A 288,358-nucleotide genomic window follows, 5' to 3' on the forward strand; every position below is an offset into this window, starting at 1 on the left:
TAAAATGACGCCTGGGGAATAGCCGACGGGAGCTGGGCAGTATCCGGTTCGGCAAATGCCATCCTTCAAAGTGCAAGGGTGCAAAGGATTCAGATAAAACAGAAGGAGACAGAGCAGAACCACATAAAGAGCAGACAGAAGGCTGTGCCAACTGGTCAAAGAGTCAAAAGAAAGATAGCATACACCAGGTAAGAGATTCAGTATACAGGTGCTTATATGCCCATGCCAGAAGTCTCCATGCCAAGATGAGTGAGCTGGAGTGCTTGGTTGCTAACACAGAAATAGATACAGTGGGCATAACAGAAACATGGTGGAACAGTGAGAACCAGTGGGACACTGTTATCCCTGGATATAAACACTATAGGAAGGACAGGGAGGAGTGCCTTGGAGATGGACTAGCACTGTATGTTAAAGAAGGGATAGAATCTAACAAGCTAGAAAACCTGGGTGGACTGGAGTCCTCCATAGAAACCCTGTGGGTGACAATACAAGGCCTGAAAGGAAATGTGCTACTGGGGACGTGCTATCGCCCTCCTGTTCAAAACATTTGACATTGACTGGGAGATGCAGCAGGAAATCAGGGAGGTGTCATGGAGAAGCAGGGCTGTAATAATGGGTGAATTCAATTACCCACACATAGGTTGGGTAAATTCAGTCAGGTAATGACAGCTAGGTCAAATTTCTAGATACACTGAATGACTGTGCCCTAGAACAGTTGGTCTTGGAACTAACCAGAGAAGGCGACCTTGATCCTGAGTGGCACCCAAGACTTGGTATGTGATGTCAGTGTCATCGACCCTTTAGGAAACAGTGACCATAGTGCAATCAAATTCAGCATACATGTGGGGAGAGAATCACCAAGGAAGTCTAGCACAGACATTTTGAATTTCAGAAGAGGAAATTTCTCCAAAATGAGAAGTATGGTGAAAAGAAAGCTGAAAGGGAAAATCAGGAGAGTCACTTCGCTCCAGAATGCATAGAGTTTACACAAAACCACAATACTAGAAGCCCAGTTAGATTGTATACCCAAAAGGATGAAAGGTACAACTAAGTCCAGGAAGATGCCAGCATGGCTAACAAGTAATGTCAAGGAAATAATAAAAGGCAAGAAGACTTCCTATCGAAATTGGAAAGCCTGTCCAAATGAGAACAGAAAGGAACACAAACTCTGGCAAAAGAAATGCAAGGTGACAATAAGGGAGGCAAAAAGTGTTGGAGGAACATTTAGCAAAAAGAATCAAGGGGAATAACAAAAACTTCTTTAACTACATCAGAAGCAGGAAACCTGCCAGGGAGGCAGTTGGACCATTAGACAATGAGGGAGTGAAAGGGATTATTAAGGATATGGAGGTTGCAGAGAAGCTAAATGAGCTCTTTACATCTGTCTTCACGGCAGAGGATACTGAGCATATACCCGTTCCTTTTCGGGGATGGAGGCTAAAGAACTGAGTCAGATAGAAGTGACAAGATATGATGTTCTAAACTGTCTAGAAAAACTGAAAGTTAGCAGATCACCAGGGCCAGATGGTATCCATCCAACAGTCCTCAAAGAACTCAAATGTGAAATTGCCAACCACCTTGCCAAAATATATAACTTATCCCTGCAATCAGGGATAGGAAAGGACTGGAAAGTAGCCAATGTAACACCGATTTTCAAAAAGGGATCCAGGGGCGATCCGAGAAATTACAGGCCGGTTAGCTTAACATACATTCTAGGCAAATTGATGGAAAGTATCCTCAAGGATAAAATGGTAAAGCACATAGAAGAACAGGCCCTGCTCGGGGAGGGCCAGCATGGCTTCTGCAAAGGTAAATCTTGTCTCACAAAACTTTTGGAGTTCTTTGAGAGTGTCAACAAGTGTGTGGATATAGGTCATCTAGTTGACATCGTATACCTGGAATTCCAAAAAGCTTTTGACAAAGTTCCTCATCAAAAACTCTTGAGGAAACTTAGCAGTCATGGGATGAGGGGACAAGTACATATGTGGATTGCTAACTGGAAACAGAGGGTAGGAATAAATTGAGAGTTTTCACAATGGAGGGAATTAAGAAGTGGGATCCCCCAGGGATCTGTACTGGGACCGGTGCCTTTTCATTTATTCATAAATGATCTAGAAGTAGGAGTAAGCAGTGAGGTGGCCAAATTTGCAGAGGATACCAAACTTTCAGGTAGTGAAATCCAAAATGGATTGTGAGGAGCTCCAAAAAGGATTCTCCAAACTGGGTGAGTGAGCGACAAAATGGCAAATGTGGTTCAATGCTGGAAAGTGTAAAGTTATGCACATTGGGATGAAAAATGCCAACTTCAAGTATACGCTGATGGGATCTGAGCTGTCGGTGACTGACCCGGAGAGGGATCTTGGGGTTGTGGTAGACAACTTGTTGAAAGTGTCGACTCAATGTGTGGTAGCTGTGAAAAAGGCAAATTCCATGCTAGGGATCATTAGAAAGGGATTGAAAATAAAACTGCTAATATTATTGTGCCCTTATATAAAACTATGGTGCAGCCACATCTGGAGTACTGTGTACAATTCTGGGCACCACATCTAAAAAAGGACATTGTAGAACTGGAAAAGGTGCAGAAGAGGGCAACCGAGATGATCAGGGGCCTAGAGCACCTTCCTTATGAGGCAAGGCTACAACACCTGGGGCTATTTAGTTTAGAAAAAAGACGACTGCAGAGAGACATGACAGAGGTCTATAAAGTCATGCATGGTGTGGAGAAAGTAGACAGGGAGAAATTCTTCTCCCTCTCCTATAACACTAGAACCAGGGGTCATCCCATGAAATTGATTGCCAGGAAATTTAGGACCAGCCAACGCAAGTACTGTTTCACACAACACATAATCAACTTGTGGAATTCTCTGCCACAAAATGTAGCGACAGCCAGAACCTGGATAGCTTTAAAAGGGGTTTGGATAACATCTTGGAGAAGAGGTCTATCATCGATTACTAGTCAGAGGGCTATAGGCCACCTGCAGCCTCAAAGGCAGAATGCCTCTGAGTACCAGTTGCAGGGGAGGACAGCAGAAGGGAGGGCATGCCCTCAACTCCTGCCTGTAGGCTTCCAGTGGCATCTGGTTGGCCACTGTGTGAAACAGGATGCTGGACTAGATCGGCCTTGGGTCTGATCCAGTAGTGCTGTTCTTATGTAGGGGAGGAACACCAGGAAAGAAAACATACCCTCACCTCTTGTTCCTTCAAAAAGGTGCCAGGGAATAATACACAGTTGAAAGTCTCTGTAAGCATCCTTGTAGAGTTTTCCTGTCCTATACATTTAATACAGGAGTCTGGAAAAAAATGCCAGAGACAGTATAAAATGTCTTTTATTTTGATAATACAAAAAGACTCTTGTATACGTGGACTCCAAAACATTACAATTTTCCATATGAAAAGCTGTTTTACATTAGTTTGCAACCTCGCTAACTAGACTCCGCACTGTCCAGGAACAACAAAAGCTTCAGTAGGGGATGCTGCCACTCGGCTAATCAGAAACTTCTACGGTTCAAATGAAAGCATATTAAGCAGGTTGTTTTTGTATATATCTTATTTCTATAGAAAATGTGTTCCTTTCTCTTTCAAAGCCAGTGGCTTCAGCAAGAGGAACAAATTACAGATCTTTGTGTCTAAAAATATGGTCATGTTATGGTTTGTCAAATAAAGCTTGCTCTTCAAAATAATGCCCAAAATACATTTACTTCATTACAAAAAACAGTTACTAAATCTTTGGATTTCAACCGCTAAAAATAAATTCTACAAGTTACTGCTCCAGCACAGCAGCTCATAGGCTCAGGATTAAGGTTTCTGCCAGCATGCATGCACAGCATCATCTCTGCCTGTCATTCACTAGGTGGCTTCACATGTAATGGTGGCAAATGGGGGTTCTTGGTGAGTGAGTGCTCCTGGTATCTTGTAACCAACTTAAAGTGTTGGTTACAAATGTTAGGTGGAGGAGGGAACCTGACATTGTCAACCATACATTGGTGGGTTTGTATGACATGAGAGGCAGAACCACCAGGACCAGGTGTTTGCAAGGAATCGATGGTTCTCTCCCACTTAGTTGCTGCCATTACATGTGAAGCCACCCATATTCCAGCATGAATTACAGCAGTACAAGCTGCTGTTTGCACTGCAGCAGTTATTTACAATTAGATACTGAGGCATTAGTTTGAATTTCATCAATGTGGATAAATCGTCTTGTTCTTGAAATATCCCAAGGCAGAATCTTTCAGTTCTTCCATTATGCTTAATCTCTACACATTTGATGCTATTTTATACAGTTTATAACATGTAACATGTTTTGCCACTTGACAGTTATCACCTGACAATATAAGAGGCCCTAACATACTTTTAAATTTTAAAAAAGATAAAACATTTGGAATAAGGTGTGAGACAAAGCTTTTTCTTCTTGTCAAGTCAAGCAAAAAAGTATTAACTTTGGCCCCATTAATAATGTATGGATGGGCTTCAAAGTTTTAAGAGGACGTAGAAGTCGGCCTTATGTTGGCAAGGAATATAAAAGCTAAAATAGATACACTATCCTCTCATGAGAAAAAGGCAGTTCCAAGTTATTTTCTTAATTCCCTTTTAGTCTGATCCATATTTTCATTTTAATGGCTTCCCAGGCCCCTTTAATACTAAAGACTTAGCTACTTTTTAGATTCCACATGACACACAGAGCGCTAGGACCCAAAAATTTGCTTTGGATCACACAAAGAGCAGCATTTGCGTAGTGGAATGTTTGATATTTTCCCCCCATGGAACTGACACTTGTGACATACCTTTGACAAAGACGAACTGCTGTTAAAAGTCTCAGTTACAAAGGGTGCTTGCTTTGAGGTACATGGCAGCAAAGCTGCTTTCAACCCTTTCTTTAAAGTCTACAGCTTCTTGGACTGATGGAACGGATCTCAAGAGCTGAGTATTTGCTGTTCCTCCAAATATCAATATGATCTTCAGTACCTACATTATCGGACAGTTCACACAAGACATCCTGCTCTCCACCCAGTGTCCTGGACACCCTAAAAATGCCCTATATCATCTTTCCACTAATTAAAGAGCACCTTTATTAACCTTTCTTTTTATTCACTGTCTAAATATCCCTGCATTAGTATCAGGGTGCCTAAGTTTCAGTAATGTTATTTTGGTTCCAATGTGTGTTCCTCTACATACAAGTGGACATCTTTGAATCAGCTTTCATATGGACAAACAAAATGTGTAAACTGGACAATCATATGTGTTTGCAGCTTCTCCAATTATGGTTGTACTTTACAGTTACTATGATCAGGGAAATTGTGACAGCAGTATCAGATTGTCCAGTTCACACTTCACACTTATCCATGTGAATGAGTATCTAGAAACACTCTTTTCTGCTGCATTTACAGGGCAACACTTTGCTATAATTTTGACCTGTTGGGATCAGAGGTTAATGTGCCATTAAGTGCAAACTTGAAAGTGAATCTAAAGTGAAAATTAAACAATGGAATGCTTACTCAATATTCCTGACTAACAGCAGCAGCCTCAAAATACAAGTATGGTTATTAGCAAAAATGGAGTGTTTACTTTTTTCAAGAGTTCTGGAATATTTTTTAATCAATACTTTCTAAAAAAGCATGGACTGTACTTGCTGCTTCAAAGTATTTTTTGTTCTGTATGTACTGTAATGACTAAGATGTTCTTGAATTGTAGCTTCCCAAAAACAGTAACAAGACATGCGTAGGGTTGTAAGTATTACAGAATAACCAGTAATATTAACCCATCAAAACAAAACCAACCATTAGGAGAAGTTCATACATTGAGTCACACAATCACTTAAGTTCAATTGATAAGGTGAATGTATACAGCTGTTAGCATCAATCACTGCATGGGGAGTTGTCAGAGAATACTGCTTCTTACCACCTCAGACTAGGAAGTGCTAAGCAGTGTATAGTAATGATGAGTCCCCCCACCAAAAGCAACTGCTGTTAATGAACACGTCAGATGGGAAACACTGATAGCAGTATTCCACCAGACTAAACATTTTTCGGTAGTATCCACAGAACAGTTCTCAGTAAAGTGCTACTATCTAGAGCATATTCAAGCTTGAATGCAACATTAAGAAAAGTGCTTTTAAATGCCACTTTAGATCAACTTCAGCTGAGCTATCTGCATTAATACTGCTACACACCAGGCCAGCTCACAGTCAATACAAACTCCTGAGAAACACCAGGATACTATGTCAACACTATCTCCATCATTACTCCAGAATTATTCCATTCAATTTTCAAGTAATGAAGTGTCTTGAGGTTCTGTTGAGAATTATATTAGAAAAACAAAAACATGCTCCAGAAACAATGCTTCTGATTATTGGCTTTCTTTAACCATGAGCTCATGTTTTCTTGAAGCTCAAGCAGAAACAGAAAATGTCCTGTTTAACTGTAGATTTCTAATTCTTTCAGTAAAAAAAAGGAGATGAGGGCAGAACTAGTATACACTGAATGGTCCAGCAACACACAAATGGAATTAAATTAGGACAAAAAGAACTTTTTAATGTGGAGCTAAAAATTAGGATGTGATAAGAACACTGAAGCTCAGTTGAAGTTTGTCTTTCGTAAATGCCTGTTTGGAATTTCTACAGCACTGACTTGAAGCGGCCAAGATCCCCCCACAATTCCTGCTTGAATAGCCACTCCTATTACCACTGCTAGGTCTGGGTCAACAGAGGTGTTGGGTTTCTTCCCAAAGAATTCTGTAATAACTTTGCGTATTCTTGGAATTCGGGTAGAGCCTCCAACTAATACAATCTCATCCACTTCTGCCTTGTGTAGATGTCCTTCTTTCAATACCTGCTTAATGGGCACAAGGATCTTCTCAAAAAGGTCCTCATTTAATGTCTCAAAGAGTTTCTGGGAAATTTCCATTTCAAAGAGAACCTTTTTCCAAGTGCTGCTCTGTGTTTCTGAATGGCTGTCCCCCATATTATTTTTCATCCCAGTTTCGGCAGGGACATTTTCGTATTTGTTGTACAACTTGTCATCTTTCTGCAAGTGTTCATGTTTGTCCTTCCTCTCTGGCATGGAAAGGGACACTCTGATTGTAGAAGAGCTGTGAATTGTTAAATTCAGTTTGACAGCTTCTACGGCTTGTCTGAGTCTATGTATTTCTTCCTTCCTGGAGGGTAGAGACCCATGTGTCTGATGGATCTCATTATACAGGTATTGGAGTAACCGCTGATTGAAGTCCTGCCCTCCAAGTTTGTTATTACCTAAAACATAAAGCTCATGCACTTTAGACAACTTACAGTATGAGACATCAGCAATAGAGAGAAAGAAGGATGCATAGCTTAAGCAACACATAACACTTAGGGAAAGGGGTTTCAGTGAAATATACATTGACAGTGTTTAACAGTTTATGACAGCTCTGCACATCACATTGCATCGTGCCCGCAATGTAGGGATGTGCATGAAATGCGATTCGGAAACTGAATCACGACACATCCCTTTAAAACGGAGGAATTACACATCCCCTTTAAACTGAAGAGCAAGTCCATACCTGCTGCTTCTATGCTTGAAGCCGCTTCCATAATCACTGCGCTCACCCCAACTACGCTTGCAGACTGGCGGGAGTGTCTCCCCCAGCCCCACACAGTGCTGGCACACACATGTCCAAATCACGTTTTGTGCACATTCCTACTACAATGTGCTCAACATTCTCTCTATAGTGGGCCATAAGTAGTTTAAGCTTGCTCTATACAAGTTACACATGGCTTAGGCTATGATAAAAAAAATTATTTATTAGAAGTGCAGTCCCTGAAATCAATGGAGCTGACTTTATATTTAAGGTAAATATATTTAGGATCAGGATGTAAGTGGGATACCAAACAAAAGAAGAGGCCATTATATATTTAAGCAGCTTTGTAGGCATCTGTCTGCTAACCACAAGTACATGTTTATCACTTGATAACTGCAACAGCAAATGATGGCTTGTATGTGTGAGTCACATCACAAGTGTAGCACCAGAGATATTCTCATATCTCAAATGCCACGCTTTTCAGTGGAATCAGTTCACACATTGAGCTGCAAGTCATTAAGTGTACACTAATTAGGCATAGGTAAAACTAGTGATGGCCATGCTTGTAGGAAGTTGACCCACAAGAACCAACTTCCAACTAATCATACTGGGATTGCAGTCAACAGCTTTTAGCAAGTGTTCTATATTATACTGTCCAAGAATACTCTAACAGCACTGCAGTAAAAGTTCATAGCTATTATACCTGTTTTATAAGTATGAGATTTTAATGTTTCCTATATAATTAATTAATGATGTAAATATAGCTACCACTGATTCACAATGTAGAAGCAGTGCCCAGTCTAGGTGCCCAATCTAGCTTTCTATATTAATAGCTCTGATTCAAAGAAAAGCTCTTCAGCACTTTGTTTTATGTCTCATAAGTACCTAGAAATACATTAAAAAGTGTAATTGTAAATTCAGAGAATGCTTTGAACACTGTAAAAAGCCAAATAGCTCCTACAAGCAATGGAAATTTTTCAGTAGTCTTAAGTTTCTACTGCACACAATTTAAAAGTAAAGGTTTTTCTTTACCTGCCATGGCTCTTGTCAGAAACATCCCTCCTTGTTTGTTCAACAGAGAAACATCCAATGTTCCTCCACCCAAATCCACTACCAAAACATTAGAGACATCAGCTTTATGGAGACCATATGCCATTGCTGCAGCAGTGGGTTCATTAATTACCCGCAAAATTTCCAGTCCTTCAAAGGAAGAAGAAGTTGTCAGTATTCTCATGTTTATTCAGTAGTTTACCAGAAAATATATTAAAATTAAATCCATTATTGATTCTTCTAGTTCAAATACAATGAATGAATATGCACGCAAGTAAGAAATGCTTGAATAGCATATTCACCGTTTTAATGTCTATTTTTGCAGCTATTTCTTTGGGAAAGCTGTATTTTATTTCAACAAAGAACAGTCTTGTTATATGAATAAGTATTTTTCCTCTGATCTTCAACTGGTTTTATTTCAAGCTGCCTGCTTTTTTCAAACTTCTCCCTCAACTCCTGGGCATAGTCATTTTCATTAGTGAACGTCATGTCATCCTAGAGCTCTTTTGTCCATGGTTTCTAATGTGTAAGCAAAAGGTTACTGGCTGAAACCCCGATTAACTAAATGAACATGTAAATAGAGTGTGCAGGCACACCCCTCATACAACTATGTCTTCCTCTCTTGAGCTGTTGCACAAGAGTGGGCTAAGAGTCTGAAGCATGGGGGGAATGCTTTGGACTCCTAGATCATTCTTGCCCAATGGTAAGAAAAAGACAGGGAGAGATGCACAAGGGGTGCTGTTGTGTGCTTGCACACCTCACTCACATCTGCTCTTTGTCAGTAAGGATGTCAGACACCTATTGTCAGACATCAGAATGTTGAAGTTGTTACATACTCCATTTAGTGAGAATATAAAGAAAAAGCTATATCACCTGCAAGGCTAGCTGCCTTAATTGTGAAGATTCTTTGTCTTTCATCAAACTCTGCTGGCACTGAAATAACTGCCTTAGAAACTGGCATTCCAAGATAGTCCTCTGACATCCTCTTCAACTTCAGAAGAAGCTGAGAACCAATATATTCTGGGGTTAGGCTATTGGTCTCATTAGTTGTAACGAAAAATTCAGCAGCTCCCTTCCTGTTAACAATCTGAAAAACAAAAAAAGCATCATATCCAGACTGAAGATTGAAGCACATAATAAGCAAAATACCTTGCATGTAGGAACTGCACAGTCATATCAGAATTTATCATGATCTATCAATGCTGAGTATTTCTTGCAACAAGGCATTTGACTTCTTGTACTCTGAGATCAATCAATGTCAGGTGTTCTTATGTTGTTCTCTAGCAGAGGAAATTTAAGTTCCTCCAATACATGCTTAGGCAGCTAGCTGGTAAACAAAAGCTTTCAGCTCACCTTAAATGGGTATCTGCTACTTTCACTTATCAGTTCTTCTGGAGTGAAGATCTTCCCTATAAATCGTTTGGCATCATAGATAGTGTTCTGTGGATTCGAATCTGCCAGCTCTAGCCCATCATATCCCACATATACATCCGTCTCAGTGAATGACACTATGCTTGGGATGCTGTTGTGCCCATTTTCATCAGGAATAACTTTCACTTGTCCTGTGCCAGGTAGGAACACGCCAACAGAACAGTATGTGGTACCAAGGTCAACCCCTATTACTTTTGGTGTGGGCATTGGCAAATACTGTTGGGCTAGGTAGCCAGCTAACAAAAGAGTCAAAATAGCAGAACCTAAAAACAAGATTGAAAGAAGAAGAAAGGCAGAGACTCAATCTCAGCAAAAATTATTACACCAACAGAATAACTATTAAACCTTCAAAACAGTTTTGTTTCTTTGAATCAGCAATCCGTTTTTCTACTTTTTTTAAACAGCAAAATGCAGAAGGTAGATAAAACTTTGTTGTAAAATTTTAAGAAAAACTATAAATGATTAAAATTGGTTGTAAAATGGTATATTTTAATATATAAAACTGTATATTACTATACTTACTTAAAATATAGTAAGCAATAACAATAGAATAAATAAATAAATCCTGCAAAAGAAATAAGAATTTTTAACTCTGTCAAAAATGGCAAATACCATATTTTTCGGACCATAAGACGCACCTGACCATAGGACTCACCCAGTATTAGGGGCCGAATCGGCCCAAGCTACTGCCGCCGCGGCCACCTGCCCAGCCGCCTCCCCACCTGATTAGGAGCCGAATCGGCCCAAACTATTGCTGCCAACCGACCGCCCTCCCAGCCACCCCCCCACCTGATTAGGGGCCAAATCGGCCCAAACTATTGCCGCTGCGGCCGCTGCCCGCCCGCCCTCCCAGCTGCCCGAGTCCTAACCTTGTAGGCCGATCAGGGACCCATAAATGGAGAAGGAGAGAGGAGCACGCAAACAGAGCTCCTCTCTCTGCAAAGCGTCGGCCCGAACTGGCGCTTTGGGCGCAAAGGACGCGCCAGTTCGGGCCGAGGCTTTGCAGAGAGAGGAGCTCTGTTTGCGAGCTCCTCTCTCCTTCTCCATTTATGGGTCCCTGATCGGCCTACAAGGTTAGGACTCGGGCAGCTGGGAGGGCAGGCGGGCGGTCGTCGTCAATAGTTTGGGCCGATTTGGCCCCTAATCAGGTGGGGGGGCGGCAAGGGCGGCTGGGAGGGCGGGCGGGCGGCGGCGGCAATAGTTTGGGCCGATTCGGCCCCTAATCAGGTGGGGGGGCGGCGGGGGCAGCTGGTGCATACCCCCACTGGACAGCATTCAGACCATAAGACGCACCCTCATTTCCCCCCACTTTTTTTGGGGGGGGGGAAGTGCGTCTTATGGTCCGAAAAATACGGTAATAAAAATGAACAGTATGGTTCCTTAAAAGAGCCAAAAGTAATAAAATAGTACTTTATTAATAAAATAATAAAGACCAGAGGAGAGCTGATCTTGTGGTAGCAACCATGACTTGTCCCTTTAGCTAAGCAGGGTCTGCCTCGGTTGCATATGAATGGGAGACTTGATATGTGAGCACTGCAAGATATTCCCCTTAGGGGATGGAGCCATTCTGGGAAGAGCAGAAGGTTCCAAGTTCCCTCCCTGGCATCTCCAAGACAGGGCTGAGAGAGATTCCTGCCTGCAACCTTGGAGAAACCACTGCCAGTCTGTGTAGACAGTACTGAGCTGGATTGACCTACTGTCTGACTCAGTATATGACAGCTTCAAGAAATACTAGATTTATTCCCTTTTTTTCTTTTGACTTATCTCACAAGGAAACTATCCAGTTAGCGTATAATATAACGGTAAACATAGTGGCTGACATTTGGACTAATAAATAAATAAATTTGGACTAATAAAGTAATAAAGCAATGGGAGAAGCACTAGAGTAGTACCATTGCTTCTGAATGTTCCGAACTAATGCAGCACAAGTACAGGAGCATGAACATTTCAACCAACTCCCATTCCCTTAGAAGCCCTCTGTGTCACCTGAAAATATATTCTTGGAGGCTACATGACCCTCAGAGACATATTTTGGGGTGACACAGAGCACTTCCTGGAAAGAGGAGGTCTTTGAATTTTGCCCCCACTGCTGAGCCAGCAGTGGACCTGAGCTAGCAAAGCTTTTCGAAAGCACAGTGCTTTTCCCATTGCATTGGTGCTACGTTAGTAAGGATGTCAGACAGTAAGTATTAATATAGGTATCTATCATGAGTATTTACTGATCCAATACTTATATTAGCATATGTCATTCTAATACGGAAGATTTTACAGTAATCTTTAAAGAGCTTTACAAATATATACATGAAAATATACACCTTTTTTTTTTTTTTTAAGAGCAGGCCTCTAATAGTCAGTTGTCTGCAGCAAAGACTAATTACTTCTAAATGACCAGGCAAAGGAACCATTACAAATTTCTATAGTCATTTAGATAAATATAGGCTACTATAGAAACATTTAAGCGGACAGACTGGATTTAAAAAGTAGGCTAATTACATTTGCAAGGCTGCTTTATTCATAGTATTACTGAAAAACACAAATGTAAAGCTCATCACATCTCATCAACATATAAACAAAAAGCAATTTGCAAGTCCCACAAATGGAGAACTCAGAAAGTACTTAGCAGACATAAATGAAAGTTGTGTCTACAGAATCAGCATTTAGTACTACAGCGTAGGGATGTGCATGGAACTGGTTCAGCACTCCCTTCCTGAAGCACCAAACCAGTTCTGTCCACTGGCATTCGAACCAGTTCAGAGGACGGGTGGAGAGAGGATTTTGTTTTAAATGACAGGGAAGGCGCTGCCCGCCCCCTCCCCCCCCGCTGGCGCTCTCCCAAAAAGCGGGTGAGCTGGGCTTCAGCGTTCCTTCTTGCAGCCCCAGCAGCATCGCCATGCTCATGGCTGGCCCTGCACGCATGCGTCAAAGGGGGGCGGGGAAGCGGTGAGATGGGGACTAACAGGTAGGCAGCACCTTCCCTGTCATTTAAAGCAACTCCCCCGCCCGCCCAGTTCCGTGCACATCCCTATTACAGTAATACATCAGAAAGCATTCTCTTTATTCTAAAGCTGAAAGTGGTTTAAGTTGGCTATCAGAAGGTCATGATAGAAAGGTGCCTTTTCCCCCCTTCCCTTGATATTTAAAATTATGGGGCAAGATAGTTGCCAGAACCTAAGGGGTATACTCGTGGGTCAAATGGGCCGTAAGCCAGAATTTGGCTTTTTAAAAGCCAAATCTGGCCACCTACTGCAGCCAACAACCTGACGAGATGGATAGGAGGAAAAGCACAGGGACAAGTAGATATATATTTGCATGTTGGGATATAAAAATCAAATGATAGGGACAAACATTTAGCCTTGGCAATGGGCGTCTTACGATTCTAGTCAACAGTCAAGAGACAATTGTCAGGGTGATCTACAGTCTTTGAGAATATACTAGGCAACATGGTCAAACTGCATATGCATGGCTGACTATACCTTTAAGAGACAGAGTAATATCACAAGCTAGTGGCAACAGCCATTCTCAACACGAGTTAATCAAACCAAAAAGTCTTAGGAACAGAAATAAAGGCTAGTAGGTCAAGAAAATGTTTGAGCATCAAGACCTAAGGAGCCTCCACTGCCTGAAAATTAAGGATTTCAGCTCCCCTCCTTTTCAGAAATTCTGGTAAACACCTACACAAGATTATGCTCAGCTATCGTACTCTGTGGCATTTACCTCACATACACATTGTTGTGAAGCAACATAGCTACATCTTTCTCCCATAGCTACATAATTAATTTTGCAAAGTCATAATACAATCAGTGGCGATAACAATACGATACACGTGATGCTATGCAAGTTATGAAATGTGATAGCAAGTTGCATACACTCAGGGGCCACAAAAAGAAATTAACTAAAGACTGACATGTCACCCAGAAAGCTTGAATAATCTGAGACATTATGTGTGAACACGATCCTGCTGGAATGAAAAACAAGATAAAGCAGCATTTTCCAGCAACTGAACTCTGCGCCCCTCCGCTTGGAAACTTTCCTGTTTGCTCACCACTCAGCCATAGGTTCTGCACACGACCATGCAGAGAGGCTTAAGCACAGTCCCATGTGTAGCCTGCTAAGGCACCCAAAGACAATAGTTCTTCCCCCTAGAGCAGGACTGCACAACTCTGGCCCTCTAGCTGTTGTTGGACTACAACTTTCATCATTCTCGCCCACAATGGCCAACAGCCATGGATGATGGTTGTTGTATCCCACCATCTCCAGGAGGGCCAAAGCTGTGCAGTCTTACCCTAGAGCAAGAGGCCTACTGCACAGCAGATGGTGGCTACAATGGCACTGGGGAACTCTGTCGGGATCTACCTGCTGCCCCCAATATCAGGTGTCTGTTTTGTCCTCTTTTCCTTGGAGGAAACAGTGGCAGCGATGACAAACGTTGGGCAGTGGAGAATGAAAGGCTTCCCTTAGATTATGATTACTTCTCTACAAGACCATACTACCACTCAGAAAAGCTCATTTGGTGTGGAAACATAAGGATAACTAGGGGCACTCACTGCGTCTGAGCTGCAAACATGTTTTCAACAAAAAGTTAGCCTCAGGAACAACAGAGCAAAACTACCCTACACTGGCCAACCCCGAGACCACAACCTAGAAAAAGGTACTGAAAGAGCAACTGCCAAATCAATGTACTCAACAGGAATGAAACTGCAAAGTTCTAAAACAAGGGGACTCTGTCTTTTACAGTTAAGAGTTTCTTAGGGCAAGGAAGGAGGAGTGTGATTAAGCCTGATGAAAAGTACATCAAACAAGTGGAGTTGATCCTATCTATCCCACACTTGCCCCAGCCCTATCTTTTACTCGTGTGAAACTGATTTCATTCATATTAAAAAATTGATTAGAATTTCATGATTTTCTGCTAGGAACTGCATTTCATGGTTAGCTGAAAAATAGTTTACCTAGTAACTGCATTTTGACACCACAATATGATCCCTCCACAAAAGTATGCCAAAAGTAACCTGACAACATACCTTGCTAAAGGAAAAAACAAAACAAGGTTTCCCCTTCTCTCCTCTTTATCAGGCATCCTTTCCCTGTAGCCCTGACTACCACTAGTAAATTGCCAACAAAAGAGAAGCACCTAGGAAGACAGGCCATCTAGCAATACCACCCCAATATCAATATTAAGGTTAAGAACAGCCCTGCTGGATCAGGCCCAAGGCCCATCTAGTCCAGCATCCTGTTTCGCACAGCGGCCCACCAGACGCCGCTGGAAGCCACAGACAGGAGTTGAGGCCGTGCCCTCTCTCCCGCCATTACTCCCTTCAAATGGCACTCAGAGGCACCCCGCCCTTGGTTGCTTATGCCGACTGTAAAATGGACTGTACATTCAAGGAATGTAAAACTAAAGCGTCGGACGGGTGCTGTTATTGCAAACCAGAGGCCTATCTAGTGGCTCAACATCCTGTTTACAACAGTGGCCAGCCCGATTCTCCCTGGAAGCCCTCAAAGCGGGCATGAAGGGAACAACCCTTCTCAGCAACCGATATTCAACGACAGACTGCCTCTGGCCATGGAGGCTTTACTTAAGTATCACGACTATTCTGCATCTGCTCAAATACATCGTCATCGTTTATTTTCGTTTCACATATTGTGACACTGAGCCCTGGATTTTTAACACAGGTTTCGGGGGCCGAATCCTTCCTAACCGCGCTCCCGGAGGAACAGAAAGAAGGAACGAGGCGCCGGTTAACGGCGGCCACGACAAACACCCTCCATCTGATTCCGGCCCCAACGCCACTCAGTCACTCACCCAGCACTGTCATTTCCCCGGCCATATCTGCAAGTTCCGAGCTGTCCGGGTTGTCCCTTCCAAGGCACTTGCTTCTGCCCGACAGGCACGGACCGGCTTCCTGGGTCGTTTACCGGTTTGCTGACTGTACCTTGGTTTTTCATGAGCAACTTGGAAAACCCCCGCTCTGCGGGAGACCTGCTGGGAAATGTAGTCTCGCTCGACGCGGACTCCAATCGGCACTGCAGGTCAAAGAACTACACTACCCATCAGGTAACGCAGATTACGAAAGCACGTTCTTGCGTACAAGGTTACTCCGAGACACGTCAGGCAATCGGTGCGAAAGGGCTGATGGGAGGAGGAAAGACTTCTCAGTGAGGTCGCCTTAAGGCGGAGCGGAGGAAGATGCTTCTATGACGTTATTGCTGCGCGTTGGCTGCTGGGAGGTTTGTGAGGTTGTCGGGCAAGGCTAGCGAAGATACAGTGGCATTCCTGGTTCTAAGTATTCGTTCTTATGATAGTTTTGTTCAGTAAATAAATAAGTTATAGTTCCTCCTTGTTTATTTATTCATTTATTTGGGCTTGCAGTCTGCACATATCCGGAATTTGGAGCGTTATTGGTTTTGTTTTCATTTCCTATCCTCTCCTAACTACCAAAGACAGTTTAAATAAAAAAATTCTTGCTTTGCTTCCAGAAGCTGTGCAGCTGCAGACTTTGGTGAGTCTCCAAGGGAATAGAAATTAAGAGGCACCCACCTGGATGGAACTCTTCCCTCTTGATTCCTTGTAGTCCAGACTAGGTGCACACAGGTTTTAAAGGAGCGTTTCTAGTTGATATTAGAGGCTGTGCTCAAATGTGGAGCGAGGCTGTTTCAGGCTTCCCAGGTAATTAACAACACCTTGAATTGTTTACTTAGATTCATAGCCTTGCTTTGAAACAATTTGGTCTTGATGTCAAAATGTTTAAAGGTAAAGTGTAGCTCTGTGTTGATTCCTGGTGACCACAGGGTGGCAGCAGTGGTGATATAAAATCATTTAATTCGAACCAGCAACCTCTGGCTTGCTAATTGCTGTGTAAACCACCGTGAACCATTTTTGGAAGGGCGGTATAGAAATTGAATAATAATAATAATAATAATAATGGCAACTTGAAGAAAGAAACAGAGGGTTTAATACTGGCTGCACAAGAACAGGCACTAAGAACAAATGCAATAAGAGCAAAAGTAGAAAAGTCAACAACAAACAGCAAGTGTCGCCTTTGTAAAGAAGCAGATGAAACAGTGGACCACCTAATCAGCTGTTGTAAAAAGATCGCATAGACTGACTACAAACAAAGGCATTACAAGGTAGCAGGGATGATACACTGGAACATCTGCAAAAAATACAAGCTACCTGTAGCCAAACATTGGTGGGGCCATAAAATTGAAAAAGTTGAAGAAAATGAAGATGTAAAAATATTATGGGACTTCCAACTACAAACAGACAAACATCTGCCACACAATACACCAGATATAACTGTAGTCAAGAAGAAAGAAAAACAAGTCAAAATAATTGACATAGCAATACCAGGGGATAGCAGAATAGAAGAAAAAGAAATAGGAAAAAATCACCAAATACAGAGATCTACAAACTGAAATTGAAAGGCTGTGGCAGAAAAAGCCCAAAATAATCCCAGTGGTAATTGGTGCCCTGGGTGCAGTTCCAAAAGACCTTGAAGAGCACCTCAACACCATAGGGGCCACAGAAATCACCACCAGCCAATTACAAAAAGCATCTTTACTGGGAACAGCCTATATTCTGAGACGATATCTATAATAACTGACAATAAAATTCAGCCATCCCAGGTCCTTGGGAAGGACTCAATGTCTGGATAAAACAAACCAGTCAATAACACCTGTCTGACTGTGTAAATAAATAAATAATATAATATAATATAATATATTATTATTATATCAACTCATTTCCCTGCTGCACCATTAGGTTTACTACACTGTTAATTTCTAGGAGCCAGAATGAATCCTGGAAGGAATCACGGAGCCAGTACATACTTGTTATAATCTGTTCCTGCCACCCATCCCTACCGGAAAGCAGGCTACTGTGTTCTTATTAAAATAAGCTTGCATAACTTATTTTTTATTTGTTTAAAATGTTTTATGCATGTTAATAAAGTTAAGCAATTCTGTTCAAAGTATGGTTCCAAAGTTGCTGATACACAGATTGCTTTTATAAGAACAGCCTTGCTGGATCAGACCTAATCTGATATCTAGTCTAGCCAGCACCCTGTTTCACACAGTGGCCCACCAGATGCCTTAGGAAGCCACACAACCAAGAGATGAAGGCGTGCTTTCTCCTGTTGCATAACTCAGTCCTAACCATATTTAGTCTGAATTAAATCTCACTTTGATCAATAGACCATTCTCCCTCTAAGGATCCATAGAATTAAGCCACCTAATGTTGCAGCGGGGAAGTAACTTGCCTAGGGAGCAAGAGGTTGCTGGTTCAAATTCCCACGCGTATGTTTCCCAGACTATGGGAAACACCTATATTGGGCAGCAGCAGTATAGGAAGATATTGAAAGGCATAATCTCATACTGCGTGGGAGATGGCAATGGTAAACCCCTCTTGTATTCTACCAAAGGAAACCACATGGCTCTGTGGTCACCAGGAGCCGACACTGATTTGATGGCACAACTTTACTTCATGCATAGAATTGCAGCCTTCATTAAAAGATTTTATATCACCACTACTGCCACCCTGCCAAACACATGTATTTCATAATGCAAATTAAAAGCAACATGTTTTCGTAGAACTTGTTCATTTGATAGTAAAATAACTCTTATTCTCTAATGGTAGCTTTGTTCTTGGAAAGGCCGTGAGAAAAGTCTCAAAATAGAACTGTTTCTTCTAGTACTCATGCGGTCATTCTTAATCATGTTTACTTGGAAATAAATCCCACTTCCCACCAAATTTCCATCTAGCTTTGTGAGGCTTACTTTCAAGTAACTGCTTTATAAGACTTAACTTTCAAGTAAATATGCCTAGGATTGCACTGTAATATGCAAAGCAGTGTGCACTTCTTATTCTATTCGCTTTCAATCCTAGGAAATATGCCAGTAGAATTGTGATGTTAAGGTGTGTTTCTGAAACTGCTTTCCTAAACGAAGGAAACCTTTGTGTCCCCTCAGATGTTACAGAGAAAAGACTATGTTAAAGGAGTGTTGCGCTTGTTTTCTCTGCACGGAATTCTACACCCCCAACATCCATGTCATGTGTAGAGTGGGATACTATTTCTATCTTTAGTAACATACTTCTAGTAAGAACTAATACTTTCTTACTAGCAGGTTGGTAGAAATAGATGTGGTATCTTGCTTTTACTGTTTTGCTTGGTGAGATAGAACATATAAAGAACGAAAATTAAAAATGTATATGTGCAACCCACTCTTAAGATAAAATAAAGACAGACATGTCATCTGATATTGCTTATTGTTTACAGGAGCAGATAGACCAGTTTAAAAGGCATGGGGATAGTTGATGGCAGAGCAACAGCTATGTGAAGTAAAATGCATGCAACAACTAAAAGAAGTGTTAATTGGAGAAGGCAGGAAAGAGAATTAGTGTTCTGCTTCCTGGTCCAATTATGGAATATGTTCCTTGCAGTGATTCTCAGAAGAAAATAGCTACACTTGTTTTTGAATAAGTGGAAATGGATGTATGCGATCCATAACATGGGTGAGACAGATTGCCTTGCCAATGTCAGTCAGACAGTTTATTTGTGTCGCCCATGGCCATTACAACATAAGCAAGGAGAAATTTAACAGCTTAAAACTATAAAATACCTGTTGGTAAAAGAAAATCATTTTTTAGAAATCTCCACAATTAAGAATTCCCTTGATGGTCAACATAGTTTGGGAATACAAAAAGAGGTTTTCTTGCTGCGAATGCAAACGGCGCAACCTTGGAGGTGACAAACATGCCTGTAAGATGATATAGTGGCAATGATATATGCATTCTACCTTATTCCAAATGAAATTTAAGACCTCTTTAATGCGTAGGTAAAACAAAGATCTTACAAACTGAGCAAACGCATTCCAATGTTAAAACATTCTCAATGCTCTATCTACATTGATAATGATGTTTTAACATTGGAACGTGTTTGCTCAGTTTGTAAGATCTTTGTTTTATTTTACCTGTGCGTTAAAGCGATCTTAAATTCTTGTTTGAACTTGTCTGTATATGCCAGCAGCCACCCAATCTTATAGTCATCTGACTGTCCATATAGAAGTGTTTGAAAAGAAAGAAGGAACCGTACTTAGGCAAATTATACTGAGGGCAGTATAAGATATAATGTATTATGTTCTCAGTTTGGTTAGCTTTCACAAACACAAAGGAGTGCATTAACTGGCCCTTGAATAATTCTTCCCACAAGAAATTTGGTAGACATAGTTGGAAGCGGAGCTGGGTAAAGGCATGTGTAGCAGAAAAAATATTTAGTTCTTGTAAGTATATAGTTCTTTTATGATCTGTTTATCTAGTCAATATGGAGTTCCAGTTGGCAAGTACTTCCAAGCAATATACAGTGGATGACAGTGATCCAAAATCATGTGCATAATTGGTTCCAGCGAAGGGTCTTTTTAGTTACCTTTTTGTGGAAGGGATGGATATCAGCAGCAGCAGCAGCAAAAAGCATTCCAAAAGGATGGTGATTTTGAGGTTTTATTTGATGTCATCCAACATTAAATCTGCTATATGTATTTTATATGTTTACATGTAATATTTCCTTATAATATGCTATTTTAGCTTGTTGTCCTTGGTCTTCTCAGTTGTGTTAAATGCAAAGAGTTACAGTGTACCATAGATACTCTATGAAGATACTACAAAACTGAGCTTGATAAGTTGCTCTGATAGGTAACTTTTTTAATTAACTGGAAATATATTTACAAGTATCAGCTGTGGTGGTGCAGCAGAGAAGCAGCTTGCCTAGAGTACAAGAGGCTGTAAGTTCAAATGCCCGCCGGTGTGCCTAGTAAATACATTTGTAGTCACCTATATTGGGTAGCAGCGATACAAGAAGGTGCTGAAGGGATCGTCTCATACTGCACGGGTGGAGGTACTGGCAAACCACTCCTGTATTCTACCAAGAAAATTACATAGAATGTGATCACTTTGAGTTGACACCAACTCGACAGCACAATATCTACAAGTAATCACTTCTCATAGGGTACACTGGATAAAAATTATCAGGATTCAATTACCATATGACTGTTGTAAATGCTAAAAGATTTCTTATTGATCCCTCTTCCAGTTTCCCTCCCACCAGACCAATCTGGTATATTACCAAATAGACATGCCATGAATGTTTAGTTTGTCACTAGAGCATTAATCAATCTGTTGAACTAGGTAGTCAATTAAAGACTTTTTAAATAATTTAAAAAATTCCCCTGATTAATCAAATGTCGTGCTAGAAGACATATTTCCTTTCTCTTTCCCTCCTTCCTTTTGCCTCACTTAGACAACAGTATGGGTAGAAACAGTTAGATGGAAGCACAGAGTTCTCTCACCTGCCAGCATCGATGGTTTGTTTTGCATCTTAGAAGTCTCGGTTCAGCTAGTAGGATGGACAATTCAACTTTGTCCAGCAAAGCATGAGACATTTCAACCAGACATTTCCAAGCTGACTGTAAAGCTGTAATTTTGCAGATTTCCTTGGAAGTTAATTCTGTTGATATGTATGGGGCTTGCTTCCAATTAGGAAGCATATTTTTCTTCAAAATAATTGTTTTTATCTCTACCAGCAGAGACAGTTTTACTGAGATTACTTTATGCAGTTGATAGTCCTGTTTGTTATAAAACAATTCACACAACATACATATGCTAGATATGTGTTTTTAAATAAGTTCTCCATTATAACAGTTTAGCTATCTCAGTTCCTGTTTTGTGTTCACAAAAATTGATTGATACCAAAATACAATTTTTTAGACACCAAAAACACTTGGACTTCAGTAAGGAAAACTTATTGTAAAGATTATAGTGATTTTAGCATGGTTACAGTAATTAGAAAACAACTGCAAGGAAAACAGAAAGCAAGCTGTTTGGAGATGGCCATTCTTGCAATGTTTCACCTAGCAACATTACTTCAAATCTGAAGGATGGTCACCCTGGACCAATCAATGTCTTCAAACAACTGTAATATCTTTTGACTTGTGTGAATTCTGCTGCTGATTAGGGAGGATAGAATTCTTTTATTATGTATTTAACTGTTCATACACTTATGTTCCACTAGGTGTCAGAATATTGCTACACATTATGGTATAGTTTTGAAAGTGTCAGTTACATAGAGAGCATATTAACCTTTCGTAATCTTTATCCAAATTTTTGCAAATGCATAAATCATAAAGAGGTCTCATCATTTTCTGCCTATTATGTTTAATTCTCCAGGTCTAACAAATTGACTGAACCTTCCTATGAAATAGTTCTGGAGGTTCACAGTGAAATATGTTCCTGCCCATCTTCAAATGCAATCATGATGTTAATGTCATGTTATCTACTTGATACATGCAGGGTGAATAGTCCATCAAGGGAGTAGGCCTTTTACATGATCATTTGAAATGATATTTTATGAACCATGTTCCTGAGTAGTGCATTTACACAATTTATGCAAGCACACTTTTGTGGGAGTTTTTGTGTGTGATGCATTTAGCAATTCTCATTAAGCCCTATCGACCACCAGGTTACGTTAAGTCCTGCTGTAGTGATAGAACTGACCATAGTCACCTGTCAGTTAACCTGCCTCATCAAAAAGCTATGATCCTTTTCTTCCATCCCCATCTTTAAAAAAAAAATAATAATAAAGCTATTCTAAGGAAAGGAGGTGGTATAATAGCAAAGAGACAATTGGTCAGTGAGTTCTTAGAAATGCAAAGGGGAGGGGAACACACCCTCTAACTTACAAGTTTTTCTCTATATTTAAGCTTGTACTTCTCAAGGAACTATTCTCTCCCACGTTCTCCCCCCCCTCCCAGCCCCTTGAGAAGGACATAAGAACAGCACTGCTGGATCAGGCCCAAGGCCCATTTGGTCCAGCATCCTGTTTCACACAGTAGCCCAAAAGATGCCTCTGGGAAGACCACAGGCAAGAGGTGAGGCTTTCCCTTTTCCCCTGCTGTTACTCTTTTGCAACTAGTATTTAGAGGCATCTTGCTTCTGAGGCTGTAGGTAGCCTATAGCCCTCAAACTAGTAGCCATTGATAGACATCTCCTCCATGAATTTATCCAAATCCCACTAAAGGCCATCCAGGCTGTTGACTGTCACCACATCTTGTGGCAGAGAATTCCATAGACTGATTATGTATTGTGTTTAAAAAAAAATTCCCTTTGTTGGTCTTAAATTTCTTGACAGTTTCATGGGATGATTCCTGGTTCTAGTGTTATATGAGAAAAATGTCTTTATATCAACTTTCTCCACACCATGCATGATTTTATAGAACTCTATCATGTCTCCCCTCAGTCGTCTTTTTTTCGAAACTAAAAAACCCCAGGTGTTGTAGCCTTACCACGTAAGGAAGGTGTTCTAGATCCCTGATAATCTTAGTTGCCCTCATCTGCACCTTTTAAAGTTCTACAATTTCCTCCTTAAAAGATATAGTGACCAGAACTGTATGCAGTATAAGAGGGCCTTGATATCTGTTGATTCATTATCGGGTAAAAGATACCCAAACTCGACATACGTGGGGCGGGGGGACACATCGAACTTGCATATCCGTTGATTGGGGTGGCTGGAAATGACTGCGGTGGTCATGTCTGGCTGCCATTTTGTGTTTTTAGTGTCAAAATGGCTTCCTGGAACAAGTTGTTCTAGTAAAAACTAATCAGCCTACTTTCCTTTCACAGTCTCCACATCTGGACTAAATTTGGTGCAAATTGAGATCCACAAGTTAGATCTCTTGTGCCTCAAATGTTCATGTGTCTGCCATCTTGGATCGGAGTGGATGTCATCATTACAAACTGCACCTTTGAGGAGTCTCTGTGTGTCATTCACTACAGCTGTTCCAAATTTGGTTCAAATCGGTTAGACAGTCCTCAAGTTATGCACTTGCGCCTCAAAGTTTATGCACCCGCCATCTTGGATTGGGGGAGTGACAGAATAACAAACTGCACCATTGGGGCATCCCTATGCGTCTCTACAGTTGTAGCAAATTTGGTTCAAATAGGTTAGACTGTCCACAAGTTCGTGTACTTGCACCTCAAATGTTTTTGTGTCGGCCATTTTGAATGGGGGTGGATAACATCATCACAATCTTCATGGGTGATGTGTCCTTATGTGTCCCTACAGCTGTAGCAAGTTTAGTTCAAATCAGTTAAGTGATCCACAAGTTAGCTCACTTGTGCCTCGAATGTTCATATGTTTGCCATTTTGGATTGGGGTAGATGACATTATCACCGTGTCCCTCTGTGTCACTCACTGCAACTGTACCCAGTTTGGTTCAAATGGGTTAGACAGTTAGACAGTTCACAAATTAACCTGCTTGCGCCTCAGATGTTCACATGGTCACGATCTTGAATTGGAGTGGTTGACATCATCACACACCATGCCATTAGGGCACCCCTATATGTCCCTACAGCTGTAGCAAATTTTGTTCAAATTGGTTAAGCAGTTCACAGGTTAGCCTACTAGTGCCTCAAAAGTTTACGTGTCTGCAATCTTGGATCAGGGTGGATGACATCATCGCAAACTATGCTGTAGAGGTGTCCCTACAACTGTACCTGATTTGTTTCATATTGGTCCAGGTGTTGCAAAGTTGATGGGGTTGGGCAGGATGACACACAGACACACAAACAGAATGCTAGGTGATCACATAAGCCTATTGGAATATAGGCTAAAAACGGGTGATTTTTGGCTGATTCCAACTTGTAGATCGCTTATGAATAAATTAAAAAGCACTGGTCCCAGTACAGATCCCTGGGGCACCCCACTACATCCCTCATTTAGAGAACTATCCATTTATACAGGACCAGGGCACTTTCCAGCTTACCCGCTCAACAGTGGCAAAATGCTTCGGTTTGGGCAAATCACATTCAAAATAGGGATGTGCATGGTCCGGAGCAGTCCGGACCGGAACCGAAGGGGGGCCTTTCTTTAAGGGCGGGGAGGGCTTGCTTACCCCTCCCGCCTCTTTGCCCCCGCCAGAGGCCGTATTTCACAGAGTAATGGGGGCGCTGGAAACCAGCCGCCCCCACCGCGGCGAGCAGATTAAGGCAAAAGCTTCCGCTACCACTGCCACCGGTAGACCGGGCCTCCGGCGATCGGAGGCCCGGTCTACCCGGCCTTTTCCTGGCGGGTAGACCGGGCCTCCGGCAATCGACGTCCTTTGCGGCGCGCGCATGCGCACACGCAAAGCCTCAGTAGCGTCCAGGACTTTGAAACGAGAGGAGCTCTATTCGCTAGCTCCTCTCTTTGTTTAAAACAGCATCGGGTGAGGACTCGGGCGGGTGGGCGGGCGGCTGGGAGGGAGGGAGGGCTGGCGGGCGATGGTGGCAGTGGTAGCGGTAGCTTTTGCCTTAATCTGCTTGCGGCGGGGGCGGCTGGTTTCCAGCGCCCCCATTACTCTGTGAAATATAGGCGCTGGAGGGAGCAAAGAGGCGGGAGGGGTAAGTAAGCCCTCCCCACCCTTAAAGAAAGACCCCCCACCCGGACCCGGACCAGCCAGGTCCGAACCGGTCCGGCAGTTCGGAGGCCTTTAGAATGGCCTCCGGACCGGTTCAGACACACCCCTAATTCAAAACATAAATAGCAAAGTGCCCAGCAGGGGGAGCAGTCTCGTAAAAACGAACAACTGGGAAATACAGCCAGCTTTTTATGCTGGATATACAATGTTTTAGCAATAAATTACACCGATTAAATCTGAAACAAGACATTGGAAATGTGAACGGCACCCTGCTGTCAGTGTAGGGACTGCAGTGTCACAACACAGGAAGTGCAGAATCATACTTCAGAGATACATCATAACCCCATTGCAGAGTCTAATCTGAAAAGCACCCTGGTACAAGTCGTCAGTGTGGTCAGGGGTGGAGCCACCATTGGGCCAATGGGTTCAAAGAACCCGGGCCGTCAATGGAAAAGGCCGCTGAAGCCCCATGGCTCGGGAGCCCAGAGCGAACTCCCCCCACCCATGCCCGGGCTGCAATGATGTCACTTGCAAAGGGAGCGTGGCCTGGGCTGCCGAGAGCCCGAACGAGCTCTCAGCTCATCATTTCAGGCAGTGTCAGTTGCCTGATAAGACGTTTTCCCCATTCTCTTCCTCCAGAGAGGGAGAGGAAGGGGAAAATGTTCTATCAGGCAGTGGCACTGCCTGCAATAACTGGCAGCAGGGTTCGCCCGGGCTCTCGGCCACCTGGGCATGGGAGGGGGGAGTTTGCTCTGGGCTCCTCCAGAGCCTGAGCCATGCCCCCATGCACGTGACATCATGCACACTGGCATTTTTGGAGGGGGCTGCTGAGCGGGACTGGACCAAGGCCACTGCTTGGCTGGCTACGCCTGAGTATGGTGGAATCTTTAGGGAACAGTGACCCTAAATTCAGCACACATGTGAAGAGAGAATTGCCAAGGAAGTCTAACATAGACACTGAATTTCAGAACAGGAAATTTCTCTAAAATGAGGAGTTTGGTGAAAAGAAAACTGAAAGGGAAAATCAGGAGAGTCACTTTGCTCCAGAATGCATGGAATGTATTTAAAACCGCAATACTAGAAGCCCAGTTAGAAGAATATATATCAAAAATGAGGAAAAGTACCAGCAAGTCTGGGAGGATGCCAGCATGGCTAACAAGTAAAGTCAGAGAAGTTATAAAGGGGAAGAAGATTTCCTTCAGAAATTCAAAGGCTTACCCAAATGAAAAGAACAGAAAGGAATAAGGAGACAATAAAGAAGATGAAAAGAGAGTTTAAGGAACATTTAGCTAAAAGCATCAAGGGGAATAACAAAAACTTATTTAAATATATCAGAAGCAGGAAACCTGCCAGGTAGGCAGTTGGACCGTTAGATGATGAGAGAGTAAAAGGGATTATTAAGAAGGATATGGAGATTGCAGAGAAACTAAACAAGTTATTTGCATCTGTCTTCATGTCAGAGGACACTTAGTGTATACCTGTACCTGAACTGAGCTTCTCAGGGACAGAGGCTAAAGAACTGAGTCAGATACAGGGGGCGAGAGATGATGTTCTAAACTGTCTGGAAAAATCAACAAATCACCAGTGCCAGATGGCATCCATCCAAGAGTCCTTAAAGAACTCAAATGTGAGGTTGCTGACCTCTTTGCAAAAATATGTAACTTAGTTCTGCAGTCAGGCTCTGGAATGTTCTGCAGTCAGGCTCTGGAGCACTGGAAAGTAGCCAATGTAACCCTGATTTTCAAAAAGGGATCTCGGAAATTACATGCCTGTTAGCTTAGCTTCTGTTGCAGGCAAATTGATGGAAAGCACGCTCAAGGATAAAATGGTTACGCATATAGAAGAACAGGACCTGCTGAAGGAGAACCAGCATGGCTTCGGCAAAGGGAAATCTTGCTTCACTAACCATTTGTACTTCTTTGAGAGTGTCAACAGGTGTGTGGAAAAGGTGATTGTATACCTGGAGGTAAAATGTTTAAGCATATAGTCTTTATTAGTACAGCCAATGGCCAGAATTACAAGAATAACATCATTTAGAATTAACAACTTCATTCTGAATAACACCACAAATATAACAAAATTTAGCAACATTGAATAAATTCTCCTCTTTACAATCCTTTAAAATTAAATTTAAATAGTCCATTTCAGTTAATCCTGGAAACAGGATAAATTGAGGAGAAATATATTTCTTCCTAATGTCACTATAAAATTGGCAGTACTAAAGGACATGAGCCATCTTCTCAACTTCTCCCAATCCACACGGACAAACACGACAATGATAAGAAATATTTTGCAATCTCCACTGCAGCACAGCTGTATTCATGGTGTTACAATGGGCCAAAGTTAAAGCCCTATGAAATTTAGGTACAGTAAGAAGAGATAAATATCTAGCTGGAGAATACCATGTGATCCTGTCCCTTTATCCCATAACTTCTAATTTTTTCTCGAGTCTCTGATGAGGAACTTTGTCAAAAGCTTTTTGAAAGTCCAGATATATCAACTGGATTACCTTTATCTCCACACCTGCTGACACTCTCAGAGAACTCCAAAAGTTTGGTGAGGCAAGATTTACCTCTACATAAGCCATGCTCGTTCTCCTTCAAAAGGGCCTGTTCTGCTATATGCTTAACCATGTTATCCTTGAGAATGCTTTCCATCAATTTGTCTGGAACAGATGTTAAGCTAAGTAGCCTGTAGTTTCCCACTTTGCCCCTCGATCCTTTTTTGAAAATCAGAGTTACATTGATTTCTTTCCATTACTATGGTACAGCACCCGATTGTAGGAATAAGTTATATAATTTTGCAAGGAGGTCAGCGATTTCACATTTCTTTAAGAACAGGCCAATGCCATCTGGTCCTTGTGGTTTGTTGATGTTTAATTTTTTCAGGCAGTTTAGAATGTCACCTCTATCTGATTATTCAGTTCTTTAGCCTCTGGTCCTGAGAAGCTCGGTTCAGGTACAGGTATACACTAAGTGTCCTCTGCCATGAAGACAGGTGCAAATACCATTTTTAGCTTCTCTGCAATCTCCATATCCTCCTTAATAATCCCTCATCTTCTAACAGATCAACCACCTCCCTGCCAGGTTTCCTGTTTCTGATGTATTTAAAGAAGGTTTTGTTATTCCCATTGATGCTAATCGCTAAATATTCCTCAGCATCTTTTTTTTGCCTCTCTTATTGTCACCTTGCATTTATTTTGCCAGAGTTTGTGTTCTTTTTTGTTCTCTTGTCTAGCCATAATGTCTGGTAGCCACCAGTTCCCTCTGTCCCCCACCCCCCATCTCTGTGCAGAATGAGTTTTGTTCTGGGCAGCAGTATCAAGGCACCGTGTGCACACATGCATTCAGAGTAGGCCCTTCCTAATTCAAAGTGAGCAGGGTCTAAAATTAACTGAGCAGACATCAGAAAACTTGTGAGCACGCACATGTGCGCACGCCTTAGAGGGAACAGTAGCCCCGAGACATTATCTTTTTGTGAAGCTGAGGATATTAGCTGAGAAGATCTGCTTTAGCTCTGTGCATAGGGAATCTAGGGAATGTAGGTTATTGAAGAACAAGTGGACTGTTTAGAAATGAATGACGTCCTGTGCTGAAATCTAGCATGCACTGGAGAACAGAGCTCTATATGAGCTGAGTAGGTCCACTTGAGTGATGGAAGCACTCACTCATGAAAAATGTGGTGTAACTAATGTTTTCTGTGCTGGGCATTAAAAATAATAAGACAGTTCTGTAGGATAAGAGTGTTCCAACTTGTTAAGAGTATTGTATTGTGAGTGATGAGGATGGGTGGATCCCTATTTCCCCAAGACATTTCCTGTGAGGAAAAGACAGTGGGCAACATCCGGACCAGTTGGCTGTGACTAAGCACTATTGAAATAAGTTAGACAAATAGTCATGATTTCATACAAGGAAGAGTTGACTTTTGGACATGCAGGACAGGTGTTTTCCTTTCCCAACTTCTTTAAAGAGTCCTTGACTTTGCTTCCCATCCTACTGTTCAGGAACAGCTGGCAGAATAAAAGCTAGTTTGTAAGGCTGCCACGATGGCTGACTTGAAAGGCAGTCCCGGCTATCTTTTTCAAGCAGAACCCACTTCCCCCAGCAGAGGACAGTCAGGGTTGCCTGATGGGAAAGACCAGCCACTCTGGAAAGCAGGTCAGCAGGTGCACGCTTTGACAACCAGATCTTGATGCCTGTTTAGAACCTCCCAGGTTCAGATACACTAAATCAGGGTTTCTCAACGTGTGGGTCCCCAGATGTAATTGGACTTCAACTCCCATAATTCCCAACCAAAGGCCACTGGGGCTGGGGATTATGGGAGTTGAAGTCCAATAACATCTGGGGACCCACACGTTGAGAAACCCTGCACTAAATGATACCAGTTGCTAGGGAGCAATAGCAGAACTATTACCTTCAAGGTTGGTAAACATCCTGGAAGCATTAGGTTGGACCCAAGATCTTGGACTAAATGGACTTTTGGACTGATCTATCTGGTCTCTTCGGATGGACCTAAAGAAATGAAAGAGCAGTGGTGGGCAATTTGTTTTCTGGCAGACATAGCTACTTCCGTTTTCTTTCCCAGCAACATTTCAAAGCCCAGTCTCCACATCATTCCACAGTTGACATTGGGGTGGATATGGACTTCCTGAAGCCCCACGGTGCATTTACCTGGGCATGGTTTCCACCCTGGATCCCAGGGAGAGGAATCTGCATTCGAGACTCTTAGGGTCCTGTTGAGCCTCGGTTCTTATAACTGAGAACTCAAAAAGTGAGCTAGGCAGTCTCAAGGCTTTCTAGTATTGATCAAATTATTATTCATATAATGCCTTAAAATAAACCTCTGAATTGCATGGGTAGGCACAGTGTAAACCTAAGGGCATACAAAGTTTGTTGGTGTTTTTGTGGAGTGCTTTGTGTAATAGATGCTGGGAGTCTACTTAATAGATGCAGAATGAGAAAGCTGTATGGAGCCAGCTATGTCTGCAAACTTGTATTAATTACACTTGATCTGTTGTAATTTCTAATGTGATTGAACTTGACAACCACATCGCAGGAGGGACCTGCCCCACTTGCTTAATATACCTGAAGTAGTGTCTTCCCTCACATGAATTTGCTTGGCCCATAAGAGCTTCTAGAGAGCTTGTGTCAACCACTGCCGCTGGAAGTCCAGACACAATGGTCATATGAAATGAAACTCCCTGCCATTGGAGAGCTGACTGGCCTCATCTCTCCTTATTTTGCCTCCTTTCTGAAATCTGGCATTTTAGGCAGTATGATCACTATGTGTTTGTTTTCTGCTCAGTGATCGTAATGAAGATGATGATGAGGCAGACCTTTCTTATGTGCTATCATATCTCCTGCTTAGTTATTTTACTGTGGTTTTATGTTCCCTTGCACTGACTGCTGGGTTTTTAAAAATGTTGTTTTATTACTGATATTGTGTCTTATTGTCTTAAATTATATTGTAAGCTGCCATTCTTAAAAATGGCAAGATACTTTTTAAAAATTACATTTATGATGCAACCAAAGTCATATCAATACAAACCTACGTCGGTGTTGTCATAGCTGCACACACCTGTAGGATTAGTGTGCCCAAACACGATGGATAGGTTTGTCCATTATCGATACATGCTGAACCTTATTGTTAGATCCCTCAACTGAGCCTATTGGTTCCAGACACAGAAAGTTTTGAAGTCATTGGTTTAAATAAACCAGAACAGTAGTAGTAATTTCTCTGCTTAATACAAAAAGCAGACTAAAAAGCACAAATGCAGAAGGGCCACAGTCCGAAACACATCTATCCATGAGCAAGATTGTTGGTTTCAGTGGAGTGATTTACAAGTAAGCGCATGTAAGGTCAAATCCTATATAATACAGAGTTGGTGTAGTCTAAAGCAGCTCTTACGGGATGCAAGAGTGAAAATAGGCATTTCTAGCCTTTTGGGGATTATGCTCATAAGGAAGTTGAGATTCTCCCTAAGATCAGTTGACGTAGCATTAGCTATCGTTGATACTGGGACAGAGCTATTGTTGGACAGCAAGTTTCATTTAGTCTCTTAAAAATCATAGCTGTTACAGATACTTTCTTATCATAATAGAAAAGCATAGGGATTCTTTCATAGGTGACTTGGCATGGTTTAGGTAGCAAATGTAGTATTGTTTAAGTTCCATATTATTTATTTCTGAGTGTCTAACAGCTGTTCTAGCTGCTGTATAGAGTTGGAGCATTAGGACATTACTTGCTTATAGATCACAATCACAACTTTCGTGACTTTCAGGCAGAGGTGAGAGGTGTCATTAGTATGTGAACATCCATCATTATTTTACAGTAGGATATAGTTAATCAATGCATAGTGAAATAATGATTAATAAGGGATAATGTCCTGTTGGAATTGTTAAAAAACCAATCAATTTTTATCATTCTCTAGGTATTATCACATACAAACTAGCAATTAGATGCCATACAAGACAATTTGTAAAGGTGCAGAAAGCCCAGCTTTAGTGAACCTTATTTTAATTAGTAAAGTGAAAACTTCTAACTCATCAACATAAGTCAAGGTCCTTAGTGTTATTGCTTCATAACTTTCCAGAAATCTCTAGTCATTTGGCATCCAGTTTGCATTAGCTGTAGCCTCCGCTAAGGTTTTCAACATACCTGGAGGGTTCTTAGAGCTATTTCTGACAATACTGATGGAATCATTCCGACATTAGTCAGATTATTCTTACAAGACAAGCAAAAATGTTAGCCACGACTTGTCTCCTTTTCTCAACATCACTCCCCTGTATGCTGTCATGTGAGTAGCAAGTGTCTGTTTAGCCTGGAGAAAAAGTTTGTTGAAAGCAGATACTGTAAACCTACAGCCCTTGCAGAGAAGCTGTACACCTCCCTTGAAAATGATCTAGCTGCAAAAATAGAAACAACTCTTTACTGCACAAACCACACAACAATAAAAACACACATCTCAGCTCTCTGCCTTTCTTCTGCCAGACTGATGTTTATAGGTCCATTGGGTTGCATCTTACCTCTTTATGTAACCCACATAAAGGTTACTATCACTTTGTGCTCTGTAGCAATTCTTGATTCAGGGTATATGCCATTTATCTTTGGAGGGGTGTGTGTAGTGAGAGAGAGAGACATTTGCTGCATAACTCTTGAAGCAGAGAGGTTTGCTCTTACTGCAATTTTAAAAATATCAGCTGCTGTTTCCAGCTTTCTCATTTTAAGTATAAATAGTTCCAAACTAGATTGTCAACTTTGGACAGTAACAAAGCTGGCATGCAGGGTAGGCTCAGAGGCTGGGTAGGCTTGTGGGAGGTGCTTGCTCAGCAGGCAGCCTAAGTCCCGAAGGCACCTGAGTGTTCAGCTACTATTTATTTATGGGATGTATACCTCTCCTGTACCAAGTGGTCCCCAAGGCAGCTTCAGATGGAGAACCCATTATACATAGATACATGTGCAGCTTAGCAACCTTCTTCTTCTGGCTGGTGGTGAAGGCTAGCTTACCTTTGCTTCTGTGATCTCCAGACATCTGGCAGTTGGAGGACAGAGTTCTTTTATGGCTTCAGCTGTTCTTTCTCTGTCCAGTGGATGGGGCTAGGGGTCGTCCCCTAGCCTTGGTGTTCTTCCTGAGAGCAGAGCATGCAACCTCCCAGTGGCCCTTAGTCTTGCTGATGACAAAGGCCAGAGGCTGCTTCCTTTTGCTTCTGCCATCCTCAGGCAACTAGCTATTGGAGCAGAGAGTTCTAGGGGGCAAAGCAGGCTCCCTGCAGCTGCTCTTTCCCTGACTGATGGATAGACCCAGACTGGTTGTCCCCTAGCCATGATGTTCTTCCTGTGAGGCAGGAGCACAACCTACCAGTGGCCCTTAGCTCTCTGACCAATGGTAGATTAGTGTTGGGGGCTGGCTGGAGGCTTAAAGTGTTACACATTCGTGTCAATTGCAATAAAGACACACTGTGGTTCAGGCGCTCGGGAATGGTGCCAGCAACCTCAGCATATCCTTTAGTTATACATTTTAATTGCTACATTTTAATTTATTGGGAGAGGGCATTTCTGCCTTTCAAACATAGATCAATATGATAAAATAGTGAGATGAAAAGTAAAATTCAATATTATAAAACTAAAAACAATAAAAATAATAATTAGACCATGCATTACATGTTAGCACATAACTTAAGACCCTGTAAAATAGATCACTTTTCAGAGAGATTAAGCATTTTAAAATTCATTCATAGCCCGGACCCTTAGGTTTGCTAAAATAAACAGAGAGGCTGTTCACATGTGCAGCCTAGCCCAATCTTGCTCAGTCTTGTCTCAACTAGGCTGTGCGTGTGAAGCCCCAGGATCTATCCCAATTGTGGCACTACCCCCACGCCTAGCCCTGTTCTTAACTGGTAATTAACTGAGGTTGAGCTTAACCTCGGCAGACAATCATCTGGGTGATCATCACCGGGTTTAGAGGCTTCCCCCAGGCCTGCCGGCATTTCCGGCAGTGAGCCAAAAGGGAGGATCGGCCGCACTCATAGTGCAGGGTACCCTAGGATGCAGGGAGGGGGATTCCTCCTACGCTCAGCTCCTGCCATCGTCATGCCGCTGCTCATGTGGGCGCACGGCATGGCAGAGTGGAAGGCAGCTGCTGTTTATTTGCTGGAAAAGGCAGGCAAGCTCCTGCCTTCCCTGCGGCATGCCGAGTAGCAGCCATGAGGTCGTGTGAAAGACCTCATACTTTCATCATTTTTATGTTGATGATAAAAGTGGTCAAGCAGCCATGCCTTGACCTGGGACCAATACCATTTGCAATAAGAAGATCCAGTTCAGGCATCGGAGGATGAGAGGCAGAAGGAGCAATCAAGGACAGACCAGGGGTAAGCTGCTGGGCTACAGAGAAGGGAGTTGTCATAACAAGGTTCCTTGCTTCCACAGAAAAGGCCTGGCCTGCCCTAGTTGTCTCACTATACATTTCTAATTCTCAGTCCTTTTCCACAGTCCAGTCCCATCACCTCACTCAATTCCATCATATTACTTCCAGAATTGCAGAAGTCAACTTTCATATTGCTCAAGTCCAGCTTATCTAGCCATCTGCCTGCTTGAGTCAGTTGATCCAGAGAACATTCCCACCCATTTAGTATGCTTGGCAGCCCAACTCCCTATAGCCACTATAGAATTATGCTTTCATACCATCCATCACTTAGGGCCAAACTAGGTAGGATGGCAGAAGTTTCTTTATTGGATTTACACACACACACACACACACACACACACACACACACACACACACACACGCAATTGCTGGGGGGAGTGTCTGAATTGGTCTGGAGCTACATGACTGAAGGAGAAGATTAACTCTTTCTCCCTTGGTATCTATACAAGTTCCTCGCTTGAAATTGTCCATTCCCCCTAAAGCTGTTGCTATTAGCTGTGCACAATGAAGGCACGGGGTGTGGGGAGGACACAACATGAGTATCTGTCTCCCCTCACCTTCCCACAGTTAACAGCAGTGTAAAGGGCACCAATTCAGATCAAGAAAATAGCACAGATGGAAACGGTTAAAGCTGCCTCCCTGAGTGCAAGTGACACTGATACCCATTAGTTTTCAAATCACAAGAAGTGACAGTCTCACTTTAATCTGCATTAATTATAAGACATTGTCCGGAGTAATGTGTCCAGTTCTCTGGGTACCACATTTTTAAAAGGATGTGGACAAATTGGAATGGGTTCAGAGGAAGGTCACAAAGATGTTCAGGGGTCTGAAGAAAAAAAACTCTTATGAAGAAAGGTTGAAGGAACTGGGAGTGTTTCATCTGTAAAAGAGAAGATTGAAAAGAGGACTTGGTATTACTCTTCAATACCTGGAGGGATGTCACATAGAAGAGGGCAAAGACTTGCTTTCTGCTGCCTCAGAGGGCAGAACCTGATCTAGTGGGCTTATGGGACAGTAGATTTCAGATGAACATTAGGAGAAAATTCTTAAGAGTAAGAGCAGTAAAACAATGGAATCAATTACTCAGGGATGCTGAGTCTCCTTCACTGGATGTCTTCAAGCAGGATAGTCATTTTCTGGGGATACTCATTTTCTGCCTTTCCTGTATCAAACAGGGGATTAACTTCAAGCGCCCTTCCAACTCTGATTATGTGACTAAATCTGAGTCTTAAAAATAGAAGTCAGGAGAGCTAATTATGGATCTCCCATGTAATGTGTAGCTCAGTCCTCAAAAAATACTCTGGCTAAAATGCACAACTTGTAGCTTCCTACACTATCTTTCAACCTTATGTATGCCTAAATGAATCACTGCACCATCTTTTCCCATGCTGTGGCTGATAACAAAGGTTATCAATGAAATAGAAAGATGCCAGGTTGCTAAGCAAAGATTTTGGATCACTGAGGGGGCAGGTAAGCAGTAACTGATTTGGGACAAAGAAACTGCAAGTGAGGGAAATATTAAACACCTTTCCCTCCTCTGCTATTTCTTCATTGTAAATTCCACGATGTGGCTTTTCTTTTTTAAAAATGGCATTGGGGTTTAGTTACATATATATGCATGTTGTGTGTCTTTAATACATTTCCATATTGCTTTCTGAGGCTAATCCCCTTTGGATTTCGCTGGTTCTTACAATTCATTGACCCCCACAAAGTCTTTTTTCAGCGTGGCCTGAGTCTCAACCTTTTGGTACCTATCTAAACAAATACACTGGTACAACTCAAGCACAGTCATATATAGCGCCCTAGTTTGTTTCTTTCTCTGTGAGCAGGCAAAAGACTAGGTTTTCCTGGTGATCTATTCACGACAAATGAATCAACTTTTCCATATGTGTCCTCCCTCTGTTATTATTGCAATTTACAACAAATGCTTTCAAACTGCTGTTAAATTTAAATTATTCCATCTAAGTACTGCTTTCTAGTTTTCCATCTCAGCAGACACTGTTCCATCTGAATAGCAAAATGGACACTGGATCAGGGTAGTTAGAGACAGAAAAGCCCTATTAGGCTAGAGTCCATCACCCAGTAAGTGCAGGATGTAATACCTTGACAGAAGCCATATCAGATATTAAATTGATATAGTACATAGCACTTCACATTAACTGCAATTATAAAGAAAGGGGACAGTCAGGGAGTGAATTTTTCATTGGAATAATAGCTTTGTAATCCTGAGAGCAAGAGGCAATATCTAACAGATTAGTACAAGAAAGAGTCTATACAATAGATTGGAGATGGGCAACTTTTTAATTTTTTTAAGCACCGAGGCTCACACTGGAAATGCATTCTAAGAGGATGATGCTTATTTGTGGATTTTATTTGTGCATAATTTGTTTAAACTTGGTAGATGGCATTCTCACTACATTACAATATTCTTATGAAGTAGAAGTCTAGAAAGAGCAATTCTTTAGATGCTAAAGGAATTATTGATTGATAGCTCAACTCATACCTGCAACCTGCTACTCATGCAGCTGTGATCATTCACCAAGTGGAACACACTTACTGCAGATACAGTGGCATCTTATCCAAGGCAGTGTGTCCAGTAATACCATCATGCTTTCAATATGTGTAATGTGGCTTGTCTTTTGTTCTGAATCTTCACAGGGATAATCTCAGAGGAGAAACTTAGCTCTTCCAGGAGAGAGAGGCAGTTACTCCTGGTCTCACCCTTACTTTCTGGTCCCCAGAGTGGCTTTAATCTATTCCAGGGTAGCATTAAGTGTTTGAACTTTGCTTCCATATTGTATATGAAATGAATATTCACAATAAGTAGGTCTTCCTGAGCGGGAATAAAACCAAAGTATTCGGATCCAAAGATAGGGCTAAAATCAATTCACTCTGTCTATTCATTCCCCTTGTTTTCCCTCCTTCTGTAGTTGCTCATTTTTGTGCTATCTGTGGACATTACAAGAAGGAGTTGTATACAAGTGCACATATTCAGAGAAGGAGCATAACAGTCATGGTATGGGCAGAGGTTACCTCTTTCTAAGTGGTGATTCTCTTATATTTAGCACTAGGAGAGCAACTGGGCCTATTCAATCCAGCACAGCATCCCTCTAATTGCTGGAATCTACCTTATGTTTGTTTTAGATTATGAGCCTTCTGGGGACAGGGTATCATATTATTATTCTATTTCTATGTAAACTGTTTTGAGAAGATTTTAGTTGTTGTTGAAAAGTGAGATATTAATAATTAATTAATTAACATATTTCTATACCTGCGTCTCTGGGCGGTTTACAATAACCTGGATCACAAAAATACTGTAGCCCGGAGAACAAAACAACTTGGTTTTGTTCTCTTATTAGCTCTCTTTAGTGATTATAATGAAAGCACATGAAGGGGACGGGGATCATGTCAGCACTCTCACTCCTCACACTCTGATGTGCGTTCAGCATAACTAGTGAAGGAACCAATGTGTATAGAAATGGCATTGTTATCAAATTCTAGAATCCAGAATAAATTCACTGAAGAAAGCATGGTGATTTTCTTGCTGAAAGATTCTGTATTTCAAGATTCTGAATTTCAAGATTCTGTAGCTGCAGCAACTATCATAAATTTGGATATTGAACTCTGGTACTGCAGCTGCCTTGGAGATAATTGATTTCCTCCCTGAAGTAATTTAGTAGTCTTTACTTCAGAGAACATCTTTCTGATTATTGACTCTTTATTATTAGTCGTTTGCAAAATTATTGCTATGGCTACGAACGTCACACTTCTCTCAAACTTTGGCTCCTTTCCTTGGGGGTTGCTTTTCTGCCAAGCTGGCTTTAATAATCTTGTGCTTGCAAAGAAAATCATGTCTCTCCCCACTCTCACCCCTAGAGAACTAGAGCTGCTGGCAGCTTTCCCTACAAGGTTGACCTTTACAATCACTTCGTTTTTCAACCCATACCTCAGTCCTCACCTAACTATTGTCTAAAAATGATTTGAAGAGCTGGGTCATTGGCAATAATCTTTGCAGAACATCAGTCCTCCTGCAAGGAAAGGAGTATTTTGAAATGACTATATCATGCTAAATATATAGATTGCTTGTCCCCTTGACTACATTGACATTTGCTATATGGAGGGGTAAATGCATTTTATCTGTGTAAAATACTCTGCTCTCTCACACTGCTGTGAATTTCCAATGTGGGCAAAATCTAGTCCTGGGCGTGCCAAGTTGATGGCAGGGTGTGGAGGCACCAAGGGCATCAAGACATCAGGCCGGGCACACTGACACTGTGCTGCCAGCAACAATATTCAGCCCTCGAAAAGCATGCACGAGGAGCCATCTTGCCTGCACTACAGCCATTTAATGTATGTGCCTGTGTAATCGGGTCATAATATGGCAAAGGAAAATTCCCCTCTAGCTCCTACAAAGAACTATCCCCAGCTCCTACAAGGAGTGTTCTTCTGGTTCGGGACTTCAGCTTACGTATGGGTGGGGGTGGTGTGTGTGTGTGTGTGAAGAAAGTTGTGGGGCATGTTTGACTTTTTCTTTTCACATTCCTTGAGGCCTTCCTCTGCTGTTCTTCATAGCTGTACAGGATTAGGTTTCCTTCTCAGACTTGAGTATTTTCTGCTATATAGCTGAATGAGGTTCTGGAGGCAGGAGTCTAACAAACTGCTGGTGTAGTGGTGCTATACATGTGCTATAGGAAGGGGGCTTTTTATTAATCTCCCCAGCTCTCTGAAGCTGATTGTAACTCCTGAAAATATGTCCTTGAAGGTCACACAGGCCTCAGGACCATTTTAGGAGTCACAGTGGACTTCAGAAGGATGAAGAGATTTACAAAAATCACTCTTCCCCTGCAACACCAGCTCAGCATTAGCAGCATCAATGCTGCATTAGTCTGGATTGTTGGCCAGGGAAAGGGGAAAAGGTGTCTCTTTTCCATTCCTCCTCTTCCAAACTTTCCTGTATAATGCACAAAGGTGAACATTTTTAACGTCATGTTTTGCATCCCGTGAATCCTAACCCTCTTCCAGGATACTGAGGTAATGATGAAGGAAAACAGTATCAGAAGGCTGGTCATCGCTCTCTACAGTGAAGATTTCAGAGTATACGAGAAGTCAACATTGCTAATAGCAACTGAACTGTGCGGAATTGGTTTTTTAAAAACTTGGTTAGTTTGAGAAAGTGGCTTTGTGAAAAGGGTGGAGGGTAGGAGTGGAAATGGCAGACGAGAAATTTCAGTTTCTCCAAAAAGCCTTTGAAAAACCTATCCCTTTTCAAGATAACATAGTTAATTCCAAAATGACCTAGATTATAGGATTTGCCCATCACTTAATGTGCCAAGTTGTTTGAATTTAAGAGTGCTAACACTTTTATTAAACATCCATACTCTGTTTCCTATTATCCCTGAGGCACTGCCTATATAACTTCCATATTGCCTATGTGGCCTCCATTTCAGTATCCTCTGTTGAAGAACATAGTTTGCTGGAAGTTTGCTTCATCACTTGTCATTTCTGATAGATCTAACATTTTCCTCATAATAATGTTAAATTCCCCCCTTTGCATTTTAAGGTCATTAAAGCTCATTTTCTGCTTGTGTATTCATGAAAATAATTGGTCCATGTCTTTTGCATAACAACGTTTTAAATATTTTAAGGCTTCCCTTCAGTCTTCTTTCCCTTAGAATGTCGAGGCTCAGTTCTCGTAACCTTGCTTCTTCAGAGGATATTTACTATCCTAATTTCTGTTGCTCTTCTCTGAATTCTTCCCAATCTCCCCCCTCTCTCCCCACCAAAATAATGAGGCCTGCTGATGCCAAGTCAAATATAAAAGTCCAAGCTGTACAGGCTTTGTGCCAAATAGAGTAGAACAATTACTTTACCTGTTTTGTTTTGTTTTTTTTAAAAAACAAAAACAAAAACATGTGATTACTATTAAGGCCACCAATTGTGGCATTGTACTGTTGGCCTATATTCATCTTCTCACTTTTCCCATAAAAGAAATGTGGTTATGCGAAAGTAGTAAGGATTCAAGAATGAAAATAAAATATGTGATTTGTCATTGTAATTACGATCGCTATTCTGATGGGTTCACATCCAGTCTCAGTTACTCAAAATAGTCCCATTGAAATTAATGGGATAAGTTAGTCATGATCCCTGATCCTGATGACAGCCCTCCAGATTCTTCAGAGCTGGATCAGCCAAAGCAGGTCACTCACCTTGGAGGAGGTTGGAGCAGTGGGGATCTGATTTCCTGTTGCAAGGCTCCTGCCCCTTCCTTAGACGCCCCCTCGGTTGCCCCCAAGTCCTCAGGAGCAGAGGCAACACCACACCAGGGCCAAACTCTAGCTCCAAAGACTGAGTGAATGTTCAGGCAGTTCAGGGCCTCTCTCCCAGTGGGCCTGTTTGAGAAGAGGAGCTGGCTAACCTGGGTGCCTCCTGTACAGCAGGGCTGAGAATCCAAGGTTTTTGCTAGCTGTATTCAATTGGAAGCAACTTTTTGTTGGTTCAGCAGCTTATTTCAAGACCTTGTGCCTGCAGCTGCCTTGCTTGACTTGGGTTTGGACAGTCGCCATCATGGATGATTTACAACAGTAACTAAACAGTGATTGTTGGTTCAGCTGGACCTTCCAGTGGTTTTTGATACTATCAACTATGGCATCTTTTTTGACCACCTGGCTGGTGTGGGACTCTGAGGCATGGGGCCAGTGAAGAAGTTGTCTCTCCAGTAAAGGCCAGTTTACTGATCCTGATCCCAGTCCTCTGACAGGCTGATGCATCAAGACTCTATGTGATCTGGGCCATCAGATACTAATGTATAGGCTGTATGTGATCTGGGCCATCTTGGGGATTGAGTACACAGTGAGATCATTACTCATATCAGGTTGAATCTTAGTCCTGATAATGCCATACTGTTCAACATCTGAAACTACTGAGGAAGTCCATCCAGGGGCTTGAAGTTGTGTTATCAGTATGCAGATTATATGCATCTCTCTCTCTCTCTCGCTCTCCCCCCCCCCCCCCCGCCATGCTGTGGACATTCTGAATCAGTGTCAGTGAAGGGTTGGATGTTGTCATAAGAAGAAGGCCTTCCAAAACCTTCTCTGAAGTTTTTTTATTGAGCTTTGTTTCACTCTCTAAATGCTCTTCTCTCTCACATATAATATATATATATATTAAAAATTGTTTACACAGTCAGACAGGTGTTATTTATTGACTGGTTTGTTTTATCCAGACATCGAGTCCTTCCCAAGGACCTGGGATGGCTGCATTTTATTATCAATGTTGTTGCTGCTGTTATAGATATCGTCGCAGAATATAGGCTGTTCCCAGTAATGTTGCTTTTTGTAATTGGCTGGTGGTAATTTCTGTGGCCCCTATGGTGTTGAGGTGCTCTTCAAGTTGTTTTAGAATTGCACCTAGGCCGCCAATTACCACTGGGATTATTTGGGTCTTTTTCTGCCACAGCCTTTCCATTTCAATTTGTAGATCTTTGTATTTGGTCATTTTTTCTATTTCTTTTTCTTCTATTCTGCTATCCCCTGGTATTGCTATGTCGATTATTTTGACTTGTTTTTCTTTCTTCTCGACTACAGTGATATCTGGTGTATTGTGTGGCAGATGTTTGTCTGTTTGTAGTCGGAAGTCCCATAATATTTTTGCATCTTCATTTTCTTCAACTTTTTCAATTTTATGGTCCCACCAATTTTTGGCTACAGGTAGCTTGTATTTTTTGCAATTGTTCCAGTGTATCATCCCTGCTACCTTGTCATGCCTTTGTTTGTAGTCAGTCTGTGCGAGCTTTTTACAACAGCTGATTAAGTGGTCCACTGTTTCATCAGCTTCTTTACAAAGGCGGCACTTGCTGTTTGTTTGCAAAGCATTTTTGTGCACATCCCTAACAGAGGGTCAGAGGAATTGTGGCAACCAAAGAAGCTAGAAAATAGCAAGTATTCTTGCATAACCTAGAAACCTATAGCCAGCCTGCTACAGAAGTGCTGGTGATGAGGTGGAGAAAGAGACAAATTGGCAGGAAATGACTGTCAGTCACGTCCTTTGGCCCATCTCTGGCCCACCACCTCTGTCCCAGACCTTCCCTTTACCTGGCAACAGCACATCAGCTGGTGCCTCTACTGCTTCTGTTCCTCTTCCTATTCATGCATTTTCAAATGGCAGAGAGGAAGGGAATGAAGGCAAGTGTGGGGGAAAGTAGAGTAGTAGGCTAGAGTGGGAAGATGGAAATATGAGGTAGTGGTAGAGGAAAGGGCAGTAAGTGGGGGTGATGGGAAGAGATTGTGTGGTAGTAAGGGAGGAGTGGTGAGCATGCTGCCAGGGGAAGGATAGCAGTGTGTTCTGCATGCTGGAGAAGCAGCTCCTAGTCATGTCTCTTCAAACACCAAAGGAAGAGATGGCCTAGGATATCCTAGCTGGCCTAGAATATTTACTGTATATGTCAAGCTTTTTCTTCCTATATGTCGCTTCTACTGTAATGATCATGACCTATAGTCGTCATGATTTTTAAGGTTATTCAGGCGATAACAGCCTAACTTCCATTTTGCAAAGGGCAAAGCAGTTTTGGGGCAAGTCAGCAGTGCTAGTCTATTTTGTTTCTGATGTGGATTACTTGGCTTGCTGAGTAGAAACAAAAGTGACTCTTACCCCTCTCCCTTTCCATCCACTTTCTAATCCCTTTTGTCCTGAATTGCTCTTGGATTTTCTCAGGAGCCTATTCAGTTGCCCCATAAAGCTGAAAAGCAGAAAGTCTATTCTTGCTTAGTTTTCCATTGTTATTCAGCCTGTTACTAGGTAGAAGCTCTCCAGCCCTATCCCATGAGATAATTTCTGACCAGGCTGGCCTAGAGCTGATAGTTTGAACTTCCTCCTGCTATTTCTGTTAGAATGAAATATTTGAGATGTCTTGTCAGTGTGTAGGTTTCCCTGATCTTCTAGTGCCAATCTTCTAATGGCCGTTCTCTGACTAGCAAGTTAATGAGCCTCTTCTCATGATCCATGAGAAGATCTAGAGAGTGGTCTGTGGGGAAGGCGGGCCAAGCTTATCTTCCCTGCAGACAACATTGCTGGGCATGCTCCCCACACACCCAGACAATTACCCACACGCTGAGGCAACGGAGAGGGAGTACCCAGAAGTACTGTGATACACCGCATGAGTGTGCAGTGCATCATGAGGATCCCCCCACCCTGGGCTCCAAACAATGTGGTAACTGTGGCTGAAAGCAGCTGCAGCTGCCACACGATCCCAAAAACGAGATTACAGTACAGGGAGCGCTCACTCCCTTAACCTCCATTTATGGGGTAGCTGTGTTTACATGGATTTGCTGCTGTGGAGCTGCCAGCATCAGCCTGATCCTGTGAAGTTAACACGTGCGTGCTAAACCACCTTAGCCCGGTTTTGCTAACGCATGTGAATAGCCTCACAGATTGGTTTACATCATCTGTAGTGGGAAATAACACTTTGTCCAATCATGCTGGGTTTAAAAAAATTTTAAGGAGGTGGACTCATAACAGAGGGCTCTCCCTTTGTATGTTCTCCTGGTTCTTGCTTAGAAGACACATGCTGGGCTAGAGCTGCTGTAGAACAAATCGAAAGCAAGTAAAAGGAAACTAGTGGCTTGGGTGGGATGGGCAAAATATCCCTACCAAAGGCATTTTTGTGCATTCACGGACTCCCAAGAATCCTACTTTATGTTTATAATTCAGAATTAATAGATTGTTGCTGAGGTAAATTTGAAGGGGAAAGAAAAGACACTTCAAACTTGCAAACAGAAAGGCAAGATCCCAGATTCATTATTTGTATCTATCCAAACAATGGGATTGGATAGATGCAAAAATAAACAAGAGGAGAGCTGGTCTTGTGGTAGCAAGCATGACTTGTCCTCATAGCTAAGCAGGGTCTGCCCTGGTTGCATATGAATGGGAGACTTGATGTGTGAGCACTGCAAGATATTCCCCTCAGGGGTTGAAGCCTTAGAAGGTTTCAAGTTCCCTCCCTGGCTTCTCCGAGATAGGACAAGATTTTTTTATAGGACAAGATTTTTTAATTGAACCAACAAACTACCAAAGCATACAGTACATTGCCAAGATAGGGTCCAAGATAGGGCTGAGAGAGATTCCTGCCTGCAACCTTGGAGAAGCCGCTGCCAGTCTGTGAAGGCAATACTGAGCTAGATAGACCAATGGTCTGACTCAGTATATGGCAGCTTCCTATGTTCCTAATGAACATTTGCACTGAATCCTTTTTAAAAAGTTTTTTTTCTTTCTGATGTAAGTACAGACTCTGTAGGTAGAAGGTAAGGCCTGTTTAGGAATTAGAGCATTTTTGACCTCATAGACCTTATGACACTCAAATATTGCTTTTCACTATAGTCTTCTGGCTGTGTTTCCACATGCAGCAATGCACTGCTGCCTTGTTTGATTGCCATCATGCACTTCCAAGGATATAACTAGCAGTGCAAAAGATTTCTCTGAAGACTGATGCCTTCAATTAACTGAATTACTTTGACAGGGTGTATCTACAACAGATTGAAAGTGGAGTCTGCCACTGTGCCAGTAGCTGGTTGATGATCCTGCTGTGCCAGTGGAGAAAGAATAATTTCTTTGCCAACTCGTAGTGAAGGAGTTCCTGCTGTGACAGCAGATCTCGCTTGCGTGCTTGATTTAATGTCCCCAATTACCATATCTCTGTAATTATGATCCGTGTCTGATGAGGATGGTGGAACCTATAAGGCCTTGAGCAGAGGATCTCAGAGTCATATCAGGATATAATGTCTTCAATTGATCTTCCTGTTTTAATGTTTTATCAACTCTGCAACCAATTGATCATTCTTTGAATAAAAACTGTAGCCTAACTGTATGCCAACGCTGGTGATTCATTTTCACTTAGCTAATCAAAATGTTGTTCCACAAGACCCTGATGATGTTCAAGATGTTTTGTAGGAGGTATTGCCTTGATCCAAACTGGCTGCCTCAGATGGCATATTTCTTGCAGCCTTATCAAAATACAAGACATGAGTTATTAATCATGCTATCCTCTCTGTCTTAGAGGTGGTCTACAGGGCTTTCTCACTGCAGTGTGTGCCAGTTAATAAGTCCTATTTCATGCCTTTAAAAAACCATAAGGATATCCAACATCTACCTTTATGCTGGTTATATACTTACATTGTGTTAATAATCTTTATGAATTTAAAGAAAGGTTCTAAACTGATTTCATTTTAACTCTCATAGATGGTTGCCCTGATATAGCAAAGGACATTCCTATATTAAGCTGATAGATACACATTTGGACCTGTATTTGCATTAGTTTATTCACATTGGCTCAATGAGCTTTTGATACATAGCTTCTATATGCTGAGGCGTTTGTTAATGGAACTGCTCCGGGGTGACTGGCAAACACCCCTAACTGTGTTCGGACTTGTGTGGAGAAATTAGCAAACTAGAATGGAGCAGTCCCACATCAGAATAAATTTGTGCAAAGTTCTGTTCCTGGGGAAATGAACTGACAGAGAGAGGTTGAGATTCATGAATATAATCGATTTATTGAAGGGTTTAGGGGTAGCATGGGGAAAGAGTTGATTAAGGCAAAGGTATTAATACTTCACAGAGATTAACCAGGTAACTTGCAAAGAGGCAATTTAGCTTGGTGTCCAAATTAGATAACTCCAGGCTGTCTAGAGAAAGGAGGCTTTAGAGAAACAGATTTCTGGATTTAGGGAAGAACAGGGATAGGGAGAAGCCCAGAGCGGTTATTATACTATCTCGCTCCTTCCTTATGGCTCAGGTGCAGCAGAAGGACCTCTTTCTTCAGGAATGGACCAGGAGCCGGGAGGTGGCAGCTGAGATCCGAATGCTGTTTGGGGGTTAGGCAGCAGGAGTAAATCCAAAAGGGGTCTGGTCTCATGTAGCCAGCTTGTTGTAGCTACGAGGTGTGTTGCTCAGATTGGGCCAGCGAAGAAGGCTGATCTGGAGGCTGAGACCAGGAATGGCATGAAAAGCAAGACATGGCCTGATGTTATGGTGGGTATCAGGTCAATTGTCTAAACAGCAGGTGGCTCCAAGATCTAGAGACCAAGGGAAGCTCACTGGTCCATGAAACTAGGGCCAGTTATAGCCCCAAACATGCCCTAGGGCAACATGCTGACCTCTCCTCCTGCCTGAGGAGGGGAATTCCTGTAGATCTCAAAAGAATCCATTGTCTCTGTTGATTGTGTTAGAGTAAGCACAATGGCATGAAAAGGTCAAGAACAACCTGTATATAAACAGACTGAGTGGACATGCAAGGGCTTATCTGTCAGGTTGAAAAGACCGAGGAAACTGATCAGATTTTCTTAACGGGTGCATTTCCTGATTTTCTGTGGCCATCATCCTCCTTTGTTGGGGGAGGGGTGGCGGCATTCACAGTGCCTTATCTGTATCCCTGCAGCGATGCTAAATTTAGCTTGTTTGAAGCAACCAAGGTGGGGGAGTAGCGGTCAGACTGGGCAGAGAGACATTGAACTTAACTCGGAAGCCAACTCGGATTTGCTTAGATATTTCCAATATAGAGGGAAAGGCTAATCAATAGAGGGAAAGGCTAATCTCCTTTTGATTTGTGTGACAGCAGGCGAATCTGGGGGCATTGTCCCAATGCCTGTTCAGTGACCTGTCCTCATGTACCAACAAGCGGTCCACCCATGATCACGTGAGGCTTTCAGCATGTTAAGAGTAGGAACTACAAGCCTGTAGACCCAGACATAAGCAGAGAGGCTTCTGGGAGCCTGCAGAAAGGAAGTGCTGGCAACACGTTTTGATACATTGCTTCTTGTATAATTCTGAGGATTTTATACTACCAGCTTTCTTCATACTATCTGTCAAACAACTCAGTCATAGTTTATTTTAGATTACACACTAAAAAAAACTTGTTTCACTTCCTTAAAGGTCATTATAAATATCAAACTACCAGATTCACTTAAGCTGAATTTAGAAAACAGGTACGTGACAGCTATTTCAGACACAAGATTACTGTTCTGTGTGAAAAATTTCAGTTTTGTTTTTTTAAGGTACTTTGGTTAATACAATCAAATGGAAGATCTAGTGGTTTTTCCCATCTGCCATTTCAGTTCTATGAACCTTTGAATTTGGACATTTTAAATAAAATACCCATCATTGTGGATATGTATAACTGTGTGTTAGAACTTGAAAAAGTATGATACTTGTCATGGAAATATTCTGTGCCTAAAAGTCTCTTCTCTTTTATTGATAATAATGATTATGCAAAAAGCCTCAGAAGGGAAGCACTGATAGCCATACTGCCATCTTTCTCATATCTTTAAAACTCAAGCCAAGCAGCCAGCTGGAACACTTTCTTAAGAACATAAGAATAGCCCTGCTGGATCAGGCCAAAGGCCCATCTAATTCACAATCCTATTTCACACAGTAGCCCACCAGATGCTGCTGGAAGCAGGGCAAGAGGCCCACAGGCAAGAGCTGAGGGCATGCCCGCTCTCCTGCTGTTATTCCTCTGCAACTGGTATTTAGAGGCATCCTGCCTCTGAGTCTGAAGGTGGCCTTTAGCCTCAGACTAGTAGCTGTTGATAGACCTCTCCTCCATTAATTTATCTAAACTCCACATAAAGCCATCCAGACTGTTGGCTGCCACCACATCTTGTGGCAGATAATTCTATAGATTGATTATGAGTTTTGTGAAAAAGCTGTGTATCAGTCCTAAATTTCTTGGGAATCAGTTTCATTGCATGACCCCTGGTTCTAGTGTTATGTGAGACAGATACAATTTTATTTCCATTAACCTCCTCCACACCATGCATGATTTTATAGAGCTCTATCATGTCTCTCCCTTCAGTTGTCTTTTCTAAACTAAGAAGCCCCGGGTGTTTAGTCTTGTCTCGTGTGGAAGGTGCTCTAGGCCCTTGATCATCTTGGGTGCCCTCTTCTGTACCTTTTCCAGTTCTACAATGTCTTCCTTAAAAGATATAGTGACCAGAACTGTATGCAGTACTCCTAGAGTGGCCACACCATAGATTTGTATAAGGGCATAATAATCTCAGCAGTTTTATTTTCAACCCCTTTCCTAATGATCTGTAGCTTGGAATTGGCCTTTTTTACAGCTGCTGCACATTGAGTCGACACTTTCAATGAACTGTCCACCATGACCCCAAGATCCCTTTCCTGGTCAGTCACCCACAGCTCAGATCCCATCAGCATATACTTGGTTGGGGTTCTTCATCCCAATGTACATCACTTTACACTTGACAACATTGAAGCACATTTGCTATTTTATCACCTATTCCCCCAGTTTGGAGAGATCATTTTGGAGCTCCTCGCAATCTGTCTTGGATTTCACTACTCTAAAGAGTTTGGTGTCATCTGCAAATCTGGCCATCTCACTGCTTACCCCAACTTCTAGATCATTTAAGAATAAATTAAGAAGCACCGGTCCCAGTATAGATCCCTGGGGGACCCCACTTCCCTCCATTGTGAAAACTCTCCATTTATCCCTACCCTCTGTTTCCTGTCTTTCAACCAGTTACCAATCCACACATGAACTTGTTGCCTTATCCCATGACTGCTACATTTTCTCAGAGTCTTTGATAAGGAACTTTGTTAAAAGCTTTTTGGAAGTCCAAGTATACTCTGTCAACTGAATCACCTTTATCCACAAACCCATTGTGTATAAGAACTCCAGAAGATTGGTGAAGCAAGATTTACTTTTGCAGAAGCCATGCTGGTCTCCCTTAGCAGGCCACGTTGTTTGTTTATTTATTACATTTCTATATCACCCTATTTGTATTGTTCTTCTTAACAATTTTATCCTTGAAAATGTTTTCCACAAATTTGCCTGGAACAGAAGTTAAGCTAACCAGCCAGTAATTTCCCGATTCCCTCCGGGTCCCTTTTTGAAAATCGGTGTTATATTGGCTACTTTATAGTCCCCCAGAACAGAGTCTGATTGCAGGGATAAGTTATATATATTTATAAGGAGTTTGGCAATTTCACATTTGAATTCTTTAAGGACTCTTGGGTGGATGCTGTCTGGCCCTGGTGATTGGTTAATTATTAATTTTTACAGATAGTTTAGAACGACATCTCTCATCACTTCTATCTGACACTGTTAAGAACATAAGAACAGACCTGCTGGATCAGGCCCAAGGCCCATCTAGTCCAGCATTCTGTTTCACACATTGGCCCAACAGATGCCGCTGGAAGCCTACAGGCAGGAGTTGAGGGTATGGCCTCCCCTGCAACTGGTACTCAGAGACATCCTGCCTTTGATGCTGGAGGTGGCCTTTAGCCCTCCGACTAGTAGCCATTGATAGACCTCTCCTCCATGAAGTTATCCAAACCCCTCTTAAAGCCATCCAGGTTGTTGGCTGTCACCACATCTTGTGGCAGAGAATTTCACAAGTTGATTATGTGTTGTGTGAAAATGTATTTCCGTTTGCTGGTCCTAAATTTCCTGGTAATCAGTTTCATGGGATGACCCCTGGTTCTAGTGTTATGTGAGAGGGAGAAGAATTACTCTCTATCCTCTTTCTCTATACCATGCATGATTTTATAGACCTCTATCATGTCTCCCTGCAGTCGTTTTCCCCGTAAACTAAATAGCCCCAGGTGTTGTAGCCTTGCTTCATAAGAAAGGTACTCTAGACCACTGATCATCTTGGTTGCCCTCTTCTGCACCTTTTCCAGTTCTACTTATGTCCTTATTTAGATGTGATGATGAGAATTGTACTCAGTACTCCAGGTGTGGCTGCACCGTAGTTTTGTATAAGGGCATTATAATATTAGCAGTTTTATTTTCAAGACCCTTCCTAATGATCCCTAGCATGGGATTGGCCTTTTTCACAGCTGCGGCACATTGAGTCGACACTTTCAACAAGCTGTCCACCACAACCCCAATATCCCTCTCCTGGTCAGTCACCAGCAGCTCACATCCTATCAACATATACTTGAAGTTAGGGTTTTTTGTCCCAATGTGCATCAATTTACACTTGCCAACACTGAACTGCATTTGCCATTTTGTTGGCCACACACCCAGTTTGAAGAGATCCTTTTGGAGCTCCTCACAATCCATTTTGGATTTCACTACCTGAAAGAGTTTGGTATCATCTGCAAATTTGGCCACCTCGCTTCCCTCCCCCTACTTCTAGATCATTTATGAATAAATGAAAAAGCACCGGTCCCAGTACAGATCCGTGGGAGACCCCACTTCTTACTTCCCTCCATTGTGAAAACTCTCCATTTATACCTACCCTCAGTTTCCTGTCTTTCAACCAGTTAGCAATCCACACATGTACTTGTCCCCTCATCCCATGACTGCTAAGCTTTCTCTGGAGTCTTCGATGAGGAACTTTGTCGAAAGTATTTTGGAAGTCCATGTATACTATGTCCTATATTGGACCTACTATACTGGATCACCTGTAACAGCCTCACCCACACCCTTGTTGACACTCTCAAAGAACTCCAAAAGGTTTGTGAGGCAAGATTTACCTTTGCAGAAGCCATGCTTGTTTTCTCCCAGCACGGCCTGTTCTTCTATGTCCTTCACAATTTTATCCTTGAGGATGCTTTCCATCAATTTGCCTGCAACAGACATTAAGCTAACCACCTTGTAATTTCCTGGATTGCCCCTGGATCCCTTTTTGAGAATTGATGTTACATTTGCTACTTTCCAGTCCTCCGGTACAGAGCCTGATTGCAAGGATAAGTTACATATTTTAGCAAGGAGGTTCTTTTAGCCCCTGTCCCTGAGAAGCCCAGTTCAGGCACAGGTGTACGCTCAATATCTTCTTCTGTGAAGACAGATGCAAAGAACTCATTTAGCTTCTCTGCAATCTCCATATCCTCTTTAGTAATCCCTTTCTCTCCTTTGTCATCTAACAGTCCAACTGCCTCCCTGGCATGTTTCCTGCTTCTAATGTATGTAAAGAAGTTTTTGTTATTCTCCTTGATGGTTTAGCTAAATGTTCCTAAAACTCTATTTTCACTTCCCTTATTGTCTGCTTGCTCCCCCCTTCCCCGAGTTTGTTTTCCCTTCTGTTCTTCTCATTTGGGCAGGCCTTCCAATTTCTGAAGGAAGTCTTCTTCCCATTTATAGCTCCCTTGTTAATGATGCTGGAATCTTCCCAGACTTGGTAGTACATTTCTTCCTTTTTGGTATACATTCTATAACTGGGCTTCTAGTATTGTGGTTTTAAACAAACTCCATTCATTCTGGAGCAAAGAGACTCTCCTGATTTTCACTTTCAGGTTTCTTTTCACCAAACTCCTCATTTTGAAGAAGTTTCCTCTTCTGAAATTCAAAGTGTCTGTGTACCCTCTTGAACACCCTTCAAGAGGGTATTCTCCCTGGTTGGACATGGATCAGTAACATTTGCCAGAGTGAACACCATGCATGGGAATTGGTACGTGATGAGCAGCTTTATAATCACAATGTAGGGATTTAGCTTAATCAGCCTAATAAAGGCCTGACCAAGTACATAGTGACATGTTTAGGATCACTGGGCAAGGGTGCAAGTGGGCAACAAAATGGCAAATGCAGCTCAATGTTAGCAAGTGTAAAGTGATGCATATTGGGGCAAAAACACACCCCAACTTCACATACAAACTGATGTGGGCTGAGCTGTCAGTGACCAACCAGGAGAGAGATCTGGGGTCATGGTGGACAGCTCATTGAAAGTGTCGACTCAGTACACAGCATCTGTCAAAAAGGCTTATCCCATGCTAGGGATAATTAGGAAGGGGATTGAAAATAGAACAATATAATGCCCTTATACAAAGTACAGTTCTGATCACTATATCTTTTAAGGAGGTCTTTGTAGAACTGGAAAAGGTGCTGAAGAGGCCAACCAAGATGATCAGGGGCCTGGAGCACCCTCCTTATGAGGTACGACTGCAGCATCTAGGGCTTTTTAGTTTGGAAAAGAGGCGATAGAGAATGATAGAGATGTATAAAATTATGCATGGAGTAGAGAGAGTGCATAAACAGAAATATTCTTCCACTCTCACAAAACTAGAACCAGGGGTCATCCCATGAAACTGAAGGCCGGGAAATTTAGGACCAAGGAAAGGAAGTACTTTTCACACAGTGCAAAATTAATTATGGAATTCTCTGCCATGGAATGTGGTAATGGCCACTAGCTTGTGTGGCTTTAAAAGGGGCTTAGACAAATTCAAATTCATGGAGAACAGATCTATTAATGGCTACTAGTCTGGTCACCTCCAACTTTAGACATAAGATGCCTCTAAATACCAGTTGCAGAGGAGCAACAGCAGGAGAGAGAGCATGCCCTCACCTCTTACCTGTGGCCTTCTCAAAGGCATCTGGTGGGCCACTGTGTGAAACAGGATGCTGGACTAGATAGGCTTTGTGTGTGATCCAACAGGGCTGTTCTCATGTTATTAAGGGTTAGCAATAGCAATAGCACTTACATTTATATACCGCTCTATAGCCGGAGCTCTCTAAGCGGTTTACAATGATTTAGCATATTGCCCCCAACATTCTGGGTTATTTTTATGGTTATTTTTCTGCACAGAATGTCTGTCCAGGTTTTCTATGCCTAGTAAACTTAGATTGGGCGGAATATTAGCTCCATAATTGAAAGAATCACTTTCCAGAATAATGCTGACAACTAAGGTTGCCATCTCCTCTGGATTTTTACTGGATTTCAAGAATGTTCCCTGGTGCCTGGTTAGCCCATTCGCTTGCCCAGATTTCCAGCTTTCATTATATATTAAGAAACAAAACAAAACAAAAATTAAGCTCTAGCCCTTTAGAAGTGGACTTAAGGAGCAAAATGTGCAGTCACTATTCTGTTCAACTACTATGGGGGATAAAATTTAAATATTTGTTTAAAATCACCAGCTTGCTTGTTTCTTTTGTGTTTTGGATGGTAGGTAGCATCATCATGCCCTACCATACAACCCACTTTGGTGTCTCTGGAAGCTACCCATAGGGAACCATGAGGTGTTTTGAGTTTCCCCATTATCTGTATGTCCAAAACACTTAAAATGTTTCGAGTTTTGTTTTATTGAAACAGTTCGGTTGACCGCTGTTTTGACAAAACTTTTTTTGCCATTTCTGTTTCATTTCAAGTTTGAAACAAAATGCAAAATCTATTTCATGCACATCCCTAAGAGAAAGGCATGTGTAGCACAGGAGGCTGGCTGGGAGAGATTAACACATCTCTATAAGGCAGTTGAGAGGATACCTTGATTTTGATGTAAATAACTGCCTGTGTATTGTAATGTTTAAGGGTTTTGGCTTTGTAGTGCAATCCATTCGATGCATGCCTACTTAGAAGTAAGTAACATTGGTTTCAATCAGATTTTCTTCCAAGTAAGTCTGTATAGGATTTCAGCCTTAACTGAAAAACTCAGTGTATTTTTTGTTCTATTGCTGCTATTAATATCTCCAATTTAGTGTAGTCTTCATTTATTTTCTATAGATATTATTTTGTTTTTGTGTGTGTTTTTAATTTTTCTTTAAGCCACCGTTAATTCTTTCTGCCCACTGCTCTTTATCAGCCTATTTTAGTATCCTAAATCAAAATGAATCATTTTGAAGTTACGTTTTATGTTTTTATCTCAAGATGTAAATGGTGACTGTGAAAAGGCTCAAGCATGGGCCCAACTGAAGCCTTGTGCTGGGGGATGGGCTTTTTGTCCCACTCCCCAGCACAGTCCCTTGGAGAGCCCTGATCGGTTGGGGCTAGGCAGGGGGTGGGGATTGGGCACTTTTCGTGCAGCTCCCTCGCTGCCTCTGCCTCTTGCTGCCAGGCCGGCTTCCCTCCCTTCCTCCCTTGAGCACAGAACGGGCTTCAGTTGGTCGTCCTTTTGAGGACCGAGTAGGAGTTTTATGGTCCCTTGGCATATTGGCCAGGCTGGGGGGGGTGTCTTTTTTGCCTATTCCGTTCTGCGTCTCCTGGGCTTAGTTAGCTAGGTCAACTGGGCAGGTGCAGTGCAGGCTGGGTGGAGATGCACATGGGTTTGAGTACGGAGAGCACCCTTGGGCAGTTTGGAAAAAAGCAGATTGGATGATCGGTCCCTAGAGGCTTGGCGGCTCAGGGACTTAGATTCGCCAGGAATCCTACTTCAGAGCTTCATACCCCTCAAAGGCTGCATAGCTTGCAGGGGTTTGAAGCCTTAGGAATTGCCCTGACCCAGATGGGTTGACAATGAGGGGGGTGGCATGGGCTTAGCCTGCTTCTATCCTGAGTCAGGGTGTGTCACCCCTTTTGGGGCACGGGCGAAGGACAGCAATGTCCAAAGCCGGCCTGGTTAGGTCTGCACTGCAAGGGGGTGGAGTTTGCTCCACACAGTTCACGATTGTACCACAATAATAAATTTGGCCCCTTCTATCCAAGCTTATTGTGTCTGCATGCTCCTTGGGACTGGTGTGTGGAGACAATGAAAGCCTTAATCCCTGGTGCCAGTTTTGTAGGGTCAATTGTAGAATTCAGTGGTGATGAAAATGCACTCAGCACTGCTGTTTAGCATGAGCTTTAATTCAATATCTTCACCAATCTTATCTTGTATCTTCACCTTCACCAATAAATACCACATTTAAATTAGCATATTTAAACCAATAAATAGCATATTTATTCACCAATAAATAGCATATTCAGGTATTGGAAAATGAAGTGTTATGGTAGTCTGCTGTTGGTGAGGAATCCATGATAGCACTACATACAGATTATAGGACAAGACTGAAAACTGAACTTGTATATAAGAAAGTGTTGCAATATCAAATCAAGTATTTAATTATCAGGTAAATAACCAGGTAAAGAGATCCTCCCCAACTATTGTTGGTGGAGATTCAGAGCAAATACAAGTTGCCAGGACAGTGCACCAGCTAATCTGCATAAATTGAGTGATTTGCAAATTATTTAGAAGCTAATTTGCATAAAATAGACAAGATCTCCAAATCCAGGCACCCTGATTTGCATGGCATGCACATTTGCACAACATAACATGCAAATTAGGGTGCCTGGATTTGGAGAGCTTGACTATGTCAACCCTACTGACAACTGATCATGTTTCCTTTTGAAAAAGTCCTGCTTTGACTGTTTAAGAACAGGAAATGGTACTTTAAAAAACAACAACCGTGTGTTATTATATATATATATATATGAATGAAATGCTGTTTGCTGCCCTGCCAAGAAGACCTGAGAGCAATGTGGGCTGCAACATGCTGAACTCTGAAAAATTATCTTGCTCTGATCATCAAACTGGGTCACCATCACAAGTCCTATTTGCTGAATGGGGCTTAGATCAGCTGAGTGCATTGACTCAGCTGGACTTCTAATCAAGAGCAGAGATTCCAAACAGTGCACGCACAGCAAGATGTGCAGTTTGCTGACTGCCTTCGAATGTCTCCAAGACAATAGTTTAGACTTTAAATGCACATAGTCTCTCACATACTGTGCAGTGCAACATGGGTAGTAGGAACTCTGCCTGCACTGCTGTGTCAGTGTAAATACCAAGGATGGTGTTGTGCACCAGACCAGCCAGCTGGATAGAAATGTTGCACAAACACAGTTGTACATTGGGATTTTCATTGGAAAGAATGGGAGTGTCCCATTGTGCAACTGCGTTTGTGCAACATTACACTGGAGCAGAGCTAGCTTACAAATTAATCAGTGGTGTTTACACTGTTTCAGCTGTGTGGGCAGGGCTACTATCACCCGCATTGCAGAGCACAGTACGTGAGCAAGTCACTTCTATTCTAATTAGATATGTAAAGGAATCCATTGGGTCCAAGCGCCCTCACTTCTCCCTTCTCTTCTTCTTGGCAATTCTGTGAAATTGTTTTGGGGATAAGAATTTTATACAACTGTAGAAATAGATTAGTAAAAAGAAATAGAAACTCCCAGATTTAATGTTACTTGTTTCCAGAAATACCAGATCAGTTGCCAAGGTGTATGTTAGGGGGAAAAACACCACTGACTTGAATCAATTGCATCAGCTTCCATGATGACCATTCTTTATGTTGATTAGGGTCAATATAAAGCAAACCATTTTAGAACCATATTGATCTGAAGGATTTTTCTTATACAGTTTTTATAAAAATCTACTCAAGATAATTTTTTTAAAGTGGTTTTACTAGTTTTGTGACTCTTTTAGCATGTCAAAATTGTTATTTCCCTTGTAGGTTGAACACAACGGATTAGATATAGAGAAGCACAAGTGGAGTCCCACTGATATAACAAGGCTTCCCTGCCTGCTGCTCCACAACACAGCTCCTAACATTCCATTCTTGAGAGTTTGGGAGCCCTCTGGAATTATGTGGAATGAGACATAGGAGGGCTGCAGTGGGATAGAGAAATCAGCAGAAATTGGGGGAGGTGCTGATTTTGAAATCCACTACTGGATCCTCTTTGGAGGCCCTGATATGAGTGTCAAATGAGGTGAGGCAGGTGGCAGCTAGGGAGAGGGGCTTTTCAATGGTGGCACCCCATTTATGGTATAGCCTCCCCAGTGAGGCTTGCCTGGTACCATCATTATGCTCTTTCAGATGCCAGGTGAAGACCTTTTTGTTTACCCAGGTTTTTAAAATGCTTTAAAAATGCTTTTCAAAAGCAGTTTTTGAATGCTTTTGTCTTTTTAGGGGTGTGTGTGTGTGTGTGTGTGAGAGAGAGAGAGAGAGAGCGCATGTGTTTTTAATTGTGTAGTTTATTTTACTATTTTGTGAGCTGCCCAGAAAATAATTTGTTATGGGGCGGCCATATAAATAAAATTGTTATTACTGGAAGAATTATGAATTGCCAGTACTGATTTTGGGGAAGGCATATATGAAACTGAAAGAGGTCTAAGCAAAATAGTTCTATCATGTTCTACTGCAGGGGGGGGAAATCTAGGAACTGCAACCGATGTAATATGAAAGCAAAGATTCAGCACAAAGAATAATGATGACACAGCATTGAAACAAAATGCTCTTTTGAAATACCTGCTTGTGCTTTATTGGATTGGGAGAGGCCTGTACTTTCCCCAAACCAATATTCCTGATTTCAACCAATTGCTTTTGCTTCAATTATTTCTAAACCACTGATGGGCCTTTCAATTAGTGCTGCTTACATAATTCTGCACAAGGGCTTCCAAAGCTGCCCATTACATGGCAAACATTCTTCCTGATTAAGCAGAGGAAGTAAGCACTTGATTGACTTTTGCCATAAATGCTGACATTCTGAGGCCAAAGATAAAATCTCTTTGTAATATTTAAACTATCTAGGTTATCTTTAGCAAGGATTTTAACTTTAAGAAAGGTGTTAGTGTAGCCTTAGATGAATAATATATATGCTTTGAAGCCTTCATATAAGTAGTGTGGTTTTCATCCTTTCATGCCCACACTATAAAGCCCTCTATTTTCCACACCATGCTGTATATAATAAAATATTCTGTTATACCTACAGAAAAGTGTAGTTGCGTCACAGTTTTAAAAATACTCACTTGAATCAGTATCATAGCCTTTATGAAAAGGATTCATAGAATCATTTTAGTTATTATTGAGAAGGCAAATATGGGGTATTTGGGGAAGGGATCTCTCTCTCTCTCTCTCCCTCCCTCCCCCTCTCCCCCCTCTCTCATTATGTTTGCAATTATGTTTGTACCAAGTAGCAAAGAATGAAAGAATAGATTCTCTGCTGGGTTTATTTGAGCAAAAGCACAGTTAACTGGAATTGAGGTTAATTGACCTTTATATAATGGATACACAGGACAGTACTTACGCTATACACATAGAGAGCAAGTTTATTTGAAAAGCAAATTGCATTAATTGACATTCATTGTGTAACTTTCTGTTGTTTATTGCTAGCTGCTCATGTGAATAGTTTGTTGACGGTATAGATAGGACAAACATTTGTTTCTGATAAATAGGATTTTCAGTTGAGTAGGTTTTAATTACATGAGTACTACCTGGGCTTTCGTTAGATAGAAATTATAATGGTAGTATGAAAATATGGAGGTATTCCTTTCAGTTTTAAATGTTGGAATTGTAACTCTTTCTAACTACTTGATGCCCTTTGTGGGGGGCAATAATATCTAAACTCCTTACCACTTCCACAACAACAAAACACTTTTCTCCCCCCGCTAGTAGTCTTAAAACCTTGTTGCTGTGTCTATGTGGGGCCTAGCTTCTTGGCATGACCTGGGTAGGGATGTGCACAGAACCAGTTCAGAGGTCCATAAAGGGGTGTGTAATGTAATGGGTTCAAATGTAATGCGTTCGAAAAACTGCTGGTTCGGCCACTTCGAGGGGGGGGTGTCACTTTAAGGATGATCTTACCACTCCTGCCACATTTCCCCCACCAGTGCTGCCTTTTAAAATGGTCTGGTGGGAAGGCAGCATACCTCCTTGCCATCCTAGTGTCTCCTTGGACCGGAAGTGACCGGAAGTTGCCACTGCTTGTGTATGTGCACATGGGTGCTTATTTGGAGAGCTTCAACAGATGTGGTTGTTTAGTAATTACAGTAAGATACCACAAAAAGATGTTCTTGTGGGAACCTGGACAGCTTCTTTCCATGGAACTGTTAAACTGAAGTACTCTTCAAGCAAGGAAAACGCAACCTTAGTTTTGAATTAACTAGCTCACTAGTTTTTATTTGCTGTGCTATATTTCTGTTGTATCAGAGGACCTTCTCTTGACTTTTGCCTCAGATCTGCAGTGTCTGAATTCTTTTTATGACCTTTTTAGAAACAGTTTGAGAAGTTCTAAGCTAATTCACAAATAACCATGAAATGCGAACAGCGCTCGATGCATTTGAAAGAAGCGGCATTTAAAGCAGAGTCTCTCTTATGTTTAGCAGGGGGAGATCCAACTGGTCCTTGTCCAACTCCGGCACAGGTCCTCCAATGGTTGTTGCAAGTTTTTATCTTGGGGTTTGTGGTTTTGGTTTTTTTTTTTAGATTGTGAGTCCTTGGGGGACAAGAAATAACTTCCTTCATATTCTTCCCCCCCAGTGCCAGCTTGATATTGTTTGCCAACAGCAGCAAGCAGCACAAGCTGACTTGGGGCAGAGCCTGTCCCATCCTCACCTGCCAAACTCAGGTGCTAGCCCTCTTCTTTCTTTTTTGCAGATGTGCCCCATGACTGCCTGGGTTCTGTGTTTGTAGTTGCTGTATTAGTAGCTACAATCTTCCTCTAACCCACACACACTGAAATCCCTTCCTTCAGGTATAATACTGGTCCATGTCCTTGGACAACTATGATGCTTGGAAGGAAGAGGTTTCAGTAGGAGCAAGACAGGGAGAAAATGAGAGCTGCTACTGATGAAGTAGCCATAAACAGAGAAACCAGGGAGCTGCCTGCAGGCAGCATGCTGCCTGCCATAGGATGCACCAGCAAAAAAGGAAAAGGAAGTGGAGCACCTCATGGGAGGTAGCATGGAGATTGTGGGAAGCTGCCTGGGCTTTCTGTTGCTGGCTGCCACACCAGTGGCAGCAGCAACTCCTTTCCTCTTTCTGAAATCCCTTCCCTATAATCATTATACACATCCGGGGATGCGGACAAGTATGATGCTTGGAGTGGAGAGGATGACAGAGATCCCAAGAATGGAGTGTGCCATGCAAACAACCAGTGGTAGTGCAATGTACCCTTTACTTTGGGAAGTCACTTGAGTTTTAACATCCTCCATTAGAATAGCTTCTGCTGGATAGCCATACATGCCTATAATGTGGGGGAATCTATTTATGCCTGGCTTCCAGACAGTACCAAGAAGACAAGGATTGTAGAATAGAACAATATCGGACCTCTGAAAAGTATACAGTGTACTGTGCTTGATTGGCCAGCAAACTCGCCTGACCTGGCCCCATAGAGAATCTATGGGGCATTGCCAAGAGAAGGATGAGAGACATGAGACCAAACAATGCAGAAGAGCTGAAGGCTGCTAATGAAGCATCCTGGTCTTCCATAACACCTCATCAGTGCCACAGGCTGATAGCATCCATGCCACGCCGCATTGAGGCAGTAATTGCTGCAAAAGGGGCCCAAACCAAGTACTGAATACATATGCATGCTTATACTTTTCAGAGGTCCGATATTGTTCTATTCTACAATCCTTGTCTTCTTGGTTCCATGTAATATTCTAATTTTCTGGGATTGTGGATTTGGGGTTTTCATGAGCTGTATGCCATGATCATCACAATTATAACAAATTAAGGCTTGACTTATCTCGCTTTGCATGTAATGCGTCTGTCTCATATATCAGTTTCACCTTTTAATTTGCATTACTGAAATTAATGGACTTTTGCACGATATTCTAATTTTCCAAGTTTCACCTGTATACCTAACATCTTTTTAGAGAGAAGCTTTTTATGAGCAGTTGTTTTTTGACATTCTAAAGGAAGAAGTACTCTAGTGAATTAAAATGATTATGAGCTGGAACAAAAGCCATTAATTATCTGTTGATGATAAACTGAAGGTTTGCTTGTAGTGTTAATTTTCTTCATCTTTGTCAGAATTTTGTGCAAAATGAAGGTTCTCAATATCTGTATGGCCTTCCCCAAACACTGCAAATGACCTGACTAAATTCACTTCTCACTAAATTCTCAGTTTGCGAAAATAGAAGAATTTGAACAATAAATCATCACATTTTGCATAAAAACCTTTTGCACAATTATAATCTGTGAACCTTAATTTTTTTAGTGCCATACCTACCTTCATACTCAGAATCTTAGCTTGCTACCTTTAAGATGATAGTCATACACGTTTTCTCAATTTCCCATTGATTGTGAAGAATGGTTATTATGCAGAAAATACTAAACAGTGGCTCACATATCATTCTGAGAACCACAGATCCAACAGAAGAACACTGCCGCAAGACACTCCGAAGCATACCTGTGCTGCTGCAGGGGTGGGGCTGTTCCATGCCTCACATATCTGCAATAGAGTCTTAGGGACCCTGTTTCATTATCCATGGGTAGAAAAAAAGACTAAATTCACCTATCCACAGTTATGAGTGGCTGGAAATGGCCTGGAAATTACTTCTGATGTCATTTCCAGCTGCCATCTTCCGACAGAGAGACATGTTGTGTGTGTGTGTGGAGTCAGGGGGCAGAGAATATTTGGGGTGGCATTGCTGGAGACCTGGAGAATAAGATAATGTCCTTTTTCTTCTCTTATTTCTGCCCCCCTTACTTATTGGGCCTTCACTTTTATGTTAGGAACATAACCCCCCAAGGTTTCATTATTTGTGATATCTCTATTTGCACCTATAGGCAAAAACAGAACCCCCATGAATAATGAAGGGCCAACGGTGCTGCTCTAATGCCCATATTACTTCCATATTTCTCAGCCTGAAGTTCAGGATCTTATCAATGAGGGTGTCCTCTTTGTTTGTTTTTAATGAACGTTTTACAACCTTTCCAGGGTACCACAATATTGCAAGAGCTGTTTTGCTATGGTGCTTCAGTAATACCTAGAAACCTGGAACCATGTAAAGGAGTCAATTCACATGAATTCTTCTTACCCACTTGTCATCTGGCTGGGCAGCAGGGCAGTGATAGGATGGGATGAAGGTGCATACTTGACCAAACCAGTGTAGTTCCAGGCTATTCAATGTTACAGTGGCAGAATTGTTCCAGGAATGTCTTGGAAGCATCTAGAACTGTCAGAACCTACTGGTTTCTGGCACATTCACTTGTAGAACTGGAAGCTCTGGAATCCAGACAGGATGGGGGAATAGGTCTTTGATAGACTTCCAGATGAAGAATCTAGGCTAACTGAATGTTGGAGAGCAGGAATAATCACATAGTTTAATCCATCTTTGGTTGTTATTATTTTTGGCTTTCTGCTTTCCAATGTAAAATTTATTCAATATGAATTTAATGAGCCCCTGGAGGCGCAGTGGTAAAAACTGCCGCCCAGTAACCAGAAGGTTACAAGTTCGATCCTGACCAGGGGCTCAAGGTTGACTCAGCCTTCCATCCTTCCGAGGTCGGTAAAATGAGTACCCAGAATGTTGGGGGGCAATATGCTAAATCATTGTAAACCGCTTAGAGAGCTTCCAGCTATAGAGCGGTATATAAATGTAAGTGCTATTGCTATTGCTAATATTATTTGCTTTTTCAGTATTTGGTGTGTATTGTCAGAATGAATACCTGGACTGATAATGTAATGTAATGCCCACTACATAGTTGTTGCAAAATGTTTCATATAAATAAAAATATTAGAAACACCCACATTCCTTTCCTATTGGTTTATTTTTGAGTATTTTAAAAAGAAAATGGAAAAATCTCCTTTATAAAATACATGCATACATGACAGTTTACTGAGGAATGAACAACATTATGCACTGATGTTTAAACCTTGAATTGACCATTCACTACTAAATAGATATTTCTGAATCTCTATTTCCATATCAAGCACATTAAAGAGGGGTTTGTCAAAGATAATAATAAAAAACAAAAATTACTTTCTTCTATTATTTCACACTGATTACAAAGAAAACAATAAAAAATAAGGAAGAGTCCTTCCTAAAGTATTCAGGTTACACTACACAGTCTGATTAAACTGTCTAATTTCTATGTATGTCAATATTCCTTTATTTATGCAGTATAAATTTTTAAGTTTTGTTTGAATTTACTCTTTATCGCATTAATACAATTAGACCCAGAAATAGTAATATTAAAATATTTGGCTAATTACAAGGGCAATTTGGTGGGGGGAAAACCTTAGTAGAACTGATTATTAGATTAAAAAGGATGGGATAGGAAGTCTCTCTTGTAAAATAACAATTATGTACACTATTTACAATATTTAGATTTTTTAAAAATCAACAGTCTTAGAACTATAAACCATTAGCAGTCATAGAAAAGTCATTTGCTGTACAAATAATATATAAAATGCTATTTCTTTGTCTTCAGGAAAATTACAAATGAAAGCATAGGATATTCAAGAGACATGTTTGCTTCTGTTTTTTAAAAAAATAATATGGAAATCCAATGGCATATTCAGTCTAAGAATTGATTGATAATGTACATTACTGTCCATTATTGCAATCTCATGCTAAGTTCAGTATATCTGCTAGAGCTGCAAATTCAGTGCTAATCATTGTGCTGGAAATGTGAAGCGATTCAATTTGACTCCATGATGGTGACTGCCTGCACCATTTCAGACAGAGTCTCTGTATCTAGGTCTTCTTTACTGTTATCTGAATTTTCCGGTGAGATGTAACAGCCAGAGTCTCTTGGACAGTCATTTAACTGTGACTTGTTAAAGCTGAGGTCAGGCCTTAAGGTTTGCGGCACTTGCTCTGCTTCCTGGTCTTGTTCATCTGTAAAAATGAAACAATGTGCTATGAAATCTCTTTGAGTAAGAGACTGATGGTTATGTGGCTGCTTTGGAATGACCTGCAGAAACTAAATGGGGCATCTTGCAGATCTATTTCCATTTGTATCATTAACAGGGTCATAAGACATGGAGTTTCTGGTTACTCTCACACAAGAGTCAGACATCCTGATGCAGCAGGGAGAGTATGTGCAAAAACAGATTGAGTGTGTGTGTGCGTGTGTTGGTCAAGGATGAAATGCTTTCTCAAGAACCAGGACTGCTTTCACTGAACTCCAGAGTCTTTGAAATAACACCAGTCATCTCTTGTGGAGGGAGGAGGGATGAAGGGCTGGTTTCTTTAAGCAATGCCATTTGATTTAAATGTGCATCTTCTACCTTTGGCTTTTAAGCTGCGTTTGTATTAAGTAGTGGTGGTAAAGTAGTTTTACTATTAGGGGTTTTCCTTAGTTAGATTATGATAGGTTACAGCATCCATTTGTTGCTTTGTGTTCTGTATTTAAGAATAAAGCATTTAGAAAAGAAAGTGGCTGGCATCCTGACTTTGGAAGTGTTTGCACCTTCCAAAGGCAGGCACACAGTGAGAGCCCAAACACTGCATTCTTTATTTTGAGTGCAATTGTGCAAGAGTGCTAATAGTTCAGAGCATTATCTTGCATTCTGCAAACACTCCGTAGAAGCAGAAACATGTGCCGTTAGAAAAAGGATGTGTCTCCACTTCTACAGAGCACTTCAGGAATGTGGGAGAGCACTCTGAAATATTTGCACACTTTCACAATTGTGCTCATAATTCACAAGGCAATGGAGCAGTGAGCAGACTCCCACTCTGTTCCCCAGAGCTGCTTGTAGTGTGGACTCTTTGGTAGTCATGATGTCAGCCAATATATATGAAGAGGCCTTAGCTGAATATTGAGATGAGTAACATGCAAAGAACCCAATTTCCAAGGATCAACTTTGGCTGACATCTTGACTTAGGAAGCAGGGATACAGTGGGAAGCTATGTCCTCACAGCCAGAGGTTTCACCACTTCTGCAACATGTGGGTGTGGAGTGATATTCGCAGATCTTTCCTGGCCCTAGAAGTGCTCTGTGCCTTCCAAAAATATGCCCCTGGGGGGTGCAAAGATCACAAATATAAGCAAAAATATATGAACATAAGCAAAAATCCCAGCTCCCATGAATATATGCTGAGAAAGTGGGGAAGTCTTTTTGCATTAGAAGCTGCATCCTGCCGTCTCCTCACTCAGAATGGCAGCCGTGTGTGCAGGTAAATTCCAGTCCTTTGCTATATTTGCTAGGAATTGCTCACTCTGTGGCAATTACAGAAAATAGCAATGATACTACTCTATGGGCCAAAAAGCCCATTAATTAAATACAGTATAAAAGGGGAGAAAAAATGCTTCCTTATCCAAGCAAAGTGAAAAACTGTTCTTGCATGATAGATACAAGGGGGTTGTGGAAAGTGCTGAAGTGCTGTTGACCAACGGTGCTGGAGAGGGAAATTCCCACTGCCAGCAGGAATTCACAGTTGATCTTTCAGGTCAATGTATGGACCCTTATACCCGGTCCTAACTGGAGAATCTGTCTGAGAAAATTTCCTGATGTTGTCCTTTGAAGAAACTCTTGAAATTCCCTTCAAACTTCAGTTTCTCCTTGGGAAAGAACCCTGAAATTAAATTCCTTTTAACACTGTTTTCTCCTTGGAGAAACCTTTAAATTCTCCTTTGAATTTAACTTCGACAACATTTTGGTGGCACTCTAATTCTCTAATTTCACAAGCAGCAGCTGCATTTTCCTGACTAAATGCATTTGAATAATTTTACCAATAAAGGTGGATGTTAGTCTTAAATCTGTAAAATATTAAAGGCAAATAATACAAAAATTGGTTTTTAAGGCTCCTATAACATTTTGCAGAATCAGTGGAACACACTATCTTATCAACTACCAGAAGTCATGTAATTTTCCTAAAGCATAACAGTTTCATAAAAGATAAATGGCTTTCAGTCAGAGTTGTCTAAGATAAGGTTAGCAGAGTCTATGATATGCATCATTTTGACATGTATATTCTGATACTACTTTAGTCTGTAGGATTAGGCTATGGATACTGAAGAAATATAAGGCTGATGCATAGACTTTGACAAGAGTAAGGTTATAAATATTCATTATCTGCATTTTTGCCCTTGTTTTACCCTTGTAGCTTGTTTTTGAAAATGCACAGGTGTGTGGCGCACTGTTATAGAAGATGTGACAATGTGTCTTTCTTCACAAAGAAATTTGCAGTTCAAAAAGCCCAGGTTTTTGAGAGTAATCATTGTATACATGTGCTCAACTTCCCTTGACTTCAGTGAAGTTCTTCAAATGTTGACCATTTGGAGCTCAAGCCCATTTAGTCTACTTACACATTCAGAACAATCATATAATACAGCCCTGCTGGACTGTACCATTTCTGACCGCAGATGGAGATTGCAAGTTTAAGTGTTCTCCCATATTAAACGGCCCTAATACCTAACACATCAAGGTGAAAGGTTCTAGCAAAGTTGTCTCTGTAATGTGCTAGTTTTTCATGTGTGGGATGTTATTTTACATGGGGAACATTTAGAGATGCAATCTTCTACTGTAGTCTAAGGAAGTACAGTTTCCACAGGGCTTTGCGTTATGCATGGCCTACATGTTCATTCTCAAAAATATTTGAGAGGGTGTGGCGGAGTTGTGGGAGTAGGTGGGAGTGGGCATTGCAGGTTTGAATGATGTGGTGGGTTGCCAGGCAGAGTGCAGCTGAAGGCATTCTGACTTCATGGTCATGGAATGTGGATAGGAAGCTAGAGCACCAGCAGGCATGGTTTGCTCTGGGCACAGGCATCTACGGCTGGCATGCAGGTAAGGGAGTAGCATGTGCGGGTAGCCTATATCACTGCGAGGCACAGGTTCACTCTATCAAGGGATCTTGGGTGGTTAGCCTTCAGGGTTAATTACAACCTGGAAAAAAATTCTATTGAAATAGTGGCTGACTGGGTGGGGGCAAGATCTTATATACTTTATTCATCATAATTAACACAAGCTTTTCAGAATTTAGTAAAGCTAAGAGTGGAAGAACTCTGGATGGATTATGATTTGTGATTATGATTTTGCTTGCAAGATCAGAAAGTCTGACTTTCTGAAATTGCTTTCAGAATACAGAATTAAACTAAACACAGAAATTATTACCTATATATCTTATTACCTGTAAAACTAGGTTGACTTAAGACTGCAATCTTGTGCATCTTGGAGTAAGTCTCATTGAACTCAGCTAGACTTATTTCTGACTAAAACATTCATAGGATTCTGCAGTATGTTTCCAAATTTTTGGAGACTAAGAAAAAGTAAATTTCACTTGCCCATATGCAAGCTAGCCTCCATAAATTTTAGTAGAAAAGCTACAGTGGTTCAAATCTTTGTTTAAGGAAGACAAGTTTAAGTCCATTCTATCTAAGTCCAAAATAAACTACTGGAGCTTTTCAACATAGTTTAAACAAAAGAGCATTTTTACTTACTATCTAAGTGCTAGCTGAGGTTGTATTTGGGGTATTTCAGTTCAATTTCTGTAGCCAGTAACTAGATTTCTTTGTCGATTGGGTAATTATGCTTCTCACTTCTAAGCACTACAGATAATCAATTTTAATTAGGAAATCATTTATAGTAGACAGAGTCATGCCTATTTAAGAAAAAATTATTGACCTTGGAAAGTTGATTTCAGATGCAATATTTAGTTACAACAATGATTTCCAGCTTTTTCAACCCAATTTTCCACTTGGGTTGACTGAAGCATAGTAGTTTCGTCAAGGTCATGCAGAATTAGTTATTCTGCTAAGAGTTAACCCCAGGATCACATCGGCTCCCATTCTTTCATTATAATTACTGGACAGAATGACCTATTATTTCCCATTACATACTTGTACAGATTTTTCTTATCTTCTACACTAGTGATCCACAAAACACTACCGTTATGCAGAAAATAAGAATCAATTTTCCACTTAGACCTGCTTCACGTTGCCTTGTTTAAATGTACATGCAAAAATCTATGTGCACAATGTGTACTTCAAGAAACTTTTTCAAGATTATTGGACAGAGACAGAGGCAGGGGCGTAACAAGGTTGGAGGGGGCCCAGAGACAAGATTTTAAAATGGGCCCCCCCACCTGCCATCACCGCCTACCACAAAGCGGGGACTGGGCGGACAGGCGGCACAAAGCGGGGAGCGGGCGGGCAGCACAAAGCGGGGACTGGGCGGACAGGCGGCACAAAGCGGGGAGCGGGCGGGCGGCACAAAGCGGGGACTGGGCGGACAGGTGGCACAAAGCGGGGAGCAGGTGGGCGGCACAAAGCGGGGACTGGGCGGGCGGGTGGCACAAAGCGGGGACCAGGCGGACAGGCGGGCGGCACAAAGCGGGGACCAGGCGGGCGGGCAAAGCACGGGCCAGGAGGAGGAAAGCCGGCCCGGCCAGGAACCGCGGCCGTGGAGAGGCAGCCATGCGGACGTGCGGGCGGGGAGAAGCGAGGACTCGGGGACCATGCGGGCGGGGGAGGAAAGCAAGGACCATGTGGGTGGCCAGGGAGGAAAAAGGAGAACGGGGAACCATGCGGGCAGGGAGGGGGAAGGAGAGTGGGGTCCTCCACTTCCAGCGGCGACCTCCTCTTCCTTCCTCGGCAGCATGCGCTAGGCAGCAGCAGCTGAGCATGCGCGTTTCTCTGCACCAGCAGCAGCCAATGGGTGGGGAAAGAGGAGGAGCCCCGTCAGCCACAGAAGTAGGCAAAAGGGTGGAGGGTGGGCGGAGGCAGCAGCAGGCAGGAAATACGGCGCTCCGGAACAAAGGTGGAATTTTTAAAAAACATTTTTTTTAAATACACTTAATTGAGGAAGCTGGGGCCAGCGCTGGGTGGGGGAGGCACGTGACATGTCTCTCGGGTGTCCCCTAAGCTGTGGGGCCCCCAGACAACTGTCTCCCCTTGCCCGATCATCGTTACGCGCCTGGACAGAGGATGACCCATATTCCATACCTCTCCTCTGCTAGCATTCTCTTTTTAGAACAGAAAACATGACAATTCTTTAATTCAGTGGCAAGCAGCCTACTAGTATGTAAGGTTTTTCAGAGTTGGGAGCATAACCTGCAGCTCTTTGCATTTTCTTGTGATGATGAAACATGTTATCAGCTATAGGAAAATATAGAAACAGAGCACAGGTGCTAGGAAGATGGACACTCTTTTCAATCTAGGATCATTATACCACAATAATATCCAAATTTAGCTAACTACATTATGGCATATGTACCGTAATAAGAACATTCAGTCTTAGTCTTGGAACAACAAAAACTTCATGGCCAAATTCTAACTAATGCAGTGTGACTGTTCCAGGAAGAAATACAGGAACCAAGACTGCACGCAGTTCTGGTCACTGTATCTTGAAAAGGACATTGTAGAACTGGAAAAAGTGCTGAGGAGGGCAACCACGATGATCAGGGGCCTGGAACAACTTCCTTATGAAGCAAGCCTATAGCCTCTGGGTTTTTTTAGTTTGGAAAACAGGCAAATACAGGGAGAAATGATTGAGGTATATAAAATTATGCATGGAGTAGAGATAGTGGACTGAGAGAAATGTTTCTCCCTCTCTCACACAGCCCATAATTAATCTATGGAATACTCTGCCATGAGATGTAGTGATGGATACTAGCTTGTATGGCTTTAAAAGGGACTTTTTTTATAGGCCACCAGCCTCAGAGGCAAGATGCCTCTAAATACCAGTTGCAGGGGAGCGATAGCAAGAGAGAGCATGCCCTCATCTCTTGCCCATGCACTTCTCAGAGGCATCGGGTGGGCCATGGTGTGAAATAGGGTCCTGGAATGGGTGGACCGTAGGCCTGTTCCAGCAGTACTGTTCTTATGTACATGTTCATGTTGCTGATAGCTTTCCTAGCTGTATACCCATTGGGTGTCCAGCAGGGGGCATCAAATCTTAAATATCTGTTCCGCCTCCATTAGTCTCCTGCCCCATTCAAAAATATGTGACTAAGGGTCATGAAGCCTTCACAGACATGTTTTGGGGTAACAGGGCACTTCCAGAAACAATGCAGATATTCAAAATGTGCTTGTTGCTTGGCATGTGTTAGTGGCGAAGCTCTCCAAAGCACAGACAGATCTTCCTGGTATATCCATGTTGCATTAGTCAAGATGTCAGTTAGTCAGGGTTTCCCCCCACCCCACTTTTAACTGAATTGATTAGAACAAACATACATTGAAGGACTGATTAATATAAACATGTAGAGATGTGCAAAATGTTTCAACTCGAAATGAGCCATTTTGAGTGTCTCAAGCTCAAAACAAAACACCCTTTAAATAAAGGGCCAGTTTTCAGCTCAGACCAAAACAACCTGTTTTGACTCAAAACTTTTCATTTCAAGCACCATTATAGAGGCCTGTTTTTCCCTTTCTGATTTTTTTTTTTTGGCACTGGCATCAGATTGGTTTGTTATACAAATCAAGTGTTATCGTGGTCAATTAGCTGGGAGGTGGAGATGGGGGAGCCAAAAGGAGGGAGTTTCAAAATGTAGGATCCTATCCCATATAGGTTGTTTAAAATGTAGGATTCTATGGGGGTTTGAGGAAAAGGTTAAAAATGTGTTTAAAATTGCCTGCTTGCCCATTTATTTTGTGGGTTGGGTGGTAGGTAGCATCCATCATGTCCTACCCCCAATCCAATTTGGTGTCCCTAGGAACCAACCATGGGGAATAATGGAGCATTTCAAGTTTCCCTATTGTTCCCTATGGCTGAAACATTTGAAACATTTTGAGGTTTGTTCCATCGACACAACAATTGTTTTGACAAAATGTTTTGGCCATCTGCGTTTTGCTTTGAGCTTGAAACAAAATGCAAAATCCCTTCCATACACATCCCTATAAACATATGCTTGACTACTTAGTTAAACATCTTTTCTCACTCATCTAAATATAACCATCACATATTATGTATTAAACTGACAAAACCCAGTATTATAGTAAAGGTGGGATATTAATCCTTTCTGTAAGAATGTATTAAACCTGTGATGGCAGATGCATGTAAACTAGCCCCTGCAAAGAGGCACCTTGTAACGTGGTGATTCTCTTTATTTAGCAGGGGGAAAGTAACTGGCCCTATCCACCCCCAGTACAGTACCTCCAGTGATTGTTGCTGGTGTCTAACTTATGTTTCTTTTTAGATTGTGAGCCCTTTGGGGACAGGGATGCATTTTATTTATTTGTTAGTTCTCTGTGTAAACCACCCTGAGCTATTTTTGGAAGGGCAGTATAGAAATCAAATAAATAAATAAATAAATAAATAATGGTATAAATAGCTACATAAGAGTCTATATTGTTTCCAGTGCACATTTTAGCTGTAATCTACATACAAGCTAAGAATTGCACACAAGGAATACTTATGTATGTGCATGGAGAGGAGGGGTGATTTTGGCATCCCCTTTCCCTCTTCAGCCATCTGTATCTCCTGAAAATATGTCCCTGAGAGTTGTGGGAACCCAAATGAGTTATTTTGGGGTGGTACAGGCTGCTGCAGTGGGAATTGGAGGGCTTGCCAAAAACTGCCTCTCCCTGCATGAACTCTTCGTTTGAATTTAGGCACTATGTATACCACAGTTTCAGCTAACTAAAAGCCATTGGACTAAACCCACAGTTATATTTTCCTGAGTAGCCAACTAGGATACAGTGGTCCATGGGTGTCCAAGTACCAATGCCCCAAATAAGGTCTGCATCAAAACTTGGGGTGATACTACCTAGAGCCCTTTAAGGACAGGGAATCATCTTATTTATTTTCCTATGCAGACCACGTTTCAACAAAATGCTTTTGTTCAAAAGTGGATGTGGTATATAAATATTCATTATCATTATTATCATCATTATAGACTATAGGCACTATCAGCCAGAAAGTAGTTTTGCCTTGTGACTGCATTTATGCGCTTCCCAATGTGATCAGAGACAATGTGAATTGTTTCATCTGCTTCTTCAGTAAGTTGCTGCAGATCTTCTCTTTTCCAGAAGGCATCTAGCAAATCTGCCACTGGATACAGTTATAACAAATAAGATATTTGCTACTGATACCAGTGAGAGGTGAGTTCATCCACAATTCCTTCATGTTGGATTTGCTCGTTCTTAAAATCATAGTTAAATTTTTTTGTTCCTCACTATTAAAGAGGACTAAATCAGCTATGGCTCAGTTGAGATGTCATGCTAAAACATGATTAATCATGAACCTTGAGCTCACATTATCTCTTTCCCTTCATGAGAAAGGGAGAGCGAGGAAATTGCAGCTTCTGTTCCAGGTTTAAAACAAACTGGTATTTGCTGTTGTGTCCAAATCAATGAAATCCCAGCAGGGATTCAATCTCAGTTTGATATCTGGCTTGTTCACAAACTGGCTAGAAGAAGACGAGGTCTGCTAAGTTCAGATGCAATTTTGAAAACCCAGTTTGTTTTAACCAGGACTGGAAGTGGTGGATTTCCTCTCCTCACATGTAAAAGGAAAGGAGGAGCATGCAAGCTCAAGGCTCATAAAAATAATGCTAAACCATGAGTAAACCAGGATTAGTGCAAACCTAGGCTGTATGTCTGGAACATATGGAAGTTCAATCCTGAGGCACACCTACTGGTGTGAGATCTAGTTTACTAGATCTCTTCATTACCGTGTGTGTGTGTGTGTGTGTGTGTGTTGCATAGCATTATTCATTACTATGACAATAATAGACAGTGGAAACGTAATACTTACTTTCATAATCATTCAGACTCTCTATAGCAGATAGTAACCTTTTTCTGTCTTCTGGCTTTTCTATATTAAGTTCAATCAAATGGCTCTCTTTTAGATCCTTCAAGTCTTCTACTGTTTCATAACCATTTAGTAAAAGGGTTGATGTATAGTCCTGGAAAAACCACCACAGCACAAGTTCTTACCTTTAAAATGACCAGTATTATTACATTGATAGTTTCCTCCATTTTCATTACCTGACATATCGCACAGGTGTATAAGGGCAGAGTGAGAGCTCTATGCTCTCAAGCAGCCGGAAAACAAACTGTGTGTGAGAAGGAAGACAGGAAGCAATTTTTGTTTTTCTCCCCTCCCTAAAAAAGTCCATATTTGTATCCAAGAATATGTCCATGAAGGCAGTGCAGCCCTCCCAGACATAATCCTGGCTGGAAAAAATGGGATTTTGCAGGGTAGGGAGAGAAGCAAAAATAGCTTCCCCCCTCTTCCTTGGCCCACCCAGTGCTGCAAGGCAAGTCCCATGCACAGTTCATTTTGTGGATGCTTGCACGGATGGAGCTCTTGCTCTGCCCATGGAAGTCCACACAGCATGTCAGACATTGTTTTGTTGCAAAGTGAGAAAAGCCAATGAGATTCAAGGGATTTGATGTCAGACAGATCAGAAAGCTACTGTTCATTCTTGATAGATATATAGATACAGACATAATATATGGCATTTGGTTATATTTATAAATGTTTTACTATTTATTTATTCCACTTAGTATACCAACTTTCATCTGACAATCCCAAGGCAGATAACAAATATAGTAAAATATGAGGGAAATGATAAAAACAATCATATAGCAGAAATCATGACAGCAGAAAATCAATCCCATAATTAGGCACATCGCAGGAGTATAGCAAAAATCAACAAGTAATGAATAATCTTGCTAAATAAACCATGAAAGCTTGGGTTAATAATGGCACCTTAAACTGCTTCAGAAAGGCCACTATATAGATGGGGGGGATACATGCTATGGATCTCAAATGGGAGGGCATACAATAATCTGGGAGCTGCAACAGAGAAGATATCCCATGTATGTCTATCCCATGTGCTCAACAATTTTGCTCCTTGAACGGTCGAAACCACAGAGGAGGCCTCCAGATATTTAGGGCTTAAACTATTGATTGATAGATAGATTGATTAAGTGCCATCAAGTCAGTGTCAACTCTTAGCGACAACATAGATAGATTCTCTCCAGGACGATCTGTCCTCAAATTGGCCTTTTAGGTCTCTCAATGTGCATTCATTGCTGTCATAATTGAGTCCATCCACCTTGCTGCTGGTCGTCCTCTTCTTCTCTTTCCTTCAACTTTCCCCAGCATTATGGACTTCTCAGGGGAGCTGGGTCTTGCATAATGTGTCCGAAGTATGATAGTCTGAGCCTGGTCATTTGTGCCTCAAGTGAAAATTCTAGATTGATTTGTTCTACGATCCATTTGTTAGTTTTCCTGGCTGTCCATAGTATCCTCAGAAGTCTTCTCCAGCATCAAAGTTCAAAAATGTTAGTGCTTTTTCTGTCTTGCTTCTTCAAAGTCCAGCTTTTACATCCGTAGAGTGTCATGGGAAAAACCATTGTCTGAACAATTCTACTCTTTGTAGGTATAGACATGTGCCAACATCTAATATCCTTTCCAAGGCCTTCATTACAACCTTACCAAGTGCTAGCCTGTGACATTTTTCTTGACTTCTGGATCCTTTACTGTTGGTGGTTGATCCTAAAAGGCAGAAGCTATCCAACACTTCAATGTCTTCATTATCAGTACTTAGGCTGACCCATCGTCATTAGTTTAGTCTTCTTTACATTTAGTCGTAGTCCCATTTTTTCACTGTGCTCCTTGACTTTCATTATTAGGGCTTGCAGACCATCCACATTCTCAGCTATCAGAGTGGTGTCATCAGCGTAGCGCAGGTTATTGATGCTCATCTTCTTCCAATCCAGCTTCTCTCAGTATATGTTCAGCATATAAATTAAATAAATAAGGAGAAAGTATGCAGCCTTGTGTTACTCCTTTGCCAATCTGGAACAAGTCTGTTTCACCATGTTCCTTCTGTACTGTGGCTTCCTGTCCTGTGTATAGGTTTATCATGAGAAAAATGAGATGACGCCCATTTTCCTAAAGATATCCCACATCATGACATGGTTGATGCAATTGGAGGCTTTTCTGTAGTCAATAAAGCACATATTGCCTTCTTTTTCGTATTCTTTAACTTTCTCAATTCAACATGCATCAGCAATAACGTTTTTAGCTCCTCAGCCTTTTCTGAAACCAGCTTGAACATTCGGCATTTCCCTTTCCACATAGGTCTCTAATATGCATTGGATAATCCTGAGCATTATTTTGCTAGCATGTAGATTTAAGGATATTGTGCGATGGCTTACACGATCCATTGAGTCTCCTTTCTTTGGTATGGATATGTAGACTGACCTCTTCCAATCTGTTGGCCATTGTGTAATTCTCCAAATTTGCTGGCATAATTTGGTTAGAGTAGGCCTGCACAACATACGGCTTGACCTTTTTTCTTGGCCCACTGAGCCATTTCCACTTCCTCCCCTTGCTGCGAACCTTCTTTAAAAATATATATATCTCCCAATTCCTCACAGTTCTCGTGCAGCTGAGGAGAACTGTGAGGCGTGCCTGCACAGTTAAGTCTCTTAACTGTGCAGGCGCACCCAACAGTTGGGAAGAGACATCGGGCCAAACAGCAGGTCCCAGTGTCGCTCTGATATCTGCCACTGCTGGGTGGGGGGAATAAGGGGTAGAAGGACACCTCCGCACCCCCGCAAGCCATCTCCTTGGCTGCACAGCAGCTGGAATTTGAATTTAAAAAAACAAACACCAATAATGTAATCAATTTGATTTCTGTGTACTCCATGGTGATGTGCATGTGTATAGGCACCACTTTGGTTAAGAATGCGTTAGCAATGAAGAGATCATTGGCTTGGCAGAAACTAATAAGTTGTTCTCCTGTTTCATTTCTGTTTCCTAGGCCATACAGTCTGACCATGTTTTCCTCCTTACCATTTCCAACTTTGGGATTCCAGTCCCCAACCACTACCAGCATATCTTGCTTGCATGTTCTGTCAATTTCAGATTGAACTTAAGTATAAAACTCACCAACTTCCTCTTCTTCTGCATCAGTTGTTGGGGCATAGACTTGAAAAACTCATGTTAATGGGTTGTGCGCAAAATCTAGTTGATATTTGTCGGTCACTGACCACATTGTACCCAAGTACTGTCATTGTTATATCCTTCCTGACTATGAAAGCAACATCGTTCCGTCTTTGGTTTTTGTGTCCTGAGTAGTAAACAGTATGATTTTCTGACTGAAAGTGTCCCATTCCAGTCCATTTTAATTTGCTGGTGCCCAAGATGTCAATCTGTAGTCGATTCATTTCATCTTTCACTGTGTTGAGCTTTCCCATATTCATGCTTCTTACGTTCCATGCTCCCATTGTATTTCTGTCTTTGCAGCTTCGGATGTTCTTTTCCCGCATGGCAAAATCAGCCGCTAGATGTCCAAAAGACCCCTGCTAACTATGCAAAGAGGCACCTTTTACCATGGTGATTCTCTTTATTTAGCAGGGGGAGAGTAACTGGCCCTCCCCAGCACAGTACCTCCAGAGACTGTTGCTAGTGTCTGTCTTATGTTTCTTTTTAGAATGTGAGCCCTTTCTGAGGGACAGAGTTCCACGCACACACACACGCAGCATCCCATAATCCCCCGCCCCTGCCTTGCATGGACTTTAACATTGGTCCCCTCTAGGCTGTATTCCCATCCTTCAGCCCGGACGAGGGGCTGCCTGCCAGTGTACTGTATCATTCCAGCTGCAGAGTTAACTTTCAGCTACTGCCTTTCAAGATTACCTAATTTTTAACATCTTTTGCTAGCCCAGCAGTCTCTTGTGGGAGGAGGGGCTGCTGGAGGCTTATAATTCTCTGGAAGGCACACCTGAGGCATGGCCGGCAGCCTGCCTGTTGGCGGCCGTTGAAGCTGATTGCCAAAGGGGGAGGCAGCCTTTGGGAAAGTGGACGAGAATGGGTGGAGTGGCTATGGGCCATAAGAATACCACCCCCCCTTACCAGGACCCCGTGAGACAGTTGACATATATTGAGTGTGTATTTCTGAGGCTAGGAACTACGGATAGATTGGCGATTCTGTTGGTTTAAGGTTCACCTTGCTGCCCAACTGACTCCCTAACTGAGCTTACAGAACCAGTCGCGGAGTTAGTGTTGGAGTTTCCCAGGCTTTTGGTGCAGCGGGACTTCAATATCCACTTTGGGGCTGGCTTGTCTGGTGTGGCTCAGGAGTTCATAGCGACAATGACAACTTTCGGCTTATCCCAATTAGTTTTTGAACCAACTCATGTTGCCAGCCACACACTTGATCTGGTCTTCTGTTTGGATCAGGGGGGTGTTCTATAGGTGGGGGATCCGGTGGTTTCCCCATTGTCATGGATGGACCACTACCTGGTTAAGGTTGGTTTCATGGCCACAACACACCCCTGCAAAGGTGATGGACCTATTAGGATGGTCCACCCAAAAAGGCTGCTGGACCCAGTAGGTTTCCAAAAGGCCTTGGAGGGTTATGAAGTTGGTGTGGCCAGTAATTCTGTCAGTGCCCTGGTGGAAACCTAGAATAGGGAACTCACCAGGGCAGTAGACATGATTGCTTCTAAGTGTCCTCCCAAGCTGCTTCAGAAATGGCCCCCTGGTATAATGAGGAGCTAAGAGGGCTGAAGCGGCTGGAAAGGCGACTGGAATGCAAGTGGAGGAGCACTTGGCTCGAATTTGATAGGATGCCGCATAGGACCCATTTGAAGGCCTACACGATAGCGGTGTGTGTGGCAAAAAAGGATTTTTGGTCAGCATGCATTGCGTCTGCAGGTTTGTGTTCAGCAGAGTTATCCCAGGTTGTGAGGAATATAATTTCTGCTCCTTCAGCCACAAATCAGTTCCCGGAAGTGTTCTGCTGTGACGCTTTTAGTGGGTTCTTTTTGGATAAAATATCCTGTATTCAGGCCAACTTGGACTCCACTATTTCTGCAGGGTCTATGAAGGAGGTGTCCAGTGATCCCTCTTGCAGTGTTAGGTGGATCAGTTTCAATCTGTGACTCCTGAGGATGTGGACAAGCTGCTTGGGGCCTCCCACTTGTTCTCTGGATCCTTGCCCGACTTGGCTGCTTTGATCTAGATGGTTGGAGGTGGCCTGGTTAATATCATAAATGAATCGCTGAGGGAGGGTAGGTGCCTCCATGTTTGAAGGGGGCAATAGTTAGACCTTCTCTTCAGAAGCCTTCCCTGGATCCCTTAGTGATGGATAGTTATAGGACAATCTCCAGTCTCCCTTGGTTGGTCAAGGTGATCAAGAGGGTGGTGGCTGACAAGCTCCAGGCAGTTTCGGAGGAAACTGATTATCTAGACACATTTCAAACTGGCTTTAGAGCTGGCTATGGGGTTGAGACCGTCTTGGTCGGCCTGATGGATGACTTCTACCGGGAAATCAACAGAGGGAGTGTGACTCTGTTGGTTCTTTTGGATCTCTCAGAGGCATTCAATACCATCAACCATGGCATTCTTCTGTGTCACATGGGGGAGTTGGGGATAGGGGGCACTGCCTTGCAGTGATTCTGTTCCTATCTCCGTTCCTATTCCAGATGGTGGCGCTTGGTGAAAGTTGTTCCTCAACATGGGAACTGTTATATGGAGTCCCTCAGGGCTTCATTCTGTCACCAATGCTTTTTAAAATCTACATGAAATGGCTGGGTGAGGTCATCAGGAGATTTGGCACAGGGTGTTATCAGTATGCTGATGACACCCAAATCTACTTTTCCTTTTCATCTGTTTCATCAGGAAATAGTGTTCATCCCCTAAATGCCTGCCTACAGGCAGTAATGTGCTGGATGAGGGATAACAAGTTGTAACTGAATCCAAGAAAGACAGAGGTGCTCATTGTAGGGGCTCAGAATCTGAGGGATGAGTTAGATCTCCTTGTTCTGGATGGGTTACACTCCCCCAGAAGAAGCCGGTGTGCAGCTTGGGAGTACTCCTGGACCCAGGCCTCATCCTGGTATCTCAGGTGGCGGCCATGGCCAGGAGTGCTTTCTATCAGCTTTGGCTGATTCAACAGCTGCATCCATTCCTTGAAGAGGATGACCTCAAAACAGTGGTGCAGCAGCTGGTAACTTCCAGGCTTTACTACTGCAATGCGCTCTACATGGAGCTGCCTTTGTACGCAGTTTGGAAACCTTAGTTAGTTTAAAATGCGTCAGCCAGATTGGTCTCTGAGACAACTCGGAGAGACCATATAATGCCTGTTTTGAAACAGCTACACTGGCTGCCAATACGTTTCTGGGCAAAATACAAAGTGCTGGTTATTACCTTTAAAGCCCTGAATGGCTTAGGTCCAGATTATTTTAGAGAGCACCTTCTTCTGCATGATCCCCATCGCACGTTAAGGTCATCTGAGGAGGTCCGTCTCTAGTTACCACCGGTATGTCTGGTGGCAACTGAGAGGCGGGCCTTCTCTGTAGCCACTCCTGGACTGTGGAATGCGCTTCCTGCAGAAATCCATAATTTGAACTCTTTATTGGCTTTTGGGAGAACGCTTAAAACCTATCTGTTTGGCCTGGCCCTCCAAGCTTTTTAAACTGTTGTAAAGGGTTTTTAATGTTGTAACCTGGTTTTTCAGGATTTTTAAATTCTTTTCATTTCAATTGTTGTTTTATGGTGTTTTTATAATCTCTGTTTTAATTGTTGTTGTTATTATTAATAATAATTTGATTTCTATACTGCCCTTCCAAAAATGGCTCAGGGCGGTTTACACAGAGAGATAATAAATAAATAAACTGGATCCCTGTCCCCAAAGGGCTCACAATCTAAAAAGCAACATCAGATAGACCCCAGCAACCGTAATTGGAGGTACTGTGCTGGGGGTGGACAGGGCCAGTTACTCTTCCCCTGCTAAATAAAGAGAATCACCACGTTAAAAGGTGCCTCTTTGCCAAGTTAGCAGGGGAATTGTTAATTGATTTTAACTGTTTTGTTTTAATTGTAAACTTCCCTGAGCCATTTTGGAAGGGCAGTATAGAAACTGAATGAATGAATGAATGAATTTATGCAGCTATGGAGTTTCCTGGCAACAGGAACACCACGGCACCCCATCCTGAAGTTCTCAGCCTGTCAATCTGCACAGTCACTTGCGGGCATTCCTTCTTCCCACTTATTCCCATGTTCCCCCCCACCTGGCAAGCAGGAGGAAAAGGGGACTGGATGACAGGTTGGGCACCAAATGCTTTGCTCCCTTAGACAGTAATGTATGTGCACAAGCACAAACACTCCAGGGAAGATCTGGCATGGGCGGGTGCCTGTGATTGGGTTTAAAAGGCAGCCTCAAGCTTGGATTCTTGAGCAGCCAATTTTTTCCATGGAAATGTTGGGGAAGTGAGGGCCCAGTCCCTTCTTCTTGGGATTATCAATCCCTAGCCTTACTCATGGAAAGAACTGTCTATAGGAACTAATTTCAAATTTACCAGGTGGTACTCAAGTGCTTGCCACCCATTTCCCATGGACCACTTTTTCACAAGAGCACCAGACCATCAGGACTTGCAACTGAGCAAGGATGGTCTATGGAGGAAAGTCACGGGGAAGCATACTTTGGCTAGTGCTGTCTCAGTCTTGGCAACTGCAACCAAATAGCTATTAAACCATGTACCTTGTCAGCCTGTGGACATGTGCATCCTTGCCCCTGCCTTGAAATGGTGACTCCGTTGTCCTGGGGAGGCTGGAAACCAGGGCTACCCTCTTATGCTAAACCCTGCTCCAGGAGATCTGCATATGGTGCAATGCCAGACCAAGCCTGCTAATTTTAAATTGTTTTAAAGGTTCATCCCAGAATCTGGTGTCTCCTCTGTCCATGCACGCAGGCAGGCTCTGACACATGAGATGTCAAAATCCCCTATGGTTGTGCACAAGGCTTAATGGTGAATGGAGGGTTGCAGTGCTCAAGTTTAATCTTTGGCCTTTGAGAGTTGGGTGCCCCCTGCAAGCAGGGCCCACTATGGATGGATTAGCTCGACTCATCAGCATGCAGTCCTGAGGAAGACCTGGGGCAAACACCCCTTGCTTTTCCCCAGTAGACTGCCCCTCTGATGGGAGGGATAGCCAACATAAGCAGGACACCCCATCACCGGGAGGGAGCAAATGGGTTGTGGGGGGTGCTCCTGGTTAGGTTTAAAAAGCAGCCCCAAGTAGGGATTCTGGAGTAGCCAAGTTCTGCTTTTTTCACTGAAAAGTTGATGAGGGGGCCCAGCCCCTTCCCCTTTGGGGAGTTTGCACTACCTAGGCTTACTCATGAGCAAGGCCATTTGCCAGGGTCAGTTCTCCCAGTCTTAGGAGAGTGCACAACTGCTGTGAAGGGAAATTTGTCTTACCCGGGATGGACCACTTGCTCACAAGAGTGCCAGGCAGTGGGGACACCCCCTTACAACTCATGAAAAGGACCATTGGAGGGGAGGGGAGGGGAGGGGAGGGGAAAGAATTGCCAATCAAAAACCTGATGGCAAAAACATCCCTTTCTCCCATAGACAGCTCTCTCATGAGAGCAACAGGCCATTGGGGCTCTATATAGAATCAGATTGGAGTGTGGAGGAAAACCATGGGGAGGGCTACCTCAGAGACTTCTTTCCTCATCTTGGCAAATGCCGTCAAACTGTTGCCAACGCGTGACCCCCTGACAGCCCCTCTGCCCACGTGGACATGTGCACCTATGCCTGCACCCTGAAATGGCAACCCCTGCTGCCCCAAGATTGCTGAAAAATAGGGGCTGTCCCATGATTACCTGCACTGGCTCATCTGCATACAGAGTGGTGGTGGACCAGGCCCTGGAATTCTGAATGGGTTTAAAAGTCCATCCCAGTGTTTCCCCCCATACTCGCATATAGCTAGGCTATGGCACATGGAGTGTCTCAACTTGTGAGCTTGCAGGCTGTGGGCTGACTAGTGCCCTCACAGCTGCATTGGTCTCCCCAGAAGACTGGCCCTCTCATGAGAGGGCAAGCCTGCCACCAGAAAGCTGTTGGTTGAGTAGGATGTTAGTTCGGTCTGGATGGATTGCTGACCCCTCATATCATCCTAGGTTACAGTGGGATAGATCCTCCCAGGATCCTTTGCCCTCCCTCATCTGCATATGCTTTCCTAGGAAGTCTCCATGTGCCCCTCCCATAGTAACACGGAAATATCCACCCTGACTCCCGCCCTTCTCAAATTTGTACTTATGTGGGACTATCAGTGTACAAGGCTCTTTACGGGCCATTGCTGCCAGAAGAAGCGCTGCCATTGTATGGCACCACTCCTTTCATCCTTTCCCTGCCGAGTGTGGGTGGAGCACTCAAAAAATGCATGATTGTGCTTAGCACACCTCCTTCGATATTTTAGCCAGTTGCAGCTGCTCCACTGACATGCTGATGCTTTGCCCACAGTAGGGCTGTGGAGCTTGCTGGGATCAGCCTTGGCAACTGAACAGCAGAGAGGGGCTTCCCTCTCCTGGAACTGGATTTGGTTGGCATGTGCAGTACAATTTGGAATTTTAAATTGAATCCGCGGGTTCACCAATCTCAGGTTTCATGTTGTGTATGAACTGGGCCTATCTCGCTTGTAGGAAAATAACATCAACAACATACTTTATTAATATGCCATTTACAACAGTTTTGCATACTTGCACACAACATAACACTTATAGTTATTAGCACAGGATTTGACTTTATATGCACGCATTTCTGAAGCCTGACTATGCAAGAGATCTTCATTTATGTCACATGTGGTACAGGGTTAACAGAAGTAACTGACATTGGAAATGGCACTGCAATGGAGCAGCACCATATACGGTAAATGCTATTTATATTGTTTTACTTAAATGCCACAATTTCCCTCATAGTTTAAACAAAGCAATAGTAAGTCTTGAAGCTTTATATAACCCACATTTATACCAACTATAATACATTAAGGCTTTCGACACAAGCCGTGTGGACAGCCATAAGTGTTTTGGCGGGGAGAGCGGGCTTGACCCGCTTTCCCTGCATACAAGCACTCACCTTGCCCTAGGCAGCTGGATAGGGTGCCCACATGATCACCGGCTCTGTCATGGAGCTAGTAGGAGCGCTTGCTCCACTAATCTCGAGGGGAGGGGCAATTTTAGGAGCGGCATGGTTCCCGTTGCAGCACACAGACAGGAGAAGCTGTGTGCTTCAACTTCTTCCTTAGCCTGGTTTCTCCAGGTCATGAGAATAGCCTCATTTTCTAGTCATAAAGAAAATGGAGTGGGGAATTTTATTAACTAGTAAGTGCACAACTGGTAGGCTGTTTAATTGAATGCCCTGCTTTAAAAAGTGCATTTATTACATATTGGGAAAAGTTGAGAGCAGTCTGTTAGCAAGAGGGGAAAGCAACGTTTTAAGGTTATACTCACGACCAGGTAGTTGGCCGGGGGAAAGGCAGGGTTTTACCAAACTTCTCATCAGATGACCATTGACTTTCTCTTAGGCACATCACTGCACGCCCACATGATCTGCATTGCATGGAGCAGCATGGATCTCTGAAGACCTGGACTCATTGTCCCGGCCTCCAGGAATTCCCCATTGGGGAACTCCTCTGGTAATCAGGCAGTCTAGGTAGCTGACTCTGTATATACACAAGACCCTTTAACCCAGGTGAAAGCCCGGTTACAGATCCTGCATGCACAGAGGCCAGAACTGAGCCACTGTCAAGCAGGTGACTTGGTAAAGGAGAGAGGAGTGCACCCGCTTTAGCTATGGGCTGTACTAGGGGAAGCAAGTGGTGGTGTGGGCAGACCCTTTTACTACCTCCCTCACCACCATCCCCGGTTGCACATTTGATGCCAAATCAGTCTGCCCAAACCGGGCATGGTTTGATTCAATCACAGACTGAACCGCCCCCAGTTTGGTCCATGATCAGATCTCCGAACCGGCCCAGTTTGAGGCAAACCGGTTCGGCACAGAACCGTTCATGCATACGCCTAGTTGTCTATTATTTAGACAATTTTTTTAAAGAAGGTCTGGCTTTTCCCCACTTTCTCTCTTTACATTTAGGAGAATCACTAATGAAAATAATACAATGGTATTTAGAAGGTGCTATTGCAGTATAACAGTTAAAGGCATTAGTTTTGCCATAGTCTGAGTGCTCGCTACACATCTTATCTCATCTACATGGCCTTAGGTAAGCTCTTCTTTCTCAGTCTTAGCCAAGATTTTGGAGCAGATGTCAGCCTTGGCTCCTAGATCATGAGGCTATTCTCATGACTGCTACAAAGTGGACTAAGGGAGCCCAGCCCGCTTCCCAGAGGTTGTGAGAAATACCGGATGATCCCGGTGGTTCAGCGGCAGCTAGTATGCCTAAATACCCCTCACCTAACAAGGTTAGTAGAGCAAACACTCTAACCCCATTTTGGTGATCATGTGCTAATCTGGCTACATATATGCAATCTGGTTCCACGTCATTTTTGAACTTTCTGCTCAAATTTACCATAGAATGATTTGATTCCAAAAGACAATATGCTTCTTATGGATTCCACAAGGTAGGGCCTTGAACTGTAGTATGGACACCCAGAACAATAATGCAAAAGGAGCATACCACAAACATAAAGTTTTTGTTTTACTGACCTGAAGATGGATTCGTTCCAGCAGTTCCTGAAGAGAATTAGCCTTGGCCTTTTTACTTGTCTTGTTTGACTTTGACTTTCTGGGTGCAGATTCCTCTTCTGCAATAATATCCACATAAATGAATTTGAAGTTTCCCACCTTGTTGTTCAACAGTCCTGTCCACATGCCCATAGGGGTTTTGCAGATTATGTCAACAATGTCTCCTTTCTGGAAGAAAGACAAATTTACAAAACACTCTGATAATAATATCAATTATAGTCAAAGCAAGTTCAGTTTATTAGGGCTATTCACAGATGAAAATATTGGATCGGATCCAATGGAAGTAAGTATCAAATTGTACATCAGTTGATTGATTGATTGATTATTTACTTTCTATACCACTTTTCATTAAAATAATCCCAAAGCATTTTACAGTATAATTAAAACAATGCACAATTAAAATACAAATTAGAAGTACAAATATTAAATATAAATATTATATATAAATATTGGCCCAGATCAAATTGTTTGATGCACTGTTATCAGGTCAATCTGAAGGCTATAGTGGTCCATAGGAAATAATGGACAATCACTGAAATATATTATTGTAAGCAAGAACTAGGTAAACTCACAGAGTTTTTATGGTAGACCACCACCCAGCCACCCACACTTTTCCTGCAGAAGTGACAGAGTTTCAGAGAAGCAGCCAAACCTCCCTAACTTCTGCTTTGAATATATACGTTCAGATGGAGCCACCAATATTCAGTTGCAACCTCCGTGGGAAGCAGTACCTTGCCAATACTCCTCTACAGAGTCACTTGCAGAAGAGTGGAGTTTTGGCTCAGAGGCATTTTAATATTCAAATCTATGTCCCTCCCACTAAGCACTGTGATTGGAAGGGAGTAACCAAATGCAGTATGTTTGGAGCAGCTGCAAGCCTAAGACATTGAAGCAGGGATGTCAATCACATCACAGCGCTCTTCCCCTCCTTGCGTTTTCCAGATATGGCACATCACCAGATGCCATGACAAGCAAGTTTTGTGACATTATCAACAAGAGAGAAAAGCATGTAAATCCAATAATCCTATCCAGCCCAATACAGTATGAAAAACATATCAGATGTGGGGAGGAGCCATCTGTGAGCGAACGGTTCAAATAACCCAGCCATGAGCCACAGAAGGGCCGCCCGAGCCCTCCGGAGTTCATTCCCAGCCCGCATTTGTGTGTGTCTTTTCCTTTCTCTCTGTTGCTGGAGGGAGAGGAAGGGAAATAAATGCACCCAGCCAGCAATTGCTGGCTGGGATTGAGCTCTGGAGAGCTCGTGCAGGCCCTCTGGAGACTGGGCCATGCCCCTTTTGCACATTACGTCACATGCATGTAGACATGGCCTAGTCTCAGCAAGGGAGAGGAAAGGAAATAAATGCAGCTGGCCAGCAAGTGCTGGCTGGGAATGCACTCTGGAAGGACAGGGCAGTACCCAGGCCTCCATTCCCTGGCTCTGCCCCTGATCAGATGGTGCCAATATTTAAGAGAATGTCTTCTTTGTTATGAACCCCACCACCCATTGAGATAATCAGGAGAGGTCCATCTGCAGTTGCCACTGGCTCATTTGGTAGCTATTCAGGGATGGGCGTTCTCCACTGCTGCCCCAGAGCTTTGGAACACGCTCCCTGCTGAAAAAAGATCCTTTTCATCTCTGACAACTTTTAAAAAGTCTTTAAAGATGCACCTATTTACCCAGGCTTTTAATTAAATATTGTTTTAATGGTTTTATCATCATTTTAAAATGTTGTTTTAAAAATTTAAATTGTTGTAATGTTTTAACTTTTACTATGTCATTTATTTTGTTTTAACTACTGTTTTAAGGTGGGGTTTTTTTTGTCATTTATTTTAACTAATGTTTTAGCTTTTGTTTGTTGTAAACTGCCCAGAGACATGAGTTTGGGGTGGTACAGAAGTGTGTTAAATAAAATAAAATAAAATAAAATAAAATAAAATAAAATATTAGCAATTTTGCATTGAAAGGGATATGATGCAAAACACAGCCAATAGTGACTGTATCAAATCAGATCCAATTATTGCTCCAGTGCAATGCACAGACATAGAATTTAGGTAAACTTACTAAGATAGATTTTATAAACAAACAATCAAAGAGCTAAGACTGAGAAGAGTAGACAAAATTTGGCTATTCCATATGTTAACTGCATAGCACAGAAGCTACTGCCACATGAGCATTGCCGATATCACTTGAGTCAAGTCTCAAAGTGTGATTACAATTGCAAGTTACTGAAAAGAATTTTGTTCCATCTAAAGATACACTGATTAAAACTTTTCTAGTAGGTAAATAGCAAAATGTGACAAACCCTATGATGGTTTTCTCACCTTAATTTTGAGGGAGTCTGTGTCATAAGGGCTTGGTGTGAAGTCCGTGTGTACTTTGGCTCTACCACAGAATGGTCCGGTGTAAGGGACTTCATCATCAAGCCTCAAACTGTCCCTGTTGCTGGTCCCATCTGAGCAACTAGTTACCCCACCTGAAAGTAATAAGGTCAATCTCAGATAGCATCTAAGATGGATAGCATGTAGAGCCAAAGCACATTACATATTTGGAAAGATACAGTTAAATATAATCATTATTATGGCAAGCACATTAAGATTATAGATACAATAAAGTGAGTGCAATTCAACTGAAATTAAGCACTTTATAGTACCATTGAATCCAAATCAATGGGACTTAAAAGTGCTTAACTTTAGCTGGATCGTGCCCCATGTAATTAAAGGACATATGCTGCAGGATAATCCTTATTTGCTATGATGTACTAACAGATGGACAATTTGGTCCTCAAAGTCCTGAAACAGCACAGATGCAATTAAAATGATCAAAGCCTGCATCAGCAGAGTGCTGTGAAGATTGGAGCCTAGATTTTCTTAGGGCTCACTGCAGTAAGATAGCTGAAAAACCAATGATGTGTACTTTTAATGTACTATTTAAGTGATAATCTGTTAAATGTTTCATCTTTATTAAGACAAACAAGAACAAGATTTTACTGTAGATGTTCCAAAGTACACAAAGCACCAAGCTTCAAAAGAATCACATGCTGCAAAGGAACAAATTCATTCTTAGGATTTCTAGCTGTCATTTTGTCAGAACGAAGCCGTGTCAACACATTTTAGCAAGCACTGCTACACTCCATTCAAATGCACTTTAGAAAATAGAAGCAACACCCTGAAGTGTTCCCCCTCACAAAGCAGATAATGAAACATGAAAATAGTTTCATTTGGCATGGTTGCTTGGGAGAAAAATAAAGCGGGTTGCTAGGGCACAACAACTTGAACATCCTCCTGATTCTTTTAAATTATTGTACCCACAAAAGAAGATGTAGTTTTTCCAGTAAAATGACTCCTTTGCCCACCCTTTAGTCTCCTCCCTACTGCTGAAGCAAGCAGAAGGTTTGTTTTGTCTCACAATGGGGTGTGATCAATGGGAACTGAGGGAGAAACTTGGCAGGAGTGGCCATGTCTGTATCCTCTTTTATAGCAGCAGAGCTGTAAAAGAAACACACACACACCACACACACACACACGTTCTCTGGGGTGCAGCAACTTGGAAACCCTAGAGACAACTTATGTTCCTTCTTTGGTCACTCTCCCATTCTAAACTCCTTAGACAGTACTTGACTTAGATATCACATCATCTCCTGTTAGGTAACAAGGCATGCTGGGTTGAGGCCTAAACTCAGAAACCATATTTTAAAGTGACAGTGCTTCTATTTCTGTAAGAATTCCAAGGGGGAATAGGAAAGTGCAGGTTTCAAATTTACTATGCAGCTGATATGTAGGAAATTTTCCTTGGAAGGATTATATTGGCCCATGACTCCAGGCCTTTTCAGCAGGGTGGACTAATTAAGGTTAATGGATCTGGTGAGTTTCCAAGATTCCCTTAGAAGACTCACATCCAACTCCTCTGACTATCTTGTTGAAGCCTTAGATGATTTCTGGAATAGTTAGATGACTCAGATAGTAGACAGGATTGCTACATCACCCTGGTGCTAATGTCTATGCCTCTCTATAATTTCCCGGAAACTGACGACAACTAAGCAGTAGGGATGATGGCTTGAACAACAATGGCAGAAATCAAATTCCAAACACAGAAGGCTATGAATGAGGATGGGCAAAGAAATCTGGTTCTTGCCAGCTAGGAAGCACTGGCTGGGTTAGTGAAGACTATAGTAAATGCCTTTCCCCCCCCTCAGGAGAGGTCCCTGAAACAATGAAGGAAACAATGGTAAGAAAATGTTTAAAATATCACCGGACCTAAAAAACTTTTTTTCTGCCATTATTAGGATGATAAGGAAGTGGTGCTGGTCACATAGGTCCAATGATGTCTTAATGATTATGGGTTGGATCCTAACCTTTCATATTGTGGCAGTGTGTGGCTAGGAGAAGCTTTTATGAACAAATCTAGAGTTGTAGTTTTGGAAGAATACCTTCCATTCTTGAGCATCCGAGAGTGCAACCTTCATGGAAGAAGCTCCTGGTTATGGACTACCACAGGATGAGCCTATCCATGATTATCTTGATCCATATATGTCTAAGTTCAGACAAATTTTGGAGTTGAAACTGTCTTGGTGGCTCTGGAGCCTTGGTACCAATACCATGACTAGACAATGGGAGGAAGATCCTCTCCTCAATGTCACAGCTGCTTTCAGTGCTATGAAGTATGATTTTCTTCTAAGTTTTTCTTCTAGTTAGGGTTGGGAGTTGGTGGCACAACATTACAGCAATTGAATGAAAGGTAAGTCTCATCTGGGGTGCTGGGGAACTGCTGCTCTGCTCCATTTGGATATATCCTGTGGGGTTCCACAAAGTTTCTTTCTGTGTACTTTATTTTTTAACAAAAACATGAGATCACTGGGAGATGTCTGCAGATTTGGAATCATCCATATCATGACTCTCAAAACTATTTTTTCTTTTGAACACCAAAATTTGCAGAAGAATGAATTCTAAATCAGGGGTGGGCAAACTTGGCCCTCCAGCTGTTGTTGAACTACAACTACAACTCCTGTAATAAATTGTGGCTAAGAATGATGGGAATTGTAGTTCAACAACAGCAGGAGGGCCAGGTTTGCCTATCCTTGGGCTAGACTGATGACAAGAAAGAGCAGGGCCTTTTCTGTGGTGGCAAAATCATTGTAGATATCCCTCCCCACAAAAAGTTCATTTTTTACCATTAGACAATTAGTAAAAACTATTTTGTTCCAGTAGGCATTGTTGATTATAAGAGCTGGTGAAGATATTGCTGTGTTTCAATCTTCATGTTTTTGTCTTTTGCTCTGGCAATGCTGTTGTTTATATAATGAGTTGTTTATATATCTTATATCATTCATACGTTTAATAACTTAAACTCCTGCCATTTAAATTATACTCATTTTATACTGTTTTAATCATTTTAGATAAGGCTCATAGCTAACATGATTGCTCTGTGGAGTCATGTTTGCTTGGAACAGGGCCAGCTCCAGGTGTTAGGGGGCTGTTAGCAAATTGCTGTCCATGAATCCCCTCCTACTTTGCTGGGACCCAAGAAAGTAGCTCCACCACTTCCACTACCACATGAAGGCTGTGGGTACACAGGTGTTCTCAGGAATCAGCACTGGGTGTCTCTGAGGGCTCTGGGCAGCGGTCCAGCAATGCTGGACCAAGAACCAACCCTAGATTGGGGTACAAATGTTTAAATGAACAAAGATAGACAGACAGACAATAAACCAGTTCCAAGGAAAAGTGCTCATCTTGGGATAGTTAGATCACAGACTCCCGAGAAAACTTAGCAGTCATGGGATAAGGGGACAAGTACATATGTGGATTGCTAACTGGTTGAAGGACAGGAAACTGAGGGTAGGTATAGATGGAGAGTTTTCACAATGGAGGAAAGAAGTGGGGTCCCCCTTTACTGGGACCAGTGCTTTTTAATTTATTCATAAATGATCTAGACGTAGGGGGAGGGAAGCGAGGTGGCCAAATTTGCAGATGATACCAAACTCTTTCAGGCAGTGAAATCCAAAATTGATTGTGAGGAGCTCCAAAAGGATCTCTCCAAACTGGGTGTGTGGGCAACAAAATGGCAAATGCGGTTCAGTGTTGGCAAGTGTAAAGTGATGCATATTGAAATGAAAAACACCAACTTCAAGTATACTTAGATTGGATCTGAGCTGTCGGTGACCAACCAGGACAGAGATCTTGGGGTTGTGGTGGACAACTCATTGAAAGTGTTGACTCAAAGTGAGGCAGCTGTGAAAATGGAAAATTCCATGCTAGGGATCATTAGGAAGGGTCTTGAAAATAAAACTGCTAATATTATAATGCCCTTATACAAAACGATGGGGCAGCCACACCTGGAGTACTGTGTACAATTCTGGTCACCACATCTAAAAAAGGCCATTGTTGAACTGGAAAAGGTGCAGAAGAGGGCAACCAAGATGATCAGGGGCTTACAGCACCTTTCCTATAAGGCAAGGCTACAAAACCTGGGGCTATTTAGTTTAGAAAAAAGACAACTGTGGGAAGACATGATAGACTTCTATAAAATCATGCCCATGCATGATTTGTGTGGAGAAAGTGGCTAGAGAGAAATTCTTCTCTCTCACACATAACACTAGAACCAGGGGTCATCCCATGAAATTGATTGCTGGGAAATCTAGGACCAGCAAACCGAAGTATTTTTTCACACAATGCATAATCAGTTTGTGGAATTTTCTGCCACAAGATGTGGTGACAGCCAAAAACCTGGATGGCTTTAAGAGGGGTTTGGATAACTTCATGGAGGAGAGGTCTATCAATGGCTACTAGTCGGAGGGCTACAGGCTGCCCCCAGCCGCAAAGGCAGGATGCCTCTGAGTACCAGTTGCAAGGGAGTAACAGCAGGAGAGAGGGCATGCCCTCAACTCCTGCCTGTAGGCTTCCAGCAGCATCTGGTGGGCCACTGTGTGAAACAGGATGCTGGACTAGATGTGCCTTGGGCCTGATCCAGCAGGGCTGTTCTTATGTCTAGGGCTGTTGCAGGTCTATACAGGCAAAATCTATCTTTCTAGTAAAAGCTCTATGAGGAAAAACAGCACCTGCAAAATACTGCCTGATATTTGAGCGCTTAAAGGAATAGAACCCATGTTTTATTTGGAAATATGGTTAACCTAGACCTAGGACATGGAAATGGAAATGAAATGTCAGTGAACAATTCTGTTTTACAGTGGAGTTCAGCTTTAGCTCAAAATATTAAAATGGGATGCTTTAACATCATTAATCAATTATATTAGACAAAATGACAATATAAAAGCTTACATAAAAATTTATCAGTGAACGGTGTCTGATAGCAACATCCCTGTTAGTGCTTGCCATTTGAGCATTGTCCCTTGCCAAACACTAGATCATCCATTATTTTATGTATAATGACAATCAGGTTGAATGATCTAGCTAAGACCTCCTTTTGTTGTACAGTGAATAGAAGATTCAGTTTTTCTTGTGTGTTTTTTTTAAAATAAATTTGATGATTTCTCATTTTCAGAATTGTACTATTTTCATCATCCAGCACCGGTTGCTTGCACATTAGATTCCTATTTAAATGTTGAATAGCAAGACCAGGATCATTCTAAGCATGCACGTGTCTTAATCTTTTCTCTTCTTAGAAAAACATTTCTTCTGGAAAACGTCTGATCTCTACATTAAAGTTGACCAGAGCCAGTGCTGATGAATGATATACTGGCCCACGTGTTCCACAGCATAATGTGGGCAGTTCTGAGCTGCCTGTGTGCTGTGGGTACCTAAAGAACTGCTGACAGTCTTGCGTTTTTGTGCAAGAGTGCCAATACTTAAACCAGAAACAATCTATGGAGCACTCCTAGAATGCAGGCATGTTTCTTTAAGTGTTGGTGCTCTTTCATGAAAGTGCAAAACTCCTAGCAGTCTCTTAGGCTTCCATAGCAGCACAGGCTGCTCAGAATCACTCATGTTATGCTGTCAAGCATGTGGGAACTCTATTTTAAATATTTGGAATACATCTATCATTAAACCACAAGAGAGCTTGCATAGTGCAGTAGCAAAAAGTTTGAGTTGTGTGAGCCAGTAAATCCCTGCCAACCTAAATATCATGTCAGCCTTGATTTCATCTGCTACCCTTGGGCAAGCCAGATCTCTCAGCCTGAAAGTCATACCTGCAATATGGGGAGAATGACACAAACCTGCTTTGAAGGCCTGTTGTAAGGCTTATTGACATAAGTACACAAAGTTCTTTCAGCATTCTGCAGCACTCTGGCAAATATTATTTATAAATATTATTCTGCTCTAAATTATAAAATGTAGATTGTTCAGAAAAAGGCAGTCGTCACAATCCAACCCAGAGTTATGTATATTTAAGTTGATTGAAAGCAATGGTCTTAATCACTTAATTCTTTGTTGGATTTTGGTCATTAATTTCACATTTAATGTTATAATATTAGAAACCATTTCATTTTATATTGCAGACTTTCAGAATATTTTATCCTTGATATAGGACACAAGGAGGTCATACACACAACCTCTTTCCTTGGAGTCGGGGAAGGCTGGGGAGGAAGGCAGGATCACTCCTGCCTTCCTCCACACAAGTGCTGCTGCCACCCTGCTTGCTGCACTGCCGTCCCAGACAAGTACAGCTATGCTAGGCAGCGTCCTTCCCTCGGAGGCCAGGGGAAGGTTGTGTAGCCTACGGAAAGCCCACAATGCATCACACTGCTCACATGGTGCATTGAAGGCTTTCTAGAGGCTGAGGTGCTTCTACTCCCAGCCTCTATGGTAGCTCGGGCTGCCAGCAGCCTGAAGAGTGCTGCAGGCAGTCCGCGCAGCCACATGACCAGGAGCCCAAGTAGAAGGGTGCAATTGCACCCTTGTACTTGGATAAGAGTACGGGGGGAAACCTTGGGCTAATCAGCGGGGCAGCGCCAGGATTGGCCTTGCTTCACATGAGCTGCCCTCATAGAGTTGCGCAAGCCCAGGTAGGGCTGCTTATGTGAACAGCCTTAAGAAGTGTCAAACAACTGGAATTCAAATGCTCTTATGGCAAAGACATATTGTTTTATCTTCCAGCTAGCTCTGGGCAGGACTGGGCATTTGGACTGCTATATGGTGTTTGCTCCTCATGGCAGACTGTGATGTGGATTAAGGGCATTAATTTTTCAGAAAAGGGGTGTATGATGGGAAAAGCTTGACTAACAAGTAGAAGGTTGCCGGTTTGAATCCCCGCTGGTATGTTTCCCAGACTATGGGGAACACCTATCTCAGGCAGCAGCAATATAGGAAGATGCTGAAAGGCATCATCTCATCTTGCATGGGAGGAGGCAATAGTAAACCCCTCCTGTATTCTACCAAAAGAAAACTACAAGGCTCTGTGGACACCGACTCGCGACAGCAGACTTTACCTTTATGGTGGGAGAAGTGCTGTAGAAAGAAACCGGATTGAAGCAGTTCAAAGCTTTTCCCTCCTTTTCTGACCTATGATTCTACTATTGTTTCCAACTATTTCCAACATATTCTCCAGCAAAACAATTATTGTGTACTTACTTGATGAGCTCTGGCCACTATTAAGACTATACAGACTGTCCATGGAGTCACTAGCTTTTAGAGAGTTTCTCTCAGTGTTTGATCCTCCCCCTGGGTCACTGTCTCTATTAGAAGAGGCATCTTCTTTTCCTTCCTCATTCTTTGGAACAACAGCAAAAAAGAGAAAAGTTAATTAAAAATAAAAGTATTTCATGCATTCATTTGACACAGAATGTGTGTGTGCATTTATACAAGCTCATAGGCACAGCACAATGATAATCATCAACACCCTGTTGTTTTCTTGAAAATCCTAGCAATCAGAGATTTGCTATTTCTATCATGGAAGCTCCATAGCTAATAGCTATTGATAGGCCTGTCTTTTGCTTTACAAATTCAATGAATACAAATGCAGTGAATTTGTCTAATGCTTGTTTAAAGCATTCCAAAGACAGTGACTATTACCACATGTTGTGTTAGTGAGTTTCCAATATATTCATCAAAGCTTTGTGCCATGTGTAGGTGGTGTGTGTGTCTGTGTGTGCACACGTGTTTACAGAATAAAACTCGAACAGAAGGCTGCCTGAAATCAAAGCAATTTTGGAACAGTAGATAAAATTCCCATAACTTGGAACCAGTGTTTCCTCTTCTCTGCCAGCTGTCAGAAATCAAGGGAACAAACATGTGTATGCTAAAGCTATAATAACCAGAACAAGATATTTTAAATATCCCACCCCAACCCAATACCCCACCGCAACAGCCTAAACAAATCCTAGCAATTTTGAGTCCTGCAAGTACTTTATTGTAGGCTATCAGTCATGACTAAGTCCCATTGAACTCAATCAGACTGATTACCTGTGTCAAAACATTTATATATTTGGTCAATTGCAAATGTTAATTGATTTGAGAAGATTCACTGAATTGTAGTTTGGTTATAAACTTTGGCATAATGTTTTGATGAGAACTATTTCATATGACGTGTGTGAGAGTTTTGAAATAGTACTTTATTGTAGGCTATCAGTCATGACTAAGTCCTATTGAAGTCAATGAGACTTAAGTTACTCATGACTAAGTTGTCTCATTTATTTCAGTTGTGCTTGGTCTGACTTAGTTTGATTCCAGTTCAGTGGTAGGATATTAGCCAAAAGCAAATAACACTTTTAAAAAGAAAACCTGGACTCGGCTAAACTTTTCTATAGTTTGTGCCACAGGAAAGACATCCACTTAATGATATCCAGTGTTGTTACACTTGTCAATGGCTCTTCAACATAAGTAAATTAGTAACAGCTCAGCCACTCCCATAAGCTATTTATGCATCTTTGTTTTAAGCTAAAGCATCAAGTAATAGCTTCACAAGAAAAAGGGAACCAGGGAAAGAACGTCTTCACCATATTGCATCGCACAAGGTGGTGTGAGGAAATGAATGCTGATGAAGAGATTACGTGCACTTTGGAAAGTTACAAGAATACATTATTGGTCTTAGTGACTGGGACAAAGGTGATGACACTTTTGATCCAGGGTATGCGGAACTCTCACACAAGTTCAAGTTTGTGTGAGACATTATTGAATTAGAATAGGATGGATTAACTTGATAACAGAGAAAGTACAACTTCTTTTTTGCTTAGGAAGATTTTAAAGTGACAGATATTCCAAATAATGATTATTAGAGGTTTTTAAATGGTGTGATTTAAGCAGTTATTGTCAGAAAAAAATGTCAAGTAAATTTCCTTATGATACCTATAATGGGGAATTTTATGTTATGAAGCTTATTAGTAAGTATTCAGGTAACACATGCAGGTATATAAACAGTTACAGAATTAACATCACGGTGATGTACCTGTATCAAAAATTATTGTATGTCTCTGGTAGCAGTCATATTGTTTATTCCATATTGTTTATTACTCACCCACCCACCCCAAAAACCCACCTTTGGTTTACAGAATAGTTATGAGTGTGGCAGCTCCAGCTGAGCTCCCCAAACTGAGGAAATTCAATGGCCATGAGGGTATGAGATCTGATGTCCGGTCTGAGATATTGTACTGGCCTACAAAATCATAACCATGAAAACACAACTTGGCTAGTCCTCCATGTTCAAATGCATTACCTGGGCAGGCTGTTGGCAACAGCAAAAGCTGTTGTTACAGCAATTTTTAAGAAGAATTTGGGAACATTGGAACATAAGAAGCTTCCTTCTACCCAGACTATTGGTCCATCTAGCTCAGCATTGTCTACACTGGCAGCAGCTTCTCTGAGGTTGCAGGCAGGAATCTCTCTCAGCCCTATCTTATAGATCATGTGTGATCTTTGATTTGTGATCCGGGTGGGTTTGATAACAACAGGCATGGCTCCTTGTCCACATTCAAACTTCCAGGGCTGGGATCAGTGTTGTGGTGTATGTAGCAAGGACGTAGCAAGGTTGTAGTGGGCCAGAGACAAGATCTTAAGATGCCCCCCTCACTGAAGCTCAGCTCATGAAGTAAAGAAATCTTAAATGAGGCTGAATAGTGGTAACAAAAAGCATAGTAATATTTATTTCACACACACACACACACACACACACACACACACACGCCACAATAGAACATCATCCTAATTTCCTAATTTTTTAAAAAAGGTTTTGTACATTGTGGACGATGCAAGTTGTACTAGAGAAAGACATGCTGTTCTGATAGCTCCAAGTCTTAACACACACCAATTTCAGAGGATGTATACAACTGAAGGAAGCCCGGGCAGGTATGCGGCTGGGGGAGTCATTTGGCTTGCCTCCGGGGGGCCCCCCAAGGCAGTGGGCCCCCAGACAATTGTCTCCCCTTGCCCTATTATAGTTACGCCCCTGGTATGTAGATCAGTCTCCATGGGGCACCCAGGGGCAGGGCACATGCTGCTTTCAGCGATTCCTGCCAAAGCAGGTTGCCATGCTGGACAAAAGGAAAACATTGAGATGTGTTGGGAGGAGACCAGACTGCAAGAGGGATCGCCTGGACTGATTCTATGGACAGGGAAGGGTGTGGCTGGGGTACCCTTGCATGGATTCCATGTCTTGCATGGATCCAGCAGCTGGGCTGGGCGGCAAGTGCTCTTGTCCTTATGCAAGTGTCTATGGCCTGTCAGTCTCATGAGAGAGAACTCATGGGAGAAGGGACATACATCTATTGCACATGTTGTCGTCACACAGGGCTTTAGAGCCCGTCCCTGAAACCATCATCCACGTGTAAACCATGATGGCTCTACTCATGAATTATGGCCAAGACTGCATGCTTGCACCACAGGGAAAGGGACTGGGTCCCCCTTCCTCTACAAACTGGTACAAAAAATAGTACAGAACCACTTAAGAATTCTAGGGGCTATCTTTCACCCAAACTTCAGGTTCTCCTGTTGATGCTAGACTTTTCCTTGCTGGTGCACATGGTGCCTCACCAGTCCAGGGCACTTCCAATCCAGAGGCCAAGGCTGGACATTTGGATACACATACATATACATTCAGTGTTTAGGGGATCACTCCTACAGTTGGTGGGAGCAGCACCATCCATGGGAACCTTAGTAGTACAGGTACTGTCCAGGCATCCAGGGAAATCAATGCCCTGCTGACTGACCATACTGCACACACAGCACCTTAGAAAGGATGCCTTGCCTGGATGGAAACTGTCAAAACGTCTTGTCTGGAAACTGCAATTTTAAGGTCCTGCATGCCTAGCAATGTGCCAAGGTGTGCATTGCAGGCTGCTCCCATAACACAAGCTAACAGATAACAGACAGAAGATTTGTGGGGATAGGTGTTGTCTCTTTTTTAATACGACTATATATTCAAGGTTTCCATGGATGGGGTTTCCACAGGTTTTTGCATGGGGTTTGCACATTGGTATTTCTGCCAAGTGATGTGGTATCACTCCCCTGGTATGTATGATCTTTGCTGAGAAGCAACCAAGTAGCCCAGTTCCTGCACTCAGGAATCTCTCTTAGACCTATCTTGGAGAAGCCAGGGAGGGAACATGAAACCTTCTGCTCTTCCCAGAGTGGCTCCATCCCCTAAAGGGAATATCTTACAATGCTCATACATCAAGTCTCCCATTCATATGCAACCAGGCCAGACCCTGCTTAGCTAAGGGGACAAGTCATGCTTGCTACCACAAGCCCATGAGATGCAGTGGAAAGTGGAATTTCCCTAATATTGTTTTCTCTCTTTGCATGGCAGTATGGCATCCCTGTCAATGCTGGGCAACGTCAGGAGGAGTACAGAGACTGTGGAAGGCAGGGCAACTGATTGGAGAGACAGCCAGCGAAAAGCATGGCAGGCATAGAGCTGACATGTTTCTGGGCTGGTCTGAACCGCCTTCTCTATGGTTTCTGGAGCAGCCACAGCACACAATCCAGGTTAAAATGGTGGCAAAATTCCTATGGCATGATGCCATCTTCAAATCTGAAGTTTCGGCAGTGGAACTCACTACAAACTGAGGTTCAGATTACAGTTTGGGGTTGAAAGCCTCAGGTCATTTTTGTGACCACAGTTTCACACATTTGTATGACCACAAAACTGAACCTCTGGCACGGTTGCCTGTGGTTTGGTGTAATGTCTGAAGGTGGCTTTATACTTTCTTAGTATGAAAAACCTATCCAACCCCTGATCATTTCTGGGGATCTTCTTTCAACATTTTCAAATTCCATCACATATTTTCTGCAGCAGAGAGAAAAGGCTTCATATAGTATTTGAATGCACCATTTGCTTATTGTGGGGAATTAAGATACATTTCCCCCCCTTGTATAATCATCCCTAACATTGTTTGCTTTTTCACTACCTTGGTGCCCTGAGTTGACATTTCTGGGAGTTATGCACAGTGACTCCACAATCTCTTTCTTTGGCAGTAATAGCTTATTCAACACTAACAATGTATAAGTGGAATTGCCTTATTTTTCTAAGGTACATTTCTTTGCTTTAACGAACACTCAGCTGCTATTTTGTATCCTATTCTCCTTGGGTTCCAAGATAGAATTACAAATTAGCTTTTGTAATTCTTCACAGCTTCCTTCAGTAGTTTTATCAAATTCTGCAATTTCACTTTTCATAGTCTTTTCCATGTCATTAATGAATGTTTAGAAGTAACAATACAGATCATTGGGCCATCCCACTGAATACATTATCTAGCTGAAAGATACAATGATTATTCTGTACTTCTGTTCAATGCATAATTTGATGCTCAGCCTGTGCATCCATTTATAAGGGCAACCACTTCACATAATAAGTGAAATAGTACTCAAAAGAGTTTTTCTGAGCATGTGCCAATGCATTGGCCTCACATGCATTTATGTGTAACAAAAGCCTTCAGAAAAGTAGCTTTGGGAGGGGCAAAGACCTAGTGTATCCCACTAACATTACCCTGCCCAGTTCTTGTCTGAGTCACTGTAAGCCTTATTAGTTTCAAGTCACTCTGCCCATGACCCAGACAGTGCAAATGACTCCAGTTACTCAACAGAACTCACACAGAAGGAAGCCTTTCCTTCCTCATGTGTAATTACACAAGAGGAAGCTTTTGAACCCCAAACCTCAGATTTAAGGTGGATCTAGTGTTACAACTTGGAATTTACTAGGCTCTTGTATTGTAGTCCAGTAGTTTTGAAGGACCTTCTGCAGAAGGAACCTTTAGTCTGTTCCTTCACATCAAGATCCATGTGTGCAGTACTGTGATAGACCTTTGGCTATACTCAAGGATCTCTGCACACTCATACCATTACACCATTGATGGCTGGCACTGTGGGGCCACCCCCCTGTGGATAGCATAAGCTTAAATGGTGGGTCTGAGTTCAGGAAGTTTACTAAACCTTGATCTACCTACTTATTTGCACTACCACTGTAATGTTTGTGATGTTACCTTGAGGCAGTGCCTCACATCCTTTAGGTCTAAATATGAAGTTGCACATAGCTAAGTAGGAAGAATTTTAGACAGAAAAGTTATACAGAAAACCAGCAGTAAAAACAGAAACTATAGAAGATCAAAAGAGTCTAGTTATATATTTACCATATCCTCCGACAGTGCCTTGATATATTTTTTGCCCATCTTTTTCTTCATGGTCAAAGAAATGGCCCGCATTTTCTTTCCAAGGCTTCCTGCACTACTTGCTGTTTTGTGTTGTCCCAGTTCTCCACCATCACTTACAGTATCTACTTCACATACCTATTTTTTTTAAAGAAAAAAATCTTGCTAAAAGAAAATATAGATCCATTTGAGGGACAGTTTGCTCATAACTGCTATAGAAATTATTCACATGGCCAGTCATTGGCATTTTAGCCCAGTCTGCAGTTGGCTTATGATTCATAGATCAAATGAGACTTTCATTAAGGACGCTTTATGTTTGGGCATGGTACTGCAAGCTTCCAAAAGCACGGCAAGTGTGTTTGTGTGTGAGGTGCAGATCACTGATGATGGAACAGGCATTTTTCAACATGTGATCCTGGTAGACCTCAGTCTATATAGCACTCACAAACTGTAACATCAGGGCAGAGAGAGAGAAAATTATATTTACCCAGCAAGAGCTAACTTCAGTTTTTTGGAGACTCTCATTCCCCACCCCATAATCAAAACTTTAGCTAGAAGAAATATATTTGGGTCCGCCCCCCTGCTTTAAAAGTTTTTTAGTTTTTAAAAAACTATGAGTGTATATTGCACTATAAGGTTTGATAGTGAAAACCAAATGTGAAAATCATTAAGGTTTGAGTGTTAAAATTGTACTCAGATCAAAAAAGCCCTTGCTCACTCAACTGCAACAAGTTCCAATACGTTTTGCATAATGTGCTTCTGTTTAAGAAGTCATGAGACACAGTGTAAAAACTAGGTGGTGTAAAATACAAACCTCAGATGAATCATCTGCTTTTGATGCTGAGTGATGTCTGGCATGGTCAAAGTTCCCAAAGCTACTTGTCCGCTGTGAAAATAAAACAACATCACTGTTTCTAAGGCCACCGTAAGAATTACTTTTTAAAAGTTGACTCAGAGATGTGTATTTAGTATCAAGGTGATATAAACATTACTAGGAGAGAAGTTTGCAAGGACAGTTGTTGCATGAACTGCAGTCATAAATGAAGCTTGCATTGTTGGACGTGCTCAGCATCAGCTTGTCGAAAACCCAGTTCCAAAAGAGGATTCAATTCATAAATCCCTCACAGATCAAACAATTCAGTTGAAGCCATAGGGTACCACAGGCAGAGCAGATGTTTGCTGAAATTCCTTTAGTACAGGGGTCCCAAACTATGTTGCTGAACTACAACTTGCAGCAATAAATCATAGCTGGGGTTGATGGGAGTTGTAGTTAGCAACATCTGGAGTACAACAGATTGGTGACGCCTGCTTTAGTACATGAAGAGCCCTTTCTCACGAGCAGTGAGAAAAGACAAGAGGGCTAGCGGGGAGGAAGCCTTAAAAGGCCTACCTCCTCACAGACAACCGAGGGCTCCCTCTTTGGCAGGCAGATTGCCTGCCCAGATGGTTACCGGCTGCTGCCAGTAGCTCAGAGGGTAGGGGTGCATTCCTTGTGTGTCAGAGCACCCATAATACACCACACGAGTGCATGGTGCATTATGGGGATCCCCCCTCCCCACTCCAAAGGTGGCCAGGAACCCCAAAGCTGGCCAGGAGCTGGCTGGGAGCAAGCAGCCATGGCTGCCAGATGATCATAAAAATGGGTTAGGAGAGTGTTCGCTCTCCTAACGTCACTCTCCTAACCTTCTTCTAGAGCAGTGATTCTCAAACTTGGGTCCTCAGGTGTTATTGGACTTCAACTCCCATAATCCCCAACCAAAGGCCACTGAGGCTGGGGATTATGGGAGTTGAAGTCCAATAACACCTGAGGACCCAAGTTTGAGAATCACTGCTCTAGAGGGTGGCTATGGAGGTGGTTTTGCCACCAAGGTGCCACCAGGATGAGGCCCAATTCCGGTGGTACACATACACAGGCAAAACTGTGCTAGGCTTCCTTATCCTGGTTTTGCCTGCGCATGTGAATAGCTTCAAAGAGTTCTTATTTATTAAGAGCAACCAAAACAATAGTGAATCTAAGGTAGGAACCTGATCTCATTTGCCTCTATGACAACACAGCTTAGCACTTTTCTTACCAATTTTATCAAAGTTTCTTGGCTACATTTTAACTTACTAAACCTATTGATTCAGAAAGGGCCTTATTGTTAAAAGGCTGTTGTGCAAATGCAAGGTGTCAAGCTGCATTCAGTTTCAGCAGTGGTGATTCTAAGAATGATGTTCATGCAATTGACACTAACTGCATGCCTTACAAAATACCTTCCCTGAAGAATTGTCACTCTGGAAAATGTATCATCTTATTACAATCCTGCCAATAAATCATCTACAGCTTGTGTTAGATCCCATTTCTTTTACATTTGAAACGAAAATGGTTGTTGTAATGGTTTTTTACAAATGCCATAAAATTATCATCTAGAAAAGTGGTTCATAATCACATGCATATCAGTTCTGATCACTGTGGCCATATACTCAATGCTGATTTATTTTTAGATTAATCGCTAAGATTCAAAAAGGGTAAGAATTTCTCATTTGATGGCTTCAATTCTCATATATATATCTAGTTACTGAGGGTGCAATCCTAAATTCCAGTTTCTCCCCAAACCTGATCAGAGCAGGAGTTGGTGGAAGTCTCTTTCACTATTCATTCATACATTCATTCATTCGATTTCTATACCGCCCTTCCAAAAATGGCTCAGGGCGGTTTACATAGAGAAATAATAAATACACTAATATTTATACTAGTGTACCTATTTGGGGCAATATACCACCACTGTCACTTCTATGCCAGCAGAACATTGCTATGTCAGTGGAACATTCCACCAGTGTATCCTCTTCATTACTGCAACATTTGTTGGCATTATTATGGGAGCTGTATGTGCTCCCAATTTACGGTTGTGAGGGTGCAAACAACTAGGTAGGAGAAGATAGAAATGATTGTGTTTAATCATGGTAGGAGCAAAAGCTACCAAGCTTTCCCTCCTACATTTATTCCACACCATCACTTCTCCTTCTTCCTATTATTTGCTCCCACACAACCAAAAATTGGAAGCAGCCACAGCTTCTAAACCTGGGTAGGACACTTGTCCTACCCAGTTTTCAGTTGTGTGAATGACTTCAATGTGTTGCTACTGTGGACTGTTACTCCTCTGTGCCTCTCTTTGCTTTCCAAAGACATGTGGAAAGCAAAGGGCTTTACACACACTTCATGCAGTGCAGATCACAAGGGATGTCCACAGATGACCACTAGCAGATTATGACCACCACCAGTGGCCAGTGTCATTCCAGTTCTTTATTTGTGGAGTTGCCAACCAGTGTTCCCTCTACCAGGGAATCCCAGATATTTTTGGCTAGAACTCCCATAATTCCCAGCCAAAGGCCATCAAAGCAGGGGATGATGGAGTTGTAGTCAACAACATCTGAAATTCTCTGTTAGAGGGAATGCTGTTGCCAACCTACTTGTTCTAGAAAGACTCCTCTAGCACTTCTAAGTTTCTTGACAAGAGATTTACATAATAGGTGAAGAAATCTTAAACAACAACCAAAGTAAACATGCAGCCTAATGAGATGGAATGAATGTAGAATAGTCGGTACCATTTCAGACTGCAAGTAAGGGAAGACAAAAAATTCTTCAGAGTTGCACAACTCCCTGCAAGCAGAAAGACCCCTTGCAAGTACAACAGATTGGGCTGGGCTGGAATTTTTCTCCCTTCTAGCTTTCTTCTGGTAGCTGATTTTTTACATGAGAGATTATTTAAAAATCATAGCCTTGACCTGCCATTTGAAATGATACCATCCATTGTATTACCACAGGATTCTTCCACCTCATTATGCGGCATGGATAGTCCAGGCCTCTGATCATTCCTTAGACTGCAGCTGTAAGCACTTATGTGGAAGCTCCACTGAAAATCTGTGGATTTTCTTCAAAGCAAATATGCTTAGGATTAGGGTGTATGCTTTTGCAATTGTTACACAATTTCCTTTTTTTTGGTTTACTTAACTGAATGTATTCCAGCCGAGTATTTTTTATTGGCCAGCTGTTAACCTTTTTTCTTTATTTTTAAAAAACAAACAGTAATGAGAACTGATTAAAGTACCATTTAGCTTGCATGGTTAAAATTTTATTTAAAGATTTTCTATATTCACTCAATGAACAATAACCTGACAAGTGACAAGGAACAGCTCAATAGCATGATATAACACACATTCCTAAGGATTATGGGTATATCAGGCAGGATTAACACCTTCCGCTGATTTTTCATTCCTGCTGAATATGTCCCAAAGCATGTGGATAAGACAGAAGGAAAGGAAGGACTGAGGAAGGCTAGAATTCACAACAATACTGGCTGATTTGGAATAAGACTCATGCCACGATAGACACTTAACATCCAGCCTTTGTGTGGCATTCAGAATGTCTGCTATTAATCCCTGCATATTGAAAAGCCGCTGTGATAGTGAGACACTGAGCAGAGAGAAAATAATGCTTATCGTTACTGTTTTTCATAAACAGCTAGAGCTCAGGGAAATTAGTTATTTCTTCAGAACCTCCCCACAATCTTATATCTTATCTGAACAGAGGCCTTGGGCTGTTTTTCCATATACCTCAGTGTTGCTCCATACTTATTAAACATTAATAAGGGTTGCAGGATAGTTTCCACCATTCTGGATAATGGGCTTCTTGCACAGGAAAGCATTAAGCAGGCTACTTCAGCAATTCTCAGTCCTCACTTTTGCTTTTCCATTAAGTAATCAATACAGCTGCCACCTTTTAAAATGCATTCAACCCTACGACAACAGTATAGAAAAAAACACACAGAGGAGCCAAGGGGCTACTGGGGGAAACGTGACTCTTGCTCCTGCTCCTGGGTGTCAGGCTCCACATTAGCTTCAGCGACTATCTCCTTGGAGAAGCCATTGCTGAGATATGCAAGCCTTATTTCCAGCTTAACGAATGCTTTTAAAGCAAATGCAAGTCTCTTGGAAGAGAATGGGCCATTGATTTTGACACTGGCATTCAGAATCCCATAAAATTAAGTGATTCCTTTTGGCAGAATGGCTACATTAAGCAAATTAACCTCCCTGAACATAAAATGTGTTGCGGGAGGGAGGGGTTGCTTGCACCCATTAAGAAGGGAGAAGGAACAGGAACTCAGGGGCCAAATGTCCCTTTGAGTCCAGAAATCTTTCTGATTAGATGATTCAGTGGGGCAAGGAGAGAGGAGGAGTCCGAGTTGGGCTCACAAATTTGGTACCAGTTTCAAAGGTGCACCTAGGTAATTTTGGAGCCTGGACCAAAAGGTCTTTGGACCTTCCCGCCACCCCCACTGGAGCCCCCGCCCCCTGCAAGCTAAACATAATCCCCCCAATACACACACAGTGACACACCCATTTTTTAACACATAGGTTCTTGAAGGAACAAACAGCAACTGAACTATAACTGAATATAAGAATATAGAAAAGGTATATTTATGCAAATATGCATTAGCAGAAACATATCAACACACAACTTAACATATTCTCATTCCTCATATTTCTTTCTGCACTCCCCTGTCTGTCTGTAAAGCACCTGGCACAGGTCACAATCACATTCATTTGCCTGCCACAGTGGCGACCACATCACCCAGGGTGGAATTTGAGGGCCCCCAGGGGGTGTGGAGGCCCTGGACTTTAGCCCTGAAGTCCAAGAGTAAGAGCGCCACTGACCAGTCTATATAAGCAGCCATTTGATTACGAAGGTTCTTTGTGTTTTGCATTAATTCCTTTCTCCTCCATCCAAGACTCAGTTCATACATTCAGTCTCATTTGTGTGGGCCTATATAGTAATGTGTTACTGGTATGCCTTTGCTGTTGCTGGATTCCACACCACAGAGGTAGTTACTGAATAAATTCCATAACTGAGTTTGGGATTAGGGTTAGTCACTGGAGTTTTGACATATGTCACCGTTTTGGGACAGATGCTATACCTTCTGAAGTTTACCCCAAACTGAAATGAACCTAGTATTGTCTCACTCTCTTGCCCCACTCTTCCTCGCACTCCTCCCTACTTTGTCCTCCTTCACGTACACTTTGGATATCCCAGTCCTTGACAAGTCAGTCCTGGAGACCTGTCTACCAGTCCCCCGTTGCTCCAATAAGTGGCTTGAAACTGGGTGTGATGGAGAGAGCTTTGTGGCCATGCACATGGATATCTGCCACAGGACTGCAATATTCAAGCATTTCCAGTGTGAAGTGAGATACAACCACCACAGTGAAATAATAACACAGAAATTTACTTTTGTCTGGCAATACAGACCATCTTCAGTGCTGCCACTCAGTTATGATTCCTTTCTTAGAATCAATCGTTTTTCCTTTCATTAGTTGGCAGGCTCTATGTACACATGAACATTCTTGTCACTTATTTGTTTTATTTCATTCATTTTGACCAAATCTTTTTCAGCAAGCACTTACAGAATATAAAACACAGAACTGAAGCTAAATGATCTACCAGTTTAAAGACTGATACAATTATTATATTTATTGTTGTATTTTCAATTTCCATCTAAATAAAAACTAAATAAAAATAAATCTCAATTTTCTTTTGTGGGTGGACTGTAGTACACTGAGGTGATCCTTCCAGAGAGCTATCCTATATAATAAAAGGCTAAGTGAGTGGCCATGGCTTTGGAACGTTGGGGATCTGCGTCCCTGCCTCCCTTGGCTGTTCTGGGCCTGTGCGAAGCACAGGCCCAGAAGAGCCCAAGGGACACAGGACCTCAGACACCAGTGTCCCACAGCCACGGGCGGCCATTAGCCGGTGTGTGGCGGCGGGGGAAAGTGGCTGAGGTGGCGGCAGAGCCGCCGCCTCGGCCATGAGCTGCGGCACGGCGAGAGGAGGCCGAGGCAACCAGAAGCGGCCGCCCTGAAAAAGGCGAGGGCAATGGCGGCGGGGGAAGACCGAGACGGGGGACAGGGAAGCTGGGCGAGGTGGCGGCGAAGCCGCCAACGAGGCCCCCGCCCGCTCACAGCCGTCGCCGCCGCCTGCTCACCCGCCCTCCCAGCTGCCCAAAATGAAGCTGGGCGAGGTGGCGGCAAAGCCGCCAACGAGGCTCCCGCCCGCTCACAGCCGCAACCGCCGCCTGCTCACCTGCCCTCCCAGCTGCCCAAAATCACCTTCCCCGCTCCCCCCCCAAAAAGATTAAGGGCCAAAATGGCCCATGAGAAGGTTGCCGCCCCCGCCTATCGCCCTCCCAGCTGTTGAAGACCACCTTACCCGCTCCAGCCCGAGGGAAAAGAGAGGAGCTCACGAGCAGAGCTCCTCTCTGTGCTAAGTCACTGCTCAAACTGCCGCTATGGACGCAAAGGACGCCTATTGCGTCCATTGCGACAGTATAGGCAGCAGCTTAACACAGAGAATAGCTCTGTTTCCGAGTTCCTCTCTTCTCCTTCGGGCTGGAGCGGGTAAGGTGGGCTCCGGCAGCTGGGTGCGCGGGAGGGCGATAGGCGGGGGCGGCCACCTTCTCATGGGCCATTTTGGCCGTTATTCATCCACCCCCCCCCAAAAAAAAGTAAAAGCAAAATAAGGAAGAACAAAAACAGAGAACAACAACAAAACAAAAAACAAAAAGAGAGAGGGGACAAGGGTGGGGGGAAGAGACAGAAAGAGAGAGAGAGACAGAAAAGACGGGATAGAAAGCTAGCGCCCGTTATCATAACGGGCTTAAAAATACTAGTCCACAATAATTCCTGTATCATATTATGAGTGGTAATAATCAGTGGCTAATACTGGGGAAAATTAACAACAGTAATGCTTACAGTGAGACCCAAGGCAGCCATAAGCTATATCTTGTGCTTAGTTAGATTATGCTAACTAAAGAATTATCTGTCTAGCTCATTAACATTTGGTAAGGGAGATAGCCTTAATATGCCAAGTTCTGCTTCTCTATAAGTTCAATTGAAATTAATGGAGGCTGTGTGAGACCTGTGCTTATTAGATTGCACCTTTGGTAAATATTCATTGCTGGAAAGATTGGCTCTTTGCTGTGAGGAGGAGAAGCACAGGGTCTCTTGTACCTGGAACAAAGGATAAAGCAGCTAGGGGTCTTGTGCTGGCCTTCAGAGCAGAGGTGAGATTCACCCACCTGGTTTTATATCATTGGCTTTTATTTGTCTCCTGTGCAAAATCTTTTTTTAAATGTGGCAATAAACTGTTTCATCACCATAAGTGCTCCTTTGGAACTAAATTAGTGTCTTGGGATAGCAGTTAGAAGACTTTGAGCTGTTCACATTTCAAACCACCATCCAGACTCTGCACATTTTGCCTTCAAGATTTTCTCAGCTTATACCCTGCAAAACTATCTTCTGGCTGCAGCACCTGGACTTTCATTTCTTCTAACTGTATGTAAAAACATCCAATTGGGCAGAATGAATGGGGATGATGTAAGGAGTAGGCCAACAAGAGCTGGAGGGTTGCAGTTTGACAAATAAATCAAAATAAATTTTGATTTATGTAATATTTGAGACGTCAAAGATTCTGTACTAGTTTAGAAATATTATCTTCAAAAGGTTGGTATGTGCATGAAGAAAGCATATTTTACAACTACTTTTTCAAAGGGAGAAGGAACTTAGACATGAAGCTAGCACTTTTACTAGAAAAAACCCTAGAAACTAGGCTAGTTTTGAATGGGCACAGCAATTACTACATTAATGTAAGTTTATTCATTTAAAAAGAATCCCAGACACAAATAACCACCACTCACACAGCTTTTTTGATCCGAAAGTATCCCCTTCCCATCCAGTTAGTGAAATATGCCATACTAGGATATTCACACTTATGATAAATTTACATAGCAGCTTTCCCCCACCCCCTCATTACAGGACATTTTCTCCCCAATCCACGTAAACCTGTATCTTGTGCAGAAGTCCAACATAAGTTTAGGTGTCAAGTTTCCTGATCTGGAAAGTTTGAGGACTGAAAGGCATACTTGACACTTACATGTGATCATCACATTCTACATGGAGCTCATTATAAGGCTATAGCAAAAACATCTCTCACAGTACGAGTATATTTGTAGTGATCCCCATTAAAGGAATGAACAACTTCATTTTGGCTTCACGGAAAGTGTGATCAAACTTTTAAGATCCTTGTTATCAATGTCATGACCACATTGTTATGAATCATAAACATTTTTATGGTCATGGGAATTAGAGAAAATATGTACAGGGAGATAAGGTTTGTATTAAATAAAGGTCCTAACCTGTCCCTGTTACATCTAATATGCTTTTCAGGCTGCTTAGTTGCTGGAGATTAAACAAAGTTTCAGCTGCCTTTACTGTATCCATACAGCATTGTCCTTGACCATAGAGATGACCAACAATGTACTAATTCTTAGGAAGATTATTTTTTTTTAATTTGTGGAGGGGAGGGAGCGATTTTACTACTTTTAAATGAGTGTTTGATGCATCATTTTGGTTTACCTGATTAATGTGCACAGCAAACCCAGCCACGAGAGTTGTAATGTTTCTGCAAGCTTCCCTAAAGCAAAGCTCAGCCATTAATTCAATGGCACATGTCAGCTCAGCAGAGCAAGGTCACTCTTCTCCTTCAAGGGGAACCTTTTTAGAAATAATAAAACTGACAGAAAGTTCTTTTTTGCATGCTTTATATCACCTGAGGTTGAGTGCTGCAGTGAATATGGCAGAGCTTATAAACAATCCCGGGCCCAACATCCACCACCCTACCAGCTTTTTGGACCGTACACTTCCCCCCCCCCCGCAGACAGTGACAGTTTTATGTGGGGTAAACATGCGATATGTAATCCTAAATGAGTAAAGAATGAGGAAAAAAATGAGTAAATCTTTTCTTAGGATCTTTGGAGGAGAAAGTTGGTAAGCCTAGCAAGCACAAATGCTGATGTTGCAGCTCAGTTATAACAGGCTGGTACTTAGGAAGAAAAATGGAGAGTGAAGGACTTTGTGTAGCTGATTCCACAGATGCTTACCTTTTAGATACAAAGTGTGGAAAATTCATTTCATATATTACTGGATTATCCTGTCTCCATTGCAATTGTATAGCAAAACTGATAAATTTGGAAAGGGACTTTTTAATGTAAAATAAATGGAAGGTTGATTGAGTAACTGATAGATCTTTTGTGCTGAAGTTTACAAATCACTGGAGACAACTGAGTAGTTTTTCTCTCAGATTGTCAACCCTGGAATCTGCTTATTGATAGAGTTAGCACTTCCATGAGGCAAGATGAAATAGGCCACTTCTGGCAACTGACTTACATGTGTATGGAGGGAACCAGATGGAAATCCTTAATTTAATATTTTCTCCCTAAGCAGATATAAGAAAGGGGCATGATTTAATAGAAATGAAGGAAAGAGGAGAGTGAAGGAAGGAAGGAAGGAAGGATTTTAATAGGAAGGAAGGAAGGCTATTTTGTACTCTGCTTCAGGTAGCAAGAGATCTTGGCCCAACACCATTTATTACTGAAAAGTTATAGAAAACATAATCAAACACATGAGAACTTAAGAACAGCCCTGCTGGATCAGGCCCAAGGCTCATTGAGTCCAGCATCCTGTTTCACACAGTGGCCCACCTGATGCCTACAGGCAAGAGGTGAAGCCAGAGCTGCAGCTCCCCTGCAACTGGAATACAGTTTTTAATTTTTAATTTAAAAAATTAATGCTGTGGAGGGCAATGTTGGGAGGTGGATGGTGAGAGTTATTTAGGCAGCCTGCCTGCACCAGGGACTTCCGTCCATATCTGGCCACCAGGGGCAACCTGGCATCAGGGAGGTACGCTGATGCTGGCAGGTGGAAAGTGGTGGGAGGGGTAAGTGCACTCTTAAAGTGGCACCTCTGCTACCTTCAAACAGCCCTGCCACGGTTCCTGCCAGTCTGTGAAGACAATACTGAGCTAGACAGACCATGGGTTTGACTCAGTATGTGGCAGCTTCCTATGTTCATAAAATGTTGTGCAATGGGGTTTATTTACACACAAGCTAAGTACAATTGCTGACATCCCATTATGGTATGTATGTGCCAGTATCCTAGCTACACATCTGCTTCCATGCTCCAGTTTCCTCACAAGAAACATTCTATCATGCCTTGATTTTCTAATTCAAAAGTAGGCCCATTAAACTTATGTGGCAACAGGAATGTTCAATTGAACATTGCAGCTCAGTTTGTATATTTGATTACATACCTTGCATTTCAAACTATGGATTTATTGGGGATCAACAAGGACATGTATAAATCAACATTATAATAGTACTGAATTTCCTACTTAAATACATCACTTAATCAAATGATTAAATTATATATATATATATATAAAATTTTTAACTGATGGAGCAATTTGTAGCTTAAATGAAGGTCCTTCTTGATTCATTCCATTAGGTTTTTTTTACTACACTACCACACAGAAATTACTACACATAAAACAGCTACTTTTTAGTACATTACAACACAAAGGTTACTACACATAAAACAGCTACTTTTGTTTGCTGTGTGGTGTTTTAAGGTTGGATGTTAGATGTTTCATCTTTTGTGTATAAAATTCATGGAATGGTAGAACATCAAAGCATGGCCAAATTAAGTCCTACAGGAATCTGAAATGATGCAAAATAATTCAAATGTAAATGCTGTTGGATCCATGGAAGAAAGTACCCTGATAAATAGCCAAATGCCATGACACAACCATGGTGCAGTATTAATTCTGCAGACATTGCTCACTTTTTAAAGCTACATGTATAAATTAAAATTATACATTGTATATACAAAACAAATTAAGAGATTAGCTGCTTTTTCCTCCTGTCTCTCCAAATCTCCAGAGAAACATAAAATAAATGGGGCACTCAAATAAATGGGGCATTCAACTAGAGAGCCAGCATGGTGTAGTGGTTAGAGTTCAAATCCCCATTCAGCCATGATACTAGCTGGGTGACTCTGGGCCAGTCACTTCTCTCTCAGCCTAGCCTACTTCACAGGGTTGTTTTGAAAGAGAAACTCAAGTATGTAGTACACCGCTCTGGGCTCCTTGGAGGAAGAGCGGGATATGAATGTAAAATAATAATAATAATAATAATAATAATAATAATATGGTTGAATGGTAAATTCAATCATATTAGTATGCTGAAGTATCTATGATTATGGCATTACATAAACTTGTATAAAACAGGTCACAGTTAAAAGAAAGCATGAAAAGAAGCATGTGATGGACTAGGGAATATTAGCAAAGTCCATTCTGGTGCCCCTGATTACAGCTCAAGATGACTTCTGGTGGCTCAGGATGACTCCCATCAGTTTTACACAGGTTCAGGCTCCAATAGTAAGCAATTTGTTTTAATGGTCCTCTTAGGGGATGGCTTATATAATCTCTTGCAGAACAAATCTGCAGTTCCAATGAAGGTTATTCTGGGTTTCAGAGAAAGCAAACTTGTCAAACCTTTTCTGGTCTTTCCATTAACTATGATGAAACTTTAATGCTCACTTTTCATACAGAATAATGCCTACTGAAATCAAGCACACTTTAAATTCTCCATCTCCTTCAGACACTTTGTTGGTTTACTTCCTATAGTGTGTGTGTGGTTTTTTTTTGGGGGGGGGAGCACAAGTTACAGCCCTGGACTAACTGAAAACACCTCCTTTTGTATAAAGCATAATGCTAAGGAAAACCACAAACCAGAAATATTTCTTTTAAGAGCTGCTTCTCTGCTGAATGTGTAGGTTCAGCAAAACATAAAGAAAGCTTTCTATACATGCATGGCATGGCTACTGGATGTATGCATTGAATTAAGCCACAAGGCATTTTATGGACAACATTAGAATCCCTTTCAGATGTTATCTGAACTTGTGTGAGGGGGCAGTGTGATTGCACGAGCCTGAATTTCACATGTTCATAATAAAATCTGAAAAGACTGGCTTTGATTATAACTGTTTGTGCCTAGGGTATCTCCATAAAATACAGTCTTGATAGATCTGTGCGTGAGGAGGTTAATTTCAGATCTTATGTGTGGAGGCTGGGCATGCATTATTCCCTCCCCACATTCATAAAACGTCTGAAAGGAACTCTTGCATAGAATCTAAACGTTTTACTGTAGGCCAGAACAGCATATTATTCTGAATCTTACAACTGAACATTAGCGTCTTTATATTTATCTACAGCAGTAATGTCATATAATAGGTTCCTGTATATCTCCATGGGGCAAACTGCAGCATTGGCATGCAATTTCACTGGGAAATTGTGCTGGGGAGAAGGGTTAATTCCCTCTTCCTTCCTTAGAACCATGGTCTTAATCCAAGAACTCCTGTCCCCATAGCTATATTTTCAATGTTTTAAAACAGTAATAAATGTAGGCCTGCGTGAGCTGGTTTGCACTCAAGCTGGCTTGGCTTGAAGGCTCACCCTTGAACCAGACTGGGGCTGGGGAGCATGCGCAGAGGCAGGGGCGTAGCAAGGTTGGAGTAGGCCCAGAGACAAGATTTTAAAACGCGCCCCCCTCAGTGAAGCTCGGCTCATGAAGCAAAGAAATCTTAAATGAGGCTGAATAGTGGTAACAAAAAGCATAGTTATACACACACACACACACACACACACTCAAATACACCTACCTATGTGCCACAATAGAACATCATCCTAAATTATTTTGTTAAAGTTTTTGTAAATTGTGGATGATGCAAGTCATTTAATGGTACTAGAGAAAGACATGCTGTTCTGGTAACTCCAGGTCTTAACACTCACATCAATTTTGGAGGATGAATACAACTGAAGGAAGCCCAGGTGGGTGCGCGGCTGGGGGAGTCAGTCATGTGACTTGCCTCTGGGGGCCCCCCAAGGCAGTGGGCCCCCAGACAACTGTCTCCCCTTGCCCTATTATAGTTACGCCCCTGCGCAGAGGCCTGAAACAGGCTGTAGCATGGCTGGGCTGTCATTTAGGAGCCCCCACCGCTGCATCCATCATGCCCTCAGTCGAAGCTGTGGTGCTGCCATCCCAAGCCCCAAACGGGCTGCTGCATCACTTGGGAGGCTGGTGGGGGTGGGGTGGAAGGAGCTCCCACCGTCACCGTCCTCTGTCCCTGCCACTGCAGCTATGGCTTGGTTTTTTAAAGGTAAATGCAAGGCTACCCCCTCCCCTACATTTCACACTGTACTTGTAAAGGGGAATCCTCACTGGATTCCCCTTTACATAAGAACAGCCCTGCTGGATCAGGCCCAAGGCTCATCTAGTCCAGCATCCCGTTTTTCACAGTGGCCCACCAGATGCTACTGGAAGCCACAGGCAGGAGTTGAAGGCATGCCCTCCCTCCTGCTGTAACTCCCCTGCAACTGGTACCCAGAGGCATCCTGTCTTTGAGGCAGGAGGTGGCCCACAGCCCTCCGACTAGTAGCCGTTGATAGACCTCTCCTCCTTGAAGTTATCCAAACCCTTCTTAAAGCCATCCAGGTTGTTGGTTGTCACCACATCTTGTGGCAGAGAATTCCACAAGTGGATTATGCGTTGTGTGAAAAAGTACTTCCGTTTGTTGGTCCTAGATTTCCCGGCAATCAATTTCATCAATCAATTACAAGTATCCCCATCATTAAAATCAATCAATGTTTCAATTACAGTCAATCAATCAATTACAAGTATCCCCATCAAGCCCATTGAGTCGGCTTGATGGCCAGACCCAGGGTGGTTCAAATACGGTTCGGATTCAAACTGAACCATCAGCCGTCCAGCTTGCTCTTCCCTAGAGAAATCTAATCCTGCCTTTCCCACCATCTCATCTATTTGTGCCCTGGAATGGGCTGGAAATAGTGGAGAATGTATACATTTCAAACTGTATACTACTGTAAGTAGGATTAGAAGCAGTGGCAGGTAATGCCCATTGGGGATGATGGGGCAAAGGGCAGGGCAGTTAACAGTAGGCGGAGTCAGGGGTAGCCACAAGTGGATCCATGTGGAACTGTGGCTGAGAACTCAAAAGCAAATTCAAGCTTATCAACATTGCAGTGTAATCCTATGCATACTCATAATTAATTTCACTGAGTTCAATTACTCTTATTGGAAGGGCTGTATATAAATCGAATAAATAAAATTAATTAAATAAATAAATACATATTCTCAAGCAAGTGTGCATAGGATGCAGCCTTAGTTCTCTTTTACAGAAACAGCACACAAACACAGAGAACACAGAAATACATTTAGAGATCCTTTTTATTTAGACTCACAGACAGGGCATGGCCACCACCACCTCCCCAAGGGACTAAATAGGATTCATGAGAACAACACCAGCTTGAGTGCTTGTACTGCTTGAGGTGATGCCAATGTAACCCTCAGCATTTCTACCAGTATTATTGTTAGCTTATTGTGGATTAACAATGAAGGTTCCCTGAATTTGGCAATTAAAAGGAGTCGTGATCTCATCTCCCCTTTCTTAATTGGTACTGGTTGTGCTCAGAAGGTCCTTAATCTTCTGGAGGTTCCAGCCCAGGAAGAAGCAGAGAACTCCTGAACTGAGAGGGATAAAAGCAGAGCTGGAAACCCTCTGTTTTATGAACTTGCTCCTTTATTGAGGATAAAGGGAGAGGGTCCTTCCTTTCAGAGAGAAAAAGAAAAGATAAAAGGTTTATGTAGAATAGTATTATTCAGACTCTGAGAGTAAGAAGGTTTGGTTGGAAAGTTAATATTGATGTAGCACAATATTGCTAAAGGAAATTAATAATTGTGTTAAATGTATATTGTGATGGTTATATGCATTTGTGTAGCAATGTAAAAGTTCAATAAGAAGAACCTTAGAATTTTCTGGAGGTTCCAGCCGAGCAAGAGGCAAAGAGCTCTTGAGCTGAGAGAGATGATGGGCACAGGGTAGGCCAGAGGGGCCAGAGAAGGCCTCTGGAGCCCTTTCTCACAATCATGAGAAAGGGCTCCAAGAGGAGAGGAGAGGAAGCCTTTAAAGGCTTACCTCCTCTGTAGATGATCCATTCCACCTAGCTTGGCACACAGATTGTGCACCCAGACGATCCTCTGCTGTTGCTGGCAGCAGGGAGGTTTGGGGACTGGGAGGCCCTTGGAACTCCCATAATGCACCACACGAGTGCATAGTGCATTATGGAGATCCCCCGGTGCTGGCAGGGAAACCTGCAGTCTCTGCAAGCAGCTGGGACTGGCAGATGATTGAAAAAAAATGATGTTAAGGGAACGCTTGCTCCCTTTTAAGGGTCGGCTCCAGAGGCAGGTTTGCCGCTGGGAGCCATGGGGCTCCAGCGGTTCTCACGCACCAGCAAAACCAGGCTGGACTTCCTTCGCCCAGTTTTGCCTGCATGTGAGAATAGCCCCCATCTCTTGTAGTTTGGCAGAGAGCAATGCAAGTGTCCAGCACTTCAGCATAACAAGAGTAAGGGATGGGATAAAGTGGGAGACACCTCGCCTGCCTTTAATAAGGAGTCTCCTCGTACCATTTGACATGGATTGATTGACAAATTTTATCACAATGCAAAAATAACTTAAACTGTACCCCTTAAACTTTCACTTGGGGAAAAATTGTACTGTAATAGGAAAAACAGAAGATGTGGTTAAAGGGCACCTGCTGCAGATGCGATGCAACATTAAAACAGAAGAGAAGGAATTCTGAAAATACAACATGATAATCAAAAATATATTAACTAAATATATTAAATGATAGATATAGATATAGTATTTAAATATATTAAAATATATTAAAGGTTATCACCTTTTAGAAATAAAAACAGAATGTTTTACAAACTCATAATTAATCTCAATCTTCAAAAATAGAAACAATTTTAGGTTGTACTTTAAGTAGTAGCACAAAATATGAATTTTTTATCCATTATAACACAAGAGTATCTTTTTAAACGTAAAATAAAATAAAATAAACGTCCCACATTTTCTAAACTTCAACATAAGTTTCTCTTTATTTCTAAATAAATAATTTTACAACTTTCTAAATCTTTTAAAAAGATTTAAAAGATCTTTTTAAAAAGAAAAGTATTTAAAATCCTAACATTACAAGATATAAAAATCATTAAAGTAATATGAATTAAAGAGGGGAGGTAATATTTCAATAAAAAAGATAAACATTTTAAAATTTTAGCATGTTATTAACAATTTTTTAAAAGGGCATGTGCAGGCCTGACTATTTCATTCAAGCCTGCTCATGCCCCTTTTAAAGGATCTACCATACATACAACAGAAAACTTTCTAGGCCATTGTGCCTAAGTCACCTCCATAAGAGTAGTAGAAGAAGGAAAAAAATGGTCTTCTTGGCTGTGGAGACTGTGGTTAATAGACCACACATACACAAGTATGTGTGTCTGATGAAAGAAACAACCTTAGCTCTGACCCACTTTATTTACAAGACTTGGAAATAGAAAAGCTTTATCTGTAATGTCACCTGCAGTTCTTTTTATAACTATGTACATGCAGACTTGTCCCTACAGCGTTATACATGTGGTCTTCATCTGATAAGACTTACAGCTATTTCCAGCAGAAATCTCCATACCTGATCTTATCTGTTTAGGACTGTTTTTACAAAACTTCCAAACACCTCGACAGTCATGGAAGACTGTACTAAAGACCTTTGATGACAGACCTACGTGCCCTCTTTGCCTCTAAGCATAAATTTACACAGTAGGAAGCCGGGAGAAAATAGTTTAACATCAGCTCATCGCCTCTCATTATTGCTAGAACAAAATGCAAATGTGAGAGAATGCTACTGCCAAATAGATTGTAAAAACTAACTACTACTATATTAAGAGGAGCTGATTAATTATGGCCTCAATTTTTTAAAAAAAACCAAAACCCTAAAAATTTCTATTTTAGAGCTGAATCTCCGAAACGCCTTTGAAATAACATTAGAAAGCTCATATTTACAGCCCAAGTATATAAAACCTAGTTAATATTCATTAATACTATATAACCTCTACATTGTAGATCTTGGCCTTCAAAACCTACAATTATAATTTGAATAATTTTGGATGTTAAATATTACTGTACCTTTTTAATATTTATATGTTCTGTCTTAGAATCCATTTTAGCTACCAGAATAGAAGGGAAGAGCACTAGAAAAATTGAGAAGAATCTGGCCAGCCCACATGCATACAGTGCTTCCATTAAATGTATTTACAAATGATTTTTGTAAATTAAAAAAAAACACCCTCATTTGAATGCACTCCAGCCTTGTTGACATATACATGGTTGTAAAAAGGTCAAAAAAGTCAGGTGATTAGGTGAATCAGTTCACACATTAAAGTTAGCAGCCAACAGATGTACAGAAATCAAGTGATGTGAATACATGGGAATCAGTCTCTATTTTCAAACAATTTTGCCTGGTTATCCTCATCTGCTTCCTGAACATCGGTCGGTATGTCTCTGAAAACCAGTTGCAGGGGAGCAATGGTGGCAGTGGGAATATGTCTTCCTCTCTAAGAACACAAGAACAACCCTGCTGGAGAAGGCCCAAGGCCCATCTAGTCCAGCATCCTGTTTCACACAGTGGACCACCAGATGCCGCTGGAAGCCTACAGGCAGGAGTTGAGGGCATGCCCTCTCTCCTGCTGTTACTCGCCTGCAACTGGTATTCAGAGGCATCCTATTTCTGAGGCTGGAGGTGCCTATTGCCCTCAGACTAATAGACGTTGATAGACCTCTCTTCCATGAAGTTTTCCAAACCCCTCTTAAAGCCACCCAGCAAGGGTGTAACTACCATTAGGCAAGGGGAGACAGTCGTCTTGGGGCCCCACTGCTTCAAGGGCCCGCCCAGAGGCACGTCACATGACTCCTCACCCGCCCATGTTGCACCCCCTATGAATTATGTTGATTCTCTTGGAGATCGGCAGTAGCAGGAATAAAAAAACTAGATTCAATGTGAACAAGATATTCACCGTATTCATAATGGGGATGTGAGTGTGAGTGCACTATATACTGTGAAGTGTGTTTGTGTGTATATATCAGTGAGGGGCCCATTTTAAAATCTTGTCTCTGGGCCCACTCCAACCTTGCTACGCCCCTGCCATCCAGGTTGTTGTCTGTCGCCACATCTTGTAACCGAGAATTCCAGAAGTTGATTATGCACTGTGTGAAAAAGTACTTCAATTTGTTGGACCTAAAATTCTTCGAAAAATTTCATGGGATGACCCCTGGTTCTAGTGTTATGTGACAGGGAGAAGAATTTTTCTCTATCCACTTTCTCCACACCATGCATGATTTTATAGACCTCTATCATGTCTCCCCGCAGTCGTCTTTTTTCTAAACTAAATAGCCCCAGGTGTTTTAGCCTTACCTCATAAGGAAGGTGCTCTGGGCCCCTTTCTTTAAGGGCTCTTGGATGCCATCTGGCCCTGGCGATTTGCTAGTTTTTAATTTTTCCAGACAGTTTAGAATATCATCTTCTGTCACTTCTATCTGTCTTAGTTCTTTAGCCTCCATCCCTTAAAAGCCTGGTTCAGGAACAGGTATATGTTCAATATCCTCTGCCATGAAGACAGATGCAAAGAACTCATTTAGGTTATCTGTAACCTCCATATCCTCCTCAATAATCCCTTTCACTCCATTGTCTAATGGCCCAACTGCCTCCCTGGCAGGTTTCCTGTTTCTGATGTATTTAAATAATTATTTGTTATTCCCCTTGATGCTTTTAGCTAAATATTCCTCAAACTCTGTTTTCGCCTCCCTTATTGTCACCTTGTATTTCTTTTGCCAAAGTTTGTGTTCTTTTTGTTCTTTTCATTTGGGCAGACCTTCCAATTTTTGAAGGACGTCTTCTTCCTCATTTATAACTCTAAAGAGAATGCTACCTCAGGGGTTCAGGACTTCAATATCAGCCTAAATTTGGCTTCCAGGACCTCCCGAATTTCCCCACTTTGTTGGTGCCGATGTGCACCACAACAGCTGTCTCTTCCCCAGCACTGCCTAACAGCCTATGTAGAAGGCCACGTGATATCTGCTTGTAGGTTTCCCAGATGCTGGCCAGTTTGGGATATGGGATGCTAGTCTTATAGAGATGTGGCCTGATCCAGCAGGGCTCTTCTTATATAAGTTATATAGTGACCAGTCCCAGCATGTTCCTTTGAAAGTCCCTACAATGGACTTTCAGAGGAGGTGCAGGGTGATAAGAATAGGCTGCCAGCAAACAGCCTCTTCCCCCTCAACCCATGGTCCCTTTAAACCCTGTTGGGGTGGGTTTGGCACTGTGACGGAGTGGAATGACTGATGATGCCGCATTTGGTAGTTCCTCTCAGGTGTGGAGATTTTGACTGCCACTGACTATTTGCATTTTAAAATAAATTCATAAATCCAATTACATTCAATAGTAAAATGTGACAGACATTTTTACAGTTCTGTACACACACACATATCAAGGAAAGACTAGTGTAAGGTGGGGGGAGGGTGTTGAAACCCTCAATATCCAGCCAACTTGTAAAGAGAGAACGGGAGGAACAAAGAAATTACAGTAGTCAAAATAATAAAATTAATATTTAAAAATTAAAATTAGTGTGAATTGCCATTTGATCATTATGCTGGAACTGTTTCAAGTGTAGCTGGTCATAGCATTTGTAGACGCATGCAAACTTTGCTTCACAAAAGCCTTGCTAGCCACAAAGACACACAAGGAAGTCCATTGCGAAATTCTGCCACTGTCTTCGTGACTATGGACGTATGCTTTCTCAACCCTGTAGTAAGTTTGGAAACTATCTTGCACAGAGGAAACAAGTTGCAAAATTCAGCATGACAAATATAAGCTTAATTTAAGTTTAGTTTTTTTCCATCCTTCAAACCAAATATCTTTATTATCTTTTGATTGTTCCTTTTTTTAAAAAAAAAAAAGCATATTCAGAAGCATAAAATGGCCTGCAATCGTGAAAACATGCTGACTTGCCAGCAAAACACAATGTTTTGACAGAAAGCTCTCAAAATAATTATTACTGTAAAAGAAACAATAAACATTCTACAGGTTAATTCCCATCAAATCTCATTGAATTAGATACTAGATAAGTAGAGACCTCTTGTAGAAAACTATTGAAAATAAAAACACTTGATAGCCCCGTCCAGAAGGGGAAACTATTTAAATGAAGCCTCATTTAAAATTCCATATAGTAGAATGTTATGTTCACACAGGATAACTATGTGGAAAGCCAATAATCTAGAACAGGGCTGAGCAAACGTGACCCTCGTGCTGTTGTTTGACTACAACTCCCATCATTTCCAGTCTCAGTTAGCAAACATTTATATACGGCTACTCCTACTACCTGAGTAAAAAGGCACCTTTTAATTTGGTGAATCTCTTCTATATCATGGAGAGAGCAACTGGCCCTATTCAGCCCCAGCACAGCATTATAATGGCTGATGCTGGTGTTACCTTTCATTTCTTTTTAGATTGTGAGCCCTTTGGGGACAGGGGATCATCTTATTATTTATTTTTCTTTGAGAACACTGTAAAACCTTCTACTGAAAAGCCGTATATAAATGTTTGTAGTTGTAGAGAACAGCAAGTGAATGGGAGACCGTGCAAGTACCACTGCGCCAGCATGCAAAGAGGCTGGCTTGGCAGCTAACTGGCTGATCCTTTCTCAAACCAAGAGGTGAAGTTACAGGCCTGGCTGGAGAGAGCAGCTCACCCGGTCATCAGCCTCACAGGTGTATTTATTCTCAAATTATCCAATTTTTAATCAAAATATGCATATATAATACCAATCAACATATGCACATTTTATACGTGGAGATGTTTTGGAGACTTTTTCATGTGTGAAAAGCATCCTCTATTCCCTCTTTTTTGGTGAAAGATATCGACATTTTTCACCATCTGGTCCTGGCAACCCTACCTGGACAGAAATGAAAAATTGGCACCAACTGGAGCAGAATTTCCATGGGACCATGGTGTGAAGGAAAAGCCCTTCTCCATGTGCCATGTTCCAAACACTCCCCCAGTGCTGTTTTGATTTTGTTTTATTTATGTATTTATTTATTTATTTATTTTTACACTTATATTCCACTCTTCCTCTGAAAGCTGAGAGCGGTGAACATGGTTATTTTTATCCTAACAACAACCCTGTGAGGTAGATTCAGCCGAGAGATACATGACTGGCCCAGAGTCACCCAGTGAGTTTCATGGTTGAATGGCAATTCAAACCCGGTCGTAGACTAGCACTATGCTCTGCTTTAAAAGCAAAGATCAAAGCACAAATGACATGTTCAGTGTTATGTAAAATTTGACATTTATAGATACAAGATTAAAATGACTAGCAAAATAACCAAAAAGAACCACCAGGTTATTTCCCCAAATTAAAATTTGTTTATATGGTACTCTTTGTTTTAAGCTAACTAATCAGAAAAGAGCTGACATAGATGCTGTCAAGTACATTTGGTTATAAATGAAATATATATGATTCTATATAGCCTATGATTATCTATCAAGCTCACTTTATACATTATTCTTCAGCACCTCAGCCAAGTATCAATATTAATACCAGTTATCCACTAGTTCTCTCACTCTCCAAAGCTTTCTTTCTAAATCACTGAAAAGTGGATTAATTCATCCTTTTACTAGAAATGTTCACATATCTTCTGTCCCTCCTTCTAGCTGAATGCATGACAAAAAGTACAGCTTGGGAAAATCCACAGCAACCTTAACAACCTTAACTATCTACTATGCAGTGGTCTTCCCATCCAATTACTCCTTTTTCTTTTCAGAAGATCAGGAAGTCCATTGTGAATATCTGCATCACTTATATGCTGCATGGACTTACATTTTCCTACATGCAGAATTTTACTCATTCACATGAAATCAATGAAACTGTTTTCAAGCAATACAACAGATTACAGCAGTAATAGCAGCATCTTGGTTTACAGTGCTAATATCAGGCCATAGAAAATGTGCATTCTTCAATAACAAAGAGGATAGCCAGGAACAAAAAACTTTTTAAAACAGCCACTTTTTATTCTGTCCAGTTACCATAGAATGCACAATAATGTTTTAGTGCTAGAAAATGGTTACAATAAAAATAAAGATTTTTTTAAACAACAACAACAGGTTGTATAAATTCTTCTGAATTAAGGGTATTTTTCCTTTTACAAATCAGTTTTGCACTGGCTGCTACAGAAATTTATTCTGTGAGGAATAAAAGTTGAATAAAATAAAGAAAATGGCAAGGGGTCTAAAATAATGATTTTGTTACTATTCTGTCACATGCACTAGGCTTCTCTCCAATTTGGGAATAATGTCCCTTATTCCTTAAACTCCTTTGAGTCCTTTATTCTTTGCCTGGTAAACAACGTAACTAAAGTAAACTAAACTTTCACATCCCACAGAATTCAGTGGGATCAAATTCTGTCTTTGAAATAAATATTTAGAATTTTGCCTACAATCATGTCCCTTATTTGTTTTATTGATTTGTGTAAAAACCACATTTAAGAGGGATCATTGGCAGATTATACCAAAAGGCAGAAAAATATATTATCTATAGAGGCTTGGTACAAGGTAAACTATCTAGAGCTTCACTGAAGATATTCACAATGAGCATATTTTAAAAACTTTAAAGATTTACTAAAGTGAAACTGGTGATGGGGTGGGGATTAAACAAAAGAGTACTAACTCCACTGTTAAAACAAACAAACATTTCTGTACAAAGGGAAACACAAAAGGTGTCAGTTCACACAATGTGTCTGTTCACACAAACAATTCAGCCACCGAATTGTTGCACTGTTCATGTGTAAGCCAAGGCTTGTCCACATGTGTCCCTCCGCTGCATATACACAATTATGTAAAGGGAATAAACTAGACTTTTGTTAGAACTGACCACAAGGTATTGATTTCCTGACTGAGTTCTACTCCTTCCAGTAGTGTAATTTGGGAAGAGTTAACAAAAGGCATTTTTAAAAGAGCTACTTTCAGATTTTAATTTATAAATGCCCTGATCTCATCCCCTGATGGACTATCAATGCTGGCTTTATATGGTTCTCAGGACTGGACTAGAAATCACACAGATTTGCCCATCTGATTGCTAAGGAGGTACACACACATCTCCCTTAACTGGGGCCATGCTTGATTTTCTTAGTTTGAATTTGTTTAAAGAAAATCCTAGCACTGTCTAGAATGACACTGAAAAATGGTTAAGGATAGTTCCACGTACTTTGTATACTCGCAATTGAAAGTATGCTGTAAAGTCTGTACACAGTGACTTTGTCACCTCATTTTCATGTTAGGGGCTGTTTATGTGAAACTGCCCCCATAAAGAAGCTCAGTAATGAATTTCCAAAACAGACCTTGATCCCAGCAAGTCGAAAGAGGCTTGCAAGTCTATAATTTTGATACTGCACACACTTAAACTATTTTAAGCACCAGAGTACTGGCTTTTCAAATGAAAAGAAAATGCTTTTAAAATGTTAAATTCTCTTACCTTTGGTTTTTGGGGCTTCTCCTTATCTGAAGCATTGGAAGGTTTTCTTTTCAACATTTTAAAATGGCAGGTTTTATTCAAAATATATTTACAGGCAGTGTTGCTCTCAAACAAACTGTGGCAGTGAATGACACTCAGAGCTTGCATCAGCTAAATAAAACTTCCTTATAACTACAGAGGATATGACTCCACTCGGTTTTTAGATCTGGCTGAAACATTCAAGACAGAGGAAGAAGAAAAATACAGAAGAAAGAGGAAGAGAAAAAGAAAGGGGCTTTGGATGCAATCCATCAAGCACTGCCTCTTCATCTTCCACCCCGCTACACATACATTTGTTTAGGACAACTTGCACAGCAGTAATAGTTGTTAAATTATTCTCTTTTTAAAAATCCACAAAGATTTTATTGCAATGAGAAGCAATGAAAAAACATACTCATGAACTGGAAAATGTGAAAAATGCTATATATTTCAAAAACATGAGCGCAATTCCATTGAAATTAACATCAATAACCAACAATAAACTTAGCTTTGTATAGGCAGCAGGATGACATCTAGCACTAACAAACCCAATGGGGTACTGGCCAAAGGCCTGCTGCTGCAATTGTCCCTCATTTCCTAGCTAGGCCTCTTTCACAGAACAGCAAAGTGACAGGAATCCAAAGAAAGCCAGTCTTGCCAACTGTCAGCTCACCTAAATTTCCTCACTGGATAAGTGCATCCCTTGAAACTGATACAAATCCTAAGCAAGCACCACCTATTAAGTTGCTCCTCCATCCAAAGATCCCATTCCCAGCCTATTGGCCCAAATCTAGACATGTCACTCTACTACACCACCAAGCTGTGAAAGAGTAAAAGAAGAAAATCAACAAACCTAAAACTCTGATGATAGAGAAAATCCCTCCACTCAAAGCCAATCATATGGCCCCTATAAATAACAGGCAGGAAGCTCAGGGGGAGGAATAACATAAATAAAAAGGAGGGTGGGTGGTGATGTTTGCGGTCCTACCCTGCCTCCATGCTGAAGCAAGAAAAAAGCCACACCCTTAGATATCCCCAGTTCTCTCCCCTTCCTCCTTAAGCTATCAAGAGAAGAATATATTGTCCAATTTCAACAGTCTAAAATATGGGCTGACATCCTGTACAGTGGTAGACCTGCTTAACTGGAGATGCACTCATTGAAGTTGGAGCCCTATTCACACGTTATGTCAACATTCGTATAACTCACACTTACAGTGGGGCTTGTATAAAGAGCCCAAAGTGTGATGGTGGGCACTACAATGATTGTGAGAATGGATCTTTCCTCTTCAGACAAACCCTTCTGTAAGTGTGAGCAGCAAGGTGCACTGCTGATTGATGTGGTGGGGGAAGGAATTCCTCTTCATCCTTCCTCTCCACGGCTACAGTGGGGCAATTTTTAAATGTCTGAATGAGCATATAGTCATATTGAGACATCTGTACACTCATACATGTTGTGTAAATGACGATATCCTCATCTAGATTTTATAAAATTGCCCCACTGTACAACTGCACAGCGGGATGAAGGGAGAGGAAGTCCCACCCCTGCCACGTCAATCAGCAATGTGCCCTGCTGCTCATATTCATAATGTAAATAGAAATATTTGTAATGTCTGAATGGGGCTTCTGCATCGCAGCTCTGCGTAGCATGTTGGCAAGCAGGGAAATGTGGAGGAGAGTTGTTGCTATCCCCCCTCCCAAAGGACTTTTCGACTTCAAGAATATGTCTGTGTGGGCTGTAAGGACATTATGCTCAGTCTGTCCTGAGCAATGATATGCATAATTTTTATTTCAAGAATAACAATTTTAAGTTATTCTTTCAAGAATAACACCAGGTGAATCTCATAATGGGGGAATGAAGCTTTAACCCTTTGTTCCTCATGGTCTGGATCCAGATCAGCTTCTCTACAGCTGAACAAGGGCCTACGCCAACTTACGTATGATTATTGAAAGATAATAAGTTACTTTTGAAAAATATATTCTTGTGAATGTTTTTTTATTGCCAAGTTTATTTTAGATTTACTGCAATGTAAGACTTTCAATCAAAACTATTCATGTTTTTAATGCAAATGTTGCATCTTTCTCATTCCACCCCACTTTAACTGACCTAAAATGTAGTTGGTTTAACAAACTTTGGACATGCTCCATTTCCACTTCCACGCACTGTGATGACAGAATACCCTTTTAGCATTGCACTGTGTTCAACACTACCTGTGGCCATGCAAGGACCTATAAGGAAGAAGGAGATGAGGGGCTAAACCAAGGCTTTGAAACAACCTTCTTTTGTGTGCCTAGTTGTTCAACCAACCAACCAACCAACCAATCAATCAATCTTTATTAGTGTCACAGACCAGCATAAAGTACATTTTAAAGCCTAAGTAGCAATAGATTTTATACTCTAAGACTATCATAAGATGATTTAAAATACACAATGAAATATAAAAGATGCTAAAATACATTACTAACATAAAATGATTTAAAATATTTTAAAAATAGGCATGTGACTGCACTAAAAATATAGCTATGGCTCTAATAAGAGACTTGGTAGACTCTGAGCTACATTCTGATTTAACTAGGGCTGCAATAAGAAGCATAGGGATAAACCATGTAATAATACCCTAGATGGCGTTGCATGCTTATAAAGTAATAAAAGGTTTTAAAAGATATAAAACATATAAACATATAAATATTATAGGATATCCTATAATATACACAAAAATATAAACCAGTAAAATAGTAGCCAGGAAGTTGTGGGTCTATAGTTTGTTGGGTTGCCGCACCAAGGCAGTAGCCATGGCTGTCCTCTTGTTCATAGAGGTGGGCTCTGGACATGCGTGATCATCATCCACCGGATATTAATTGCTGCCGCACAGAACCTGACGACACTGCAGGTGGAAGCAGGATTGCTATCAGAGAGCAGCAAAGAGGTGTAAAACTGGTCCGTTTGCCCAGGATAGCCATGTAATAGTGGTAAGATGAGGGAGGCACAGATGTTCCAGTAGAACAGGCACTGCAGAAGAACGTGTCCTGCTGTTTCTACCTACCCTGTGCCACAGGGGCATTTGCGCTCTGAGATTGGGATCTTCCTATAGTGACCTTCAAGCACGGCTGAGGGAAGCACATGGCAGCGCACCAGTGTAATGGCCCTCCTATGATTTGGGACCTCCAATTGTGTTAGGTATGGCAAGGGGGTGCTGACATACCTGTCCTTCACTCACAGGGAAGTTAGGGGCCTTGCCTATTTCAGATTGGTGCTCTATATCCATAATACATTGTTTGGTGAGTGCCTTGGCTGGGTTGTACCCCAAGTTAACTAAGTGAAGTGGGGATAGGCCCAGGGACTTTATTTTATTCATAGCTCTCTGTTTCCAACTGGATTAGAAGTCATCACATAGTGTTAGGGGGGCTAGGACTGAGGGGGAAAGGGAAAGCTTTAGCCAGTAGTTCAGTATGGTAATCCATATCCTTGCCTCCACTTTCATTAGGCTTGTCTCTAGTTGCAGGACAGCGTTAGATACAAATCTTGGTACTTGAAGAACTGGTCTTAGGAACTTTGATAGCACGAGTTCCAGCATGGGAAAGTTGGGGAAGGGACTGAGCTGGGCACCGTAGAGTAACTGTGCTATCAGCTTAGCTTCATACAGTTTTAGCGCCGCAGGTATATAGTGGCCTCCTCCTGTTCGGAGGAATTTAAGATTAGCAGAAGATCTCCTCTGTGCTTTTAGTGCTGCATACTCCCCATATGTCTTCCTAGAGCTGGAGGAATTCAGGGCTATCCCCAGATATTTAAAGCAAGGGACTTGTTCTATCTTGTGCACATCTGTAAACCAGGAGCGGGTTCTGGGCCTTTTGGCAAAGGTCATGATTTTGATTTTGTGTAATTAAGCTCCAGCAGATCTTCCTTGCAACACTGGGCCAATGCCTTCAGTGCTCGTTTAAGGCCAATTGGGGTCCTTGAGAGTATTGCTGCATCATCCGCATATAATAGGGTAGAGATGTGGGCTCCTGTGAGTTTATGGGGATGGAAGTCTAAGTTGCTAATTTGCCCCACCATTATATTGATGTAGAAGTTGAATAGTAATGGTGCCCAAATGCAGCTTTGTTTTACATTCTTTCGTGTAACGATGGCACTAGTGAGATGTCCCTGCTGGTTGCACCTTACCTTGAGCGATGTGTCAGTATGTAGCATATGTATTAAGTATAACAATTGCTGGTCTATCGAGGAGGCCTCTAGCTTCTCCCACAATTTAACTCTTGAGATGGAGTTAAAAGCTGCTTTAAATTCAATGAAGGCTACATACAGGGAGGATGTGTTGGAGGAAGAGTAGTTTTCAGCAAGGTGCTAGAGTACTAGGCACTGGCCAACAGTAGATCGGCGCTCACAGAACCAAGCCTGCTCCTCTGGCAGCAGATTTTCTTGCTCCAACCAGTCCCATAATTTCCAGTGCAGGTGTCTCACATAACGCTTGCTGATTGTGTTGAGCAGCCTAATAGGCCTGTAGTTGGCTGAGTCGTTTTTGTTGTCCTTTTAAAAAAATGGGGACAATTATTGCAGTCCCCCCGTCCTTGGGGATGTGGCTATGTGGATCACGTAAGGTAAATAGTGAGGTCAGAATGGGGGCCCACCATTCCAGGTTGTTTTTAATGGCCTCAGGTGAAATCAGGTCCTCCCCAGGGGCCTTCCTGGCTTTCAGTTGGGCAACCAGGTTCTTGATCTCAGTTGTTGTCACTGGTGTCCACACCGCCATGTCCTTTATATATTGCCCAGGATGTCACTTAATGCAGAGAAGTCCTCACAGAGCTCCTATGTTTTCCCCAGTTCCCTGGGGAAATATGGCAATCTAGCAAATTTGTGCTGTTGCTATAGTTGCACGTGGTGATGCGCCAGAAGGCAAATGAGTCAGAATGGGCTGCCTGGATGAGTCATGACCAATTGTCTTTCATGGCTTCTTTTTTCTTATGTGCCACTATTCATTTGTAATGCCTCTTCTACAGCATGTCCATCACTGGCTTTGGCTCACTTCTGGCTTTGTATTCCTGATAGGAGGAAATGAGAGCTTTTTTGGCATTTATGTAGTCCTTGTCAAACCATGATTTGGAGTGATGATGTTGCTGCCGTACTATTAAACTACTTTCCCTTTTTAGGTGCAATTGTAGCTCCCTGACCAAAGGGTAGTAGGCCTCCGGGAGTGTGCCAGGGTGCTCGACTGTTACCAGGGCTCATTGGAAATGATGAAATGGCTCCAAGGCAATCAGCCCAGCTATAGCATAGACTAACTGGGAAGTCTATTTGGCACAGCAGTGGGTTCTCACTGTCATGGATATTAGGGCTTGGTAGCGATCCTCAATATGGGTTGGGTAGGGAAGAGACTTCAGAAGGAGGGAGATCAGTAGATGGTCACTATCAAATTTTGGGACAACCTCTAGGCTCTCTACAAGAGGAAGCAGATCCCTGGAAACCATAACATAATTGATAGTACTCATTATTGAGCCTGATAGATAAGTGTATTCTCCTGGTTGATCTCCCTTGACTGCACCATTTAGGATAAAAATTTAAGCTTAGTTGTTGTTTGTGCCAAGCAGAGTCCTGCAAAGTTTGATCTCTGGTCCTTTGCAATTTGGTATGTGCCTAGTTGTTAACAGAGAGAATAGTCAATGGCAAAGTTCCTTTAAAAAGGCTTACTAATTTGGTTCAGAGAGGAAGTGCAAACTCTTGATTGCTCAGTGGGATACATTTGCTTTGTAACAGAAACAACGTTTTTGATGGTAATTTAACAAGCTGACATTACCATGAAAGTTGTATTTGCTATATTTGGATTTTAAATCACTAAAATATTCTATTAAAAGGTATGAGTTATTACTTAACTGGGATTGTGTTTAATATATCAACAACTGATTAAAACTTTGGGAGAAAAATGGACACAGACCACCTGTTACAAGGATAATATTTTGCTTTTCCTTATTACACAATCCATTATATTTTATTTCCCCCCTGTGACTCATGAATGAGAAATCATGGTTACATAGATAGGTACTAGATCTTTTCTGGAGTTACCAATAAATTAAAAAAGAGGATGGAAGCTTGGAGCTTATATATTACTCTTCAGACGAGTTGCCACTTAATGTTGCTATGCTGATCACTCATATATTTATGCAAATCTGAGGAGCTAAGCAAACAGCAATAAACAAAGAAATATTATAATGACACTGAAAACGAATAAACTAGTCTTTTAACTAGTTTATTCCAGACCTTCTAACAGCTTGGATTTTTGTTAAAGCTGTTTATATCATCACATTTATTTTAGTACAATATGTGCAGAAGATGTTCCCTGTGTACTGGATTCTGTTAAAATCCCTTGTATCACATTTAGTTATTAGCCAGGCTTAATAAATGTTGATGCTTCACACTTTAACCAATTTTTCTTTTCTTGAGTTTGTGAGTAGTTTGACTTGTGCTTAACTCAGAGGTGATAATCCATGCTGTAGTCTTGAAATGAGGTCAAGAATGAAATATTCTGAAGGGTAAAAATATCTCATCCTTCTACATCTGATAATAGCAGCTGAAATGCCAGCATAGAGACCTGACCCAACTGACAATGAAGTGATTGGAGAATAAATACAATTCACCTAGTAATACATGGATAATATAATTTAGAAATACACACACTGCATTTTATAACCATTAAAACCATGTTGCACTCTTGCCCATTTTCCCTACTTTTAAAGCAGCATATAAAGCTTTAAAGGGAAATCAAACCACCTTGATAATCCAAACATTAATTTTTTTTCTGCCCACTGTTAAAATCTGCATGATTAATAAAAAGAGAATTCATATGTAGAGTAATATATGAGCTTCCTCTTGCTGGAATATTTATCGTTAAAAATGAAGAAAGAGACCATTTCAGGAGATATAGTACCCACCCATATCTATTGCCTCTCTTCATGCATCAGAAAAATTATAGCAGCTTGAAGGCTGACCTGATTATCTCTATGTCCTTGGAAGTTTGACCTCTGCACTAGTTGTAGAAAAAACCAAACAGAGCAAAAGACTGACACTGCTAACATTACAAGCACATAATTTAGTTAAGTAGATCTCTTGAGTGAATTTTAATGCCTGGAAAGCTAAAGTGGTCTGTGATTTTTATATTTTTAATTCTCAAATGGTCTTCAATATGAAGAATGGATTCTGTTAATGTTAATTACAAAGTGGAGCAGCAGAATATGGATCATGTGAAAGATTTTATTTAAAAAATAGATTTTAGGTATACATTGTAAAAGACACCAGCATACTTCAGATTACTCCTTTAATGCTCAAATGTTAAGACTGTTCACATCAGACTATTAAAGAATGTCACATCTGACAATCTTACATGGATTTTTAACTGCATACTGCTACCTGTACACAGACTCATGAAACTGCAATAAATAGCCGTGATAACCCCTTCTCTTTCACCCTGAATTTCACACAAACTTTCACAAGTTAGGCTGACAACTATGAGCAGGTGCCAGTGGAATCTTTTGGCTGTTTGCAGCTCTTTACTAAAACTAAGGACCAAACTGGGGGGAAATGTAAGCATATCAATGCCTCTAGAGTCGTCTCCCTTTTAAAACAAAGGAGGGACCTCTGATGAATGTTGGGGTTGCAGTACAAGTGGAGGGGTTTAATCCATTGTGTCCACAGTGAGCTTTTCCTTCCAAAGTCAATAGCTGTTCAGTGGCATTATTGAGACAGGCAAATAGTTCCATCCTTCCATTCATACTGTTTTCCTGATGAAGGTTGTGCCCCTGCACATATGCTATTTTAAAGTGGGGTGGGCAGATGTAATATGTCAAATTTATTAGATTCTCAGTGCATCGTTCGTTCTGTGTATGCTGTGGGCCCATCCACAGTGGTTTACAGGCAACATAAGCTGTGGCTACTATGCTGGAACAGCACCATCTAAAGTGCTCCCCAATATGAGGTTTTGAGGGTGAATGCTCCTTTGAAGCAGCTTAACAGCCACCTGCACAGATTCAACTTGCCAGTACCCATATTGATAACAAAGTTAGAGAGGACCCTGGGGCAAGTGCAAAGGAGGTCCCCATCTTCCTCCCATGTCTTGAATATGTAGCACCTAAGAATTGTGACGTCCCGCACCTCCAAGCAGTAAATCTTGGAGGTGGGGGGTCTTGTTGGTAGCAAGAAAATACAAGCCTTATAAATCTGACTTCATCCCAAGGATTCATCCTGTTCTTAAGCCTTGTGGCCAGGGCTCCTCAGCATATACATGGTTGGCCCCAGCTGTCCTACTTCTTGAGACTGGCTGGCTAGTGCTCAGCCCACTACTCCCTCAGTCTGACTTGAAAGGCTCATTTGCCAGAGAAATGCTAGCTAATAGGGTTAGGGTTATAGGATAGGGTTAGGGATAGCTCAGGAATAGGTTAGGGATAGCTCAGCAATAGCATTTCCCTAGCTGCTCAGTCTGTCATTTATGCAGTCGCACTGAGCATATAGCTATTTCTGAATTTGTAATTTATATGATGGTGATATGTAGGTGTAAAGAAGTAGGCAGGGGCTGAACGTTTTAGGATGCTCCAGATAAACCTTAAAGATAGAGCATCGGTTCATTATCCTGCTTTTCTCTTGGATAATATTTCCATCACAAATATTATACACTGTGGCTATAATCCAGCAGGATTATTCTTAACTAATAATCAAGAATATGCTGGTAAATAATCAGAAGACTTGTTTTTCTCACTTCATCCATTTTCTCCGTATGTTCTAGAAAGCACATTTGAATTCAAATTCAATGTGGAATTTGGTCCACATGGCAAATGAGTCAGGGGGAGAGGAAGGACACCTGACACTACACCCCTCCTGTACTGGACTCAGCCAGTCCTAGAATAGGGGGCAAGCAGCATGCTTGTGAATTGGGGAGGGGGGAGGAGGAGAGCAAAGAGCAAGTTCTTGCCCAGCTTACAGTCAACAGCGCCTTCTACAGACCACGGACATTTGTCCCTGTGTAACGATGCACCTGCTGATCACTGCATCAGTATCAGCATGGACAACACACAAGCAATAAAAAACTCTGAATAGTAGGAAGTGTCTCTTCTCTGGAGTGGTCCCTTTTGTGCTTTTTGTCCAAAACTACTTTTATCACTTGGATAGAAGTGTCATCCCAAAGAGTTACTTCGAACATAAGAACAGCCCTGCTGGATCAGGCCCAAGGCCCATCTAGCCAGGCATCCTGTTTCGCACAGTGGCCCACCAGATGCCACTAGAAGCCACAGACAGGAGTTGAGGGCGTGCCCTCTCTCCTGCCATTACTCCCATTACACATTACTTAGTGTTGTGAAAACAGTCCCAATACCATGCGTATGAGTCAAGTTTCCTCCCCCTCTATTTTAAGTTCATTTGCCTATTAAAACAATTGAAAACATTCACAGATTACTGGATGAAATCCTGCCTTAAAAATGTGTCTTAAGGGCTCTTTTTTCTTACAGAGAAGGCCTGCTCCCGAGTAACAGCCAGATGAGCTGGTAGCATCCCGAGACAGACCTCTCTTGATTACATTAATATGCAGTGGGGATCATACAGAAGAAGGCACTCTCCCAGATATCCTGGTCCTAAGCCATTTAGGGCTCTAAAGGTAATTACCAGCACTTTGCATTTTGCCCAGAAACCTATTGGCAGTCAAAGAAATTTTTTAAAGACAGGCATAATATTGTCTGTCCGAGAAATCCTGGAGACCAATCTGGCCATTGCATTTTGGACTAACTGAAGTTTCCAAACTACATACAAAGGCAGCCCACATAGAGCACATTGCTGTAGTCAAGTCTAGAGGTTACCAGAGAGTGCACCACAGCTCTGAGATCATTATCTTCAAGGAACAGATGCAGCTATAATATCAACCAGAGTTAATCGAAGGTTATCCATATGGTCTCCTGGCCATAGCCTCAACCTGAGAAACCAGAGGGAGGCCTGGGTCCAGAAACACTCCAAGCTATGCACCTGTTCCTTTAAGGGGAGTGGAACCCCATCCAGAACAGGAAGATCCATCATATCCCTCTTAAGTATGGTCCCTGGCCATGAGTACCTCTGTCTTGCTTGGATTCAGTTTCAATTTACTATCCCTCATCCAGTCCATTATGACCCGTAGGCAGGCATTTAGAGGGGTTATGCCATTTCCTGTTGATAATGTCATGGAGAAATAGATTTGGGTGTTGTCGGTGTATTAATAACACCCTACTCCAAACCTCCTGATGATTTCACTCAGCAGTTTCATATATAGATGTTAAAAAGCACAGAGATAGGATGGAGACCTGAGGGATACCATACAATAGCTCTCGTTTCAGGAAGCAGCCATCTCGATCTGGAATCTACCAAAGATATATGAATGGAACCACTGCAAAGCAGTACCACCTATTCCAAAATCCCCCAAATGATCCAGAAGGATACCATGGTTGATGGTATTAAAAGCCGCAGAGAGGTCCCAAAGAACCAACAGAGTCACACTTCCTCCGTCCATTCTTTAGCAAAGAATGGATGGAGGAAGTGTTACTCTGATCACCAATCAGGCTGACCAAGACTGTCTCCACCCCAAAGAGAGACATTATCAATCAGGTCGACCAGGGCTGTCTCCACCCCATAGCCATTCTAAAGCCAGTTTGAAATTGATCTAGATAATCAGTAATCAGAGCCAGCGTGGTGTAGTGGATAGAGTGCTGGACTAGGACCGGGGAGACCCGAGTTCAGATCCCCATTCAGCCATGATACTTGCTGGGTGACTCTGGGCCAGTCACTTCTCTCTCAGCCTAACCTACTTCACAGGGTTGTTGTGAGGAGAAACTTAAATATGTAGTACACCGCTCTGGGCTCCTTGAAGGAAGAGTGGCCCTGAGCCATTTTAGAAGGGCGGTATACTGTATAAATCAAACAAACAAACAAACAAACAAACAAACAAATAAATGTGAATTATAAAATAATTGAAAAGGGGTGTATATTGAGGTATTTGTCTAAGAAATTTTCCACCTGCAAACGGTTTGGAACTGATGAAGACAATGAAACATGAAACTTAGCGCTACACATTTTCTTCATTTGATTGCCCTTCATTTCATTATTTATATAGAGTAGTCTGTGTTTTCTGTACAGTGTTTTTGTTCAATTGTTTATATAGTCTGAGTTTTGTACACAGTGTTTTTGTTCAATTGTCTTTCCATACAGTTTTCACCATATGGTACATTCTTTATGATATATCACAAGATATTTTCATTACAATATATATTCTGTATATGTTTTATTAGTATCTTATTGCATATAGTACTCAACATACTTGTGTGTATATCATACCCACCCCAGTCTTTCCTGACACGTGTTCTTGAACAGCAAGTGGAAACTAACTTGGGAAGCAGACCAGAATGTTTGGCCAAATCCAAAAAGACAGTGGCTGGCATGAGGAAAATTACTCAACATAGTCTCATTGAAATTAAAAGGGCAAGGTAGGCAATGCCTAACTTGCCCTTTTAATTTCAATGGGATTATTTGAAGTAATTTATCTCATGCCAACCAGCATTTTCTAAGTGGAATCTGGCATTTTCTGAATAGGTTTCAAAATGTTAAGCAATGTTAAGCTTCATTAATAACATAAAAAATCGAACAGTAATTGTTTACCTGTATACATATATAATGTACAGGCAAACCCCGTGATCCATGGCTTCAGCACTGATGGTTTCGCATATCCGCGGTTGGGGAATAGGCACCCAACCTCGGCATATGCAAAGGGGGGGGAAGACAGATGTGCGCATATCTGTGGGTCAGTGGTCGGCCATGGCCATACTTGTGAAGGGGAATCCAGCAAGAATGCCGCTTCCTGCCTCTGCGCCCGAGCGGTGGGGCAGGGGCAGGGTTGTGCGCCCGGCCTGAAGAAGCAGGCATGGCAGCGCCATCTTGGCCAGATGGCATCTTATATGGCAGCGCCATCTTGGCCAGCGCCATCTTGGCCACGTGGCCAGGGCCTGGCCAATCAGGAGAGGGGGCCGGGGGAACATCTTAGCCTGGCAGCCATCTCATGAACTGTGGGCGTGACTCACCGGCTCAGAACTTTGACGGCTTGGGTTGGGGGTATGTCAGACCACCATACCCCTTGGTGGGATGGAGCCCTACAGTGAGAGGAGGCCAGGACTTGGAGCCTGACCAAATCAGGACCCGGCCCTTCGCCTTGGTGTGGGGTGCCCTTCACTAGGAAGGGCCACCATGCGAGAGGAGTACCCACACTCTAGTTAATTGGGACCCTGTTGCAAGTGTCGTTACCTCTGTACAATAATAAAAGTGGCCCTTATTTACTCCAACTAAGCATGTCCTGTCTTCATTGGGGGCCTGGGGGTGCAATTCCCCTTTACAAGTAAATGGCTTGGGTTGCAGAGGACCAAGGCGAAAGGAGACAGCATTTTACCCTCGAAAATCACCATGGATGGCAGCGGAGGTGGTGGGATAGCAGCAGAGGCAGCGCATTTTACCTGCTAAAATTGTCTCAAATGACAGCAGAGGCAGCAGCAGGAATTGCATAGAGGCAACAGTACATTTTGTCTTTTCAAATCACCACAGAGGTGCCCACAGCAGCAGGGATTGCAGAGGAGGCAGCAACAGGACTCCATCGCCCTCCAAGCCTCTCTTCCAACTGACCGCGGGAACCGATCTGCATCTCATTTCGGGCCTCTCTGAGCATGTGTGCATGCTCAGTGAGGCCCAAAATGAGCTCCAGACTGGCCCACATCAGGTGTAGCTCCATAAGCAACAATGAAGCAGCACCTGTTGAATTTTTGCTTTTCTGAAATTTTTTTTAATTTTTTTCTTTGCAGCCCAAGTTCAAGCTGCAAAGCCAAGCACAGAGGTGGGCGTGTGGGTGCATGGACCCTATTTTGTAAAGCAAATCAAATATGAAATTGTACAAAGGCTTTACTGTTTACATCATGACAACTTTAACTTTCAGTTCATATACTTTTGGAGAATGAGTGAGATTTTTATGCACCAACTCTCATCTTATACCATACTTTCTTTGTTAAGGTATGTTGCACTGAAGTTTCTGCATGCATTCTCTCTCTCTCTCTCTCTCTCACACACACACACACACACACACACACACGATGGTAGACTGCTTTGCTTTGAAAAACTGTTCCTTGCACAAGTGGTTTACGGTAGATTACTTTTCAAGCTGCAGATGTAGGGTTAGCTGTTTCCCTATCTCAATTAAAATCAAGATCAAACGACGTATATTCTGATTAATGCTAAAACATAGTGTGCTGTCAGGAAGTTCTTTTATGCCACAGCCATCTTCAACCCATAAACAGTTCAAACTAAATTTGTTTCTTCATGTCAAAGTGTCAAACTGCTGAACTGTCACAACATTAAAACTGCTGCTTAAAACGCCAGCAGTGAAAACTCAAGCTCAGTTTTAAAATTTAACATGTAAAAGGAAGTCTGCATCCTTTCCCTCAGACACAAATTTCCCAGTGTTGAGACAAAGGCTTTGGAGGAATATTTTTCATCATTCTTGCTAACTATTCTAATTACTCTGATTTAATTTATTTATTTCTAATGTACAAGTTACCTAGTTCAAGCAGTACTAACACAACAGGGCTGATCTGCAACTGCATTTGAGAAAAGTAAAAATTGCAAAGTGTAATGTTTCACTTATGCATCTGGTAGGAGGCTGTTTTATATACACAAATGCTTTATAAATATTTGAAAAACCAAAAGTATTTAAATAGCAGTTTTCACATATAGGCCTCACAGTTAGTTCACTGTTCAGCACTAGATAACCAAAGCCAGCTGCTTTGTAGGTACATATAGTTCTTTAATGAGCCCTTTGTTCTTGATTAAGAGCATAAGAACAGCCCTCCTGGATCAGGCCCATCTAGTCCAGCATCCTGTTTCACACAGTGGCCCACCAGTTGTTGGGCCCAAGAAGATTACTCTTGTCGATCGTTATATGTTATGCAAAAAGAACACCAACGAAGCTGCCTTTGTTTGACATCTTCTCTATTTGGGTCACTGAATTTTGATTGGTTTTTGCCAACATTATATATGGTGGCTATCCCCCATCCAAATCTAAAATATGCCTTTGTTCTCCAGGTGTCTGCTTGGAGATAGGGGACAGCCGAGTTTCCAGATGAATCTCTACCACAGATGGTGCTATGGGATGGTCAGAACTGATAAAACTAAAACTACAGTTTCCAAGAGGCAGATCAATAATGATCTATGTACGGCACCCTCAGTGCACAATAATGAGCTATGATAGAACTCTCCAAAACTGAAATAGTTTCCTGAATGTGCATTGAAAAAGTTTATAAATACAAGCTCAGTCAGAATCAGTGCCAAGGGAATCAGTAGCCTTCTTCCAGAACAAATATTGATAAATCAGAGTTGACCTTCTCTGATAAAATATTGGTCATAAACCTATAGCTACCACAGAACCATCAGCACTAGCTGTTTACTGAAAGTCTGTTTGATACATCTATAATGCAGCTTATATCATTTGCCCTGACAATCTATGGGAATCACTGAGACATTAAGCAGATTTTGAGACAGTGTTATGATCTTCCAGGATTTTTCTTCCACTCTTTGGATACTACAGCTATGTCATAAGTAAACTGGAATAGTTGCAAAGCATAGGCACAATCAATGTCTACTATTAAGTTATTAATTGGGAGTGGAAGTTACTTACCCATGAACATGGGAGATCCACATCTGTGAGAGAGCAGGTAAGGCGAGGCTGGTGAGAGCAACAATTACATTTTTCCCATTCCTCTATTCTTGTGATCAAGAAATTACAGGGGCATAGCTGGTTGTCAGGAAAGTGTTTCCAGTCACTCCAGAGCTGAAATTCAGTTTCTGAACGGATGGAAATATTTCCTAAGTTGCTCAGCCTGGAAGTATAAGATCTGCCCAAGGAAGCAGAGAGAGTTTCAGTTTCCTCCTTGCGTCTTGCATTCTCTCTCAATACTTTCTTCTCCTGGGATTTGGTTAGTTTCATACACGATGTTACAGCCTCATCTTCATCTTCAGAAAAATATGAATCTTGAGGTGGTGGATCTTTTAAAAGTTAAAAAATATTGGTGTTTATTTATTGCTAAATTTATATACTGCCTTACATAAAATTATTCCAAGGTGGTTTACAAAAGTTAATACAATAAAATTCTATGAAATCACAGTTTTTAAAAAGCAACCACAGATGCCAGAGAACAGACACCCACCTGGAGAGCATTCCAGAGCCTAGGGGCAACAACAGAGAAAGCCCTGTCTGGTGTGCATGATGAATGAGCCTCTCTCAGTGTTGGCACACAGAGCAGAGTCCCCTCTAATTTTGTTCAGACTACCTTGGGAGTAGGTAGTCCTTCAGAAATCCAGGGCACAAACTATTAAGGGGTTTAAAGCTAATAACCTTGAATTGGATTGGGAAACAAATTGGTAGTCAGTGCAGCTCTTTCAAAAGAAGTGTGATATGTTCCGAAAGAGGAGTTCCAGATAGAACCCTAGTCACTGCATTCTGAACCAACTGAAGTTTCTGAATATTCTTCAAGGGCAGCCCCATATAAAGTATTAATCAAGCTGTGACATAACTTAGAAAGGGGTAACCATGGCTGGATCAACCTTTTCAAGAAAGAAACGCAGCTGGTGCACTAGCTGAAACAGTACAAAGACACCCCTGGCCACAGTCTCCACCTGGTATCCAGAAGCAGAGACATTTAAAATAATGTGAGGCTGTTCTCACAATCTCCCAAGAGTGGGCTAAGTGAGCACTTCGCTAACCCCATTCTTCTGATCATGAGTCACCACAGTGTGGCTGACCTGCAAAGAGACACCTGACCGGGAGGCTGCAGCAAGCCTTCCGGCCTTGGTGGTCTCCCCAGAATGCCCCACACAGGATGAGTGGGGCATCCTGGGATTTCTGGGGGCCAGGCAGCCCCCGATCCCCACCACCCCTACAGGCTCCATGACGGAGCCGCTAACCATGTGGGCGACCGATCTGGCTGCCAAGGGCGAGCTCCCTGCTCATCTGCTGGGAGAGCCTGGTTAGGCTCTACACATGGATCATGTGTAGAGCCTCTGTGTGTATTTATCCCACAAAGAACCAACAGTCAGTAAAATATCAACAGAACCATAGCTAGCAAGTTCGTTATCAAGCAAAGAGATTATTAACATAGACATTGTAGAGTTCTTCAATGTAGGTTAGAAAACTAATGTATATTAGGGAATAATGCTGATCATGTATTATTTTAGCTTCTTGAACTTACTTTAGTTCTGTTACTACATTTTTGTATACATGTAGAATGTTAATTGAATTAATAAATACTAAATAAATGTCATAAATTACAACATAGTAGGCATAATATATTGGAATATTAAAGTTTTTGATTAACCATTCTGCTGTACAATTTGTTGTGTGAACTGCCTTGGGACATATGTTTTGGTGGTATATAAAAGTGCCAGCTAAATAAATAAATTCCCCGACATGTAGCACTGATTCTCTAAATTGTGTTTAAACTGATAGAGATTGCATCCATTCATAGATTCAAGCCGTGTTCCTTTACTTACCGAGAGGTATCAAAACATGCTTGATGTCATCCAAGCTGTGTATACTGGCTTTTTTGGTTCGGACTAATTTCTGCAACCGTTTTAAGGTTCCCATTGTTTCAGCTTTATCTTCATCAGATACAGCAACCTAAAGTAGCAAAGAAACATATCAACAACTTATTTGAAATACTATTTCATCAGTTTCCTCACTGATTCAACAGTAGTAGGATTGAAATATAGCAGTAGGAAGACAACCTGAAAAATAATCTTGTGAAAAAGGCTGGAATCCCATGTCTTTGTTCTATATGCCTACCTCTGGTTTTCCAAACTTCCGAATGATACACTACTGTGAAAACCCATACTAAAGGTGTTCATTAATGGACTACTTTTCAGGTTCCAAGTTGTGTGGCAGAATATTCTGCCCCTAGTGTACTCACAAATCTTGCTGAGAGGGCTAAAAAATAATAATACAAGAATAGACCTTTTAAAAACTTTTCCAAAAATCAATATGTGCATATAGAATGCTATACTGAGTGAGATTCATTAAAAATTGTTAGTTGACTGTGCCACATACATGTTATGATGTCTAAAAGCAATACCCATTCCCTGCTTTTAATCCTCAGTGTCCTGTTCAAGGGGGTAACTTAGTATTTATTTGTACCTATGCCTTATGACTACATGCAGTTCTATCCTATATAGAAGGTAACTTTTGAAAATTGCCTCCATGGGGCATGCATTAGGTTCAGGTTCAAAAATTTCTCTAAGTATTTAAAACTTTGGGTACCAAAGGCGGGTAGATCGCCCACCCAGATGAGCAGTGGCTTCTCTGCAGTGCCCCCACACCACACTCAGGCACTGTGGGTGTGTGTGTGTTGGGTGCAGGGAAGAGACACCATGCAGTGCCCTGCCCCCTGGAGCTCCAATAATGCATCACACGAGTGTGCAGTGCAATCCTCAAAGCCCCCCTCCTCTGAGTGTGTCCGCCGTGGCTGCAAGCACATAGCCCAGTATTTGGGCACACTCATGCCCAAAACCTGGGTTAAGCAGCGGGCTATTTTAGAGGATTCGTTGCTGCACTGCTTCTGGGAGTTACACGGCTCCTGGTGATTATCACTCACAGCAAAAAGAGGGTTGGGGTTCCCTAGCCCAGTTTTTGCTGCTCATGAGAATAGCGTAGTTGTTAGAGTGTGGACTTGAACTGGGAAGACCTGAGTTCAAATCCCCATTCAACCATGAAACTCACTGGGTGACTCTGGGCTCGTCATGTATCTCTCAGCCTAGCCTAACCTACCTCACAGGGTTGTTGCGAGGATAAAGATAACTACGTACACCACTCTGGGCTCCTAGGAGGAAGAGCAGGATATAAATGTAAAAATAAAATAAATCATTAATTTTGATTCTATTAATTTTTGTGTCATTTTAAATTAATTAGATAGTTCTTTAACTGCAATGGCAAAGAAAACTGGGGGAAGGGGGTAGCCCTGCTTCATGCCCCCCATGTAACAATTCATTTTGAATCTAGATCATTTGTATGTATAATTGCCCCTTATTTGGCATATTAATAAATAATAATAATAATAATAATAATAATAATAATATTTTGCGACGATATCTATAATAACCAACAGTATTGATGATAAAATTCTGGCATCCCAGGTCCTTGGGAAGGACTCGATGTCTGGATAAAACAAACCAGTCAATAACACCTGTCTGACTGTGTAAACAAGAAATAATAATAATTTAGTTTCAATGGGCTGGATCACAACAGCCCAAACTTTTGATAAATCATGTCTTAATTGCCTAATCAGTGTAGTTAGCTCACTCTCGGCATAACTGCTTTCAGCCATTCTGGTGCTTTGGGAGTTCTTTCCAGGGTCTGAAGAGCTAAGTGGATTTTGCAAAGAAAAATATGATGCAAGACTCCATTTCCATTTCAGTGAGTGACCAGAGCTCATTCCACATGTTTTGTATACTTTTGGGAGAATATTTTGTCATATTTACCACTAGTTTTTAGCAGATAGGCCTGATAATATCCAGCACTTTCAGCTTAGGCATCCATCTGGCTTGGCAGCAAACGCCCCCCCCCCCCCAAGTCTTTTTATTTAAAACATCAGAGTGACTCAGGTCTTTTAGGCATGGTACAACAAACACATGATGACTACATAAGAAACTGTGTGGAATTGCCACTTAATATAAATACGATGACAGATATTGTATACAAATGTCACTTATTACAATTATGACGCTGCCCAGAGATGTATTTTTATGTTTTGAGTCTGTTGATATGATATTGTTTGAGGTTTGCATTTATTATATATTATATCTTTTAGGGTAGTTTGTGGTCCTCGGTACAGCTAAATAATCTTTTGATTCATTATTGCTTGTGTTCAATACCCATGTTCAGCTTTCCATTAGTAAAGCATACCTTGAGTCTTTTTAACAAGCTTGGATAAGCTTAATTGCATTGTATCTTTACTTTACATTTAGTGAGTGTTTTGTGTTCAGTTTTTTTTCTCTTACTTTACAGTGTTATAGACATTGTTTTATGTTCTCATTTCACTATTCCAGCTTGTTCTAATGGGAACCAGTCCCTGATGAAGCTCCTGGTGAAACAGCTCCATATCTCGGGGTGGCTGTCGTGATTTCCCTGGTGTACCTTGTTTTTCACCACCAATTATTGTTAGCCATCGTTGCTTGCTTTCTTTGCATGAAGGAGTCATGATTTGATCTACATGCATTTTAACATCTCTCTGAGTACATTGCTTCCTCTCTTTGGATTTGAGGACTCCTTACTTGTACTGTGTGTACTCTTCAATTTCTCATTTTGAAGACATCTCAGACTGTGCGTGGACACCTGCATATACTGGTTTCTCATTTTCTCTTTGTATTCTGAAATTCTACTTGGTATTTTGTTGTTGTATTTTTATATGCATTTTTACATGTATTTTCATATGTGTCATACAGATGTGTTTGAATATCTTTACATGGGTTGAGAGCTGGTTATTCATTATTTTTCATTCATTTTTTACCCTTGTTTTTTTGTTCACAGGTCTTGCATTTTCTTCCCTCTCCTATTCTGTGGACCCCAGTTTTTTTTCCTTGGTTTTCTGTTTTGTTGGGGATAGATGGGGCCAGTTGCTCTGCCTCTGCTCAACAAAGAGAACCCCCACTTTAAAAAGTGGTTAGCAGGTGACGCTCACTTAGCAGGGCAAAACAAAAATAAGGATTAGGGATGTGCTCAATATGTGATTTGAGTTCAGAATCACAGCACACTTCCTGCAGCTTTAACAGGAAGGAGAGCAGATCCATACTTTTTCCTCCTCTGATTGCCACCACAGGAAATTGGTAGCACTCCACCCAGATAAGACCGCATGCTTGTGGGGTGTCTCCCAGCTGCCCTTGCGTGACAGCTGGGAGACACCCCACTGGCATGTGATCTTAGCTGGGGGAGCAGCACCAAACTTCCTGTGGTGGTGAGCAGAGGAGGAGCAGGTATGGACCTGCTCTCCTTCCTGTTAATGATGTGGAGAATGTGCCACAATTCAGTGCTCAAATTGCATTTCAAGCACATCCCTAATAAGGATTACTTTAGGAAGGGCCTGAGCTCAGTAGTAGAAAATATGCTTTGCATGAAGATAGTCCAATACTAAATCTCTGGCATGTCCAGTTAATGTGATCAGGCAGCAGGTGATGAGAAACATGCCTGCATGAGCTGCTGCCAGTCAGAGAAAATACTGTGCTGGATAGTCCTATTGTCTGACTCAATTCAAGTCAGCTTCATATATTCTGGGCGATCTTTATTTAAACAACATACTTAATACAGTGACACACACTGACATGAACCTCATGGTGTGTTTGCTATATTCACCCCTAAGAAAATCATTTTATTGAATGCATTTTCAAAGCCACCTTGAATTCACAATAGTATGTTAATGTAAAATTGTTTTACTCTTACACTTGCAAGGCTTTCAACCCAGATCCCAACTGCAGATCCAGGATTTTCAGTTATATGGCATAACACATATGGACACTGATTCTCCCCAAAAAATATGTATCAGGTGATTATAAAAAGGCTACCAGTCCAATCAGGTAATGCTTAACAGCCAAAGTGCACAGCTGTCACTATTAACTGAGAGTACAATGCCCATGAGTTCTTGATCTTGGATTTTAATTGGGAGGGGCATCTAAAAGCAAAACAGCATATAATCTACTCAAACAATTTTACTAATGGATAAAGTGTAATCCTCTTTTGTTTTAAAAGCAGTTAATGTGGAGATGAAAAGAATTTTATGTTAGCAAAAATAATGTGACCAAAATAACAAATAAAATGGTCTTCTTTTCTGGAAACAAATCAACATGCAAATTGGATTAATGAAAGGGATACTTTCAAAGTGCTTGAAGAGTCTTTCTCTCCCTTTGCGTAAGCATATTTTGAAGCACAGAAGACAGAGGGTACAAATAAATGGACAGTTTTCACAATGGAGGAAGAAAGAAGTGGGGTCCCCCAAGGACCTGTACTGGGACCAGTGCTCTTTCACTTTTTCATAAATTATCTAGTAGTTAGTAATTATCTCACCAAATTTGCAGATGACACTAAACTATTCAGGGTAGTGGAATCCAAAACAGAGTGTGAGGAGCTGCAAAGGTTCCCTCCAAACTGGGTGAGTGGATAACAAAATGGCAAATGCTGTTCAGTGTAAGCAAGAGTAAGGCGATACATATTGGGTTATATATATGATGGCGTCTGAGCTGACTGACCAGGAGAGAGATCTTAGGAACATAGAAAACTGCTGTATACTGAGTCAGACCATTGGTCTATCTAGCTCAGTACTGTCTTCACAGACTGGCAGCAGCTTCTCCAAGGTTGCAGGCAGGAATCTCTCTCAGCTGTATCTTGGAGAAGCCAGGGAGGAAACTTGAAACCTTCTGCTCTTCCCAGAGCGGCTTCATCCCCTGAGGGGAATATCTTGCAGTGCTCACTTGGGGTTGTGGTGGACAGCTTATAGAAAGTATAGAGAGAGTGTATGTATGGAAGCTATGAAAAAGGCAAAATCCATGCTAGGGATCATCAGAAAGGGGACTGAAAATAAAAATGCTAATATCATGCCCTTATACAAATCTATGGTGTGGCCACATTTGGAGTAATGTGTATAGTTCTGGTCACTGTGTCTTAAGAAGGGCATTGTGGAACTGGAAAAGGTTCAAAAGAAGGCAACCAATTTTGCTTCTTGAATTCCTAGTCTTAATAGTTCATGCTTTATTGACCTTCCTCTTTTTTGCTGCTCTTTTTCTAGAGTCATAGTCCTTTCTCTTTCTATTGTGGTGTAGTGGTTAGAGTGCTGGACTAGGACCGGGGAGACCTGAGTTCAAATCCCCATTCAGCCATGATACTAGCTGGGTGACTCTGGGCCAGTCACTTCGCTCTCAGCCTAACCTACTTCACTGGGTTGTTGGGAAAGAGAAACTTAAGTATGTAGTACATCGTTCTGGGCTCCGTGGAGGAAGAGCGGGATATAAATGTAAAATAATAATAATAATAAATTGAAAATATCCAAAATTTTGCACTCCACATTTTAAAGTATTTTAGGTTAATGTTTATTCCACATGTTTCACTGAAAACCCTTCCCATAAATGAATTTGACTTTTTATGGAAATAATAGGCACATCTATGAACAGAATGTGCATCTCAAGAGGGAGCAACATGAAGAAAAAGTACTGCAACTATTATGGGTTGTCTGACATATAGGAACTCATTGGCGAACAGTATGAAGTATTCATGGTCTACCATAGAAGTAGAACTGGATAGCTGGAATGAAGGGAATAGTGGCACTTCTGTAACTGTGTTATAAGAACTAAGGGAACACTTATCTCTCAGTCTAACCTACCTCACAGGGATATTGTGAGGATAAACATAACCATGTTTATCATGGTTATGTTTATCAACATAAAAATAACCCATACTCTGGCCGGTCTCTTTGAAAGGAACAGCAGAATATAAATGTGAAAATAAATAAATAGCAAGCAGAACATGACCAGTCCCTGAAAGAAAGATATTACTGCTGAACATCACTTTCCATCGCAACCTGAGATGGCAGCAAAGATACAGTCAGGGAAACTAGATGTTAGGAGGACTTTGCACATTATATTTTGCTCTTGGATCAATATTGGACCAGTACTGATTTATAAAAGCCTTCTCTTCCTCAGAGTGCACGATGGAAAATGAATATATTAGTTTCAGAAAAGGTAAAATGAGGATCAGCCTGATCGTGAAATAGCTTAGCAGGTACAAATCCTATTGAAGCAAACTGAACGATGACTATAAAAGCACTTTGAGGATTTGAATTCACAGATCTGTAAGACTTTTTATTCTAATGATCTTATAAAGCAAGCATAAGAAGGCATGGCAAAGTACACTTGCAGTTGATTCAGACTCAAGGAAAATGCTAAGTTGCAGTATCTCACCATATCACTGGAGACACTTGGAACATGATTCTGAGCTGGAATCCACTGTTCAAAAGTCATTACCTTGAACACAAAAGAGAAAGCAAAATGCAATAGATATGAGAATTAAAATTGTGAAGAAAAATAAACAAGATATATCTGTGTGTCATATAACATGAAATTTATCTAAAAGCAACACCATAACCACTCTCTGCTACCACATCCAGATAGAGTGTGTATGTGTGATGGGTGGGTGGGGAGTCATGTGCCCGGCCCTTGAGACAGGCACAGAGAATGCCATTTTGTCTCCCTCAGCATGTGACATGTGCCAGCCAATGGGAGCAGCTGCATAAGTGGCTGATTCCCTTCTGTTCACTCTGAGGGCATTCTATTCATTCTGTTGCTCTGGGGGCAAAGCACCCATCCATCCTACCCCAGTTCAGTGAGGGTTGTCTGGACATCTTGGGGGGGGGGCACGTAGGATTTTTTTGGGTCACACCTTTTTGGCTCTGGTATGGCCTCTTTTCTCCTACTTATTTATTCATTTTATTTATTTAGTGCATTTTTATACTGCCCTAACCCAAGGTCTCAGGGCGATTCACAACAAATAAAAACAAAACATTCAAATCAATTAAATATTAAAAACAGCTTAAAACAAATCAATAAATAATCCAAAATTTAAAAAGTTACAAAGTTAAAAAGCCTGGGTAAAAAGATAAGTCTTTAGACACTTTTTTAAAGCTGCTAGAAATGGGGAGACTCTTATTCCAACGGGAAGCACATTCCAAAGTCTCAGGGCGACAACAGAGAAGGCCTGTCCCTGGGTGGCCACCAGACGATATGAAGGTAGCAACAGACGAGCCTCCCCTGATGTACGCAGTGGACGATGGGGATCATGCAGAAGAAGATGCTCTTTTAAGTACTGTGGGCCTAAGCTTCTTTAGGGTTTTCTGGGTTATAATCAGCACTTTGTATTTTGCCCGGAAACTTATTGGCAGCCAGTGCAACTCCTGTAATACAGGAGTAATATGGTCTCTTCGAGATGACCCAGAGACCAACCTGGCTGCTGCATTTTGTACTAATTTCAGTTTCCAGACTACGTACAAAGGCAGCCCCACATAGAGCGCATTGCAGTAATCAGCTCTGGAGGTTACCAACAAGTGTACTACTGTTTTGAGATCACAAATCTCAAGAAACGGACACAGCTGGCATATCAACTGAAGCTGATAGAAAGCGCTTCTGGCCACTGCCTCAACCTAGGGAACCAGGGAAAGGTGTGTATCCAGAAGCACTCCCAAACTGCGTACCTGTTCCTTCTGAGGAAGTGTGACCCCATCTAGAACAGGTAGATCAGTATCGCTTCCCGAGTGACGACCCCACACAATAAGTACCTCCGTCTTATCTGGATTCAGTCTCAGTTTGTTATCCCTCATCCAGCCCATTACTGCTTCCAAGCAGGCATTCAGGGAGGATATGCTTCCTCCTGATGATGTTCACATGGAGAAATATATTTGGGTATCAGCATACTGATAACACCCAGAACCAAATCTCCAGATGATTTCTCCCAGCGATTTCATGTAGATATTAAAAAGCATTGGAGACAGTATGGAGCCCTGAGAGACCCCATATAAAAGCTCAGATTTTGAAGAGCAACAGTCTCCAAGTGACACCATCTGGGATCTGCCAGAAAGGTAGGAGCGGAACCACTGCAAAGCAGTGCTTCCCACCTCCAACTCCCTCAGACGTTCCAGAAAGATACTATGGTCGATAGTATCGAAAGCCGCCGAGAAATCTAAAAGGACCAACAGAGTCCAAAAACCAGTTTGAAATGGGTCAACTTCTCACTAACTCTAATTTTGGGGTTGTCATTGTTGCTTGTTTGGTCACTTTGTAGGTGTGTGCAGGTTGGGGTAGGCTGTCTACGTTTGGTGTCTGACTGGAGGACCATTTAAGGTGAATAGGCAAGCCGAGGAACAGCCCTTGCAGGTTTTGCTGCCCTTGGGCTAGGATCTGCCCCTACTCGGAGGCTGGCTGACACCCACCACTCAGTATTGGGCTGGTTCAATTGTGATGATGTCCAGACTTGGCACCAGGCTGAATCAACACCCAGTCCTTCTCCTGTGGTGGGTAGTCCTCATTATGAGGCTGACCTACAGTCTTGCACCTGCACTGTAATTGTAAATACATCAATGCAGGTTATTGTAATGTATCAATAAAAGTGGCCCTCACATATGTTTTGAGGCCCACTTTTTAAATATTGGGCCTGGGTGTGTAAGTGCCTAATACAAAATAGTAGTTTATTTTTATTGATTTCATTGATCAAAATAATGTATTTATTTATTTAGGGTACTTACCCCTTACTTAGTCCTGCATTATTTAAATGCTTACAGGTTTGATAAATATGTACAAGGGACTATCAAACTAAAATAAAATACAACCAACCACTTAGTATTTTTAATGTATGAAATCAGGGCAATGTAGATTATCTAGGCAGTGTACAAAATTTAAAATATTTAAAAGTCAACACAGATTAAAATACATGAGACAATAAAAACAATATTATAAAACAGTTATTAAAACAAATTATTAAAATTATTAAAATTATTATTAAAAACTGGTGAGAACAGGAGAGTCTTGAGGGTCTTCCGGAAACCAAACAGAAAAAGAGATCTTATCACAACAGGGAGCATATTACAAGCTGGAATTCCAAACGAACTGGTGGCAACTGTAACTGGACCTCTCCAGAATATTGTTAACAGGCAGCAGGGATCATGACAAAGGAAGTGCTCTCTTAAGTAGCCTGGACCCAAGCCATTAAGGGCTTTATAGGTAATAACCAGCACTTTGTATTTCACCTGGAAACATATTGGCAGCCAGTGCTGTACTTTCAAAACCTGTGTTATATGGTCTTGTCCCATATTCCTGTTGTCCCAGAGACCAACCTGGCTGCCTCATTCTGTACCAAATTTAGTTTCTGGACTATGTACAAAGGCAGCCCCATGTAGAGTGCATTGCAGTAGTCAAGCCTAGAGGTTACCTGCACATGTACCACTGTTTTAAGGTTATTTACCTCTAGAAATGGACGTAGCTGGTGAATCAGCCAAAACTGATAAAAAGTGCTCCTGGCCACTGCCTCAGCCTGAGAAACCAGGGAGAGCTTTGGGTCAAGAGCACTCTCAAGCTATGTACCTGATCTTTCAGGGGTAGCGTAACCCCATCCAGAACAGGCAGATCTAAACCATCTCTCAGGTTCCAACCTCCCACAGTCAGTACCTCCATCTTATTTGGATTCAACTTCAGTTTGTTATTGCTCATCCAGCCCATTACCGCCTCCAAACAGGCATTTAGAGAAGATGTGCCATTTCCTGATGAGGTTGACATGGAGAAGTAGATCTGGGTGTCATCAGAAACACCCTGAACCAAACCTCCTGATCATCTCTCCCAGCAGTTTCATGTAGATGTTAAAGAGCATTGGAGACACTATGGAACCTTGTGGAACTCCACACTTTAGTTTTCGCTTTGCCAAACAGTCTCCAAGTGGCACCATCTGGAATCTACCAGAGAGGTAGGAGCGAAACCACTGTAAAATGGTGCTGCCCAATCCCACCTCCCTCAGGCAGTCCAGAAGTATACCATGGTCGATGGTATCAAAAGCCACAGACAGATTCAAAAGGATCAGCAGAATCATACTCCCTCTGTCAATAGTCAGTTGGAGATCATCCATAAGACCAAGTCTCAACCCCATAGCCCACACAAAATCCAGTTTGAAATGGGTCTATGTAGTCTGCACCATCCAAAATTGCCTGGAGCTGAGAGTCCACCCGCTCAGTCACCTTGCCCAACCATGGAAGATTAGAAACAGGTCTGTAATGAGCTAACTCTGAGGGATCCAGAGCAGCTTTCTTCAAAAGTGGTCTTGTAATAGCTTTCTTAAGACAAGGAGGCATCCTGCCCTCTCTCAGAGAAATATTTATAGTATTTAACAGACCATCTCAGATAATATGATTATCAGAAGCCAAGTTGGGCAAGGGTCAAGAGAACAAGTTGTAGGGTGCACAGTCCTAAGCAGTTTCTCTACTTCCTCAGGAGTCACAAACTGAAAATGATCCAATCTAATCCCATTAGACGAGTTGCTGGACATTTCCACAGTAGACTCTGCAGTAACAGTGGAATCCAGCTCAGCCCAAATGTGAGAGACTTTATCCATAAAAAAGTTGTTAAAAGTGTCACATTGAGTGACTGATGGTTCCAAGTTTAAATTCAAGTACATACTAGCCCCCTCACAACCCTAGACAACTCAGCTGGATGTGAATTTGTGGAAGCAATGCAGACAGAAAAGAACCGCTTCTTTGCTGCCTGTACTGCCAGAGCATAGATCTTCAAATGTGCTCTGTGTTGTGACCAATTAGACTCGCATCGAGTCTTCCTCCACTTGCACTCTAGTCATCTTCCTCGCTGCTTCAGCTGCTATAGTTCATCTGAATACTACAGGGCTGTCTTTAAAGCAAGTCAGAGAGGATGCTTAGGAATGATTGTGTCTACCACAATGTTTGCACTAAACCATCAACAGAATCACTACCAGATCCAACCCTCAATCATTCCAAGGCTTCTTGGAATTCTATTGGATCCAATAACTTCCTTGGGCAGACCAATCTAATAGGTCCTTCAAGCACAGAATATGAGAATCACATAAATTAATAGCACACACAAAAAAGTTTTTATTTTTCAGGTTTGTTGTCCTTATAGCTGTGGATTAAAGCTTGAAAATATGTAAGTGAAGTCTCCAACGTAAGAGAAGGATGAAATTAGTAGGACTACCAGCTCATTAACCCTCTTCCATAGCTTCTCTTCTCTGACCCTTGCCCCCATAGCCCAACTATCCCCATTTTCTTAGCCTTCCCTATATTCATTCTTCAAGCCCTTGCATAAATTATTGATTGAAAATCTGGCTCATTTAGAGAGTTCACGCATTCTTAAAGTGAAAACTTGCATGTGTGAAACAGCCACCACAGAATGAACATGATAGAGATTTCATATCACTTGAAGGCCAAACAAGATGTGAAGCAGATCCATGTATATAACCTGGTTGTGTTCCAATCACATAGAGCACACTGCAGTAGTCAAGCCTAGAGGTTACCAGAGAGTGTACCACAGTTCTGAGATCACTATCTTCAAAGAATGGATGCATCTGTCCTATCTACCAAAATTGATAGAAAGCACTCCTGGCCATAGCCTCAACCTGAGAAACCAGACTGAGGCCTGGGTCCGGAAGCACTCCCAGACTGCATATCTGTTCCTTCGTTGGGAGTGCAACCCCATCCAAAACAGGAAGAACAATCATGTCCCTTGAAGTATGACCCCTTACCATGAGTACCTCCATATTGCTTGGATTAAGCTTCAATTTATTATTCCCCCATCCAATCACTGCCTGATTAAACACATGGTTCTGCCCAGGACTGACTCTAAGATAAATAGTGCCTGAATGAAAAGTGCCTTCAGTCTGCCCCCCTTCCCCACTTCCACCATCCTAGTTTATCAGTGTTGCCATTTTTTCTCCCTAGTATACTCAACAAACACAGAGCCACCAAGGTCATCTTGATGCTCCCTTCAAGCAGCACTCTGGGAGACCATCTGGCTCATCCATCCCTAAGTCTGGCCCTGATCCTGCCTACCACTGTCACACTTGGCTTTGCAAATATATTCAGCTAGCTGACCCTGCACAGAGTATGTCGTGCACTAAGCCTGTGGCATTCTCCCCTACAACTCTCTCGCTCGCTCTCCCCCCCAACTCTCTCACTCGCTCTCTTTTCCCCTACAACTCTCTTGCTTGCTCTTTCCCCTTACCTCTCCCCCCAAACTCTCTCGCTTGCTCTCCCCCCAAACTCTCTCGCTTGCTCTCCCCCCAAACTCTCTCGCTCACTCTCTTCCCCCACACAACTCTCTGGCTTGCACTCTCCCCCCACAACTCTCTGGCTTGCACTCTCCCCCCACCAATTCTCTGGCTCGCTCCCCCCCCCCAACTTTCTGGCTCACTCGCTCTCCCCCCACAACTTGCTGGCACGCTCTCTATCCCCCACAACTCTCTAGCTTGCTCTCTCCCCCAACAACTCTCTCATGCGCTCCCCCCCACAACTCTCTCAATCACTCCCCCTACAACGTTCTCACTCACTCCCCCTACAACTCTCTCGCTCGCTCCCTCCCCTTACAACTCGCTTGCTAGTTCTCCCCCCACAACTCTCTTGCTTGCTCTCCCTCCCAACTCTGTCTCTCTCCACTCATAACTCTCTCTCTCTCTCCCCCTTCATCTCCCCCACAACTCTCTCACTTGTTCTCTTCCCCCATGACTCTCTCACTCACTCTGTCCCGCCAACTCTCTTGCTCGCTTTCTCCCCCCACAACTCTCTCACTCGCTCTCTCCCCTACACCTCTCTTTCCCCCACAACTCTCACTCGCTCTCCCCCCACAACTCTCTCTCTCTCTCACCCCCCACATCTCTCTCGCTCACTCTCCCCACAGCCCTTTCTTTCTCTGTGTGTCCTCTGTCTTTCTCTCTCTCTTTCTCCTGCGATTCTCGCTTTCTTCTCAGTCTTTCTGTCTCACAGTCCTTGTCCCCCCACCCGCAATGATGCAGCCAACTGACAGCTACCCACAGCCACCAGAGCCAGCTGTCAAACTCCTTTTGGCTTTCCGGAGCTCCTGCCCGCCAGCTGTCTGCAGCCACCGAATTCCCTGCCGCTCCTGAAGCTGCCCCCAGGTTCCAGGTTCCCTGCTCCCTGCTGCTTCATGGCGCGGTGCAGGCAACCATCAGCTGCCCGCAGCCCCCAGAGCCAACTCTCCAGCTCCTGAAGTCGCCCCCCAGCCTCCGAGCTGCCTGCTGTTTCACGGCGATCCCGAGCCAACTGTCAAATTGCTTTCCAGCTGCCCGCCAAACTCCTTGCCACTCCAGAACTCTCTCCCCCTCTGTCAGCCAATCACCTCCTTTCTGCACATTCCCATGCATGGCCCATCTTGGAGAATTAATTATATAGATGGAAGCAGTTTTTTTGCTGATTTCAGACTGAATGTGTGATGAGATTGTATGATTCAATGCACATACAGTGATTAACATGTTAAGTTCAAAGCACTAAGACAGTCCATTTCCTGTCTGTACCTTGTATTTGCGGGAATCTGTATCCAGGTTCACCTTTAAAATTAACACATGCACTGTTCAGTAATCATTCACACAGGATTTGTACATGTGTGCATGTTGTATGTGTGTTTGGATAATGCCCGAATAGTGCATTCAAACAAAGTATCTGAATATACATGTCTGCATCTGAAGCGCATATATATATATATATATATATATATATATATATATATCCATATTTATTCTCTTTCTGAATATCTATGAGGCAGGGATGAGGAGAACAGCCTAAGAATTAATGTGAGAAATGAAGAATGAAACATGTTTGAAAATGCATTATATACATATAGTATTATTGTTTTTCTATGTTTTCTTACATAGTCTTCAAAAGACTCAAATAGTCAGATGAATAACATCAGAGAACAAGCAAGAACAAGGTAGCCAAGCTAAATGTTATAAACAAGACCAATGAGATTCCTGTAGTGAACTGCACCCAATGAAACACTCAATGCTTTCATCAAACCATCACTTGTTTAAAAGTTGCCATAAACACAAAACTGCCACAAGTCAAGTCAAAATATGAGACAGAGCCCTGCAGTAAATAGTATTTACATATGCAACTCTCAGCCCTCCTTAAAAATGTATTATCTTATTAGGCTTATTTGTTTGTTATATCTTTGTGTAAACCACCCTGAGCCATTTTTCGAAGGAAATAGAATGAATGAATGAATGAATGAATGAATTTGTTTGGGCTACGGCTCACTCCACTTCAGTAAAATGAACATTTGAAGCTCTTCCATAGTACCAAGGCTGTCTTGCTATCTGTCTTGCTATCTGTCTGTCTTGCTATCTCAAATGACCTGTGGTCATTGTTCCATGGGGAGGGAGTGTTTTTATTGAAAGATCGCTTGAATCCACAAATGGGTTGTGCTGCTGTGCTAGTGCCACAGGGACAGGCTCATACCTGCTGCAAAATTCTCAAATTATGGTGCCAAATAAGTAAGTGTTGTTGTTGTTAATTATTCTCTTCACTCTTTCAACTTGTTTATGTGGGGCTTAAGGGGCAAAACAGTGGGTTGGGTGGCAGTGTCCCAAGGGTGGTGCACCCAGATTCCAAATAGGGCAAAGGGCTGATTTCTTAGGAATTTTTGAGGTTTACGAGTCTTTAAGATTTCCCCCCATAGGGATAATGGAGGTTTCAGCAGCCCCATAACTCCACCTGGGGGCCACTGAGATGGCCCAAAGCGAGTGGTGGTGTAGTGCACAGAGGGTGCCAACCACCACCCTGGGTTGCTAACCCATTGCGGTACTGGGCTTTGTTGTTTCTGAGGTGTTGAGTTTGGATTCTCTGGTAGCAAATAAGATCTTTAATGAAAAACCATGAATCCACTCTCATATGCTGCTAGATAATCTACTCTCAGAACACCTCTAGAACAACAAAACCCTGTAATTCATGGGTTGGCAACCCATGTGGGTGGTTGGCACCCTATGTGCACTACACCGCCACTTGCTCTGGGCCACCCCAGTGCCCCTCAAGTGGAGTTATGGGACTGCAGAAACCTCCATTATACCCTACGAGGAAAATCTGAAAGACGCGTAACTTCATTAATTCTTCAAAAATCAGCCCTTTGCCAAATGCCTCTGAAAAAAATTGTGGTAGCTTCCTTGTACCAACTGGGCACTACCACCAATCACGTAACTTCATTAATTCTTCAAAAATCAGCCCTTTGCCAAATGCCTCTGAAAAAAATTGTGGTAGCTTCCTTGTACCAACTGGGCACTACCACCAATCACTCTGGGCCACCCCTCCCCCCCCCATGTGAAGCTATACTTTTCCTGAAACCTCCATCATACCCTATGGGGAAAATCTGAAAGACGCGCAAACTTCAAAAATTAACCAAAAATCAGCAATTTGCCCAATTCCTTTGAAATTTTTGTGGTAGCTTCCACTCATTGGGCACTATAACCCCCATCCACTCTTTTGACCATGTGACCTATTTTTAAAATCTGAATTAATTCGGATTCAGATTCGGATTAATTCAGATAAAAAACAAAACGGGGGTGATTCGGAAGGCTTAATTTCAGACAAAATACAAAATGGGGTTGATTCAGATTTGGTACAAATCAAAACAGAAAAAATACAAAACGTGCAACCCTACTTCACTGCATTTCCATAGTTGTGACTTCCATGGTTACCGCTTTGAGAAGGGTTGCCATGTTGCCAACAAAAATAATAAACCAACAAAAAGTCTAGTGGCACCTGAAAGACTAATGTATTTATTGCATCATTGATACGGAAATCTTTAATAGCTTCACATCTGGCTTCTAAAGAAAAGACACTGTGGAGGGAAAGAAAAAATCCTTTAAATTTCTAATCCAGCTACTGATTTCTCAGCATCATTAGCCACACCTATTTCTGCTGTGCCTCCTTGTTCAGCAACTGATGAATCATTAATTACTTTTATATTATTATGCAGAGGCCCAAGGGTCAGGCTTCCTTAATTGCTCATACTAGTAGGTTAATTAATGTAGTCTTCTGAAGAAGAGTGCCTGGAGACACAGTATATGTTTATAAAAATTGAGAAACATTCTGGACACATACACTAAATTGGAGCTTGCCAGATTGATCGAAGCACTTAGTATAAGTCTTTGTCAGATGAAATTCTAGCATGCTAATTTAAACTAGTTATATTTATATATTTTACTGTATAAGAACAAGTGAATTTAGTGAGATAATTATACTTTTATTTTTAGCTCACCCAGTCCAAAAACACATCTAATGTAATTGTGAAAAATTCATAGAACTTAGGTTCTTGGATAATTGCCTTGAATCAATTTTGGGAAAACACCCTACTTCTTACTTTGTTTTATATTACCAATTTATTTATTTTTATTTTTATTTATTTTTACATGTCTATACCGCCTTTCGTTAAAAGAAAACCACAAGGCGGTTTACAAAAATTAAAACATACAATAAAACCAATAAAAACACCAAGCAATAAACACACCAAGCTAAAAACATATCAAACAAGCATAAAAAACAAGGCAACAGATAAAAACACACAGAAGCAGCAGTAAAAACGATTATGTAAAAGCCTGGGTAAAAAGCCAAGTCTTTAAAAGCTTTCTAAAAGCCGTGATGGAGTCTGATGAATGAATGGCCACTGGGAGAGCATTCCAGAGTATAGGAGCAGCAACAGAGAAGGTCCTGTCCCGAGTGCACGACAGCCGGGCCTCCCTCATTGTCGGCACCTGGAGCAGGGCCCCCTCAGATGTCCTCGTCAAGCGGGCAGCAACCCTTGGGGGCAGGCGGTCCCTCAAATACCCCAGGCCCAAACCGTTTAGGGCTTTAAAGGTCAAAACCAGCACCTTGAATTGGACCCGGAAACGAACCGGCAGCCAGTGCAGCTCTTTCAAAATGGGGGTGATATGTTCCCAATGGGCAGCTCCGGATTAAACCCTCGCTGCCGCGTTTTGCACTAGCTGCAGTTTCTGGATATTTTTCAAGGGCAGCCCCACATAGAGCGCGTTACAGTAATCCAGCCGTGACGTGACTAAGGCGTGGGTAACCGTGGCCAGATCTGCTTTCTCGAGAAAGGGACGCAGCTGGCGCACCAGCCGAAGCCGTGCAAAGGCACCCCTGGCCACCGCCTCCACCTGAGCTTCCAAGAGCAGAGCCGGGTCCAGTAGTACCCCCAAGCTGCGTACTTACTGTGTAAGAATTTTTTTGAAAAATAACCTGACAGATTTGCTTTTTCTGTCAGATGTTTGTCTCCTTACATCAATAGTAAAATACAAGTAGGACCGGTGAGATAAACAGTTCTGGATATTTGTAACATAACCACAGGCAGATGTGCATTGGAGCATCAGGGTTCTCAAAATCTGGCCAAGATAACCTGTCCTGTGGATTTTATACACCAGCACCTCATGTCAGCTCTGCACACAGTCACCATGATGGATGTGGATCACTCACATTTATGGTTTTGTGGGGTTTCCCACAAAATATATAGTTATAATATATAGCTTAGGTATAAAAAAAAAATCTATAAAATTATAAAGAATTCCCAAAGCAGGATACCTTGCTTTCTCATAGGGGCATTCAGAAAACTAGCTGAGTCAGTGTAAGAGTAAGTGTAAGGATGTAGTCTGGATTTCCTGTCGTATTACAAGCGTGACTAAAAAAGAAGGATGAGTTACAGAATATGAGTAGAACAGGTTGCAGAGTGTGTGATAGGGATACTGTCTCCTTGTAGCAGATGTCTATAGAGTCTAACATATAAAAGCTCTGAAGTGGAGTACCAACAAAAAAGGTCAAAAATTTTAATGCAAGTTCTTGAAGTTAGGAAATCCAGGGTTTGTTTTGTTTTGGGTTGTTGGGTTTATTTTTATAATTTTTGACATTATGTATTTTACAAACATCTTTCCCAGTTTCCCCCCTCCCTGGAAATCCAGTTTTATAAACTCACATTGCATCATTATTTAAAATGTTCTACACAAAATGGCCTGTGTATTTATTTATTTATTTAACATATTTTTATATCGCCCAAAACCTATGTCTCTGGGTGGTTTACAACAAGATAAAAACATTAAAACATTAGTTAAAAACAAAAACAAGAAATTTAAAACACAACAATTTAATTTTTTTTAAAAAAATTCTAAAACAACATTAAAAACAATCAAAACATTATATTACTATGTAATGTTAACTTCTTTCATTTCTCTCTAAGAGTACTTATCCTTACCCACTTCCTTGCGACTATAATGCAACTCTGAATGAAAAGTGTACAAACACAAGAGTGATGCCTAAATACTTTGATTTGAGTCAACAGATCTTAAATTTTACTGATAGCCATTTCTAACAGGTAAACATTTTCCTAGAATGCTAACGCAGTACATAACTTCTTAGCTGCTTATATTCATGAGTGCAGAAGGTCATGCCAACATGATCAAAACTGCTGCCGAAATTCCAATATTTTGTTGCTTAGATAGCCTGCCCTTTCCACTTGATAATCTACTGCATTTCCCAACCCAAAGAAGACAAGACACTATTAAGTGGAGTAAACTAGGGCCACTGTATTGATGTACATATGGTTCAGTTGACTTGTAACGAGGTATTTAACTAACCAGAGTGCAGGTGCTCCTCTCCGTGTAATACAGCCTCCTAAAGAGGGCTGTCTGAATGTAGGGATGTGCAAAGGCTCAGCATTGGACCTAAGCTAAACCTCCCCCCCCCCCACACACACACAGCACCAGCACTCTCTCGAACCCTCCAGTTCATTTTGGTACGGGGGTTCACAAACTTTTTCTGTTAATTTTTATTTTATTTTTCTAATTAGCCCCTGCAGGGGGCTTCTCCAATGCTGCAGGGGGTCCTCCGGAGGTTCCCTCTTGCCCATAGGCTTCCATTATGCCTCAAATTGCCCTGTTCGGGTGAGCATGACCCGGCCATGCAGACGCCCATTGGGCACGCGCATGCTCAGCGGCCTCCAAAATGGCTACCATGACAGGAGTGATGCCCAGAATGGGCCACCTGAACAGGGTTATTTGAGGCAAAATGGAGGCATGTGGGGGGAGGGGGAATCTCCAGAGACACTCCCTGCAGCCTCGGAGAAGCTCCTCGGGGGGGGGAGTACAAAATTAAAACTATTTTTTAAAACAGAAAAATCTCATAAATCCCCCCCGTACCTAACCGAATCAGGGGGCTTGAGGGGGTGCCAGCTCGAACTGGCCTGGTCTGGTTCAGGTCCAATTCGGACTCGAACCAAACTGGGTCAGCTGGTTTCATGCACACCCCCAGGTGAATGGCTGGGTGTTGATTTTTTCAGGCACCAACTCCTAACATCCTCACACCACATGACTTTACCATGCTGAGGGGAGGGCTACCTGTCTACCAAGCTGTAAAACTCTGGATTGGTGAGCAAAGCAACCCCTGAGAGGAGCCACTCCCACACCCTCCAGGCCGTGAAACCCTGAAGGGGTGTTCTGTGGACACTGCCTCACCTCAAAGGCCTTCTGGCGAAATAGCACAAGGTAATCCTACCTATCCCAACCCATACTCTTCTGCCAAATGACCAACTACAGCCCTAACAGCAGTTGCCTTTGCCCAGGAGAACTCAGTGCGGTGAAAAAAGGCCACATTAAGTGCCAATCTGGTGCAGCCCCAAAAATTCCTATTTGGCCCCAATAGCAACTGGCTATCCCTCACTGAGTGTGGAGGCAGGCAGGTGGGTGCCACTGGGAAGCAGACTGGCCATTAATGGTCAGCCGGTCCAATCACCTCCCATGATTGGCCAAACACACCTCATGTGCTCGGCCAGGCAAGATGGCTGCGCTTGTGTCTGTCCCTTGTGCTGAGGGCACAACCCTGCCCCCCCCACCCCATAATGCATCGTGTGGTGGCTGGCATCAGCATTTCATCCCCAAACCCAAAGAAGACCACACACACTTAAGTGGAGTAAACAAGGGTCACTTTATTGATGTACGACATACGCTTCAATTGATTTGCAATGAGGTACTTAACTAAACAGTGTATGTGTGCTTCTCACTATGTGAAAAAGCCTCCTAAAGAGGGCTTGACCCTGGAGGGCTGTTCACCCTGGAGTATCACACCAGGGTGAACAGCCAGGTGTTGATTCTGTCAGGTACCAACTCCTGACATCCTCACACTTCGTGGCTTTACTATGCTGAGGGGAGAGCTACCCACCCACCATGTCCCAGGTGGAAAAACTCTGGGTTGGTGAGCAAAGCAACCCCCCATGTCTTCTGGGCCACGAAACTCTGAAGGAGTGTTCCATGGACACCCCCTCACTTCAAAGGCCTTCTGGCCGAACTCTGTAACTGCTTAGCTCCTTATATTTATCAGTGCACAAGGCCATACCAACATGATCAAAATTACTGCTGAAATTCCAGGTTTTTATTGCTCCAATAGCCAGACCCTTTCACTTGATAATCTATAATGAGTTGACTCAATAGACTTGGTATAAACACTCTGTTGGTTGCTGCTTTTCCATAACAGTCCATCAGTGTTGATGATACCATCTTCACCCTCACATTTAGGAAGGGATTGTGTTGAGAGCACACCTGTCAGGACATGCTCCACAGACATCCGAATTTCCTTCTCTACAACCTTATATCTCTTGAGGGGGATGCTCATATTGAAGCACGTATAGAAGGGCTAATCAGATAACCACCCCCCTACCCACAATAAAGGGATATGCTAGGAAGGTGCGTGGCTGTCAGTAATAGGAATGCTCTCAGTGTGCCCCTTTCTAATCACATGGGTAAAGATGGCATTGTCCGAACTGGCCCAGTAGATAGTCAGGATCTTAGGTCTCCAATTTTATGTTCCCTCACCTACAGCACAACAGAATATTCTCTACTGTATGAAGATATAGGCCAAAAGGAAGCTGCAAGGATGCCACCATGAATACTCGCCAAATATTTTCAATAAGCCTCCCAGCAGGCTGATAATAAACATTCCAGCCAGTTAACAGCCCACTTGAATCTTAGTCTAGGCTGAGTTTGGATCAGGTTTCCATATTGCTTTACCCTAGATACACTACTGTTTCCAAGTTACCTGACAAGTAGTTTCTTCTATCCTTGTTTCTTGTAGTAAATGAAATCTTTCACCAATAAAGAAATCTTCATTCAGCTCTGGGGAGAGAAAATAAGAAATTTATCAAGATGATACCATAAATTAGAATTTTATCAAGCTGCTAATCAGTGTTCCTTAAAAGCACAATGGTTTGAGCTGTACTATATGTATTCAACTATTTTTTTTCTCTTGGCTGTGAAATTAATTTTACCTAATTCTGTCTGTGAGAGATTATCTTCATTGGATGCAACATTTGATAAATGAAAATCAGCACTAGGAATATATTGAAAACATTCTTATATTGAATACATGAATACACAAATCTATACACTAATACATGAATCTTCAGAATGATGTATCTGTAATGAGGAAGAAATGCTAGATTGTTTTAGATGGTGTTGTGGGTTGTCTTATTTCCTGCTGCTTCTGGGACTCTTCCCCAACAATCCTACTCATTACCCAACAATGAGTAACATCTTTGACAAATTTAAAAATATGTACTGACTCTTTGTTGCCAACATTTAACACAGTTGTGGTAGGGGATTCTAGAGAATATCAGACACCAGTAGAGTCAGAACATACCTTGACTCTGACCACTCAAAAAACCCCAATGATCTTATGATATTTCTATAATAAATATTTCTAATAAGACCCACCAAAACCCCCTATGATCTTATTAGAAATATTTAAGAAGAAAAATTAAGTGTATACAAAGTATGCACTTAATTTTTTATCTTCTTAAATATTTCTAATTAGATCATAAGGGTTTTTTCAGTGCTTGAAATCAAGGTTTTCATAGGAACATAGAAAGCTGCTTTGTAACAAGTCAGGCCATTGGTCCATCTAGCTCAGTATTGTCTACATGGACTAGCGGCAGTTTCCCAAGGTTTCAGGCAGGAATTTCTCTCAGCCCTATCTGGAGATGCCATGGAGTCTGCATCTAGGAATTTCTGCATGCACAGCTCTGCCATTGAGCTATGGCCCCAAACATGTAGCAAAGTAACTTTTAAAATCTTATCTGCTGGATGGAAGATTAAGAAGATCCGCTGGTAGACTGATAATTTGCAGAATGCTGGGAAAGGTTTCAGACTCTTCATAGTTTATCAGTTAGACATAAAAAAAGATTCCCTGTCACGGCTGGCCTTGTGCTAATTATTCTCTCTGAACCCCAATGTTTTTCACTCGTAAAATAACTGTTTTTGACCAACTCTTTTTGCAGTTCTACTACTCAGTTTAAGAGTTTGCTGTTGGAACCCCTGATTGATTGATTGATTGATTGATTTAGATTTACATGTCGCCCTACTCCCATAGAACTCAGGGCAGCTTACAAACAATAACATATACAGCAACACAATTCTATAAAATACATCTTACATAATGTCTGTAATGATCTGTAAAAACTCAGCCCACTTCAGTTCAGACTTAAGCACTGTCTGATTGGGGCCAAAGCAAAGTAAACCAGATCAAATCATTCAACCTCCTGAAGTGTTGCTTTGAATGCTTGCACCCCCACATCTAAAAGTACTTACAGGACTGGCAGGGGGGAGAAGACGGGTTCTTCTTTCCCAGCGGGAAGGGAGCAGGCTGCATCTTCTGTGGCTTTCATTTTAAAATGACTTATTTTTCTTTAATTCCCCTGGAGTCCTGGGAATGGTGCTGGTGCTCCTGGGAATTGTAAACTTCTCTGAGGCTGACTCCAGGACAATTAAAAAAGAAGTAGAAGTAGAAGAAGAGTAATTTTAAAATGCAAGCTACAAAAGATGCTCTTGGCTCCCTTGTTGCTGAGACACAGGTAAGTGTCTCCTATCCTATGCCCTATACCCAAACAAGCCAAAGTGAAATGGGACCCCATCCCCAGTGGGTCCAGATTTGGGACCCCTTAGAAACACCAAGTTGACCTGAATCAAATAGAACACACTTCACAGAGCTCTAAGAAGTAGTCACTATTTTGCATCTGACTCTGCCGCTATTTTGCACTGGTTCCAGCTAGTGGACCTTGTAGATCCCATAAAAAACAAAGTAGATCCTGCAAGGGCCTGATATCTGTCCATTCCTATTTAACACTTTCCTTGATTGTGTCAGCTTTTCTCAGTCTTTCTAAAGGCCACCTAGCCTATGATTTAGAAGCCATTTAAGCCTGCCATATTTGAACTTGAGCTGGATTATATTTATTTTGTGCATCATATCTTGAGGCTGTAATTCCAAACATATTTACACCGCTCTGGGCTCCTTGGAGGAAGAGCGGGATATAAATGTAATACTACTACTACTACTACTACTACTACTAATAATAATAATAATAATAATAATAATAATAATAATAATAATAATAGTTTTCAGTGAGAATTCCTTCGGAGTCAACATAACTAGGATTTGATCTGGTAACCCAAGACAAATTCTGTTAAGTGTGTGACCCACCAAGCTGAATGCCATGTACCAACCATGTGTTATGGCTTACCAGATGCTTGACAATCCCTTTTTGCGGCCCCATGTTTGGTAGAAAAACCAGGATGATCATCAAGCCCGTGTGTAGTCTGGAAAACTAATGTTACTCTTTCTTAAAATGTTGTTATGAGCATCAGTTACTCTCCATAGATTCAGGGATATGCAAAACTTTTCTCAGCAACTTGTAAATAAATATCCATATGGTAATCCTGAAATCTAGGGTTACTTGTTATCTTTAAAATAAGATTTAGCCTTCCTCCTGGGCTCTGCAAAAATGGAATGGTAATTGCAACTATAACCAGTTCTTCCTATGGGCAAACTTGTTAAGGGAAGAAACTATGGGTTGAGTTTCAACAATCTTATTTCCAAAGGGGAATTGTAGAGAACCTTCTTCTATAACATTTTTTTTTAGGCTAGTCTCACGACCAGCCTAACCCTGACTGGAGCAGCCCAGCCAGAGTAAAGCTGGTCATGAAAAGCAGCGGGATCCTTGTGGATCCCTCCACTTCCCACCCACCTAACCATCTTAAGAAGCCCAGCTATTAGCCGAGGCAAAGGGTACACTTGCACCCTTACCCCAGCTACTGGATACTGTGTGTCTCCTCGGGATGAGTTCAGCCAAGGAGACACAGGCATGCTTGCATAGAGCGCCTGTCTGATGGGATAATACCCAATGCAATGTGTGTGTCATGTATTGCATTGTGATATATCTGGAGGCCAGAACAACAAGTTCTGGCCCCAAATCCCTCCACAATTCTCTGTGCCTCTTGAAGCTGAATAAAGCAGGGCTGCCTGTGTGGGCACATGGGAGGCATGCTGAAGATGGACCATTTGGTTGTCTGGTGGGGGAAGGTAGGTTAAGACCAGCCTTCCCACCGTGCCATCCCAGCCCATCCCTAGTGTTCATTAGAATTGCCTCTTTATCTAGAAGCATATCCATGAATACCGTGAGGCCATTCAAACAAGTGAAAACTGTGTTCTAACCAGGTTTGGGAACTGTGTGTGCTCCCAATTTTTGGTTGTGTGGAAGCAAGGTAGGAGGAAAATCTGAGTGGCTTTTCCTCCGACTTTCCTTCCACACAATCACTTCAACCCAGATTTTCCTCTACTTTCATACAACCAAAAATTGGGAGCACATAGAGTTCCCAAACCTGGGTAGAACACAGTTTTTGCTTCTGTGCATGACCTTCATATCGATTTTCAGCATATATTATTGTAGCATGGGATGTATGTGCTCTGAAATACCTGGCAGCACACTCCTGTGTACCAGCACAAGTAACTTATAGTCATTCCAGCTTGTCAGATATTAGTCAGAAGAGAGAATTGGCCTGACTGCAGCCTTGTACTAGGGGACGAACTTTTGTCCCACAGGGATGGGGAGGAAGGCCAAGCTAGGCTGAACTCCCTTTGTGGCAGGTGCAGTGCAGGCTGGGTGGAGATGTACATGGGTTTGAGAACGGTGAACACCCTTGGGCAATGTGGAAAAAGGTGGATTGGATAATTTGTCCCTAGAGGCTTGGTGGCTCAGGGACTTAGATTCACCAGAAAACCTACTTCAGGGCTTCATACACCTCAAAGGCTGCACAGCTTGGTGTGTGTGTGGGGGGGGGGGGTTTGAAGCCCTAGGAGTTGCCCTGACCCAGACGGGTTGACGATGAGCAAGATGAAGTGGGCTTAGTCTGCTTCTATCCTGAGTCAGGGTATGTCACCCATTTGGGGGCACAGGCGAGGACAACAATGTCCAAAGCTGGCCTGGTTAGGCCTGCACTGCAAGTGGTGGTGTTTGTTCCACACAGTTTGCTGATTGTACCACGATAATAAATTTGGGCCCTTCTATCCAAGCTTATTGTGTCTTTGCGTGCTCCTTGGGACTGGGGTGTGGGGACAAATGAATCAGAGAGCTGTTTCAATGCAAGATGATCTTTATTTTCCACCTAACACATTAAAAGAGCTGGTAAAGGGAGTATCAGTAGATGGGAAAAGCTATGTAGAAAATAATTTTCCTCTGCAGATGTGAGTGTCATATCACATTTCAGACTACTGGAGTAATAAGCTCACCAATTCTTTGTACATATGTTTATAAAGTCTGAAAATAATGGGTGGCATTCACACTGTCCCTAGTCTGGGACAAGACTCCTTGCTCTGAAGTAAGATCAACTGTGGATACTACTCTATGAGTATAGAAAGCTAAGTCTTGTGAGATTAGCATGGTACTAGAATTACAATTATTATAGCAATAGCAATAGCAATAGCACTTACATTTATATACCGCTCTATAGCTGGAAGCTCTCTAAGCAGTTTACAATGATTTAGCATATTGCCCCCCAACATTCTGGGTACTCATTTTACCGACCTCGGAAGGATGGAAGGCTGAGTCAACCTTGAGCCCTTGGTCAGGATCGAACTTGCAACCTTCTGGTTACAGGGCAGCAGTTTTACCACTGCACCACCAGGGGCTCTTTATAGTCTTGTTACTATTGTGATGGCCATCTCAACTATTTTTAGAAGCATGATTCAGCTAAAAATGAGAAGAAGCAAGTGTGGGGCTTGTGGATTTCATTATGGTCTCACTATCTAATTATCTTTTTTAATTTGACCATATCAGGAGCCAGAGTGGTGTAGTGGTTAGAGTGCTGGACTAGGACTGGGGAGACCCGAGTTCAAATCCCCATTCAGCCATGATTCTAGCTGGGTGACTCTGGGCCAGTCACTTCTCTCTCAGCCTAACCTACTTCACAGGGTTGTTGTGAAAGAGAAACTCAGGTATGTAGTACACCCCTCTGGGCTTCTTGGAGGAAGAGCAGGATATAAATGTAAATAATAAAAATAATAAAAATAAAATAAATATCAAGGTAGAGCTTGAAATCTTCATGTAGGAACGGTCAGATTCTGTTTAAGGAAGGCAGCATGGTGGCTTTCTCCATTTTGAAATCCAGTACCAAGCATTTATATTACTGCAAGGGCCTCTCTGTTTCTTATCTTGCTTTGTCTATGCATCTTGGGGTGGCTTTTTCTGTTATAAGTGAGCAGGGTCTATGGGAAGACAAAATCAAATACGACTTTGTGGATCCTTAAGTAGTCACAATGCTAATCCTCGGACACATCTGGCAACCTATGGAATGCCATGGAGTAACTTTAGAAATGGAGCCCAAAATGGGCAGTGAAATGGTTAAGAACATGCTAAAAGCTATATTAAGCTCATTAAATAGCCTGTTTGAGATCTATGGCTTTAAGGTGCTTAAAGTTAAGCCTCTGGTTTAGTGTTTTGATTCATCAGGTTCTAGTGTTCTGTGGGGTCAAGTACTTAATCCTCACACCAATTGTCTTTGGAAAGGAAGGGAAAGGAAGGAGAATTAAAAAGAAACTTCACAGAAAGCTAAAAGCAAATAAAAGTTTTTGCTAAGGCATTGGATGAGAATTGTCCTGAGTGGGCCAGAACTCTGAAAGGAGACTGTATAAGTAGCAGTTACTGCTGACGCTGCTCTATGCTGCCCCCGAGGCTTAAGTTTTGTATAAGCCACCTTACCTGAGCTGAAAAGAAAAGAGCCCTGAAAGACTAAGAGTTTTGTAAAAACAGAAGCTTCATCCAGCCTGTGGGCAAGGAAATACAGCTGCTCTAGTAAAACTAAACAGAGCGTACAGTCAATGCTAGAAATGGGCTGTATGAGTCATTTTACATTTGCCCATTCTTGCTTTTTGTCATCAACCAGTTCTGTTTCAAAACTGGCACTATGTCTTTTCAAACATATATACCTTTGTAAGATTTAAAAGGCAAATCACTATGGTTTTTTTCTTTAGCAGAAATAACAACCTCAAGCCAATTTGAGGTTGAACACTCTGCCTCCTGAGATTTGTAATGCCCCCTCCCTCCTGTCCTTTAGGAACCTACTAAGAGCCTCCTCTGTTTTACCAGGCTTTTAGTTTTAACCTGTGTGTATGTGTGTCTGTGTGTGGGGGGTGTTCTTTTTATTTTTTCCTTTATTTTCCTTTTTCTCCCCCCCACCCATTTTCTCTTGTCTTCGTTCTTGTTTTAATTTATGTAAACCGGCTCAAGTCTAAGGAAGTCAGGTGGTCAATAAGTTAGATAGATAGATAGATAGATTTACATTTGCAAGCCAACCTCAAGGCAATTTACACTTTCGATGGTGCTACAGCACACCAGTGTCTATTGCAGTAAAACTATAACATGCAATTCCAACTGACTGATTGCATTTCAGTGGCTTATTCATTGTATTTCTGAAAATGTGCATTTTATCTGTGCACATCATGTATTTACTAGGCCAGTGCAGCTGGATACATCCAATATGGATATCGGAACAATATCGGATATATCGGAAATAATACCAATCCAATATTAAGACGCCTACCTTGAATCGGAATTATTGGAATCACTATCCTATTTTTTAAAAAAATCAGGAAAAATATTGGAATGTTGGAAGAAAAAATGGTGTCAGAAATACAAAATGGCATTGGCATCTTTCAGCAGTAAGAACAATTTTTTTAAAATGACTTTTTGGAAAATGGCTGCATTCTGCCATCTGCCTACCCTTGCATTTACCCATGTTTCAGAGGACCAATATCGGATATATCGGAAATAATACCAATCCAATATTAAGAAGCCTACCTTGAATCGGAATTCCTGTCAAATAGCATCAGCTGGGATTATCATTCCCTGAAGCTTTTAAGGTTTCATAAGGTTTTCTTATGCAAGAACACCTTTTTGCTTTGACGGAATTTTTCTCTTGCACAAGAACACCTTGCCAAATCATTATAATTAAAAATCAGGGGGTGGGAGAATCCTCATAGATGTCTACAGAAAAGAGAAAAAAAGGAAATTGGGAATGGCTGGGCAGAGAGCGGACTAAGCCCACTCTTCCCACAAGCCCAACAGAAGCTCTTCTCACCAATCATGAGAAGAGCTTCAAGATGTTATTTCAAAGGAACACCTTAACAAACAAACAAAATAATTAAAAAGAAATGGATAGACCGATTTATTTAAAATTCAATACACAGAGTCCTGTCATTTTAAACTACATGTGTGCCAGATTCAGAGCTCTCTGCACAGTATTGCCAGAACAGCGTATCTTGGAGCTGCAAAGAGCACTCCTCTATAGGATTTGGAATTGTGGGATCACAGCTTCCATTTTGGGACACCTGAGCTCACGGGATTGTGAACTCTGCACATGCCCACATTTGGCATACTATGTAATTTGGTCACTTAGCAGAAGCGACCAATGTACCCTAGGTCACCATAATGAAGGATTGAAGGGAATCATCTCCAAAACCTCTTTGTCTGACTTTCAAAGAGAAGGGAAAGCTGGGAAAGTAGGCCTTAGGTTAAAAATATATTCTCAGAGGGAATAGCTAACTCCCTCCTGCAAGAGATAATTCTCCTTTGCAGTAACTCAGATAAGTGTGGCGCATCTCGACCCCTCTGTCAACAAGGTAATGAGCTAGCAAGGACCAAGGAGTGAAGTAGTCAAGTTCTAAGAAAAGCTTATCTCTCCACATGGAGAGACATCTCAATAAGCCCATTATTCACACCTCTGGATATACTTCACTAGGGGATGTGCGAACCGGCTTGTCCATGAGCCAGTTCACACTCGAGCCAGCTAGGCTCAAAGGCTAGCCCTCGAACTGAACTGGGGAGTGGCTCAGTCCAGCAGCAAGTCAACCAAGCCCCCCACTCACAAGCGAGCTTGAGGGCCATACTTGTAAAGGGGAAATCTGGCAAGGATTATCTTTTACAAGTAAAGGACTGTGGTGGGAGGGGGGAGGGGAAAGTTGCCCTTTTATAAATATATGAATATGGATATATGACAAATATTTATATACCACTTTCCAACAAAAGTTCCCAAAGCAGTTTACAAATAAATAAAAATGGTTTCCTGTCTCTCCTCCCCAATTTTAAAATAAATAAATAAAAATGTCTCCCTGTTCCCAAAGGAGTCACAATCTAAAAAAGAGACATAAGAGAGACACCAGCAGCAGCCTCTGGAAGGATGATGTGCTGGGGATGGATAGGGCCAGTTACTCTCTCCCTGCTAAATAAAGAGAATCGCCACTTTAAAAAGAATCACCTCTTTGCTCAGTTAGCAAGGTGTGTTTACCTTCAAAAACATGTTGCTTCACAACGGGATGTGGGTGGCGGCAGCCACAGTGGCTGCAGGGAGGGCGTCAAGGGCTCTGGTGGGGGATGGCCGAGGGAAAAGTTTCCTCTTTTACCTTCCAAAACACATCGCTGCATGGCAGGATGGGGGCAACAAGGACAATGGGAGCTCCTTTCTCCAGTTCCCTGTCTGCCTCCCAAATAACAGCATGGGCAGAAAGGCCCAGAACAGGCTGCAGACTGGCTCCTGCTGTCATTTGGGAGGCCACCCCATCCTACCACACAGCAGAGTATTTTGGAAGGTAAAAGAGAGGACACCTCCCACCACACCACCACCACCAGAGCCCTTTTCTTTACTTGTAAAGGGGAATCCTTGCTGGATTCCCCTTTATAAGTATAGCTGTTGAGCTAGACCATGTCGGGCCCAGGCTCATTTGAACTGGAAATGAGTCACCCAGGGGTGGCTTGAATCCGGTCCAAATTGAAACCAACGGGGCTGGTTGGTTCTATGCACATCCCCACACTTTACCTGAGCCATTTCCAGCCATCTGTTGAGTCGTCTACACCCAAGTTGACCAAGTCCTGCAACCATGAACTTTATTATTCTACTTGAGTTTTTCAGCCCCTCCAGGGAGGGAGTGTGATTTATGCATTGTCCCCGGCCATGTACACATACTCCTGTCCCAGCCACATGGCCTTGGGATCAGAACTGGAATCAGAATCTATACGAACATTTACCGTACTCGTTCTCAAGCTTGCAAGTGGTAGTTCTACACCACTTGCCCTTTTCTTCTTCCTGCTTTTCTGCTGCCTTCCCCTTGTGAGGAGATCTGCTCATGTGCCCATCTACAAATGCACCAGACATACCACCAGATAAGAATAGATAATTCTAACGTTCTGCCCTCTAAATCTCTTTGCCCCCTTCTCTTTCCTTTCCACTTCTGTATCCAGCCCTTTTTATGACAAGCCTTAGGCTGATTTGTTTACTATTTATTCATTGAATTTATATACCACTTAATACCAAAATATCTAGGCTGTGTACAGAATTAAAACATAATATAAAATATAAAACATTTAAAATTCATAAAAAGATAAAAATCATAGATAAAAACATATTAAAATTTTAAAATTAGATTTCAGTTAAAAGCCTGGGGAAACAGGTACATCTTCAGGGTCCTCCTAAAAACAAACAGAGAAGGAAATACTCTTATTTCAGCAGGGAACAGGTTCCAAACCCCTGGTGCAGCAACAGAGAAGGCAGGGTCACAAGTTGCCACCAAACGAGTTGGCAGTAACCATAACCGGACCTCTCCAGATCATCTTAATAGGCTACAGGGTTCACATCAGAGAAGGCGCTCTCTTAAGTACCCTGGACCTAAGCCATTAAGGGCTTTATAGGTAATAACCAGCACTTTGTATTTTGTTCAGAAACATAGCAGCAGCCAGTACAGTTCTTTTAGAATCAGTGTTATATGGACCCTTCAGGTAAACCCAGAACCAATCTGGCCCTGAACCAATCTGGTTATTCTGAACGAATTGTAGTTTGCGAACTATGTATAAAGGCAGCCCATTACAGTAGTCAAGCCTAGAGGTTACCAGCATATGTACCACCGTTTCAAGGTCATTTGTCTCCAGAAATGGACGTATAAGGCGTATCAGCTGAAGCTGATCAAAAACACTCCTGGCCACAGCTTCAACCAGAGAAACCAGGGAAAGTTTGGGATCCAGGAGCACTCCCAGACTACGAACCTGTTCTTTTAGGGGGAGTGTAACCTCACCCAGGACAGGCAGATCTAAACCATCTCTTGGATTCCAGCCCCCTACATACAGTAACTCCATCTTGTTTGGATTCAACATCAGCCTGTTATCCCTCATCCAGCCCAATCTTGCCTCCAGGCAGGCACTTAGTGGGGTTGTGCCATTTCCTGATGGTATGGAGAAATAGATCTGGGTGTTATCAGCATATTGATAGCATCCCAGACTAAACTTCCTGATGATCTCTCCAAGCTGATTCATATAGATGTTAAAAACCAGAGACAGTATGGAGCCCTGTGGAACACCAAACTTTAGCTCTCATTTTTCAGAGAAACAGTTGCCAAGCAACACCATCTGGAATCTGTCAGAGACGTAGGAACGTAACCACTGTAAAACAGTGCCATCCAATCCCACCTCCTTCAAGCGACTCAGCAGGATACTATGGTCAATGGCATCGAAAGCCCCCAAGAGATCCAAAAGGATCAGCAGAGTCACACTCCCTCTGTCGACCACCAGTTGGAGATCATCCATCAGGCTGAGCAAGGCAGTCTCAATCCCATAGCCCACCTGAAAGCCAGTCTGGAAAAGATCTAAATAATCCATGTTATCCAAAACTGCCTGGAGCTGAGAAGCAACCGCTCTCTCAATCACCCTGGCCAACCAAGGAAAATTAGAGACAGGTCTGTAATTAACTAACTTTGAGGGATTCAATGAAGGTTTCTTCAAATAAGGTCTAATAATAGCATCTTTAAGACAAAGAGACAGCCTGCCCTTCCTCAGAGAAGCATTTATGATATTTACCAGACCCTCTCTAATAATTGACTGTCAGGTAAAATAAGGTAAGTTGGGCAAGGGTCAAGAGAGCAGGTGGTGGGATGTGCAGTCCGAATAGGTTTGTCCACATCTTAAGAAGTACAAACAGAAAATGATCCAATTTAATCCTACAAGAAGGGTTGCTGGGCACCTCTACGATAGACTCTGCAGTAAGCGTGGAGTCTAGTTCAGCATGAATATAAGATAACTTGTCTGCAAAAAAAAGTTGTTTAAAACATCTCAGAGAGTGACAGATCGTTCCAAGATCAGATTCAAGGCAGAGGGGGAATGAACTAGCCCTTTCACAACCCTAGCCAACTAAGCGGGACGTGAATTCACACCAGCAATGCAGGCAGAGAAGAACTGCTTTCTTGCCGTCAGCACTGCCAGAGCATAGATTCTCCAGGTTTCCAGGCAAAATACAAAGTGCTGCTTATTACCTATAAAGCCCTTAACAGCTTGGGCCCAGGGTATATAAGAGAACACCTTCTTCATTACAAACCCCGCCACCTATTAAGATCTTCAGGAAAGGTTTGTCTGAAGGTGCCACCAGTTCATCTGGTGACTGCACAGATACAGCTTTTGTCTCTACTAGGGATCTGCAAACAGTTCGAAAGGGGTTCAGTTCTACATCGAACCAGTTCGGTTCGATTTTTTTTTTGCCCGTTCTGGTCTCCGTATGTTGGTGCAGCGGCTATTTTTTCTGCTGCCACACATGCGCAAATGGCCTCTGCGAGGCCTGGCATGGCCCAGGGCCTCACAAAGGCCATTTGCGCATGCACGGCGGTGATTTTTTTTAATGGCCACTGCACATGAGCAAATGGCCTCTGCTAGGTCCTGGGCCATGCCAGGCCTCACAGAGGCCATTTGTGCATGCATGGCAGCAGAAAAAATGGCTGTGGTGCCAACATACAGAGGCCCGAAAGGGCCAAAATAAGTGGCCAATTGGGCCGCGACAGTGATGACCGAGGCTGCCAGGGGCAGGGGGAACCTTTGTGGACCCTCCTGCCCCCACGGCCTAGAGGAAGCCCCCCCCCAAGGCGCTAAAGGTAAAAAATTTTTTTAAAGATTTGTGAACCCCCCCGCCAGACCAACTCGAACCGGGTTCGAAAGGATTCCAGACCAAACTGGTCTGGTCAGGTTTGAGTCTGGTCTGGACTCAAACCGAACCGGGCCAGCTGATTCCATGCACATCCCTAGTCTCTACCCAGTGTCTTAGTATTTTTTCCCCTTTAGTCTATTGAATTAAGAGAACAAATAGCAATATAGCTTTGAAACAATGGTCTGATAAATACACGATGCTGTGCAGGATAGCACCTGCATACAACTCTCTTATCCTGGGCAAGGAGCCAATGCACCCAAAAACAAAGTGTTAATTGTGTACCAGATAGTCATATGAATTAGTCATCCCAGAAGACTGAAGATGGACTACTTTTGTTACATAGGTAAGTTAAGCAATTTCTTCACTGAATGCCAACACAGCAAACCTAAGTACAGTCACAAAGAATTGAGCCCCACTGCTATGAATGGAATTTGAATAAAACCATAATTGTTTAAGAGGCAAGTCTCCTTTTTCAGTGTGGTTTCTTCTAGAGCAAACCTATTACTTCTGTGTTCCAAGTATCATCCAAATACATGTCATATAGCCAGTCACCCATTGCCATGGTCAGAACAATAATATACTGGCTGCATATGGGTCTTGAACTGATCTATAAGCCACAGCAAGCATTTAATATAAGCCATGCAGTCCATTGCTTCAAAATTCCTCTTTATTTAAAGTGCATATCTTTCCCTTGGGGAAGAATCAACCCTCCCCACCAAAGGCCTTGACAAATTATTTCACTGTTTTCCTCTGTGCCCTTTAAAATGTTTTGTAGGAAAATGCAAAATCAGCTGAAATGCATTTTGCAATTACCTTCAGACTGACAGTGCTTTTCGAAGTACAAATCATTCTCTTGCTTCTTGGGAAGCTGCCCGAGTGTGCCATTCACATTTTTTCTATCTAAAAATGAAGCACAGAAAGCAGTTTTTTGAATTCAGATCATATTAGTAAAGGAGTTGAAAGTCCTGTGTAATTAGCATCGGGATGCAAATCAACCAATTCCAACAGGCAACCTCCTTGAAAAAGTGGCTTTGACCATTTCTCAACCTTGCAGAATATTTACACTTTGATTCAAATTTTACATGTACAAAGAGCTCTTATTCAGTACACAGGACATCTGAACTTCTTGCATAAGTGGTGGGGTATACCTGCATGACAACTATGCTTATCATCCAATTTGTATTTTAACACAAAAGTGGGAACATAAAACAAACATTTCAGGAATCTGTAAAAATATAAATTATACTATGCCTAATTTGCATATACCACCCTGTGCAATATTACATGGGAGGGCAGGATATACATAATTTAAAAAAATAAATAGATGCAGACAACATGGCCCAAGTTGATCCTTAATCTCACCATCTACAGCGTAAATAGATGAGGCCCAGTGAGGAAAGATGCCAGCTGAAGTTACTACTCTCTCTCTCTCTCTCTCCCCACCCACCCATCCCCGATTCTATGGTTTAGATGGGTATTTTATCCACTTATGCCCCCCCCCCAAAAAAACTATAAGACCGACATCTAGGGATCACCATCGCTATTACATGAACCCTGATGCTGATCAGGGCCATAAATTTGGCACAACATTATGTGGGTGGCATAAGTTGTGTCTTACCATAGATTTAGATCTTCTACTTAGTTTACATTCGTTATCAGAGAGAAACATTATATTAAAAAATCAGATTGGCTAAATATACACTGAACATTTAAACATGTTCAAAATCAAAAACCGAGTTGAATAGAGGAATGGAGAGGAGAGCTGGACTTGACATAGCATGCATGAATTGTTCCCTTTGTTAAGTAGAGTCTGTCCTGGTTTGCATTTGGATGGATGACTACATGTGAGCAGTGTCTACTGTAAGATATTCCCCTTAGGAAATGGAGCCATAGCTCTTCTTCAAGAAGGTATAGCCAGAGGTGTAGCTATAATTGAGTAGATGGGTTCAAAGGACCCAGGCCCCCAAGCTCCTGAGGCCCCCCCCAGCTCCACCCCTATCTTCTTCATTATCTTCCTCACTCTAAGGGGCTGCTGGAGAGAGGGGTGAACATGGAGCCCCTCTCCCCTAGCTATGCCTCTGGGCATAGCATCTTCTTGCATCCAGAAGGTCTCAAGTTCACTTTCTGGCATCTCCTGGTGGGGCTGGGAGAGACTCCTGCCTGAAACCTTGGTGAGCCGCTGTTAATCTGTGTAGACCAGGGCTGCTCAACTTGGGCCCTCCTGCAATTGGCCTACAATTCCCATAATCCCTGGCTATTGACTGGGGATTATGGAAGCTGTAGTGCAAAAACTGCTGCATGCCTATGTTGAGCAGGCCTGGTGTAGACAATACTGAGCTAGATGGACCAATGATCTGACAGTATGAGCTTCCGAATTGTGCCTTCTGCTTCCAATTTGTCAGATTATTAATTTCTTAGGACTGGCAAATAGTCAAACAGAGACCAAAAGGGCAGTCACTGCCACATACAAGGTTGTCATAAATATTGGTGCTGCAAAGCTGGCAAGTGTAGGATAAAAGGTGGTGGGCAGCAACCTGGGATCCCTTTTGTCCACATTCTGCAAATGTCAAGTTGGACATTTGAATCAGTCCAACATAGTCTGAGAAGCTGTAAGAAGAAAAACTCTCCATTGTTTTGATGTATTTATGCAGTATCAACATCTTTACAGTTTTAGTATGATGAGGGTAAAATACTGGTTTCAGAAATAAGGCTGAATCACGTTCATGGTTTACAGATTGTACTCAAGATCATTTAACATTCAGAACAGTTTGGTTTCATGAGAAATATCCTTTATTATATTTGGGGACAATTGTGTTGTGGAAAATTGAGAAATCCCTTTTTTAAAAATCCCCATTTGTAAAAAAATTAAGTAAAGCAATTGAGATTTATGTGTTTGAAAACAATTTAATGTCATTAACTATGCAGATTTTCGTAATGTTGCCTTTAGAAGGCATCCCAACTGTAAATGCTATCCATTTGTTGTCATGTCATGAGATAGAATATGAATGGATCCAAACCATGCTGGACTGCAAAACTCACTTTGAGGTCAATAGGCTTTTTGTGATTGATTGCTCTGTTTTTGTTTATTTCCATATTCAGCAAAGAAAGTGCATTTTTAAAAATTGGAATCGTACGATTCATTTTTAAAAACTGAATGTCAAAATAGCATATGTTTACCATCAGAACTGAACATGACAGTAGTTTATTCTGTGAGATTTTTGGAGTCACTGTGTTCACGACTCACCTCCATGAGCTCGGACAAGGATCATTGTGCCATCACCCTGAGGATGAGGGTCCTCGCAAACAGGAAGCCCAAGATGCCAATTGGACATCTCTGGAGGATGGGAGGAAGGGTGTGTGTGCCGACGTGACATAGCTTGGCAGCTGGACAGGGTTGGCCTGGTGTGCAGCCTCCTGGTTTTGCAATGAGGAAAGAGACAGTCTCCACTCCCACCCACTCAATAGGGAGTAGAAGAAGCAGAAGCATCATGGCACAGGGCCAATGAGGGCATCCAGGAGGGACAATGGCTTCAACCATGGGCAACCAGATAAATGGAGGGTGGCTTAGTTGCTAGAGGAGTGGACCTGGAAGTAGGGCGGGACTCGGAGAGTTGCAGCACCTGGGAGGGTATATTTAGGGAGATCCACACTCAAGGTGAGAGGGGCCAGGCAAGACAAGAGGTGGATGCAATTTTGACCCCCAATGAGGGGCAAGAAAGATTATCTCACTGGCAACTGGAGGAGGAAAGAAGGGTGATGTAGCCCTCTCCACACACATCTGAGCTGCTCTAAGGGCTCCAGATGGGCATGCTGAGGCACCTGCCTCTACACACTGATTAAATGACTGTTGTCATGCTTCGGCCTTGGCGAGCACGTGAAAAATAGCTATTTTAACCACTGAAAATAAATAGAATATTATTTCTATTAAAGCTGAGATGTCCAATCATATTCTCCCATACCCATGCACAACCCTTTTCCGTTGTTTTATTTACGAAGCATCCATTATGCATACAACCTCCTGTGAATGAACAAACATTTAACCGTGAATTTATTGAATTATTCCACATTGTTCTTTTGTCTAATACACTTGGCTTTGCGTAACAGTATTCAGGCCATTAAGAGACCCTTGATTTGTTTGCGAGTGGAAACAATATAAAGGTAACATAGGATACAATGTGAATTACTAACCAAATGCTTCATTTTCTGACATGGACTTCTGGATAGACCTGGGAAAAGATAAAAGGAGTACAGAGTCTAATCAATTATACATAGTTTCAGCCTAATTCTCCCAAAGTCGCAGCAATGATTTTAATATGCTTTCTTTAAAATGATATTTGTACACTCTAACCACAGTGGACTTTTGTGATGAAATAGGCTGCACCCTACATAAGTTTATGCCATAATAAATTGGCCATAGGACTCGCTGTCATTTATCATAAGGACAGCTCTGCTTTGGACAAATAAGTTATTCTCAAACCAATCCTAATTTTCTTCCCATCTATTATTCATCAGCACACATTCACCAAATAGTTTTGGGGAGCCTGACTCATTCAAGTTGCACATCATTTACAAATAAGTGACTTATTGGTTAGTCATCTGAAGAAACTCCAATAAGTAGAAGTGGTTCTGCAGCAGTGAAAAATCACATCCAAGATCTAGGCAACTGCAAAAAGAAAACTAAGATTATTTTGAGTCTCAAGTATGATGCTGGAAAATATATATTTTCTATTGACAGTAGTAGATAACTAAATCACCATTCAGAAAAGAAAAATCCTGGAATTCAGATATCACTGTAATTTACCTCTCTTGTCACAGAGATGTAAATGAGCTTTTGAATGGTCATTCCATTAGCTAAGATTTCATTTAAAAGTTTTTATGTATTACTTTTGTTCTGGTCAGTGACTGTAATAAAGATAATGATTGATTGAAGATTTCAATTAAAAGCAATGATACCAACACAGAAACAAAATACAGTTTGAGGCTCAATAACATTTTCTCATCAAATTCTTTGATTTAGTTCGAAATTGGTATCTACTGACTAGTAGCACAAATTATAATATTGGCTCATACACATCTTAGCTGAACCAATCTGCTGTCACAGTAATACTTAATAAAATACAGTCTGGCCTCATGGTTAATCTGAATCATTTTGCAAACTAATTTTTATTGCACTAAAGTGGGGGTGGGGAAAACCTCAACAGAAGATTATTAGGTCAATGGTACAAACATTCTTTGAAATAGGTTACTACTGAAGTCTTTCAGAAAAACAGACATATGGTTAAACCCAGCCCAGATTAATGACAGCCTTGTGCAGATGAGTTTTGATGTCCCTGCTTTTATTATTGTGCAGAGCAGCCTTTGTGAATACAGTATGAAGAGAAAAAGTGATGAAAAACTTTAGTAATGAATTGCAAAATAGTGCATTACTATCGCTCCTATGTCTGAGAAAAATACAATTAAAATTACTAAGGCTAGAATACTAAACAAAACTGGAAACATCTCAGAAGACACAGCATAAACAATGTATACTTACTTCCTTTTGTTCATTAAAGTGTTTTCAATATCAGAAAATTCCTATGTGAGAAAAAGTAGTAAAAAAAAGTTTTGATCAGTTCCTAACTTGTTCTGAACAGTGCTAATTTTGCTTAAAGAACGCTGGCTGACATCCTGACTCATGAAATGTGTATCTAAGCAGGCTCTATGGGGACATGCTTGCACAACCCCCTCCATCCTCCTGAATGCACACTGTTGCACCATGCTTTCCAACAATCTGAACACAAAGCTCTTTGAAGGAAATTTCAGAAATCTTATTATAAAATTTCAGAAAGCTTTTTATGATTTGTCTCAGAAAAAAAAGTAATGCTAAATCTTTAGCTATCAGCCATTACTCGGCGACAGTCACAATAGGGGATAGACAGGAAGAGATTTGTAAACTACTTGTAAAACAATCTGCCTTAGGCAAGTTGCGAATTTACGCACAGACTGCAGCAGAAGAGATGCAGGTCAGGTCTCTATTTGCAGCATTGTAGTTAGAGGGACAGAGAGAATGGGGGAACTGAGAGGCTGGAGGGGAAAGGGGAACTTATTGTGGGGTGGACAACTCTATGAGCCTGTTGCCGGGTATGTTGAGAAAGTACCCTGTCAGAAACTCTATAGCACTGCTGCCCATCTATCGGTCCATCAAGAATCAACTTGATTGACCTATATAAGCTAATCAGTGTAAAGCAGCTTCATATATTTGGGTTTTTAACATGCACTGTCTGGATTTTCCACCTCATGTTCCTTGCCTTGGGCCATCCTCGACTTTGCAGCTCAACTTTGCCCCTGCTAACTGGGCAAAGAGGCACCTTTTACTGTGGTGATTCTCTTTATTTAGCAGGGGGAGAGTAACTGGCCCTATCCACCCCCAGCACAGTACTTCCAGTGACTGTTGCTGGTGTGTGTCTTATGTTTCTTTTTAGAATGTGAGCCCTTTGGGGACAGGGAGCCATCTTATTTGTTTGTTATCTCTCTTTGTAAACCGCCCTGAGCCATTTTTGGAAGGGCAGTATAGAAATTGAATTAATAATAATAATAATAATAATAATAATAATAATAATAATAATTTGAACCGAACCAGCAATGTTCAGTTTTGTGCACCCCAGAACAACCCGGAAAAACCATGGGTTGATTTGGGTTTGGGGGTTCATTAAAAAAAATTTAAACTTTTTTTTAAAAAAAATGAAACTCACCACTGCTGCTCCAGGGGCTTGTCCATGGCTGCAGGTGGGGGAAGATCCTCTGGAGGTTCCCCCTCCCCTGGCCAGCCTCCATTTAGTCAAACATTGCCCAGTTCAGGTGCTTTTCGGTCTATATTTCGGACCTCCATGGAGATGGCCATTTTGGAGGCCACCACACCTGCCCAATAGGCCTCTGTGTGGCGAGGTTATTGGTCCATTGGGCATTGTGCAGTAGCCTCCAAAATGGCTGCCACCACAGAAGAAAGGCCTGGAACAAGCCCCAAATTGCACAATCTAAGTAATTTTTTAACTAAATGGAGGCCGGCGGGTGGAGGGGGAACCTCCAGAGACACACACATCCCTTGAGGCCGTTAGCAAGCAGAGGTGAGTTTTATTACTTTAAAGAAGTTTTGAAAAAATTGTTAACGAACTTCCAAACCCAAACCAGGGTTTGTTTGGTCCGAGATCAGGCTGAACAGGGGCTGGTTGGGTTCGGGGGTGGTTTGATATCAAACCAGCTGTATTCATTATGAAACAGGTTTGAATTCAATCCCCACTTTTGCAACACACACACCCCCCCCCCCGCCCAGGACTTTTAGGATGGCTACGGGCCTTCTTGGAAATACCTATGTCCTCTCATGCAAACATGTGCTATACCACTGAGCTAGACCTTAATCTAGCATAGGTGTATTAATTTTAAAATATGTTTAGGCTTACTAAATATAATTGTCACTTCTTCTCACCAGTTATCATAAATCTAAGCTCTAAGCAGGGGCGTAGCTAGGGGAGAGGAGGCCCGTGTTCATCTCTCTCTCTGGCGCCCTCCCAGAGTGTGGGAGATAATGAGGAAAATAGGGAGGGGTGGAGCTGGAGGGCCCTCAGGAGCTGGGGGCCCGTGTTCTTTGAACCCTTTCGCTCAATTATAGCTACGCCCCTGGCTCTAAGCTCAGGAATGGCTGCTACCATAGCACTGAGCCTCCACAAATTGTCAAAGGGCTCTGTTACGTTATCCATTCCAAAACCAAGTGCAAGTGGATGGCAATATGGACAGATGAGATCATACAGGAGTGTTCCCATTAATCAAGGCTACATTTTGGTAGCATTTGAGCAAGACCTTCAAAACACACCATCACATGAGCAACTGACTAGAATTAGTGACTGAAACTCGTAGAAGGCAACATCTTTTCAGCATCTAGCATTGACTATGGCATTCAAAAAGCAGATATTTCATTTCAAAGTGCATGTTTCTAGTCCTTATAGCTAAAGAAAAAACATATAAGCAACATCTGGTGAAGAATCAGGAGAGGGCCAAATAATGTGTGCACAAACTCACATTATGACCACCTCAGATGTACCAGGGATTAACATTTAAAATAGTTCTAGAGCTAACTCCTGGCAGACAATAAGATTTTTCTCTGTAGCAGCAGTCTTCAGAGGTTGGGAAAAGGTGGAAGAGTTGCTGCAACACCCCTATTCACTGATGGGGAGAAGCCACCACAATCTCTGTGGCATTATCACAAGGGACTTTTGAAGGAAAGGGGAAGGTAAATGAGTAGAGTGGCACTCAAGGTGGTGAAAGCAGCTTATGCCTACACAGCTGCCTTCCATCCAGTAGCCATCTGCAAATGGAAACATCTCAACTTATGAACAAGGAAGTAGGTGAGAGAAGGCAGTGGTGGTGTAGCACCTTGCAGAGGTAGAAGATCTCTGTGAGATCCTGCACCACCATTGCCTTCTCCCATGTTATGGCCAGGTCCCAAATTGTCCAGTCTCTGATGCCAGCCCTGCTATTGGTCAGTCTGTAGCCCAACAGATTGGCTGTCTATTGCAGTTGACGGTGGCTTTTTAAAATCTCAGGCAAAGGTCTTTCAAATCTCTGCTTCCCAAACTCATTTAAAGCTGTAGGACTGAATTTTGGATTTCCCCGGGTAAGTAAAATATATGATCTACCACTGATTTAGACCCAAGGAACATATTTCAATATTTTAACAGCATTAAAAAAAACAAAAATATATGTAACAATTATATTCTGTTTCATTGCACATTATTCCATAGTAAACTTTATTGTAATAATATTATTTTAAATGCTGTTCAGAAGATGAATAGATGACTGTGCCTTCCTTTCTCAATAAATGTAGACCAGCTTTGAACAAATGTATTGCAGTACTGTCACCATTTTTAAATTTTTATATAACAAATTAATTTACATAACAAGTTATATAACAAGTTAATTTGTCCCCTGCTAATGGAGCAAAGAGACGTCTTTTTAAAGTCATGATTCTCTTTATTTAACTGGGGGAGACCAACTGACCCTATCCATCCCTAGCACAGCATTCCTCCAGCGGCTGTTGTTGCTATCTATCTTATGTTTCTTTTTTAGAATGTGAACCCTTTGGGGACAATGAACCATTTTATTTTATTTTATTAATTTTTATTTCTCTATGTAAGCCACTTTAGGAACTTCTCTTAAAAGTGGTATACAAATATTGATGATGATGATGATGATGATGATGATGGTGATGATTTTATTAGTAGTAGTAGTAGTACATGGCAAACTGTATTCCTATTTTGTGTTTGTTTGTTTTCTCATTCAGTAACTGAAGGAATTGGCTAGACTTTTGTGGACCTAGCACAATGATTTTCTTTTTAAAAAGACCACTGCCATATCTGACAGAATTCCTGATGCTGAATAGTATATATATTCCATATGGCAACAGAAATATCTAATATTAAAGAGTAGTTTGTTTTTTTTCCTTTGTGCCCACATTGATTTTACTACTTGGTTTCACTTTGTTTTGCTGTTCTTAGGTCCACTCTTAGCACAATGATTTTTAAAAAACAACAACAACACTACCATATCAGATAGAATTCCTGATGCTGAACACTATATTCTCTCCATATGGCAACAGAAATATCTAATATTAAAGAGTAGTTTGTTTTTTTCCTTTGTGTCCACATTTATTTTACATTGACTTTGTTTCACTTTGTTTTGCTGTTCTTGGGTCCACTGTATGTATGTATGTATGTAAAACTGTGTATCGTTCCATTTTGATAACTCCAAGGCCCTGGGCTATATACACCAAAGTACTTTATAGCACTGCTTGAATTGAACTGAAGCAGGCAGTAGGGACCGGGGAGAAAGCAAGTCTCATTACTTTTTGTACCATACCCATAGCTACTAATTTTAGAAGTCTATGGGGTAAGGTTACATTAAAATTGGGAGGAATCAGGCGCTAGGCTTGTGGGATTTATTAAGGGCCCTCCACCATCTCTCTCCATAGTTCAAGCACTGCTTTGTGGAGAGTAATAGGTGTAATGCACCACTACATACACTTAAAAGCAATGGTTTCTGATGCTGCCATTTTGTGAGCAAAAAATTTCAGGATTCCAAGTACATTTTCAGGTTTCAGAAGTTCTTGATTTACTTCAAGCTTGTCCACAGCTTGTCATATATTCTAACTTGTTCCTGTTCACAATGGGATTCTAATAAAAATAACATATATCTGTTTCCTTCAGAGTGCTCAAAAGAACAGAATCCCTGATGTTTTTGGAATAAAGTTAGGCTGCCTTGAAAGCATTAGGGGATAGTGTTCAGATGGCAACTGACAGAATTCAAAATGTGTGTTCAACTAGGCCCAGTTAATAAGCTTAGAGCTACATATAAGGTGTAGGCCTAATAACTCTCGCTAGAAATAGCAGATAGGAGATTACACACTGCGCTTTGGCCTAAGCAGCATTTTTCCACAGGCTTCATTGCTGAAACGTCACCACTAATCTCATTTTCCATTTCTAGAAACTATTTTATAAATAACCATATTGATTCTGCAGCTAACAGAGTGACACAGCACAGTGCCATTATTTCTAACTACTCTACTAAACTTTCCTTCAAACAAAAATGCAGAGATACAAGAAGTTATTTAACACCTCATTAACACCTGTTGATGGCAAGCAATTTAACTGATTTAGCATTCTTTTTGGTAGAGCTTTCAGTTAGTGGGACATAAATAGTAAGTGCAACATTTAAAAAATATTCCACCTTCACAGACATAAAATATATGAGAGCAGAAATGACAACTTGTTTTGTTTACCATTGTGAGAGCATCTTTGTGATGAATCTATTTACCATGCACTGGAGAGCACACTTCTGGAGCAAACCGTGGTATAAAAACTTTGAGCCAGCATGTTCTAACCAGATTTCTTCTGATTTTTATAAAAATTCCTGGCATACTCTCCAAAATTTTACCAATGAAAACAAGGACATGCCTGTGAATGTGCAGGAGGCATGGTCAAGCAACCTCAGAGGTGTGGCACACAGTTCACACTACAAGCATGGCACAGATGGAAAGCAGGTACTTAAGTGCATTTATGTGGTAGTCCCTAGTCAACTCTGCAGCCCTCCAACTGGACAATCCTATAACATATCATATTTTAACCCTTAAGGAATGAGGATTACACATTCAGAGAACATCATACCAGATTACCAAAGCAGATGAGCCAAACTCATACCCAAGCCCAACTCTGCAGATGAACACACAAAAATAAACTTGTAAAAACCAATTCTCCTGCCAAGGATTACTACCCGCACCCCTGCGCGCACATGGCTGAATACAGGATTTCAACTGCTACTGTATGTGCTGTGGACTGCTTGTTGCCTTAGTGTTGTGCACCTGTTTACACACCAGTGCCCTATTTGTGCACCTATTTACACACTGGTAGAACAATTCTTTGTTCAACTCTAGCAATTCACATGAAAGGAAAAACAACAGTATAAGACATCCCCAAAAGGCAAAAATGAGGACAATAAGGTAAATCACTTAATAAGCAGTGAAACTATTCACATGTGCAAGCAAAACCATGCTAAGGAAGCCCAGCCTGCACATGTGTACTGTAAGCACTGTGTACTGCTCGGATCGGGCCTGATTCCAGCAGTGCTGCAGTGGCAAACTTGCCAACAGAGCCACCTTCCAAAACGAGGTTAGGAGATCACATGCTCTTGTAATCCCATTTCTTTGATTGTCTACCAGCCCAGGTTTTGGGGAGGGAATGGGGAATCCCGATAATGCATGCGCACTCACATGGTGCATTATGGGAGCTCCAAGGAGTAGGGCGATACAGGGCAATGCATCTGGTACCCTGACCCTCGGAGCTACCAGCAGTAGTCGGTAATAGTCTGGGCAGGAGATCTGCCCACCCCAAGGAAAGCAGCTGACCATCTGCAAAGTAAGCTTTTTAAGGCTTCCTCCCCACTAGCCCTCTTGCCCTTTCTCACTGCTTGTGAGAAAGGGCTGAGTGATTTACTAGGGACAGCTTTTAGATTACAGGGACTATACTTGAGAAATAGGGACAATTGAGCTTATGTCCTGGCATGATTTTGTTTTGAAATGGCTAGATTTCACCTACTACATGAGTTGAAATACTGGTAGTCAGATCCTAACTACATTTAACTGGAAGTAAGTCCAACTCGTGTTTTTGAAATCCAACATAATGTAAGTGTTTTATGGAAAACTCAGCCCTAACCATAAAGGATGAAGAGGCTATAGGGAGTTCAAGCAAATGAAAAGTAAGCAAAAGTAGGCATTAGGGAATTAATCTGGGTGGAGGGTTCAAAAAGGTGAGGTTTGCTGTGGAAATCCAGCCTGATCTTCAAAGCCCTGCATACTCCCTATTCAGACATTTTTAAAAGCCCATGCTTAACTGAGCAAAGACGTATCTTTCAAAGTGATTCCCTTATATTTAACAGGAGGAGAGCAAGTGGCCCTATCCCACCCCAGCACAGCATCCCACGAGTGGCTGTTGTTGGTGTTTACTTTGTTTCTTTTTGATATTGTGAGCTCTTTGGGGACAGGAACCAGCTTATTTATTATTTATTTATTTTTCTTTGTAAACCACTTTGGAAACTTTGTTGAAAAGTGGTATATGAATCACAGCAGTAAGTAGTAGTAGTAAGTAGTAACTAAAAGCACCACCTACATCGGTAACCATCTATAGTGGTGCAAACGGATAGAACGTCCCATGCCCGACCTGTCCCTCACCACCTCAGCGTGTAGCTTACACTTACAGTGGTGTTTGTCTGAAAAGGGAAGCTCCATATTTGTGATGGCAAGTGCTTCTATTATTGCAAGGCTAGGGCAGTCCAGCCTCATGATCATGGAAGTGCTTCCCTGTTCAGGCAAAACACTTCCGTAAGCATGAGTAACATGACATGATGGAGAGTGACAATTTGGGGACAGGACTTCCAATACATTTGTGCAGCTGTACAGGATCACCAGTGCTTTTAAAACCATCTGAATAGGGCTAGAATCTTGTAGGGTCAGAGTAGCATACTGGAACCTTAATCTGTGGGATAAGGTAACTATGTTAGAATGAGAAACTTATGAATGAATGAATGAATGAATGAATGAATGAATGATTTATTTATTTATTTATTTATTTGATTTCTATACTGCCCTTCCAAATATGGCTCAGGGTGGTTTACACAGATAAATAACAAATAAATAAGATGGATCCCTGTCCCCAAAGGGCTCACAATCTAAAAAGAAACATCAGATAGACACCAGCAACAGTCACTGGAGGTACTGTGCTGGGGGTGGAGAGGGCCGGTATCTCCCCCCCCCCCGCTAAATAAAGATAATCACCACGTTAAACGGTGCCTCTTTGCCAAGTTAGCAGGGGTTAATGATGATGCTTCTACAGAAGGAATTGCAGCTCTGGTGCTTTATTTCAGAGAAAACTGACTGATCCCTCCCTGCAGGAGTGTGATCAGAATGGTCATTCTGAAAACAGTAGCAAAGCTAAATCTACTGTAAGCAGACTAGCTTGTCTGGCTGTCCTTTGTGACTATTTGGCTCTCCCTTATGCTGCGATTTTAATTTTAGCAACACATATTAACATGGTGACCTGATTTCCAAGAGATAACTGAAATAGGTTCATAGTAATACAACAACAGTCTGAAAATAACATCTGTTGATTCATACTGTATACAACTAAACTGTTGCATGTTATTTTCTTTAAAATAATATTGCTGCTAAACACTGCACAGATGACTTGTAATTATGTTTTACTGGAAATAGATAGTAAGGGCTTCAACAGCTTCCTTTTCAAAGTAACATAGGAAAGCAAACAGGGTTAAGGCAGGGTTAAGGCATCACTTTGAAATTTTTATTTCACTTTTTTTAACGAAACTGATTATGTATTCTTGTTGACTCTCTATACTTATTAGTTATATTTTGGGGCTAATATTGCCCTGCTTTCTAACCTGTCAAGGAAAATGTGTATGCAGAAGCAGGTTTCTGTTCACACAGCTGATGCAGATGTGCATTTGTCTTATGATGATCATACAAGCCTATGGTACTGGTGGCTTTAATGCAGATGTACATTCTATCTAGACCAGGCATCCCCAAACTGCGGCCCTCCAGATGTTGCTGAACTACAACTCCCAGCATCCCTAGACACAATTTTTTGTGGCTGGGTATGCTGGAAGTTGTAGTTCAGCAACATCTGGAGGGCCACAGTTTGGGGATGCCTGATCTAGACACTAACTGTTTCACTGGGTAGTGAAATCAAAAACGGATTGCAAGGAGCTCCAAAAGGATCTCTCCAAACTGGGGGAGTGGGCGACAAAATGGCAAATGTGGTTCAATGTTGGCAAGTGCAAGGTGACGCACATTGGGACGAAAAATCCCAACTTCAAGTATATGCTGATGGGATCTGAGCTGTGGGTGAATGACCAGGAGAGGGATCTTGGGGTCGTGGTGGACAGCTCATTGAAAGTGTCGACTCAATGTGCGGCAGCTGTGAAAAAGGCCAATTCCATGCTAGGGATCATTAGGAAGGGGATTCAAAATAAAACAGCTAATATTATAATGCCCTTATACAAAACTATGGTGCGGCCACACTTGGAGTACTGTGTACAATTCTGGTCACCACATCTTAAAAAGGAAATTATTGAACTGGAGAAGGTACAAAAGAGGGCAACCAAGATGATCAGGGGCCTAGAGCACCTTTCTTATGAGGCAAGACTACAACACCTGGGGCTTTTTAGTTTAGAAAAAAGACGACTGCGGGGAGACATGATAGAGGTCTATAAAATCATGCATGGTGTAGAGAAAGTGCAGAGAGAGAAATTCTTTTCCTTCTCACACAACACTTGAACCAGGGGTCACTCCATGAAATTGATTGCCAGGAGGTCTAGGACCAACAAATGGAAGTACTGTTTCACACAACACGTGATCCACTTGTGGAACTCTCTGCCACAGGATGTGGTGACAACCAACAACCTAGATGGCTCTAAGAGGGGTTTGGATAACTTCATGAAGGAGAAGTTTATCAATGGCTACCAGTCGGAGGGCTGTGGGCCACCTGCAGCCTCAAAGGCAGGATGCCTCTGAGTACCAGTTGCAGGGGAGTAATGGTAGGAGAGAGGGCACGCCCTCAACTCCTGCCTGTGGCTTCTAGCGACATCTGGTGGGCCACTGTGCGAAACAGGATGCTGGACTAGATGGGCCTTGGGCCTGATCCAGCAGGGCTATTCTTATGAATGACTAGTTAAACATGACCACAGATGGATCAGGTCATTGCCTGCTACAGCAAAACTCTTCTACTAAACATTCCTATGTGAGTATAAGCTTCATTGACTGGGTCTTACTTCTCATTAAACATGTTGGCTCTGTCCATTGCCCTTATAAGCATTACACATCATAGTCATAATATATCCTGATTCAATGTTGCTGATAATATGAAGAAAGTTAAACAGGAGTGGAATAATTTGGAGTCAGAGGAAAATCACAAATCATGCCACTACAGAGTGCAACCTACGGGTATACCACGGAGTGGTCAATTTCAAAAACTAATACCGTTTCTTATATCAATTTATTGCCTGCAGAACCAGGAAACTAAATCCTCAGCTGGATTTGTGATTATCATTCTTCTGGTCAAATGCAAATCGACGGTGAAGACAGAATTCTGCAGTGCAGAACAGAGTTAGGAAATAGGTATCAAGTGGAGATGAATAGTGGAAACACTTGCAAAGTTGCAAACTACAGATCATTGCATGTAACATTCAGTCTCATAGGAGTTGATATGCTTCAAGAGAGTCAAGCTCCAAAATGACTTCTAAAACCTGGAAAACGCTGTCACAACCGCTGAGTTACAGATCAAATGGAATTACTGTCCATGATATACGGTTTGATTTTTCTATGGTACATCATAATGTCAGTGCACCCATCGCGTTTAAGCATTGTCTCTCCTTGATGTCTTGTTCTGACTGCTCAAGATTAGGCCAAGAATTTCAGATATAGGCCTCTAAGCCCCTAAAGTATGAAGGGTCCCTCCAGCAGAGGCCCAGGCCCAAAGCACGGAGGTCTGCCAGATCATGTGCAGGGGTTGGGTGGGAAGGGCGCACGCACAAGGTATCACAACTAAGTATGTATGAAATACATACTTAAACACCAGGATCAAAGAATTCCAGCTGCCAACTCTGAAATCACAAGGGTTCCTGAAGTAATGTATACATGCTTGGTAAATTTGCTGGTCAATGACCGAATAAATGTATCTCTCTCTCTGCTTGGTAAAAGTGATAACTTTTGTTAAAAGTAGCATAAATATTGTGAGCTGCACCAAGCAGTAATGTACTGGAGGGCTGGCGTATAAATATTTTAAATACATAAATAATGCCCGACTAGAGCTTTTCTTTTTGATAAGTGAGTACTGCCCAGAGACTACTTTATCTTGGCCAGCATCTTGACTCAGTGACTAGTAAATTCCTTGGAAGGTAATGGGCTTGTGATGTGCAAGGGTTTGAAATGTGCCTCGGCCACAACTTCCCGTGGCTGCCGGGCAGTTGCCATGCTTTCCCTATCTCTCTAGGCCGCTTACTTCCACCTTCATGCCCCTCCACTGCCACTGCACCGCTGCTGGGCTCTGTGTCAGCTTGGCTCCAATCCCAGTGAGAACAGGGGCCCCCTTTAAGCAGGCCTGTTCTCACTGCAGTTGGGGTGAATGTGGCCTAGCTAGAATGTAGCAAGTAGCAGGCAGTGAGTGAAGGGGAGTAGTGGTGTGCACGAACCAGTTTGGAGAACCTTTTACGGTCCTCTGAATTGGTTTAATAGACCAGCGGTTCTGCTGGTTCGAAGGTAGGAGGATAGCTTTGAGGATGGGGGAGAGTGCACTCCGACCCTCCCACTGTGCTTCCTTCGCCGGCACTCTGTGTAAAAATAGTCTGGTGGAGCGGCAGCATACTTCCTTGCTGCCCCATTGATCCCCCACTCATAAGTGGCTGAAAGTGCCCGGCACACGTATGCTTGTCATAGGCAGGCATTCGCATATCATGCACATGCATGACATATGCATGTGCGCTGGGCACTTCCGGCCACTTCTGGTCGGGGGATCAACTGGGTGGCAAGGAAGTATGCTACCACCCCACTGGACTATTTTTACACAGAGCACCAGAAGGGGAAGCACAGCGGGGTGTGTGTGTGTGCATCTTCCTCCTCCTTAATCTACCCCCCATCAGCTCAAAGGATGCTGGTTCCGTGCACACCACTAAAGGGAGGCAGGGGAAGAGTAAAGTGGGTAAGCTTCAGATTTAGCCCTGGGCCACCTCCAACCTTGTTACACCACTCCAACCTTGATACATTTCACTTTTTTTTCTACTTCAGAGGCATAAAGCTTTGTAAAACTTTTGATTGGAGTCTGTATATTTCAATCTTTAAGCCTAAATAATTATACCAGTTTTATTTTTTAAAAAAATTCTTAAAGAAATAGACAGGCACATCAATATTGGTGATTTAATATATTATGTCACTTACCAAAGATTGAGATCTTTCAGGAGGTCCACATTTCACAGAGGCACTTACTGGGGTGTTAGCCCTGCTGGTCATGCAGATGGATTCCTGCGGGTCTTGATTTTCTTTAACTGGTTCATATAAACTGTCCATGGAGCCCTCCTAAAATTGAAGAGCATCACCATTTTCATACTTATTTGCCACTTTTCATACTTCATACATAATTTGCCATTTGATTCTACAGGCATCAGTGTACTATTTCTGAGCTATGTTGGGCAATCCTCTAGTTCAACAAGAATAGCAAACCAGTCATTATATTGGAAATGATGCAAGATTTTCAGACCTGCAAATATTACACTGAATGTTCAGAGATTCAAAGATGAATTCATAATTAGTTTTTAATTTTACAGTCATTTTTAAACTTAAAGTAACACTTCTCTGGGATCAAACTATGGACAGAACTGGGGAGTGGAAGAGAGAAGAAAAATGTTACAGAATAAGGGATGACATGGCCAGCTGCAAAAACCATCCCCCGGCTGAGATCATGACAGGGATATGAGAGGGCAGAGGAGGAAAAAGGATATTCACCAGGATATCACGGTGACCATCCCACCAGACCTAATTTTTTTGTTTACTGTGCAAAACCTGCTATGGATTCAGGTCAACAGAGCAGGGAAATAATTTTCAGATGTGATTTATTAGCCTTTGGGTCTTGGATGTGTTTGATTCCTTCTTTGCAAAGAAGGTATCTGTATACATTGGCTTACATGTCTTGCAGTGTAACATCGCAGTACAAATCTACATGTGATGCTGCAGGGTGGTAAGTCACACATCAATGCAAGTCTGCAAGAGGGCAGTACTGGCATTGGTGATTATTGCATGTTGCTTGTTGAGTGCTAGTTCCATTATTTCTATAGATATGCAAACTGGCTTGATCTGGAGCCAGTTCAAGTTTGAACCTGTTCAGTTGGAGACCTTGGCCTTGAACTGAACTGGGCCCTGCTCAGCTTGTGGTCGAACCGATCCTCCTGGCCCGGTTTGGGGCCAGTTTGGTGCTGCTGTAGCTTGGGGGGGAGGCGTTTCTCCAGAGGCTCCCCTTGAGTCTCCACAGCCTGTTTCAAGGACGTTTTGGCCCTGTTTGCACATGGGGCAGCCCCCCAAATGGCCAATGTGCGAGTGCAGAGGGCTGAAATGGCCCTGAAATGGGCTGAACTAGCCCGTGGAGACTTAGGGAGATGCCAGAGGGGAAAGAGGGAGCCTTCAGAGACCCTAGACGGCTGCAGCAGCACTCCCTGAGGCTGCCAAAACCTTCGGCAGTGATAAGTCAAACTCTTTTTAAAAACAAAATTTAATGGCACCTGGCATCCCTGAACCAGGCCTGAACTGATTCGAATTTGAACTGAACCAGGTCCCCCATTCAGGGGTGGACAGATGGAACAGAATGTAACTGGTCCAGTTTGAATCTGGTTTGAATTCAAACTGAACTGGCAAAACCAGTTTTGTGCACATCCCTAATTATTTCCAGTTGTGCAGTTTTCCAAGAATCAGCAGTGCCGGTATTGCCCTCTTTCACAGCAGTATTGCGAGGTGATTTAGAGCCCTGCAGAGCACAGGCAGGTCTGCACCAGTGTTTTCTCTGATTTTTTTTCATTTGTGTGCGGACTGAGTTTCGTTCTGAGCAGAAGTATCAAGGCAATGTGTGCACATGTGCATTCAGAATGGAGCCTTCCTGATTCAAATCGAGCAGGAACTAAAATAAACTGAGTGGACATCAAATAACCTGTGAGCTTGCACATGTCTTAAAGGGAAAACTGGTCTGTACCACCTGTGGGACATGTAAGCCATTGTCGGAATTGACATTTTGCATTGGGCAGGGACTCTGTCAATAGAGGGAATAGGTTTAGATATTCCAAAAATGCCACAGTGGGTCTAGAAAACAAAACTCAATAGCTGGAAAGGTTTAAAAACCTTTCTGGGGGGGAAAGGTTCCTGGAAAAGTGAGCCAAACAGAAGTTCTGTGCTGTTCTCTTCTTTTATAACTTTTACCGGCTGGATAATACAGTGTTTAAGTCATTCCCCCCTACATGGCAAACTACTTGGAAATCTCTTATTTAATAAAAATCAGAGGGGCTATTTTTTACTCATTGGAGTGCGTTGGCTCTGCATCACTTTGTTGCTCTCATAGCAGTTCCTATCTTTGTTATCAGTTTTTAGGAATTGAAACTATGCTTTTCACATCAACTAAGCTTTCCAGCCTTCTAAGATGAACGACTGTGTTAATCTCACGTGTTTGGAATAATGAGACAACCCTTTAAAATCATGAGATTGGCTTAGAAATAACGGGATTAGCAAACAATACATATGGCATTGCTTTTCATTTGTGCTTTGTTTGCAACTATGACATTGTGTTTTCAAGTTCTTTTCTATGCGATGCTATGAAATGGAATCTCAAACATTCATGGACCTGTCTTAAATCAAGTCAGACCATTGGTCTTTCTAGATCAATGTTGCCCATGCTGACAGGGGTTTATTCCAGTCCCTGCCAGGAACCTGGAATGCTTTGAGCTATATCACCTCCAGCTTGCACCCAGTGAAGTGAAGTGGTTGCCTGAAACCATTTGTTTGTTCTTTCCTTTGTTGTGCTTTCGAAAAGCAATGATTCAGAATTCTAAAAAGATGCAACAAGCCATTCCAAAGTGATTCATTCCATGTGACCAGAGTCTTGTGTTCATTATATATGTAAAGTAACATATAGCGATTTTAAAATAAAAATAATTAGTTTAAGATTAAGCCTCCCCACCCTAAAACAAAAATGGTAGAAGATAACACCGCTGTATTAATAATAGTACCCATTCATCAACATGTTTGTTGCAGTGTGCCAAAAAGATAAAGCAGTGATAATAGAAGTGTTTCTTAGTTCAGAAAACCTCTATTTTCCCTCTCCTTCTTGTAGCTGGAGTCTGTCACAGAAAAGTGCTAGGCACACTAGTGATAAACCATGTATTTATCCACATAGACCCATTATATACAGGACACTAAATAACATAGTAGACTGAAGTGATGAATTCTGAACCATACCACTTCAGATAACATGGGGAGCAGGATTTCCCCCACCTAGAACACACAAAGTGAGTTTCTTACATGAGGGACCATTATAGAAATATCATTTTACCTACCTGAAGTCTGAAGTTGAACAATTCTGAATTCTACCAACTCAGGCTTTCAGATCTGCTCTACACATGAAGCAGACTGTGCCACTTTATGCTGCTAAGGTGTGTGCCGTTTTGTATGCTCCCTATATTAAAAAAACTAGTACATCAGGAAGAAAGAGGCTGTGTCATCCTACTGCTTGTGCTAGCTTTCTACTCACAGGGAAGTTGCTTTTTCTTTAATATCAACATTCAGAAATGTAATTTCCCACACCAGCTGACTTAGTGGTATATAGGGGTGTGCACAGAACCAGCTGGTCCAGTTCGGTTCAAATCCAGACCGGACCCGAACTGGACTGGGCCAGTTCGGTCCGGCATCCCCTGGAAACCCTTCCAGTTCGGTTCAGTCCAGGGAGGTTCACGGACATTTTTATTTTATTTTTTAAAATTACCTCTTCAGGTGAGTTGTTAGAGGTGACGAGGGTGTCCACGGAGATTCCCCATCCCCCTGCCAGCCTCCCTTTATGCCTATACCGGCCATTCGGCCAGCTCTTTGGCCCGTTCGGGCCTTCCCCCTCTGGTGTGGTGGCCATTTTGGAGGCCGCCGCACTTGTGCAATTGGCCTCTGCATGACCCAGGCCATGCAGAGGCCAATTGCACAGGCACAACAGCCTCCAAAGATCTGGCCAAAGGGAGGCTGGCAGGGGGAGGGGACACCCCCCCTGCCACCTCCAACAACTCCCCTGAAGGGGGTAAGTTAATTTTTTAAAAAAAAGTCCACGAACCCCCTGAATAGTAGGGGGTTGTTTGGTCAGGGGTCAGACTGAACAGGGGGTGGTTCAGTTCAACCCTGAATGGTCAACCCGAACCGATTCTACATCGAACACATTTGACATTTAACCTATTTGCACAGCCCTAGTGGTATAGTCAATTCTACTCTGTGGGATGAGAAATGGATTTATGGTAGCAAGCATTAATTGTCCCCTTTGCTAAGTAGGGTCCAACATGGTTGTATTTGAATGAGAGACTACATGTGAGCACTAAGATATATGGTGATGAGGCTGCTCTGGGAAGAGCACTTGCATGCAGAAGGTTCCAATTTCCCTACTAACTGTAAGATAGGGCTGAGAGAGACTCCTGCCTGCAGTCTTGGAGAAGCCACCGCCAGTCTGTATAGGCAATACTGATCTAGATAGACCAATGGTCTGACTTGGTATATGGCAGCTTCCTATGTACCTAAAAATCCGGCCCACTTGCCACTGCATTCTGTTACTTGTGTGTATACCAGGCTTCAGTAGCAATCTGGCCATATTACCTTTTGAGTCACTGCGGTACAGCTGCTTCTCTGTCACTTTGTTAATGTGCAAGAATATTTCTACATCACGCTCTCACCTGTTTGGATTTGCTGAACCAGACATTGATAAAATGCAAATGTGGCTCAATGTCTTTGAAAGTCACTAAGACGATTAAGCAGCCACACTGTATTTAAAATCAGAGTATACCAGTAAAATTTAGAGCTAAAGACTAACATATGGATGAGAGCTGGAGAAATGCAGGGGATATTATTTGGGTTAATTCTTCTTTTCAGCTTCCAGATGATGCAAACAAACTGGGTCTCTCTCATATAAACTTGAAGGGAGAATTCCTGTGCCAAGTTTAAAAGAAGCCACAGATGTGATGTAGCAGCTAGGATAACAGTCCAGTGTTCCTCATATGATTCAAGAGACATCTGAAGTCTACACAGTTCTGCAATGTGCTTGCATATTGGTTGTGTTATTACAATTATTTAATGGTAACTCTAAGGAGCAATCACACAATTTAAGAATATGTTTTAAAAAGGGATCTAATGTCGAATTTTATGCCATACAAGAGATCTGATTCAACAGTATCTTCTGGGAGGGAACACCAGCGGGGTTTAGAGGAGCCGCTGCTACTGCCACACCACCGGTGGTTTTGCCCTCGCACTGCCCCCCCCCCGCCGCCCTTAGAACCCCTTTAAAGGCAAGCATCCCCTTTGCTTGTAAAGGGGAACCCTCACTTGATTCCTGTTTACAAGAATAGCCCCTCAAACTGGGTCGAAATAGTTTTACCCAATTCAACTGAACAAACCAAAGAACTGGACAATTTGACTGAACCAGTTCATGGACCAGCGGTTTAGTTCAAATTCTGTTCCAATTTGAACTGAACCACCAAAACAGGTTCTGTGCACACAACTAACCCAAATCTATTTCTCTATGTCAACATCATCATGAAAAGGCCTAAATGCCTGCCAGGAGGCAGTGATGGGCTGGATAAGGAATCACAAATGTAGACTGAATCCAGATAAGACGCAAGTACTTATTGTGAGGAGTCCTGATGATTCTGAGATGCTGGTTTCACACTTTCACAAGTGGGATCACACTTCCTCAGAAGGAACAGGTATGCAGTTTGGGTTTTCTTTTGGATCCAAACCTCTCCCTGGTGTCCCAGGTTGTGGCAATGGCCAGTGTGGTAGCAAGCATGAATTGTCCCCTTTGCTAAGATGCCAGGGAGGGAACTTGAAACCATCCCAGAGCAGACCCATACCCTAGGGAAATCTTACAGTGCTCACATGTAGTCTTTCATTCAAATGCAAACCAGAGTGGATCTTTGCTAAGCAGGTTCCACCCTGCTTAGGGTTCTACAACACTGATACATTTCTACAACACTGATACATTTTCCACCCTGCTTAGGGTTCTACAACACTGATACATGATTAAGAGAAACATTTAATAGTAAGCCTCATGTTGCCTGTATTTTCTGATTTTTTTCTCCTTTTATGATGAGTAAAAAGTGTAACATTCACAGCAGACCATCATGTCACACATTTCACCATATCTGAAGCTCACTTATATCAAACCAGGTATAATCCATCAGAAATATGTTCCTTAGGAAATAGGAAAACTGAATAGGAATTGCAAGTCGCTTCTGCTTCCTTTTGTCTCACATATGTGAATGTTGTAAGCCTGCTAGATCTGATCTGCCTTGTATAGCAGTATGTGATTGTTTTAATGAAAGGTGGTATAGAAATATAACAATAAATATAAAAATAAATGATAGTCCATGAGTATATGAAGAGCCACCAGACTATAGTGCAACCAATCTGCAGCATACTGGAAGCAGACTGCAGATGGTGCAGACTGGAAGCAAAACATGATGGGGTAATTAAGTTGAATAATCATTTGCTCCCAAAGTGTCTTTCTCTAAACATTCATAGGTAATGTATAGTTGGGCATTTGCATCCGTTACCCCAAACATCCACAATAAGAAGAAAATGCTTCATTTACAGAGTTGTATAGATTTTTGAGATTCTGAATACTCTGGAATTGTTTGGATGATATAGCCAACCAGCCAACCATTCATACAAGGCATGAGTGTGCATGCTATTTGTTTGTTTTTTTGTTTATCTAATTATTCCATTTATTTATCATATTTCTATACCGCCTGATATAGACATCTCTATTCTGCCCTCCCTTCTGGTACACTGTCCTGCAACTTCATAATCATGTGGGGGCAATGGTTCATACAAACTACCCCTCACACCCAGTTTAAATATTCGTAGTATTTGTATTTGTAGTATTTGTATCCCCATGAGATGAACCACCTGTTTCACAAAGTTGTGAAAAAGTGCACTGGAAGCAGAGGCAGCATATACATCCAAACCAATCCAAAGAATGCTAGTTTTAAATTTAAAGCATTATTAGTGTTTACAATAGACATGTTATTAACAAAATTGTACCCACAACATGGAAAAGAGATATGTATCTATTCCACAACAGACAAGCTCAGACTAGCAGTAAGAGGAAAAGTCTATCAATATCTGCTAATTATTATAGCTACACTCTACCTCCAGGTTCTGAGGCAGTTGCATGAGAACAGTGGTGGGAAATGCGTATACCTTCATTTCCTCATTTTGGGTTTCCCAGAGACTCAGTGGTTGGAATTACTGAAGGAGTCTTATGTTCTTCAGAAACAATAAAACCTACTTAACAAAGCTAATTCATCTCAACCATTACTGATAGCTATTAGTTCATAAAAGAGCAGGATTGCCACTGCTGTGCATAAAAGGTGCTTAATTGCTTCATCCACCTTAAATAGTCCTGAATATGCAACATTATTTATGTTTGAAGAGTTTTTATAATATTTATTAGATGTGTTTTAACTTAAAACTCACTAAGACATTTGAGAATCTCTTCTCTACAGAGAAGAGAATAAACAAATTGTGAACTTCCTCTAATATGCATGACATGAACTCTCTTTCATATAGCTGTTGTAATTGTAATGAGTGGGTCTTGGTTCCATTCTGAACTATCATAACCACCATAAAGGACATATTAATCACAGAGAGCCAACTGGACAATTTGGACAATATTGTCTTCTCCCAGAACTGACCCACTATTAAAAGTGGGATGCGCAGACAACATAACCAGCACAATTTCTTTCATGGATGTCCAAATGCCCATCTGAAGCGTTCTTTTACTGCATGTTGGGGGCTATTTATCTGACTGGCAGCAATCTACATGCTCCAAATACTAGACTAGTGTTTGGAGAATATATAGAGCTGCTGTTTGAAAGTAAAAAATCCATGTGATAAAAGAATGTGTCAGGAGGGTGCTGCAATGTCCATGAAAGACATGGATATGTCTTCATGCATCCCTGTTTCAATTGCATGGAACAGAAAAGTATCATCTGAATGAGCCCAGATCCTTTCCATATTCATTAATCTATTTTTCCTCAGTATTCACAAAGAGTCCATCTGTGTTACACTGCTCCAGTACTTCATTTCGATGTACCTGTATTATCTATTTCACATCGGTTTTTTTAATAATAACAACAACAGCAGCAACAACAATAATAATGATGTTGTAGAAAATGAAGATGCAAAAATATAATGGGACTTCTGACTACAAACAGACAAACATCTGCCACACAATACACCAGATATTACTGTAGTTGAGTAGAAAGAAAAACAAGTCAAAATAATCGACATAGCAATACCAGGTGATAGCAGAATAGAAGAAAAAGAAATAGAAAAAAATCACAAAATACAAAGATCTACAAATTGAAATTGAAAAGCTGTGGCAGAAGAAGACCAAAATAATCCCAGTAGTAATTGACGCCCTAGATGCAATTCCAAAACACCTTGAAGAGCACCTCAACACCATAGGGGCCACAGAAATCATCATCAGCCAGTTACAAAAAGCAACTTTAATGGGAACAGCCTATATTCTGTGAAGATATATATAATAATAACAGCAACAATACTGATAAAATCCAGCCATCCCAGGTCCTTGGGAAGGACTCAATGTCTGGATAAAACAAACCAGTCAATAACACCTGTCTGTGTAAACAATAATAATAAATAAAGTTACATAAGTTTTCTAGTACACATTTTCTATTAGCATTAGTCTACATTTGTGTTTAATTTGGGGATGTAATTTCAAAAGGATTTAAAAGGGCTTCTTAGACTAATAAGTATTCATCCAAATATAGTGCTTCTGTTGGGTTTCTCTTTCCTGTTCCTTTAGGCTACAAGCTGAAGCATATTTGCTAAAAGGTCAATCCCACAGCAAACCAATGATTCTTGTAGTCTGATCCTGAGCATGTTTATTCAGTTCTGCTATTGATTGTTTTTAATTTAATGTTTTAATTTATTTCCTGGGGTTGTTAGTTTGTTAAGCAATTACATAAGCTGATCTGAGGATTCCTTAGGGAGAAAAATGGGATATAAATTTAATAACTACTGATTTCAATAGGATTTGCACTTCAAACATACAAAATTAAACATTCATGTAGCATTCTTATGCACATGTATTCAGAAGGTTGACTAAACTGAAGCTGTTTCAAGGTATTAGCATCATTTTAACTGTTGAGTTAAAATGATTTACTCCCAAACAAGGAAATCGTGAGCAACTATGCACAAAAATATCCCATTTTAGCTTACTCTATCAGCAGTAGACTTTTCTAAACATCTTCAACATGATCCTTGCAGTTATGCATGACTAAGTACAATTGATTTCAAAGGACAAACAAAGCATGTGATTAGTTGGATTACACCTTTTGGAAAACATTGATTCTTATCACAGCTGACATACCTATTGGTTCTGACAAATTCTAGTCATCCTCTCATTATGAGATTTATATTCCCATAATATAGTTCATGGCCAACTTTGTATAGTTACAGAAATGTAAGTGCAATATGTATGAGAGTGGAAATCAATAACTCAGGGGCGTAGCTAGGGGAGAGGGGGCCCTTGTTCACCCCTTTCTCTGGCAGCCCTTTAGAGTGAGAGATATAATGAAGAAAATAGGGAGGGGTGGAGCTCATGGAGCCCTCAGGAGCTGGGGGACTGCCAGGGTTATTTGAACCCATCCACTCAATTATAGCTACACCCCTGCAATAACTATAGTATTGGTGTATACTTTCCTTTTAAAAAGCAGATACTTATCCTTATCCCATGTTGGGCCATAGGATAGACTTAAACAAGAATCCCCAAGCAACCCTCTATATGTAAAAGATGCCTGCATAACCAACCTTTAAATAAAGAAAGAGCTGCTTCTCCAAGATCCTTAAGGGATCATATCATATCATCATATTTGCTGGTTGAATGATGTAATAATAAAGAATGAAATATCATCATAACAAATAGAATATAAACTTGGGAAGCCAAGCCAATCAATGCACACCATTGAAGAAGTCCTCCTCATGTTCATCTGTCTTACTTTAGTGGTGTTGGTTTTTTTGCAAGAAACTATCATCAAGATTTGGGCTTATCATCATAAGGGAAAATATCCCATTTTTGACCTTCCTAGGAACATAGGAAGCTGCCAAGTACCGAGTCAGACCATTGGTCCATCCAGCTGAGTATTGTCTACACAGACTGGCAGTGGCTTCTCCAAGGCTGCAGGCAGAAATCTCTCTCAGCCCCCTGTCTTGGAAATGCCAGGGAGAGAACTTGGAACCTTCTGCTCTTCCCAGAGTGGCTCCACCCCTGAGGAGAATATCTTAAAGTGCTCACACATGTAGTCTCCCATTAATATGCAACCAGGGTGGACCCTACTTAGCAAAGGGGACAAGTCATGCTTGCTACCACAAGACCAGCTCTCCTAGGCTTTCATAGTTAATTCATAGCTGCCTAGGCTTTCATAGTTAATTCATGTGTTGCTCTGCTTTGTTTAAAATAATTGATATGAATGCTTTGGATTTGAGCATTAATCAAGGTTATTTGAGCTATTTAAACAGCCTGTAAGAAATATTTTAGTATCTTTATCATATTAGGAAGAAAGGGCACACAGGAGCTTGGTTCGCACATTTCTCAGATTGTACATAATATTGTCTGGACAGGGCAAAATATCCTGGGCCATCCCTGGTATTGGGGGGCAGAGGCAATCTGGTACCCTTTCCAAAACTGTTTGGCTATGGAAGAAATTGATTTGACTAAAACTGGAAGAGTCAGGTGGAAGCTTGTAGTTTTCATTTCCACCACAATTCAAGCACTGAAATATATATACCCACTCTTCTGTGTGAAATGATAACTTGACATTCATGTTTTTTCCACACGCTTATTCTCAAGCTGATACATAACACCACTCAGTAGTCCAGCAACAAGTTAATGACATGACACCAAAGTAACATTCCTTTACTATTCTAGTTATAACCAGAATATTCCAGGGGTAATGATGTAGTGATCACTAAAAATGCTTTTGTTGCCAAAGATACAATTGTTATGATATTCCTTGCCAAGGGAAGTACATCATACTTGCTAAGTGTTATTAGTTATTAGACCATTTTCTCCCACTACTTTCCAAAATGAGAGAACATCTTACCATATAGATTCTTGCTGTCTTTCTGCTCTTAATTTGATTTTGCTGTTGGTTCACTTATTGCACTTACAATTGTATTGTACACTGTTTTATGCATTAAACAACTTCACGTTGTTTTATGCATTGAACAACCTCACTGAATGGTGATCTAAAATCTAAATACATCAAATACGTGCTTGTTTTAAATGGTATCAAATATGTTACTTCCTTTCTGGATACATATTTGTTCATAAAAATACGTGGAAGACAAAAAGAGGTCAGGAATCCTGAAAATGATTACTTTTTGCTTTCACCATTATGTAATAATTGCTTATGCTTTACACAGTCTTGCACAATGCTGGGAAATAACATCTATGGGAAGGGAATGCATTTAAAACTAGTGTTCTTAATGTAGATTTCATATGTTTTGAAAACTTTCATTTTGTTTCTTTAAATGCATTAAATATATAGGAAGTGAGTTACAAATAAATGCAATTTATATCCTACAATGTAGAAATTTATATAGTTGTGTAATGATTTAGTACAAACCGATGTAAGTTTTTTAAATATAAAGTCTGTCCTAGATCCTCAATCATTACTTATGCATGGATATCACTGTGCAAGGAAGCAAGCAAACCTAGCATGAGATGAGCATGCTCAGTCATTTTTTACATCAACAAAGCAAAACAGCTACTAGAGAAGGCGTTTACAAGCTCATGATGCAACCACATTAGTATCAACATTCCCAAAACATACTGTAAGAAACAGAATTCAGATTGTTTCTTAAATAGCACATATATTGTGTAAACTTCATGAATAAAAGATAGCACCAAGTATTTTAAAAATATGTCATAATTATCACACAAAGTCAAGCTTCTATCTTCCTTCCTTTTATTTCAGCTGTTTTAATTGATCTGCTTTCTCTGTCATGTTGAAGACTTATTCCCTCCTCCCATACTGGCCTAGATAGTTTTATACTGTATGCTCGCAGTTTTCTTTCTAACGCCTTTAATCTCCGTCACCTGGCTAAAGCTTAGATTTGAAACCTCACTAATACAATCAGGCAGACTAAGGAATGACTTACCAGTGAAAAACAGAAGAGATTCATTTTGCAATAGAGATGAATTCTACCACATTTACAAAAATTATCCTGTTTCAAGGAATTCCAGACACAGAATGCAGCTCCTTCTTGTCCTTCCCAGCTGTTTGTAGATTCTCCCTAGAGATTAGGGCAAGATAAAATCCCTCCAATAATCCACTGGATTCCCAGCCCATTATCAAATGAGACAGGATTGCCTAGGCCAGTACAAGTAGTTCCATAAATTAATGAACAATGTTTACCAACAAAACCAAACTGTGATCAAATGTTAAAGAGAGGATAAAATAAGGTCCAGCCCTGGGTTTTATTTGGTACATTTTTTGTGAATCAAAGAAGCAGGACTAGCTTCAGGTGCCTGTAATTATATAACTAATAACTTCAAAAAGGGATTTCTTCCGGCAGAGCTTCAGAAAGGCAGAATTAATCAGCAATATTCATGCTGGATAAAGCAGCACCTATGGAATTTCTGCCTGTCATGAAGTTTTTAAGTGCAAAAGAGTCCTGTCAGAAAGGAAAAAAATAAGTATAATACTAGCACAATTTGTGCTTGGTGTTATTTCTAGTCAGCAGGAAGCTGATATGCTAGAAAATCTATGTTTACAACAGCATATTGTGACAAGACACTGTAAAATATAAGGATGTGCATGAACTGAGGTTCAAGCACAGGTGCGGTGCCGAATCGGTTTGGACAAGGTCCAAAGCAGTTCAGTGACACGGGGAAGGGGGCAGTGAGTGGGAGCTTTAAGAAAGAGGAGAGCAGCTCCTTACCTTCTCTCTGCTGCCCTATGCATCTTCCTGCTGGGACAGTGTGCATCCCAAGTATACACATGTGGGTGTTGCTGATCATGCAAATGGTGCCCGCTCATCATGTGTGGATGCCATGTACATGCTTGTTTTGCAGGTGGGAACTTGGGACACACGCCGTCCCAGCAGGAAGCTGCATGAGGCGGCGGAGAGCAGGTACCCATTCCCCTCCCTGTGGTGCTAAACCCATGCTCAAACCTTGATTCATGCATATCCTTCGTAAAATAGCATTCAGTTGCAAAGCTGACACCAGGGGTTCCCAACCTGTGTTACTCCAGACGTTGCTGAGCTAAATATCCCATCATCCCCAGCTATAATTTATTGTGGCTGGGGAAGATGGGACGTATTTCAGCAACATTCTAGAGCAATGTTTCACAACCACTGGTCCATGGACTGGAGCCAGTCCGCGAGGCATTGGGTACCGGTCCGTGAGGCATCACTAATAACAATCACACACACACACACACCAAAAAAAAAAAACAATTTTGGGCTGGTGGGGCCAACAGGAGCTCTTCAGAGCTCATTTCCAGGCAGGCCTTGCTGCTGGATAATATTCATTTCACTTCCTTGAAATGAACATTATCCAGCAGAAAAGGCTGCCTGGACATGAGAACTGCCCAAAATTGTTGAGGTGCCTGGGGGTGGGGGTGAGGGACATGACCTCCTTACTAACTGCTGGTCCAGGAAGCTGCACATGAATAATGTATCAGTCCATGACTCCAAAAACATTGAGAAACACTGATCTGGAGTACCACAGGTTGGAAACCTCTGGCAGGTCCATATTTCCATGGTTAGAAAGGTGCATTATTGATGAGAGTCTATATTGTCACCTTGAGAAGGCATACATGGTGATTTAGCAAAGCTTGGAGAATGGCCTTCTTCCTCCCCTTGAGTTCCCCCAGAGGAAACTCTGGCACTTGTTGCCAGGAAGAAATTGCTCATAGCTCAGTGGCTCCATCTGCTTTGCATACAGAAGGTCCCAGGTTCAATTCTTGGCATCTCTATGGTAGGGCTGGGTAAACATGGAGAAGCTGCTGCCAGTCAGTGTACTGTAGATCATACTGTGATCTAGTGGATCAATGGTCTGGCTCAGTATAAAGCAACTTCCTAGATTCCTATGTTAATTGCTGCCTCAGACTGAAATTAAGCAGGGCTACAAGGGCTGCTCAAAAGATTGTTAACTTTGCAGGCACAGAAAACAGGACATATGTGTTCATGTGTTGTTATTTTTTTAAGTCTTGAAACCTATAGAAAATATTTTATTTCATGTAAATACTTGAGTTTACAAATCCAGGAAAGGTCATTTATTTGCAATCATACACAGTGACCATTGCAACTATTTTCTATTTTCTATTTTCTGTTTTCTATTGATTGATTGATTGATTGATTTGATTTGAATTGATTTGATTTATATACCGCCCTTCCAAAGGTGGTTCATTTTGCTAAATGTTGCCTTTTTGGATGACAAACTATCAATTTTATGACTGGCCTGCCTTTTGTAGTTTGCTTTCATATTCGTCAGTGTTATCTGAAGTACTGCAACATACCAACGCGTTCATAATGGTTTCCAGTTGAGACCTTTTGGTATTTAAGATAAGAAAGGGGAGTTACAAAAGGCAAGGTAGTAAATCAAGCCACAAGATCTTGCAAGATCTTATCTTTCCTGTAAGTGTTTGTGTCATGTAAAGAAGTGATATTAAATATCTCAGTGTCTAGTTAGGGATTATATAAAAGTATCAGTAGGTGCAGGACCAATTCAGACTACAGTGTGGAATCAAAAGATGTTGCTGAACATTTAACTTCAATTTTTCAAAAAGAAAATCACAAACATGGAGCAGCTATTTAACCCTGCATATGCCATTGTAATAAATAGCCCTACGTGACTGCTTTCAGAGTGAAAATAAGCCCTCAAATGATGGCCCCAAGATAAGTTGCAATAGGTGAGTCATCCAAATATTAAGTTGCAATCCTTGGAACATTTACTTCTTGGGGTAAGCGGGACTTACTTCTAACTTAACCTACATAGGACTGAGTTGGTTGTTGCTATTAACATCATATAAAAATGTATTTATTTATTTATTAAGCCTATTTATATGCTGCCCAAAACACACATCTCTGGGTGGTTTACAATAAAAGGTTATTTGAAGTTCTAGTTTTGGATTGCGGGGGAAAGGCTGATCCACATATATTGGTTATTAGGACAGAAATGGAACAAGCTTAATTTTTCCTTTACTTATTTCACTAGTTTCCAGAGGGGCAGACAACTAGCATTATTACAGAACAATGAACGAAGAAAGAATCATGTGGCACCTTGTAGGCTAGCAGCTTATGCCACAATAAATGGTTAGCATTTAAGGTGCCTCAGAACTCCTCATTTTTATTTCAGGAGTGTGACTCAAGGAAAAGCTAGACAACAAAGAAGTGTTAACAAAACACTTGTTAACAAAAATTGATTCACACATACACTGAAAGAAATAGGACATTTTTCTATAAAGATTTTAAAAAGTGAAATATTTGGGGGGAAAGATGCAGAAACTGCCCCCAGAAACTGCCCCTCTCCCCCCAGTAACTGTATGTCACCACTGATTATTTGATGTGTAGTTTATTATTTAGTTAAAGTTCTGGGTGCTCACATTTTAGGGATACATTAGAAGTTGCATAAAAGGCAGCCAAGGTCATATTTTACTAATCACTTCACAAGGCACATTGCTTCAGCATGAGGGAAATACAACATACAAGCTGCCTGCAGTCCTGCATTCAACCAGACAAGCTTTGTTCTTCTTTATTTGCTTTGGAAACTAGAACTAGTTTGCTCATAAGTATTTGTTGCTTAATGTCTGAAACATTAGTTTGCATTTGTGAAGGAGCCATTAAAAATCTAAAACCATGGCTAGAACTTTCATATGACCTAGACTAAGTGCTTTCTAATGGAGATGGTACATATCTTCAGCTGCTAGTCAAAATAGCCCTCCTTGGATGTTATATTAATATTTTTTTCATGGAGAAATGAGAAGGAGAAAGCCTTCCATACATACAGTCATGAAGGGGAAGCCCTCCATAAATACAATAGTAATTGAGGTGTATGATCACACTCCCCTATCCATTTATTCATATAATATGTAAAATAAGTTATAGCGTACAGGAAGCAATGCATGGGCATGCATGTAAGAAAAATACATGTCTCCATTCTAAAACACATCAGTATTTCCAGCTCAGACATTATACAGAAGCAATGATTTCAGAAGCAAGAATTACTTAATTCTTATCCTATTCAGACATTGAAGCTCTTCTCATGATCTGAGAGAAGAGCTTCTTTCGGGTCTGTGGGGAGAGTGGGCTAAGCCCGCTCTCCCTGCAGATGATCAGTGCAGCTCTGGAGGTCCGGATCAGCCACCTGCACGACTGTCGGCTCCATCACGGAGCCAGTGAGGCTGTAGATATTGGGGGCCACGCAAGTGCGCAGGGCATCCTGGAGAGACCCCCAAGCCAAGGAGCCTGGCTGCAGCTTCCCAGTTGGGGGTCTACTTGTGTGTCACCATGTGCCACAGTGACACATGAGCAAAACAATGAGGTTAACGGAGTGCTCACTCCGTTAACCTCATTTAAGGGGAGGGGGAATTAGGAAGGCTAGCCACCTGGGAAGCACCAGGCTCGCCTGCAAGCCTGGTGGTTCCCACAATCCCTGGAAAGCGGGCTAAGCTCCCTAAGCCCCCTTAGCCCACTTTCCAGGGATCATGGAAATAGCCTCATTAATTCTTATCCTATTCAGACATTAAGGCTATTCTCACGAGCAGCCTAGCCCAGGTTAGGGCAGCCTGAGCCTATCTTGGGGCTAGGTGGCTTGTGTCGAGGGCTTGTGTTGAGCGCTTCCAATCCCAGTGCTCCTGCACAGCCTAACCCTACTCTGAAGCCCAGCTTCTAGCCAAGGTTATGAGTGCACCCTTAACCTTGCTGCTGGACTCATGTGTCTCCTCAGGCTGCATATAGCCCAAGGAAACACAGAGATGGGAGCCTAGAGGGCCCATCCCATGAGGGACTCCCCCAATGCACCACACTCATCACACAGTGCATTGTGGGATTTGCGGAGGCTGGGACTCATTGTCCTAGTTTCCAGAGATCCACAATGTTGGCAGCAGTGCAGATTGTGTGGCCAAAGTTGAGGCCAGCAGTCATCTGGGGGAAGGTAAGTTTTGGAACAGCCTTTCTCCCACCTGTCCACAGGATCATGTGAATAGACTTCTTGTGTTTTATCTGTGTTCAGGTGTCTGTACTCATATACTTGTTTGAATGGCTGTATTTGCGTCCATCTTAAAAGTGAACCTGGGTACAAGCACCCTCAAATGCAGGCTAAAGATAGAAAGTATACTACTATACATGTGCTGAACATAATAACTGTATGTGCATACACATTTGTACTTATGTATGATGCACACAGAATGTACATGAGATGAACATGATGTATCAAGAAGCTTCAACCTTCTAAATATATAATTTCAATTTAACATCAAAAACAAAACCTTTTAAAATGGTTATTGCCTGCAGTGAGTTTTCATGATATGTGAATCCAAGTGTCTGTGCCTTGGATGTTTTATTAGTATTACTTGCACTTATGAATACCCACTTCTATAAAATATTTGAGTTGGCCCTGTCAGTATAGGGTCAGAGGCCTTGGAACATTCTTTTCCAGAATGCAGCTATACTACAACCTGAGCTACACAATACTAAACCATTTGCAATGGACCCACAAAAATACTTGCTGAAAGTCTAACTCTTAAATGCTATTGATTTTTTAAAATCAATTTATACAGTTTTCAAATTTCTTCTACTCAGGAACTATTTGAATATGGTGAAAAGAAAGGGGTGAACACTGGGTGAACATGCATGGTGGATGGTAATGTCAAGCAAAAGGTAACAGGATTTAACTGGGCTTCAATCTTAAATGTGCCTAGATACTTCGCATCCAGTTTCTGACAGGGTCTATGAAGTGGTAGATGTCTTGTTGATAACCAAACTGAATCCCCGACCTTTAACTGGGTGCCCGGCCTGTGCTTGGTAGCTGCATACTCCTTGTAGTCTTCCTTGGCCTGGTTTAACTGGTCCTATAGTATCGTGTGGATAGCCCGTATTTCTTCTACAAACTGATCTGCAGTCAGAACTGAAGACCGTGTGGTCACTTGCCCAGGATAACCCCGCGGATGAAATCCATAGGATGCAAAAAATGGGGTTTGTTGGGTCGACACATGCGGGGCATTATTATATGCGAACTTGGCGAGAGACAAAAGTTCCCTCCAATCAGTCTGCAAATGGTTTACATAGCAACAAAGATACAGTTCTAGTGTGGCATTAGTTTTCTCTGTCTGTCCATTGTTTTGGGAGTGATATGCGGAAGACATATGAAGCCGCACATTCAAAAGCTTGAAGAGAGCTTTCCAAAATCTTGCAGTGAATTGGGTTCCCCTATCAGACATGATCCTGTCTGGAAGTCCATGAAGCTGAAAGACATGATCCACCACTAACATAGCTTTTTCTTTCACTGTTGGCATTCCCATGCAAGGGATGAAATGTGCCATCTTTGTAAATAGATCTACCATGACTAAGATGGTTGTAAAACCTTCTGATCTCGGTAAGTCAATAATAAAATCTAGGGAAATCACCCTCCATGGTCCCTCTGGGGCAGGGAGAGGTTGTAAATAACCTTGTGGTTTCCCCAGGGTGATCCTGGCCCGTTGGCAGACTGGACAAGCTCGGATATAATCCTCTACATCCCGGTGTGGCCTGGGACACGAAAAGTCATGATTAATTAAATGAATCATCTTAAATATCTCAAAATGCCCTGTGGGCCTACTGTCATGGCACTGATGTAGGACCTCCCCCTGAAGCGGGCCTTCAGGGATGAAAAGTCTATTCCAGTTGTATAAAAGACGATCCTTACAAGCAAATAAGGACTGCACCCCGGGTTCTCCAGATGACATCTGTCTCTGGTGGGTTTGAGCTACCGGATCTTGTTATTGGGCTTGTCGCAACAGATCCAAGAACAGTACGGATGGTGTTGACACCAGCAAAGCACTGGTGGGCAATACGATAGATTGTACTGTTGGTCACTCTTCTCTCATTAATTCAGGCTTGCAAGATAAAGCATCAGCCAGCCTTTTCCTGGATGCGAGGATGTATCGTACATGAAAATTGAAATGAGAAAAGAACTGTGACCAGCGAATCTGACATTTATTCAATTTTTGAGTGGTCTGAAGATGCTCTAGATTTCAGTGATCCGTCCTAACCTCTATAGGGAAGCGAGCCCCCTCTAACAAATGTCTCCAGTGTTCCATGGCAGCTTTGATTGCTAGGAGTTCTTTCTCCTAAATAGTATAATTGCATTCAGAATCGGTAAGCTTTCACAAGAAGAACCCGCATGGGAGCTCCTTCTTGTGGGTCAAACAAAACTGTATTACGACCTCCCCAATGGTGGTGTCTGATGCATCAGTTTCTAAGAGGAATGGTCTTAGAGTATTAGGATGCTGCAATAGTGGTTCGGTTACAAAGGTGTTCTTTAGGTTCTCAAAGGCCTGTTGAGCTTCCGTGGTCCATTGAAACAAGCCTTTGGCACGAAGCAAGTTGGTTAGGGGTATAGTCAGGTTCACGAAATGTGGAATAAAATGGTGCAAGTAATTTGCGAAACCCCAAAACCGCTGCACCTCCTTCTTGTTTTGTGGAGGTTGCCACGAGACCACCGCTTCAATCTTGTTGGGGTCTATCTCTAAGCCTTAAATGGAGATCTGATAGCCCAAAAAGTCTACCACCTGAAGATTGAACACACATTTCTCTAATTTGGTGTACAGGAGGTTTTCGCACAGTCTCTGCAGGACCGCCCTGACATGAGAAACATGGGCCGTCAGAGTTGGAGAGAAAATCAAAATATCATCTAAGTAAATGACCACAAACCAATCCAGATAGTCTCTGAACATGTCATTCATGAAGTGTTGAAAGACTGCCGGGGCATTACACAGCCCAAAAGGCATGACTGTGTGTTCATAACGGCCAAACCAGGTAGAGAATGCATTTTTCCATTCATCTCCCTCTTTGACTCGAATCAGTTTATAGGCCCCTCTAAGATCTAATTTGGTGAAAATGGTAGCCCCTTTCAACTGCTCTAATAATTCTGAGATCAACAGTAACGGGTGCTGATTATGGATTGTGAGCTTGTTTAGGGCTCGATAATCATTACAGAGTCTCAACTCGCCGCATTTTTTTCTTAGCAAATAGAACAGGAATGGATGCAGGAGAGGTAGAGGGTCTCATAAAACCCCATCTCAGATTCTTTTCCAAAAAATTCTGTAAAGCCTGAACTTCTGGCTCGTAGAGAGGGTAAATAACCCCTGCAGGGATCTTTGCCCCAGGGACCAGATCAATAGTACAATCATATGGTCAATGGGAAGGTAACTGTTCTGCCTCCTTTTTATTGAAGACATCGGCAAAATCCTGATACTTTGCTGGCAGGACCAGACCTGAAGCAGGAGCAGACAAGCAGTTCAGCCCATGGGGTCTTGCCGAATGTGCCTTGAATTTTGGAGCTCCACCCCTCAAGCCCTGAGTACTATTAGGCCATGCAGAGCCAGGTGCTATGTCTGCTGCCTGAGTTGGCCAGCAATGATGTTGGCAATAGGGGGACGAAAATACCACCTCCCCTAAATTCCATGAAATACGGGGGTCATGTGTCTGCAGCCAGTCTATCCCCAGAACCACGGGATATGGAGAAATCTCTGCCCCAAAGAATTGGATCCTTTCTACGTGCCCCTAGGAACATAGGAAACTACCATATACTGAGTCAGACCATTGGTCTATCTAGCTCAGTATTGTCTTCACAGACTGGCAGCGGCTTCTCCAAGGTTGCAGGCAGGAATCTCTCTCAGCCCTATCTTGGAGAAGCCAGGGAGGGAACTTGAAACCTACTGCTCTTACCAGAGCAGCTTCATCCCCTGAGGGGAATATCTTGCAGTGCTCACACATCAAGTCTCCCATTCATATGCAACCAGGGCAGACCCTGCTTAGCTATGGGGACGTCATGCTTGCTACCACAAGACCAGCTCTCCTCTCCAGAGCTCCTGTATTTCCATCATCACCAGTTTTGTTTTCTGGCTCACTGGCCCTGAGGCCAATAAGTGACCGTCGATTGTTTCTACAGTATGGAGCTTATCCAAAGTTCTCCAAACCACCCCCCAGTTCTCTGCAATCCGACAGTCCATAAAGCTACCACTACAGCCCGAGTCAACCAGAGCTTGAGTGGTGATAGGAAGCTTTCTAGGATTCTCAGGGTAGCCTGAAATACTAATAAGGTAACCCGGAACATCAAAGCATGAATGGACCTGGAACCATACCCCAGTCCTAGGGTCCCTTCTAGGCCTGGGGAGAAGTGTTTCCCGCCAACCGCAGGCGTGGCACTTTAAATGGACATGAACTGGCGAAATGGCCTGTTGGCCATAAAACAAGCACAATCCTTCCCTTCTGCGGCAGTCTTTCTCCTCTGTGGTTAATCTGGGGCAGGCTCCACCCAGTTGCATAGGCTCCCCCTCCCCCTTATCGGTTATAGCGGTTATGGGAGGGGGTAATGCCCTAGATGTACCAACAGAAACTCTACGCGCTGAGGTAGTAGAATACTGTTGGTGCCTGGTCTCCAGACGTCCGTCAATGCATAGACATAAATCAATTAAAGCCCTCAATGTGCCTGCACACTCTACCCAAGCCACGTCATCTAAGACCTCCTCAGCCAACCCTTATTGAAACTGATCCAGCAAGGCCGCTTCATTCCAGTTAAGATATTGGGATAACAATCTGAAAGAGGTGGCGTAATCAGCCACAGATCCTCTCCCTTGCCTTAAATGACAGATATGCCTAATAGCAGTTTCAGCTTTCACAGGGTCTTCAAACATGCCCCCGAAGGCGGTTACAAAGGCAGCATAGTTGTTTAACAACAGGCTACTCTCGATCAGGAGAGAAGTCACCCATTTCGCTGCAGTCCCTGAGAGACTTATAATGAACCCCACTTTGTGGGTGTCCTGAGGAAAGCCTGAGGAAAGTCAGCCACCTGTGGTTGCATATATAGCTCACACTGAGCCAGAAAAGCAGAAAAGCCAGCAGGAGAGGCATCAAACTTATCAGAAGCTGCAACTGGGCATTTACGCCGAGGTGGAGAGGGGACAGCGTGTACCTGGGCCTGAAGGGAAGTAAGAACCTGTACCAGTTGATCAATCTGGGCCTGTAAGGCTTCAGCCATTCTCTATCCAGAGCTGGTAAGAGAGTGTGGAAAAAAATGACTGTCAGCAAACTGTTGTAAATATGTTGGCACAGCTGATGCAACAGGATTTATCGTCCCTCCAGCTCCACTTCTGTAAGTCAAGATAGAAACTCTGTAGATAAGAAAGTAGCAGCTTAGCTGCACAGATGAAAGCATAAGATGACTCTCAAAGATAAAGTAGTAGAAACAAAATAAAGTCCCCTTGAAACTAAACTAGGCACCCCCCTCTACGATAACTGAGCAATAACTGAAATAAAGGAGCAAGGAAGGAACAGAACAAGGACAGGCTGAAACAAGAAAGGTTGAACAATCATAAGCATGAAGAACACTGTCTGTGGTAGGCAACGTGGCTGACAGTACCATCTCAGGAACAGCATTTGCTTGAGATAACCGGCAGTCAATCAGGCTGTCCTGTCTCAGCATTTCTATTCCCTCTCCCACGAGATCTTTCACCTGCATGTCTCCCACTGAGCCTTTCTCTTGAGACGTCTTCTTAACACAGGTGAAATTCCAGCTTCCTCCTGATCAGTCTCCTCAGCCCTCATCTTTGCCAGCTGTTCAGATTCCCCTGCCTGCTGCTGTTCCACCTCAGCTTCAGAGTCTGTTCTCACAGCCAAATCCTCCTGCTGTGCTTCTGAGCCTGTTCTCCCAACCAAATCCTCCCACTCCTCCTCTGACTCCTCTGACTCAGAGGTCTGGGCCATGACAGGGACAGGCCCGAGCCTGTCAGTGGCTTGAGGGAAATGAGCAGCCATGGCAACACCTACTGGCAGCAAGGAAGGGCCCAGTCAAGCACAGCTGCTGTTTGGGGCCATTGGTGGAGGCAGGCAGGCAGGAAAGGGGTGGGCCCGGGACTGTCAGCGGCCTGAGGGGAACAAGCAGCCATGGCAGTGGCGGCAGTGAGGAGGGGCCTGGTCAACTGCTGCTGCTCCTGTGGGGAGGAGCAGGAGTGGGGCTTGGGTGAGGATGGGGAGGTCTCTGGAAATAGGGGGTGGTCGCTTGGCCAATAGGCACCAGCAATGCTGTAAACACAACCAAGACGGGTGAGGGGGATGGAAGCAATGGGATGGAAGAGGTGGAGCTGGAATGCAGCTCAGGTGAGGGTGGAGAGATCTCTGAGGTGGGGGGGCTGTTGCAGGGGGTGGGGGAGTAATCAAGTACTAGCGCGCAGATGCCTTGCACAGGTTAAGCTAGTTTATTATTTATTTATTTATTTATTTATTTAACATCTTTGTATACTGCCCACTACTGAAGTCTCTAGGCAGTTTACAACAATAAAACAAACCAATAAATTATAACAGTTAAAACATAAAAGATCAAATTAAAATACCTATAAACACGGGAATGATGAGGTTCTTGGCGTCCGAGGGATAAAGTTATGAAAGGAGCCTCTCTCACAAATGTGAAGCCACACACCCCGTTTCTGACCTCACCCCCAAGCCTACTCCTCCTCGTCTCTTGAACTCATCGTTTGGTGACTCTTTCAGGAGGAGGGTGGCTGCAGTATCATTGGCTTGATTGTATGGATCGGGGCCAGGTGCAGTGCTGCCGGGACTGGGGGGAGGGGCATTTACGAATATGAACATGACAAATGTTTATATACCACTTTTCAACAAAATTTCCCAAAGCAGTTTACATTGATCTAAATAAATTAAATAAATAAAATGGCTCCTGTCCCCAAAGGCTCACAATCTAAAAAAGAAACATAAGATAGATACCAGCAACAACCACAGGAGGAATGCTTTGCTGTGGATGGATAGGACCAGTTGTTCTCCCCTGCTAAATTAACAGAATCGCCACTTTAAAAGGTTAGCAGGGCATTTAAACTAATTTAAATGCCCTTTCCATACAGAGGTTGGGTGGACGGCTCCAAAAATGCACAATTGTGCTCAGAACTCTCCCTTTGAGATTGTGGCCGATCGCGGCTGCACCTCTGATGTACTGATGCTTTGCTCACAGTCTGGCTGTGGAGCTTGCTGGGATTGGCCTCAGCAGCCAAGCAACAGGGAGGGTCTCCCTCTCCTGGAACTGGAGGTTGACAGGCCGTGATTGGATGGAGGTCTGTGGTGCAATTTACAGTTTAAAATTGAAACGGCAGGTTTGCCAACCTCCAGTTTCATGCTATAACCCCTGCTAACTTGGCAAAGAGGCACCTTTTAACATGGTGATTATCTTTTGTTTAGCAGGGGGAGAGTAACTGGCCCTATCCACCCCCAGCACAGTACCGCCAGTGACTGTTGCTGGTGTCTGTCCCATGTTTCTTTTTAGATTGTGAGCCCTTTGGGGACAGGGGTCCATCTTATTTATTTATTATTTCTCTGAGCCATTTATGGAAGGGTGGTATAGAAATTGAATGAATGAATGAATGAATGAATGATGATGATGATTGAATGTGGCCTCTGTTGTTTTGCTGCACAGACTAGCACGGCTAGTCCTCTGGAACTGCTAAAATATGTGGTCATTCAGGCTTGTCAGTCCTGTTTGGACTGAAAACCTGACGTATTCAAAAAGCCAAATCTTGATGCCAATCCAACAGCCAGTTAGTTATTATTTTGTTCTTTAAAATAACATCTTTTAAGTTGACCCAAGATTTCTAAGCTTTTCTCTCTTACATTATGAGAGAGAAATTGCAACTGAGGAACTTTTTCTATGCTTCAGTACTATCTTTAAGGGACAAAACTACTGCCCTTTTAAAAATACAGTAAGCACAACTGCACAAAATATAGCACAGCACGTCAGGTATTCAGTCCAAACAGGACTGACAAGCAACTCTTAAATAAACAAAACAATTAATTAGTGAGTTAAAAACTCAAAAACCTAAGCCTGTACTTTTGGATATAAAAATCCCAAAGTATACAGTTTTTTAAGTGCTCTTAGGTATTATAAAATTAATGAAAAGTGACATATCTTGAACATAATTTGAGGACAAAAATAATTTTTCATTAGTAAAATCAATAGTTCAGCTTTTCTGCTGGTATAGATCTTTCAAATGCTATGAAACTTGGCCCATAATTTTTGTTTAGCAATACAGAGTGGAAACTGCTAATTTCCATCTTCAGGCCTATTTATATATTACCTGACAAAACTGAGGTCTACAGTGAATTATGGCTATAGCAGTCATTATCTTCCAGGAGCACCTTGAAAACGAGATGTCTAATCTCAATAACGCAAGTTTCCTGGTTAAATAAATCCCCCGTGCTCAGTAATTCTGTGCATTTATAGAAGACATGTCAACTCCCCACCTCGTCAGACCTTAAAAAACATTTTAAAGCCTCAAGGGGATTTGCATCCTCACTAAACAGAACTGATTTCTTTACTTGCTACTTAGTATTCTCTTAATCACACAGTTCATGCATTTCTGTTCTGTAATGGACTGGCAAACCTCGAAGAGGCAGCCAGTTTTGCAAACATTTGCCTCCTTCATGTATTCAACTTTTTTTTTTAATTACTTGTATGGCATTTTGCTTTTTGGATGCAATCTTCAAAAGCAATGGTTTATTTATTTATTTTTAAATGCACACAACTACGACAGCTTAGACAACGGGCACCTGTCTTTTTAATCCAGTGCTTAGCTAGTCTTGAAAAAAGTGTTTAAAAACAGAAATTGGAAAGGTGTTTGGAGGTTTTCCAATCTACTTTGCAAGAAAGCTTACCTCTCTCTTTCTTAACTAGGCTTTACAAGTGTGTCCTTCTATAAAGGCTTTGAAGACCCACAAGTCTATGAGTTTGACTGTCACTAACATTCACCACATTGTTGTGAGATGGCCTGTACAAGTCAATCACTTTTATAGAACAAACAACACCACACACACACACACACCACTTTTCAACAAAAGTTTCCAAAGCAGTAATAAGAAAAGAAAGAAAGAAAGAAAGAAAGAAAGAAAGAAAGAAAGAAAGAAAGAAAGAAAGAAAGAAAGAAAGATTCCTGTACCCAAAGGGCTCACAATCTAATTTAAACAAAATATTTTTAAAAAAATAACAGACAACTATGTATATGCCTGCTCATGAGGAACCTAATCTTATGTATGACATTGTAGGGAAATGTTCAAGCAAATTGTCCTCTGCTGAATGAAGCAGTACATGACCTTGGGTGGACTGTCACAGGGGTGCTTGTTTAGTCACCTGGCTGTGTCCTCCCTGACACAGTACCAGTTCAGGTCATTGTTGGTGTCAGCTCTGAGGGTGCTGGACTGCCTGTCAGGGTCTTCATCCTTCACTTGTTTCGAATTGGGGCTGATTCCACAGCAACCAGGCTAGATTTCCCTGAAGAGAGTGTAAAGCGCATCAAGCATTGGTGGTCACAGGTCCACAAATGTTATGTGTGCAAATGATGCTTGTTTCTGATTTGTGTTTCTCTTTAACAGGGCATTGGCCATGGGACACTCACAGTCCTGACCATGGGACATTCAGTTGTGTACTGGGCCAACAAATGGGCTCGGAATTCCAGCTATGGAACGCAGCTTGGTTTGGGCCATCTGTCTTTCATCTCATGGATCAGCAGGAGGGGTATGCTTTGGGGGTAGCTCCTTCCAGCTGTGGGGGAGTGTCTGGGACATCCCCGGATATCTTGGTGTTGCATTTGGGGGAGAACAATCTGGTTAGCAAGTCAGGAATGGCCATTTCCTATCAGGTGTGGGGGGGACATAGTGGTGCTGTAGGATTGAATGCCAAACATAATTATATTATGGTCCTGCTTCAGCACAGGATCTGCTGTGGGGCCCGGAATCCAGAGAAGGTTGATAGAGCCTGTGGTAAGATCAACCAGGCACTGGGGAAATTAGTTTCCGCTCAGGGAGGTTGTTTCATCCCCCAGCCAGCTATCCAATTGCCCACCCAGAGCTGTTTTGGAATGATGGGTTGCACTTGTCCCCTTCAGGTTATGACCTGCTTTTGGATGACTTGCATAGAGTTCTAGTCAGTGGCAAAAGGAGCCAAGCTAGGCTGTCCCTTCCTGTGGCAGATGCAGTGCAGTATTCAGGGGTAGAGTAGGGTCTGTGAACACCTTAAGGTGCGTGTTGAGCATGAAGAAGGGTCCTTGACAGTCCCTAGACCAGGACTGAAACTTTGGCCCTCCTGCAGATGTTGGCCTACAATTCCCATAATCACTGGCTATTGGCCACTATGGCAGGGGATTATGGGAGCTGTAGTTCAAAAACAGCTGGGGGGGGGGCTAAGTTGAGCAGGCCTGCCCTAGACACTGTATGGCTCAGGGAATGCTGGCTTGCACGGTGTCACCAACCTAAAAGGCTATACGGTTTGAGGGAGGTGACCCTTTGAGGGAGGTGACAGTAGGTCAGCTAAGATGGAGAGCATCAGACTTAGGCTAGTGTTGTCTGGAGCCAAGGTTTGTTGCCCTGAGAACCTAGGCAGATTTGTGCTGAAAGCAGCAAATCCATAGCAACTGCACTGTACTGGTGGAGTGCCCACCCTCTCTGCACATTACATTATCTTGTTAACATCAATAAAGTTGTGGCCCATTTCACTCCACTAATTGCCTCATGTTTTCATTGGGTGCAATCACAAGGAGACAAGAGGGTGCTGATTCCTTACTTCTTATGATGGCCTGTTTTAGCTAGAGCTTAGAAGGCTACTGAGGAGTCATGATGGACTAAAATTTGGAGAAGTCAGGGACTAGATCATGGATTCTGTTACAGGCTCCCTGTGCCTTCCCTAGCCCCATGATTTGAGTCAGGTAATTGGTCCATCTAACTCGGTATTGCCTACTTTGACTGGCAGCAGCTCTACAGGTTTTAGACAGGAGTCTTTCCCAACTCTACTTTGAGGTTCCCCAGACAGCCGGCTTCTGTGAGGCTTGAAGTTGCCCCCCAAAACCAATGCAAAAAGTGGAATTTTTTTTACCCTGGATATAAATCAGGCTACACTTCAAACACAATAAGAAAACCCAGATTGTGTGCAAAGTACTCCCTAAATGTTCGCAGGGACTTCGGGGTAAATTTAGCCGGTTTGTGCAAGGCTGCTGTGCTAGAACATGGCTGTTGCAATAAGGCTGTAGCTTGTGTTCCAGGCTAGAGTTGACTAGCTGAGGTGCATTGTGGGGTACCTGGAGGCAGGGACATCCCATCCCAGGCTCCAGAACCCTGCACTGCAGTGGAGCAGCACAGATTGTCAGGGCGCACGACACTGTACTCCTAAAATTGTTGTCTGGGGGCAGGAACGTGGAGCACAGCCTTTCCCCCACCTGCCTACTCCACCTCCCACCTAGTTTCAAAAGAACAGCCCTGCTGGTTCAGGCACAAGGCCTATCTAGTCCAGCATCCTGTTTCACACAGTGGCCCACCAGATGCCTCTGGGGAGCCCACAGACAAGAAGCATGTGCATGCCCTCTCTCCTGCTGTTGCTCCCCTGCAACTGGTATTAAGAGCCATCATGCCTCTGAGGCTGGAGATGGCCCATAGCCACCAAACTAGTAGCCATTGATAGACTTGTCACCATGAATCTGTCTAAGGCCCTTTTAAAGCCATCTAAGCTGGTGGCCATCACCACATCCCATGGCAAAGAATTCCATAGATTAATTGTACACTGCGTGAAAAAGTACTTCCTCTTGTTGGTCCTAAATTTCCTGACCTTCAGTTTCATGGGGTGACCCCTGGTTCTAGTGTGGTGAGAGAGGGAGAAAAATTTCTCTCTGTCCATCTTCTCCACTCCATGCGTAATTTTATTCACTTCGATCTTGTCTCTCCTTAGTCGCCTCTTTTCCAAGGTAAAGAGTGCAAGATGCTGTAGCCTAGTCTCATAAGGAAGGTGCTCCAGGCCCTGGATCTTTTTGGTTGCTCTCTTCTGCACTTTTTCGAGTTCTACAACATCCTTCTTAAGATACGGTGACCAAAGCTGTACATAGTACTCCAGATGTGGCCGCAACATAGATTTATATAAGGACATTATAATATTAGCATTTTTATTTTCAATCCCCTTCCTAATGATTCCTAGCATGGAATTAGCCTTTTTCACAGCTGCCGCACACTGAGTTAACACTTTCAATGAGTTGTCCACCACAACCCCAAAATCTCTCTCCTGGTCTCCTGTATAAAACATCCCCCATGATTGTGAAGTCATTTTAATATGGATTCTCCAGATATGCAAAAGCTAGGTTACCATTAAATCACTCTGAAATTGTCTCCACTTGCATTGCTTGAGTGCCAACACTGATTGATACAATTTTTGAACTATGTGATTTATAGAAACGGTACACATTCCATAGCAGGTATGTTGACAGACATACAGGTGAAACTCGGAAAATTAGAATATCGTGCAAAAGTCCATTAATTTCAGTAATGCAAATTAAAAGGTGAAACTGATATATGAGACAGACGCATTACATGCAAAGCGAGATAAGTCAAGCTTTAATTTGTTATAATTGTGATGATCATGGCGTACAGCTCATGAAAACCCCAAATCCACAATCTCAGAAAATTAGAATATTACATGGAACCAAGAAGACAAAGATTGTAGAATAGAACAATATCGGACCTCTGAAAAGTATAAGCATGCATATGTATTCAGTACTTGGTTTGGGCCCCTTTTGCAGCAATTACTTCCTCAATGCGGCATGGCATGGATGCTATCAGCCTGTGGCACTGCTGAGGTGTTATGGAAGACCAGGATGCTTCATTAGCGGCCTTCAGCAATTCTGCATTGTTTGTTCTCATGTCTCTCATCCTTCTCTTGGCAATGCCCCATAGATTCTCTATGGGGTTCAGTTCAGGCAAGTTTGCTGGCCAATCAAGCACAGTACACTGTATACTTTTCAGAGGTCCGATATTGTTCTATTCTTCAATCCTTGTCTTCTTGGTTCCATGTAATATTCTAATTTTCTGAGATTGTGGATTTGGGGTTTTCATGAGCTGTACGCCATGATCATCACAATTATAACAAATTAAGGCTTGACTTATCTCGCTTTGCATGTAATGTGTCTGTCTCATATATCAGTTTCACCTTTTAATTTGCATTACTGAAATTAATGGACTTTTGCACGATATTCTAATTTTCCGAGTTTCACCTGTAAAAGAATTCATAAGCTTCCATTTCATTCTTAACACACTGTCATTTTAAAAAAATTATAGAGAGAGATCACATTGAGTCAGTGGTTGTGTGAATGGCTGCAACCTATGGCACACCTAATATTTTCCAGGAAACATTTGCACAATAATGCAAGAGCAAAAAAGTGAAGTTTCAAGAGTCACATGACTTTATGCAGCTACATGATCTTGAACTAGTTCATTGTTTAAGCACAGCATTAGTATGAAAGCCTCAAAAATTAAATTGCTTTGATGGCGAAGTCCTTTGTAAAACATTTGAGAACCACTGCACTACAATTTTAGTAAATAATAAGGCACTTCAAACCTGTGTTTTATCAACAAAGTTTAACTTCAGAATCAAGGAAATGCATTTAATGGCTATGATCCAGCATTGAGTCAGTGGTTAAGCCAATTCATGAATTATAAGTGTATTCAGTTCACTTCCATAGTATGTTGTACCTCTGTTCTACAACCTAAACTCAAAGAAAAAGAAGAAAAAGTACCTCTTAAGGGATAAGGGGGACAACCTTCCTAAGATATGAAGCTGCAGACTGCCAAGAAACTTCAGATCAAAGACTGTTACATGAAAGAGTGACCAACCTTCTCTGCTCTTATTTTACCATAAGCCTTCAAAGCCGGTTTCCTTGGAATAATATGATATTTTTATCCTAGATTTATTTTAATTTTATTTTATTTTATTTATTAAAACATATTTCTAGATAACAAAGAAGCTTCCAATATTTCCCCTCAATTCTTGCATCAAGACGTGGACCAGCACGTTTGTAGTTAAATACGCTAAGAGAATACTGACTTTGGGGGACAGAGAAGTCCACGGCTGGCTTTTAGACATCACTCAAGAAGGGAATATTGGAATAGCTTAGTGCTCTTATTATGTATTAGTGTACATAATACCTTAGTGCTGCAGAGATATTCTACATGTCCCTTAGACTAACATAGAACCGGTTATTAAAAATTGCTGCACTAAAGTGACAAAGGAAGTTTTCATGCTCATTTCTGAGTGGATTGGAAGTAGATGAGATTATTTTTAGTTGCTGGCATAGTCAGTAACTGGTATTCACAGAAGAGAAAATAAAGTATACAGGACTGGTTCTGCCATCACACAGAACTTTGAAAGCCAGGATTCATACAACATCTCTGAGCCTCAGGTATGCACTCCCTACCCTCATCCCAGTGGAAGGGTTTCTATCTTGATGAAAATAAACCAAGATTGGTTGTAACATCTGAACTGAACATCTGAAATCATATTCTAGGCTGTTTACTTGAATATGCTTAGATCTGAACCCAAGATTTGGCATATTTGAAAGAAGTAAGTTAGAATAAACCAGGATTGACTGGAGTACCTCCGAGCCAATCTTGGTTTATTTTAACTGAGATAGGAAGTGCATATTTATGCAGAAGTGGGAGTGGGAAGTGTTTATGCTCAGGTCAGAAATGTTGCACAGAACCTGGCTTTAACTGAGGTTCTGTGTGATGTCTGGATCATTGAGAACTTCAGCTGAAGTTGGGTTCTGTGCAGGCCATAATAATAAAACGTTACATATTAGAAGATGAAAAACATGCTGAGGCAATACATCTCTGAATGTTAGTTCCCAGCAAGCAATGGCAGGAGAGAGAGTGGGGCTATTCTCAAGATCGGGAAAAATTGGGCTAGGAAAGCCTAGCCCATTTTTCCCCGATCGTGGGAACCACCAGGCTCGGCTGTGAGCCCAGGGTTCCCTAGGCGGGTAACCTGCCTAAGTGCCCCTGCCCTTAGCCCGGGTTTGTGGAGCGAGTGCTCTGCAAAACTGGGCTCCCTGATTGTGAGTAGCTGCGGCGTGGCTTCACGCCATGGCTACTTGTGAGTAGACCCCCGACCAGGAGGTGAAAAGCCAGCTTCCAGCTCCGGGGGTCTTCCAAGTATGCCCTGTGCGCTCGCCCCCATGCGGCCTTCGCTCCCATGCCGCCCCCGCTCCCCCCAGCCCCAGCCGGCAGTGTCATGGAGCCGGTAATCATGTGGGTGGCTGATCTGGCCACCCAGGGCTCCCTGCCCGATTGTCTGCAGGGAGAGCAGGCTTAGCCCACTCTCTCCGCAGTTCCAGCAAAGGCGGGGTCTCACGGATCGTAAGACCCACCTCATTATGTTTTAATCTATGGCTTGGCTTCACAGAGGCATCTGGTTGGCCACTGTGGGAAGCAGGATGCTGGACTGGATAGCCCTTTGTTCTGAGCCAGCAGGATGTTCTTATGTTCTTATGAATAGACTTGGCAGGTAGGAAAAAAAGACATGGAATGCCGCTAACTTCATTATTGAACACAAAGAGGCTATTCCCATGCCTGTGAAAAACCGGTCTAAGGTGGCCCAGTCTGGTTTTACATGCATGTGTGAACCCCTGGGCTTGCGCCTGATTCTGGTGGCATCATGGTGGTAAACTCACTTGTGCCCCCGCCTTTAAAATGAGGTTAAGGGAGCGAGTGCACCATTAACCTCGTTTCTCTGGTCGTGTGTCAGTCGCTACTGATAGCAGCTGCGGCTGGCAGACTCAGGGGGAGGGGGTCCCTATAATGTACTGCACACTCACATGGTGCATTATTTGAACTGGGGGGGAGGCTTGATGCGAGGCAGCGCTATCCAGCACCCTGACCCCTGGAGCTACCGGCAGGAGCTGGTGCTTGTCTGGGCAGGCAATCTACCTGCCCAAGGAAGAACTGCTTGTCTTCCTTTCCCTCAGCCTTCCCTCTAGTCCTTCTCACTGCTGGTGAAAATAGGCTCACTAAGAAGCCCTTTTCACAATTGGTGAGAAATGCTACTCTCTTTTTCAGGGAAGAAGCCCAAAAGCACTTACCTCCACGCAGACGATCACAGCGAAGTCTCTGGGTGAGCAGATTGCCCACCTAGCTGAGCGGCGGCTCTCCTGTATCCTCTCTGCACCTTGCCCATCTGCTCCATGGAGCAGGCACAGGGAAGTGCCACCGCACAGTGCCCCATCCCCTGGAGCCCAAATAATGCATCACACAAGTGTGCCCCCTCACCCTGAGTGTGTCCGCCACAGCTGCAAGTGGGCACGGCAGACACACGATCAATTAACCCAGTGTTTGGGTGCACTCGATTTGGGCAGACAATTTAATCCGGTGTTTGGGTGTGCTTGGTGTTTGGGAGACACACAATCAATTAACCTGGTGTTTGGGTGTGCTGAATTAAGTGGGCTACACAAGAGGGCTTGTTGCCACACCACCGGCGAGAGCCACATGGCTCCCGGTGCTTCTCACAAGCAAGCAAAATGGTCTGGGCTTCTTTAGTCCAGTTTTGCACACTCGTGAGAATAGCTTCTGTGTTACTGTAACATGAAAAAACCAGTGCTTATGCAAACCACAACTATTTTGTCTGGATAGGACTTGGCTGCCTGACCAATATATTTCAGTGGGTCTATTTCAACTTAAATCCAACTACTTTGACATGAATGGGTTGTGGACCAGGCTAGATGTGTTGAAGTGTTTAAGTGACAGCACTATAGGCAAAATGAAGAGTGCAAGGAGTGAAGGTGACTTTCATCTTAACTGGTCATTTCGGTGCTTTGAAGTATTTTTGAATTGTTCAGCAGTGTGTGACCTGATACAACCTTAACTCTCACGGAACACGTTATAAGTGAAAGTCAGGTTGACAGGAAATGATGTGTTCATTATTTTTTATGCTGTAAAACTGGCATAAACACTTAGATAAATCAAAGTTTTGAAACATAAATTATCTTTTAAAGGAACTTGACCCCAAAATGCCTGTTTCATTCCAAAATCTCTAGGGATCAGCAAATGCATTACAACTTACATTTTCGGGTCGAACAGAATAGATTAGTTTGGTTCAGGCTGCATTACTAAAATGGATAAAATTACTTTTTTTGTTACTGTACATAGTGTGTAATTGCTAATTAAAAACCCACTGTTTTTAAATCCACATTTTTATCTCCTATAATGTATAAGGGAAAATGGTTAATACTTGACAGATTCCCCGGCAGTAATGAATGACACAGTTTTCCCTGTTGTCCTGATAATGTTTAGGATATGGAAAGCAGCTTAATCCTCTTTCTACACACTCCCATCTGTGCTTTGGAGCTAGCATAGTGAATTACTACTGTCTAGAGCACTGTTGCAGGCATAATTGCAAAGGCTAGGTAACTTAACTATAGTATATTTTAATATGCTGCAAAAACGTAAAATACATAAGGAAGCCTAGCAACGAAAACTGTTGTATTTAAGAGGCAGATGGAAGATTTCAAGAAAATGTAGCATCATAAACATTGATTGGAATACAGTGCTAAGCCAAACCAATCACTTTGTTTTCAAGAAACGAACCTTGCAAACTCAGTGTTAATCAATTATTTGTACTTCAGTGTTGCAACTGATGCTGACATATATGGCAGGAGGCAATCTTTTAATTGTAGCTAAGTGTCCTATTACCCATGCCTAGCCAACACTTTTACTAATGTTAACACTGTGGTTTTCCCTTCTGGTTGTTTTAACCATCTTTTAGCCTGATCCTAGCACTTGCCATGCTAGATGAAATGTGTACACACACACACACACACACACACACACTACCAGCATTGCTGTGATGTTATGATAGTGCTTGGTCAGGTGGAAATGTTCACTACATAGATGCCAGGACTTTGTGTGTCTGTGGGGTAAACTTGACTTGATGTTCCTGTTCATATATGCTTTATATTGGTGGTGATGTTTCATCAAGGCATAACTGAGAAAAACTAAATCAATGACTTCAGAAAGAACTGTATCCAAAATATGTATGTGCCATATATACCATTTTGATATATACCTTTTGAGGATACCATGGACAGCCAGAAAAACATACAAATAGATTATAGAACAAATCTATCCAGAATTTTCACTCGAGGCACAAATGACCAGGCTGAAACTATCATATTTTGAATACATTATGTGAAGACCAAGCTTTCTCGAGAAATCCATAATGCTGGGAAACATTGAAGGAAAGGAAAGAAGAGGATGACCAGCAGCAAGGTGGATGGACTTGATTACGACAGCAATGAATGCACCACTGAGAGACCTTAAAGGCCAAGTTGAAGACAGATCATCCTGGAGGGAATCTATCTATGTGGTCGCTAAGAGTCGACAACGACTTGATGGCACTTAATCAATCAATCAATCATATATACTTAACATTTTTATTGCATTTTTATCCTAAGCATTCTCCAATGAGCTTGGAATGGCATACAAGGTCCCTCCCATTTATTATCATATTTTGTGAGGTAGGTTAGAATGAAAAACAGTGATTGAGCCAAGGTCACCTAGAGAGCACCATAATGTAATGACTCGAATTGCAATGATCACTGTACTGTATCAAGCTGGCTTTTGAGTACATATAAATACTGTATTTTTGTATTCCTTAGTATTGTCATATTGTCGTATGTATATAGCACGCTTCTCCCAAGAATCTCACAGTAGTTGACAACAGGTTCTCAGCATATTACAGTAGGTATTATATTTTACCAAGATGAAATCTGAGGTAAGTTGGAGTTCTGCTCAGGTGAAATTTCTGTAAGAATGTGAGGAAAACTAAAAATTTAGCAAAAACTTACAAGGAGTTTCCACATATCACTAGCAAAGCCATCCCTTTGAGCAGATGTGATCTACCTGATAGGTGATCTATCCCAGTGAGTCTGGGCTTTCAACATACAAGCCTGGCATTCTGGCACATTCTTGTCATATAGTGGCTGATGTTGAGAGTAATGAACTGCTTGTCGAAAGACATAGCACTATCAAGTGGCATAACCAGGATGAAGGCAGTCTGGTTGCCTTCAGGATGAAGGCAGTCTGGTTGCAAACTCCAGAGTACCCTGCTGCCCCTTTGCTCACAATTTTGCTGCTCTTCGTTATCCCTTTGCTTGCTGCATCTTCCCCCGCCTGCTCACTGATCACCAAGGTGTGTTTGTTCCCCACCCCACGCAACGCAACAGCACAGAGTTTGCATGAACACAGCAGTGGAGGAGAACAATACAGGGGGTGGGAGGTAGCAAGGGCTGTTCACTAGGGCCCCAGGACTCATGTTCTTAGCATGCATGTAGCCAATTGAGACAACACCCTGGTACTAGTACAAAACTGTTCTAACTAGTTGTGCTAACCAGTAGTGTAAGGAGGTTGACGGCGGCCCGTGTGCTAACCAGTAGAATAGGGAGGTTGGCAGCGGCCCGTGTGCGGCTGCCATGGGCCCTGCCCCTCTGCATCTGACGGCCCCATTTGGAAGGGAGGTCAGCCCACGCTGCATTGGGCAGTGGAGACCGGATCGAAAGTCAGGGAGAGCTGTTCCAGCTGCGCTGCCAATGCAACACAGGCCGATCTTTCTCCTAAACCGGGCCATGGGGCCCCATTTGGGAGGGAGATTGATCAGCCCTGCTGCATTGGCAGAGAGACCAGGAGTGGTTCTCCCTGCCTTTAAGGCAGGGAGTGTCACTCTGGTCATGTGGCCCCATTTGGGACCGAAATAATGCTCCCCGCGGGGGCCCAGTCTGGGGCTGTGCTCACGGCCTCAATTGATGGCAGCCCAGGTTCTTCAAAGCCATTCGTCAAATGGTGGCTCTGCCCCTTCTGCTAACTCTAGTGCTTAAGGTATAGTCTTGTGTTACTGTAAACATGTTTGTACAACAGTTGTGCAATTGCAGTATATCTCATTTGTTTTAATGATGACATCTGCACAAAAGTTCTGTAGCACAAATCTGTGAATTCTCCCCCACCCCTTTTAAAAGCACAACTAAGCTATTTTCTTGTGCTAACACAAATCTGCTTGTTCCACAAGCAGGTCATTGGTCTGAAAGTCAGCCCAACATCTCTGAATTTCCCAGTGACAGATATTTCCTGCCTAGATGTTTTGCGTTTTTTTAAAACTTGATTTTTTTAAAAAAAATCAAGACCTTTTTGATTTTTTTTAAAATCAAGATTTAAAAGATCTGCCTCCCCACCCCCACCCCCAATAATTATTCGCTGGTATGAGGTGCATAACAAAAGCAAATGGAAGATAACTCACGAACACTGAAGCATCTCAAAGTCTCACTGAGGTCAGCATATGGTTGATTAACAGCTGTTAAAATTTAAACCCTGTTAGAATGGAATCTATGGTTGTATAATCAGCAGAAACATTGAAGTGTTTGATAGCTGAGATTGCACAATGACTCTGATCCAGCTAAAGTTAGCTGTGCAGAGGTTCCATTAAAATCAATAGGTCACATTGGTGGTGATGGCTAATTTAGGTGGTGATCATTGGTGGTGATAGCTGATTTCAGTAGGACTTAAGCATGACTATCTTTAGTTGGATTTTGGGGGAGGTTGTCTATCTTTACAAAGGCATATTAAAAGCTAATAATTCCTTGTCTAAAGCAAATGTACAATGCAGCATTGTAGTGTTAATATAATTTGAACCTGAGGGAGAACTGAATCAGAAAGAACTTCAGAGAAATCTTTATATCTATGGACACTGAGATAGTGTAACATGGGAGAATCAGTGAAAACCAGCGGATATTTGCAGCTTGGTCTAGACATTTCTCCACAACTAGTTCATAAATTTCAAATGTTCGGAAGGCAGGAATATGGCCCAGCACTCAGCCAGGGCTTAATTTGAGCCAGTGCTCACCAAGGCCTAGACTCAGACCACATTTCCCCTTACTAAGTCAAATGAAAAGCTCTACATTTTATACAACAAATTTTTTGTTGCATGAGATGTGAGAGTGGAAACTTGATCCCACTTGTACTCCTCATTATTAAAGCTCAAGGACAAATACTTTATGGTGCTGAATTATGGGGCAGCAATGAGGTCAAAGAACTGGAGATTGTCCAAAATAAATTTCTGAGGGCAGCTTTAAAGCTTCTCCCTAGCACTTTTGGAACTCTTCTCAGGCTAGAACTGCATTAATATTCTATTTAAAACCACTATCTTAAAACCCAAAATACAAGACAATATAGAGAATACCATTGTTTCATAGAAAACCTTCAGAAATCTGCATCAGTAAAATACTGCTGACTCGAATGGCTCTAAAATTGCTTAATTCCCTGTGATCTTTCACAAGTTTATCTCGGGTTGATCCTGGGGGAGGAGAGCTGGTCTTGTGGTAGCAAGCATGACTTGTCCCCTTAGCTAAGCAGGATACACCCTGGTTGCATATGAATGGGAGACTTGATGTGTGAGCACTGTAAGATATTCCCCTTAGGGGATGGAGCCACTCTGGGAAGAGCAGAAGGTTCCAAGTTCTCTCCCTGGCATCTCCAAGATAGGGCTGAGAGAGAGATTCCTGCAACCTTGGAGAAGCCACTGCCAGTCTGTGTAGACAATGCTTGTCATGCCCTTACCTTCAGATAGTGAAGAGGAGAAGGAATATGGCAACCCTCCGACAGAGCAAAAGGAGGAGAGATCTGTCGGGCCACAGGAAGAAACTGAGGCTGGCCAAGTTGAGGCTGCAGCTCCTGGGGGGACATCAGAAGCTGCACAGGAGAAGCAGGGTGCAGATCCAAGCCCAGAGCCAGAGAGCGTGCAAACAATAACACCCCAACAACAGAGATATGAGCATCACCCATGACAGCTGGAAACACTCAGATGGAGTAAGCAGCTGCTTAACAAGCAAGATAAATGCTGAATCGTTGGCAGCTGATTGGAGGAGGAACTCAATTAGTCAAAACAGTATAAATCAAGGCCAGGAGGCAGTGAACACTGCTACAAGCAACAAGTCTATTTGAGCCTGCTACAGCCGAGCCTCCACCTCAGTGACCAGGGAGGACTTCAAGGAGCTGCCTCCAACCTTGACAGTGACCTTGATTTGGTCACCGGATGGACAGACTCCTGACAATACTGAGCTAGATAGACCAATGGTCTGACTCAGTATATGGCAGCTTCCTAAGTTCCTAGGGCTCGTTTTAATGTTACTTTTGCTGGTGTGGAGCCATTTTCGCATTGGTCATTAACATGAGAAGTCCATAGGTCAGTCCAGGGGCAGAGCCACCATTGGGCCAATGGGTTCAAAGAACCCGGGCCGTGCCCAATCAGGGGCCGCAACTTGCAGCCCTGACACGCTCCACGCATCTGACGCCAGATGTGGGGGTGCTGGTTTAGCTCCCGAGCGGGGGCTGTGCAGCCCCTTTGGGAGCTAAACTAAGGCTGGTGCAGTGTTTGCAGCACAGCCAGGAGTGGCTTTTCTCTGCAGGGAAAAGCCGCTCCTGGCTGTGCTGCGAAAGTAGTGCCAGCCTTAATTTAGTTCCTGAAGAGGCCTAAACGAAGGGGCCGAACAGAGCCTCAAGGCTCTGTTTGGGAGCCAGGCCATGACGTCAGACGTGGGCGGTGGGGGGCGGAGTCAGAGGGGCCGCTGCTGGAGCTGCACATGGACCACTCGTGGTCAGGCTTTGCACCTGGATAAGTCTATGACACAACTCCTTTCCAAGGCAGTAGCACACTTCCCAAAAATTGTAGTAATGTTGGTGACATTATAGCGTGGCCGCCAACATTATAGCGTGGCCGCCAACATTTAGTATTATTGGGCAACGTAGGGAGAAATTACGATACAGCTTCTTCCATGCTACTAAAATAATTCACTTATTAATTCAAGTCAATTAATTAATTCACATCAATTAATATAGATATAAATTAATATTTTATAGAGAAACTCATCAAAAGTCACATTTTCTGTCGAGATGTATGCATTTACTGCCGAAACTTTCAGGATATAAGATGAATCAAGCAAAATCAGGAATTTTTCTACAAAAAGAACAATATGGGTTATATGTGGATCACTAGGAAAAGAGATTTCATAGTGATCCACATAGGTCTCTACAGGCATTCTCTTCACATATAAGCCTGATTCAGATATTATACAAAAGTCCCACTGTAGCCATGTACAGCGGGATGAAGGAGAAGGTCTTGCCTCCGCTGCATCAATCACCTGTGTGCTCCACCACTCACGGTTACGATGGGGCTTGTTTGAATTGGGACAAGCTCTCCTTGTGATGGTGAGCACATCTATCCACTCTTGAACCACCTTTGATCCACCCTCACAATCACAGATGTGCCTGCCATCACAGGGAAAGATTACTGGATAGAATACCACACATCCCTCCCCTTTATAACAACCAAAATGTGAATTTATTTAATTTATTTAAAATCTAGTGACCAAGTCTTGTCTTTTATGTGGTCTCCTGTCATGCACACTTCTAAGACCATAGGAGCTGTTGGGTCTCTTGGTACTAAGGATTGTACTTTACTTTCATCAGCCTCAAGGTCAAAACTGGATCAAAGTCCTCTTCAGTTCCTCTCTTGAGATAAGGCTCCCTTCCTTCTTGTCTCGTAGTACTGGAAAGTCTCGATCTGTTCCATGTCTTTCCAACATACAGGATGACAGAATCTCCTTAGATTTTGATTGTTTCAGTCCAGAATATCAGGAACATCCCTTTCTCACTTTATGAGGCAGCCGTACTTGAACAAGCCCCCCACCTGAAAGTTTGTTGTTTCACACCCCATTTCTGATCTACATACAATTTATATTTCCATTATTTCTCCCTTACCCAATCACAAATCTCTGCATATGCAGGGTGAAATGGCATGGGAAGCCCTATCAGTTGTTGTCATTGGGTAAGTTTGGTGTTAGCTTTGTGACCTCTCAGCAGTTCAAAAGGTCATTTTCCTGTAGTAAAATGAGGAGTGTGATAAGCAAATAGAGTTTCATGGATTACCTCTTTCCAGGGTTGTTGTTGCATAGTAGCCAGTTGTAAAGATTCTTTTACTAATCCATTCATTCTTTCCACTAAGCCATTCCTTCAAGGATGGTACAAGGAAAGTAACCCCTGTTATGCAAGTATTGCTCCATTTCAAATGAGATAAGCTGTGTCCCATTGTCAGTCACTAGTTCTTTAGGAATACCTTCCCACACGAAAACTGTAGCCATGAACTGGATCACCTTGTTTGTAGTAATGTTGCCAGCAAATGAAGCTTCTGGACATCTGGAATAGTAAAAATCTTTGTTTTGCAGGTTGATTATCAAAAGGCCCCATTATATCCAGAGCAAGTTTTCCCCAGAAACCATTGGGATACTCTACTGGAATCAAAGGGATGATAAAAGTCTTCTGCAATTTGTCAGATAAAGCACAAGCCATACAGTGCTGCATTACACTTTCAGTGTGTTTGTCCATACCTTGCCACCAAAACCTTTCTCTGTTTCACCTTTTAGTCAAGCTCATGCCCAGGTGATCTTGGTGGCAATTTTGATCACTTTTACTTGTAAGGAGGTTGGCACCACCCAGTGACCAGTCCTCAGCACTAGCTCATTGAGAAGAGACAGGTCACTCACTATGTGCATATATGGTTGAAAATGTTCAGGAACCTTGTTTTTGCATGGCCATCAATTAGTTATGTAATGTTTAAGTTAAGTGAGCACTTGATCAGAAATTTGCCATTCAGAAGACATGATCACTCCATGAGTGGTTGAAACTATTTGCGCAATTACTATTCCTTCATCTTCATCTTCTGGGATCTCCTCTTGGCCTGGAAGTGGAAGTCGAGATAAACAATCTGCATTTGTATTCTGAAGACCTGGAAGATATTCCACCTGGAAATCAAAATCCACAAGTCTGGTGATCCATTTGGCTACTTTTGGAGTTGGCTCGACTTGTTCTTCAAGTAGTAAATAAAGCAAATAGGAGTTTATGATCTGACTGTAAAGGGAAATTTCTGCCTCACAAGCAATGTCCCCTCTAAGAGGTATTCCCAGATGTTGTTGACTACAACTCCCAGAATCCCAAAGCAAAAGCCATTTGCTCTGTTGAAAAAGACCCTCTGGTGTAATGAAGACTGTGTATTTGTGAGAACTTCTGAGCAGAGGAATTTGATGATAGGCTGAAGACAAGTCCAAAATTGTGAACATTGAGGCCTATTTCAGAATAAGCAGCATTTCACTGATTCTGGGTAATGGGTGACAATCCACTACTAGTTCACATATCTTAAATCCCTGTCTGATCTATGATCGTAATAAAGTTGATCTATCTATCTTAAATCTATGCACATTCAAAATGTACCATTTGATTTCTGCAAAAGAACAATGGGAGAAGCCTACTGTGCTGAATAGACAGTTTCTATTATGTCAGCACACTGTATTCTTAAGAGCTCCTCTCTAAGTGGCACATTGCTATGGGTAATAATAATAATAATAATATATAATAACAAAATTTATTGGTTAGCTGCCCCAGAACAAATTGTTCTCTGGGTACATTCCTCACTTATTATTTATTATTATTATTTTTACATTTATATCCCACTCTTCCTCCAAGGAGCCCAGAGCAGTGTACTACATACTTGAGTTTCTCTTTCACAACAACCCTGTGAAGTAGGTTAGGCTGAGAGAGAAGTGACTGGCCCAGAGTCACCCAGCTAGTATCATGGCTGAATGGCTCTTTGAACTCGGTCCTAGTCCAGCACTCTAACCACTACACCACGCTGGCTCACTTTGTGTTGTACAGGTATTGCATTTGCCTACATTTGAATTTTATGTTTGAAATGTATGGCAGTGCCAGGAGTATCAGGAAAAACGTCCAATAAATAAGCAAGCATATCAGCCTATTGATCTGTATGTATGGATCATCGGTAATATGGATCATCTGTATCCATACAGCCTATGGATAATCTGTAATATGAGTTTTGTGCTATTGGGTCTAACATGATCTGTATATATTTCTGATGTTTCCAGCCCAATATTGAGACTCCCTTTTGTGACACATACACTTTCCCTTCTGCAATGCATCCTTTTTATTCCAGGACAATAGTTAAGTATCAATATATGGCAATAAGGGAACCTCCATTTCCCCACGGGTGGATATCTGAAGGCTGCAATTGCAGATCTGATGTAGTAAGAAGTTTCTTGTAAAGTAGATGGGAAATGATGGTGTACAGAGAACCAGAATAAGCCAGCATCTGTACTTCATGGCCATTAAGTTTAACTTGACAATGTGGAGAAACAGGCTCTGACTGTGTCACACTTAAGACCCTGTCAGGAAGTGTTCAGCCGCCTCATCCCCAAACAGCCAGCTGTTCAGATTCCCCTGTCTGCTGCTGTTCCACCTCGGCTTCAGAGTCTGTTCTCACAGCCAAATCCTCTGCTGTGCTTCTGAGCCTGCTCTCCCAACCAAATCCTCCCGCTCCTCCTCTGACTCTTCTGACTCAGAGGTCTGAACCATGACAGGTGTCGATAGGAGACAGTTGCTCCTCAAAATCTGAGCTTAAGTATGGTGTCCCTCAAGGCTCCATACTTTCTCCAATGCTTTTTAACATCTACATGAAACGGCTGGGAGAGATCATCAGGGGATTTGGAGCTGGGTGTTACCAGTACACTGATGACACCCAGATCTACTTCTCCATGTCAACTTCTTCAGAAGCTGGCATATCTTCTCTAAATGCCTGCCTGGAAGCAGTAATGGGCTGGATGAGGGAGAATAAACTGAAGCTGAATCCAGATAAGACGGAGGTACTTATTGTGTGGGGACAGAACTCCAGAGATGATCTTGATCTATCTGTTCTAGATGGGGTCACACTTCCCCAAAAGGAACAAGTTCGCAGTCTGGGAGTACTTCTGTATCCACACCTCTCCTTGGTTTCTCAGGTTGAGGCAGTGGCCAGAGGTGCTTTCTATCAGCTTTGACTGATATGCCAGCTGTGCCTGTTTCTTGAGATCAATGACCTCAAAACAGTGGTACATTTGTTGGTAACCTCCAGACTTGACTTTTGTAATGCGCTCTACGTAGGACTGCCTTTGTTCATAGTCTGGAAACTTCAGTTGGTTCAGAATGCGGCAGCCAGGCTGGTCTCTGGGTCATCTCAGAGAGACCACATTACTTCTCTGCTGATGGAGCTTCACTGGATCCCAATAGGTTTCTGGGCAAAATACAAAGTGCTAGTTATAACTTATAAAGAGAGCATCTTCTTCACTATGAGCCACACTGCTCATTGAGGTCATCTGAGGAGTCTGTCTCCAGTTTCCGCTGACTCGTCTGGTGGCTACATAGAGATGGGCCTTCTCAGTTGCTGTCCCAAGATTGTGGAATGCACGCCCTGCTGAGATACGATCTTCCCCATCTCTGGCATTTTTTTAAAAAAAAGTCTGCAAACCCATCTTTTCACCTAAGCTTTCCCAGTTTTATAAAAATTGTCTGTTTTAATTTTCTGGCTTATTTTAAATTGTTGCATTGTTTTAACTTTTTATATGTATTTTAATAGTTTTATGTTAACCAACCAGAGACGAAAGTTTGAAGTTTAATAACTAACTAACTAAATAAATAAATAAACAAACAAACAGATAAGTTTCCATTCCAATAGCAGTTTTTCATGCAGTTTGGAGCAGTTTGTTTTTCATAACAATCTGATCCCTGATCATTTTATCAGTAAATTTGGCAAACTCACAGGTTACACTTAAGGCACACAGTGCTTTGATATACTGATAGTTCAATTCATCAGGCAGTTGGGATCTACAACAGAACTTGTAATGTTCAGCAATCACATTCAAAGTAGGTTTGATATGATGAAGAATTGGCATTCCCTTCCAAATTGGCAGGAAAGGGCAAATGTTTGTATACTCTCTGGCCTTCAGGGCCAAGGCAATAAAGCAACATAGCCTTCTGCTTTGCTGCAGTAAAAACATGTTCTGTATAGTGAGGAGATAATTGCAGAAATAGGACTTTCAGGGCCCTATTGTTTCCAGGGAAGAGCAAGTTCTCCTGGGGTGGACAAGAAAAAAGTGGTAGTGGGATCTGAGCCATGCTTCAGTGGGCATCCAGAGAACAACATAGTTCAGGACTCTGTTGCTAGATTTGGCTTTTTAAAAGCCAAATTTTGGGTTACGGCCCATTTGACTCACGAGTATACCCCTTAGGTTCTGGCCACCCAGGATTAAGAAAGAAAAAATACCCTTCAGGGGTTGTGCAGGTCATGAAGCTGGAGATACAATAAGCAGCAGCAATGGTAGAAATCAGTTCAGGAATGTAGGCCCAGTGATGCAATTCACAAGCTTTACAGCCTCACACATGTATCCGGCAAAATGTTTTATAGCTGCTTTCGTCATACACACAAGGAAATATTCTGTAGATTAATGAAAGGTTTATTTAGCAGCAACTCCATTTTCTCCTTTCCATCCCTGTACCTTTCTCACTCACCCCCCTCACTCTCTACAGGGTCAGTGTTCTCTCTAATTTTTATCATCTGTGTGCGGAATGAGTTTTGTTCTGGGTAGCAGTATCACACATGCATTCAGAGTGGGACCTTCCTGATTCAACCTGAATGGGATCTAAAATTTACTGAGCGGACATCAAAAAACTTGTGAGTGCATGCACATGTGCATGCCTTAGAGGGGACCCTGTACACGACCATTCCCTGGGGCAAATGTCCAAACAAACTGCAAAAGATTACTGGATAGAATACAACAAAGATGTGTAGGTGTTTCAGCCAGGTGGTAACCCAGATCACATGGGGTTCCTAATTAGGTGGAGCAACTGTCCACACAACTGTTCACTGTGTGCAAATGCACTCCTTTCAGAAATTTTGCTGAAAGATAAAAAGGGGGAGGGGGAAGTATCCTTCAAATCGGTCCAAATTAGTTCAGAAATTAGCAAGCAATTTATTGATAGCCACAGGCATGACACTAGTCCAAAATATTAAAAAATAGTGTAGTCCCGAGATTGCAAAAGTTAATTGGCCATTTGTTTATTTGTTAATATTAATAACTGTTTATTAATAATATTAGCCACATTTCAGTTATAGAAAAGTAAAAACTGCACCACTATTAGAAAATGGCAATATTTTATTAGAGTTTGGAACAGAATTAAACCTATAAAAAAAAGTCAGAGTAGAAATACTTGCAATGAAGATATAAGATGTAAGAATCATACTTGAGTTTTATTGTTAGTTATGTAAGATGAAATAACTTGAGTTAGGAAGATGCTGAGCTTACTAATTTATATAGAGTCAGCAACATGTTTCCAATCTTAAACAGCACTCAGAAATCTAATGGTTCTTGTGCTTGTGGCCAAAAGAATTCCCATCATGGCCACGCAGTCCCTCAAAATACACACACTTTTGGGAGTCAGGATGGCAGCCACTGAATATGCTGACATTGATTGGCTGAACTGGTAAGTAGTGTGCATGAATGTGGGACGACACCACATTTCACATGTTGATTTGAATTAACTTGTCAATTCTTTGGCTGACAACTTTCTCATGAGTTCAGATAGCTGCTAAAAGTGTGATTTGCTATTTTTTCCTTTGTTCTCTAGATACTAGGCAGGTAACACTTTTGGCCAATTCAGCTATAAAGTTTCAGCTAAAATTACGAGCAATACAACAGCATGACATAACTGTTTTTCTGTGCATCAAAATTTGGGGGGAAAAGAAAATTGAACTTGTTCCGTAAACAAAGAAGGAGCATCTGTTGCCCCATCTTAATAATAGTGCTACTAATAGCATGATTCATTTTTACTCTGAACACTATAAAAAGGCAGGCTCAGGATCACACCCATCCATGGCCACTGTTCTTATCCCCATCCCTGTGTATTTTCAACATGAGACCTGAAAGATCCTAACTGCATGTTCAGGTGTTGGCTCTATTTGTGCAGTCAGGGAACCTGCCTGCCTATTCAAGCTACATTGATGGAGCCAGTTACATGGATGAAGCCTGCTCACATTCCATTTACATGTGTATGCTCTTCAGATCTTACGTCAAATGTGCCCAGGGATGGGAGCAGGACCAGCAGCTGTGAGTGGGTGTAATCTGATTGCCCTCCACTATGTGCATTCTTACTTCTATCTAATAATGCTAATGTCCCCAGGTTTCTCGAAACTGAACCTACAGTACTCCTTTCCTTTCTATAATGCTGTCTAAAGTAAAGGTAAAGTATGTCATCGAGTTGGTGTCAACTCCTAGCAACCACAGAGCCCTGCAGTTGTCTTTGGTAGAATACAGGCAGGATTTACCATTGCCATCTCCCATGCAGTATGAGATTATGCCTTTCAACACTTTCCTATATTAGTGTGCCTGATATAGGTGTTTCCCATAGTTTGGGAAACATACCAGCGGGGATTTGAACCGGCAACCTCTGGCTTGCTAGTCAAGTCATTTCCAAATTTTTGGTGATTTTAGCATGCTCAGTAACTGGCTTTTATTTTTGAGTGAGACCCAAGAAAGTTTTGGATTTGGAGGATGGAGCAGGTAGCTTACCACAGACAGCAGCCACAGAGTTTTTCTTATTTTTTTATTTTCTTTTTTGCAGACCAAAAAAGCTGTTGCTTCTACAGGCAGAAGTGCAAGAAGTGCCACTTGTCTGCTGGTAGCCAGTTTCATTTTGCTTCCAGGAATTTACAGGGAACACATCATTTCTCAGTATGTTCTGGGAAGGAAAATGGAACCAGCTGCAGGAAGCCAAGCAGCACTTCTAGTGCCATTGCCACGCCCCTGTTTGAAAAATGTTTTAATTTCACAGATATGGTTAATATTCAGTGACATCCACCGAAAAGGCTGCAGAAACATGAAATAATTGCAGTTAGTTTATATTATTCATAGGTGAGTTTTTCCGCAAATAAAATAGTTTATTGTTTCACTGATCCTATATCTTCCACCTACTCATAGCTCTGTGGCATTACTTCTGTCATTCACCAACGTTTGCCTCCACACATATAAACCTTTGATCAGCATTTCAATTTTTGACTTCCTTTTTCCACTACCACAGTTGAGAGGTGTGAAACATGCCTTGAGTCATACCTATGAAACCACTTCCTCTCTCATTATTTATTTATTGCAGTTTATATGCTTAAGCAAGAACAGCTTGAGATCGTCACCTGTGCTACTTGAAAATATCATTTGGGACATAGAAAAATATTCCATGGGCTTTTAAAAAAAACATATTCCATTAAATATATACAGGAAGTGATACAAAACCACATATCTCACCTTGAAACTTCAGGTATAAGGCAGTTAAAATTCTTAATATGAACATATGAGCATAAGCTTGTGTCAGGCAAGTGATTCATCTAGTCACTACTGTCTATTGTGAAACGCAACTGTCAAAGATCTCAGCTGGAGTAATTTTCCAGTTCTTCTACATAAAATCTTTTAATGAGAGAGGCCAGGGTGGTGGCGTAGCCACCATCAAACGAAAGTGGGACAAAGGCCCTGAGCTGCAATTCTTTGGGGGCCGCTTGCCCACCTTTCATGTCCCCCGCCCCGTGCTTGCATTTGCCCAGTACTGGCCACATTGCTGAGTCAGCATGGAGTTGCCACAACTCAGTGAGGTTCCCCTGTTTAAGGCAGGTCTATTCTTCACTGGCCTGGGCAGCACATCAGCATGGTGACATCATCAAGCCATGTTGGTAGGGCTGGCACAGAGTTGGATAGATGCTGCCAGCAAAGGGAGGCTGGTAGTGGGGGTGGGGGGTGGCAACCACTAAGGCAGGTGACAGCAGTCCACCAGCTCAAATCTCACCTCACATGCCTAGGCCGTATATCAAATTGGGCGAGATGGAGGGTTGCATGTGTTCTACCAGCATCAAAAGTCACTGCCTTTAGGAAGACATTTTAATTCAGACTAACATATCATAGGACCAAACTTAGAGACTATATTACTCCCATATTGAAGGAGCTACACTAGCTGCCGATATGTTTCCGGGCAAGATACAAGGTGTTGGTTATAACCTATAAAGCCCTAAACTGCTTGGGTCCTGGGTATTTAAGAGAACGCCTTCTTCGTCATGAACCCCACTACCCACTGAGATCATCAGGAGAGGTCCGTCTGCGTTTGCCACTGGCTCGTCTGGTGGCTACTGAGGGACGGGCCTTCTCCGTTGCTGCCCTGAGGCTTTGGAATGCACTCCCTAGTGAAAAAATAACCTCCCCATCTCTGACAGCTTTTTAAAAGTCTTTAAAGATGCTTCTGTTTACCCAGGCTTTTAATTAATATTGTTTTAATTGTTTTAATGTTGTTTTAGAATATTGTTTTAACGATTTTAAATTGTTTTTTTAATTTCTTGTTTGTGTTTTTAACTAATGTTTTATTTTCTGTTTTTATTTTGTTGTAAAACGCCCAGAGATATGAGTTTTGGGTGCGATAAAAATATACCACCTTTATCAATTTACCAATTGATAAAAAATCAATTACTCCCGTATTGAAGGAGCGACACAGGCTGCCAGTATGTTTCCGGGCAAAATACAAGGTGTTGGTTATAACATATAAAGCCCTAAACTGCTTGGGTCCTGGGTATTTAAGAGAACGCCTTCTTCGTCATGAACCCCACTACCCACTGAGATCATCAGGAGAGGTCCGTCTGCGTTTGCCACTGGCTCGTCTGGTGGCTACTGAGGGACGGGCCTTCTCCGTTGCTGCCCTGAGGCTTTGGAATGCACTCCCTAGTGAAAAAATAGCCTCCCCATCTCTGACAGCTTTTTAAAAGTCTTTAAAGATGCTTCTGTTCACACAGGCTTTTAATTAATATTGTTTTTAATTGTTTTAATGTTGTTTTAGAATATTGTTTTAAAAATTTTAAATTGTTTTTTTAATTTCTTGTTTGTGTTTTTAACTAATGTTTTATTTTCTGTTTTTATTTTTTTGTAAACTGCCCAGAGATATTAGTTTTGGGTGGTATTAAAATATGTTAAATAAATAAATAAATAAACTTGAGCCTTGAGGAAGACACTCTCATTCAGACTAATATATCACAGGAACAAAGTACACTGATGGGTTGTTTTTAGGCCGGGTAGCCTTGGTTTTAACTGAGTAAGTAGCTGCTGAACTGGGTCTTTGTGGATCAGGACCACAGTGGAAGATAGGGGGTCTTTAAACTAAGGGGATCTTTAGGGGGTAGGGGGACTTTAAACCCCCTTTCTACAGTCCTAATCTATATCAGGGTTCTCCACAGCTGCTGTTAACAAGGAAAAAATATTGATACCGGTAGAACTTTGTCTTTCAATTAGTACCAAGGCAGTGGGGTTGGGACCATTGGGACCATTCAAATGAAAAGGAAACAAAACAAACAAATAAACAAACAAACCCTACTGGCTGTCATTGCCCCCAGACTGGCTGATATTTACTCAATTAAAAACAGTGCAGTTCCATTTTTGAGATGTTTCAGCCAGTAATGAGCTTCCAGCCTGGCCGGGAATGCTTCCCCCTGCCTTTGCAAGCAGGGAGAAGTCATCCCAGCCATGCTGAGAGACCATTGCTCACTGAATAAATACTTTAAAATGGGGTGCACAGTCCCAATCACTATCATTGCCATGCCCCCTGTAGGGATGTGGCTGAAGTGCCAGGTGTGGCCCCTGGGGCATGGCAGCCCGGGTTCTTTGAACTTGTTCACACAATACTGTATATGCTACACCCCTGGGAAAGGAGTAGGGGTGTGCACAGAACTGCTCCAGGCAGTTTGGTTCAAGTTCAAACCAAACTCAAAGTGAACCACTCAGTCTGTGTATTGGTTCTAATGAACTGGCCAGCAGTTCAGTTCATGCCTAGAATTGGGGTCGAACTAGGTTGAACCGGCTTGACACCGATTCTAGTGCTTGCAAAGAGGAGAGGAGAGCTGGTCTTGTGGTAGCAAGCATGACTTGTCCTCTTAGCTAAGCAGAGTCCACCCTGGTTGCATATGATTGGGAGACTAGAAGTGTGAGCACTGTAAGATATTCCCCTCAAGGGATGGAGCTGCTGTGGGAAGAGCAGAAAGTTTCAAGTTCCCTCTCTGACTTCTCCAAGATAGGGCTGAGAGAGATTCCTGCCTGCAACTTTGGAGAAGTCGCTGCTAGTCTGTGAAGACAGTACTGAACTAGATAGACCAATGGTCTGACTCAGTATATGGCATCTTCCCATGTTCCTATGAATCCAGTAAGGATTCCCCTTTACAAGCACCAGGTGAACCCTACGGGTTGAAAAGGGCGGGTGGGCGGTTATCTCATGCACCGCAGTGGCAGCCTGACTCTTTGGGGGCAGTGGCAGCCTGACACATGCTCTCCATGATGGGCTCTTCCCTATCAACTTGGGCCGGCTGAGGCCTGGTCACCACACAAATTTGCACATGGCCATTTGCATCACCACACAAAAATGCAAATGGCCATTTGTGTAACCATGCAAATATGCAAATGGCCTCTGTATAACCTGACCCTGCCAGCTGATCTAATTAGGGAAGTTATGCTGGGGTTTAGGCAGCTGCCGCAGGCCTGCTGCTGCCACTGAGGCAGCTTGCCACTGCTTTGGTGCATATGGTGACCTCCTGCCCACCACCCGCCCACCCTTTTCAAACCACATAGGGTTCCCCTGGTGATGGTCCTTTGCAAGCACTTGAACCAGCAAAACTGGGCCAAATTGTTTTGATCTGAACCAGGCCTGGTTCAGCTCGAGCTTGGACCAGTCCCCCTTTTTTGAGGGGCAGGCCAGTTTGAGCTCAGACCTGTCGAGCCAAGCCAATTCCAAGCCAGTTCAACTCGAAACTGGTTAAAGCTCAAACTGGTTTGCACAACCCTAGAAAAGAGTGCTTTAACCCTATAATAACAGCCTTTCCTTCAATGGCAAATATAAGCCAAAGGGGGCCTCATTTCAGACTTGAACTTCAGGGAGTGAAGGTTATAAGCCCCTTCTTTTGCACTACAACTTTGATTTGGATTGCACTATCCAAGGCTGTTGCTCCAAGGTAGACATCATCATGCCAGAGCCAATGACCTACTTGACACAATATATACTTTGGCCCTAAGATTTGGAAAAAGGTCAAGATACAATTATATATACATGTTTTTCATATATAGCTCTTTCTTTGAAAATATTGTTGATAAGGTGATTTTAAATAATGTATAGATAGTTTATGAGGATTTAAATACCTTATTATAGTTTTATTAATAACTATTAATACTTGAGTTATTAGAAATTATTCAGATTTCCATCTTGTATTTTCAATCATGTGACATCCTATCTACTGTACATCTCTTCTGACAGGGATATGGAGATTCCCAAGGCTATTTCAGTCAGTATATTCCTGCATGCCTCTTGCACTTCAGTTTTGCTGATCTTTTAGTCTGTGTAAAAGATTGAGCATTATCACTTCTTGAAGACTGAGTTAATTCTCAAAGAGAGTGAAACTGATTGGTTTTGCAAGTAAGATGGCAGCAAACTGAGATACAACGGTAAAATATTCATATAAATGTTCTGTATATATTTGTATATGTCAAGTAGAGAATTTTTAGACAGAGGTGTAATATTATGTGGATGGCTTCTTTAATTTTCGTCTTAAAGGGGAGAAAAATATACAATCAGCGTAGATTTGGACTTTCCCGTAAGAATTGGAAATGAGCTACTGTTAAAAGCTTTGGAACCAAATGGTTCATTAGTTCCCCTCCCCTTGCATTGTGAGGAATGTCATGCCCTCACAATGGCACACGTTTTGAACTCTTTCCAATTTCAGATATTTCCCATCTCTTTTAATACCTCATTGCTTTTGCATCAATTACAGCCTGACCTAAAGTCACACAGAAAGTAGATATGATATATAGTGGAATCTATTTAAATGAATTTCTGATGAAAGAATAAAACTGTTAAAAGAATAAATTTACTGCACACAGATTTATACAAATCCAGTATATGCAGTGAAATCCTCTTAAATGAAAAACTGATGAAAGATTAAAATGTTAAATGAATTAAAACCCAGCATTCCCGTGATATATAATGATGATTTGACCTATTAAAGAAGCGAACCCGATGAACATGGCACTGTGTGAAGTGCTCTAGTATGTCACTTTTAAATATGCAGTGAAACTCTGTAAAGTAAATACATGATCAATAGATATCTCTATTAAAGAGTAAATTTATTACTGGCTAAACAAACAGGAGACATTTATTGCTCTTGTTCACTCAGTGTATAAAGGCAGCATGTCCTCTATTGCTGATGGAAGCTAGAAGCACTTGCTACAGGCTGCTCACAATTTAATTCAGGAGTGTGAATTGGAGGATTATAGCACTCCAAAAGATCCTGGGCTAAAAGGAGCAAAGAAAACATTCAATCACAATGAACTTGTGAGTCTGTACTGGGCCAGTTAACACTCACACATGGCTAGGAAATCCTGTCCCTGTGGTGCAAAAAACAGATGTGTGAAGCATATCCGAAGTACAGATTGTGACTGAAGAACATACATAATTGACTCAGTTATGGCTCATAATTCAGGTCACAGTGACATCCACCCTTGTTGAAAATAGGGACAAACAGTGATACTTTAACTTGAGTGTGTGTGACCAGCATTTAGTGGGGAAAACAGGGGGGAAATGTACTGAAAATGCAAATGGGCTTTTCAGGATTCTCTTCTGCCTGCCCCAATGGAGGTATGCAGACACCAAACAAGCCCCAACAAGATGGAGGAGGAGACACAGTAGAGGCCCCCTGACACTTGCTGGCTCATGGGCATCTGTGTATTGCTGCTGATTAACTATCAGTGGCCCTTTTCACTGAATTTAGCCATTTTCTTTGGTAAAGTTATCCTCCTGGAAGATACTTTAGGGTACAACTCTGTATTTGTTACACTTTTTAGTTCCAGAGTGATTAAAGAGGATATTTTTAATCAAAACATTTAAGTGTACATAAGAACATAAGAACTGCCCTGCTGGATCAGGCCCAAAGCCCATCTAGTCCAGCATCCTGTTTCACACAGTGGCCCACCAGATGCCACTGGAAGCCTACAGGCAGGAGTTGAGGGCATGCCTTCCCTCCTGCTGTTACTCCCCTGCAACTGGTACTCAGAGGCATCCTGCCTTTGAGGCTGCAGGTGGCCTATAGCCCTCCAACCAGTAACCACTGATAGACCTCACCTCCATGAAGTTATCCAAACCCCTCTTAAAGCCATCCAGGTTGCTGGCTGTCACTGCGTCTTGTGGCAGAGAATTCCACAAGTTGATTATGCATTGTGTGGAAAAGTAGCTCCATTTGCTGGTCCTAAATTTCCTAGCAATCAATTTCATGGGATGACCCCTGGTTCTAGTGTTATGTGAGAGGGGAAAGAATTTATCTCTATCCACTTCCTCCACACCATGCATGATTTTATAGACCTCTATCATGTCTCCCTGCAGTCATCTTTTTTCTAAACTAAATAGCCCCAGGTGTTTTAGCCTTACCTCATAAGGAAGGTGCTCTGGGCCCCTGATCATTTTGGTTGCCCTCTTCTGCACCTTTTCCAGTTCTACAATGTCCTTTTTAAGATGTGGTGACCAGAATTGTACGCAGTACTCCAGGTGTGGCCGCAACATAGTTTTGCATAAAGGCATTATAATATTAGCAGTTTTATTTTCAATCCCTTTTTAAATGATCCCTAGCATGGAACTGGCCTTTTTCACAACTGCCGCACATTGAGTCGACACTTTCAAAAAGCTGTCTACCACGACCCCAAGATCCATCTCCTGGTCAGTCACCAACAGCTGAGATCCCACCAGCGTATATATGAAGTTGGGATTTTTTGTCCCAATGTGCATTACTTTACACTTGTCAACGTTGAAGCACATTTTCTATTTTGCTGCCCACTCACCCATTTTGGAGAGATCCTTTTGGAGCTCCTCACAATCCATTTTGGATTTCACTACCTGAAAGAGTTTGGTATCATCTGCAAATCTGGCCACCTTGCTGCTTACTCCTACTTCTAGATCATTTATGAAAAAATTAAAAAGCACTGGTCCCAGTACAGATCCCTGGGGGACCCCACTTCTTGCTACCACAAGACCAGAGGAGAGATGGTCTTGCGGTAGCAAGCATGACTTGTCCCCTTAGCTAGGCAGGTCCACCCTGGTTGCATATGAATGGGAGACTTGATGTGTGAGCATTGTAAGATATTTCCCTTAGGGGATGGAGCCACTCTGGGAAGAGCAGAAGGTTCCAAGTTCCCTCCCTGGCAACTCCAAGATAGGGCTGAGAGAGAGATTCCTGCAACCTTGGAGAAGCCAATGCCAGTCTGTCTAGACAATACTGATCTAGATGGAGCTATAGTCTGACTCAGTATATGGCAGCTTCCTATGTTCCTATGTTCCTTACTTCCCTCCATTGTGAAAACTCTCCATTTATACCTACCCTCTGTTTCCTGTCCTTCAACCAGTCAGAAATCCACATATGTACTTGTCCCCTTATCCCTTGACTGCTACGTTTTCTCAAGAGTCTTTGATGAGGAACTTTGTCGAAAGATTTTTGGAAGGCCAGATATACTATGTCAACTGGATCACCTATATCCACACACTTGTTGACACTCTCAAAGAGCTCCAGAAGGTTTGTGAGGCAAGATTTACCTTTGCAGAAGCATGCTGGTTCTCTCACAGCAGGGCCTGTTCCACGTCCTTTACAATTTTGGCCTTGACGATGCTTTCCATCAATTTGCCTGGAATAGACGTTAAGCTAACCAGCCTGTAATTTCCTGGAATATGCCTGGATCACTGAAAATCGGTGTTACATTTGCTACTTTCCAGTCCTCTGTACAGAGCCTGATTGCAGGGATAAGTTATATATTTTAGTAAAGAGGTCAGGAATTTCCTATTTGAGTTCTTTGAGGACTCTTGGATGGATGCCATCCGGCCCTGGCAATTTGCTAGTTTTCAGTTTTTCCAGACAGTTTAGAACATCATCTCTTGTCAATTCCATCTGACTCAGTTCTTTAGCCTCCATCCCCAAAAAACCTGGTTCAGGAACAGGTATATTCTCAGTATCCTCTGCTGTGAAGACAGATGCAAAGAACTCCTTTGTATAAAATGATATAAATATTTTTATGCCCTTTTTGATATTAATAATGTGGAACATTGTTTGTAAATTCTTATTTTATGTGATATATTGTTTATATATAGGAGCCCCTGGTGGCGCAGTGGTAAAACTGCTGCCCTGTAACCAGAAGGTTACAAGTTCGATCCTGACCAGGGGCTCAAGGTTGACTCAGCCTTCCATCCTTCCGAGGTCGGTAAAATGAGTACCCAGAATGTTGGGGGCAATATGCTAAATCATTGTAAACCGCTTAGAGAGCTTCGGCTATAAAGCAGTATATAAATGTAAGTGCTATTGCTATTGCTATTGCTATATTATTGTGTTGTTGTTTTTAATGGAGAAAAAAGAAAAACCATTTTTAAAAATGTAGAAAGCAGGAAAATGGACAACTGGATTGCTTTGGCGGGCCCAGAAGTAAGACCGACAGAGGGTCTCGGAGGCACTCTTACCCCTGGAATTCTGGGCTGAAGTCCAAGGCCTCCACAGCCCCTGGTGGCCCCAAATCCTCTTTAGTCTGTCCTGGGTGGTGTGGTCACCTGGCCAAACATGATGATGATGATTAATTTGCGGTGGGCGGGGCTCCAAAAGCCTTTAGGTCCAGGCTCCAAAATTACCTAGGTGCACCCATGAAGACAAACTCCCCCCCCCCACACACACACTTCTTTGTCGGGAGAAAGAAGCAAAATGGGGTGGTTTAAGAGCAATTGTTTTAGGAGAGATCTGAATATGAATGAAGGGGATACATGTAGATTAGTTGATCTGGATATTATTTAGATGGGAAGTAACTGATTTGCTTCTGTGAACTGACTCATGTTGCATCAGCAGATGTGGAATCAAAGACATAGCTTAGTGTTTTGGAGCTCAGAACCCAGTTCTACATTGTACTAAGTTTTTTGGGCAACTTAATTTTCTCTTTGCTTTATTCATCTCATTCTCTTTGACAAGCCTTAGTGAAAGGGGTGTAACTTGTGTTGTGACACCAATGCAGGGTCTAAGGAATAGTTTGGTACTGGGAGCCAGACTCCACTTTTATATTCTGGACAAGCCACAGATCTCCATCTAATTGGTTCCAAACAGTAGCCAGTCAAATACTTCTGAGGAGCTTAGAAGTAGGGCAAAATAAATACCTGCATGCATCTCCTCTGAAGTAGGTATGCAGGAAGTGTATAGCTAATATCCAGGCATGGATACCAGGGCATACATTTTCTCTTCTGAAGTGCTAAGAAATTTAAAGCATCTTGGTGGGAAACTATGGGGCAATGTTCCCTTTAATTTTTTCCCCATCTACATGCAGAATGAGTTTTGTTTTGGGCGGTAGTATCACAGCAGTGTGCACACACATCATTCAGAGTGGGGTCGTCCTTGAGTGGGATCTAAACTTATCTGAGCGGACATCAACAAATGTGTGTGCATGTACATGCGTGCATGCCTTAGAGGGGATACTGCTGTTGGTTTATAGACACCAATCCACACCCCATAGTGTTTTCATACAGGCATACAGAAATATTAATAGAACCATTTATAAACATCAAGTGAGAATTCATAAAATAAAAATAATTTATTTTTATATTAGCATAAATATATTTCTTGGAGAGTATTACATATCTGTGATAAGAACACATAGGTTGTAAAAACTTCATGTATATCCATAACACTTTGGAATGGTGCAGTGTAAAGTTTGGCCGTGACGAATCATATGCTCCTTCTCTCCTCCCAACTCCCCTTCACTCTCCCTCTTCTCCTTCGACTCTGGAATCCAGAGTTTGAGCTGAACTGACCACATGTATTTTAGCTGGGTTGTTAGAGGACTGGTTCATAAAATAGCTTTCTGTTAACAGCATTATTGTGTTTAATGGTTTTTGCTCAGTCCCTAAAATTTGCATTTTGTAGGTAGCTGCACATTACAGACTACTGAAGCATTCCAAGGGACAAGTCCATTTTCTCAAAATAGGTGGTGCAGCTTGCTTCCTTCCAAGGAAACTAACTTACAAGTACCTGTGTGCTTTGCCCCATGAATGAATAGCAGCTTTGGCAGTGTTCCAACAGTAGAATCAAAGGCATAATGTTTTGCTTCTCCCAGTGCCATAGCCCCAATACATATTCTCTCTTGCAGCTGATTTTAAATGTTATAAAAATGGTTAATCCTGCTAACAGATGTTCCACTCACATCTGGCTTGGCTTTCCATTTGCAAAAGGTGTCTGACATGATGATGAAAATTACCCCGAGTAGTCCCATTGAAATTAAAAGGGCAAGTTAATGCATTGAAAGTTTTTTGGTGCATGTTTGGTGGAATATATTCAGCTTGCTTGATCCTTTTAAACCCACTTGATTCATTTCTACATGCTAGCATGACCCTATCAGAATCTCTGTCATCAAGGAATATTGTATATAGTCATTTTTCTCCATCCAAACAAAATAAAAAGCCACTAAAAATTTATAGAAGACTTTGCAATCTCTGAATCCATTTTCAATGCCTAGATTCCATCCCGCCCCCACTAGATGGACAAATATTCATTTTATTTCTGTAGTCCTCTACATAGAATAAGTAGAGCATTCTATCATATTGAGTTCACTGGTGATTTTAAACTCTCCCCCCCCACACACACACAAACATATACACAATGAAGGAGACCTAGAAGATTAGATGAATGTAATAAAAGGCAACCAAAATGATTCTGGGCTTTCTGAATTAGAGTTTTGAAGAAAGGTTAATCAGTCTTGCCCTTTGTAGCTCATGTTAAGGAGGCTAAGAGGGCTATCTCCTTGAGAAACGCAAGTTGCTTTAGAGATAGGGACAGATTGTTCTCACCAACAATCTGTATAAGATAGCAACTAGCTAAAATGAATGAGAGACTGATGTATAAAGAGAAGGGCACCTAAAATCAATACAGATTTGATGGGGCTCACAGGAACAAAGTCATAAAATCCAATAAGGGCAATGGGATTGGTGAATGAGCCCTAACAGGGCAAATACTTTGGTGAACCAGTAGATTTCTTGAAAGTAGCATTTAAAAATAAAAAAGAGAGAGAGTGCACCTCTCCTTTTCTGGATGTTTTTAACGAGAACCTGAAAACACCTGTTTAGTCAGGCTTTCAGTTTATAGTTTTAAAGTTTTAGAATTTTAATCTATATTTTAAAATGTTTTAATTGTGCTTATGTTTTAATTGTGTTTTTGGATTGTGAACTGCTCAGGAACTTGTGTATGGGATGGTATAAGATGTGTTAAAAAAAATCTCAAAACAAGTGAAAGTGTATTTGATATAGGAGAGGCTTTAGAACAGTTTAAGAGGGTAAGCCAAGAGTATCAAACTGCGGCCCTACAGCTGTTGTTGACCTACAACTCCCATAACCCCTGTCACAGTGGCCAATAGCCAGGGATGATGGGAGTTGTGAGCCAACAACAGCTGGAAGCCCACAGTTGGACACCTCTGGTGTAAGCAGACACGCCTGTGCACTCTTACCTGGCAAGAAGTCCAACTGAAGGCAGTAGATGTGCATAAGATTGTGCTGTGATATTTAAAGCATTCTATAGGTGGGGAAGGCCACCTAATTTATTTATTTATTTATTATTTATTTATTCAATTTCTATACCGCCCTTCCAAAAATGGCTCAGGGTGGTTTACACAGAGAAATAACAAACAAATAAGATGGACCCCTGTCCACAAAGGGCTCACAATCTAAAAAGAAACATAAAATATACACCAGCAACAGTCATTGGAGGGTGAATAGGGCCAGCACAGCGGGACATTATTTGCACAGCAGGAAATGACTTGCCTAGCAAGTCCACGTGGGTATGTTTCCCAGACTATATTGTTTCCCAGACTTGAGGGAAACACCTATATTGGGCAACAGTGATATTGGAAGATGCTGAAAGGCATCATCTCATACTGTGAGAGAAATGGCAATGGTAAACCCCTCCAGTATTCTACCAAAGAAAACCAGATGACTCTGTGGTCGCCAGGAGTTGACACTGACTCGAGAGCACAACTTTACCTTTATAGGTGGGTAAAACATAAAATGTAGGCTGAAATCCTTATTACATGTACTAAGCCTCATTGAACAGAATGGGACTTACTTCTAAATAAACATGTGTCCAATTATTGCTTTTCAAAATAGATAGATAGATAGATAGATAGATAGATAGATAGATAGATAGATAGATAGATACACATAATTCTCAAAAGCCAAATGCACAAAATGAGATTATTTTCTCTGAAATCAAAATGAAGTCTGAAGTGTATCTTATGTTAGTCACTTTTGGAACAGAACACAGAATGAGGGAGGAAAGGTTCAAAGGTCTTATCTTGAACATTTATCTTATTTTGAGCTAAACTGCAAAAAGATAAGTGCAATGTATTTTAACAACATTTGTTTTAGTTATGCTTTATACCTTATAATAACTATAGCAATGTTATCAGCTCAGGTAAAACAAATTACCTGAGATAGTGAGAATCCTGAGCTATTGAGTTTCACTGGCTCAGAAATACTTTAATGGATCATTATGCTCACCTAAAATATGAGGCAAACATTGTGGCCCCAAATGTTTCTTTTATTTTGAACAGAAATTAGTTTTGCATATGTGGACATTGTCTTTTGAACTTAAATGTATTTGTTTGCCAAGTCCTAGACTCAAATTATTGCTCACACAGAGCTAAGCAGGCCCTCTTAAAGAGTATTTTAAGTAGAATCTGAAAAGTGGGTAACAAGACACTCTAAGTCTTCCCAGAGAACTTGGTGCCCTGCAATTTGGAGCTCCTGCATAGGCTTTGCTGTGCACTTCAGTGTAATGAGAGACAATTTCCACACATCAAATAAATGCACACATAGAGCTGATGCTATCTAATTATTCAGTTCATGTATATTCTTTCTTTCAAGTGCAATAATCTGTAAGGCAGCTTATTTGATTAAGAAGAAGAAGAAAACAAGAGTTAATTTAAAGCAATAAAACATAAGCCAAAACAACTACAATTAAAGCAAACCTATTATAAGTCAGGCAAACATTTTAAAACAGATGAACTAGAGACGGGAGGTTTCTCTTGAAGAAGGAGTCTTTGAATCTTTTTTAAAACACAGCCAGGGATGCAGCCTGTCAGATCTCCCCTGGCACAGCACTCCACAGTATGACACCATCACCAAAACCCAAAACTGGTCACTTCCACATGAGGTTAAAACAATGACAGGACACAGAGCAGGCCTTGGAAGGAAGAACTTAAGCCCTGGGCAGGAACATAGTGCAGAGCAATGCTTCAGATATGCCAACTCAAGCCATGTGGGCTTTTAAAAATGATACTGATTAAGAAAAGAACCCCAATATCAGGGATGTAGCTATAATTGAGTGGATGGGTTCAAAGAACCTTGGGCCCTCCAGCTCCTGAGGGGCCCCCAGCTCCACCCCTCCCTACTTTCTTCATTATCTCCCTCCCTCCGAGGGGTCACTGGGAAGAGGGGTGAACACTGGCCCCTCTCCCCTAGCTACATCCCTGCCCAATATACAATATACTCCTCAGCCTATATAATAATTAAATATCTTTTTGGAAGATTTGGAATATAGGTAAGATTATAGACTGAACAATATTGATCCATGATCTTTGACTCCAAAATACAAAAACTATGCCACATGTAATCATAAGCCAACAAGAGGGGAAGGATGTTTGCAGACAGCAATTCTATTATGATGGTATGCTTACATTGTATGTACTTAAGTGATTCTATTGGATTACAGGTAGTTGGAATCTTCCTGATTAATGCCAATGATGAGGACTATACCATAGTTGAAAGGACTACAGAGAATCTTCTTGGATTCTATATGACGTGTCAGACTTCATGAGGAATATCAATTTGATTATTCATGGCAAAGGATTGTGAAGAATTCCTTTGGAGCAAACTATTTACTTTGGAACTTTATGAGAAACATCCTTTAGGACTCCTCTTAGATTTTGTAAGAAGATGACTTTTATCCATTTATATATTTTATTTCATGGCTTAGATATTTATGATTGTGATGAGATCTTACAAGTTAGTTTTATATGGAGCATCTGTGATGTATTTATGATTACATGTGACATCGTTTTTGTGTCCTGGAGTCATAGATTGTGGATCAATATCGTTCAATCTATAATCTTACTTATATTCCAGATTTTAAAAGATATTTGATTATTATATAGGTTGAGGAGCAGATTGTATATTGGGGTTCTTTTCTTTATCAGCATTATATTTTGGAACCCTACAAGGTTTTATGTAGACACATGGCTTTTAAAGATTAACTCCAGCACTTTGCATTTGGTCTGGAAGCCAGTGAAGCTGCTGCAGAATGGATATCCTACTTGCAGCAGCATTCTGGACCAGCTGAAGCTTCAAATCCCTCCAACTATTGGCCCTTCTATAATTCCTAACTATTGGCCACTGTGGCCAGGGAAGATGGAACTTGTATTCCAACATCTGAAGAGCCAAAATTGTCAGCCCTGTTCTAAGCAATCTTCAAAGGCAGCTCCATATAGAGTGTATTACAATAATCTAACCTGGATATAACCAAAGGTTGTGTGACCTGCTTTCTCTACGTAGAGAATGGATTTACCTGTCAAAGCTGGTAAAAGGCACTTCTGGCCACTGCTGCCACTTGGACACCCATTGAGTTGGATCCAGGACACTCCTAAGTTGCAGACTTTGTTCTTCAGGGGGAAAGCAACCCCATCCAGAATTGGTCATACCTCACTACCCAAAATGCTTGATTTACTAATCCAGAGCATTTCTAGCCTCATTCAGACATTATCTCAGCCTGCAAAAGGCATGTCAGTCACTCTCACCTGCTGGGTGGTTCAGTCACACTTAGGAAAATAGGAAGCTGCCTTATACAGTCAAACCATTGGTCCATCTAGTTCAATACTGTCTACACAGACTGGCAGCAGGTTCTCCAAGGCAGGAGTCTCTCTCAGTCTTATCTTGGAGATGCCAGGGAGGGAACATTGGCACCTTCTGCATGCAAGCATGCCAATGCTCTTCCCAGAGTGCACCCATCCCAAGGGGAATATCTTACAGTGCTCATCATCTCTCATTAAAATGCAAACCAGAGCAGACTCTACTTAGCAAAGGGGGCAATTTATGCTTGCTACCACAAGACCAGCTCTCCTCCCAATGAAGAGGCAAAGACTGTAAGCATGATTGTGTGCCTCCCTATAGCTGGGAGAATGTGGTGCCCCACTCTCCTGATCACTGGAAGGAGTGCAATCATGATAACAGCTTTGCCTCTCAAGAAAGAGGCTGAAATTATGACTGACCCACCCAGCAGGAGAGAATGATTGACATGGCAGGCGGTACCGCTGCCTTAGTTTCAGAAGCTGTACATAAGTACAGTCTCTGTTGAAAACATCTGAATCGAGCATATCTCTTGTCAGGATTAAACCTCAGCTTGTTTGCCCCCATGCAGACCAAAATTCCCTCCAAACCACTTCCTTGAAATGAACAAAACATTGCAAGGAAAGGATCTCAGCTTGTAGTTCAGAGCTGCTTCCCACAATGGCTAGATTTAGCTGAGTGTCTGTTTCTAAAGGAAATTCCTTTTACATTAGTAAAATCCACTGCGATTTTTCTAAACCATGTGCCTCCCACAGTAAATCTGTAACTGCTCCTTTCTGTGACTATTGTCTTTCCATTCGTTGTCTTGTTCATTGCTGTATTCTCCATCTTCTTTTTCACAGCACTACCATCTTAATAAATCAAATCGGTTTCATTCTACACATTTTGCTTGTAGAGGAAAAATTGAGAACTGGGATTTAAGGCTTCAGGATGGTATGCAGCAGTAGGCTAATCTGCTTTAAAACATGAAAATCAGGCCAAAGGCACTCTGGCTCTGAGATGTTCTTTGGTTTGCTTTTTTGCGACGCTATGGAAACTGCAAAATAATCAGTTCAGAATGGCGAAGTTATTGCGTATCAGTATTAGCCAGACATATTTTTGAGGGCTCACTCTCACGTTCCAGAATGAGCACACTGGTCCACACTTGCAGAGAAGGAAACATTCCTTCTAAAGTAAAATGGCAGTGTGAGAATGAGGATTGTCTTACTGGCACGGCTATCAGAATGACAAAATTCAATGTGTGGTTGTTTTGGGTTAATCCATTCCTTAATCCAGGCCATCTTTTGATTGGTGCTTTAGTTACTTTGATTCCAGTCCTGGAGTAGAGGCAGGGCTAACAAAACAGCAAGCAGCAAGAGTCAGGCGCGGCTTGTGAACTCATTTCTGGGGCGGCCGCAGGCGGCTTCTTTAACTGTAAATGGAGCCAGTGCTCCATGCCACCCAGCAACCCCCGCGGCAAGGAACCACTCACTTCGCTCCCACAGAGGTGAGCCCCCGCCAGCGGCCAGGTGAGTGGCGGAGGTGATTCCCTATTGCTGGGGCTTCTGGGTGGCACAGAGCACCAGCTCCATTTACAGTTAAAGAAGCCACCCGCCGACCCCCGGAGGTGAGTTCACGAGCCGCCCCTGGCAAGAGTACTGAAAGCAGACCGCACTTGCCTCTCTGTAAATAATGAGGTCATTCACACAATCAATAACTGTGTTCTACCTGGGTTTGCGAGTTGTGTGTACTGCCAGTTTTCAGTTCTATGGAAGCAAGGTAAGAAGAAAACCTGGGTAGAAGTGATTGGGTGGAAGCAAGGTAGGAGGGAAAGTTACCCAGGCTTCCCTCCTACCTTGTTTCCACACAACAGAAAATTGGGAGCACAGACAGCTTCCAAACCTGGATAGTTTGATTGTGTGAATGACCTCAATAAACCATTTATTTTAAATAAACCATTAATATTCCTGATTTGACTCCACCGCTTTGTCTTTGCATACCACAACTCTTTCCTCTGGAGTCTACACAGTCAAGTGGCCATTCCCACACTGCATAACAAATGCATCTTGGCACCAAAATACAATATGTACAGACATATACAGAAACTAATGTAGACTTTCCCCTACATACTATTGTTTGATGTGCCACTTGAGTTATGAGTCCAGGTTCTTGTTCTGTCTCCATGTGGTTACAATAAGAAGAACTCTAGCCAAACAATCATCTGGGCCTGCAATAGCCACTGGAAAAGACTGCACATTTTGTGTCTCAGTGTCTAAAGAGGTGTTCAAATGAGCAGCCCTACTTGGGCTTGCACAGCCGTACCTGGGTAGGGCTGCTCATGTGGAGCACTTGGATCTAGGTTGATCTTGGCACTGTCTAGCTGGGTAGCCAGAGATTTCCCCTGTGCTCTGACTGGGATAAAAGGACATGAGCATGCCTTTCATTCATTTCATTTCATTTATTCGATTTCTATACCGCCATTCCAAAAATGGCTCCGGGCGGTTTATACAGAGAAATAACAAATAAAGAAGATGGATCCCTGTCCCCAAAGGGCTCAAACATAAGATAGACACCAGCGACTGGAAGTACTGTGCTGGGGGTGGATAGGGCCAGTTACTCTCCCCCTGCTAAATAAAGAGAATCACCATGTTAAAAGGTGCCTCTTGCATTCCCCTTTACAAGTAAAGGGAATTCCCTACACTAAAGGGGGGGTGAGAGAAAGTAGTATTTACAGGGATGGCGGAGGCCCCTCGGCCTCCCAAATGACAGGCTGGGCCAGCTACAGCCTGGTTGGGGCCTCTGCATACATGCAGAGGACGTTAGAGTGGTGATGCAAGATTGGCACAGAGGCCCTTGTGTGGTGACGCTGGGAGCAGTGCAGCTGTTGTGGCTGCAGCCGGCCTGGAATGTCATTTAGGAGGTTGACAGGGGGTTGGAGAAGCCCCTGCTGCAGCCTCCATTGTCTCTGCCACTGCTGCAGTTGCCTCCACCATCCGTGTCACCTTAATTATTAAGGTAAAGACTATTTTCCCTTGTCCCCCAGAATTCTTGCTGGGTTCCCCTTTATAAGTTTATCCACTGAGTCCACCCGGAAGCCAGCTCGGCTCAGCTTGATAGCCAAACAGGACCAAACCTGGTTCGGCTGATCCCAAAGCCAAGCCAGACCAAGCCAGTTCGAATCTGGTCCAGATTTGAACGGAGCTCGCCAAACAGCTGGCTCATAGATCCCTACCGAAAAGACACAGAGCTGGGTGCCTAGAATGCCCGACATGCGGGGAAATTCCCTGAGGCACCGTGCTTTTTGCATGGTGCATTGACGGATTTCTGGAAACTGGGCACATCACTACTTCTGTTGTTTCCAATGGAAGTACTGCTGTGCAGGTGTGTAGTTTTAAGCAGTTGTGCAACTGCCTGTTTGTGTAACACCATTGGAGCTTCCTGTCACATGTGCAGTAAAGCCTGCTGACGGGGAACACCAGAGTTGCATTGCACATCATGTTGGCCACTATCTTAATCAGGGGACATACCCCAAAAAAGCTACAAAGATAAAAATATAGAGTAAAACATAGTAATTGACTGATTGGTCCATGAGTAATTCAGAACAATCAAAGCGAAATATTGGGGGAAATGATAAAAGCAATGAAACTACTTGCAAACTGGTACTAACAATCACCTTTATTCTTTGTCATCTAGAATATTGGTGTTACCTTGCGGTATGTCAGAAAAATGTGCCACATTGATTAATCTGTGGAAAGTAGGGCTTGTGACTCAATTAAGAGACCATCAATTTATGGAACCCTTCTCTTTTTCCTAATTTTGGATCATTTAAATGTAGTGCTTATGTTTATGGGTTTTATACTGTTTGATGCAAAAGATGTTCATTTTGTTGTATGAAAATGGAACTGAAATTCCTGGGATCCAATGTTAAATATAATATTCCATACTTGGCATAATTACAGCCTTGGAGATTTCCAGACCGCTGCAAATGATAAACCTTTGCCTCTTCCTATTTATTCATGATTTCTGCTTCACCTCTTGAACCTTCTCAACATACTGTCAAGCAGACTCTGTTTTCTCCGATTATCCCAGATTACTTTCCTTCCTCAATTGCAGTTCATTACTTTCTTCAATGGAATTCCAAATCTGTTCACTAATAGATTTCTAATCCTTAGCAAACCTGTACATCACCAAGCCTTCGCTGTGCTTGCCATATGGTTAACCTGATTTCAGTGACCCAAATCACATAATTTTGATTAATGATGTGTAATTAGAAAAATACCACACCAGCAGTAATGAAGTCCCACATGAGCTCATTTTGACCACCCACATAAGGAATACTGTTTCACATCCTGCAGGTTTTTTGTGGCAACTTATAGAAGAGGAAGGGGAGATTTTTTCTTCTTCTTCCATGATATCCATCCTTTTTATTTAAAGCCACCATGCTAAGGATATTTAGTTGAATGGAAACATCACTAAAATCAATGGGATTGGGGTCTATCAATTGAATATGGATTCATGATCCACATCTATGCATAAAAAACATTGATATGAACTCCGGATCTATCTATGGACACAAGTAGGTTACAGACATCCCTTCCTATGTCAAGAACTGTGGTCATATATTGGATGTGCACTGATATGTACATCAACATGCATATCTGAATTGCTACCGAATATGTGTATGGTCTTAAATTACTTTCAATTCATAAGGTGTTTTTCCCGAATGTGCTTGGGGATATGCATGCCACGTCATATTCTAGCAAAAGAAGTTACATAAATAGCATTTTTATGAGCATCTGCAGCTGGGTTGGTGCATCAGAGTTTTCATGCCATTGCCTATTCAGAAGCTTTTCTTGCCAACACTGTATGTGAATCTCCAGCCTGGGATCTACAAAGTATTGGTTTGTAGTTTCATCTGGGAAGCTGCACAGCTAAAGGTGGAACTGCATGTTATTTTCTGATGGACTGCAGGAGACATGTTTCCAATATCCACGATTCCCACTACAATAACTGAGAACAATCAGAACATGTCACATTAGAAAAGTACATTTATCCTTATTGTTCAGTGTTCCAGGGGTCCTTTCATATGGGTGACAGAAGAGGCCAGATGAGCAGCAATACTAGGTACAGATATTAGTTAGAAAATATGTATTTAACTTTAGTTTAAATTTATTAAAACAAAGCAAAATAAAATGTATCAAAAGCATCACAAAATATATGTACTTCCAAACCTATACTAATAATTCCATCATCCTGGCATCCTGATTAAGGAAGCACAGGTGCCACAAAAGGATCAGAATAACAGCACTTTCAGGCTAATTGCATGGTGTATCTTCCAGAAGACTGTGCAGCCCTGCAGGATGTACTTTTGGGAGGCACAGAGAGCTTTCTGGAGAAGAAGATGCCATCAAAAACTGCCCCTTTGCCAGTGCAAATCACTATTGTTAGGGCTGTTCTCATATGCACCCTAAACTGGGTTATGGATGCCCAGCCTGGGTTAGGCTACACATGAGAACTGTCGGGATTGTGCCCAATTCTGGTGGGGCAGCACTGCCTAGCCCCACTGTTTACCCCAGCATTTTTGGTATGGTGCATGTGCTCCCTAACCCTGAGCTAACTGCTCATGTATTCACTGGTTCTATGTTTAGCCCCAGCAGATATGGAGAAGGGCACCTAGCATGCCAGTCTCTTGGGAAATTGTGGGGTTCACAGAGGCTGGAACGATTAGATAGATAGATAGATAGATAGATAGATAACAAGCTCCAGCCTATGGAATAGGACTGCTTTGTGGGAGTGCTGAGTGTATTCCCACCACCAATCCCTCAATCGTCTGTGGGGGAAGATAAGCTTTTGGGAGCCTTCCCCATCCCTGCCCACGCGCTCTCAGTGATCGTGAGAATCGCCCCATGGTGATCCTTTCACTGTACCAGCACTTTCTTAGGATGTCAACCATTCCCAGAACTCTCTTGGTCACCTTTTTCCTTCTCACAGGCATTTATAACAGGTAAATCTATTCAGCAATATAACATTCTATATCTTTCTTTTCCAGGATATACAGATTTTTCTTAGACATTTCCATCAGAAAAGTCTTTTTAAAGAATACTTGACTATCTCTTTCCACATTCTTCACACCCAGTATATTTTACAAGCTCCATATTCAGTCTACAATTTTCTCCACCAATTTCTGCTGTAGTATTCATATGTAGATTAAAGGTCAAGTAATTCAGAGGGTAAATGCTGAGTAACAGTTGAATTGTAATATAACACAATTACAATACAGTGTCCTGCAATGCTTCCTTTATGCTCAGTAATGTTCTGCAGTATTTTAATTGATCTGAACATTCATACACTTTCCATTGCATCATCCCTACAAGTAATGGTGTTCTCCTGCTTCTTTTGCTTTTGCACAGAATTGCCTCTTGAATTTTTGAAGTATATATATGTTGCATTCTACAGAGCTATCAGCTAGATATTATGGTATTGGTTTTGCAAATACCCTGGGGACTCTTGAAGGAAGGAAGAGAACAAAGTCTTGGGATAGCCTTGATATGGCTAATGCTAATCCCTGCTAACTGAGCAAATAAGCACTTTTTAAAGTGATGGTCACTTTATATTTAGCAGGGGGAGAGCTACTGGCTGTTATCAAACCCCAGAACAGTATCCCTCCAGTGATTGTTGCTAGTGCTTACCTTTTATTTTGTTTTATTTTTTGATTGTGAGCGCTTTTCAGACAGGGAACCATCTTGTTTATTTATTTAGTTTTCTATGTAAACCACTTTGAGAACTTCTCTTGAAAAGAAGTTGTCCAGTCACACCAGCCGCCCTTACCTTTGAGGGCAAGGCCAGGCAGAGGTCTGATGCTTTGGGGGCTGACAGCAGGCCAGAAGGAGAGAAGGATGGCACGCCAATACACCTGACTCTGGCTGGCTTCCCAGTCCCCCAGCCGAGCAGTGCAGCAGATGGGGAGCCCAGGCTGGATGGGCCGAGGCCAGGGAGAGCTCTGTGGGAGGCACGTGGGAGTGGCGTCACCAGCGTGCTTCCCGAAGGGAGGGAGCACAAAAGAAAAGAGGGAAGAATGGTGACGACGAGGAGCCAAGCTGCCAGGGATAATGGAGTAATAAGGGTGTTGGCCCCATAATTGGGAATGGGAGGTACAGACTGTGAGCAGGCATTTAAAGAGCCAGCCAGGGATGAGAGGCTGGCAAAGAGTGAGTGCTGGGTCCTCTGGAGAGAGGCCGGCACAAAGGGCAAACAGCCTGGGACAGAGGAGACTCAGGGTGGCATTTAACCCCTCCCTGTTCCTACTCTGAGGCCGGACTCCCCGTGCTTGGGCAGGTTGGGTAAAGGAGCTGGACAGAAGCATATAAATATTCATATACTTCATATACAGGCTTACTTCTCTGACCACAGACTCACCATCTGCGTTTTTGCGTATCTGTGGTAATGCAACTTGACCTCACCACACACACACACACACACACACACACAAACACACACAATCCAGCTAAAAGCGGGTTAATTCTGCATATCTGTGAGTCAGAGATGGCCAGAAATTTCATTGGAGGTCATTTCCAGGAGCCATTATATGGCTCACTTGTGTTAAAAACAAAAAACAAAAAAAAGAAAAGATGTGATTTTTAGCCAAATTTGGGGGACTTTTTGCATTACAGATGCAAATATATTACAGATGCAATGTGTTACACAGATGATTTATAGGGAATGAACGAATGAATGAATGAATGAATGAGGCATTCATGAAACAATACTCATTTTATTTTTCCAGCTCTTCTGTGTATCTAAACTTATTCTGTGGAGGCAGAATGCCAGAGATTCCAATTTAGTTTAATTCTATTTGTTCATAATTTCTGGTGTGCTTACAAATATTGTTGAAGCTTTTGGCTGGTATGGATCTATATATCTCATTCTAGTCATAAATTCTGTAGAAAACTTCCATGTTTCTTCTATTTTCCCCATGTTTCTGATTATGAACATGTTTTTGTTTGTAAGGAGGTGTGTGATCCCCATCTATATAGTGTCTGATGATCACTCACCAAAGCGACTTAATGATCACCCTCTTACCCCCTTTTAATTAAAGACTAGCCTGATCGGAACAAAACCCAAAACATAAAATATTTATAGTCTTTAAAATATATGGATAAATAGATATTTGTTTTCTTTTTATGATCAACTGTAAGTTTCATCTGCAGTGCCAGATTCTGACATTTTCATACTGTAAGGAAATAATTAGGCTCAATCTTCATACCTAGGAAGGGTCCAAGCATGTTAAATCTGAAAAACTGCACTGTTAGGTTTTGCCTTTCACCAAGATGTAAGAACTATTGCTATTTTGTCTGTGAGACTGACAATATAAAATTATATCCATATTTAAAGCATGTCACTCCTGACATTTAGTGCTTCCATATGTGCAAATCCTGGGCAATAGCCTGAAGGTTACCACTGTAGCACACTGCCACCTACAGTCAATAGTAGGTTGAAGAGAATTTCACAGCTTTCTGAATGTTGGGTCTCTCTGCTCTCATCTTATTCCTGTGCCTTCAAAGTTCCTCAGTAAAGGGCAATCCATTTTGCCATTTCAGCAATATAGCCTTGTAACAGAAATTATAAAGGATATTGGTGCTCAAAACAAATGCTTGGTATGTGAGTCTAAAGAGGTAGAAAGCGATTGATCAGGTGGTATATGTTAATTACAATAGAATTTAGATCAGTCTAGGTTATAGTAAATAGAGAGTCTAAGTCCTGAGCAACAACCAAAGGTTATTTGGTCCTGGAGTATGTACAAGATGACTCAAGCCCACTCTGTGTTTTGTTGTTCAGTTCCAGTATGTAACACATCTAATTCCAGCATGGCTTGGAGCAATCGGAAGGCTGCCTTCAACTGAATTGGTTCCAAAGCTTCAAGGGACCATTATGGGAGCCAGCGGAAAATGTAGTACATCCCTAGGAAACATTCTGATTTGTCCCCTTCCCTATAGGATGTTGAGTGGGTGTAGTAAGGTTCATGGCGTTTGATGTTCTTTGACAGGCAGTTATTCTGGCTTGAAGGCACCTTTTACCAAACTGACAGCCTGACCCTTCTCTTTTGAAGACTTGAGATTACTGAATGCCAAAATACTCATTAGCATGAACTGTAAGATTCAGAATTGGGTGTCGGAAATTCTGAAATATATTTAAATCCAGAGCATTGAAACAGACTCAGATACTCAGTATCTAGAGCATTGAAACTAAGATACATAAAGCTCATCCAGTCAAGACTATTTTGTGTGGGCAGATCTCTGGATCGATAATTCTAAATGGCGGAATGATAAAGCTGTGATTTTCCAATACCGGCAGTGGTAGTCACATCAACTGTACGAAGACTTCCCCTGCATTTGTGGATTATACCATGGCAGCCCAACCTATGCACGTTTACTTGGAGATAGGTCCCAAGGAGTTAAATAAAACTCACTGTCAAATAACCATGCATAGAATTGTAGCTTATGTTTCATATATTACTTATCATTAGTATCAAATCATTATTCCATCCAAATACAAACATGCCAGTCTAGGTAGTGGTATACACATTACAAGGTAGTGGTATACACATACAAGCTTCATTTTTTGTAGTACGGCCTAATTTGATACCATTGATGGTTTTGTATGGACTGTTATCTTCAAATACAGTTGTCCCTCACCAACCGTGAGGGTTCAATTCCTGGAAATTCTTGTGGTTGGCAAATTCACAGTTGGCGAGGCAATTACATTGTAAACAGGGTTAGGGGAATTGTGAGTGCTGAAGTGCCTAAAATCCACAAAAAAGGTTAAAAAATCCTCCCTGACCCCTGGAACAGATCCCCTGACCCCGGAAATGACCTCCTGAACCCCTGAAATTCCCTCAGACCCTCAAAATCACCCCGACTCCCATAAATGACCCCGACACTCAGGTTGACCCTGTTACCCCAGAAATTGCCCCCACAAAATGACCATTTTAAAAAATGGCTCCAACAGTGAATATTCAAGTCATGGTTGGAGAGCGGGGTGACAGTTTGCCAGTCGCAGGCACTCAAATCCACGATTGGCAAACCAGCAGTTGATGAGGGACAAATGCAAAGACTTTGGTTCTTTTCCAAATCTGGGTTGCCATTTCCCATATTAAAACTGGATTAGTGTACCCAACCATGATTCCCTCCAACTTGCTTCTTAAATCAGTAGTTGCAATCAGACCCATTGGCCTTCTGCAGTTAAAATTCTTGCTCTTGTGGCTGCATATGAGAATGTTCAAAGTCAAAAGCAGTGTTTTCAGAGAGAAGGGCTTACAATAGCCTCTTCAGTAGCAGAAGTAGAATTATGCAAATCAAGCCAGTGTATACAGATTAATTTTATTTGGCCAGGTATAGAATTCCATTTTTCTTGATAAAGAATTCATATTTTAATACCAGAATATGCAGCATCCTTGTTATGTTCTTCCCAAATGCTTTATGTTATTCTCAAACACTCTGTTGACTCTGAAGTAAATCACATTTGGTTCAGAGGAGTTTACTCTAAAGTAAATATGCATAGTATTGCATCATAATTGCCCATCAGCTATCTAATCATTCCAGAACACCGGCTTTTTCTGATCCAATTGCACAAAACTTAAAATTATAATGTTGGAATAAAAATTGTTTTCTTTTATTGTGAGCCTATTTGGGAATGATTTTTTTTCCATATATATTTTCTATGTAAACCTCTTTTTGATAGTTCTTTTGAAAAGCAGTATATAAATATTCATAACAATAATTATTATGATTACACTAACACACATAGGAACATTGGAAGCTAAGTCAGATCATAGGTATATCTAGCTCAGTATTGTCTACACAGACAAGCAGCGGCTTCTCCAAGGTTACAGGCAGGAATCTCTCTCAGCCCTATATTGGGGATGCCAGAGAGGGAACTTGGAACCTAGATGCTCTTCCCAGAGCGGCTCCATCCCCTAAGGGGAATATCTTACAGTACTCACTCATCAAGTCCCCCATTCATACGCAACCAGGGCAGACCCTCCTTAGCTAAGGGGACAAATCATGCTTGCTACTACAAGACCAGCTGTCTTCTCCTTGCATACACATGTGTTTGAGGCCTGTGCTATTAATACAATATCACAGGCCTTAAGCACAGTGTATGATGAATTCGTTTGAGGCCTGTGGCTTGAAAGCCAAGTACTAAATAGCTTAAATAAAATAAAATATGTGTAATATTCTAAACAACTGTAGGTCTGGATTTGAGCTGTCTGGTGAACAGAAAGAGACACTACCCCATTAACCTTTAGCCTTATGGAAAACCAATATTTTTTGTGACCTTAGGGAAGTCACTGTGGATATGTAACAGTCATGCTATTGACTCTTTACTCAGCTTCAAGCAGCTACCAATCAACACATGAACCTTATCCCATGATTGCTAAGTTGATTCAAGAGCCTTTGGTGAGAAACTTTGTCAAAAGCTTTTTGGAACTCCAAGTATACTATGTCAACTAGATTACCTTATCCATAAGCCTGTTGACATTCTCAAAGAACTCCAAAAAGTTAGTGAGGTAAAACTTGCCCTTGCAGAAGCCATGCTGGTTCTCCCTCAGCAAGGCCTGTTCTTCTATGTGTTTAACAATTTTGTCCGTAAGTATGCTTTCCATCAATTTACCCAGCATTGAAGTTAAGCTAACCAGCCTGTAATTTTCCAGATCCCTTTTTGAAAACCAGAGTTACATTGGCTACTTTCCAGTTCTCTGGTACAAAGCCTGATTGTAGGGACAAGTTAAATATTTTTGCCAGGAGAGAAGCAATTTAACATATGAATTCTTTCATAATTCTTGGATGGATGCCATCTGGCTCTGGTTATTAGTTAATTTTTAGTTTTCCAAGACAGTTTAGAACATCTTCCCTTGTCACCACAAATTGGCCCAGTTCTTCAGCCTCCAAGCCTGAGAAGCTCAGTTCTGGAGAAGGTATATGGTCAGTATCCTCTACCATGAAGACAGACGCAAAGAACCTATTCGCTTCTCTGCAATCTCCTTAACCATCTTAATTATCCCTTTCATGCTCTCATCATCTCAGAGTCCAACCATCTCCCTAGCAGATTTTCTGCTTCTAATATATTTAAAAAAGTTTTTGTTATTCCCCTTGATACTTCTAGCTATATGCTCCTCAAACTCTCTTTTTGCATCCCTTATTGTCTCCTTGCATTTCCTTTGCCAGAGTTTATGTTCCTTTTTGTTCTCTTCATTTGGGCAGAACTTCCATTTTCTGAAGGAAGTCTTCTTCCCTTTTATAGCTTCCCTGATGCTATTTGTTAGCCATGCTGGTGTCCTTCTGAACTTGGTGGTACCTTTCCTCCTTTTTGATATACATTTCAACTGAGCTTCTACTATTGAGGTTTTGAATAAGTTCCATGCTTTCTGGAGTGATTTGACCCTCTTGACTTTCCCTTTCAGCTTCCTTTTTACCAGACCCCTCATTTTTTAGAAGTGTCCTCTTCTGAAGTCCAGCGCAAAGTGTTGGACTTCCTTGGCAATGTGCCACTCGCATATAAGCTGAATTGGATCACACTTTCGTTCTGTACCTCTGACATCTCACACCAGGTCCTGGGAACCTCTCAGGATTAAGTCCAAGGTTGTCTTCTCTCTGGTTGGTCTTCACAACTTAAAAAAACAAATGCCCATGAAGGAGTCTGATGGATCCCTCCAGGGAGGGCATTTAACAACTGTGACACCACAAAAAAAAAAAAGGCCCTGTGCCTAGTCACTGCCAAACTTGTGACAAAATTGGGCCAGAGAGCAGAGTCTAGGAGGTGAGGCTGATCTCAATGCCCGGTTAAATTCATATGGACACATTCTCTTCATGAGCCATCTCTTTGCTAGTCACACCACTGAATATTCTTCTCTCCGCACAAGCATTTATATTTCTCAAGAAATTTATCCACCACCTTTATTTTCAGACCTGCAAGTTATTCTTTAGGTTACTGCCATTTTTCTTGCACTTGGGGCTCCTATCTGTCTCTTCTAGACTCTTGTGCAATTTATACATATAAAATCCTTTGCAGCTACAAGCTAATCGCATTCATCTCCTTCCTGTTCTTGCATATAGCCCCTATTAGCAAATGTACTGGTTGTTTCTTTCATCATTTCTTTGCTGTTCCATCAATCTTTTCCAACTGCTCTCAAGACATTTCTAGTCTCCCTCTCAGCTATATCTGTGTCCATATGGATATGTTTTCAATCTGGGGACATTTTTGTTTCTCTTATTTCCCAAGCAAAGGATCTATGTCTTTCTGGCCTATTTCTGTTCTTTCTTTGTGTCTCTTCTGACTAAAATAGTGTTTGTATCTCTTCTGACTAAAATAGTGTTTTTTCTTTAATGGCTATTTAGACATTTTTAACAATTATCCAAGTGTTTATTCAATATCTTAGCACAAATATTGCCTTTCCCATTTTTACTTCTGTACCTTAATCCCATTTGAAGTAATGGAGTGCACAACTTTCATGCTTCTAAAGTGGTTTACTTGCATTTGAACTGACAGGCTATGTATGATCTAACTACACTTACCTGTATAGGTAAGCTAATTCCATTAAAATCAATTGACTCATTTTATAATGAACATAGTGCAGTTTTTTGTATTCATACCCCCTTGGTATCAGTAAGCTCCTCTCAGCCTCTCTCATAAAATAACTTTAGTTGCAATGCTGCAAACAGCAGCCTGTCTTGCCACAATGTGAGTGGAATCATCTTCTGCTACAAAAGGCCTCCAGTCATTTACTGTTACCTGAGTCCAGAATCTCTAAGTTGCATGCTGAGATAACTCCTATCTTAATGATTACTTCAGAGTATAAGAAGACATCTTGTCTCATTTCATTATATATTTATTTCATTAAAAGATTGACTCAAGATTGTCGGGTCTCAAGATTGTCTTCCAAACATTTAATTAAAACAGCCCGTAGGAAAGAACATAAAAAGACTTGGGGCATTATTAGGTTGCAGATGCAGTAATACAACTGCATCTTCTACCAAACCAGTGTATGGCAGGAATACTTGCAGAACTTAAAAAACAAGGGGACATATGTAGTTTTGAGAATCTCAAAACTCTCACTTTGGAGAGAGAGAGTAAGAGAGAGAGAGAGAGAGAGAGATCATATCTCTATCTCTCCCCTGCTAACTGGGTAAAGAGGCATCTTACAAAGTGGCACTGTACTGCTTTCTATATTTAGCTGGAGGAAGCAACTGGTCGTATTTGCCTATAGCACAGAATCTCTCTAGAGGCTGTTGCTGGTGTCTATACTCTTTTTAGACTGTGAGCCCTTTGGAGACAGGGGACAATTTCTTACTATTATTCTTTTATGTGTAAGCCACTTTGAGAAACGTTTTGTTGAAAAGCATTGTAGAAATAGTAGTAGTATTACTACTACTAGTAGTATATTAATCTTTAATGTAGCATGGCACCTGTGCAATGTAAACAATGGAGTTGTAGAAATGAAACTAGAATAGCATAATCCCACTTGAAAAAGAAGCAGCTGTGCCAAGAGTCGACACCAACTTGAAGGCACACTTTACCTTTACAGGCTATATTTTATAAATTGCTTTGCCACATACTTGCTCTTCCCCTATATGACCATCTGTTCCATAAGAAAGTTTAACTTTGGGTGGGGGTGTTACACCACAATGCAAGGAGATGGGGGGGGGGAACCAAACCTTTATTGCTTCACAGCTCAACAGATACTTTTACAAGCTTGTTGCTCTCTGTCTAGGCCAACACTAGACCCAGTGTTGTTCTGAAATTCCCTACCAGAAGCCCAGAAATTCCCTATTTGCCTTTGAAATTAACTGCAGTAATTCCTTTTTCACTCTTGAATTCCCTGCAGGAATTAAAAATTATATCTGCAATAGACAGGAAATTGATCAATTATTTCTAAGTCTCAGTCTCAGTCTCTCTCTCCCTATTTTTGCTCAGCAAAAGGCCACACACTTCCCATCATCTCATAGAAAAACACAGTAGCAGAATTAAATGGAATTAATTTCAAAATAATAAAAATGTGTTTATTTAAGAAATAGTGTATGTGTGCACTTTAGGAATACACAACACAACTTACATTAATAGTAAAGGCTATTGATTCCCTTCCTTATACATACGTAGTCTACTTACCCAAATGGCACACAAACCAGATACATACATGAAAATGCAATCACAGGATGCTTACTCATGCCTTACGAGTTTGGAGATGAAAGTGAAAGTAGTCCACAGCAGTATTGGAGATGAAAGTGAAAGTAGTCCACAACAGTGTTGGAAATGAAAGTGAAGGTAGTCCACAACAGTATTGCATCTAGTTGTAGTTGCTCAGAAGGAGAAAAATTATATTATCTAATCAGATAAAGGAACAACAGGAAAATGAACTTTATCTAAAATTTCCTGCATTGCCTGAATTTTTCCCAACATTTTGCCTGCATTTCATAACTTTTTAGGTGGGATTCCCTTTCCCCTTATTTTTGAAGGTAGAATTCACTGCATTTGGGGGAAATCCCTGCAGGGAACATCTCTGATTAGAACTATTCTGGGGTTTCACCCTCCCTCTCCCAAGAGTTCCACTAGACTTTCCTTTTTAAAGTGACAGTAAAGGTAATGGTAAAGTGTGCCGTCGAGTCAGTGTCAGCTCCTGGTGACCACAGAGCTTACAGGAGGGATTTACCACTGCCATCTCCTGTGCAGTATGAGATGATGCCTTTCATCATCTTCCTATATCACTGCTGCCCAATACAGGTGTTTCCCATAGTGTGCGAAACATACCAGTGGGGATTCAAACTGGCAACCTCTGGCTTGCTCCATTTCCCTGCTGCACCATTAGGTTGCTTCACAATGTGACAGTACCATATTAACAATTAATGCTCATAAAGCCTTAACTAAACTGGATTGCATTTCACTTCCTTTCACAGGGACAGCATTATTTATACTCCAGCCTCTGTGATAATAAGGCAGTAGCAGTAGCTTTTCAGAGACCTGCAAGGAGTATGACAGAACCATTACTACCAGCAGCCCTCATTTTCATTTTATGTACCAGCACTCTGAATACTGTCTCAGCACAACATTTTTTGCTAGTTTGCATGGGAGATGTTTCCAAACCTGGGCAATTGTTGACCGAATATTCCATAGGAGACCAGAATAAATTAATGTGTGCATTATCATGAGCCCTGCTAACTGAGCAAAGAGGAACCTTTCAAAGTGGTGATTCTCCTATATTTAGCTGGGAGAGAGTAACTGTATCCAATCCCACCCCCAACACAGCATCTCTTTAATGATCATTGCTGGTGTCTACTTTATGTTTCGTTTTTAGATCGTGAGCCTTTTTGGGGTAAGGAGCCATCTTTATATATTTATTATTTTTATTTGTAAACCACTTTAAGAACTTATGATGAAAAGTGGTATATAAATATAGGTAGTATCTATATAAAGATAGTAAAGGTAAAGTCAGTGCTGTCAAGTCAGTGTCGACTCCTAGCGCCCACAGAGACCTGTGGTTGTCTTTCATAGAAAACAGGAGGGGTTTACCATTGCCATCTCCTTCACAGTTTGAGATTATTCCTTTCAGCATCTTCCTATATTGCTGCTGCCCGATATAGGAGTACCAGCAGGGATTCAAACCAGCAACCTCTGGCTTGCTAGTCAAGTCATTTCCCCACTGCAACATTAGGTGGCTCCATAAATATAGTAGTAGGCAATAATGGCTCTCTCAAGGGCACTTTTCGATTAGAGCATTGTTCAACAGAATATAGTCTACAATGGTTATGGATAAAATTTCTTTCCTACTGAAAAATGATACCGAACAAAACCTAAATGTATTGTACTATGCCAGGTGGAAACACTTCTGGAAATATATAGAAGAGGGTAAGGTCCCAATGCATGACTCTAACACTCTAAACCACATTTACTCTTGGTGAAAGAGAATGTTCATTTGCAGAAGCCAGATGATTCTATTCTTTATGTTCAAAACTGGTTATTTAATTGAACAATGCAGGGGGAATTTATTTTATAAATATGTGTCATTTTTTGCTCCATAATATGATACCTACTTGTAATTGTATATTGAAGGGGGAAACTCCAATAAAATTTTAATTTAAAAAGTTTGTTGTTATTATTATTATTATTATTATTATTATTAATTAAATAATGGCAATCGCATACCAAATGCAACCACTGGAGATCTTGTGTACTTAAACTAAGTGTTACTGGAGCAGAGAACACTGGTACCCCTGTATGTCACTGTCCCATTCCATTCCTGTGAGTATATGATCTAACAAGTGGTACTCTGCTTTACTTACCATTTAGAGTATTGAGATACGTGAGATTTTATTTTTGAACTTCACTCATTTTCATTGTTTAAGATGCTTTGGGATTCATCATTTATTCATCCATTTATCATGTTGAATTGTGTTGTGTTGTGTTGCGTTGGTCTGGGCATTGTAGGAAAAAACTTGACAGAAACTTTAAAAACAGTTTAAAGAATAAAACACATCCTGCTGCACCACAAGATAAGCGCCCCCATCCCCCCACCAATCCCATGCATGGACTGAATGTCTGATGTGCCATTTGGTTCATTGGAACCATTTGGCTCATTGGAACCTATAGGCATTCAACTTGTGACAAATTTAAAATCGGACTGAACTGTGACACCTGTTCATTCAGAACAACTGAAGACCAGTCATTAGATTGTGCTGCCTGGTTAAAACCTTGCTCACTGGAGCCCATGTTGGTGATAGTTGGATAAACACAAAAAAATAATATTGAAAAGGGTTTGAATCTTGGGGATTATTGAATTAATTAGAATACAAGGTTGCATACTAGGATCATACTCCAGTGAAGAATGAAAAGTGAAATTTAAACTGCACAGCATACCAGAATGTTTAGCTAAATTAATGTTTATACTTACAAGTTGATAAGGAGTAATTTGTCTACAATGCAGAATTTTCAAGATCTCTGTGAGGAGAAATTTCTACTGTATTTATTACAGGGATGTTGGGCTTTGAAAATCCTGTCAAAGCAGCAGGCCTGTGATGTGGAGAAAGGAAGTTTTCATGTTATGTATTAGCTTCTCTGTACGCTTTAGATTTTCTGAAACAATCTTTTCCTCTGAGGATGGTCAGCATGATGAAGAATCTTGCAGGAGTGACACATCAAATAGAACAAGTTTTGCAAATGCACAGTAACAACACTTTGAAAGGCTAACATGGCTTGTTTATCTTCTCAGAACGAATTACTGGACCCAAGAGAAGCATTTTGTCAGTCTTTTGGGCATTCATGGAAGGCTTGTTTTCATGTTCCAACAACTGACAGAATGCTCCTCTTGGACCCAGCTTGTCACAAGGATGCTATCAAGTCAGTTGGGTATTTTTTAGCAGATCCATTCTTTCTTTGTGCCTGATTTCCCCCAAATGATTCTCAAAAAATATGTCCATGCTGAATATGTAACCCATTTTAAATGGAAAGTAGTCCTTTTCCCCTGCTAACTGGGCAAACAGGCACCTTTTTAACATGGTGATTCTCTTTATTTAGCAAGTGGGGAGTAAGTGGTGCTATCCAGCCCCAGCACAGTACCTCCAGTGGCTGTTGCTGGTGTCTATCTTATGTTTCTTTTTAGATTGTGAGCGCTTCAGGGACAGGGATCCATCTTATTTATTATTTTTCTATGTAAACCACTTTGGAAACTTATGTTGAAAAGTGGTATATAAATATTTATTGTTGTTTTCCAAGGTTGTTTTTGATTGCTTCTTACATTAATACTTTGCAATTCTCAAGGTTGCATAATGTCTTTAACACTACTTGGCTCAGCTTCTCCACACTTCCATACTGCTACAATGATGTGAAGAGTCCATTAACCATTTTGGCCAGTTATAAATCCTTATTGCCTAAGGTGCCTGTGTGTCAATAAAGTGAAAACCTAACTAATTTATTGCCTTGTCTGTTTCTCCAAAAAGGCAAGAAATGACTAGAAGGAGAGTGTGTGCAGAAGTGAACCCTTCCCAATCACCATGTCTTCAAATCTGATATTCACTGTTATCTGACCTGACTTTTACACTTCAGCATTTTTTTTTAATTTGGTGCAGTGAAATTCATTCATATAGAAATTGTGTGCCATGTCTTTAAAAAATGATAGTTTGCTTCCATTCCTGCACAGATTTTAGCAAAATAGATATGACAGTTGAGATTCAAGCCATATTCAGATATTATCCGAATGGATACCTGAACAGAGGGGGAGTGCACAAACTAGTCCCTACCACTGGCACCAGCAAATTCCATGGTCTATGATTGAGAGGGTGGTGGCCGACCAGCTCCAAGTGGTCTTGGAGAAAACTCCAGCACAGTACCTCTAGTTACTGTTGCTGGTGTCTCTCTTATGTTTCTTTTTAGATTGTGAGCCCTTTGGGGATAGGGATCCATTTTATTTATTTGCTATTTCTCGGCGTAAACCACCCTAAGCTATTTTTGAGAGGGTGGTATAGAAACCGAATGAATGAATGAATGAATGACACTGATTATCTATTTCTTGGAGGAAATAGATTATCTATTGTACAGTGGTTCCACTCCTATGTCTCAGGTAGATTGGAGATTGTGGTGCCTGGTAATAGCTGTTCTTCGAAATGGAAGCTACTATATGGAGTCCTTCAGAGCTTCATTCGGTTACCAATGCTCCATGAAACTGCTATGGATTTGGTGTTGGGTGTTATAAATATGCTGACGATGCCCAAATCTATTTCTCCTTGATATCAATATCAGGAAATGGCATTAGCCCCTTACATGCCTTCCTACAGGCAGTAATGGGTTGGATGAGCAATAATAAACTGAAGCTGAATCTAAGCAAGACAGAGATGCTCATTGTTGGGGGTTGTAATCTGCAAGGTGGGATAGGACGTCCTGTTCTGGACAAGGTTACACTCCTCCAGAAAGAACAGGTCTTGGACCTGAGTCTCATCCTGGTGCCTCAGCTTGAAGCTGTGGCCAGGAATGCTTTTTACCAGCTGTGATTGATTTGACAACTCCATCCATTCCTTGAGGAGAATGAACTGAAAACAGTGGTACGCCAGCTGGTATAGCATATTGTACTTGGTAGAACCTTTGACTTATATCTTCTATACTTGTTGTTGTGTCTCATTGTTTATAACTTTTTCAATTTATACCAATAACACAGCAACTAGCATATTCCAATGAGATATTTCCAATCAGAAAAACAAACAAAACCTGGTGGTTGTTTTTAACTTTTTCATTTTATACCAATAACATAGTAACTAGCATATTCCAATCAGTTTTCTGTGGGAAGTATCATGGGAAAAGTCCAATTGTGTGTCAGTTTTTGAAATGTTATATATACTTTGTGGCCATATTCCCAAACTTTGTTCCACAACTGTGGTAGGCAGCTTTTTAAAAACACAATGAATGGAAGTGTTCTCAAGACATGAAAGCTAGAACGGTTAAATGTTATCCAGTCCTGAACTTTATCATCTGTGATGTTCACTTATCTGAACTTTACACAGGACCAAAGAGACATGACTTCAGTTGTGTTTTTGAATAGTGTCTTTAAGATTGGCCATGTCTTTCTGTACACAAAGCATCGTTCAGGGACAACCATCTTTTCTTCTGTGTTGTTTTTCTGATGAAGTTTGCTTTCTTGAGGTTGATATTTGTCCTGATTTTTTAGAGAATTTCAGATAACCAGTTTGGATTAATCCACTGGTCCCAGCACACAACACAAGTAAGTTATGTGCCTTTCTCTAATTTAAACAGGTCTTTATAGCATGTGTAGAGGGTAGTTTGGACAAACTGAAGTTAGGAAAAGGTGTTGGGAGGGGGGGGAATAAGGTTGTAGCACATATATCCCTATTGCATGATTTATTAAAAAAGGAATGTGTGAAGATGGGGAAATGATACATAATGCAACAGCTTCCCTTCTCAAAGACTTTATTATTAATATTGACAAATAAAAACTTGACTACACTAAACACTGTGCTACCCATCTGTTTAAGTGTGGGTGTGCAAAACAGAATCTCACTCTATTTGGTATGAACAGCATGAAAAGTTCTTACTATTTCGTTTGATTAAAATTGAGGTAAAAACAACAGCTTGTTTGACATAACAGGCTGGTCTGACTTTGGAATTTAGGCATACTTTCATCCAACACTGTTTCAAATCACCAAGCGACTGAAGTGTGAAAATGATATTCTTTAATTGTCCCAGTGGGCTAAAGGCGTGACCAGGAAGATCACGCATGCATGGATTCATGGAACATCAATAATACAGCCCTATTGAGATACGATATTGTACATACATACATACAAATGTCTTTATACCCGTACATGTTGTTATGTGAATTTCTATACATGTGTTTCTATACATGTGCTCATTTTAAAAGTGGGCCTAAATTGCACAATACAGATAGGATGTGTACTACCGTACGTGGGTTGAACATAAATGTGAATTATTGTACGTGCATACACACCGGTTGTTTTGAACATAATGTGTGAATAGGGTTCATGTGTGGAATGAATTACTAGTGGTTTATTGAGGCACAGGCACAAAGCTGGAAGCAACGGGATATATAATAACAGCCACAACAGACAGAAGGAACAAGTATATAGTCTGAGAATATTTCTTGACTCAAATGTCTCTCTGGTTTCTCAGTCTGAGGCAGTAGCCAGAGGAGCTTTTTATTAGCTGATACACCCACAATGGCCATTTCTGAGGAGAATCACCTAAAAGCAGTGGTACATGTGCTGGTAACCTCAGACTTGACTACTGCACTGTGCTGTCTGTGGGGCTGTCTTTGTATGTTGTCCATAAATTGAAGTTGGTACAAAATGCAGTCTCCAGGAGAACTCAGAGAGACCATATTGCACCTATTCAAAAGTATTGCACTGGCTTCTGCAATATTTCCAGGCAAAACATAAAGGAATATAAGGTCCTGGATGGCTTGGGCCCTGCCCCGGGATAGAGAGCACCTTCTGCTTCAAGACCCACATTGCTTATTAAGATCTGCTGAAGAGTTTGCCCTATGGTTGCCTGCAGCTCATCTGGTGGCAACTCAGGGTTCGGCCTTTTCTTTTGCCACCCTGAAAGTCTGGAATGAGCTCCCTGCTTCACCATCTCTAGCTGTTTTTAGAAGAGTTTTCAAGACATATTTATTTAATCAAATCTTTGGCCAGCTAGAAGTTGGTTGTACTGATGTTAATGTTATTTTAAACATTTTTAAACATTTACACATTTTAAACAACAATAACTCTTATTGTTTTAAACTAATTCTAACTTCAAATTTTTTGGGTTTAACTGTGGTTTTTAGTTATGTAAAGAGGTTTTTTATGTAACTGGTCTGCAACAGTTTTTTGTTTTAGGTTTTTTTAATGTAAACTGCCATGAGACACTTGTTTTTGGTAGTATAACAAGAAGTTCTGGAAAGAGCTAATCTGCCTACTTTCTAAAAATGTACTATATAAAAATAAATAATCAAGTCTTGAAGCAGATAATACATTTATTAATTCATCATGAATGAATGAACCATTAAGGCTGATAAAACAACATGGCAAATAAAGCCAATTCTTAGCAGAAGAATGCAAGACAATTCTTAGCAGAAAATCATTCTCAACACCAATAATCCTCTAGTAATTAAATGTTTTTACAAGTGTGATCCTCTACACTTTTTGTCTACCTTCCTTTACTTTATCCTGCCCTTCTACTTAAATTTTTCAAGTATAGTTATTCCTACCTCAAAATCCAGCAATGCAAGTTCCATGCTATCCAGAGCTATGACCAACCATCTAGCTGTAAAGGAGCCCTCAAGTGAAGATAGGGAGGAAACATACTGGTTAGGAAAGATGCATGGAAATCCTAAATAAATATATCTAAATAACAAGGAATCTGAAATAAAATGACACAGGGAAGAATGGAAAAGAGAGAAATTTAAGGTGTGTGTGTGTGTGTGTGTGTGTGTGTTAGAGAGAGAGAGAGAGAGAGAGAGAGAGAGAGAGAGAATTGAGAGGAGAAATAAATGAGGCAATGGTCTATTGAAGAAATGTTCCTAAGGCACTGACTGGGTGCCTTCTCGCTTGGACTTTTGTGTCTCTTGTCCTGGTTGGAGGCATTTCCAAAAGATTCCATTCTTTTGTTTGTCATCTTGCAACAGAGATTATGTGACTGGTTTCTTGAAATTTCCACTGAAGACCCTTATACCCCTTTTTTCCAAAAAGGTGCCATCTGTCCAGAGCCATGTCATCAGATCCTAGTTGCCAGTTCAGCATCTTGGCTTTATTCCCAGACATTGTTATAATGTTGTCAGATACATCTTCAGAAGCAGACCATCTCTTATCACCGATGTTCTCTAAGCATCAAAATGTTCAGCTAGGCCAGGTACATCTTGTTGTTCAGCACTCCTTGCTGCATCTTTGACAAAGGTCACACATACTTCCCAGCAATTCTCATTGTTCCAGCTTTGGTTCATCACTGCTGAACTTTGGTTAACCAAGTCTGCAACTCTTTCAGTAGCAACAGGAGCTGAACAGGAATTCCCAGAAGCAGATTATCACTTTTTAATTCTCTGATTAATCTTTAGTAAGCAAAAAATGAAGAAAGAATAATCCACAAAATAAACAAGTGAACAAGGACAAATAGGCAGAATGTACTGCCTCTTCCCAAGGTCATTAATAAAAGCAGTAGGTTGGGCAAGCTATCAGATAGGAAAGAGAGTCACTACATAACAATCAGGTTTGCTTCATAGGCTATGTATGCTTTAGAGGTGTGTAGACCTGGTTCTGGGCCCGCTCTATTACAGACCCAGTTTAACGGTTCAAAGAGCTATGCTTGTAAAGGGGAATCCAGTTAAGATTCCCATTTACAAGCAAAGTGGAATCCTGCCTTTAAAAGGATTCTAAGGGTGCCGGGTGGGGGGGCAGTGAAAGGACACCTTACTAGTGGTGATGGTGGCACCTCTAAACCCCAGCACTCCACCCCCCAGCAGAATGGTCCATGTGAGGGTGGGGGTGCTGGGGAGGTGCCAGTAAGGTGCCCTCTTGCTGCCCCCCTGGCCACCCTTAGAAGACCACGATACACATATATGGGGGGGGTTAAAAAGTGGGTTCTTCATACATGTTAGGGTTAAAGTGGATCCTAGATCTGCAAAGGTTGAAGACTGTGATTCTAAGTGGTGACCATTTGGTTTCCAGTCATCACAATCCTCCCATAGTAGTGGTCCATGTATTGTTTTTTGTGAGCAGCATCCAGACTAAAGTTAGTAATTACTAAGTCCTGTTGAAACTAATGGGACTTATGTTAATCATGACTAACTTGTCTAATTCATTTCAATGGTGCTTAGTCATGACAAATTAGTCTGGATGATGCCTTTAGGGATTTATTATCCAACTAAATTTATTTATCAGTAGAGAGGTAATGACAAATATCAAAATGTTATTTTAAACTTAATTATTTCACAGTACAATCTTTTAGTGCTAAATCAGATTTAATCATACTGTACTAAAGCATGTAATTCACACTTCCCACCCATACAACTGCAAATATTTAAACCAAAATGCTTCTTTATTTCAATGACTACAGGATTAAATTTCAGTGAGACTAAATAAACACCATCACCTTTCCCCATTACTTTTCCTTTATTCACTTTCCAATTACTCATCAGCACATGTCCTACAATATGTATATTTTGAAATCCTTTCCTTGTCTTTCTAATTAGCTGGCACCATGGAAAATATGTGCAGGAGGAAAGGGGGAACAACAGAACTGACAGCTACATCAGAAACGTACAATTTAACACAGTTCTCCATTATTTGCAAGGGGAAAATAAAATCAATATTAAAGGTAAATGATGATTTAAGTTTAATTTTTTTTGACACGCTACCAGCTGCACTTCACATCACGAAACCTTTCTACTAATTAGATTGCATACATTTGAGTGACATGTTGTTCACATTTCTTTTCCTTAGCTCTAGAAAACCTCTGAAAAACACAAGTTATTTCTAGCATCCTCAACTCTCAAGTATTCCCACCCCATTCCTGAAGTATCCTACACTTTCAAGTATTCTCCCCATAGTAGTTTTTTTAAAACCTAAAATTCTAAAAATCAGCTCAATACTCATTTTATGAAGCTTGTCTGTTTCATTTCAAAAATGTTGGTTTATATCCCATTATATATTTGATCACCTAATGATTCAGCCTGAGAAATAAAAAAGGACCTCCTATTATGCTTTTTCACAAGGTTGTAACCAGGCTCAATCCACAATCTGTCTAACCTACTGGACTTGCACTGACTGACTGACTAAAGGACTGACTGACTGGACTTGCTTCTTTCTTTCTTAGTGAGGCTGTTCACATGAGCGTGCAAAACCAGGCTAAGGGAGCCTGATCCCGGAGGCTACATAGCAGCAAACCTGCCTATGAAGCCTCCCTCTTAAATCATTTTTTTTATTCTGAGGTTTTTTTATTGCGAGTCTGGCATACTTGGGAGTGGGGGAGGGGATCCCATTAATGCCCCGCGCAAGTTATTGCAGCTCTGGAGGGTGGGGGTGACACGTTGCAGCATGTCCCAGCACCCCGACCCCTGGAGCTGCAGGGGAAGTTGCCGCTCATCTGGGCGGGCAATCTGCTTGCCCAGGCTAGGACTGGAGATTGTGGGGAAGGTAAGCTAAACCCACCTTTCCCGCAGACCACCTGGAGCTCTTTTCACCAATTGTTAGAAGAGCTCCTCTTCCTTCCTTCCTTCCTTCCTTCTTCAAAAGGGATGTACTGTACTGTGGAAACTTGCTTTACTGAAGAAGGAATAAATCAACATTATTTAATAATAGCACAGGTATTTAAATTTGAATATAGTCAAATTAGTTCATTGACATGTAGCCAGGATAGCACTCCTAGCTACAGGATAGTCTAGCAGATAGTGCAAATAAATTATCTTGGATGTTGCTTGGAATATGAGTCACTGAATGTTCCAGAATCTTTCTTGTGTAACTTATACAGCCACTTTGTCTCAGTAGTCCTATTGCTTTGTATCTTCTTTGAGCGAAGGATAATAATCTCCTGGAACCATATTTTAGCATTTTAATTAGACCCAAAACATGCACTAAACATACCCTCAATAAAAGGGCACACTGTAATAAAGTCAGTACAACATGCTTCTGTAACCTAGCAAGGTCACCACTACCTGAGAGGAATTGGCAACAAGATAATTGGCAAGCTGCCAGAATAACCAGCAACATCATCATGTCCCATTCTTGGAGGATGCTGCCTGTAGCTGTTGAATGGGAAAGTATTGCAAGTGAGGATGCAGCTGTTCTCTCCTTGCCCCATCCGCAGAAAAATATGGTTTTAATTATACTATGGCCCCATTCAGTTTTGACATAGCGTCAAAGCTCAGTTAAACAAAACTGTGGTTAATTTCTGAACTCAAGAATCATGATGCAAATTATTGAGGAACTCCAGTTTTGTTACCTCTGGCTGCTGGCCAGAATCTCCATTCTGCTCATGTTGCCAGACTGTGTGCATTGTGTTAGTCACTCAGCAACCATTGGTCACGATATGAGAGAACATGCTCTGTGTGATCATGTCTTCTCGGCATCGATCAGACACCCTTGGCAGGGAAAAGACATATTAACTCTTTCCTGACACTTTTCAGCAGTGTCAGCACTGGATTGTGAGTAGCCAGTGGATGATATCAGAGTCTGAAGTCAGGAGCAGAGGAACAGACCAGGAGAACAGACTGGTGAAGTAACCAGCCACGAAGCAGGAGCAGTGGAACAGACCAGGAACTGAGGTCAAGAAGGAACCCAAAAGTCAATGCCAAAGTGAAGGGTCAAGGCAAATCAGACAAACAAGAAGCAGGAGTAAAGATCAGAACCCAAACCAAGTCATGTCAAGCAGTTTCAAGAAACACACCCAGAGCAAGAAGATTTTGACACTAAGGCAAACCTTGAGCCCAGGCAGGAAGGCTTTATATTGTACCTGACCTGGAAGAAGCCAAAAAACTGCCTGGCTGAGTGGAGTCAGTCCATGGCCTGAGAATGCCTGGCAAAGCTGCTGTAGTTTGTCTGGCTGCCACAAGGGGCAGCATTGTGTTGGTTCTTTAATTACCAGTCTTAAATACAAGCAATCTTAAATACATTCCTGACAAACAGTGGATCACTGCCTACCTTCTGCCCACCACAGCTGGTGGCAGGAATGTGGAGAAACCAGCTATGGAAATTATTCTAGGTTTCTTCTTGGGAGAAACCCTGGAATTCCCAACTCTAGCTGTAGTGTATTGTTTAGCACTTTGATACTTTTGCAATTGGATATAAGTTTTGTAGTCTCCATTATAAAATATTTAACATTAAAGATTTCTGAATTGTTAAGGGTTGTTAAAATTAAAAAAGGCATTGGACTTTTCTATTACATGGCCAAGTGCAATGTTAACATATTCTGTGTATAATCCACAAGGAAAATTTCCTTTGTGGGTTTCATTGAAATGAATGTGAGCTACAGATTATCAGTACTTCATTCCTTATTCCACTGCTCCCATTAGTTTCAACTGGGACTGCACAGGATAACTTTCTGGTCATTTGTGCCCTATGATTACAATTGGAATGTCATTTTATTTGGTAGCCAAGCTCCCCAAAACCATGTCATACGTTGGTGAGTTTGTGCAATTTAATATTTTTCTACCTGGTCCTTTTTCAGTCTTCATGGCTATCCATGATTAAACACCAAATCAGATTAATTTAAATTTACAATATGCTACAACAATGAATAAAAAGTTACAAATCACCAATGTTGAAGGCGTCTACACTCATGTGGAACTTAGAACACATGGGATTAAACATAAGAAACATAAGAACAGCCCTGCTGGATCAGGCCCAAGGCCCATCTAGCCCAGCATCCTGTTTTGCACAGTGGCCCACCAGATGCCACTGGAAGCCTACAGGCAGGAGTTGAGCGCGTGCCCTCTCAACTGCCATTACTCCCCTGCAACTGGTACTCAGAGGCCTTTGAGGCTGGAGGTGGCCCACAGCCCTCCGACTAGTAGCCATTGATGGACCTCTCCTCCATGAAGTCATCCAAACCCCTCTTAAAGCCATCCAGGTTGTTGGCTGTCACCACATCCTGTGGCAGAGAGTTCCACAAATGGATCACGCGTTGTGTGAAAAAGTACTTCCGCTTGTTGGTCCTAGACCTCCTGGCAATCAATTTCATGGAGTGACCCCTGGTTCTAGTGTTGTGTGAGAGGGAAAAGAATTTCTCTCTCTCCACTTTCTCCACACCATGCATGATTTTATAGACCTCTATCATGTCTCCTCACAGTCGTCTTTGTTCTAAACTAAAAAGCCCCAGGTGTTGTAGTCTTGCCTCATAAGAATGGTGCTTTAGGCCCCTGATCATCTTGGTTGCCCTCTTCTGTACCTTCTCCAGTTCAACAATGGCCTTTTTAAGATGTGGTGACCAGAATTGTACGCAGTACTCCAAGTGTGGTCACACCATAGTTTTGTATAAGGGCATTATAATGTTAGCCGTTTTATTTTCAATCCCCTTTCTAATGATCCCTAGCATGAAATTGGCCTTTTTCACAGGTGCCGCACATTGAGTTGACACTTTCAACGAGCTGTCCACCACAACCCCAAGATCCCTCTCCTGGTCCGTCACCGACAGCTCGGATCCCATGAGCATATACTTGAAGTTGGGGTTTTTCGCCCCAATGTGCATCACTTTACACTTGCTAACACTGAACCGCGTTTGCCATTTTGTCACCCACTCCCCCAGTTTGGAGAGATCCTTTTGGAACTGCTCACAATCCATTTTGGATTATACTACCTGGACGAGTTTGGTATCATCTGCAAATTTGGCCACATCCCTGCTTACCCCTGCTTCTAGATCATTTATGAATAAATTAAAAGGCACCGGTCCCAGTACAGATCCCTGGGGGACCCCACTTTTTACTTCCCTCCATTGTGAAAACTCTCCATTTATACCTACCCTCTGTTTCCTGTCTTTCAACCAGTTAGCAATCCACACATGTACTTGTCCCTTTATTCCATGACAGCTAAGTTTCCTCAGGAGTCTTTGATGAGGAACTTCGTCAAAAGCTTTTTGGAAGTCCAGGTAGACTATGTCAACTGGATCACCTTGATCCGCACACTCGTTGACACTCTCAAAGAAGTCGAAAAGTTTGGTGAGGCAAGATTTACCTTTGCGGAAGCCATGCTGGCTCACTCCCAGCAGGGCCTGTTCTTCTAGGTGCTTTACAAATTTATCCTTGAGGATGCTTTCCATCAATTTGCCTGGAATGGACATTAGGCTAACCGGCCTGTAATTTCCCGGATCACCCCTGGATCCCTTCTTGAAAATCGGTGTTACATTTGCTACTCTCCAGTTCTCTGGTACAGAGCCCGATTTCAGGGATAAGTTAAATATTTTAGCAAGGAGGTTGGCAATTTCATATTTGAGTTCTTTGAGGACTCTTGGATGGATGCCATCCGGCCCTGGTGCTTTGTTAGCTTTCAGTTTTTCCAAACAGTTTAGAACATCATCCCTTGTTACTTCTATCTGACTCAGCTCTCTAGCCTCCATCCCTAAAAAGCCTGGTTCAGGAACAGGTATATGCTCAGTATCCTCTGCTGTGAAGACAGATACAAAGAACTCATTCAGCTTCTCTGCAACCTCCATATCCTCCTTAATAATCCCTTTCACTCCCTCATTGTCTAATGGCCCAACTGTCTCCCTGGCAGGTTTCCTGCTTCTGATGTACTTAAAGAAGTTTTTGTTATTCCCCTTGATACTTTTGGCTAAATGTTCTTTAAACTCTCCTTTTGCCTCCCTTATTATCACCTTGCATTTCTTTTGCCTGAGTTTGTGTTCCTTTCTGTTCTCTTCATTTGGACAGGCCTTCCAATTTCGGAAGGAAGTCTTCTTCCCTTTTATGGCTTCCTTGACGGTAGCTGTTAGCCATGCTGGCATCCTCCTGGACTTAGTGGTACCTTTCCTCCTTTTGGGTATACAATCTAACTGGGCTTCTAGTATTGTGGTTTTGAGTAAACTCCATGCACTCTGGAGCGAAGTGACTCTCCTGGTTTTTCCCCTCAGCTTTCTTTTCACCATACTCCTCATTTTGGAGAAGTTTCCTCTTCTGAAATTCAAAATGTCTATGTTAGACATCCTTGGTGATTCTATCCCCGCATGTATGCTGAATTTGATGGCACTGTGGTCACTGTTCCCTAAAGGGTCGATGACACTGACGTCACACACCAGGTCCTGGGTGTCACTCAGAATTAGATCCAAGGTCACCTGCTCTCTGGTTGGTTCCATGACCAACTGTTCTAGGGCACAGTCATTTAGCATATCTAGAAATTTGACCTCTTTCTCCTGACTCGAATGTGAATTTACCCCGTCTATGTGTGGGTAATTGAAATCACCCATAATTACAGCCCTGCCTCTCCTTGACACCTCCCTGATTTCCTCCTGCAACTCCCAGTCACTGTCGGCATTATGAACCGGTGGGCGATAGCACGTCTTCAGTAGCACGTTCCCTTTCCGGCCTTGTATAGTCACCCACAGGGTTTCTGTGGAGGACTCCAGTCCACCTAGCTTTTCTAGCTTGTTAGATTCTATCCCTTCTTTAACATACAGTGCTACCCCTCCTCCAAGGCGCCCCTCCCTGTCCTTTCTATAGAGTTTATACCCAGGGATAACAGTGTTCCACCAGTTCTCACTGTTCACCATGTTTCTGTTATGCCCACTATATCTATTTTTGCGTTAGCAACCAAGCACTCCAGCTCACCCATCTTGGCTCGGAGGCTTCTGGCATTGGCATATAAGCACCTATATGATTAATCTCTCCCCTGATGTATGCTATTCTTTTGACTCTTTGACCTGCTGGCATAGGCTCCCGTCTGCTCTTTATGCGGTTCTGCTCTGTCCCCTTCTGTTTTATCTGAATTCTTTGCAGCCTCACACTTTAAAGGGTGGCTTTTGCCAAATGGGATACTGCCCAGCTCCCATCGGCTGTTCACCAGGTGTCATTTTAAAAGCTGCTCTGCAACCTTTTTGATTTTAAGCGCCAGCAGTCTGGTTCCATCTTGGTTCAAGTGCAGCCCATCCCTTTTGTACAGGCCTTGCTTGCCCCAAAATGTGTCCCAGTGCCTAACAAATCTAAACCCCTCCTCCCAGCACCAACGTCTCATCCATGCATTGAAACCCCTCAGTTCTGCCTGTCTCACTGTACTTGCGCGTGGAACAGGTAGCATTTCTGAGAATGCTACCTTGGGGGTCCTGGACTTCAAAATGCCACCTATCAGCCTAAATTTGGCTTCCAGGACCTCCTGACAGCATTTCCCCACATCATTGGTGCCGACGTGCACCATGACAGCTGTCTCCTCCCCAGCACTGCCTAGGAGCCTGTCTAGATGCTGCGTAATGTCCGCAACCTTCGCACCAGGCAGGCAAGTCACCATGCGGTCAACACGCCGGTCACAAACCCATCTCTCTATCCCTCTAATGATCAAATCACCAACTACAAGGAGGCCCCCACCCCCTAGAGGAGTATCCCTGTGCGAGAGGATATGAGCTCATCATCCACAGAAGGGGTCCCTTCTAAAGGAGCATTTTCTGCTTCCTCAGACCGATGTCCACCTTGCCCAAGACCTTCATTCTCCCTGACAGCAGAGGAGCTACCAGCCCTGGAGTGGGATGCCTCTATCACATCCCTGAAGGTCTCGTCCTCATGCCTCTCTGTCTCTCTGAGCTTCTCCAGATCCGCCACCTTGGTCTCAAGTGAACGGATTTGTTCCTTGAGAGCCAGGAGCTCCTTGCACCGAGCACACACCCATGACTTCTGCCCATGGGGCAAATAGTCATACATGTGGCACTCTGTGCAATACGCTGGGAAGTGCCCCTTCCCCTGCTGACCTTCTACCTTCATACTGTTTTTGTTGGCTGTTTACAGTATGTAGGGAGCTTATTGTCCATTTATTAGATAGTTTATTAGGATAGGTCTCAGCTGTAATGGTCAACTATTTAACTGTCCAAACAGCCTTTCCCAAGAATATGAGGGAAATGAGGGAGGGATATGTACTTACGTTCTCTTCTCCACTAGGCTCCTTGTGATCACAGGGGCTTGTTCCAGGCTCCCCCGCACACTTCCTGCTAAACTCCTGCAAAACTCCTACATCCTGTTTGCTATCCCTGTCCACTATGCTCTGTTCGCTATGCTCTCGGGCCTTCACCTCATATGTAGAGTAGCCTTCCAACTGTCACACAGGATGCCAGTCAAAGGAAAGGAATGTGGGGCCTCTCCCAGTCCTAGCTGACTCCACCCCCTCCAGGCAGCCACTAAGTAAACACTGGAGTTAGGTAAGAACTCCTAAGAACTCCTAGCCCTGTGATATCTTAACCCCAACAAGTAACCCTAACAAGTAACACACACACACACACACACACACACAGAGAGAGAGAGAGAGAGAGAGAGAGACTAAGACCTACCCCTTAAAGAGAAACAGCCCCTGCAAAACTCCCGTCTTCCTGTTAGTTTGTTTGAAGGGGATTAAACTTCATCCCATAGTGCAGGTAAAATAAAACAACCTGCAACACAGGATAAGATGAAATTCAGTACAAGATCAGTTCAGAATCCCTAAATATCAATCACTAAAACTTCAATGGCAGGCCAATTGCAATAAAACATTTTCCCCGGATCTTTCTAGGGAATGATCATCTGAAACTACTTCATGTACTGTTGCATATGAATTTGGAAACCTCAAGGTTTACATTAACCAGGTTCTTCAGCCGAACAACTGTTCTTATGTTCCAGAATGTCAGTCCAAGTCTGTTCTAAATGTATTCTTTGTCAGAACACATATGAATTAAATATCGTATGCCCCGCACATTTGTACTCAATATATTTGCAAAACATAGTCATGTCTTGTCTCCGCCCTCTTTTTGCTGTTAATTAGGACACACTTTAATAGGGCAAATTCTTAATCCATATGATCATCATAAACCATCTGATCATTCTTTGTGTCTGTTTTCCCCTCCTCATCAGTTTTCTTCACCTTCCAAATCTCATTATAGCTCTGATCTTCCATGGCTCACCGTTCATTTTCTATTGATGCTTCCTGTTTCATTTAATGACACACAGTATGTATTAGGGCAATGCATAACTCCCAACCATGCTCAGTTTTGTTGAATGGAATATTAATCTACAGTGACATACTTCCATAGCAATTCATATAGAAGTGGGGTTGGGCTCAAAGACATGTCATTGGGCATGCAATCTGATCATCTATTCCTCATCTATCTGGACATTGCCTTCAGATAGGTACTGATAAGGCTCCATTACATAATCGGCAATAATTACATACATAATACTGTATGTTTAATAGGACGCTGGCTCATCTGGAGAAGGAAAAGGGTTACTTGGAACCTTTCTCCCAGCATCCTCGGAGAGACCAAAAAGAGGGTAAAGAGGCTGCTGAGGTAAAGAAGAGACTCTCTTGAACTTGGCTAAGGCAGACTTCATAAGCATAATCAGTAACTTCACAAGTCACTCTAGCCACTATACCTCTATTTGAAGAATACACAAAGACTTAAGTCCTCTTCACACGTTATGTTCAACACTTGTCCAATCTGCGTTTAGAATACACAGGTACAGATTTGTGTGCAGGTACAATTATTCATATGTAATGTTGAACATGAGTACAGCAGTTTTCCATCTGAACAATGTAGTACCACGTGTTTGGATTTGAAACAAACATACAGTCATACATGTACATGTACAGACATCTGAACATAGATACAACACAAGGGAAGCTCAGGAAAGAAAAGTGCAATAAGCATGATGACTGGCATTTCCATGAGCAGCAATCTTGTGGGATTAAAACCAGTGTGTTAAATGTGCAAGTTGTAAGCGTGAGCGCCAAAGTAGCTAATTCTTTGTTTAGTTTGTTTTGATTCCTTTTGAGAAGCCCAAAAGCTCCTCAA

The 288,358-nt window shown here is 42.0% G+C and overlaps 2 protein-coding genes and 2 long non-coding RNA genes across 10 annotated transcripts in view; 1 reads left to right on the forward strand and 3 right to left on the reverse strand.

Annotated features, from left to right (window-relative positions):
• Window positions 1–3,308: 3,308 nt before the first annotated feature.
• On the reverse strand, window positions 3,309–15,965 carry HSPA13 (heat shock protein family A (Hsp70) member 13). Its single transcript, XM_053310129.1, has 5 exons — window positions 15,830–15,965; window positions 9,952–10,292; window positions 9,472–9,685; window positions 8,581–8,748; window positions 3,309–7,243 (listed from the first exon to the last, which is right to left on the reverse strand). Exons 1-5 carry the CDS (start codon window positions 15,852–15,854, stop codon window positions 6,570–6,572), a joined length of 1,422 nt encoding a protein of 473 aa, XP_053166104.1. The 5' UTR covers window positions 15,855–15,965; the 3' UTR covers window positions 3,309–6,569.
• On the forward strand, window positions 15,920–19,110 carry LOC128351037 (uncharacterized). The gene is made up of 3 exons (XR_008319563.1): window positions 15,920–16,254; window positions 16,504–16,693; window positions 18,994–19,110. It is a non-coding gene; the product is annotated as an uncharacterized LOC128351037 (long non-coding RNA).
• Window positions 19,111–62,569: 43,459 nt separating this feature from the next.
• On the reverse strand, window positions 62,570–203,717 carry SAMSN1 (SAM domain, SH3 domain and nuclear localization signals 1). 6 transcript variants are annotated; one of them, XM_053310123.1, is made up of 15 exons: window positions 203,609–203,717; window positions 191,579–191,716; window positions 179,588–179,628; window positions 178,243–178,280; window positions 161,813–161,889; window positions 147,132–147,194; window positions 140,691–140,817; window positions 138,820–139,187; window positions 100,550–100,621; window positions 99,718–99,873; window positions 93,731–93,869; window positions 86,531–86,682; window positions 84,170–84,376; window positions 72,459–72,609; window positions 62,570–63,661 (listed from the first exon to the last, which is right to left on the reverse strand). In XM_053310123.1, the coding sequence occupies exons 1-15, from the start codon at window positions 203,630–203,632 to the stop codon at window positions 63,462–63,464; spliced, it is 1,953 nt and encodes a 650-aa protein (XP_053166098.1). In that variant the 5' UTR covers window positions 203,633–203,717; the 3' UTR covers window positions 62,570–63,461. The 6 variants fall into 6 exon arrangements, with proteins under 6 accessions (XP_053166098.1, XP_053166099.1, XP_053166101.1 ...); XM_053310124.1 differs by lacking the exons at window positions 161,813–161,889; window positions 178,243–178,280; window positions 179,588–179,628; window positions 191,579–191,716; window positions 203,609–203,717 and adding an exon at window positions 147,310–147,369; XM_053310126.1 differs by lacking the exons at window positions 138,820–139,187; window positions 140,691–140,817; window positions 147,132–147,194; ... (3 more) ...; window positions 191,579–191,716; window positions 203,609–203,717 and adding exons at window positions 124,103–124,311; window positions 124,794–124,925.
• A 71,432-nt stretch (window positions 203,718–275,149) lies between these two features.
• The window catches only part of LOC128348724 (uncharacterized), a 17,815-nt gene continuing 4,606 nt past the window's right edge, over window positions 275,150–288,358 (reverse strand). The window contains exons 2-3 of one of the 2 annotated variants that reach the window (XR_008318280.1): window positions 280,060–280,173; window positions 275,150–277,909 (exon numbers count right to left, since the gene is read on the reverse strand). This is a non-coding gene — a long non-coding RNA (uncharacterized LOC128348724). Of the gene's footprint in view, window positions 277,962–280,059; window positions 280,174–288,358 lie in introns of both variants that reach the window. The other variant, XR_008318279.1, reaches the window with a different exon arrangement.

The sequence above is a fragment of the Hemicordylus capensis genome, chromosome 3 (assembly GCF_027244095.1).
Source record: "Hemicordylus capensis ecotype Gifberg chromosome 3, rHemCap1.1.pri, whole genome shotgun sequence".
Classification (NCBI taxonomy): domain Eukaryota; kingdom Metazoa; phylum Chordata; class Lepidosauria; order Squamata; family Cordylidae; genus Hemicordylus; species Hemicordylus capensis.

Bases quoted from the DNA above. Each gene is read 5' to 3' on its own strand.
- HSPA13 (XM_053310129.1), bottom strand. From the start codon at position 15,854: ATGGCCGGGGAAATGACAGTGCTGG. The intron at 10,293-15,829 runs GTGAGTGACTGA...TCTTGTTTTTAG, and splicing joins CGGGGAAATGACAGTGCTGG to GTTCTGCTATTTTGACTCTT. The intron at 9,686-9,951 runs GTGAGCTGAAAG...TTTGTTTTTCAG, and splicing joins GTAGCAGATACCCATTTAAG to ATTGTTAACAGGAAGGGAGC.
- SAMSN1 (XM_053310123.1), bottom strand. From the start codon at position 203,632: ATGAATCTCTTCTGTTTTTCACTG. The intron at 178,281-179,587 runs GTAAGTATACAT...ATCTTTTCCCAG, and splicing joins ACTTTAATGAACAAAAGGAA to GTCTATCCAGAAGTCCATGT. The intron at 99,874-100,549 runs GTTTGTATTTTA...TAAAAAAAATAG, and splicing joins AAGCAGATGATTCATCTGAG to GTATGTGAAGTAGATACTGT.